Here is a 273,156-nt window from a genome sequence, read left to right as displayed (position 1 = left end):
GTATCTGAGGGAAAAAGTTGAAAGGGTAAGATTTTTAAAATTCTGGAAAATGCACAGCTACTGACTGTTCTCTTTAAGATGACTCTAGATCCACCTGTTGATACGAGGGTCGAAAGCGTCGGATTAGATGCTGCTGGCCTTGTCGCACTTGCCGATATTGGAACGGTACAAGAACGAACTGTCCTGACTGGAACCTCCTCGATATTAGATATTTTCGTTCTAGTTCCTGGGCTTCATTTACAGCAGAAGGCCCCTGGGTTAAATGCTGGGGAGCACCCAGCATGTGCCGCTCTTACTTCCGGTTATGTTTTCCGAGTTGAAAACCCGGCAACTGTTTTCTACCTACAACGAGTCGGGAGAACCGGCCAGCTGACACATGTTGAGGTTCGAAAGGTTGAAGAGCCAACCACGTGGTATCGCAGTCTATTCTTGGCATTATTACCGGGTCAAGAGATGACTTTTTTGCCCATAGCTGCCTACATTCTAGCTGTCTCGTGGGGACTAGGAGTTTTGATCCTTCTTACCCTTTCTAGGGACTGGTGGGGTCTTATTATGTGCGGATGCCTCATGATTTCTCGATTTATCAACTTTATCATAATTCAACTACGGGACCGCCCGGGTTGGACTGGTGCAGATGAGGAAGGGGAAAAGGGCGACTTACTTATTCTTCTAAGCGAAGATCGGTGGGTTAGAATGAAGGGTTATGTTAACGACCTCAAGGCAGTGACATCTGGGCAATGGCTGAGACGTGAACACCCTTTAGAAGGTTGGTTTACTGCGATCGCAACTGTGATTGTATATCTCGTTGCTGCTCTCGCCGGAAACGTGGAGCAATTTGGGAAGATCCTTTTGCTTTGTCTCTTTGTAGGCTCGGCCGGTCTCCTTGCGCTTGCGAATACCGCTACCAAGCAGCTTCACATGCACGGGCGCGTTCTCGAAGTGGTTGGGAAACGCATATCCTACAAGCGACGTAAAGACCTTACGGACGAACTGATCAAAGAGACCGGTAGGGATGATTGGGCCCTTGGGATGGGAATGAAACCAATGAGCCAAGATATTAAGGGCTTTAGAAGGGGTACTGCAGTCATAACCTAGCTCTTTTTTTTTATACACGTGGACGCGTGTCGAAAGAGATACTCAATCGCCGTTTATTGATCGATGGTGACTTTAACTCTCTCCATATTTACATATCACTTGTCTCAAATGTAACATGAATATTCCATCCCACTGTTAAAAATCTACCGAGCATAAACTTTTGCCCTTTCTTGACAGTAAATGCGCAAAAGAGTTGCCCTTTTTTGACAGTAAATGCGCAAAAGAGTTGCCCGACAATGATGTTCATCGATCATTGATCATCAGGGCTTGAATTTAACGCAGCCTTTCGCTCAGAGTGTTTCCACGTGGCTAGGGTTGGATAAATTCTGGACACAAACTTACAACTATGATAAAAGGGTAGCGATAAAAAGAAGGAGAGATTGGTATTCTCAAGATATATAGGGAGTCAATTTCCAAAGACAATCAGCGTCTATATCTTTGCGACTAAAAGGCCGCCTTGTGCCTAAGTCCTACAATAAGGCCGTATAGCCAGGCCTTTTATAAAATTACCATAACCTCATTAGTCATTTGCAAAGGACTATTATCGATCTATTTTATATTCCAAAGTCAACCTTTTACTATTACTTTGTAAGGAGATTTAACGGGTTCAACAGCTGGGTTTTATCTTGTCAACATGGTGACTAGAAGTCCTTCCTATAGAGACCGCCCACTCCGAACAGCTTACAGAGGACCATTCTCGCGGTCTACCGTCAAGGTACTGCCGCCAGATCATTTTATAAATGAAGCCATCAGTCGTCCTGTTCTAGAGACTTTAGTCCAGAAGATAGACGAGCTAGGTCTTAAAATTATTTCCGTCGACCCTGTCATTATGGATGATCTACCTACTTTACGAATCACATCCCGACAAACGAAACCCGAAGACTTCGACTCTAAAATCGCTTCAAATATCCGCTCGATACTCCAAACGAGAAAATTTTATTCTATCAAATTTTCCGAGGATGAAAGCAAGACACCACAGGTACATCCACTATCACCTAGAAATTATGGCTCCCTTCGGCTCCCTGGGCAAAGTGTCGGTATTGAGGGAGTACCCTGGGGAGGGGGTACAATCGGTGGGTATATTGCATTCGACGATCCAGCTATGGAGAATTACCGCTTCGGTATGTCTTGCCATCACGTTTTACAGCCGACAAGACGAGAATGCAATGGAGAAGGTCGTATGGAAAAGATTTCCCAACATCTCAACGAAATCGGAGTACTTCACGGCCCAGTATCGTGGGTCTTGAAGGGAGGAGACCGAGTTGTTACTCCAGCGCCGTCTGACCATATAGATCTAATTGAAGAAGCTATAGCAAAAATTGCTGCATTTCGTGCCGAGGGAACATCGACCAGAAGTAGCTCTGAAGATCTAAGTAGATCGCCCTCTGAGACACTTGCGGCGAAAAGTCGTGAACGAGAAACAGCGGAACACTTAAAGCTTTTACGGAAACATGATGGTACATTTGGGAAAGTGTCCGTAACATCTGGGTATCGAGTAGATCCTTTAACTGGGTTCTCAATTGATTGGGGCCTTGTTAGAATGCCAGCAGCGGCAGCAGCAGCAAATGTTGTACGTCGATAATCCCGCTTCTCCATTTTCATATTTAGCACTTTGGATTTCTAACGCATCTCGCTCGCAGTATATGTTTCCATTAGCTGGCTGGGAAGGTCAGACTCAAAAAGCCATCCTTAAAATAGGAGACCCAATTCCTGGTGAAGAAGTCTGTAAGCTTGGACGAAGTACGAATTTTACTTCGGGGATCGTTAGTCCAGCACTACATGCTATCGATTTGGGCCGTAATGGCGTAATCACAACAGAATGGGCGATCATTGGGGATAGAAATCTCCCATTTTCTGCGGACGGTGATTCTGGAAGCTGGGTCATAAATAAAGAATATGAAGTTGTGGGAATGATTGTTGGAAATAATGGTGTGGTCTCCTATATGACACCTATTAAGGTCGTTATCAAAGATATCGAGGCAGCTACTGGCAAAGCAGTGATATTACATGGAAATCAAGGGCAAACATGGAGCAAAGCTAAAGAATGGAAGCCAAGAAGGTTTTTCGGCTTGCTTAAAGGTAGCAGTCATTAAAATACTATACGAAATGACCGAATATAAATACACATCCATGTATGTACTGCTGTATAGGTAGGAGCTCCCGAGTATCTATTCTATATTTACACTACGAAGTTGGGTTTTATATCGATATACGGAAGATAATATCGATATAGGGCAGAACATTGCTTTATAGTTAAATGAGATCTGAAACAACAGGTGTTCCTTCCCCTCATTGGTATGATCAAATCTGTTGGTTTGAGTATGCGCGCCACCAACCGGGTCCACGGTTGGTGCGGGTTTGACCAAATATAAAATTTCAAGGTACGGAGAGCTAAACCGCATTTAATGCCACAGACACGTTATCAAATGCAATGGTAACCTAGTTATTCCCATGGTCGTTGCCGCATATCATGTGGCAGTCTAAATTTTTATAAGAGGCTGAGCATCCGGACCTCCATAGCCCACGTTGGTTTAGACGTGAGGGACTACGGTGAAAAATTTGTACAAAAAGCTTTTGGTTGGCCGGATTAGCTCAGATTAGCAAAATTATACAACGAGGCGATCAAAAACTGACATCATGATCGATACCAAGGCGAACACGTTTGAAGATACATTTGTTCCACATAGGCCCCATACTATACGATTTTGAGTTTACGGCACATGTAACTATGAGCTTGAAGTTGAAAGGATTCTAGGGCCATAGAGCTTGTATTCGGAGCCAACTAACCATAAATCGTGCATCACATGAGTGCATGCCCTGACTATCTGAAATAGCTTAGCACGTTGGATTAAATGTTTGTTTGGCCGCAGCGTTGCATTTTGGTTATCAAATTTGATTCCTTCCAGATCGGGGTACAATACAAACCGGACTTGTTAGATCGCGATGCCAGAAAGTCGCTGGCATGTATTTTATTTTGCCGCTGGGATGTTATAAATCTCTCGATAGGATGCCGCTTTAAATTAGAGGTATACATATCACAATGGTTTTCCATAAAACTAAATTCAATTCTTCCCTCTTTGCTAGATTAATTTCTCAACTAGAGCATATATATCTGTTCATTTTTCATATACTATCTTGAAGAGCAGAAATGCTGCCACTTGTTCTTTTTTTTTACTTCCTTCGCCTGACATTTTACTTTCCTCTGTCGGTATATGCAAATAATGGTGATGATAACGGCAGTGATGATGACGACGACGACGATGAAATCAATGAAGGCCTTATATATCCCGAATATAAACCAAGTACAAAGTTGGGAACTTGGGGGCTCCAATTCATGGCAATGATCTGCGTCGTGAAACCGGAATTTCGCCGCAGAAACGATGTATTTGAAAGATTAGACGAAGCCTTTATGACAGGAGACCTTGCCCGACTTATTTTACTACCGCCTCGAGAGAAGGCTATCTACAAAGTTCAAAGCGACAATTTGGGGGTTCTGCTATATACCGCCACTGTACCACTAAATTACGAATACTTTCATACCCTTCACTACCTCGATATCATCGACGAGACCGCGAAGATATTGGGCTTGAACGTTGTTAACAATCACGTTCTTGAAATTGTCAAGGAAATGAAAATGTTTTTTGAGGGGACTGATGACGTGTCTGATAAGTCTAAAAAGTATCCTGTAAGACATCTCTTTTAGACAAAAGTCGCATTCCTAGAATTTATTTCGCAGGAATGCGACTTAATATGGGTTCTAAAGGCTTACAACACTATATAATCTCGATATAACTTGCAAATTAAAATCAAGTCCTGATTACGGGTTTGTTAATTAAGTTAAAGGCTAACGCGTGATCTTATAGTTCAGCTTCTGCAGCGCGAGCGAGCCTGTATTTCCCAATGATATTGACGGAGAATCGCAAAAGTATTGGAGCCATCCCAGCTTACCAAAGAGAGATCTGAGTTTTTGGAAGATACCCGAAGAAGAAGAAATTCCAGAAACAGATATTGCAGTCACAAGAAATGCGATGGCAGAACTCCCTTATTTATCTTGGCCATTTTCTCGAGATATCCGAAGCAAATTGAGCCGGCAAATGAAGGAATCATATTATCATTACAAAGAACCAGGAAAAGGAGTAGTAGTCTACCTATTAGACACTGGAGTAGACCCAAGCCACCCTGTAAGCTTCCCACAGCCTTTAGGCTCGCATATTTCCCAAAATAAACTCTCTAATGTAGTAAACAGGATCTGCAAAGCGCAAAGTTCTCAGATTGGATTAGCTCCGGCCCGTTTCATATGGAACCTTGGACAGACAACGTAGATAATAATTTTTCTAATCAACCCCACGGCACCCTAATGGCGGGCAAGATAGTCGGAAAACTTGCAGGTGTTGCTCAATCCGCCGAGATTGTAGCCATATCCTGTTCACAAAGCTATGGACTTAATTCGGAAATATCAGGGTTTGATTGCCTTTTGAAAGCTTACGATCACATCAAACGATATAATAGCGGAAAACCCTGTATTATAAATTTCTCACGCGGCATATTGGACACAGACGTTCGTGGATCACACGAAAACCATCGTAACCAACGCGCCCTGGAGCTGGACCGAGTATTTGAATACATACAATATAAGTTCGAGAATCTGAAGAACGTTATTTTCGTTGCGGCTGCTGGGAATGAAGATCCAGTAAGTTTTTTTACCTAATTTCTTTTCTTTGCGGTGTGTATTGTCAGATCAGGAACTAGAGGCCAGAACTGCTTGAGCTTTATGCAAACACAACCTATTTGTCTATACGACCTGCAAGGTGTATACGGGCACAAATAGATTAACTTAGATCGGACCCAATAGGACGATGGCCCAATCTCAGATCCACCGGCCAGCTTAGGGAGTCGAGAAGACTTAAAGAGACTATTGGTAGTCGGAGGCTCAAACGCAGCGCTACACAATGTATACAGATTCAACAGCACCTACGTCAATATGGTCTGGGCACCAGCACAATGGATTCTCAGTCTCAAGTTTCTAGATCCGAGGGTGCCAGAAAATTTAATAGAAGAAAATATGTATTATGTAGTGGATGATGGTCAAACTTCAAGTGGTATGTCTCTCATATTCTTCTATGTAAATAAATATGAAATCCTGGCTAGTAGCTAGTGCCGACGATCAATTTAAGTTAACTGGGCCCCCAACTAACTACACCTCTTTCACCGCATCCAGCCACAGCAATAGTTTCAGGCCTCCTCGCCACATACATATCCCGAAACCGGAATTCAGAAACTAGAATGGACGACGCCATTGCCGAAATGAAAAGACTCGCACACGCAAGAATACCCGAAACCCGAGAAGGGCAACCTATAGACCCAAAAGTCGTCCCGGTCGTTTGGAACGGAGTACCAATAAGGCTATGGCCCAAAGATGATCAAGAAAAAATAAGGAAGTTAGTGCCAGGCGCACAAGATCTAGGGCTAGAAGTAAGACCATACATACATACCAAGAGTATACCGAGGGAGAGTCGGAAACCAGTACCCACCAGAACTTCCAACAATTTACCCGCTGACTGGACTTCAATCACCTCTTTGTACATACAAACCAAAAGTATACCGAGAAAGAGCCAGAAGCCTGAACCTCCTCCTACTTCAACTATGACAGATACACGCACCAGTGTTACATGGTCAAATCGTCTTCCGTTATTTAGAACTGCAACCGCGGAAATCAACCAAAAGGATGGACCGCTTTAAACCCGAGGCGATATCTACTCCCCCAGTTAATCGGTATATAATATTGATTTCATGAATAAATCTGACCGGTTCGTATGTATCTAGATGTTAGATAATTTTGTCCTTTTCATTTGGGAGGTTAAGGATAGACCAATCTTTACCCATTTATGGAGATATATCGATATTCTGCTTTTGTCGCTTTGCTATAGAATTCCACGTTCCTAAATTGCTTACTTTATTCACCATACATGCAGAATGGAGAGATGTTTGTTACATTGTATAGACTGTTGATTATTCAACTTGAATTTATTTAAGGGTTTTACCTTCCAGGTCTGGGAACGAGACAAGGGTTTTACTATTTTTAAATATTTTTTATCATGCATAATATCAGATGAAAATTAAGCCTGTGGCTTATTAAACCAACCTAAATCTTTTTTTATATATAATTCGGAGTAAACAAGTGTCCAATGCTTAACATGGAAACGAGAACATGTTCAGGACAAGAGACGACACTACCTACTAAAATATTAAAGTTCAATATACATGATTTCAATTACACCCCCCTTGCTACTGTCAAGGTTATAAGTATCACGAATTACATTTTCTGTTCCAGGCCCACTGCATAATCTAGTATATACACATCTATTAACAAGCTTCCTCGCGTATTGAATTGCCAGCCCAAATCCCCAGGCGATCACTATTGAAGGCGAAATGTTTATCTATACCGACCTAACCTCCACAAAACACCATAAGGGGTCCCCTTCCCTGGCTTCGATGTGTAAAAGAAACCTACCGCCTAAATCATAAACGGCGAAAACTCCGTCTCCCTAACATCTCTCAACGTCCCCACCGGACTAACAACCTTCGTAATCTCCCCTCCATCTCCTCCTTCAAGACCAATACCAACCCCTTCTACCTTCTTCCCTTTCCTCCTCTGGTTACCTTGTCCACCTTCACCATTATCATCAACAACCCTCAACCCTTCAATCCCTTCCAAAATATTATCATCATTATCATCTCTAACCCCAATACTACTACCACCCCCAATACTTCCCCCCTCCCCAGCTCTCTCAATCCTCTTCCACAATCTAGTCGCAGAATCATCCGGTCGTTGATGTTGCAGTTGTCGTCGCCGTTGATCAAATGACATAACAGTCATAGGACTGCTACCATCAACTTGACTATCCCCTTCAAACTTTCTTCCACTCATTTCTGTATCTTCATCGTCATACCCACTAACAGCATATCCAACTTTTTCAACCTCTCCTTCAACACTATTACTATCATTCGTTAATCCCGGTGTCGATGGTCTTTCTTCCTCTTGTTTTCCTTCCTCTTCCGCTAAAAAACTTTCCTCCGTCTTCCCTTCGAAACTAAACGGTCGGATCAACTTTTTTTCTTCTGCTTCAGCCATCTTCCCAGGGGCGGACGAAATCCTAAACCCCGTCATCCCCATCCCCTGAAATTCAACCTCGCTCCCACCTCCACCTCCAACTCCACTTCCAAACCCTAAAACCCGCCCTCTCCTTCTCCCATTCCAAATCCTAATCTGATACCTCAACTCCCTTACCACATTACAATAATCCAGGTCCTTCTCCTCCGTAGTCCTCGCAATATTCTCAATAGCAACCAACGCATCCTTCGGATTCTTATGCTCACTAACAACCTTCTGAATCAACGCCTTCCTCACAAAATTCTGTCGAGCAGTTGGCGAAACATTCCCTAGTAAATGCGGAGCTCGATATTTATGGCGACCAACTCCATCGGATTCATACACTGATGAAGTCCGAGAAGATCCAGAGTACATTAAATTCCACGGTGAATCCTTTGTAATAATTGTTGCCTCTGCTGTAGCTGTAGTGGTCAGAATTGTACCTGCTGGTAACAAACTATGTTTGTACCCAACATCCACCTGGAGTATCTTCATCTTTTCCATGCCCAATGTAGCATATAACCCTTCTTCGAGAGCTTCCAGCCCATCTTCGCTCATTGAATGGTGTCTTTGGTAGATGGAAGTGACCTCCATACGAACCATGATTGTAGCACGTTCGCCGGGTCGAAGGGTTTTAAGAGCCGTTTTTCCAATGATGGCTTTGATTGTTGTATTCTGGGCCGGTGTAAGCGTAACAGTAATATCCCGCATCATCCCAATGCTTTCGGCACTCCGTAAAGCTCGAACGAAACGACGGCTAACGGCCTGAAGTTTTGTGGAGTGGTCGTCTTCAAGCGTTGTTACATCCATCATCGAAGTTGGAAAACAAAACCCTCCACCGCCGTCTCTAGCATCTGCGTATATAACCTCACTAATGGGCCAATAGACACAACCAACGCCAATAACGTGAATTCTAACGTCTTCAAACCCGCCAACATCTGCCATACTACTTTGGTTTGCAGGAACTGCAGAACTTAGAATTATAAGGTTCTTGTTTTTCCCTTGGAAACCAGGCATGAACATCGAACAAGCAGCACGGACGACGTTAGAAATGGAATTTTCGAATATAAAGGGATCGGTAGTCGTATGTGCATTGTGGAGGAGAGAGAATGCGCGGTGTTTCGCTTGGTGGGTACAAGGCATCATAGGCATGAGAACTTCGCAAGCGGATGTGCTCGTGAACGCCGCCATACCGAAATTATCACAGCGAGTTCCCGAAATGTTCTCGAGGATGTAACCGACGGTCGATTTCATCGTCGTCATTGCCTGATCGGACATGTTTTGGCTAAGACAAGGATACTATGAATATCAGTCTGAAAGGCTGGTAGGATGCATCTGGGAGCTTACGAAAGATCAAGAAGAAACAAAATATCCAGGTTGTTAACCTCGGAGTGTGCGATATCTCGGTTGTTTGCAAGACTTCCATTTAGTTCAACGACAAGCCAAATTTCTCTTTCTTCTGCAACCTCAATAGTATCGATATCGGCCGTGACTTGAAGGTCCAGGTGAGTAAGAACAGGTTTTCGGTGGGAGGTAGTATATAATATAGATTTAGGTTCCGAAGTCGGAAAATCCATAGGCTTTCTCTTCATTGGAGTCGTATATGGGTCCAGGCCCTGAGCTTGGGCACTGAACTGTGAAAGATAAGACTCTGAGCTAGTTGAAATTCCCGCCTGCCATTGATTGGGGAGTTGAAGATAAGAAGCCCTCAGGTTAACCGGAAGCGGATTGCTAAATCCTCGAGTCGGCTGCCCTTGCACATACTCATTGGTTTCAGGTAGATAGGACATTCCACTATTCCTGTTAATCATCTGCATGACATTTGCACTATCTCTCTTTGGTGGCTTCGGGAACAGAGAAAGAACGTCTTGCACAGAGGCTCTATTGTCAGGCTGGATAGAAGAATAGACTGATGTAGATGAATGATGGGGTGGAGTTTTAGCTAAGCCATAGTCAGGGATGGTGCCAGACAGCCCAAGGAGGCTTCCTGTGAGTGTGTGACGTCGTTGAGGTATACGAGATCGTAATGTTTGTTCATCTGTATCTTTATTATTGTCGAAGCGGTAGTGGTTTGTTGGTGTATCATCATCCGAGAGCGCCCCGTCCTGCCCTTGAACAGTCATTGTCGAAGAAGCTCTAGAGCTCTGCCATTGGCGTTCACGTTCACGCTCCGCGGCATTGTTGGTATTGTATTTAGGACTGGAAAGACTAAGGCTGAGCTTGCTTCCAGCGAATCGTCCTCCGAAGAATCCAGAACTAATTTTGAGCCTAGCAGGCATCTGTTCGCTCTTAACTCTTCGTTTAAAAGGAATTGTGATTCCAAAGATCTTTTTCTTTGATTCCTTTCTGGAGACACCACTTGCAACGTCGGATGTAGAAGTTGACCAACGAGATTGCATCGTATCTCGGACTTGAAGATCAACACTATCTCTGTTGGTAGGTGGATCCATTGGAAGAGCTTTCGTAATGTTAAGAGGTCGAGGGGTGATATCTGGATCCCCAAACTTGGAGGAAGCACGCTTTGGAGTAACATCTTGACCACCGCTAGATGAAGAAGATGACAAAGTTAGACGGTCTGCTGACTTTTTGGCAGTATGCTTCTTCAATCTCTTTCTATCTCGGTTTTTTATTGGTTTTATCTCCTTTGTTGGAACTGGTGTTCGTGCTCGTGGAGTAGCAGGCATGGCTGGTAATGGTCGGGTAAACTGGGGTTTCTCGTGTCCGCTCATCGCTGGCTACACGAATCCCCGAAAATAGTAGAAGATCTGGCAGATACATGTCGGCGATTGGTTAGCAAGATCAATAGCAGGAGTGGCAGTGATGAGATCATCAAGCTCAACTAGAGCAGAGGAAATGCCCTCAACCTCGTGCTTGCCATGTGGAAGTGTCATTGGAGAGAACAACTCATGATAAAGGATGAATTATCAGGATAGAAGTGGTGTGGGCGTACTTATCTGAGGGTGTATATATACTATATAATAGCTAGTGCGGTAGTAGAGAGATGGAATGACGAAGGTGACTAGTAGATGAGGTTGATGGTAGGTGGTTAAGTGAACGTCAGAGCTGCTCTCCAACACTTCAGCTCTTCCCGTAGCCCCAGCCAACTAGGTACTTCCCCAAGTAGCTACCAGACGGCCTCTAACAACCACAATCATCACCAAGCTATATCCTCTCACGTAGCTATCTACGATCTATCAGTCCACATCACTACTACAGGCCCATGTAGCTATAGTCCACAGAATATTTACGCTATAGTCACCCTGCCGGTAATTTGTACTCCGTGTTCAACCCAGTATTGCTTAACTACTAGGACTATCAAAATGAAGCCACATATATTAGCATAAATGCATTCAAAATGCAGGTCAAATGGTATGATCATCTTCAAACTGTCACCGATTTTCCATATATACCTTATATACCAGTTATAATCATTCACAAATACAGAATTAATTACACAAATATTGACTGAACTGACCATTTAAGCGGGTTCCAAATTGATTTGCACATGAAACTCTCCTGAAAAGTAGTACGAGTGCCACTACACTTTTCTCGTGGCCAGACTCTTCAACTGTTCAATACGCCAGAGGATCTACTTCGAGGTGTTCCTAAAAAGACCAAAGCGTACAAAACTGTCAGTACAGCGTCTTAGGTGGAGTTATTGCTACTGGCGCTTTGGAATCCTGGAGGAAATGCTGGACCAGGATATTATTGCATGGCTCTTACTAAAAGGTCTGAATTTACACTGTATAGATATTCAACTGTCTTGAGTAAATGAAATCTAAGAAGCTAAAAGGCTTTGAAGCAGCCTCGAGGCAGACTTCTCAAATATGAAAGAACTTTCTGTCTACGATACTAATGCGTGTTAGGTGAAAGAATGACCAAACTGGCCAGGAAATAAATATGAGGTACAAGATATATAATAGTGAGCGAGAACTAGACCCCCTCCATCGTGTTAACATATAATATCCTAAGAAGCCTCAAAGACAAAATATTCTACATAACATCATGATACATCTAGATATCGATCCAAAAGTTCTTCTCCAAAAATGTCCCGATATCATACCTAAAGATCTCATGCTCAACCCCAGCATCTCCAACCCCCACCAATCCTGCGCTGGCACTCGCAGTACCCCTCATCAGCGCATCAGCATGAAGTCCCACGCACATATCCAATCCACTAGCTCCAGGACATTTATTCAGCCCATCCAACCTGGCTTCAATATTAACAGCTGGAAACTGCACTGTAACATCCGCGCTCCCACTCGCCAATCCATTCAATACATCCACATTCATTCCAACTCTTGGACCAACCCAAATCGTAGCTTTAGCATCCTGTACCCCCCAAGGACTAACCCCATTCACAAACCTTGGTTCCAAAAACGATATCTCGGGGACAACATCCCCAGTAAGAATCGGCAACTTGGTAAGTAAATTATACCCAACCGAGAACGTCTTCCACTTCCCGGAAAATCCAATATCCCGGATTTGGAAAGCAGATTTAATATCCAAATCCACCGCCGCAATAATCTTCGCCGCAGGCTCAATGGTCAAAATCTTCGGAATCTCAACCGCCCAAGGAACAACCGAGAACAAAGCCGTCTCTTGACTTCCCTGCCATTCGAAGCTCCATCCAACTCCCATATTCAAGTTAAAAGTAGGATCCACCAAATCGAATCCAACCACCAATCCAACCGTCTGCCAGTTCTTAATATCAGCAGAAACAGATCCGAACAGTTGAACTCCACCGGTAACACCACAATAGTTACAACTAATGGAAGCACCCCTTCCGTTCTCATTGATCTGGAAGAGATTGGACCCAATGAGATTGTAATTATATCGGGGAGTCGTAAACCTCTTCGTCGGCCGTCCAGCAGAATCAACGGCATCCTTGATATCATTGGCATATCCCTTAACAATATTAATCAGCCCATCAAACCCACGGGCCTTAAGCTTCCTCCTAAAAGTGCTATTTTCCTCATCAGTATCATTAATATCAAAAGTCCCAAACTCCGCATCGAGGGCTTCAATAGCATCCCTCAATTCAACCTTAGTCCCAACCATCAAAACTTCATAATCCCCAGATAGATCCAACCCCCCAATCTTCCAAAAGTTATGTTCCCCTTCAACACCACAATAATTCCCCCCAGCGGTGACAAGCGTAATCGTCTTCCCCATCCAAGTTTGAACCGCCAAATCCCTATACTCTTTCTTCACAAACTTAATCTTTATTCCCTCCTCTTCACAAACAGGAAATCCATCCAATCCATTCAACAAATCATCCAAATTAACAATCGGAGATCCATCAAGTGCCTTGTAAATCACCTGCGCCAAAAAAGCAGTAGAATTATCCTCTGCCAATCCACCAAAGAAAACATTCTTCGTGGGCACGGGGGGGATACTATCCTCCACAGCAGCAGTTTGTAAAGGAATAGGTCCACCGACAACGGTAGGCAAAGGATTCGCCCTAGCTGTTCTAATGTCCTCAGTGGACGTCGGTTGAGGTGGTATATAACTCCCAAAAGTGATAGACGGAGCGCTAGTGGTAGTCGCAGCAGCGGTATTGATACAACTACAAGCACTAGAAAGTCGAGATGTTAAAGTCGTGTATTCGGCATTCAACCAAGTCGGATACGCTTGGGAAGCAGTCGCCGGTGTGGCAGTATAGGTGCTACACCAAGACAAAGCAGAGGAAATCCTCTGAGGGGCGCGGAGGTGACGGAGGACGTTGTCTGCTGAGCAGCCGGCTGGGGCGGCGGAGGTGGAGAGGGCCCCTAACACCGCTGTTGCGGCGAGAGAGGTGGAAAGACGCATTATATTAATTATTAACGATGGTATATTTGAACGAGAGGATGAAAATATTAGAATAGGTTATTACTTTAGAGGGGGTGATGCATTCTTATCGAGGTGAATGATGATAGGAAAGAGGGATTAGAGTAGAGGATAGCTGGTGTATTTAACTTCCACTTTACTCTCACTGAAGAGTTAGAATTATAATGTTTTGAATCCAAAATCGACGGCATCACGCATATCGCCTATTCCACTTCCTTAGTATACTACCAGCTATAGTATCCACATCACCTAATTGCAACCAGCCACCCAGTAGTATTAACAGAACTTGCGTTGTTTTTGTGGTATCCACCCCACCCCTTTCACAGCCCTATAAGACTATACCCCATTAGGAAGCATTCTGCGACCTCATACACCAGCACACAAGCCCACTCAATGCTTGTGCTACGTCGGCGGCTTTTTTTCAGTTGTTTTTTTCGGAAACATCCATGCGAGAGGGCATGGTGTGATAAGTGTGTAGCTATATTTACCTATAAAATTCCGGGGTTTGAACTGGTGGATGCTACGTCGGTTAGAAGATTAGGCATCGAACAGTTCATTAACTCAGCTGGGTGATAATTGCAGGGTTAATGTTGATATTCAACCGCGCAGCGCTACTGGCTAATCAGAATACACGTTCGCTTTCGTTTAGACGAAGTTCCGAAGATCAAAGAGTTTTTAAGAACGTTAGAAGAAAAAAAGAATAATGTTACTAACCTCAAAGAGATTCGGTTCGGGTATCGATCAGTCCACCTCGAAGCCACGTCCATTTAACCTTAGATTTCTAGAATTCAATGAATCTAAAAAACTTTAAATGGCTGCCTAGGCTCCAGACGCGAATACTACGTTATAAAAACCAGTAATATAATTCCTCTATTATAGCGTTATTATTTACTCCGTATACGTGTACGGACAGGCCTTTTTTTCTAGTAGTAATCTATTGCAGTGCTCAAACTATCTACGGCAGATCAGCTCAGAGGGCCCTTTAAGCTGCAGTAGATGTGAAGAAGGTTACCCCATTTTTACATAGGTATATTGATTTCACTAGAATCCGCAGCTCGAGCGTAGTTCATTCGATAGCCCTTGATCCTGAATTTTAGCAACTGAGATATATAGTTTACTTACAGGCACAGATGTCAATTGAAAGACTTCGTTCTATCTTACTTACCTATATACCTTGGTCTCATCAATACCGTTATCCGCGGAGTACAATCGATGTGATTAACTCTTAATACGCTTCAGGAATGCGTAGATTTATATCAAGAGATTCATCGCGGCGATATTCTTTCAGTATAAGCCCGCGGGCCCTAACTCCTTTTAAGAGATCCTTTGAGGGTATCCTGACCAATTAATTGCCTGTCAACTGCCAATAATCAGACACCATGGGCCTACTTGGATATCTAGCAGCTAGCGTACATCGTATCTGATAAAACGACATCGTTAACGCGTTTAGATATTTACTTACTGATATAGTATACCAGGTAAGATATCTAACGACGTGGTGTCTAGGAACGGGACCAAATCGAACCAAAGATAACACACTCTGTATATATATAAGCCAATCCACCTCCGTCATGAATTCTCCTAAAATCTATAAAATTGATCAATTGAAACTCCAGGATATCAATAAGATCAGAAAAACGCCAATATCCCTCATGATCATTCAGTCATATATATATCCCGATCTCCTTCTTCGGGGTCATAAAGATAGTATCATAAATCTATCACCCCTCCACCCCTTCAAACCTCCTCCCTAGGTTCTCCTTAATAGTATCCAACGCTGCCCTCTCCAGGTCCAAAAATCGAATCTACAATATTAATACCCAATTAGCATCTCAACCATAAACTAAACGAACATAAAAGGAGAAGGAGGAAAAGGATACTAACCGGCACATCCCCTCCAGCCCCTACACTCCCCTCCCACTCCTGATAAACCCCTCCTTCCTCTAATCCAGTCCTCCTAACCTCATCCACCCGTCTCCTAAGTTCCTCCCTATCATTCTTCCACAAATTCCACGCCTCATCATCAACAATCACCGCCGCTTCGTTCCCCAGTCCACTTCCGCTACCACTACCAACAGGAGTCCTAACCTCCGGGCTAATCGGCGTATTCGGCACCCCCTTCTTCTCCTCCTCAAACCGTCTTTCCAAGCCCTCCAAATACTTATCCGTAAATATACTCCTAACCCAAAATATCACTTCAATCGGCGACGTGCCCTTCGGAAAATACACGCTCCTTCTTTCTTTCTCCCCATTCCCTGCACTCCCACTTCCCCCACCACCACTCCCACTTCCTCCTCCAAACGAAAAATTCGGAGAAATGGGGCTAGTAACAACAGTACTAACAAGCTTAACCCCACCTTTTCTCCCAATACTCCCAAACCCTTTCTTCCCACTAACTGTAACCGTCCCTCTAGGTTCAAACCACCCTCCAAAACAATCTCTCAAATTCACAGCCCCAGTATGGGCAGCCGCATACCCACCCACCCCCCCAAAGCCCCTGTTATTGATAATCCCCCCTCTGCTAACCAAGGGATGAATAACAACTCCTCCGTTACCATTCCAATTCCTGTCCAAATCATCACTACCGGATGATGTGGCGTGCAAGACGACGAATGGCGGGACTTCGGGGTACTTTGTGGGAAAAGTGATGGTGAATCGGATTGGGAGGTTGGAGTAGAGGTTTTTGGAGGAGTGTAGGAAGATTACGCCGTACCAGGTTGTGGGGGTGGTAGGGTGGGGGGTTAGGTAGACGCCTGGGATTGGAGCTGTACGGAGGGTGGCGCTGGAGAGGATGATACACGTTAGCTTTTGTACATAAGAATACGTTTTAGGTAGATTACTTAGAGTATGAGGGGAGGAGTACAATTCAGTGAGAAGCTGACGTTCTCGAAATGATTGCGAGGTTAGCATTGTGAATGATATTCGATACGAAGTAGTTGATGAAGGGAGGGAAGGAAGGAAGAGTAGATAGTGAGGCTCTGCGCGTGAGGTGGTGATTAAGGCTTAAGCTTGGCGTGATTCAGCCACCCATTGTCGGAAGCGGACAGATATCCGCATGGCGTACACACATCAACATGCATATCCAAAGGACGCGCGAGAAAAAGGAATATTTCATGGGCATCATGAATCAGATAAAATTATCGATATAAAGATATGGTCATTTGGAAATCACATTTAGTACTTTAATATACATGTTTTGAAAAAAACAAAAAAGAAAATTCATAACGTTCGCTGACTCTTCCCCGTCTTCCTCTTCTTCTTACGTACCCACAATATCTGCTGGCCGCCTTGAATAAAACAAGAGAAAAGGGATAATCGATACTACTAAAATTCTAAAGAAACAGAGACAAGGCTGGCGGTTCGCGTAAATACCCAAAACTAATATAATAATAGTACTAATAATAGTCGAGAGAATAGGATAGTAGCCAAAAAAAAGGAATAAACACCAAAAGATGCATCGCGTTCATCAAATCTTCCACCTCTACGCAGCAGGTTTATTACCCTTCTTCTCCCCGCCATTAGGATTAGGATTAACTGGTGCTGCTGGTTCTGGTTCGCCAAACAGCCTTTCCCTTCCGCATAAAGTCTCATAAGTAAACCATCCTAGTTTATTGGCTTCCTTGCCATTAGTCCATGCTCCGGCCCTCTGCGGCTCCTGCTTAATCTTCTCTGTCCACTTGGCCCCATCTTCATAATACCACATCCTAGGCCACCAGAGGTCGATGAAATTCTTGGGTCCATTGAAATGTAATAACGTCGGGATTCGGTTTGACACTTTATTCCATGCGAGATTCCTCCATTTCCAGGGACTCCTGTTCGGATTGGGCGATTTGCTGGAGAGACCTAAATCTTCTAGAGGGAGTTTTTCGGTCGAAATGGTTTTGGAGAATGTAGTCGACGTCCATTCTTCGGATGGGTTTCTAACGAAGGCGATATCGTTATGGGAGTATGTCATCGTCTGGAAAAGCGTGGAGTAAAAATCCACACTCATCGAGTTATCACCTTTCACCACCCTTTCGCCGTAAACCTCTGCCAAAATCATCTGGTCAGAATCTACTTCCTGTCCAGCCTGTTCTACTTTCTTCCACGCTTCATCATAGATCGATCTGACATGAGAAGCGTATCCGATGATAGTACCGGAGTTAACCCATCGAGGTCTAAAATTATCGTATTTCTCGCGACGAGAGCGAAGGATTGTCTGACGGTCTGTATCGTCTCCGAATACATCGCCTGGGAGAGGGGATTGCGGAATTGCAGTACACGCGACAGATTTAAAATCATTCGGCCAGCACTTCTTATCCGCTCCAAATACCACAGGAACACCCATTTTCAAAAACCTTGATAACAAAACTTGTAGAGGTAGCTGAAACCAAACATCGAATCCATCGATCATAATAATAATATCATCGTCGCGAGTACGGGTGTTTAAGTAGTCGTGGAACCCCTTGATCTTTTGAGCACGAGCGATGGCTTCCTGCCAGTAGGTTTGGTTGTAGTTTATAAGGAACGGAGGCGGGTATCCATTGACGACCGAGGAGAAAAATGTCTTGCAGAACTTAGCATTAGGAGACGTTACGGGGATTAGCAGGTGGATCCGACGGTCGTAGTCTTCTTGGTTGAAGAGAGTTAATTCGTGGGAGGAGACGGATGGGTGTAGCCATGGCCGTGCCAAGTCCTTTAAATATACGCTGCTCTACCAAATTATCACCACTGTAATTAGCTACCAATTGTATTTAAATAGATCAAAGCGAAAGGTATAGTGGGGGCGTACTGAAGAATGAGAGAAGAAGAAGATGGCAAGAAAGGAGAGGAGCACAGCTCCAAAGATGACCTTGCCTCTGCGGTGACCACACAAGGCCATGCAGAACCCCTGAGGGTTGGTCATGTCCCTGAGTTCTCGGGAGCTTTACTCCCTGGAATTACCAAAGAGGACGGGCGAGGTGGAGATGTATGGTAGGAGGAAGAGGGGACACCGGGGAGGTTTTGACGGTGGGTGATGGCGGCTGGAGATGGATGTTGGAAATGAAGAAAGGGAGAGTGAGCCAGCCAGGGCGGTGCGAATACTTGGAGCGACCACCAGACTGACTGCCACAGTAACTAGGGGCAACTTTTCGTCAGCTGAATTCGTGGTACCCCCGTTTTACAACACTAGCAACACAACACGTCTCGCTAGCCAAGACTACTCATAGGCTGGCCTTAAGCTAAGTAGTTAGGCCAATAAGTAACTCGGCTTGTCTCTGATAATCGATAAGTGCTTACCTAAGTACCTAACTAGGTAGCCAGGTTCAAAACAAGCTGAGAGGTAGGCTTACCCACCAGCTTAGCTAGATCTGTTCACGAATTCACCATATATATATATATATGTGCGCATAGCTACTAGCTTAGTCTCGAAGCCAGACGCCGGGTCAGCCACCAAAAAAAAGGTGCCACACGTTTGGCATCTGCTGGTTTTATTGCATTTTGGTTCGCAATACACCTTCGAAGATCGTCGCCAGCGCAGTATCAACGCTAGACGGGCAAAGGATCGTCAACAGACCGAGATACTCGGTCTCGTAACCAACTATGTGGTACAAAGACCTTCTCCAGTCTCGGCATTAAAGAACTTGTAACTTGTGTCCTATCTCTACTATCATTCGAATTCTCTAACTTTTATTGAGAATCATCGTGAACACGCTGTGCTGTGAAATTATTCATACGATTCTTATCTTTCCCGCCGATCTTATTCGGTCTATTCATTCGAATGCATTCTCTCCCTATATATATAGTCGACGTGAAACTGCATTGTATACGGTGCTCCGCCGGCCTAGTTGCGAAAATTACATGTTGTTTTAAAAACTATAAAATGTCTTTGCAACAAATATTTTTGACCTTTAATAAAGCCTTTCAATACTCGCTTTTTTATAGATTGGTTTTGGTAGGTGCGAGGGCGTCTGGTCCCAAGGCTCATAGACAAGCAGCTTCCCCAGACTATTCGATTCCCAATTCCCCAAAAACTGAACGAAGCTAGTCTAGCCGACTCAAGAAGACCAAACTAACCTGCATTATATCATCATTCAACCCAACAATATGGCCATAATTTGGACAGCTTTAATTAACCTGGTACTGCATTATAAATAGGACCCAACAACGTTGACAAGAGCTGGACGCAGTAATTAGCAATCAGTCCGGTTGTCGTCATGGCAGTAAGTATAAGAATTTAGATTACTTACCCATTGCTCCAGTCCGTTGTGGTTATCGTGCAACTCTTGGTATTTTGCATCTAATTGGTCTATAGACAACATAACCATTTCCTTAGCTTTGATACTGACGTGATCTTAACTTCTAGAGTAGCAATCCGTACCTGTAGTACAGTATAGTACGTCGTCCAATTCTCTATCAAGCCTAAGACTTTCTATAAATCGTGCCGCCTCTTCCTCTGCCCCAATTTGACTTATTTGGAACAAAACAGCTAGCAGAAACGTTAGAAAGAAGCTAGAAATCCTTAAATACAGATGGGGTATTACCAGTCGAGTCATAGCCATAATCCACAAGCCTCTTACCACACTCGAGGATAGCATTTTTAAACGTGTCGCGTTTTTCCCGGTTTTGTCGACCGTGGGGACCCTCAGGAAACCCGTCGGTAATAATAGTCACGAGCATCGGCCGCTTAAACTCTTGGGTGACAAGTGGTTTATAAACAAGCGGCATCAGAATTTTACCTTTGAGGCTTGTTCCAATTGGTGTCCACCCCCACATTCGCAATTCTGAAATGATTTTGTCAACCAATCCCAGGCTAGGTTTGCTATAGCTGTCGTTAGTAGGAGCGTTGATAAAGCGCAGCTCTATGCCTTCTCCGTCCGGAAGTAATTTAGTAGTTATGCTAGCTATTCGTTCAACTAGCTTTCTTAGGTCTTGAACGCGTGTACCCTTCTGCATTGAACCGCTGTCGTCTTTTTTTTTGAAATTAGCACATATATTGATATTCAAATAGGCATGAAAGAATAGTCTGTCACCTACCCAAGTATAAAACCGTCTTATAAAGAGTTAACTTTGTTAATTCCTTGACGTCGAGTACGTTCTGTGGATCTTTCTCAAGTTCAAGTGCCTTTCTTATAACGTCTTGTAAGAAAGGATCATCAGGTGGGAAAAATCTGTTTAGACCTGACTTTGTTATGTATTCGTTGACACCTTTCTTGAACTCCGCAACATTCTCTTTGAGCATTAATTCCTGATTAAACTTAGTTAGAATATGGTCTCCAATGCCGTACTGAAGGTGAATATACCCTGAGTTCCGGAGACATCTTTTCAATATCGCCGAAATCACCAGTTGTGCCGAATCGGTTGATGAGGGCCCCAGACACGGGGCTGTAAGTACCATCACCACCATCACTATCACCCTCGTCACCATCACCATCATCACTGCCACTGCCACCGTCATTATTGCTGTCATTATCGCCATCGTTATCGCCATCGTTATCGCCATCGTTATCGCCATCGTTATCGCCATCGTTATCTCCATCGTTGTCTCCATCATTATCTCCATCATTATCGTTACCGTCATCACCATTGCCATTATTATTGCCGTTGTCATTGTCGAGTTGGGCGGCATTATTGTTAGGAGGTTGGGTATCACTGATAGTGGTCCCGTCGGTAGCCTGGGTAGTTTGAGCTGCTTTAGGCTGGGCACCATTTGACTCCAGGGCAGACTCTGCGGTGTTTTCGGCGGCAACTCGGGTGGCATCATCAACTAAAGGGTTTGAACCCTCATCGACAGACTGGTTCGTATGATCAATAGAGGATTCAGTGGTTTCACCAGCTATAGTCTGGAGACCATTCTTTATGGCGGGCTCTGTAGTTTCTCCGGTAGCAGTTTTGGTGGTATCGTCGCTTGGAGTATTTGAACTACCATCGGCAGACTTATTCGGATCATCAATAGGGGAGTGGGTATTTTCATTAGGTATAGTCTGGACACCATTCTTTATGGCGGGCTCTGTAGTTTCTCCGGTAGCAGTTTTGGTAGTATCGTCGCTTGAAGTATTTGAACTACCATCGGCAGACTTATTCGGATCATCAATAGGGGAGTGGGTATTTTCAGTAGGTATAGTCTGGACACCATTCTCCACGGCGGGCTCCACGGTATCTTTAGCAGTAATTTGGGTAGTATCATTGATCGGAAGCTTTGAACTGCCATCGGCAGGCTCATTCGTATCATCAATAGAGGAGTGGTTATTTTCAGTAGGTATAGCCCGGGGGTCGTTCTTTATGGCAGATTCTGTGGTATTTGTGGCAGCAGCTTTGGTAGTATCATCGATTGGAGCTTTTAAACCATCAACGGCCGATCGGTTTGTATTATCAGCAGTGAGTTGGGTAGGATTATGAATGTCCGTTTGAATGGCATTTTCATGACTAGTACTAGGCCGATTGATGCCATTAGACTGTGCAGGTTTGTCTGTAGCAGTGGTACCGACTGGATGTTTTGAACTACCGTCGGCAGGCGAGTTCTTATTAATATCGATCGTGGGTTGAGTGGGGCTGGCAATCACAGCAGCTTCAGAAGTACTATCAGTATCAGACTGGGTGATAGCATTAGACTGTGCTGTACCCTTAGGATGTGCTGTATCCTTAGGATGTGCTGTACCATTAGGCTGCGCGATACCATCGGACTGTGCGGTACCATCAAACTGTGCGGTACCATTAGACTGTGCGGTACCATTAGACTGTGCGGGCTCCTTTATGATAGTAGGACTGGTCGGAGGCCTCAAACCACCGCTGGCAGGCAGATTTGTACCACTACCAGCAGAGTGAGCAGGACTACCAATTTCCGGTTCGGTGGCGTTTTCAATACCAGGCCGAGTAATACCATTAGGCTGGGCGTTGCCATTAGGCTGTACAGGTTCGTTTATGGCAGTGGCACTGACTGGAGGTTTTGAACTACCATCGGTAGACAGATTTTTCTTCTGAGCAGCGGATTTGGCGGGATTGCTAACGTTCGTTTTGCGGCTGGTACTGCCAATATCAGAATTTGCGGCACCATGAGGCTGTGCGGGCTTGGTTCTTGTAGTAGCATCATTTTGAGGTTTCGAACTACCACTGGCGGGCTTCTTTTTTTTATTAGCAGCCGATTTGGCAGGGTTACCGGTGTTCGCTTTGCGGTTGGTTTTGCCAGCAGTAGACTGGGTGGTAGGCTCAGCTGTACCCTGGCCACCAAAATTCATAGCTATAACACCACCCATAAGTAGGAGCGCGGCGCCTGCCTCGATCTTTCTACGTTGGGACGGTGTGGTGTTAGCCCACGCAACGACGAATGTTACAAGGCCGACGACCATCCCAGCAGCCTTGAGTCGTTCAGTATGCCATGAGTTAGGGGATAGGGCCGTTAGAATCTTATGACGTTTCTTTTTTGCTGCAAACTTCTCCGCTGACATTCCAGACTTATCCACTGCTGTTGGCGACGCTCCGTAGCTCATCAACATCATGATCAACTCGATGTTATTCTCTTTCACGGCATTTAATAACGGCGACGTGTTTTTATCATCCGAGGATGACAAATTTGGATCTGCCTCTGCTTCAAGAAGGATCTTGACGATTGGGCCGATGTTTTCCGGCTTTTTCATTTTTGAAACTGCGATCCAAAGGGGTGTTCGGGTTCCGGAAGGGGATCCAGAAGGCTTGTTGACATCTGCGCCATGCTTGAGCAGCAATCTGGTGGCGGAAATATCGCCATTTAATACAGCAGCACCAAGCGGTGTCAGTGAGCCTTCAGGGTCAACTTCGTTAATAGCTTTCAACCGGTCGCCCTCTAAAAGATCCTCCTCGGTGAGAGCTCCTCTCCCCACAAGATCATGGATGGTGCCTGTAGACATAGTATAGAAGTTCCTGCTACATCTATATCCACAAAATAGTATGCTATTCAGAGGCCAATACTAAGCTCGAATGTTGTTCGAATTGTTTTGAGGCTTAATTAGAGGAGCCTTCCTTTGCGTCGTCCGGGTCTGGGTCGGGGAACGAGACCAGAAGATGTGAATACCTGCTGCAGATCGATTAATGGTAGTTTTGAATGCAATGCAATGTGAACATCTGACGACAAAAAGATTGGAAGATAGAAATAAAATTCGGAACATAAAGTTAGGACTAAGCTGGCACATAATCTTACTCAATTCTATGATCTAATTACAATGTTAACCGAGGGGGGCCTGGAAGGAACTCGAAAAGAGGAGATGCATATGGTCGAAAATTGGAAGACAAAAAAACACACCCGAGTTTTGTTGTGGCAGCTTTGAGTTCTCTTCTTTCAGCCAATCGCAGAACGGAAAATTAATAGTGTGAAACGTTGTACCATACTACGTAAGCGTGCAGCAGCTACCCTGCACGCTATAGCTATGATATATATCCTGGAGAAGCTATCCTGGAGAAGATACCCTGAAGCAGTTCCCCCTACCCTGCATGTGTTTAAATTTTGCTGGTCTCGTAAGCTAACTGCAGCCTCCACGCGTGAAATGAGTATTTTCTAAGAGATTAACGTTCAGTACTGGGGCATGGGAATCAATTGGTGATAGGTCCACTATTTGCATATGTCCCTTCTGGACAGCTCACCTTGCATATTGACAATGCACCAATCTCAAGTACCCCCGCCTATGGAACCCAACCGAATTCCTGAAATCAAAAGTTTAAGAGTAGCTGAATCCCACCTGAGGGGTAGGCCGAGGCCAAATGCGTATATGCCTTCCCCCCTCGTTCCGAACCCGAACCCCACTTTCCTATCTTTTTTATATACTATCAAAACCTATCCCGCATATCAGCCCCGCATCCAAGCTAAGCAGAGTTTCTTTTATTTCAAATGTCAGCACTTGCGGGCTCCATTGGCTATATTAGACGTGACGAGCTCGCCGATTCTGCAGCCGATGCTGGAAATCCCGATGCAGCACAGGATTTATACGGGCTAGGGATTCGACTTGGACTGTACTTCCAAGTCCTAGGATGGATCTTCTACAGCTTAGGTGGCGGGAAAGGCTTGAAATTAGCATCAGTTAGCATCACCATACCAATACTGGTGACCTGGTTCCTTTTTGCGTCCAAGCAGCTTTTTAGTCCCTGCGAAGCGTTTATTGTCCTTGTCCTCCTATCCAGCCTAAACTTTCCAGCAAAAGCTACGCTATACAATGATTCCAAAGAGATGGTTAGAGAGACCACAGGAGTGGTAATGCTGCTGCTGGTGGAGCTCGGAATATGCGGTGCCCTGTTGTGGCTATTCGCTACGCTAGTTAAAAGTCTTCCGACCCTCCTAACGGAGAATGCCGCTTTTTTCTTCGCGAAAGTTCCTCTAAATGGATGGTTTCGATTCCTTGGTTTAGTATACTGTGCTTTTGACGCAGTGACATCGATAATTTCCTGTTCTAGGGTGTGCCGTGTATTCTATTATCGTTCCAAAGGGGATAAGAATATGGAAGAGATTCTGAAGAAAGTAGGATTTGAAGAGACTGATACTGTTAGTCATGTTCTTCATTGTGCTGTTTTGATAGTGGCTGTTCTGGCAGTTGAGCTCACTATCAAATGGAATCATCTTGCGCCCATAACGGACTTTCAATCGCCCGGGCAACTGATCCCGTTCACTACGGGTATCATTATCCTAGCCGATAGCATATTCGTTCTCAGCAATCAGATTATAGGCTGTCAAAAAATTATTTTAGGAATAGGGTCCTCTAAGGCGATCCAACCGTCGACTTCCTGCTAGTAGCAGGGCTCCATGGCGGCGGATTCGCAGAGAGTCAGGGGTTTAAAATCTTTAAAAGAGTTGCATGTTGGATGGTACACAGAATGGCTAGAGATATTAAGACACAACTTTATCATTCGGTCTTAAAATTTTATTTTTATATGTTTCAAATTTATATAGATTATCCTAACTAAAATCAAGAGAAAAGAAAGGAGACTTCTATATTCGTTATATTTATCCCTTAGATCCCTACAACCTAAAATAGCGAATATGGTGACTATCCAAACTATATGATAAAATATATTATATTTCGATTCGTTAGTGCCGAACCAAGTTATTCTCCGGTCCCGTACTGCGGGTATTATCTAAGTTCGACTTTTATCCAGCATCCCACGCCGATGCGTGTGCCAACGGCGAATCCTTATTCAAATTGGAAGTAGTTGAACTACATATCTGTCAATAGGCCTACAGTTTCAACGTTCTAGTACCATAATCATTGCTTACCTTAAAAACCTTGTTTTCGAAATGCCTGTCAAACGAAATTTCCGATGATTCCCGAACACCGAGTTTGATATCTCCTGGAGTAATTTCGGTCACCTGCATCCTTAGTTCAACAAGGTCATCTCCTTTGATAGGCAGAACGACCCCGAATGGAGCATTTTCTCCTTTGTCTTTTCCTTTCTCTAACTTTACAAAGCAGAATTCCTGCAAGTGTTCAGTCAGAGTGACCGTATCGTCGCTGGCATCCCAGAGCACCCATTTCTCCTCATTCCTTCTTTCCGGCCAACCCGGAGGGTGTATAAAACGAAACACATAGAGAGGTTCCTCCGGTCCCCCCGATACCGGCGAGTAACCGGGGAAGATATCGAATGCGGTATCTAGTCCCTCCTTACCTAGACGCACCTTACCAAAATCGCTATGACCCGGGAGCCGGAGATATATCCCCATGTCGTTCGCTTGTTTATGAGCTACCTTGAGAGACTTTCCTTTGTAGCCTACTTTTGCAAAGCGAAATATATCGCAAAGAACTTTTTCGTTAAGACGGGTCCCAGTAGGTCTCTTTTTCTGGCCGTGGCTGTTTACGGTTGTCAGAGGATTGCGCATAATACGGGACTAGTAGTGGTAGTGGCACTCACTGGATGGCAATCACGGCTTCGTGTCCCCTGCAAGGTAGATACACAGGAGATCCGCTCAATCCCTGTTCAGTCTTTATTTCATACTCTACTAGATCTGACCAGGAACGGGCGCAAAGCCCCGAACTCATCTTCGGTTGCCCAGCTTCCGAATCAGCTTGATATCCGCTGACCTCTAACACCCGGCCGATCAAGTCTTCATGGCGAAACATAAGAGAGAACCCAAAACCTTTGTTTTTGCTGATGTCTTCGTCTCTCTTCGTAAGAATCGCTCCGTAGTCGTTCTCTGCATTCCTAGCAGTCGGATTTCTCTCGTAGCTCTTAGAGATAAACACGTCGCTTGCCTTGACCTCGATAGATTTCCCATCCGGCTTCAGGATCTCGATATTTTGCGATAAATCCTTATTCTCGTTAATTAAGTTATGGCCAGCAGTGACAATAACGTGAGATTTCGTATCGGGGACGTTTAGATAAAACCCTGTTCCAGTGGAGGGCTTGCCCGCTGTAAGCCCGTCAGTATGTTTTAGAGCTTAGCATATATATGATATATGCAAGAAAGGATTGGGCGAGCTGTTAAAACCTTGTGTAAATTTTAACTTGACTATCCATTCGTTCCTCCGATCGATTTGAATGAGCTCCAGGCCTCCGGTAGGCCCAGGCTCCGGCTGCCTGTTCCAATCAGGGTCATAGAATAGTGGGCTTAGGGTTTCAACCATAGTTGCGGAAAAATGTAGGTAAGTGACAGAACTAATCACTATAATAGAGAATACGCATGCATTTAAATATATAGATTCTTTGAAAACTATCGTCGAACAGGTCCCAAGTTTAGCCAATTTATTTGAAATTGATACCGACCCTATATAGACAGAGGACTTTAGAAGCTGGCGCTACAGCCTAACTCACACCTAAATGTGAGTACATATCAAACGCTGTAGGTACGTGTGTCCATATTTCGCTATCTGTACAGCTGTTCTCCGAAGCTAGTGGCGAGTATACGTACCAGTAGGAGTGGGATGGGGCGGGGGCGGGACGGGCAGCACTTGTCATCCCGTTCTCCTTCTCTTTAGATCCATCCAATGTGCTGACCGTCGATCACGCTAACCTCGAATCCATGACCATGTGTACGTGCAGTGTATTTACCCAGATATGCATATGCATATGCACTCATGATCAGTAGCCTCGAATCGAGGCTCCATGATCAGACGCATTGTACGCAGATTGGTAGATGCAACATGCAACGTATGAACAACACAGCTGCACAGGTGTAGCACATTGCCCAATTAAAGTCCAAACATTATGCTATTGCTAGGATCAAACTAGCAAACTGAATATACTAGTAGATGAAAGTATTTTGGTGCTTTCACTCGATCGTATAGCAAGGTCTTAATAACGCTGTTCAGAGAAGTAAATAAAATTCATTTCATACGGATCTCAATAATTAAGGCATTTCCTTAGTCCTATATATATATTATCTTAAGATCTTGGATATTGACACCACACCCGCTCCAATATACTAATAATTCGATCAAAATCAAAACCTAAAGCTCTTATCGGCATTTTCACAGAAACATGGACTTCACGTGGCAAGATCTCGTTGATTACCTCCAAGCGCTGTCAGGCGCGATACCAGAAGAAAGCCCCAGTATACACTTACTCTATGAAGAAGACAATCTCCTGATCGAGAAACTTTGGTTCCGATCCAAACTTTTAAAACAATTCTTGATTACCCCGGACGTAAGGACGGACACTCCAGCTTTATATCTTCTGAACGATGAAACGGTTAGTAACATGTCAACAAACGCTCTATGCTCGAGCGCTCTACTAACGGGCCATAACTTTTATTACCCGAACTCCAGCGTCTCGTTTTCTTCGTCGATACAGAAGATGTTCTAAGGGGCGGTAGATATGACCCAGATGAACAAGACTGGGTGCTTGAGCTTGATGGAGAAGGAGACATTACGATACCCCAAAATAGCAAACTTAGCGGCTGTTTCACCCCTGAAGGGCAAATCGTGTTCTTTCAAAATGAATCTGGACTACTCCAGGGAATCGAGATCCAAGACTCAACGTGGGAACTATTACATCCTACTCCTGCGAAACCGGTGGAGGGGACCCGGCACTTAGTTATCCGCACCGCCAACGAAAACCTATACCTTTTTTACATCGGTCGGGATAAATATATACACTATCTGGTCAAGGTTCCTGAAACTGGGGAATGGCAAGGTAATAGTTAATGTTTCGCTTTGACGAAACAATATATAGATAGACGATAGCTAATTTCGAGCCGCAGACAATGTTCTAAACTCCCCGATACTCGAAAAAACTATCGTAAACTTCATGGTTATTCCGGACGAAGATATGAAGTTTGAAACGCAAATTTTGACGACAGACAGCTTGATCGGGATTGATAAAGTGGGAGTATTGACGGAGTTCGGAAAAGTTGCAGAGGGCAAGTTTACTCCGATTTCAGGTAAAGAATGTGTTATTGAGACTATTCGTCTTGTAAAAAAAGGTGTGAAAGCTATTGCGGGCAAGGCGGTGAAGGATAAAAAGACATGAATCGGCTAGCAAGATTAAGGGTACAAATAATACAAACCATGGCAGCAAAACCAGCCACCTAAGTGATAGTATTCCAGATCGATAGAGTAAATAGAGGGCACTACGGTAACACCAATAGCTTTTACCATGAGGCATACCTCTAAAAAATGCATCCATACTACTATTATGTCTGTTATTATTACAATAATATTGTTTAATCTTTGGGTTTACTGCCTTCGCTTTCTTAGTTTACGAGACAATAATGAAATCTAGTTTACGAGATAAGTTGTAATAACTAGGTAGTAATAACAGTAATGGGCAACAAAGAAATCTAGGCACCATTCCATGTAATTGAAGAGTTTTCCGGTGGGCTTACGCCGTCGGAGGTGGTTGCTCTGTTGGGGATTGTTTCCCCGCTCGGGAGAGTTCAGGTGGTAGCTCTGGAGCGGGGTTCCCCTCCGCATAGGCCTTTTTAAGGTTAGCAATAGCATCTTTCCACTTATCGCTCTTGCCCGTAGATGTGGTCTATATAGGATGGTAAATCTTGGTTAGTCGCCCTTTCTTCGCTAGAATCGCCATGACATCTCTTAGACTGGGATTGACATACCTTCAATGCGGTATATTTAGTTCTCATTCCCTTGATGATTATATGGGCCTGTTCCAAATCAACGTAAAGTTTTGCCATGTTTTCAGTTGTAACTTTGGTAGTATCGGAATTGAGTTCCTTCGTCACATCGTGTAGTCTCTTCTCCAAGTCGTAGTTTTCACCATAGAGTCGCTCATTATCTTCCTGAAGCTCTATAATCCAAGCCATTTCAGACGCTAGACCCTTGGTATCCTCTAGCAGATTGAGTCCCTGGATTTTCGAAACAGATTCTAAAGAATAATTAGTTTCAAAGCTTATTAACCATCGTGGTATTAAACAGAGTTCATACCCGATATAAGTGGGCTATCATTGGACCCAGCTGAAAAGATGAAGAGTTAGTCAAATCAGAAGTTATCCCCGATATTGTCATCGAGGAAGGCTTATACCCTGCAAACCCCCATAATCTAAAAAGAATTTAATTTAACCGAATTCTTTATCATATTTATTCTCATTGAGCAAAGTCCGTACCTGCGCCTGACGGCCCCGGCGTTGGCCCCCCATTACCCTCATTCTGGCCTGACATCTTAGACGTTGAAAATACAAAGGATTTCCCTCGAGCTCGTTAGAGGCTAGCCAACAGCTGACAATTCAGCAGGCTAGAGTTGGAGATAGAGTATGCGTACGAGATCTTTTTCTCGTTGAAAAAATAGGAGCCTGGTTGGTAAGGGGATATCTTGACCTGCGCAGTATTGTCGGCTACAGTAGGTTATATTTTTGAACGAAAAAACGTGCGGAGCGTGAGGTTTATATGTATGTCGAAAGAAATCGATTGCTTTCCATCTAACCCTCCGGATCCCAGAGCTATCGAGGTTTCCCTTTTGCTTTTTTGTTTTCTTTTACTAATTTTTACTATTACCCTTATTGCTTTTCTCTAGATTGAGTTAAAATAGATTGTTGTTCACTCTGACTGCACCATGCATACAGTCTAGTATATCCCCTCCAGTATATGCACATACAGAAGCGGGGAATCACATAGTTATATGCACAGGTGGGAGAAAGCCAAAGAACCATATTGTTTTTTTCACCGAAACATAAGCTTCGTCCAATGTTGCCCCGCACCTCAAATGCTTTAACTAGCAGCCCAAAACTTGTAATTCTTTGCCGTTGTGAGCTAGATTGATCAATTGAGCCACCACGTATGGCCAACACAAAATTGCTTGTTCGCCTCTCCGCTTTGTAAGAACTGCTACTCCGCTCAGTCTCGTAACCGTCCGACCAAATGAGCTAAGCTAACAGATGAATGCGCAAATTAAAAATCTATAACAGAAACCTAGACAGTCCAATGTTATCCCATAAACCAGAATTAATTGCTGCTGCGAGCAAATTCAGACATAAACGTGGAGCCATCCATAATTCGTCCGCGGATATAGAATCCAACAAGTGCAATTTCCAGAAATGACGCAGTTTCGGGCGGCCACACAGTCGGGAAGACATTGCGCCAGCTTTGCTACCTACAGCTAGCATCTTGTGTCCCATCTATGAGGTTTTCGATCCAAGTGCACATGGGGGACAAATAATCCTGAGCTAGGTCAGTCAGTGGGGGGATACTAGCTAGCCAATGGAGTAACTAGTCCCCTGCATGTTTGTTTCATTTTTTTTTTTCCAGCACCTAAAGGGTCGTCTTCAGCTACTATTTTGGCGAATTACATGCAAGAAACTAATCGGAGTATCCTGACAAGTTCAAAGGAGAGTTCCAGCTCATTCAGGGTTCCAATATCACCCTAAATCTTTTAGTCTCAAGCTGGTTAGGCCGAAAAAAACCCCGAAGCTGATATATGTAATCCAAAATCTAAGAATTTTTGGCTGCACTTAGTATTTCTGGAGCGCTACATACCTGGCTCTCTTAAGCTCTTCTCCTCCAACCCCTGATACACTTTTATAACAAGAGAAAGCACAAAAAGTGTCTAAATGCTTTGTTTTCCAACGCTGCTCAGCTATATCAGCTCTTTTATCTGAACCGGATCATACAAAAATCCGGTAACTACCCCCGAACTTCTAAAACTGTTTGCGGCGCAATCAAAGAGTCAGCATGGGCACTCATTCGCCAGGTAAAGCTTTACTTGATAGGAGCAGATATTAATTAGTGGTATCTTCTATGCTGACCACTCCCTCAGATAGTACGGATCTTCTGTACTTTGTGAAGCTAGATTTTCTGGGCGGCTGCAAGGAACTCGAGAAGGCGGTATCCAAACACGTCCAGAGGCTCGAAGCCGAAATTAGCGACCTGGTGGGGGAAAGAGATAGCTTGAAACGACAATTGAATGATTTGGAAATGAAAGGGGATAGTATGGTAGCAGATATGATCAAACTGATGAGGGAGAAGGATGATTTAAAAAGCGAAAGGGACACATTAACTGTGGAAAAGAATGATTTAAAGGTTGAAAGGGATATATTGACAGTCGAAAAGAACGATTTAAAGGTGGAAAGGGATACTCTAATAACAGAAACGAATGATTTAAAAACAGAAACGAATGATTTGAAGATAGAAAAGAACGAATTGATAGCAGAGGGAGACAACTTAAAAACGGAGGTCAAAAATCTGATAACACAGACGACGGTTTTGGTAACAGAGAAGAACGATTTAGAAACAGAGGTCAAAAATCTTTTGACGGAGACAACAGTTTTGGTAACAGAAAAAAACGATTTAAAAACAGAAGTCGAAAATCTGACAACGGAGAAAACGGGTTTGGTAACAGAAAAAGATGATTTAAAAACGGAAGTCACAAATCTGAAAACAGAGACAATAGTTTTGGTAACTGAAAGGGACGATTTGATAACTGAAAAGAACACTGTGGTAACAGAAAGAAACGATTTGAAAACAGCGGTGGAAGACCTAACAAAAGAAAAGGACGAATTTGCTACACAACAGGTGCATTTGAAAACAGCGGTGGAACATCTAATAACAGAGAAAGTGAAATTTATAAGACAAAGAGACAACTTGAAAGAAGCAGTGGTTATTCTGGTAGAGGAAACGAAACATTTGACAATCAAAAACAACAATTTGGAAACAGAGAAAAACAATTTGAAAACAGAAACGAACAATTTAAAAACAGAAGCGAACAACTTGAAGATAGAAGCGAACAACTTGAAAATAGAAGCAAACAATTTGCACATACAAAAGAACTACTGGAGGGCAGAGAAGACCAATCTGATAACAGAAAGGGATAATTGGGAACTAGAGAGGGCCAATCTAATAAAAGAAACGGACTTTCTTAAGGCTGAAAAGGCTAGACTGGAAGCAGAGAAGAAAGAACTGTCAAAATTAGGTAACTCACACCTTAAAGAATTGCGAGGAATTAATGAAGAGTTGCAACAGGCCAAAATTTTTTATCAAGACCATAGTATCAAACCAAGTACAAGCTCTAAGATATGCGTGCTTCAGGTTAAGATATGTGTGCTGATACCAGAGAGGAGCCAGTGACTAATCAAAGATTTTCACCCCATATAGGTTTCTGGCACCACCAAAAGAAATCCTTCCTGAGCTTGACCCCAGAGGCGCGAAAACTAAAGAAGGAGCAGGAGGAGGAGCAAAGATTGCAGGAGCTCAGGGATAAGGGTCAGACAAGCAGTCAAAAAGGAAAAACCCCGCTCCGATAGCCCTATTGAAGAACCTTAGTACATTCTATACGATGCTACTTAGTGATCTGGAGGCAAGACGGGTACGAGTTCAGCTGTTAGCATAAATGCATCTTTATGGTACACCTATCGCACTAGAATATTTTCGCCGATATGTCGGTTGATACAGCCAATGTTCCTCCAGGGTGATTTGAAGAGGTGGAAAGATGTTGGGCACCTATTACCAGAGTTACTATTCATACCCTTTTTTAGGGAAATACTTTCGACGGCCCCTTCTTGTAGCATCGACCCTCTGTTTCCTCCTTGGCATTTTTTTAATAAGAGCTTATTAATGAATACATCCTTTTGTTAAAATTACAATCTGGATGTCGATCTTGATTGCAATTTGAATTTTCTTATTCATTTTTGTTTTACCGAGAGTTTAGTTTATGGTGTTGATATCGTTGTACTTTTTAAACTAGATTAGTCTTGTCAGTCTAGTCGGATTTAAGTGATCTCGTTAGACTTAAGTGCGACCGCAGAACTGAAGTGTGTTGACGGATGCGTTGTGTGTATGAGACACGCAACACGTTTTTACGCAGCCCTGACACACCCCGACACACCCCGACGGCCGACTACTCGTACCACTGCTAATACTACCAATAATACTAATAGCTGGTAGACAAGTGCAAGTATGGTAACTACTTAAGTACGTAGGTAAGTACTTACCTAAGTAGATAAGTAAGTAAGCAGGTATACGACGAGCCCAAAATCTATGAAGGGACAAGTATGTCTACAAAAGACGACATCAGTATTGTACAATTCGGCCCAGTTGCCGGATATTAATATTCCTTGGTTCACGGCATATCCTTACCGGTTAGTTCCCTCCCCTGCATCCAATTATATTACATTGGCATGGCGGCCCCTCCGCAAAGTGGTCTCCACAGTACTTCTCCGCGCATACTCGATCGGTGTACAGATAGGAGGGGGTTTTATGTAAAGAAATATCAGTTGTCCGACGGAATAAAGGGAATACCTGTAGCACTAATAATTAGCATCGTCGTAATGTGGAGTTTATACGAGTCTAGACATGTGTATGCTTTATATTCACGGCATCTTCCACGATGCATCTTCGTGGCTTGGCCAGCCCTACAGCTTCCGCTCTGCGACAACTTCCCCATCGAACGATACTTCCACGTATGTATGTACATACGAGATCTCGAGACACTCACCCAGTGAATATACTAACTGGCAAAGAGAATTTCGGCGATACTTCCCCTACAAGCATGTAGCTCGCTTGTAATCTAATATAACGTTTCAAGCTAGGTTGGGTCAACGTTGCACCGTAAGGGTGTACCGACAAGGTTGTTCTCTCTTTTTCAGGCAGTCACCGGTTCAGCCTTACTTCTAGCTTGTGGTGTCGAGATTGTAAGTAGCTGACGAATATCTGACTGGAACCCTGTCACCTTCATTTTCATGCCGATTCAAACGTGATTTGAGACTAACATTGCCCTCCTTTAGTGGCACCTGCTCTCGCTCAAAACCCACGGCATATCGGTCGGCCCATGTTCAGCGTAACTAGTGCCGGGAACCGGGAACTGAAGCTGGACACGGGGAAGATGTCACAAACAAACACTCCAAAAACTCCAACGGCCAACGCAAATTAAGCTTCACACTGCACTGAATTAAGACCGGCCTCGAGACTAATTAAGACTCTTCTACAATAATGGACTATTGATTTAAAACCATAAAGTCCGAATTCTACACTTTATGCTCGAAAGACACCTTGAAACTTATTACGTTACCATCAATGATATCGATATCAATAACTTGAGGCTAGTATGAATTTTTCTAAGACCTAGTCTAGTTTTCGGACCGACTAAGTCCTTATATTATATGAATCAACATTTGAATATCAGTGCCGGATCGATTCCACCAACTTATATACATCCCATAGTATGCGATATAATGCAACTTTCGATTCCCTTTGTGGAACTTATATTACCTCCTCATATAGGCCCACCGATAGCCTGTTTAGCCAAAAATTCAGCGGCAAAAGAAGTGTGTTCCGTATTAGACGAACTTGAATCCCAATATTGCAATAGTTTCTTTCAGTATGCCAAAAATTAGTACGATTGAATCAGCAGTTTAGACTAGCCAATAGAGACGGACGTACCTTGAGTCTTATAGGAAACCCACTTATTGTGGTCTTGTACGGCTTCCCGAAGTCCACATCAATACGAATTAAGTCAGTGGGCGACTGGTGGCTGAACTCGACTGGTAGGCTCATTGGTGGTGACCCCGGTTCACAAAGGATTTTTTCGATGCTAACGGGCCTCTCCTTGACCCTGAATTCTGAAGTTTGTGCCAAGAGTTCTGTAAACCCTTTCTCACCAGGATCAATCCGACAGCATATATAACCCTTGATAAAATATGTCTCTTCACGCCGATAGATAGATTTTACCTGTAGGTAAAACAAACTTGCTCTAAGCCTATCAGCTAGTTGCTCGAGCAGGCTAGCTTCTAGTGTGAGCCCAGAGAAGGGTGGGAATACTAATTCCCTGTCTGGAATTAAGCTATGAAATTCATCGTATTCCCTGGCTCTGGATTCCATCGCGTCAATCTCGTTGACGGCATCCAATGCTGGCTCTTGCCTGTTCTTTGGAAGTCGGATATTCAAGCGACATGATCGCTGTCGAATACGCGCAGGAATATATTTGTTATATTGGAGCCACGCATCTTCCCCGTTCATAGTGCTCATCATTGTTGAAAAAAAGCCAGAGAGCCACCCTGGGACAATGAACCTTGATTCTGGCTCGTCTTGAGGAGCGTCCGCCTGCCCGGAGCCAAGGAGAGGACTAAATCATGACGAGCCTTCTCGCCCCAAAGCCCCTTAGACTCGGTGACTGCCATCTGAAGGGGGTTGTTTTGTTTGAGGCCTCCGTCTCGACATTCGGACCCCTGGTGCACCATCGGTGCCCACTGTGGTTGTAACCGCGACTCGGCAGGGATCCTTCATCCCAAAGACTTGCGTAGCTGGTGGGTCAGAGAAAGCTTCCTGTAATGCCTTTTCTAAGGCTTCCTCCACGTAAATCGAATCTCTACACCACCGTGCAACCCATCCTACAACCCATGTTTTAGTTAGGAACTTATGATCGAACCCGTCGCGGCAAATAGACCGAAACTTAGATGTACACTCTTTGGCAGTAAGTTTCTGAATGCCAATTCCCATTGCAACGAGACCTCCTAAACCTGTCATTTTAGTCACCTTTCCCCCTGGCTAACTATTCTTTACTTTGAAAAGGGCTTACCCGTGCTGGTCCCAATAATAAGGTCGAAGAAGGTCCCGATAGGTAGGCCAAGTCCAATAAGATCTTCTAGTCTTTCCAATATTACTAGTTCGACAATTCCTCGAACCCCGCCTCCATCCAGCGATAAAACTCTAATTCCTGACAATTCCGGGCGAATTTGAACACTGAATGGCCATTCTGGATGCCCAGACTCACCACATACGATGCAGTCGTTGTGCACATATGTTCCTTTACCGATTCCCGGGGCTGTCGGGTCATTGTCTCTCAAACAATTTTCGCAAATAACATGTTGACAAGGCAAACGGTACTCTGGCTTACCGACTAAGCAGCCGTAACATACGCTCGTAGAGGCAAATTTGTCATTTCTTTTCTTCGCCTGGTCATCTACACCCTGCTTGTTGTTTGGGCTTGGATAACCTCCCAATTTTCTGAGATTCTCGATATTAGCTCTGTGATGCTTTGCAACAAGAACTCGCCATTCTTGTCGGTTAGAATGAACTTTGGCCTTGATGGTTGTCATAATAGATACTACGGTGTCCTCCGCCTTCCCTAAATCGCCACTGACAAAGACGCCCTCTTTAAGGAAAGCACCGGAGCTTCGCTGGTGGCCTTTGATGTGCCCGGCCTTTGTGTTTACGCATCGGTCTCCGGTCACCGGGTCAACATAAGAGCATTGGACACCTTCGGATAGAAAGCGGTCAATAGCTATTTTACAGACACTTTGTATGTCTTTATCGAAGACACCAGTAGGTTGCAAGATTACATCTGCAGGAGGCGCTAAGTGTTAAATAGAGTATCTTGAAAATATTCATCTCACGGGAACAGCCTTATTACTCACTCTTTCCTTTTGCGAATATGGCGCTTTTTAGGATCGCTGACCCCAATACGGCTGCAACCGCATCAAACTTCTCCTCGGTCAACCCCTTAAGGCAAAGGCCCAAATATTCGGCAAAATAAAGCTCTACTGAGTCCGGAATAGCTGCCTTCTGGCGGCAGTAACCAAAATCGAACGGTTCATTGCTTCCCTGTCGAAGGTGGTCGAATGCGTAATCAATGATGAGGGGCATTTGATTCGTGTCGAAACGAGTCCACGATTCTGCGCGCTGTTTTTGAACTCGTGCCGTATCACTTTTAATTCGCTGTAAGAGACGCTCCGTCTAATTGTAGATTTCTGCGCTTGTGCCAAGTCGTCCCAATCCCATCAATGGAACATAATGTAAATAAACACTGGAGAAACTTCGAGCAAACAGATCACTCATCGTTTTGACGCCGTGCTGTGAGATTTTATAAATTGTTAGTAACTATTCTTTGGGAAATTTTGAACTTTTTCTTTTTTTGAGGCCAAATTGAACAGAAGAGATATTAAAGAATAATAACATACCTGGCGAGCAAGTTCGCGAAGCATATTGTTTTCCCTGATTTCTTCATCAACTGCTTGGAAGAAATCTGCTGTGGCGGCGTTGTAGTTACCGGAAATCCAGTTTTCATTCTCTATTTTTGGCGCATTAAGAATGATAATTAAGGCCGGAAGGGAACATTGGTTGATAGTATTTTGAGCACCAACTTTACTCCATTCCATCAACCTAACTGCCAGATCCGCCCAAGATTTGTGGTCACTGGTCACATAACATATAACGTCACTGAAAATGTAGAGAAGGCGAGGATACAGTGCCTTCACTGCATCTCGACGGTCCATAGTTATCCTAATCTCATATTTTCGTGTCCCTGCAGCTGTCACCCAGTCGTTCTGATGTTTTGCAGCAACCGGCTCCGTTCCCATAAGCCCTTCACAATCGGCAAAGAATATTGGCGTTTCCGTTCCAAATGAGGATGGTTCGGGATATAAGTTTACTTCTCCGGTTGTTGATATCATAGCTGAACTTCCGGAAGTTTGGCCAGGGATAGGAGCTTCGAAAAGATCGGACTCTTGGGGTTCTCGAGCGTGGTATAGAAGAGTCCTTACTATATCAACACTGTCAGTTCAGGCTTTTCATATTCTCGAGGAGTGCATGAAATGTGCGAACAACTTACTAAGTAAGGATTTCCCGGCCCCGGTGAGGCCTACAAACGAGGTAATGCTAGGGAATTGCGTCTTGGGGCTATTTTTATTGTGATGGAGCGAATAATCCATTAAATCTCTATATCTCGGAGTTTCGACAATAGTAGACACTCGATGGTTGCCCTGATCGAGTATACGAAGACCGAACCATTTTGCACGCTGATCTTCCCGAAACTCACTCGCTTGATACTCGATGTCGGCTATCCCCGTCTTCCCAGAAAACCTCCCCACGACTCTAGTCCAGAAATTCTCCGTCTTAGACGTACCGCCGCGGCGATGATCGGGCCTGCGTTTGAGGTGCTTTTGACTGAAGCATCCTTCGCAGAATTGCTCTTTACAAGAGCAATAAACAACGCCTGGTCTTTCTTCGCATAGAGCGCATTCTAACGAATCGTTCATGTTCATGGCTTAAGAAGCTCTGGAGGAAGCAGAAACGCTGGAGAAATCGCAGTTTGTATAGAAAGGACAAGGCAATATTAATAGAGCTGAAAGTAATTATGGTCGAGAAATTGAGGGCCGCTAATCTAATGAGGAAGAGTGATACTTGAAGGAAAGTGTTAAGAGGGTTAATTGTGCGAGAAGTTGAGAGTCTTAGATATAGAATCGAAATTTAAGACTCTACATGACCTTTTAAATATAGCTAGAAGGCACTTGTATCCAACTAGAATCTGGGAACGAGACTAGCTAGAAACCAGCTCTTCTGATGCTTCTTCAAGGAGGCTGGGGCATCAGCTCGAGAGTGGCGGGGTAGCTTAAGAGGTATCAAAGCTAGATCTGCATATGCATGCAGAAAGATCTGATGGCCTCCTCACCATCAGTCTTACAGACCAACCTTGTGAACCAACGGGTCCCGCTGCGGGGCCGGCGGCAAGCCCATCTCGAGGCTTAGTGGACCGAATATTGTATGGCAATGTTGAAATTGCATAAGCTACATATAAGATGCACGAGGCTACGCTCGTAACTTTTCAGATCTGCAGAGTGCGCTTCAGGCCGCATATTCGTTAATGGGAGTCTACGATTGGATAAAAAAGAGACAAGGACCAAAGCCAAATGCAATGCAACTAGAATAATATTTAGCAAACTAGCACCTAGTGGGATGTGAACTCCAAGTTGCCGAATATAACAGGCTTCCTCGCCAATGCAATCTCGAAATGGGGTTGATCAACAGTCTTGTGTAGCCTTGAATCCTGTGTTGTTGATATTGGCGTTGTTGGCATGTAGGAAAAGCTCTTGGACCATAAGAATCAAGAAGTAAGGTGCTAGCTCTGGGGAAATTTCTAGGCATAAACTATAGTAGATACAGTGTCTTGTGCCACGGATTTCCCCTCCTACACTTACTCGCGCTCTGTAGTATAGGATACATTACATCACACTACTCACACCATCTCGCAAGCTGCTTTAGCAGGAATGATACATGAGGATCTTAAAAGAGTAAGTTTGTTTGTGAAAGACAATACTTAAATAGGTAACAATAAAATTCCGAAAATGCCTATTTGGGAGACTTGGCCAAAAGTCCCTACTACACAGTAGGGCAGCAGTCAGCGGCCCAGCCAATCCACAGAAATCCCATCACAGAAACCCAGCCTTGGGCATCTACCTTGGGCATCTACATCTACATGCGTTCTCTCTCAGTCCCTTCTGCTAAAGCAGTCGGGCATTGTCTGCAAGCTCAGCTTCGATCGATATCAGTAGCTCGTGCTTCGAATCGATCCTACGAAAGAACAAATGATCGTGGTCATGATCATGGCCCTATACCATGACTAACTGGTTTTATATTAATTTATAAAACTTCAGGAAGAAGTCTTCGAGAAGAGTAATGTTTTCCGGTGCTACATTGATAGCTTGCTAGTGTGTCCTTGCAGGCCCTGCTCGACCTTTCGGACCTGCCTACTGACCGCCCTTGGCCATGGCCGGCCATGACCCCACCCTCGGGCTCGCCTAGCTGCTCCATCGGCTGTGATTGGTCCGAACTCGAGACTCTTCAATTTCTCACCGGACGAAGATCCGTGATACATGTACATGCATGCGAAATAATCTACGTCTACCTGGAACACTCATTGGTTCCACTGCATCGACGGTCGAAACAGGCCACTTAGGTACCAAATCCTCCTATTACACACGGTACATGTGAGGTTTATGGGATGTGGATATCAATGTGGGATATGAGTATGGGATATATTACGAGCATACGTCGTCAAAAGCTTCCTGCAGAACACTAGCGACATGTGCCCACAAGGCCCAGGTCTGGGCGCTAGCTTGTCCTAGACATGGCTCCGTCAGCCCTACCCAGGCTGATATTTCTCCCGCATATTATTCTGGTGAACTTCCCTTGCGTGTGTGAAGACAGACCATCTTTTTTTTTTTTTTTGATCCTCTCCTTTGCATCTGACGGCCCTCACATCCCCTCTCAAAGTTCTTTTCAAGTCCAAAACTCGTTTATAACATACTGGGGTCCTTTCTCCTTCCCATTTCGCCACTTGCAGTTCCGAGTCCACCAGCCGTTGAAAATTACTCTGCCGATTCAAGAAAAAAAAGCGGATATCGAAGACTTCGACACTTACTTACATATAGCGGTCTGAGGTAAATCTCCCCTCCCGGGAGCCAAAGACGAAGCCAAGGTCTTGATTGGACCGAATTGCTGCTGCTGCTTGCGACAACAGCAATCGAGACACTTACCTCTACAATACAGCTTACCCGCATTCCCCTGCAACTTTAATAAGACGGGCCTCAAACTCCACCCAAATTAACTCGAACGACACCCTTTTTCTCGAGAACAAAACGGAGGAACTAACTGCTTCACCCTTTTATACGATACAATCAAGTATTGGAATATTGAAAATATCGGCGGCCTCTTCGATTCCGACCGTTTTGTCATCTATTCTGCGGCTTCTCCAAATATTACACGCAACACGGCTGCGCCACCACCCTCGTCGTCCCGCCCTGACTCGGACCCAGATCAGCTATCATTGATGACAGCTTCGATTACAGCATCGCACCAGCTTTAATATTTTATAATATTACAAATGCCCTGAACGTATATTTTTCAGACAGCTTCCCCGAAAAGCTTCACACGACAAAGTCCAGCGCGGGTCTTCGTGCCCACTAGAAGCCAGGAATACCAGCCTTCCTGTGCATCGAAGGGCCTAAAATAAAATAAAAAAAACCACAAAATGGATACCACCAGCATAATCCTCATCTCCGTCTTCTCCACCCTCGTCTTCGTTCTTGCCCTCGTCGTCCTATACTTCGTCCTACACCGCAAGGTCACCATAATTCCCCAAACCTCACAATGGGGTTCCGCATATACAATCCGAGAACGTCGCCCCTTTATGGACCTTTTCCGTCGAAAGGACAAAAAGGGTCGGGCACCCATTCCCCGCCGCGGCTCGGACGCTTGGGATGCAAATATCTCCGAAGAAGAATTGGGAATCTTACGGCCAGCGCGTTCAAACCATTCTCGGGCGCCTTCAGACCCTTTCCAAGACCCTTACGATCCTCATATTCCCAGTAATATCCAAAACCGCAGTACATCCTACAGTTCCACTATTTCTCACGATCCTTCCCATCGACCAGCATTACCCCAAGACTTCTCAGACGACGAAGAATCAAGTCTACCACACTATTCCGCCCCACCCCCCACGCATGCCTACAGACCGGGAACTTCAACCCCTTCGACGTCAGTAGCGGATACCTCACAACCACGGTTCACACCAACCTCCTCACCGCCCCGGCATTCCCCGCCACCAAGTATAATCCACCACATCGACTCCTTCCGTCTCGAAACCCTCGAAACCACAATAACAGATATAAGGCTCACACTAGACTCAGCAAACACAATATTAACACAAGTTTCTGACTTATCATCATTACCAGAAGAAGACGATACACCACCTTTACTTACACCTGCCGATCTAGCAAAAATCAACGAATTAAGCTCATTAACCACCTTCCACACCGAATTATTACAACAACAACAGCAAACAGGTGGCAGGGGAATAGACGCCTATACAACCAAATTACCTAAATTCAAAACTTTGGTAGCACAGGGAATGTCGATCATTATGGCTGCCGAGGGCCGAAGAACAAAAGCATTGGGTCATTCGGGTCATACACTTACCAGTAATAGCGGCAATACATTCGCCAGCTTTTTTTCAAACGCTCCAAACCCCAGCAGTAGTTCAACCTCCGCTACTTCTGCACGTCCCCAGGAAGTCAAGAAAACACAACTCCTAAGCCGTTACGCCGACCTCAAGAAAACTGAGTCCTTTGCCAAAAACTCGTTAAGACAAATAATCGAACGTCGAGAAGCTCGCCGCGGGTCTCCCGGTAGTGAAAATCGAGAAATGGAGTTAGAGGTCAGAATGTTAGGACTGAGAGCATTCAGGGAAAGAGTCGTGGTGGGCAGAAAGTTGGGCGTGGAAGATGATGACGACGAAGGAGAAGAGATCTGGGGACTTGATGGTGTTGATGGAGAAGTTGGAGGCGAGAGGGTGGTTGTTAGTCCTATACCTCCTAGCGGGAGGACCGGGAGGACTCTCGTGAGGGAGGAGGATGAAGAGGAAGGAGAGGTGCCAGTGCCTCCGCCGCCGGCCTATGATGAACGGCTGGAGAGAGAGAGGGAGGCATTGTTGGACAGTAAGGAGTTAAATTAATATAATCCCTTCTGCTCGACAAACAGTATATGTAGGACTTTCCCCTGAAGTCTATGTATGAATATTTTCATTTGTCTGCTTTTCCCTTTGTCGTAATGTAATTAACGGCCGAAGTCATTTTGATAGCTCTGGGAGTTCTTGTTACGGGATTTCAACTTTGTGCATATTAATTACCTCTTTTTGTTTTATATAAGTCATTGCGAGCTGGTATCTTTTGTTTACTATATTTTTCTTTTGTTTAGGTTCTTTTCCTTTTGCTTTTGACCTTTAAAAATCAAGTGGAATTTGTTTCCTCTTTTATGATAGTCTAGTTCGGTGTATACTTAGCTATCTCATACCAAATGCCTCACTAGGTCAAATATCGACTGACTTGAATCTGTCTTCGTTCCCAGACACCAAATGCATAAATCATCCCATTAGAACTAATGATAGGTAGATGATTTTGCCGGGTCAATTTTTAAAGAACTTGGGTTCCTTCATAAATTTACCCTATCCCCTACCAGACTTTTTTCTAACTAGGGCGTACCGCTCGAATGAGCTAGATCGATACAAGTGCGTAGCCATCTAGCTTTGTCTTGTACCCAATTTGCCCTTGGACTCGAAGTTCAATGTTATATTGTGATTCTCGCAATCTTAACTAGTTCAAAATATTATACGTAGCTATCCAGGGGCCAATCTTAAACGCTAACCCTCCAAAGCCTACTGGTTGGCTATAGGAGGATTCTGAATTATATAAATATATCTGCCAAATTAAAGACATTTACAAGGAATTATATACAAGGAAAGCATCAAACCATTTTCATGCCCAATCATACATCTTTCATCATATCCAAAAGGACCATAAGCAAGAGGACCATAAGCAATCCGACCCATCACATGACCACAATCCTATCACTTATAGAGGAAATCAAAATATAAACCTCCTAAGCCTTCGGATCAAACTGTCCAACCTTCTCCACCTCCTCCGTACTAGGTGCCTGAGGAGGACTCTCATCTCCCTTTAGACCAGAATTTGTCCTTGAAGCAGCGGCAACAGCTCTATGGCCATCATCGACTCCAGCACCATACCTCAACGCCATTTCCTCGACTTCTTCGGTAGAAAGTAAGGGAAGTTCTTTGGCGGCTTTGACGTATGAAATATTCTCGCAGTAACCCTTTGCGAAGATAATATCTATTTCTTCGAGTGATCGCTTGCGAGTTTCTGGGTACCAGAAGTAGCTATTCGAGAGAAAAAAATGTTAGTAAATCACAACACAGGGTTATCCAAAATCCAACATCCACCGGTGCTCCTCAAAGAATCAAGGAAGAGGAGGAGAAGGAGAAGATATATAGATACTCACATAACCGGCAGGAAACAAGCATTAACACCCGCAAAGAAAGCATAAGCCCCCCATCCAATCCTATCAACCATAATCGGTGTCACCAGCACAATCAAAAAGTTAAAAGCCCAATTAGTACAAGTCGACACCGCATTCGCCTTCGCTCTTGTCCTCAGCGGGTTAATCTCCGCCGGATACAACCAAGGTAATGGTAACCAACTAGCTCCGAATGCAGCTATATAAACAAATAACCCTGCCGCAGCTCCCTTAGCCGCATATGGCGTACCGGGGATTAATCCTGCAAACGTAATTATCATACCAACCATCTGTCCAACTGTACCCCACAGGAACAATTTCCTACGACCGACACGTTCGATGATGAACCATGATGATGTAGCAAAGATGGAGTAAACGATCATATTTACACCACCCATCACCAACGAAGTGTGGCGAGATTGTCCAATTGAAGATTGAAACAAAATGGGGAAATAGTAGATTACGGCGTTACAACCGCCGACTTGTTGCATTAGTTGGGATGAAGCGCCGAGGATCATACGGCGGAAGTGTTGGGTTTTTCCGTTGGTGATTAGTTCGGAGAATGGGGTTACGTGGGATTTTCCGTCTTTTGAGGTGGTGGAGGAGGCGGCGATGGATTCGAGGATGATGCGCTTGTGGAGTTGGGTTTCGTGGGCGTCGATTGTGTGACCGTAAATTGCGGCGATTACGGCTGTGCCTTCTTCATCGCGGCCGCAGGATAGTAACCTGTTTTTGAAATCAATATCTATAAAATTCATCGGATTGTTTTGAAGGGAATAGACTTACCAACGAGGGGAATCGGGTAGTCCGGCCATTCCAAAGAAGATGATTAAACCAAATACGATTTGAAATGCAATTGGGAACCTCCAGCTAAAACTACTTTCGTATTGAGTTACACCGTAGTTTAGCCAGTAAGATAGCAAAGTACCGAACGCTATCGTTCCACCTTGGATACAAATTAATAGACCGCGGTTTTTCGTATTTGCGCACTCTATATTTCACAATCTCTATTAGTTGCTGTCCTACGCCGCTTTCATATTCAAATTTAGAGGGCAATATCTTACCGGCCTGATAAGTAGGAATACTACTAGTATTCATCCCATTCCCCACCCCCGTCACAATCCTCCCTAGCACAAACTGCACCAAACTCCCAAAACTAGTAACCTGGATCACAGTCCCCAAAATCATAATCAAAGCACCTCCCATAATCCCCTTCTTTCGGCCGATAATATCACCAAAGAATAATATAAATATAGCACCGATCAAACATCCGATTTCGTATAATGCTGTAACTAGGCCTTGCATTGTACTGTTATCACGGGTTGAGGGGAAGGTGGAGTTGAAATTTGGGTGTGTGATTAGACCCGACATTACGCCTTGGTCGTAGCCGAAGAGGAGGAAACCGATTGTGCATATTGTTGAGATGGTGAGGGAGAGGGGGCGGCCGTAGAGGCCGAGGTAGCGGCGTTCGCCAGCCATTTTTGAGGCTTATTTATGAAAACGTCTTTGTTAGTTTGGGAAACCAATTATTGAATCTTAAATTATCATTATATTGCAGATATTAGATATATTAGTATCGGGAACCAGTCGAGTCGATAATATTCTCGACAGATTTGAAGAAAAGAGAGAAAATAATGACAACTAGAGCCCGTTAAAGAAATGAATCGGGCGCAAGGGTTTAATATAAAAGCTTCACAAAACAACTCTTCCTAGCCGCCTGAAGCCTTACTACGGGTCCTTACCTTCCCTACCCTTGAAGAAAACCAAGAAGAAGGAAGTCATCGTTACACCGCTGATATCACATGTCTCAAAAGAGATTTTTCGATATTCATCCAACTTCCTCTACAATAGTTTCCCCAGAAAATCTCAAGAAAAATCCTGTATTAGTTTACCTAAAGTAAGACTAATTAGAAGCTGGGGAAGTTCTTAAGCTTCTTTTACATTCCTGCTGTTAACGGTATAGCTCCACCCTATACAAAAACCCGCAATTGCTTTTTTACCGAAAAGTAATATCAAATGTTTAACGATTCCCCTCGGTTCTTGCAAAAAACAACCGTAAGGCAGGAGATTATTCTTGTTTTTTTTCTCCGAGCCGCATGGGTCATAGGAGGAGGCATTACGGTCGCTAACTAACTAGGTTTTAGGTTGTCAACGAATCCTGGTTTTTTTTTCGTTAGGGAAGATCGTGGAAGATTGGGAATGTTGATACACCTTCCCAAAGGAATTGGAGATTTGCATGGGTGTGGTGTGGCATGTGTAAAGTACCTAGGTGGTGGAAACTTTCCGATGAGATGTTGAATTTTGAAGTTGAGAGTTGCGGATCAGGGCGTCATAGCGAAATTGCGGAATGTATTAGCTGAGCTTGAGTAATTGAGGAGGCGGATTATCTATGTGATGCATGAAGAAGATGACATCAAGGATGGGAGGTTTACGGTGTTTGTGCAACTCGAGGGAACAAGAAAATACAACTCGTCCAGAAAGGGAAATAATAGAAAAGGAAAAATACTGTATCAGGAAATGGCTAGAAATATCTAGACTTCCTATTTTGAAAGATTACCTCTTTTGGATAGTTGGACGTGTATTTTACAACGTTGAAAACACAGTATCTAAATCCGCGACCGATAAAAGTACAGCTCGTTAAGCAAAATCTGCAATGTAGGCATAATAGCTGTGGCATAACTCAGGGCATTGTGCGGACCGCGTCTGCAATACGAGACCAAACTCAGTACTAAAACCTAGATCTAAGTTGATTATTGAACAGACTGGTTGATTATATACTATATACCTATAAAAGGTGGTGTGTAATCAGGAACAGTTCAGGACCGCTAACAGTTATATCGACTATATCTAACCATCCAACTCAGCTTGCCGAAGAGTTTTAATATAAGACTACCTTCCAACATCAATATTTGTGTCGTACCCAGACCTGGAAGCATCAATATTGCTTTCACTGATTTCCAAGCCTCCACCGTCAGTTTACAGAACATTCTCCATGCATGTCACTTTCCATGTCACTTTTCGTGTCGCTATCCTCACTTTCTATGTCCAACTGCATCGCTGTTCGGAGCAGGTTGGCCGTTGACTTGTGCCTACGTTGTATAGCTTGTGACAGTGCTGTACTTTCATCCCTCGATTTAGCTTTGGGGTCCGCATTTCTATCTAGTAGTAGCCCAACAATGGAATCGAATCCTCTTGATCCCGCCAAAGCCAGTATTGTACTTCCATCACTTGAGACGGAATTTGGATTGGCGCCTCCGTCTAGCAAGAGCTTAACCACTGATTCAGCTCTAGTTGTTACCGCTAATTCGAGTGCTGTAGTTCCATCTCTTGATACAAAATTTGGGTCAGCACCTCTGTCTAACAACAGTTTAATCACCGGCTCGGCTACGTGTAAAATTGACACAGCCGATACTAGTGCTGTTCTCCCATCCTTCAAGACATAATCTGGGTCGGCGCCCCGGTCTAATAATAGCCTAACGAATGTCTCGGCGCCCTTTAACCTCGACACTGCCGACACTAGTGCCGTTTCTCCGCAATCACAGACATAATTTGGGTCGGCACCTCTGTCTAATAACAGATTGACCGTTGGCTCGGTTCCCTGCGACGCCGCTAACGCTAGTACTGTTCCGCTGCTGGAAACGGAATTTGGATCGGCGCTGCTGTCTAGCAGCAACTTAACTATATTGTGTTGATTCTCGAAATCCTGACCTGCGGCAATCGACAGTGCGGTAGCTTCGCGAGTAGATATGGTACTCCAGACCGATACGGCGCTATAGTCAGCGCCACTTCCTAGCAACATCTCAACTATCTTCTCGTGTCCGTTATGCGCAGCCCAAAATAACGCTGTCCATCCTTGAAATTTGCTCCTAGACTCCAGGTCGATTGTATCACTATCCAGCAGCATTTCGACGATCTTCGTATAGCCTTTCTCTGCAGCATACGATAGCGGAGTCCGTTTTTCAGGCCCGCTAACTTTGTTGCGGTTGACCCTACTATCCCCAAGAAGTAGTTGAACCATTTCGCCGTGCCCATTCTTTACGGCAGAAGCCAGCGGCGTTTTATCATCGAATTCCGGGTCACCAGAGTTTGGATCAAATCCTGTCTCCAGTAGAAGTTTCATGATAGCAACGTTTCCTTTTTTCGCGGCGTATGTTAAGGGCGTCCCGCTTTTTAGATCGTATGAATTACCAGAAGGTTTATGGATGTCGAGTAGGAGCCTCACAACTGCCTCGTAGCCTCCCTTAACAGCGTATGACAGTGGTGTCAACCCATAGTTATCTTCCAGGTTTGCTTCGGCTCCCGCCTTGAGCAGACGCCCTACGATATGTTCGTAACCTCTCTCAGCGGCATATGACAGGGATGTCCGCCAAATAGAGGATTTTGATTCTGAGAATAGGCCCGTATATGGCCAGCCTTGATCCGACCTTATTTCGAAATTTGTTCCAAGTCCAGCATTAAGGAGTTTTTCCACAATGCCCTCGTGCCCCCGCCGACAGGCACAGTAAAATAATACTTGCTTTATGCCGTCCCCTAAATTGGTATCGACCAACCTCTCAAGTATTTGTCTCACTTCTGGCCCCCCATAATCCAGGTCGAAAACCTTCAACTCACGGTCGAGTTTGACATACTGCTCAAGTATAAAGTATTCCTCATCTTCCCAAAAGTTTCCAGTCGTAGGACCCCCCTCATTATCAGAGAATTCTTTACTAACGATAGTTGTGGCCCTCTGCTCATCGACATAATACAGCGATCCCCGTCCACTACCTACCTCTAAACTGGTTTCTACCTTGTCCATTTCAAGCAACAACTTTAGGATGATTTTATTCTCACGAGTACTAGCGTAAGAGATCGGTGTCCGACCACCGTGAACCACCTCAGGATTCTGGCCTAGTATGTGTAGTATATGGGGCTTACTTCGTGAGTATGGGTCAGCATTTCTAGAGAGCAAACACTTTACTACGGCTTCATAGCCTTTCTCCGAAGCAAACGATAGTGGCGTCCTTCCTGCGAGGTGAGAATAAGTAGCTCTAGAGTCAGGGTTTACTCTCCCTGTCGCTAGCAGCAACTCTACCACGCGCTGATGTCCATTATTTGCGGCATATGACAGCGGAGTTTGACCAGTGCTGAAAGCCACGGAATCTGAATCTACTTCCTCTCTATCTAGCAGAAATTTGACAACGTCAATGTGCCCATTCTCTGCAGCATATGATAGTGGAGTTCGATCTGTGATAGAAGGAATTGGGCTATACAAGTCTTCCGAGCCATATGGCAATGGGGTTCGTACTCGACTTGCACCAGAAGCCATGTACATAGAATCCGGGTCCACTCTCCCTGTGTCTAGCAGCAACTGAACCACAGCTAAATGCCCACCCGCCGCCGCATAAGACAGTGGAGTTCGACCCGCGCGGGGGAGCACGGGGTCGGGTTCGACTCTTCCCGTTTCTAGCAGTAACTTCACCACATCTGCGTATCCACCCTCCGCAGCGTATGACAATGGGGTTCGACCTCTGTCGTCGCCTTCCCCGACCTCCCGAAGCGGAATTCTGAAAGGGCCCTGACGTCGACCCCCATTCCCTCTAACCACTACGTCAGGTTCAATGCCAGGCTGTGTAAGCAAAACCCTTACGATTTTGCAACAACCTCTTTTCGCTGCCCAACAGAGCGGTGTGAGCCCTTTGTTATCTTTTGACTCAGTGTTGCTGCCCATTTTAAGTAATAGTTCAACAATGACCTGACTTCCGACCTCGGCTGCTATAGATAGAGGTGACCGGCCGAACTTATCTTTGAAGTCTATTTTGGCCCACGTGCCCTTTGCCATCAGAATTCTGACGAGGGTTTCATCACCATTTACCACAGCTCGTCTGAGTAGGCACTCGACAGGACCACCATCTGGATCATAAATTTTAAGATCTAGAGGGCTAAAGTCATCGTATTCAGAACAGGGCATGTCGTAATAAAACAGCTTCTGACGTCGAGTTGTAGAATCAAATTCAGCTAAAAACATTTTAGCTATGGAGGGGCTCAAGGACTCCGGCTTTTGGCAAATGCCAGACCCACAAAACTTTTCCCCCAAACGTGCTAGAGCTCGCCGAGGTCCAAAGGGTATGTAAATGCAGTCCAAGTTAGTGCAAGTTTCAAGTAGAAGTCGAGCAGCTGCATTATTCTCATTACCTATCGCCCAAGCCAACGGTGTGCCACCACATATATCCCTCATATCACCATCCGCTCCGTTGTCTATCAGAAATGATATGGCTCTCAGGTAGCTTCTCCGGGCCGCGATATGGAGAGCCGTAACCCCAAATATATCCGTAGCATTAACATTAGCTCCGTTTCTAATCAGCAGCTCTATCGTCGACAAGTGCCCACCAGCAGCAGCCCAGAAAAGTGGTGTTCGACCATCGATATCCGGAAAATCAACCTCTGCGCCGCTTTTGACAAGCAGCTCCCCTGTCGCCGTTTGCCCGTTCCCTGCGGCCCATGACAATAGTGTTCGTTGAAGTCCGTCAGCCAAATTCAGGTTACGCGCTCTCAATATCATCTCACTTGTCACATTTTCTAGTCCAAAAAATACTGCTAAAAGTAGTCCTTTCAAGGCTTTAAGGGACGCCCCAGGTTCGTAGAATGCAGTGTACTCCATATGCCTAGCCCAATCCGTGGCTGCGGGCATCATTGCTGGAGCCGATAACTGGACTTTAGCTTCGTCCTCGAGAAATTCGATCACTCTTGAGTCCAATCCTGAAGACTTCTGCATATGATACCCCCAGTTTCGGGCGGTATAGTCGTAAAGAGGATTGCGCTTGCGAAGTGTACCTATTTCTCGACACCAGCCACCCCCAAATGATCTGTATGAGAGATAGTCAATGCAGATCCTCGCGATGTAGGTCTCCGCGTCCGGGAACCCGTGGCTTTTCGACTGCTTAAAGTACTCCTGAGTTGTGTAATGGACTAGCCTAACAATATCCCTCTCCTTGTCGACTACAACAAGCCCGGCGCAAACAGATACCACGTCTTCGATGTTGGGTATGTTTTCATAGTCCATCTCATCTTTACCAACTTCTATCCCTAATGCGTGCCGAAGCTCCAAAACTGTCAACGGCCTTCGAGAGTAGACGATCCACTGCAGCGCGTTTTTAGCAAGCCGGGAAAATTCAGTCTTTTTTTCAATTCTCTCCATCGTTTTGTCGTATGCTTCTTCGAGTAATTTAAGCTTGCCGGCCTTGGCAGATACTTGTTGGCGCTCTCGTATTTCTTCGAGAGCGATCCTGACATCTTTGATGGTCACCTTCCCCTCAAAGGTTCTAACATAGAGCTGCGCTAATAAGAACCTAGGCGAGTGTCAGTTATATGATCATGTCTTATCGATGCTAGAGCTAGAGTTCAAATATGTAGGTATTGAGCCACATACATGCCATCCGCAAAGTCAGTTATGACTCTCTTGATATCCTCTCTGAGGTTTTGATTACTCAGGATAACCGATGAGAACTCAAGCTCCATTTGTGAGCCATCGAAGCAGCCGCCGAGATAGTTCTCAATATCGTCATTGCTGGCTCGGATTTCTAGAGACGGGAAAGTTTCAAACTTTTTTATAATCTCAGGGATAAATCTTGATGTCATGACGAGGTTTGTACCATATTTGGTTTGGAGGCTAAACATCTCTTCTAATAGCCTCGCCCAGCTCATGCCTCCGCATTCATCAAGCGCATCAATGGCAATAAATACTCTCGCGTAAAGAGCCACCACCGATTGAAGGGTGTCGGATAGTTCTGCTAACGATGGTTCGCTCCTTTCCTTTTCATGAGTTTTGCGGAGCTTCTTTATAACTTCGGGTAAAGCTCCCCAGTTTTGTGAAAGTTGCTTTATGATACTTGATAGTAGCTGGTCAACCCTTTGCTCTTTTGTACCCGCCCGACTAAAGCTGCAATAGATATAAGCGATCCCTACATCAGATTTCTCGCGAAAGCGACTGTAAAGATCACCGATTATAGTTGAGGTTAAAACCGTCTTTCCCGCTCCAGGAATCCCCGGGCAGAATAATGTTTGCTTCTCAGTTGCCAGCCAGTATCGGTACTCGGCTGAACTCAGAAGCCATTGACCAGTTCCTGCTCGCTTATTTCGACAAATATCGTTTTGTTGAAGTGAATAATCATTGGGGGTTAGCCAATTGAGGATCTTCTGGTCCTCTTGACAGAGTTGAGCGGAACGAATGCCGTTGACACACTTTGAAATTTCTTCAAGTTGACGCCCAATTTCTATAACAGAGATTCAACATATTAACAAACAATGATTCAAATTATTTATAGAGGCGGGAACTCCCAATCACCTACTTCCGAGTGTGGGCATGGCTTCAACCTCCAACACCGGTACCACAGATAAAAGTTCTTTCGCAAATGCCGCGGCAACAGCAGCCGCATGCTCTTGCCAGACATCATTTTTCGAAGAGTCCGCATAGTCGCAGATACCCCGAATAACAAGGCATGGGAAATCATTCATCAATCCCGCAGCTTCCATCTCGACACACAATAGTTTACCGCCAAATTGCTCATTGAGCATGTCCCGGTGTTCTGCAGACTTGATAAGTGAGTTTCCGGATGCGATGAGGCCGTAATGGACGCGCATTTCCCGGACTTTCAATTGACTGTGGTCCCCGTGAACACCTTTCGCAGTTGCACCTTCCTCCAGAGCACCAACGACGCCCCGCCCCGATAGCCAATAGAACAAATTTACTACCACCTTGTGTAACAATAAGAATATAACAAGCCATATACTATTGCCGCTCGACTCGGGTTTCTTGTCATTGAGCGGTAGAAGCAATGGATCTACATGGGAATCAGACTTGATATATTTGGAAACCAGTCTCGGCCACTTTTGTGTCAAATCATACAAATATTCCGGAATTTTAGTTCCATTCATCTCATGAGAACTTTCTAGTTTTCCCAATGCTGCTCGTAGAGCAGAGGGGGGATTGTTTAGGGAACCAATTCTTTTGAAACCTCCACCTTCTTCCACCTTCCCAAAATCCCATTGAATCACTCCGGGATACTCGCCAGTCGGGGTGCTTACCACAACATCGCCGAGTCTAACGTCGTTAACTGGATTACCACCTCCAATGCCGACCATAAGGCCAAACTTGATGGATGGAAAAGTTCGAACCATTGCTGTAGCGACACGAGCAGCGGCATTGGTACCGTATGTTCCCTTCGGCAAACATGCTATAACAACTTTGTGTTTATTCACCACTCCTAGAGTGTATATATTGTCATCTTCTGGCGGCTTGGGTAGATCTGAATTTATTTCGTCCAACATGGCGGTAGCAGCGGTCTGCTCTTTTGGTAGTGCGCAAACCCATCCCACTGTGTAGTCGCTGTGTCTAAGCTCTACAAATTTTGATGGATTTTCCCCGGCTTTTCCTCCGGCAGTATCCCTTTTGTCATTTGTTTCTCCCTCCTTTTCTAACATCTCCCTAAATTAAGTGGGGGGGGGTTAAGGCTGGAAAGGCTGGAAAGATAAGGCTGATAACTTGATAGGTTTGTTTGGCGGGGTTGAGTATCGGGCTTCAGCTACCCTACCCAATAATATAGCGATAATATGAGATATTAAGCTTGTTAATTCTAAGAGAATAGATATAAGACAATTGGGTCCTCTGGAAAGGAATAGCGAAATTCGTAAGCCATGTAAAAGTGAGAAAAGAAAATACAAAAGAAGGAAGAGGGGTCGATGTACGAATAATGTTAACATGTTTATTTAGTCAACTAGGCAAGAAGGTTTCGACTATTCTTGCCTCAAGCATAGTACCGTCCCAAAATTGAAAAAAAAAAGATACCGATTGGTACCAAGACGCCAAGTTCTGCTTCTGAGATAAAGTGGATATCCTGCGCAGGATATAGTGAAAAAGCCTGCATAAGTTATGGTGAGATCCTGCATAATCCACACAGAATCCTGCATGACTGGTCTCATGTGATTGGCGAGACAAACGCTCCACACTATTGCAGCTGTTATAAATTTATACAGGTCAGATTTTACCAGATTTCGATTTCAAATGCTTCCCGGTCAATTTATCGATATATCGTATATTTGGTTAGATGCCTACGGGTTCGTAGTGCATATGCACCTGTGTACACATAGAAGCAACGACCCCTCATAAATTAATAAATACATTCGAAATTTAGAAAAGAAATCTCGCAACGCGCTTGGTAATCAAAATACCCTTCTGGGCCCCTCAAAAGTGATAACGTAAGCTCGCATATTTTATAGACAGTTTAACATGAGGGAAGGGTTACCTGGAATTTGCTACGCTGTTTAATTGCACAAAAATGTTACAGAACAAGTGAGTAATATTGTTGAAGCAAAGCTATCAGGATAATCAGCAAATATACAACATGTTCCTGCACATATGCGTGCCTTATTTGTATACATTTAACTTTTATCTTCTTAGACCGCCATCACGCTAGGATTCGAACGTATCTACGATAAATGATACATATCAATGATATATCATGAGGCTATTAATGCTTACAATTCTAAGGCCTATGTGTTGCAACGTTGTAGGTTTTCCCTCGCAAGAAAGCTAGCGCAGTTCAAATTAGAGCTCGAGGACCCAAAAGAAAGTGTGATTAAACACGCCCCCCTGCTCCAAAAAGTTAAAAGTACTCCGGTGGGGCCCGCTAGTGACAGTTCGGAAATAAACTGCAGTGAGTTCAGGGTTGTGGCACAGAATACAACACCAGGGGTTGACTTGGAGGGCCGGACCGTGTCCTCGGGTCTAATAACGGAACATATTACTGACTGGGTAATCTAGGCTCGGTGGGGCCGGTGTGACGGCCTATGATCTGGGCTGGCCTAGGCGCTGTGTATCTGGAGTGATCCCTATTCTAGAATTGTTGAAGTATCTGTGAAGCGTTGATCACAATGGTCTAGAATTCTATTGTATAATTTTTGAAGAATAATAGGTTTGAGTCAAGAAATTAAGGGCACTCTTGAGACCTCCGTAGTTTGAGCGATGACTGCGTACTCCAATTACAAGTATTGCATTAATACTATTATACTATCTAGTATGTTCTGAACTTTGATATGACCGAAGCGCCTTAAACTTGTGAGAATCTATCCTGGTTGATCGATCGTCGTCTGTGAACGTTATGTTGATTAAGCTAAGGAAGTAACTATCATAACATTATAATTATAAACATGCGTGTGATATGATTGCAAAGTATCTAATTAACTGTGTTTTGTGCGATTGAATTCAAATCAGCCGTTAGGTGTATTCCTCATATCTCATTGCCCTCTATATAAAAAGCTAGACTAAAGCGGGATGTAAAAGCTAGCTAGCTAGCGCTACCGGTGCACAACATCAAATGTTTAGGTGGCCTCGATGATGCAGAGTATGGTCGCAATTCCTGGGTCCGTGGCGCAAGAAAATAATACTCTGCATTTCGAATACGGTTTCGAGGCTACTATGCACGGAGAATATAACATCGCCAATGCCTCAGTGGACCGTTTAGAACAGCGACGCTCCTGTTACGGTGATCTTGGTATGAATGTCATCATTCATCTCGAGCTCCAGAATCCTCCTCGCATGCCTCCTACCCCACGCTTCTTGGAATCGGAGAGCTATGATATTATGGGCATCCTAACCGCATCCCCGATTCAATTCATTCGGGATTATTATTCATTACTTCGAGAGTTAAAGTTAGTTAAAAAGATATCGGCGCGGAGAAAGAATTATGAATACTAACAGTCTGCAATACTTAAATGCCTCCGCCTCCGCTGAACAGAATCCTCCGGGTCTGATGACCCAAATGAATCTTCTCCTGGCGCATCAGTTGATGGGCTATCCCCATCTACCGGCTCACCCTGGTCGCCCACCCGTTGCAGTTTCTTCTGTCTTAATTTTTGAAGTGCTTTTTGGCGTTCATTCATCGCCCAGAGCCATAGCCAACGTTTATCTCGCCGACTAGTGAGATTTAGCGTCGAATAAAGCATATCTGTGATTACAGAATAGAACTCGTCGCTCATGTCAACGCTTAAAGCGTCTAAACGTTGTAAAAATATTTCGTATGTGCGCTGTTGGAGAGGTTCCCCCTGGTCTGAGAACCGTTTGATGTATGGATCCATATCTGCCTCCACTTCCAAAAGCGCTGATTGTGAGCATTCCTAAATGCAATATGCATGGTTAGTTGTCTATCAAAACTTCTTCGCCTGTGGCGAGATCGCAATAGAGAGCTTTTTTCAAAATTTGTTCTACCTTGATAGTTCTCAAAATGGGCCCAATTTTAACGTTCAACCAGTTCCCCGTCTTTTCCAGATAGTATGGATGATTGAAAGCTGTATCCTCGAGCATTTGGTGCGTCACGGACTGGCCTTCTTTCAGCTTAGGCTTTGAGATGGCCGGTGGCCGCCGCGATGGATCATACGATGATTCAGACATCTTTTCGGCTCAGAAGATATGGGTATCTCTAGGCTATAGGCAGGAAACAATCCAAATCCTTTGAAAATGCGAAAACTATAAGTATTAGGAATACTGGAAATCTAGAATTCTGTGCTCACACTCCCGATGCCGTTTCGTTTCTTACATACCGGTTTTGCAGGCACTATTAGAAATTTGAACTAGGTACTAACTGACTCTACCGACATATGACAGACAAGACAAGACAGAAACAAACCATTATCATCCGCAACCCACCTCTGAATTGCGAGGCTGCTGCATTTTTCGCGCGTGCATCATGCATGGAACCTAGCTGGCTAGATCCTGTGCCACAATTCATTACTAGTATACATCGTCTGGCCGATGCTCATGTTCTCTTCTCAGTCCCCTTCGATCGTTCTGACTTTCGTAATCGTCTAATTTTTGTTTTTTGCCCTGCCCCCTTCTTGCGCCTGCTCGAACGAGCTCGAGTGCGTTTTAACCTGCTTGCTTTGTTTTCTCAAATGCATCAAACTTGCAAGTACTGCAAGTCTGCACGGCCTTGCAAGCCAAGCTACGGCGCCAGCTCACATCTCACCCACCGCGCAGCACACACACATCGCCCAAGCTTGGACCCGCTGTTTCAACTGCTTTTGGAAACGTTGGCCAGTACGTATGTTCCTTTAGACCAGGGCAGGGTTTAAACGTTTTGTTTTTTGAACCGGCCGAAAAAAAACAGTGGATCAAACTGCAACAACAATGCAATGCAGACCTGACCGGCATTACAAGCTGGTACAGCCTTGTCATGTGACCCGATTGCGAGCGTTTTTTCTTTTGAAAGGATCCACTTGCTCCCATTCTGGATATTCGGATCCTGACAGGGGTGGTTAGCTAAGAGCATATCGAACATGGTTGAGGAGTGGAGTTCGATGTAAGTACATGTAAGTAAGCTTCTGGATCCATGGAGGTTTGGAAGTAATTGGCGAATCTACCAATGGTTCGTTTGATTGCGGGGATTGAATGCTTATATCTTCCAGGATATGCTAGTACTTTTATCTGGCATATCTCATTCGCAGTAGGCAGTTCTCGTGGTTCCATTCTATATTAATATTGACAGATGATTCTTAAATTTATATCATATTCTCCGGCGATGTAACGTGTTCCCGGAAATAATATCCTGCCAATGTGAGAACATAGGACAATTGGCCATATTGGCGATGCCATGAATCATGCATGTCGTCAATTGCAGTTGCAGGGGTTCTTGGCTGGCTCGAGCTCGCTTCAAACGTTTGTACCGCATATTCTCACAATTCCAAACTAAGTGAGATATCCAAGACAATTAATAATGCACATGCTAAAACAAAAACCAGCCTTGCGCTATATACCCAATCGTTAATATCTGATACGCCGGATTCCGTCTAATCGAACAAAAGAACAATGATACCAAAACATCGATAACGGCATGTAATCCTTCGCCTAAACTAAAACCGGTCCCAGCCGAAACCCCAACTATTGGCGCTCATTTTGATCTCATCTTCTTGTGGTTGTTCTTGCTTCTTTCTCTCATCCTCTTTCTGACCATTGGTTTCATAATTAATTCCTTCACTACGATTTAAGTACTCTGCATCATCTACTCTCTGGACTCCTTGCATAGCCCTCGGGATCTCCGGCAGCTCTGCGATCATTGGGTTCATATCATAAGGCGACTGTGCTCCGCCAACTGGTGCAAAACCAGTGGACCCAGGCATTTCCATTATATGTGATGGAGGCTGGGATATATTTTGAAAGTTGTTATTGAAAGGCTGAGGTGCGACCGGTGGACGAGGGTAGTTATTAAAATCGCTGTTGTAGGCTAGTTGTGTGGGATTGGGATTTACTACAGCAGGGAAAGTGTTCGAATGCTGGAGGAGGGGTTGTTGGGGAGGTATTGGGTAGTTCTGTGGGTTACCATTCATATTCTGCTGGCGTTGCGGGCTCGGAAAGTTATGGAATTGCTTATGCGCTGTCGGAGTAGAAGTTTCATGGGAAAATCGAGGGGCATCGATAACAGTGTTTGCGTGGGTGCTGTGGTGGGCAGCTTGATTCATAGTGGTGCTGTGGTGGCCTGTTTGCTGGTTCTGGAACTGAGGGTGGGGGGCATATGTAGTCTCTTGATGCAATTGAGAGGGAAGAGATGCAGGAAGGGAGCCTTTGCGGACTGTAAGGCCTGGAATATCGACCCCTGGAGCAAAGTTTTCATAGTAACCTTTCGGGGTTTCTGCCTTGGGAGTTTCAACGAGCTCATGATGTTCAACTGAGGATTTGGGCGGTGAAGATTGAGCATTAAAGTTCTCAATTGCGCCCGTGGTTTGTTGCGACAGCTGTGTCGTTTCCGTAGGCCCTTGCGGCAAATACACCTGCTGGGTCGTTTCAGTAGTCCCAGATGGAATATGTGCCTGTTGAACATTTTCAGAAGGCAAAGATGGGGTATTTGCCGGCTGTACATTCTCATTCGACGCTTTTGTCTGAAGTGAGTTCCTGATAGGTAGGGATAGTGATGGTGCCTGCTGTGCATTCTCGATGGGATTAATTGGAGGTCGTGCCTGTTGTGCATTCTCACTGGGGAGAGTCGGTGGCGGCGGAACTTGGTCGAATGGCAGTGGAGGTGGAGGCGGGGGTATAAATGCCGAAGTCTCATGAGGAGTCGCGGTCCCCGCGGAAGTATTCTCAGACAACTTCCCGACTTGTGGCAGTGGATCTGGCTCTCCTGAGTTGAACTTTCGCCGTTGAACAACTTTAAGAGGCGGTGGCCTCCAGCCCTCTTCCTCTACCTCCTCCTTTTGTTGCTCCTTCTTTAGCTCCTTTGGAGCATTGTGAGGGTAGATTTGTGGGGTCGCCTGATTTTGTGCCTGTTGACGGTCACGATCATGTTCATGCGGATAGTGAAAACTTTGTTGATTCTTGCTAGGCTTCTGGTTGAACCCATTGTTCAACATATTTTGAGCATGAGACGGAGGGATCATCATTGAAACCGGACGCTGCTGCTGTTGGATTGGCTTCCTAGAAGGGAAGCGCTGTAACATCGATAGCGTTCTGTGAGGCCCCTGGCTAGTAGGTTGCTGCTGCTGCTGCTGCTGCTGCTGGTTAGGATTGTATTGGGTGTTCCCAAGCTCTACAGCACTCCATCTGTTCGAACCAGGTTGCTGGGCCTGGTTTTGGGGATTCCCAGAAGGGGTGTTGACGGGTGGGCTCTGGGGATACGAAACTGGCGCCGGTGAACTTAAGGGAGCGGTTGGCTGCACGTATTGACCTCCGTCCATCTCAAGAAGATTTCCAGGTACCGGTACATGAATTCGGACAGGAGCAGGAGCAGGAGGAGGAAAAGGCGCTTGCGGCCCGGGATTAGTATTTGGATAACTCACCGGCGCTGGAGTCTCGAGAGCTTGCGGCGCCAGTATAGAATTCGAGCGACCGATTCCATTTTGGCTGACATTTGGCGGCAATTCTTGCGGTGGGTTGATCAATTCCGGCTTTTTGGTATCCAAGAGAGTGGAAGCAGGCTTGACGCCTGGTGGCAAGTTGATTTGAACCTTTGGCTCGGCCTGCTCTTGAGAGGGGGTTTTCTCTCCGCCCTGTGCTGCCTCGAGCCTCTTGCGGTCTTCTTCCTCTTCTCTCCTTTTCGCCTCGATCCTGTCCTTCTCTCTTCGCTGGATCTGCTGAAGGGCTGCGAGTTTCCTTTTTGACATTTGGTCAAGCTGGGCAGGATTGGCCACTGGCTTCGGTGCAGGTGCAGGTGCAGGAACAGGCGCGGGCGCAGGTGCGGGGACGAAGGCGTTCGATACCGCTGGGGTATATGGCGGAGGGGCGCCCAATGTTTCTTGAAAACCATTTGCAACATAGCCTGTGCTTTGCGGTGTAATGATACCATTGAATCCTAGGACTTGCGGCTGACATGGCGGCTGGCCGAGGGCAGTCGGGAGAGCGCCTGGAGGACCACCGTATACATCCAGCTTTGTCGGACTGACGACCCCTCTACCTGCACCCGGATGGGCACCATGGGCGACTCCTCGAGCTCGTACTGCACCCCTACCTCGAGCTGCCACAGGGAATGAATTTTGATGGGCGAGTGGGGTACCTCTGCCTCTGCCCCTACCCCTACCCCGAGGTGCTCCTCCTCGACCTCGGAATCCTCCACCGTGCATCACACCCGCAGGGGCAGTCGCTGAATGCTGCAATGGCGGTCGAACTCCTCCTTGGCCGGAGAAGCTTTGAGGTCGCCCTCTTCCTCTGTGAGGAGGAGCAGCTCCTCCTCGAGCCCATGGAGGGCATCCAATGGTGGTAGCCCCTCGACCTCTTCCTGCAAGCGCGCCGCCTCTCCCCCTCCCTCGAGCCTTCCTAGCGGCCAATGCGACCCCTCCGAGCACAGCGGCACCCGCAACTGCGGCTCCACCAAGTGCTAGACCTGTTCCTAGCCCGCGATGTTTAGGATGATGATCATGGATATGGCTGTGTTCGTGTGCATGTTCCCCCTCTTGTTCCACATAAGTATAACCCTCCCCATAAGTCGCTGCTTCTCCAGACGGCGAGGTCGTCTGGTTGAATGCCCCTTCCTCAGTGGAATAATCATATCCACTGCCATCATCTATTAAATAACCGTTCTCGTCGTACGTGACCCCATACTCGTCTGTATAGGTTCCGTCATCGTTGTAACCTTCTTCGTATCCGGACTCATCGTAGGCGCCATAAGTAGAAGGTTCTTCTTCGTAGTACCCACCGTCAAGTGCGGTAGTATCCGTGGATTCGTCGTAGTATTCTTCGCCAGTGTATTCTTCGGTGTATTCTTCTCCTCCACCACCATCATCGTTTTCGAAGCCGCCTGTATCTTCCCCTCCTCCAAAATCTACGGAGTCCCCGCCAATATCATCGCCGCCATCTTCGTCAAAGGCGCCTGCGATGGCGCCGAGTGCTGCACCGGCCGCGCTGCCACCGCCTCCTCCAAAGGCTTTGATGGCCGAGATTCCCAGCTTTGTGCCGGCGGAGATGAGAAAGTCCTCCATGTGAACGTTATTGTGTTGGCGCGGTCTATCTCGACATTCCAACGTTCTGGGCGTGAATTAGACAGCAATTGATTGATACTTTGTTCGCGATCGAGTCAAGAATGGCAATATGACAAATATCGATAAAGAATAGAAGATACAAAAGGAGAGAAAGAAGGAGTAAGTATCTTAAGCTTCCCCAAGAACTTTACCGTACCTGATCTAGACTTTGTTAATTAAGACACCAAATACATGGACTTATTTAGCCCACTGGCTGGGTCCAACTAGATGGTCCACTCGAATTCCATTAGGTCAGCTAGACCCCACGAGGCTTCAAGATTTGGAAGCATAACCACCGTTTAAATGAGAACTATAGCACCAACATTTTGCCCCTCGCGCTGCCGCTGTTCATTACATGAATACTCAAGCTCTAGCCCGGCCGCCGTACTTTACAGGCCAATTGAGGGGGAATAAGATGCATGCGGCTTAAAAGAGTCCACCTCTTCATGAAATTGTTCAGCCCCGCCCAAGCGCTCGCTACAAGGCGGCCGGCTTTCAAGACAGCTGTTCGGAATTGATCACAAATTAAAGGCTGGCAGGCTCCGCTTGGGGGGAGGTTGCTTCGAGGTCATGCCACACCCTCCAAAATTGGATTCAAGGGATTTCGCGGGATTCTGTGTGCAACGTTTGGACTGAGCATTGGTCCAGAATCCAACTGGTCGGTTGGGTGGAGACCTTCAGCCGTTCGGCACCATTCCCGTTTTGAAAATTGGATGGCATCTTTCGATGGCAAACCGGATGTGGAGAATTTTATTAGTGTTCATGCGAGTTTCCGGAGATATATTTTTCTTTGGTTTCTTTTGCAGGAATGATCTGAGCAGAGTCCCATTTCAAACGAGGAAAGCCTGTATTGTGATGTTATCGAAACGGTAGACACGCCCTGTGCTTTCCGCCCTCCAACTTCGGGGCATTGTAAGGGCTTATCGGATCGATAGGATATTCGATACCAACTCGAAGCCAAAGTTTCATGAACCACAGGAGCGCCTTTAAGCAGGGCTCCATAATTTAGTTAATTCCCTATTTATTTTGCCAGCGCAGTTGTAGTGAATAGATACAGCCGGTCAGTTTTTCCAGCTCTAGACCACGCGTCCCCGACCAAGTTTTTTTTTCTTCTTTTCTTTCTTTTTACACTGAACTGAACTAACTACAGGTCAGTTTTCAGTCGTCTCAGATATCGCCTTCCAGGCAAGGGATACCTTTGCGCTTTTTGCGCTGCGCTATGCGGCTCCCAGGGCTGATACTGCCAGTTAAGATGCAGCCACCCCCCAGAAAGATCGAAGATTGAACATTCTCGCTTCTTTTCTGAGGAAACGTTTCAATCCGGCCCGTGTGACAGACAGACAGTCTAAAAAACCTCGAGGAATTTCGGTCGCATTTACAAATTCACCTTCTGGCTTAATTTAAGCTTTTAAAGACATAAGAATTCGAAAAGAGAGTCGAAAGAGTCCAGTCCAAGACCTCAACCGCAACCATGGCCCTCTGGCCTCGCCAAATCGAGACGATTTTAGACCCCAGACCCACAGAAGGAGCACAACCGCAGACTCCAACAGATCAACCCAACATCGTCACAGTCCCCAACTCTAATTCCGAAGCCTCACAACCTACAACATCCGTCGTCCCTCCGTATCAATACGCACAGGATAAATCCCTAACGGGGACATGTCGTCTGACAAATTCAACCAATGGCGACGCATCAGGACTCTTCAGTAATCCATTCAGATGCGAAAAACTTATTTCCGCAAGTTCGGTGAAGCAGAATACAGGAGCTATCGCTGCGGCAGTAGTGTTTGCGCTGTTGTTTGCGGCTACAGCAGGGTTGTTATTTTTGTTTTGGTGGAGGAGGAGGAAGATTAACGGGACTCGTGAGTTATATCCATAACTTCCAAATGTGGGGAGTATACGAGTATGATAGCTAACTGTCGTAAATTCCATAGCAATCCCACCGCTTGAGCTCAAAGATGCCTCCAACAATAACGAAGTTTCATCCCTAAGCCACCAGCTCGCCCTCGAACGTCGCCGCGTAACCGATCTACAAGCCGCACTACTTTCACAATCTTCCGGCCAACCAGGCGGATGGTCAACCTCCCACCCAAAGGACGACAGAACCGTCAAACGCTCTTTCTCAAGTATTTTCCAAGAAGTCAGAGACTTAGCAGGAAACTACTACGTCGGTGGTTCTACAGCACAAGTCAAAATCACGGCTGCAAGCGTAGCCGGTGAATTGAAAGAGGTTTTGGAAGAATGTATTAGTGGGTGGGAATCAATGTTGGAAACCCAAAAGGGGCGGGTAATGCTCGTTCGTATCATAGTCGGAGAGCTACTCCGAAGATCATGGGTCGATCACGAATTTCTAGGGAAAAAGACAGGCCATGCGGTTACAGTTCTGGAAAGAGAGGTGGTAAGAGGGACCAATCGGGAACATGCACATTTATGGCGCGTTCAGACCTTTTTAAGAGTTCTAGCTGGAATGGGTGAAGAAGCAAGGAATTCTGGGGTTCAAGCTGTGGCGGATAAGATATATGACGTGTTATCGCCTTTCAGGCCTCGCTCGGCCTCGGGGTCTAGTTCAGCAGGGAGGACGTTCTTGCATAATTTGGTCAAGCGGATGGCAGATTTATACTACGAAATGGCGACTCAGAATGCGTATTACGAATTGAGTCCTTACTTTAGCGTCATGAGGGAGCATGCTGGCGAAGATGAAGGCGCAGTGTTTGAGTATGCTAGTTGTGACGATGTGGAACAGAAATGGGAAGTTGGAACAGATGCGCATGGTAGGGAATGGTGTGCAGCTGAAGGGAGAGTAGTCAGGGGCTTTGTATTCCCCGGAGTAGTCAAGTATGGAGATGGACGAGGAGGGGGTTGGGAGGAAGGTAGAGTCGTGGTGTTCAAAGCGCAGGTTCTAGCGTAGATTGGTTTCGAAATAGTTACGATGTTATGACTTTACTAAAAACGGCGGGTAAGTTGACAGACGGTATGCTACGTTTGCAGCTCAGTTATTGGTGTAATTGACAGTTGTATCTAAATTTTACGTAATCGGAGATTAATTGAACCCATAACTACGATCTTACGGAGAAACGACAAAGACGCAAAAGAGCCCTGGAAGGCTGGGCCGGGTTCTCCTATTGGCTTAATTTGGAAGGATAAATATGTTTCCAGCTGCAGGGCCTAAATACCTCGCGAATGAGAACTACTCAGGAATATAGCATTTATTCATCAGTATCAGGCTCCCGAGTATACATGTGCATCATTCCAGAAATCTACTTGACCGGCTCGTCGGTTTCGAGATTGTGACATGTCGACATCCTGCGCTGCAGGCAGCATCAAATATATCCCGTGCATGTTCTAGAAGCACACGAAACTACGCCGAGTCCGCTAACTATTTATAGACTTACAAACGGCTTGACGCAAAATGACAGTGCATATCCGTCAGCCATATGCGCGGGCGTTCACAGCTAGAGCGCCGGGCACTGGATATCAAGCAACATCCAACGATCAAACATTTTCATAGCATAAATGTGTTGAAGATGTTGCATTCCCCAAAGTGACACAAGAATCGGATCACGGAACCATCAGCGTCAAAAACCAAATCAAACCTTCGAAAACGAGGGATCATTAAAATCCTTCAATTAATGGTTTATCTTTTTCTAACGGATGGCGTTTCGAAGCGCCTGTTGAAGTGCATGTAATTACGGATATATACCATCCCGATCGAAGGGCCCGAAACGCTCAATTAATTGCAATTGATCGATCAGTTATCATATTATAATTAACAGCTCAAGTCATGAATATTTACAGCCGCAGACATGGTATCGACAAAGCAGGAAAGTGCTCAAGAGCCTCATTCGTGCGCTTTGGACGACATATGCATATCTGATGCGAGGTTGGGTATAAGCACATGCTAAATTGTGCGATTGAACTTATGAACATCCCGTAAAAATGTTTTGGATCATTTCTCTTAGTTTTATGACATTATGACACTATCACGTTCGGGTATCTCGATCATAATGAATCTAATCTTGCCTAACTGCTTAGAAGAAATTAAAATGAGGGAAAGCTTATCTTTGTTTCCATGAAGGTTCGCGGTCCGTTTTCGGTCATTCCGATTAAATGTAAGTTTTTTTGACTTCTGACTTTTGAAACGCACTACAGATGCGGACAGGCAGATTGATTGATGGGGATAGCATCTGTCGGGTCTCGACGGAATGGATTTGATCCTTCAAAAAGAGGCGTTTGTGGGTGTGATTTCAAATTGTTGGTGGTAATGAAGGTGGATCCATGAAAGACTAGCTTTTCGCAACCAGCCAGCGAGCGAGCTATTGCAGTAGCCCGCGCACAGGGCAGCAAGGAGATAAGTTCTGGTTCCTGGAGCTCGTGGAGGCCATGGATCGAGATAATAAACTGCTATCAATATTTAATCCATGAAAATTGAGCGAGGGGTTCCGCAGCCAAAGAAGAAAAAGTTTTCCCTGCGCTGCCGTGCTACTCAAACTTACAAACAATCTCATGATCCTGATCCATACCAAGAAACTACCCAAGAGCTCCCCCCAAAAGCAAGTTTAAAAAATCTGCACCAAAAAAAGTGATTGCGGAGAAAAAGGCGAGCTGCAAGTGTGCGGAATAAGAGGCTGAAGCAAAGCAAGCAAGAACTGGCAAACCTGCAGCCGGTTGCCTTGGCCTTGCAGGGGGGCGAAAGTTCCGACCTTTTGCTGCCAAAAATGGATTTTTGTCGACGTTTCGAATGAAACCGGATTTCCTGGTCGCTCTTGAGCTCAAGGGAGTGTACTCCGTATAGACAGCAGCAAAAGATGGGCCCCAAGGCCCTGGGCAATGAAGTGGGAGAGGATGGAGGGGTAATACACAGAATGATAACGTTAGCCCTTAATTACGAAGAATGCGAATTAATATCGACATACGCAGGATCCAAGACGTCTGTCCTGCACGAGAATCCCGAAGAATTAGAAAAGAGGGTATTCGGCATCCGAAGCCCTCTCGGCCTACGAAACCCCCAGGCTTTGACCATACTATATTGTGATCGCCAGAAAAGTGATATGAATGCATTCGGTCACAAGGCTTTGCCTGGATCAGGATGTCCCATTATGACCCGTGAAGGGAGGAATTCGCATGTCTCCGGCCGGACTTCATATTCACGGTCAGAGTCCCCACGAAATAACTATCACAATTACTCAGCAAATTCCAGCTGGGAGAGGGGCCTTGACTACAGTTGACCATGGTGCCACGATAACTGAGCTGCTTCTTTTGTACCGCAGCTCGCTGGCCAGGTGCTGAATGTGTCACAATATGGTAACAGGCCATGACGAGGGCGACGGGGCTGGCGTTTTCTCCCCTGGCCATGGCCTGGTTTGCTGATAGTAGGTTTGCAATTGGCCCCACATGAAATAGCAATAGCGTTTATTCGTGACGAAAGCAAAAAGTAAAAAAACCCTGATTGGAGAGAAAGGCCATTCGCGGTGTCTCGTTTTTTTATTATTTTTTTGACTTTTGGTGGCTTTTGCATAGAGAAAAGGAATTAAAATGGGCGGCGTCATCGGTACTTCTCCGCTGGCTCTTGGAAGCAGTGGTATTTAAGGATTCCAGGCCTCGGCGCTTTTCCTTTGGACTCCTCTTTTCCCACTCAATAACTGTACTGTAACTAGACACTGTTCGCTTTTTGACGACAGCAGAGATATCGCCAGCATAAGTAAGTACTTTAATAGCTTCCACGAAATAATAATAATAGACCAAGAAACATTTGAATATGTACCTTTGTACGTATTGTATTTTATGGAGGCTAACAACCTGGTTTACCCGGCAGCAGCGAACAACCAACAAGCTTAGCGACCGACCTTAAAACGTTCCTGTCGCCAGTTAGCCCGCCGACAACCAAATCCAACATTAAAAACAACAAAGGCATTGTTGCCAACAACTAAAAAGATGGCTGGTAGCGTGTGGCCGTTCATCCCATTTATGGCCCTTCGTGGCGCTCAAGTTTTCTTTGCCATCATCGTGCTCGGTTTGAGCGGTTATGTTGGCGACCAGTTGGGAAGCTACTGGTAAGTACTCACTTACTTGACGCCGGTACCTCGTAAATGCCAGGGAAATCTATGGATCAAGGAACTAGCTTCGAATTCGCGACCTCGAGCTCGCGTGATAACAACACACAGCTTCAGAATGCGTGCATGAGAAATAGCCCTTGATCAGTAGATATCTGGAAGTAGAGCATAAGAGTACAGGTTACTAATTTTTATTTTGATGTTTTGTAGGTCTCCGTGGTTCTGTCTTGTGACTGCAATCTTCACACTCATTGGTTCTGGTGGCCTTATCGCTGCCTTCTTCCTTGCTCCTGCCTTCACTGCTCCATTGATCACCCTCGGAATCGATGCTTTCCTTTGGCTATTCTGGCTCATTTCCCTCGCCGGATTTGCAGACCAGGCTAGTCCAGTTCTCAATCTCGGCTCCTGTGATTACCTTATCAACTCCAACATCTGCGGTTCCATCAAGGGTAACATGGCCATGGTAGTTTTTGAATTGTATGTCTCATCATTCCTAAAATAACCCCCAAATCTTCCAATGAGAAGCAATTACTAACAATTTTACTACAGCCTTTTGTTCCTTGGAACTCTCGGTTACTCAGGCTGGTTGTTCTACCGCGAGCGTACCGGCAAGGGAGGTGCTGCAGGTGCGAACCCCGAAGGCGGTCACGCCTCCGCCGGCGCAATCGCTGGTGCTCCTCCTGTCGCAGCTACGCACGGTACTTACCCGATGCAACAGCAGCAGCCCCCCGTGTTTAATCAAGGACCTGTTGATAATGCACCTACACCTGTTCCTTTCCCACAGGAAGGACAATATCAGTATCCACCACAAAGTCCACCACCTCAAGGGTATACACAGAGCCCTCCACCTCAAGGGTATACACAGAGCCCGCCGCCTCAACAGTATCCGGAGATGCCTGTTCCAGCTGGGACACAGGGGTATCAGCAGCCGTATCAGCAGCAGCAGTAGATGAATTGTTTTATGGCGAAAAGAAGGGGTTGATAAGATTCTAAAGTCTGTCAATTTGTTTTCTTGATCATTCTTTGACTTTGCTTTCCTGCTAGCTTTTACTATTATTATTATTATTATTAGTTACGAACTTTGCATGTTAACTTGTGGATAGTCGGTTTATTCGCGAGTGGTCCTAGGCTGCTCCTTAGGAGCAGCCCGACATTCTTGTCCTCTCTTCCTCGTCACATACTTTGTATCATTTTTTTTTTAGGAAACTGAAGGAAGGAATGGAAAAGGGGTAGAAAAAGAGGTGGATCTTTATAGATGGAATGTCTATAGCTTTGTTGGTCACTTGACAGGGGCGGCGAACGGCTATTCGCGCTTTGTTAGCCTTCTTTTTATGACGTTCTTTTGTGATGATACCATGGAGGTCATTCATGTAAGAGATGGGATTGGGTAGATACACCGATTCTACGAATTATAATGATTTAATATCTACGTTTCTTCTTCCTAAAACTTCTTACACTTCATCTTGCTCGTGGGCGGGTGTTAAATCCGAGTAGTATTTGGATCCAACTCATATTTTCAACAATTTAAGGCTAGCTCTATTCCTAGTACTGCGAAAAAAATATCAATGACAACTTGATGTGATTATATACTTAAAAAGCTCATATACTCCGCCTATGGAACGGGAAGAATGCAAAGTGTAATATACTACAAAAGAAAGGCTGATAGTGTCCTCCAAAAAGGTTAATATATAACAAGAAAAAGTATGGAAATATATATCTAAACAATCATCCCTAAAACCACTGCTGCAACCCCACTAATGCCCCAAACCCCAATACTGATACTAACACCCCTCCCAGCATCTCCTCTAAACACCAACTCCGGTGGTCCATTCAAGTCCACCCCGCTAGTAATAGTGGGCATCGAAACACCACCGTCGAGTTGTACACGAGTACTCTGCGCTGCCGGGATATCAGATGGTTGTGGAAGTATGATACCGGTCAAGATGTAACCCGTCTTTGGAGGATCTATTGATGATTGAGAGGATGAGATGGATGAAGTTGAAACTGTGTGGAATGTGGTGGTTAATGATGGGGAGGGTTTATATGTGGCTATGGGGGGTGGGTTTTGAAGGGAAGAAGTTGTTTCGCTATCTAGTGATGGTTGGGGGGTTTCGATAGGGATAATGATGTTTGATGCCATCGACGTTGGTTCTTCAGGAGATAAAGCGGTGGTTGAGGACAACGTGGTTATGATTGAGGTAGATGTGAATGAAGGTATTGTCGTTAATTCAATGGATGTAGTAGATTCAGTTGAGGTAGACTCGGTTGAAGTCAACTCAGTTGAAGTAGTAGATACTGGCAATGCGGTAGCTGAAGAAATACTCGGCTCAATAGAAGTAGTAATTATCAAAACCTCGGAGGACGGTACTGGTTTTTTCTCAGGCTCATTCGTGGGTACCACTGCAACTGGCGGGGATGCAATCATCGTAATCGTCGGTCTATATAAGCTCGAAGAAGAGCTACTAGTAGTATACTCTGGTGTGCTAAAGACATAACCAGGTTCTGTTCCAATATCGGACACAACGGGACTACCGCTTTGTACGGTCGTCAGTGTCGATGTTGTTTCTGCCGGTAGCCCAGTACTAGTACTGATACTGCTACTACTGCCATCGATTACTCCATCGATAATGGTTCTAGTGACAACGTCGGTTTGGGTGGTGAAGGTGGTTTCGATTATCGTTTTGATATTTGTGATTATTGATATGCTTTCTGTCGACAAAGAAGTACTTTTAGTACACTCTACGGAGATATTTGTATCCCTTCGATCGTTATGTATATCTTGGAGTATTGGAGCTGCGGGAACAGTCCTGCTGTAAAAAGTGGAAATGAAAAAGATGTAGAAGAATATAGTGAAAGAACGTGGGTGCAGGAAACCCGTCCCGCTGGATCGAGACATTTTTTGAACGAGAGTATGTTATCAAAACGACAAGAAAGTTAAGCTAGTTTGATACCTAGCTCATGATGTCGGTCTAGAATCTATAGGACCCTGAAGAAGCTACAAACAGAAAAGATTAATATCCTTTCTTGCACTAGAGCCGTAGGTCAGATCGATATATCGGAAGACCGGCTCCAAGATACTTGGACGAAGAAAAAGGTTCATCAGAAGATATGTACTACGGGATACAAGCTATTCTATATACTCACTTCCATTCACTTACCATGTTTAACACCAATATGTACGATAGCGCTTACCGGTTCATTGTTAATTAATTATATTAAAGAACAAGAACAATACCGTTGTTCCATATATGCATACCCTAGTCTACTTCATTATCTACCAACACTTGCATATTGTAAAAGCAAAATATCTAAGCTTGATTCGGCCAAAGTTTGCATACATACAGCAGAAAATACTGGCCGTTTTTGTAGTTTTCTTGGTGTGAATTTCAGTAGATTTCTTCTAGCGCCCGGGAAGTCACAGATGTCTTGTCAAAGATGCATGTCTACCCATGTTATGCATGCAAGCTAAAATTGACCCTCCTTGTGAATTCAAAGCATAACTAAAAGAATTTAAAGAAAAACAGTTGTTAAGAACAGACCATTGCGAGTGAATGATCGTGTGGTGAATGCAACAGGTGTGATACAAATTGAACAAGGGTCGAGAACCAGTAACAGGACCGCGCGCTTAGAAACTCCCAGCTAGCTCTCGCATTCTTAATGCTTCTCAACTATTACATGATTTTTAGTGGGGAAATTTTGAAAAGGGTGGAATCTTGAGTAATGGGACAATAGAGGCTTCAGGTTTTGAAAAGTTGGAGGCGTGGTTGACGGTCATTTGGTGGAAGTGGCGCATGATGGGGAGTATTTAGTAACTATAGTGGTTATGATGCACGACACTTCAGTAACAGAAGCCGAGAATTCAGACCGGTGATAGGTTTGTACTTACAATACGAGACTAAGGTTTGTATACAATTAGTTGTATGTGAAAGTCACGAAAGAAAGATTATTCATAAGGTGGGCCGGCCGGCGCATGGTAAAACCCGGGCGGAATCGGTCCGATTTTGAATTTGATCGGGTTTATGACTTGGACTTGATCATTAAGCTAAGGATGTCAGGTCTATATTTGTCGGTAGTTATTGATATATCGATATTGTCTCGACATCTCCTACAAGAGTCTTGGCTAGAATCTTACGCATTATGAGGTCGACCTAGGCTTTAGACTTGCAATCTCGGTCGATGGTATACGTCATAGAAGCAACCTAAAATTATTTATTCAAAGGACAGTCAAGTTAACTTGAGTTGAAGAAATTTGGAAATTTTCAAGATAATAAATTGATTACTATCGAGGGTGCCTGTGAACATCTTGGTAAGATCTCGACGCCTGAAAGTTTAACAACACAAATCATGGCATCGGATGGTGAGAATCGTAGTCGAAGCCTGGGTTACGAGAACAGTTGAGGGAATTGGAATTCGGTTTAGAGTGAAAGGTGGCTCGTGGCCTGATCGCCTTTTGCGATGGGGGAAGTCTAAGATTTTATGAATTCGCCTTCCCCAGGATAACGACCAGAATGACGGCTGCCTGGTCCGCACTATCATTTCCCTAGCCTATACTAAACGGTTGTTTGAATCGACATCGATATAATTACATTCTCTATAGCTCTCATTCGTATTCTCAAATCGATATCTAAAATCTTCGAGACATTCGAGCTGATCAAGTAGACCCACATGTAACTTAGCTACCTACTTACCTTAGCTCACCACTAGGTTTTAGTATTATTTGTAATTATTTTCCCCAGCTGGCCGACAACTTGGCTGACATAACCCGGGTTATCGATTATCCTGTTTTTTTTGTTTTTTTTTCTTCCTTCTCCTTCACCTCCCTTCGCAAGGCCGTTGTCTCGTACCTAGACCTGGTTTGGCCGGCAGTTGCGTGTTTCAATCCCAACTCGCCCAATTCCCGTTCGTTGAAAGTGTCCGCTAGCTAGCTGGGCTGAATACGCAAGCTATCCCCTAGACTTTCGGAACGAGAAATTCGTCTATTAGCGAAATCCCACAAGAAAAGCTAGGATCGAAATGATGTTTTAGAAGGAAAAAGCGTTTCCTCAGTGTGTAGTATCTATTAATTGTTACAGGAAAGAAATACATCCTTGTGGTATGTGGGTCCAGAAACCTCGAAAAAATTATCCGGGGTACCCCCACCACTGTGGAGCTTCTAATAATAGTAGCGCATGGAGCTTTCGAAAACTTTTGGAAGTAAAGACAAATTCGGCGAGTTCTTCATAAAAATCTTGGAAGTGGGGCGCGTAAATATTATAATTGTTTTTAAAAAGGAATAGGTGCGGCTTATGTAACAGACTGTATTTGTGTAACCGTGGTCGTGGCGGTGATAATATATTATCTAAAAACTAAATATTGCAGTTGTATGAGGATGCTAATTGGGTGTCGTCAGCGTCGATACCATGGGGTCGATAATTAGGTAATTTATGGCCTCAGATAGGCCAGAAACCTTGGTTCGTACATTCGTATCATCGAAATAGGCATCCGTTGAATAGAGTCAAGTTTAAAGTTTCCCGTATCTTTAGCACTACTTATCGACGCGGCAAGTATTTCGCACGTAGAGATCGACGACAGCTATTCTTATCTATGCATATATACGAATTATATATGCTGGCCGATATAATAGCTAGCAGCCGTCCCGTCGGGATCGTGGCGAAGGCACGGCAGCAACCGAATCTGCATTCGATCAACGATGATATATACTTCAAGTTCTCTAGAGGGGGATAGTTTAAACGGCAACCTCGTATCAACATGCAGAAACTCGGGCCGGCATAAAAGCGTGACTTTGAAGAACATATAGATACTCACTAGTCAAGTGATATCAATAGGCTGCACCTCACCAGATATTAATATTCCTTGTATATCCCATTGCCACGGGTGAATGGTAATCCATGAGCCTGAACAACCATACAAACAGGGAAAGAAACCCCGTTCACTTACGTTCCGGGGCGGGGGTCGTAAATTCCGAATATAACCTGTGCGACCCCGCAACTATTATATGCCCCTGATGTGATATTGACATGCCTACCATGACTACGGCCTTGCTGTTTTCGAGGACATCACTCTACCCCACTCGTATTGCGGATTAAAGTACTACAAAACGTTAAAGTTAACCCGGTACGGGACTAACCCAGCCCACTCCAAAAATTGCTCCACGTCACCGGTACCAATATCCCACTACGATTCCTTTATTTCCCTTAGCCGCAGGAGCATTATGTCAAAATAGAAGTTTAGAGTCTATGTGTAACAGTTCTGCAATGCAACTGTCTGTAAGGATTGCAACTATAGCCCCAAAGTACCTGTTAGGACACCCTGTGATTAGTCGTACAAAGTTATAGAAGTTCAAGTCTAGCCTATCCTTCCCTATTCCGCTTATCGAAACTGGGCTGTTTAAACTTTTCCCTGAAGGATCTTTAGCATATTCACGAATTCCTTTCCCGATCTTGGGTGCCTGCATAATTCCCAGCCGTACGTTAATGGGATCCTGTGATACGATACACGGCTAAGCTAACATTCGAAGAAACTTGTAATAAAAAAGACATTTTTGAGCGATCTCCAGACTGAATAGGGTGGCTCGTTAGGCTAGTATAGCTATATCTGCAACGTTATAGCACTGCAATCGTCTGGAGCAACTGCAACCTTTGCTTGATATAGTGCCAATGCCGGTGGCAACCCGATCTGAGTCAAAAATCGAGGCTCTGCTCGGTCACTTGTCCTTAACGTAACGTTTTAGAATGTCGCATCTGCAGTTATTTTGGGGCGTTCCTGCGTCCGATAGTAAAAAAACGCCCGGACGCGTTGCGTAAGCCCATCAGTTATGTTAACATGTTGGAATGTCGGACATGCACTGCTTCGTCGGCCGATAGTTTGAGATTAATTTTATGGCTTGGAAGGAATAGCGGGCTGTTAGGTTTTAATACTATAGTGCTGCTACTAATTTATGGTGATCTCAATCCTGGGAAAACGAGACGGCTATGGTTTTATCCCATGTAATTCCTGTATTGTCGGATACCCCGACGTCATTGTTTATGGCCAGCCAATATTTACCCGTGCTCGTATTAGGGGATCGAGAAGTGCATGATCATGAGCGCGATCATTCAGGATGTCTAGCTATCGCTATAATTTATGAGATGGATGGGACGGCAGATGCGCATGAAACTTGAACCTGCAGCAACTAAAAATTAATTACTCGGCCGGTTGTCTCAAACCAGACTTCGCTCGGCCGGAAGAATATAGAAAATACGTCCCTTCGAATTACTACTCACCGAGCCTTGCGCAATTGCGTTTTCACACCGGAACCCGTGAGGAAACTACCTGTATTACTCTCCCCGTGGATGGCTGAAGGTACGATCGCCAGTAGTTTCGGGCAGGATGTCGTAGATCATATGCATTGTTCTGTCCTGCCATGCAAAGTCGAGCCTGCCGCGCCAGCATTTTCCCTCATCTCGTCTTATATAACGTGATATGTCGAAGAAATATGCACATATATTTAAACTCCCCCATTCTATGATATCGATGCTCGGGTGGCTTAGCCCCGCCGTAATAGTCCTCGCTTTGTGCCGACGCAAAGTACCCGACTGACCGGTTTTTCTTGGTTTCAAGGCCACGGCTTGGCTTGCAGGGGAATGGAAGCTTTTTCTGTGTCTATATTCAGCATACCAGCACATCCTGTGGAGTCAAGTTAATTCCGAACGTTTGAGCTAGTTATAAGGGCCATGAACAAGTTTAACAAGTTTTTTTACGCGTTATATATGTATGATTCCAAAGGCGAATGTTCGGGAAGGTGCATACAGTCGGCAATTGCGTATTTTGATATAACCCATGCTGATATAAATTTAATTGTGTATGAAGCTCAGGAATACCGTGGAAAAAACAACCGAGGCTAAAAGTTGACCTGGAAGTCTCCAGGCTGGGCGGTGTCGACTCGAAAATTAAAGACATTGAGGCGCGACATGGGATCTTCGGTTTAGAAGGCTTAAGCCTTTCTGGGAGACCCCTCTTCGAGGCATATATTCATTGACCTTCGTCTACGATTCCCTTAACGGATTGGGCTTTGATGTTCAGTGAACTGGCTGCAGACGGCTGTTCGCGGAGTGCGAGTGGATGGTGTGCGAGAGTGTCGGATCCAACGACATTCAACCCGCATACGTGTATACTCATATTATTGCACAATTGTTTGGAAACCAGGAATAACATTGTATACCCCAGGGTTTTATTTTATTGATGATGAACTCGCAGTCGAAGTTATCTCCGGCCACTTACAGCTGTACGAGTGCTGATGACGATTTTACACGCATCGCGGTTGCATGCAATCAATTGCATCGGCGAGATGAAGGAGTCACACACAGGAATTTCGTCTGTATTGCATTCAAACTACAAAGCCTTCTAGTTAATTAATTTCCAAAATAGACGGATTAGAATATATTTTCCATTTTCCGTTTCGACTAATTTGGCAAAAATTCAAGTAGGATATACTGAAATTTGGAGCTCGTATCAATATATTCCCTTGTGCCGATGCCTCCGTTTCAGCTTGCCCTTTTTTTTCTTCACCCATGTCGAGAGGTCCTCGTGTCCTGGATCTCTCTCGATCTCACCGACTTGGGTGCTTACTGTACATAACAGCCAAGCACAATCTTATTTCTCACCCTCTTTTCTCAATCCTGACGAGTAGTAGCGGATGTATGCTAAACAGAGTAAAAATTGCACCGCGGCGGTGAGCGGACCAGTAGCTAACTGTTGTTCATAGTTTTTCTGGTCTGGACCTGGACTTTTGACCGGGGTTCTACCACCTGTACAACTATCACCAAGCACCTGCAACTGTCAATCTGACCCCGTTTAGAGTAACCATTCTACACTGCCTTAAAAGGGAGCTTGGTTCTCTGGGCCTTCTTTTTCGCCCTTTTTTATTTTATTTTATTTTTATAGATCTTTTTTCGAAACAACATTTCTGGTTCCCTTGTGCTTGCGGCTCCGCCTCCCAGTAAATATAGTCGGTTCCCCCACAACCCTGCCCCCCGTTCAACATCTAACAGGGTGCCAAACTTGAAGATTTGGAAGAATACCAGGGCCTGGTCAATTGGGGTGTGTGAAATGATTGGTACTTTTTTTGTGCAGCAGAATTCTTAATACACGCTGTCATTGATACATCTGCCCGGTATATCACCCCAGCCTGATGATCTCGTTTCTTTTACGAATTGAATTTGGTTGTTCGTTTCTTCTTCCTGCGCCTGCATTCTTGTCTCGTTTTCTGAAATATAAACTCATATCCTGTCAGAAAAAAGTAGCAGCCTGGGGAGGAACATTACTACCCACGCTACCGGTGTTATTCCAGGGAGTAACCATATAATACCACAATGTCACAGGCTTGAAATCACGGTACGGTTATTAGCCTCTTTTCTTTCCTAACGAAAAAGGAAAACGCAATCGATCGCTGACCCACCGCCTGCCTGACGGATAGCTGCGTATCCCTAGTTGCTCAAAGCTGGAAGGCAGATATAACACAAACGGGAAGCCCGCACGGGTCTAACGTTACGTTAATTTTTTGTTTTATTTTTTCAAGCTACACTTCCCTGCCAACAATCATATCTACTATTCTTTATTTCTCCGACAAAAGGAAACTAAACGTTTCGATCGTTTATAGCATCTCCAAGCTCTAAGTTCTTGAAAGCCAGCCCAGCGGTCGAAATCTTCCCCTTTGCTTATGAATCGTTACCACGGATTTTATTTCGACTGAAGGAAGTCTTGACGGTCGGAGACTCTGTAGCGTCGATCTAATATCCTTTTTGGCGACACCAAAACACCAAAACACCAAAACAGACGACAAATCATCATACAGTTACGCCAATTTCTCAACTTAGTCTCAAATTCAATTGGTTCTGTTGTTGAATATGCTGCATGAAGAAGCGACAATGCCGTGTTCTCATACAGGTATCCGACAGCGGAGACGGATGGTGAAAGCTGCCCCGTCGACATGTTCCAAATCATTTACAAGGTATTGCGTAGCGCTACTAGGGTCGTTGACCGCTGTAAGCGTGGCTACTCCTGTGCTTGATACTTTCCCGACTGTACCGTCGAGAGACGGATATGTGCATGGCGGAATCAAGGTTTCGAGGAACCTATTATCACCAGTTGAAAATATTGGGTCTACTCAGCTCCCGAAAATAAACCTCCATCGTCTTTATACTCGGGCTTCGAACTCTATCAACAAAGCCGCAATAATTGTCGGCGTTTGTGGTGGATTAGCCCTTGTATTCGCAGTGGTTGGTGCGTACTTCTTCTGGCGTATCAGACAGAAACACCGCGACGGTACATGTGGCTGCGATGAAAAGGGTATTGCCTGTAAATATCGCCAGAGAGTTCCGTCTAGTGCTAGTTTCGGCGAAGAAGAAGAAGAAGAGGGTGGTGATGGTAGGAGACACAGCCGAGTGAAGAGCAGAGATATCTCACCACCAACTTCCCCACGGCAGAAACTGTTAAGCCCACCTCTTCACCACCAACCCGGCGACCGGAATCGATGGTCAACCTCTAGTTCTAGAAACAGCGGCCAGTTCTATGATGTCGAAGGTTTTGAGTACCCACAGAACTATAAACCACCACCATCATCCTTCCGCGCTCACTCCCCATCGGCGTCAATGGAATTCTTAGTTCCGGCAGCTATCGCCAACTTGATCAGTCCCATTACGCCTAGGGATCCCCTCCTTGCCCCACGCGGGATACCAAACAACGATGACGGCGTAACAATAACTCCGCCACGGACACCCTCGCCAGCCATCTTTGCAAAACGCTCCCAATCACCACATACTACACGAGCCTTGACCCCAGAGCCAGGGCCCAGTCAGCGTCAACTCCTCCACAACCGTGGCCGCAGCCTCTCATTCGTAGACCTTTCCCGCTCTGACGCAGAACTTCAAGAGGACCTTGACGCCATTGCCAGAGAACTCCAGCGCCGTCCCCGTTCAGGAAGTATTGACAGTCGTCTGATGCAAACGCGCTCAAATAGTCCTCAACCACCTACTGCCTCTCAGGATTTTATAATGGAACTTGAAGCAAGCCCGGGTATGTGGAATGAAGATATGCAGCGAAATCGAGGAGAACATGTAGTCCACGAAGCAGTTAGTCAGGAGTTCGCAGTGGAACTTGACTCGAGACCGTTGACGCTAGGTCTACCCAAGAGGACTCGAAGATTAACATCGCGGTTCCAGTGATTGATAGCTTTCGTCCTTTGAATTATGATACCACTGCTTTTGTTCTTTTTTTCGTCGGCGCGTTGTAATGATAATGATGATTGCTTTTGTACTGTATATACTTCGATGGGTTTGCAATCGGCTGGGAGATGTACGTCGATTCGAAGGTTGGACTCATGGAAGGGGTCCTTTGAGCTTCGGGACCCCTTTTCTTTTTGTGTTACCACAACGCAAATTCTGCAACAAATGCAAAGTTTTTGGTCGATGACATTCAGAGTCGCGAGTATGTCCTTTGGTAGCTAGCTACAGTAGTCTTTTCTAGTACGTAGAATGCAAATGAGGTTAAACATTTTCAATTCCCATGGTTGCTTGTCTTATAAATATTGAATTACATAAATTGAGGAAATTTAGTCTTGTCCTAGTTACATCTATCTACATATGCACCTCGCTTGAACCCGGGCCGACCGGCCATGCACATTGGCGATGATTTTGAACAACGTGTTTCCGATTACGGGACGTCTGGACTAGGTGAGTTTGCGATAGCCCAATGCGATGATATCGATTTTGAAGAGCTTCTTGGTCACTTTGTTCCCCCACCCTTGAATTTATCATATAACCTAAGAGCCGATTTGCAAACCGGCTACCATATCAATTCTGGGAAGTTTTCCGAGTTTGATCGAGGAAAAAGAGGTACAGAACGTGTTTACACATGCAAGAGACCGTGGATCGGTGACGAGGATCAAATTGATGAGGATGCACTATTCCCACTCAGGCCAGTCGTGCGATTTCATTACCTACAGGTATACTGTCAGGACTGACTCTTCTCTCTAAGCGCCCCACAATCTGTCCAATTCCGAGATAGTCTCATCGCCACCAAACCAACTCAGGCTTGACGTGGAAGTAACTCGCTGTCGGATACTGCCTGATGACTTGGTTAACTGCCCCAAGCTGCGGCCCTTCGTGTCCCCTCCACCAATGCGGGACGAAGTCTTTTTCATTGGGACATGTGAGTTGTCGCGCTGTCATTGGATCAAATGCAACGGCTTTCCCAACACATCTCTTGGTCCATATAATAGCCGGGACTTCCTGGCGGGATGATTCACTAGTAGGTCTTGTCAGGAACGAAGTATCCAGTGATATTAAAATTCTTAACTCCAGTATTTCAAGAAACGCCTTCTCTAGTTTCAAAAACCAGGTTTATAACTATACCATTATGATTCTTCAAAGTCGTGTTCCTTTCACCTCACTTCTTTACTACTCTCTCGTCTCTATTGTGGTTTTCTACTTTTTATTCGTCTCAGGATCATAGTTTTCCCCAATACCTTTGCAACTTTTCTCTTATTTTGTGGTTTCACCTGAATTAGAGAGATAGATAGCTATAGCTCTTTCACAAAACTCATCGGCATCTTGAAACAAATATTGAGCCCCGCGGCCGCCGTATCACAATGGGTCTCTTCCAACAACCCCTCCGGTCGACATTTCACGACCTTCCCACTCCACCGCCTTCTACACCTTTTTCACTTCCTCCACTGCAACCGCTGGCATCGACTGTGAATATTCACATCACGAATCACAATCATTATAGTGTTCAAACACCAGATTCAGCAAAATATAATTTTGGTCCTAAAGACAAACCCCATTGGAGTTCTTCGGGAAGGAAGGCCTGCATTACTCCCTCTCGAAAGAGTCAACACAAATCGCCACTCCTTAAGAGGCTTATTCAGGGACTGTCGCCAGTATATGGACTCCTAACGCCGGCTGCTACACCTCCACAACGTACTTCGAAAGTTACGTTAGTTGAGGAGCAAAGTCCCTTGGTCAAACAGAATTCGCAGGCGCAACAAAAGATCAATGACAAACGGCAGGTCGAGAATATCAATACAAGCTATCGACATTCTGAATCTGATATCTTACAGGATATGCCAAATCCCGCAGATATTAGGTTCTCTGCGAGCGCCGGTAATAGGGAATTTGCAGTGCGAAGTAGTCGGGTTGATATCCCATCATCGCCACCTACACTTCTGTCCTGTGATGATGTCTTAGTTTCAGACGATTCAGCCTTGGGTGAACTAGCGGTCGCTTTACGAACCTCCAAAAAGACTGGACTGAAGCGATCAGAACAAAAGAAGAGGACTCAAAAGCAAAAGCAAAAGAAGATCATCCCAGAATGTTACAATCACGACCTCCGGCTCCCAGGAGAAGAACCCGGGGTTGATGTAGTTCCTTGCGATTGGGTTCGACCCTATAATTCCAGTCGGTGGAACAACTATACAAATAAAAACGCTCAATGCAAGGTTCCGAAGTGCGATGTAAGTTTTCTCGAAATACAACCTTATTCTGGTAAATACTAATCGATCATTTGTAGGTTTGTATCTCCCACGAAACCTACGGTCCAAAATCCATTTGGGCGTTGTCAGCGCCCGCAGGATTCAGTGCAGAATCACATCGCCTTCGTTCACGTATCCGATACCTCTGCTCTGGTTGCCCACAACCTGCACCCCCGCCTCCTGGGGGGGTGGGACCGATCGAAATGTGTACCTGCGTTCTAAGAGATGGACAAGGACTTCCAACAGATATGTGGTTTCAATGCAAGGGCTGTGCGGAAACGGCGTGGTTTGAGAGTGATGCTAGATATGGAGGGCCCGATGGAGTATTGATAAAACGGAGGCCAAGGAGAAGAAAGAACAAATATGGAATCATAATCCGACCGAGAATTTCAAAGGATGCTCGACTAAAGGGTGGGTGCAGAATCAAGAGGTGTCTTTGTGGGAAGATTGTCCCGAAAGATGGTAGGTACGGTGCTTGGTGTACCTGGTGCCAGTGTCCAGTTGCAGGCCAGGATATGATGGAGTACGGCGGAGCCGCGACAAAAAGCGGGCGAGCCTTTTTACCCAAGAAGGAAAATGAGGACGAGGATTAGGATGAAGGGAATGAAGATGAATTAGTGGCAGGCCCCACTGAGCAGGAAGACGAAATAATGGATGATGCCAAAAAGGATCGAGGTGAAGACGAAGAAATGGCTGAGGACACTGACGACGATAGCGGAATTGATGTTTTTGAGTAATTTTTATGAAACCTGCATTTGGCGTTATTTTTTCATGGGATTGGGTGGAGTTTACATTGGGAAACGGAGCAATGGCTATTTATAAATTTAATTTGGCAAAGTTTTATCAACTGCTACAATTCGACATCACGACGACAGGAATATTGAGCACTAGATTACACACTTTATACGGCAAGCCTAAATTGGGGCGTTTTGTTTGATTTTCTGTATTATTTCAGCCTCTTCTTGTTACACCATTGTATGTAGAATACGACCTTACCTCTAACGACTTCATGAAGATACGATATCGATACATTATATACAAGTTTCGATATTCCTAAACTGCGTTGTCAACCAAAATAACACATAGGGATGTCTTACACCATACATCCGGTGTCCTAGCCTAGTAGCTAGAGGTAGTAAGTCTAGGGCCGTGGCTCAACCTCATTTTCATCTCGATCACTAAACCAGCCATTCAAGTCAGCTAAAGTGCATCAGATGGCAAAACCTTCCTAAGCCATGTCAACCCCCATCATCATCCTCGATGGTGCCCTAGGCACCCTCTTATGCGACACTACATCTCCAGAAGCCTCAGCCTCGCCGCTATGGTCATCAATCGACCTGCTGCATAATCCCAGTCGGTTGGCTGACGTCCATGCCCAATATATTAAAGCTGGTGCAGGATGCATCGAAACAGCAACCTACCAACTGTGCCGCGAGACGCTGCTTCGGAGCGGCGTTTCGGATGAAGATCAGATGAGAAAAATATGTCATGCTGCTATGCAGCTTGCAGTTGATGCAACCAAGGATTTAAAGCCCACGGGTAATAATAATAATAATGCATCGGTTGCATTGAGCTTGGGACCGTTTGGGATGTGTTTACACCCTAGCCAGGAATATTCCGGGGCCTATCCTCCGCCGTACAACACTGATTCGGCAGATGCGGTAGATGCATTAGAGAAATGGCATCGAGATCGGTTACAGGCATTTCAAAAGGCATCGAATGATGCTTTTGAAGAAATTGATATTTTGGCATTTGAAACCGTGCCGTATAAGCGAGTGGACGAAATTATAGCAATAAGAAGAGTTATCGATTCGGAAGAGTTTAGGGGAAGGAAAGCTTGGATAAGTATGGTATACACAGAAGTACCGAAGGAAGAAGTTATTGGTAGGATAACACGTAAAGTCTTCGAAGATATACCATTTGGGAGTACACAGCGAGGGATTGGAATTAATTGCACCAAACTTGAGAATGTAAGGGAAATCGTGAGGGTATATTCAAAAACGATCATAGATATAGGGATTCGGAAAGAGGATGTGTTTCTTGTGCTATATCCGGATGGCGGGCTAACTTATGACGTTAACACGAAGACATGGAGCGATGAAAATGGGATGGCTGAGGTTGAAAAGTGGTGCAGGCTCTTACAAAAGATCGTTGAAGAAGCAGTAAACGACGGATGTTGGGGAAGCATTATTATTGGAGGATGTTGTAAGACGACACCGGAACATATTTCCGAACTATCAAAGACATTTGCGGCGATTCAATAGTTATGGTTAACTTTACCGCGATACAAATGCATTATCATTCTGCTTTATCATGGTATAGCATGTGGTTTCGGCCGTGGGTTCGCTCCGATCTCATCCTTGTCCGTGCGACCCCAATGTATATACATATACATAGATAGAAGTCGGTCTCGAAATCTACTATAGTACTCCATCAGTCGAAACCAGCCTCTAGTGCTTTTTAAGCTATCTGATCCGAGGATCGAAAGGATGATAATAATACACTCTCGTCTTCTAAGATAATACACCCTCGTCTTCTAAGATAAATCTCACTTCTCTTATAGCTATAGTAAATCAAACAGATCAAAGAGTTAAAAAGGCATGTGAGTGCGGCACCCAAGATGCAATAAATACTATATATTAGGGAGCTGTGCACCTTAGAACGAGACAACTGTGCACCCTAATTTGTCCGTATATAACCCGTGAAGCAAAGGATATTGAAGTGTGTATTGCAGTTTCTGCAAGGTCAAATTTGAGGCAGCCATCTTTAATGGGGAACGTAAAATATATATTAGATTTGGCACATCGATCGTCAAAATTGCAAAAGGTAAGACTAAGATCCTGTTCGTACGGTCCTCATTACAAGAACCAATACTCCTCAACTTCACTTGTGAGTAAAATAAAATGAAAAAACCATTCCACCATCGCCAAGTGCCCTTTGATAGGAACACGCTCATTCACTCCATGCATATTCTTCTTGACCACTGGCATAGGAGCATAACGAAAGATATTTTTAGAAAGCTTTGTATACCAGAATGTGTCCGTGTTACCCATATTCAACCCCGCCGTCACAACAAGATTCTCTCCAAATACTGCACGAGTATTTCCCGCAACAAGCTTGAAAGCCGATGGGATATCTACTCTAGAACTTGTAAGCGGCGACGGTTCCCGTTGATTTTTGATCTCTATAGTAATAGAGGATTCTGGATAGTTTTTCTTTTGTTCTGGGTAGGCGATAAATTGTAATCCATGTTTCTTCGCAATTGACGACACAAGACCTGCGGTGGCATTTGTGACCTCTGATATGCTCGAGCCTCGGCGGATGCGATGATTCATCCCGAGGGTTACATACTCGGGTAAGGCGTTTATTTTGGTTCCGCCACAAATAGTAGTTACCGCAGTCGTAGATCGTAAGTCTGCATCGAAGCGAGGATTCAACTTAACTAGTGCGTCCGCTAGTGCTTGTTTTTCATCTTGGACGATATAGTCGTAGAGTTCTTTTGGAAAATCCTTAGCATGAGCTGCCGAACAGGCAAGAAAATCGAAGAGCGGGTTATCGTCTGAAAAGACTCTTTCAAATCGGTGAGATTCTAACGCCACAACAATTTCTGATATTATCCCAATACTCGAATGTGGTGGCGGGATCGAGGAATGCCCTCCACGCATTTTGATCGTGATCTCTTGATTCATAAATCCCTTTTCAGCGGTACTGATGACCATGATATCCGAACCAAACTCGCTTTGCATACTCGAGCCTTCATCTATAATTATAGAAAAGCCGTCCTCTCCATACGTATCTAGGAGATATTCTCCAATATAGTGCGCCCCCTGATCACCGCCGGTCTCTTCATCAAAGCCAAATGCTAAGACAATCGTTCGTGCAGGTTTAAACCCGCCTCGGATTAACAGATTTATGGTCTCCATAATCGCGACCAGCTGGTTTTTATCGTCCAAAGCCCCCCTACCCCAAACATCATTCCCATCAAAGTGTCCAGAGTACGGATGATGCTCCCATTGCTCCAGTGTCTCCTGATCTATCGGTACAACGTCCTGATGGGCTGCTAGCAGAATAGGTGGTAGATCCTCATCAGAGCCCCCCCATTCGTATACCAGACCGTATTCATTAACCGATTTAACAGTTAGGTGCCGAGAAACCGCGGGGAAAGCACTGTGAAGATAGTCATGAAACCGTCCCATTCTATCCCAACGGTCATCACGACCAACATCGCCGAAGTCGTCGTAAACCGCCGTTCGGACTTTGATCGCATCTCCGAGGGTTTTGGCGGACCGGAACAGGAAATCTGGAGACTGGAGAGAAGCAATGGCGCGGCTGAGACCCGGAGTATTGATTTCTGGATAGATCGGTTCGATGCGAGGGCACAGCTTTTCAATGTTTTGGCGACGAGGCTTATTTCGTGGACCATGAGTCCCGAGGGGTTTGCCCCTATATTCTAGTGCACCCATTTGGCATATCTTGAATGGCCCTGGGTCTAGACTTGATATGTAACCTCTATACAAAGTGACGCCTAACATTGAAACTGCGAGTAAACCCAAAAAGTTTAGGATGTATTTTCGATATCGGCCATCTTGGAAACAGCCGTGAGAGAAGGTCTTTTGCCCCGCAAGATCTTTGGAATCTTTGGGTAGTAAAACCTCAGGATTGCCCATGCTTTGGCTGTGAGAATCGCTTGATCAATCAAGAGTATTTGGTAATTAATTTGCGAATTCGTTTAGGAAATTTCGAAATAGAATGGCCCAAGAGTCTAGAAATCGGTTTAACAGCCAGTTGGGCTTCCGAATAAGACTAAATCAAATTTGAGTGTTAGTTAACATGCATGTTAAAAAGAACAATTAATCGACCAGCCATTCCATTTATAACACTGCACTGATGTCAACTCAATTGCATCCACGGCCCTCGACGTCACAAACGGATTATTATTGCACTGTATTCTGTCGTACATACCTCCTAACCCAATTCTATGTTCCGTGTGAAGCCTGAAAAAGAACAGGAACGAATCAAAGAAACAAATTCGATTCGGGGATGAATTTATGATAGTTCCGCTTCGCACAGTGGTGTAACATCGATATCTAGAACTAAGCTTGGTTCCACAGGGATGAACTTCGAACACATCAATACCCGAAAGCGAGGTGTGGTTACACGATTATGTCAGCGCCAACGCACAAAATACCACACCCGGTCCTCAGACGGGTTGACTAGTGTTAACAGTGAATGAATCGTTCGACCAAATATATAATAAATTTTTGTTTAGAAATATATTACATCAGAATCCATCCCAAAAGAACAAAAGGGGAAAACAAAAATTTCAGTCGCCAAAAAGGACTAGCTAACTATGTACAGCTCTAAGAAACCTCTTAAGAGCATCATACTGTGGGTTTTTATGTACGATCGGTCAAGACTATATACCTTTCCGTCCCCTTGATTTTTATAGACTATCTCTTAGTACTAGTAAGAGAAGTCAATAGCACCAACCATTTAAGAGTTGATACCGTCAACGAAACCCTGGTAGCAGGACTTCTTGTTGAAGTTGTTGTCCCAGATGAGAGCGTAGCCTTGACCGCTGAAGGTGCTTGGTACCCAGGAGTCCTTGTCGGAGACACCCCCTATAATAAATGTTAGAATCTCGCCTCAAGATTGATAAAATTATTTCAGGGAAACTTACAAACGGTGATACCGGAGCAGGCGGCGGTCTTCATGCAGGCAGAGACGACGGTCCTGTAGTCAGTAACCTGTTGGGAGATCTGGGAGCTGCTTGGGGAAGCGGTGGTACGGATATCGAGCTCAGTGATTTGAACCTCGGTATTGGTGCTGGCCAAGCTGTCAAGAGTACTCTTGTAAGATGGGATGGCACCGTTTCCGACAACCAAGTGGGATTGAGAGCCGACGCAGTCGACTGGGACACCACGGTTCTTGAGGGTCTTGACCAAAGCAACGAAGTTGGTGAGCTTAGCGCTGGAGTAGTCGAGATTGTAACTGTAATAATACCGTTAGTGGAGTGGAACTTTAACTGTTAAGAAATCAAGTAGAGTAACATACTCGTTCAAGCAGAGCTTGGCATTTGGATCAGCGGCGCGGGCAGCATTGAAAGCAACGTCAAGGAAGGTCCAGTCACCGAAGACTCGGGAGAAAACGGAGTCACGCATAGATCCGTTATCTTCGAAGACTTCGTTGGCAACATCCCAAGCATAGATCTTGCCCTTGTACCTGCCCATAACGGCGGCAATGTGTGTCTGGATGGCCGAGGTGAGGGTGGCCTTGTTGTTGATGTTCTTAAGCCTGTTGTTTCGTGTTCATGTTAGAATTCGTGAGTTATAAATTCCAGTATCGGAGTTTATATCATACCAGTTAGGAATCTGTTGATGCCAGACAAAGGTGTGTCCACGGAGCATCTTGCCGTTGTTCTCAGCGAAGGCAACGAGCTGATCGGCATTACCCCAGTTGTAAGAACCCTGGCTGTTGGGGGAGAGAGACTCCCACTTCATGGAGTTCTCACCAGTGAGCTGACCAGACTCGGTTCTGAGGATAGCAGCATTCTGAGAGTTGCTGAGAGTACCAGGGTCGGCGCAGAAACCGACGTACTTCTTGCCCTTGGCCTTGATCAAATTGTCAAGACCAGTGCCAACTGGGCCGGAAGAAGTGGTTGTGGTTGTGCGCATGGTGGTAGCCACAGTGGTGGTAGCTGGAGTAGTAGCTGGGGTGGTTTGGGCGGTTGTCGAGCGGGTAGTGCTAGCGGTAGTAGTTTGCTGTCCAACAGCAGACAAGCACTGAGCGTAGTACGGGTTAAGGGTCGAGCAAGCAGCCGGAGCAGCACAGTTGGTAGGACCTGTCCAGCCGATACCACCGCCTATCTAGGGTGTCAGTTGCATGTTCTACTAGAGTTCGCAATATCTATTAAAATTCAAAACTTACACTGTCCCCACATAGCCTGCTGGGCAGAAACCAAAGCTGGTGCCGCAAGGGCAAGAGCGACGTAAGTCTTCATCGTGAAAAGCTTCAAGTTCAGATTACCAGATCCAGAAAAAATAAGGGTCGTTTATATGAAACTTAAAATGTAGCAAGAATCTTGATAAAGGCTTCCAGATCACTGATCGGATGTTGTTGACTGACGCTCTTTTATAAGAACAATCGAGATGAATTTCAATCTGGAGAGAAACGGGTCTAGAGAAAGGGCCATGATCGAGTCTTTATATATATCTCATCTCATCTTCAAAATTAAGACAATCCCCCTCGCCCCCCTGGCATCTAGGCAAGATTAATCTGTGGATATCACAGCGGCAGTAACTGAAAAAGATCAAGGCCCCCAGGTGCCGTTTCCCCGACCCTCTTTTTTCGTCTTCCATCCGTTTATGATCTTAGTAGTGTTCCGGAGTATATTGAAAAGCTTCCCTGAAGAATTTCCTGAGGGTCTCATTTTCAGTTTGACGCACATACGCCCCACACTCAAAATAGAAGAATGGACTAGTAAAGTTCGGATGGATAGCCCGAATCTTTTTAGAACTTTCGCACGTTTCAAGGTACCTAGTAGGTATCTAAGGCATTATAGCCTATGTGGGCCTACCCAAGGTAACCACAACGGGTTTGCGCTTGGGGTTTATTGCGTGGCCGTGGATTTTAGCCGTGAGATTTAGCCGCCTCTTACCTTCATTACTATATTGGGCGGTAAGGCTCACTTTCTCTCTCTAAAGCATTTTGAGCAAAAACTCCGGGCAAAGAAAAAAATTTGGACTTCGGTTCAAAAAAAAGGCAAGAAGAAGAGTCAATTAGCTCGGGGCCCCATGTCGGCATTCAAACGCAGGGGTGGCACATCGGCCCGTCATCAGCGCAGATGCGCCCCGGCGTGGTCCCACATGACGTTTCAAATAGCTTCCAACAGTATCAACACTATTCTTTGTAAGGGCTGACGTCGAAAATTCAATGCGGGACATTCCGTGAGCTGTCTTATCGAACACTGCTTAGATCCCTTCGATATGAGACAATTGGCCGCAAGAGATAATATTATCTGAGTCCAAAAGAATTCTAGAACCGCGATAAAATGAAATGATTGATATCTTTACCTCCGAATAAAAACTTTAAAAATAACAATTAAAAATTAAATACTATAAATTCAGGCTACAATCATAGCGAAACCCGATCTACAAAACAGGTAAGTAACTCTCCTACTAGTGCGGTTTAAAATGATTTACCAATGACCCCACAAAGCTCCCGAAAACCCGTTCAAACCCTTCCCATCAACCATCATATCACATCATAAACACCCCTGACCCCTTCAACCTTCATGATCAACATGCAACTAGAACTTAGCTCGAGCTCGAATTCACAGCGCCCATGAAACTACTACAACGAAAAATACACGTACTAAGCCGTAGAATCCGGCAGAATAGACACGTTTTCCATCCCTTCCTTCTTCCAGACCCCCTGTATGCCTAGAATCTACCCATATTACTGACCAAAGGATGAGAGATATCTAGTTGCGGATCAGATGCCAATGATGCTTTAACCAGGCGAGCTAGGAATAATAATAATATAAAAAAAAGCCTGCAGGCTGTTCTTTCAGCCTGTAGAATAGCCTGTACATGTGGGAAAAGCTTGGGCATAAAGATCCGGATTCCTTCTTCTTCTCCATTAGTACTAGCCGTCTCACTTTTGTATATATACGCAGCATATCACTCGTTTGACGACTGGTCATGTGGTACTATAGCTATAATACAACAATTTACATGTAGCATCTGGATATTGAAGGATAGTACTGGTGACAATCCCCATAGCGAAACAAAATCAGAAAGCTGGGGTCGGAGAATTCATTATCCAGATAATAAACATCCTGACCCGGTGTTTGGCTAAATACACCTGAACTCCCGGAATCCTTCTTTGACAGCTTGACCTCGTATCTGACGCATGTGAACGGGCATATAAAACTGATTTGTTAAGCTAAGATTTCGATTCGAGTCTTGGTCACGGGGATCTTGTTCAAAACATTCCGTGATGTCGTCGCGATAAAGGAATATTCGATTCGTGGATCCGACGACACTCACTAGGATCAAGAATATGATCTCCTATCAAATCATACCCTTAGGTGTCTTCCTTACCAATCGATTTATAATTAATTAATATATGGGATTCCAAACAACCTATCGGCATAGCGCCGATAGTATTAATAAACCCTCAAAAATTGAGAGACATAGACACGACCCTAAAAGGAAAGCTAAGGAGTTATATCTGTCCGAGCTTTGGTAAACAACCAGCCCAAGTTAACCAAGCAACTAGGTAGTTGAACCAATCTATTGATCTTCGCCCACGACGATACCCTTACCAAAGGTTGACTTCAAACTCGACCCTGGTACCGAGGAAACGTTCAAAGTGCATGCACAGTAAATCAAGGGCCCAAGGACAATGCAGTGCAGTTTCAGTTGAATCCATGGATCCAAACCGTTCACCGCGAATGTCGCAATATATTGAGAAGTCCCATAAAGGCAACCATCCTAATTTCAATGATTTGTATTTTTTTTTCCATTTCAATCCAAATTAGAAGTTAAGTGAACCGCAACCATGAGAGAAAAGAAAAATGATGAAAGACGCTCTGTCTATGTACAAATGAGAATCCAAAAAGTCCTCAAGACGAAACTTAAACCTATATCTGTAATAACAAATTTCGATATAGATCGCAAACGTCAATAGATATCAAAATAAATGGAAAAAAGACGGGAAAAAGATGGAAAAAAAAGATATGCTTGAATCGTGTTGAACGTAGTTCCTGCCCCAACATCCCCACTACAGCATAACCGCCAATCTAGCCCATTACACCGTGACAAAATTGCTTGGAAAAGAAACACAGACGCAAGAGAAATATATCACAGGTTTATTATCGCCGCTGTTGAAAGAAACCGAAGTTTCGCCACTTTCAAATACCAACCCCAAATATCCCAGCTGCTCCTTCAGCACCCCCAACACCACCGATGTCACCATCATCACCAGGCAATGGTAAGAATTCAAACCCGTCAAGCACCCAGTTCAGATCGAAGGCGTCACCGCCGACACCACCCATCCCACCAGCCATTCCAGCGACTCCAAACATTTGGTTCATATCCACCACGCTGCCTGTGGTGTCTAATCCACCAGCAGAGACAACGGATGGAGTCTCGCTATTGCTTGCTGTCGTTGGAATTGGTAACATGGGATTTTGTAAACGTGTGGCAGATGTGCCGCCTGGTGTCGTTGGAGGTGCGGGTGTAGAGAGTGTAGCTAGGAGATCGTTTGGTATAAGTGGAGTAGATTGTCGCTGGAAGGCGTTAGAGAGAACTGGGAAAGTCTGTCGATGTTGTAATGGTGTAATCTGTTGTTGCTGTGCTGCTGGTGTTTGCGATTGCTGAGGTGTAATTGTAGACCCTGCTTGTTGTGAGGGTGTCGGGTTAAGTGTTAATTTATCTACTACTGATGCTGAAATATTATTAGCTCAATCGTCTAAAAGTTGGATATTTTCTCATAAACATACCAACGGCACCACCAACTTCTTCTCTCGCTTGTAATATCGCGTTTCGTTCCCTAAACTGCTCCCTCCATTTCCACAAGCTATCATATACAACGCTCTGGCTCATTCGGCTCCGAATCCGCAGGTCCCAGCCTGAATGAAGCGCTTCTCCCCCTTCTCCCCCCTCTTCCTTAGATACTGTGCTCATAGCGCCGCTAATAACACTACCATCTACACTTCCCCCAGTTGCCGATCCAGGTCCCAAACTTCCGCATTCCCAGAGTTGTGTGAGAACATCTGCCATACGTGCAGGAAGATCGTTATCGGCTATGGACATGTTCCTTAACAACCCCAATGCCGCATTAAACCCCTTGATACCACTTTCCACGTCAAGATACCTATTAAAGTAGCTGCTCCGCAATACCTTCAGCATCATAAAGGCTGCACAAGTAAACATTTGATAGACGTATACGGGGCAGTAATCGACCACGGCGTCTTCAACCTTGAGGATGTGGGTCACAAGCGATTCCGCAGCGCTGTAGAGGTTTATAACCCTATTCGTGCTCGCGGATGATGTTGTTGGGCTCTCGAAAAGGTAGAAGCTACGGAGGTGGAGGCGAGCGCAGAGGAGGTAGATGCGATGAAGAGGGGTGAGCGTGGCATTTATTTCACCCTCCAGTTCGTCCAGCCGGCGTTCGAGGAGTGTGATTACGGCGGGGCGGCTATCCCTCTCAAGCAGACCAATTGGGTCATTATTGTTCGAGTTAAGTGAACGTGTCGCCGTGTCAACAAAACGTTGAATGAGGACGAGGTTGCGAATATCCGTAGGAAGCGGGTATTTGGCGTTGTGGAGTACGGCATTTGAGATCGTCCAGTCGTATTGCGTGTCTGGCGGTAAACCAAGACCAGTGCTCACACTAGATTTGTCAATACAGGCTTTGAAAATGCCAGATTTATTTATTCTCACCTTTGCGAGCTTATATTGCAGCAAGCCCAAGTAGTAGTTCGATCACAGATCTCCATACTATCAGCTTTAGCTTTGTTGGCAAACTTGGTGTAGTCTTTGGTATAGGCGGGTCTGTGGAGACCCATTTGGATTGCCACTGACACAGCTAGACAGCTCAACATATATGTGGGGTCGTTCAGGGTGCTCGAGGTAGGGAATGGCCAGGTGGATATCAGGATAAGTGCCTTGACGACAAATTTGTTATGAGGAACTGTAGCTAACGTCGACCAGACCAACTTTGATACCGCCCGAGACAGCCGCATGAGAAGGTTCGGTTCGCCAGATGGGTAACGCCGCGAGCCAATTGAGATTATGACCCAGAAGAGCAGTTGGGATGATGAATAATACATCGATGGTGAAGTAGCGGGATCCAGCATGGGGAGGAAAGGGTGGTAGTGATCGAAATATCTATTGCAATTAGCATCTTCTGAGGGGAGGAGACTGTCTTGAATCACCTACACTTTGAATAGTTCATCAATTTGCCCCTTTGTAAGCATGACATCCTCCAGTGTCTGCGAATCCTTCGGTGGCGCGCTTTCTACTGTAAGCTTTGGCCGCCTGTCATTCTTCATATCAGCCAGTAGACTTGTGAGCTGCAAGTCCTGGTCATTATTATTTGCCTGCGAGCCAAATGCACCAAAACCATCAGGAATTGATTGCGAGGCCGCAAATGATGATATGGCAGAAGCTGACGCTTCCAGCAGTGGCTGTGAGATTTGACCACCAGGGGAAAACTGGATTGGCGGTTGAGCCACTACCGGACTCGAGGTGGTAGAAGTCATCCCCAGCATTGAGCGTAGATAGGCTACTTCCTTCTCCATCTCGGCGATTTTACTACAGATATCATCAGTAACGGACGTTCCGGATCAGTCGGATCGGTTGCTCTCTCACCTCCTCTTGACAGTCCGCTTGAAGTTACTGTCAATCCGGCATTCGAGCTTGAGCCGCTTGCACCGGGAACAGTCCGTATAGGGATTCTGAACGACATCACACCGTAGCTATAGCGAATACAACGTGCGTTAGCATGACCCGCACGCCGAACTGGCAAGCACCGACCCTACATCTATAGTTTTGCAAAAAACAACAACGCCTTGCTGTGTAGTGCTAAAAACAAGTTTGTTTGGTCTTCGGGAGTACCTTCTGCTGCCGACACTCATTACAAGCCCTCTTGGTTATCTGCTTCTCAGCACCAGAAATGTTGACTTTTGGGTTGGTCGTTGGACTAGTCAGAGTACTAGCCTCACCAGAGAAGTGAGCTCCGTCGATATCCATCTCCATGGCTGTTAGATCGCCGGCGGTGTAAGTAGCGGGGCTTCTAGCACCCTCGGTGCCATATGATTCGGTGGGGGAGTTCTGAAAGTTTGCATAACCATTCGCGATTGCAGAGTGGTCAAGAGAGGCACTGCGGAGGTGCTGCTGCCCCGCATTCTCAGGCGTAATGGTGGCATTGTTATCGGTCGGGGAAGGTAGGAGGTCATTGGGAACGGCGGCAGTATCAGAAAGGGTCTTTCGACGCTTAACTGGGCGATTTGAAGCAGTAGAGGAAGGAGGAGTGGTAGCAGCGGAGGGCGGCTTGGTCCTCATCTTATTCCTTCTAGCTCTGAATGATTTCTAAAGATCCGAGTCGGGGAGGTTGGAGCAGGCAAAAAATTGCGATGTCGGCGGTCGACAGGCACAAAAGTCGGCTGGCGCGAGGGGTACTGTCCGACAAGCCTAAAAAAAACTAAGCTCTTTCCTTTCCAACCTCAAAATTGCCGTTTTGTCGGGATCTTTTCGCACAGAAACGTCAGGAAGGGCAGGCAGCTTGTGCTTGTTTTTTTCGCTCGCATACGAACGGGTATGGTGTTAATCGATATGGGATAATGCAACTATGGCGACAATTGGTCAATGGCAATTGGCGCTGGGAAGGGTTGCTTTTCAGGCGGAAGGCCTCGTGCACGAGTCCGTGACTCATTTCCTAATCTAATCTGATTGAGGGCATCCTTCATGCTTCATTTTTGCAGAGACTGAATTTTGGCTATTCCTGTCGGTTGGCTGAAGAATTAGCTAATTGGCGCCAGTTTGGGGGTCGGCGATTAATGATGGGGGAGGGCTACCAGGCTTAGGGCTTTCCTCGTCTCGGAGACAGCCGTCGCAACGCAAATAGTACAACATGATGGAGTTTCAAGAGTTTCAAGAAGCCAAGATCGATATGATATCGACGGTGATGAAGGACGGAGAGTGTCGAGGAAAATAGGCGGGCGGTGAGTGTGAAATATTTGTGACTCAGATTCAAATCCCTTGGGCATCCGGCGATGTCGACCGACCGGCTTTTTTGAACCAGGAAGTTGTCCCGGTTGCCGGTTGGATGCATCTATGACACCACGCATCGTCGGCGGACCGCAGGATCTTTCTCCCAGGAACTCGGGTACGCGTAGTCTACATCGGATAAACCATACCTACGCATGCTCGGAAAGCGTAGTGCCCGACGTGACCCACAGGCGGGTGGAGACCGAGCAGGGAAGCTCCACATTCACTCAGGTACCTGTGGCTGGTGCAGGAACCCGTATAACCATATTCTAGACCAGACATCGAGTCCGTATCGATGATATTTGCTTTCAAGGAGGCCGAAAGAGCTCGTATGGGCGAGTAGGCACAACTGATTCAAGACTTACAGCAGCCATTGTCCATCGATGTCGACTCGCTAAAGTCCAACGGCGAAGTAATACCCTTTGTACCAGCAGTTATAAGTTAGTATAGTAAGTGCTCGATAAGAAATCCTTACTTGGCTTACAGAAGAAGAATATAGTAGTGCCCAGCGAAGTCATATGTAGTATTCCTAGCGAATATAGCTTGACGATGGCGTGTGACGATAGTGGTTGTATGTTACAGGGTGAGGTTGGGGGAGCTCGAGACTAAGTAAGTTGGAGGTAGTCTCGTGGGAAGAACCCCCACGAGATAATTCACCCCCCACTTGGAGCACATACGTTTACAGCCAAACGCCACGTACTTGCATCCCCCCATTTACTCATTCTTCGCTATTTAATTACTTAAGTGGTTTTAATAGCCTTCCTTAGCAAGGAAGGCAACCATCATTAGAATCATTGAAAACATCAAGACTACAGGTAACAACATACAAAATCATATGCATATATGGGTTAGGGCCTGGGTGCATCTACAACTGCAAGACCCCCCCATCTCTTTATATTGGTCATGGGCAATAGATGGTGATACATTTACACCCGATTGTCAAATATCATGTCCATACCGTAAGCTTCTATCTTTTCTTGACATCACCTCGTGCTCCGGCCCACTCCGTCGAAACACAAGCAATGCAATGAACATCAAGCATATTTTAGATACGCCCGAGAGATCGAATGAGGTGGGCTAAAGTCAATCAATGCAACCAGATACAGTATTATTTATTCCAATGTGGACCAGGTCAGCCGACATATATCAAACAGAAAACCGCGTGTGCAATACGAGACTATATATAGCTATATCAAACGGAGTCTTGCGATCACTACAAGCGACGATCTAACAAGCAGCGATTTAAAAATTGAAAATAAAATAAAAACTATAATAGCTGGGCAGTCACATTAACAGCCAAATCAATGGATGAGATTTGTAAGGACCAAACTAAGGACATGGCATGCTAGCAGACGGCCCCCGTCTATTCCTAAGTTTGGTGAATCGAATACATTTAGAGTCGGTCCAGATCTCAAATCGAACCGAAACCCAACATCGAAGCGACCTATAAGCTGAAATTTACAGGTGTACGCCACAGAAAATAACCTAGAAAGCAAGCTTTGGGAGCGTATTTGCCTAGGTCGCCAGCCATTTTCAACTTCATTCCCGTCGCGCCGCTCCAATCTCGAGAGTAAACTCGTAATGGCCTAGCCCACAATATACTAAATTTCTAGTGGAGACAGCTTATCAATACGATTATTCTTATGATAAATTGTATTTCGCACAGCTACATAGTCATGAAATAATTATAAAAATAAAATATACTTGCAGAGTAGACCCCGAACATGAACAACGACACGGACAACACACCTCCAACGTTGCATTTTCCACCCCTCCAAAACCCGTTCCCATCTTGGCAATCTTCAACCTCCTCCCAAGCTCAACCAGCCCACCATGTTTCTCCCCCGCACACCCCTCCGCCGCCTGCGCGCCATCTCGATATCTCCTCTAACAACTTCATTACGATCATACCATCCAACCCACTTATACCCTGGTCAAAAGCTTCACCCTAATCTAATTCCCCTCCTGAACACCATCTCCCCTTCAAGCACAACTACAGTCCGTTCCAATGACATCTGGAAAGTCCTCTTCACAAGCATCGGACCCAGAGATCCGGTTTGTACGCCTCTTATATCTTCTTGTCGCCCTTATAACTTCTAGAATAGCCACTAACAACTATACTACATAATATAGCTACAACAAACTTAAAATCCTTCTCAGAAGTACATACCGATCTCTTGGAGAGAGACACAGCTGTCCTGGTCATTGTTCCAGGGACAGATAAAGCCACCAAATCATGGTTGAAAGATATTGCAAAATCCACCGGCGGGTTCCAGGATAGACCAATAGATCTTGAAGGAGAGGTCAGCTCTAGAGTATTGGGGTTCCCTGTCATCGCAGATCCGAACTATACTTTATTAAAACGCCTGGGATTCCTTGAAGGGTATTTTAACATCTCCCTCAAATCATCATGTCTTCTTCTTCTTCTTTTTTTTTTTTTTGATATACTAATATGCGACAAAAATACAGAGAAAAACCTCACACATTACTACACATCATCGACCCAACCCACACAATCCGTCTAACACAACTCCTCCCTCCCTCTCTCGGAATAAACACCTTAGACATAGTCCGAACCCTCCACGCCCTTCAAACTTCCGACGACTATGACATCTTGATCCCCTCAGACTGGGTACCCGGTAAAGACGCTCTGATGCCCATCAATCGTCTTCGTAACCCTGCCGGCGTACAAGCATTAAAACGCGATATGGAAGCTACGAATTCGCAGGGATTAAGTAACCTAGACATAGATGATGGTTTACTAAGGGACCGGGACGATGAAGGCGAGCTTATCTATAGAAATGAATTGGAAGAGGAATATGAAAATAGAGTAGTGGATAATTCTATGCCGCCTGGAGAGGTATGGGAGGTTTTGCCATACCTCAGGTATGTGAGGATTGATGATTCTGTGGACAATTCAAATAGTATCATCGGGTACGAAAGGATGAAAGGCGATCTGATACGGAGTTTTGAGAAATTTAAATATGAGAAAGGGGAGAAACGGAGGGAGGAAGGGAAAAAGGAGGCGGAGAAGGCAAGGAGTCAAAGAGAGAGGACGGTGATGGAGTTACTTAGGGAGGCGGAGAGGGGAAGGCTGCCGCGGAAGAAATAGACCTGCCATCTTACTTATCAGCTATTTGGTGGACATGTATGAGTAGATTGTATTATATATACCCCCTCATTTCTATAAAATTAACCTAACAACCTCCCTCGCATCCTCAACTTTCCTCTCTTCCTCCTCAAACCATATATAAATCATCGTCATCCCCGATCCAGGATAAAACCGACAATCAAGCTTAACTCTTATCAGCTCATCCAGCTCCCGCCCTTCATCCTGTCTTTTGCTACTGAACACGGTACGATGAAAGTAAGCTATAGACCTGAATAACTTTCCAATACTCCTATAGCCATAAACCGGTACACCAATTTTACTTTCAAGCATTACTAAGAAGTTTGTAGAAAAGGACGGCTCCGGCGATGGTGCCGAGAACGGCCCTATTATACGCGTTTCTAAAGATGATTCGGAGTTCCCTGGCACAGCGGGGCGGACACACTGATCGTCTTCAAAAATACGCCAGTTGCTCGATGATATCTTCGGTTGGTACCCCAGCGTTTTCTCTTCTTCCTCGTAAAACTCTATATGGCATGGGTGGTATTCCCCCTTAGCCAACAGAAGATGTGTGAGATACAGTATCCCCAGGTGATACCCCGGAAGCGGCGGTAAAGTACCAGCGTCAACGGTACGTGGATGGACCGCATACCGCCGTGCCAGAAAGCGGTGGGAGTGTATGTGAGCATGAATGTAGCTTCGCCAGGCGGTACAGACTTGAATTAATGTGGGAATCTGTGTAAAGTCCACTGCTTCAAGAATCTGAAGCTGTAATTCCATAGGGAGACGCATGTCTAAGCATACATACATACATGCATGTAGTGGTAGCAAAGTGTGGACCGCGTCTGGAACACAAAACTATGGTGATAGTGACTTGTAAAGACTTTGGAATTTTGTAGAATCCATCCAGCTAGCGCTAGCGTTACGGCTAGCCTTCGAGACAGGAGGATGCATTTTATATCCATCCCCAACCCCGCCAAGACTTTGTCAATAACGCGTTAACGTTATACCATCAACCTAACAATCCGTTCAACTCTCCCCGGTTTGAATATCCTCCTCTCCTCAGGCATGGTAGCAAACCCCATTTCTAAATTTGCCGGAAATTCTATATCCGAATATTCATGTAACTCCGGTACAATCTTCACCACTGTTACCGCGTCCGATCCATTCAATGGCCTAGCAGCATACCTCATATTCGCCCTCTGAGTGAGAAGCTTGAGTGCTCCATGAATAGGGCCTCTTTGTTCCTCCCCTTCACTTTCCTCCCCTTCACTTTCCTCCCCTTCACTTTCCTCCCCCTCCTCATCCCCATCCTCGTCCTCATCCTCATCCTCATTCTCGTCGCCGTCGCCATCTTCTCCTTCTAGTGTATCCGCTAAACTCGTGGAGACAGCGGCGTCAGGATTGTCGAAGGGCATGAGATTCCAGAGAATGGACGGATGACCAATATCCAAATATAACAGCTCCGAAGGAACCTGTTCCTCGAGATGGGAAATAACTGCAGCTGGAGCTGAGGCAGCTGAAATAAATGAGACATCATTACCAAAAATCCCATATTCCAACCTGGTAACCGGCACATCTATCAACAGATCAGCCATGGTCATTTCAGTCCAATCCTCATTAACATCGATATAAATAACTCCCTCTTCTCCTTCTTCTTCCTTTATGTCATTAAACTCGACATGACAAGGATATAACTCCCCGCCATCTTCGAACCGTACGAAGTGGCTCAAATGATAGAGAAGTTTGTGGAAATAAACTGGTTTAGGAGTATCAGGATAGGGGTAGTAGGTGTATCGATTAGAAATGATAGCTGGAGATTGGAGTAGATAGTCACGCCAGGTGGTACAGACGCGAGAGAGGGTAGGGAGGTCGGTGAAGTCTGCTGCTTTGAGGATTTGAAACTGGAGCTCTAGAGGAAGACTTGTACTTGGCGCCATTGGCATCCTTGTAGTGTTGTAGTCTGTCTGACCTTTCTGATAGCTGATACCTTCCACGATGCGATGACAATGATACTTTGCTTTGGAGGTGAAGTGAAGTGAAGTGATTTGAGGCGAGGTGAGGTAAAAAGTTAGAAGTACATGTGGTTGACGTCGTCCAGGTTTTTATATTCATGACCTCGACTGTTGCATGTTGCAATTGGCATGCAGCATGTAGCTAAGTAAGCAGTTGGCCATTGCATTGCATTACACGGCGGACTGGAGCCGTATACGTGCCTGTACCACTCGACTCCCGCAGAAACCCAAACAGAAAATACCACATAAACAACTCATCCAGTTTTATAACTACAAGAACCTCACCCGAACAACCTCGCTCGCCCGATTCAAGTGTTCCCAGCTCACCAATTTCATCCTAAACGTAATCCCCATAGTCCCATTACCACACATTCTATACATCGCTTCTATTTCGACTAACCCTCTTCTCCTCCCAAGCCGATCCACTAGCGGCGGCCATCCGGCCGCCATGCCGACCTTTCTCAACAGTAGGAATGTTGCCAACCGCATCCCCGTAGACGGGCTTATCATAGGCGGAGGATAAAAAATCCGATTGAATTCGAGATTATACTCCTCTATCATACCGGGTCCGTCATAGAATGGTGTATAATATGGGAGTCGAGATGGAATACAAGACCTCAATGATCCGGGAGGGATTGGGGTTACAACCGGGCATGGAAGATTGTGGGGGATTATAACCGGATCGTCGGCGAATATTCGAACATCGAGGGTTCTCATTTGGGGTATAGCATTCGATTCATCGTTTTCCGGAGGCGTTAGCATACCACTGCGTCGCCAAAACGGGCCGACAGACCACCGTGGCGGCCCTGTCAATTGCTCGGGTCCTAGATGAGCGAAAATGAACTTTCCGTTGAGGAAGATGATATGGGTAACGTAAGTTAGAAGTTTATGGAAATGCCATTGTGGTGCATTTCGTGGACGAGCCCCGATGTTGAGGGGGAGGCGTTGGTATGTGTACCGGTCTGCAATGAAACGGGTTTTAACGTGTCGTAGGATGTAGGTACGCCATACATGACAGACGCACATGAGATTAGGGAGTTGGGTCCAATCCGCGTGATCAATTAAGAGCAGTTGGATATCGATTGGTAGATGAACCATAATTTCATTGGGATTTCTTTGCCGTCTGGCATTTCGGTCAGTGAAGGGTGATTGTGGAGACATTGAAGTTGAGATGGATTCCGAGTCGGAATTCCTGTTTACAGATGCGGCGATTTACTTATATCAAATACTTAAATACATATTGGTTATAATGAAAGATTATTAAGTCTGTCTATCTGATCATCACGTCAATTGATCTCCCATATACCTATCTAAACTCTAAATCCAGATCTATATAGAGTACCTCCTTGTCTCTCGCCCTTAGTAGACCCCAAAGACCCTACTTGAAGTAAACTCATATTCACCAGATGCTCAATTTTTAGTATATTCCAATATTCCGGTATTCTGCGATCAATCGCTAGGCCCTCACTGTCCAGTCTATGAGTCCACAGAACTACAGTAGCCCGTGACAAGGTGTGCACGTGTGAAGGGCCTCGGGTGGGAAAGGAAGATCTAATTGTTTTGTAAGATCTTATCATGGGTATATGATGAATTCTCCCATTCCCGCCATGTCTAAAACAGAGAATTCCACCCGGTGAAGATTTTGATAAGATGGATGGAGTCCCGAGAGCAGCCGGATTTGAGGCTAGGTTGGCCCCGGTGAAATAATAATTACTAGAACTTTATGTCAGAAATGATCAGGCAGATCTGAATAAAAGGCGAAGTTTTTACCTCTGTACTAATCACACCCCAATTACGCTATCTCAGGGCGCTATCCTACCCCCAGGAATATTAAATATAAATTAATATTAATACCACGACGAAGCAGCATTCACCCCATCAGCCCTCCAAAAGCTCTTAACCTCCTTCCCTTCATAATGCCCCTCTAGCCCCGGCGCTTCAAACTCCACCCTCCCATCCGGATCCTTCGGCTTTCTCTTCACCATGCCCTTCAATTTCCTTACAACCTCCCATTTCCTGATCAATCCTTTTGTTCTCCCCCGTCCTTCCTCCAAATCAAGCCTTTCTCGGGCAGTAGTACTATTCACATTTTCAGAACTTCGCGGCATAGGAGCCAACGCGAATTCGAGGAAACATACTCCAGATGAGTTTCGGGTATATTTCATGACGACTTTTAAGACATCGGCGTAGCTGTAGTTTGTGTAGTAGTCCGCTAACCCGTTATTTACGGCCTGGCCGTTCTTTTTCAGGAACTCCGCGATAGTAGGTGTAGTGGAGGCTTGTGTAGTAAATGGGTGTTTCCAGACCGATTGTTTCCAGGGTGTTACTCGTTCGTGGGCATATATATTATTGAAACTCAGTTGTAAATCATCATCCCTACTTTTCCCTTTCCCTTTCCCATCGGGTGAATGGTCGAGCGATAATAAATCTTTCCCAAATAAACCCGGATTTAAAATATACTTCACGGGTTCTCCGGTCCAGTTTAGATAACCCGGTGGTTTTAGATAGCAAGCGTGGTAAATTCCGTCGTCCATTCGGACGTAGTGAGTAAGGTAGGAAAGGATCCCATGGTATAGTGGTTCGTGGAATTTCGTGCGAGGGCCGTTTGCATGGCCCTCCGGAAGGGTGTAGGAGGTATACCGGTTTTGGAGGACTGATGGCGAAGTCAGGATGAAGGTGCGCCAGGTACGGCAAACCAGACTAAGAGTCTGGTGAGATTCGAACGGAGCGGCTTCGAGAATTAAGAGTTGGAGCTCGAGGGGGAGGTAAGGGTTTACTTTCTTATCGTCCATGGTTGAAAACACTCGATGCTCGATAGTGGAGTAGTTAAATGCAAATAGTCCTATGCATATGTAATGTATCGATAGCTATCAGTTATGCGACGAAGCCGAGCCGACCGTGAGGCCGTCGTTCGAACGACTTAAGTAGAAATAAAAGCTTTAGAAAGGCTAGTATTCAACCCCATATAAGAGTCATCGCCACCCACGCTAGTTTCAACGTTATTTTCAATCATGAAGTTAACGTTTGAGAGTATTGAATCAGCCGACAAAGGTGCCCACGATTGTGGTTGCGAATACAATGCAGGCAGCCTTGCGCATCTGGCTCAACCTTGGGCGCGCGGGTCCGGGGTTACGCCGCGGCCTTCTTCTGGTTAACGAAGCGAGGGCTGATGGTATAAGGTACCTATGATGAATATATCCAGTAGAATGCAATGGAATGACGAGAATTGGGTGAAATCCTACCCAGGCAGACTATGCAGATTTGTATGCTCCAGGATAAAAATATTTGGAATACAGATTTTGTAAAGTTATTGACTTGGGGATGAGCACGAATTGATGTCCTAAGCTATAGTCCGTGAACTACTTAAATTAAGATTAAACACTCACAAGCCACTTAGCTAGCACTCTCTCATTGATTAAATCGACGCCACCTTCACGAAATGAAAATACAACAGTACAACACCTCAGCTCGTGGAATCCCTTCCCCTACTTATCTAGACTCTCCCGCAGAATTACATTATATGGACTCTTAAGATCTTGTGGTTCAGATCTCAATCTTGTGTACGTATATTATCGCACGTGTGAGAATGTAATATTTACATTGTAATATTCATAACACCTTGTTAACAAATGAATGGCTTTGAAGTATTGTGCTCCTATAGCGCGATAGCCATGCACACGACACGTAGATCTAGTTATGACATTTTGACAGATATAAAATAAAATAAATAAGAAATAGATAAACAACAGATTTATACATCTTAGTCTTGTATTAGAACGCTTTGGCACGTTACTGACGTAGGGTGATGATACAGATACATTGCAAAGGTAGGTTGCCGCTAGGAACGAGACCAGGTCGCCGTAGACGTATACGCGTAGGCCCTGTGCCTACTTTGATTGCTCGATTCCCAAATGACCACCCATGGCCAGCCATCTAGGACCGCTTATACAATCGATACAATGGCAAGTTAACTCAACTCCAAGAAGCCCGAACATGTATACTAGCACTAGCACTAGCACTGCTCGCAGACATCGGCAGAACTGTGTAGCTATTAGACCCCCCCACTCCCGCCCTGATTCGAAGCTCCCCCCGCTCCAGCCTCGGATCTAGGCGCTTAGGGTTGAGCGCCGACCCCTGACTCTTCCGGCTTTGATGCAATTGCAGGTTCTTCAGGTGACCGTAGAATTGTCAAAGGCCGAATAATCATCGCCAACCCATATCCATCTTTATTATACAACGTCTCATCAAGACTAAAAAGCACTTGATAGAATATTGTCTCCTCATACCTTCCTTCCAACTCATCAACATCCAAGATAGAGTCCACGTGTATCTTAAAGCGTTCGAGAAAAGATCCAACAGTACCATCTCCAGGGTTCCAATTCGATTCGACCTTACTGTGGCCAGAGACATGTGTAAATGAAAAATCTGCGCCGCAGATAGGGGTAACGACTCGAGGATAGGCCCGGCAATCAGCAGGTTTTATCAATGGATCGTCAAAATATATAGAAATATTGATTTCGGGAAGCTTCTTGACTACCTTCCCATTCCCGTCCTCCTGGGTAGTGCAAGGCAGGAGTTTGTATGGGGCAGCCTTGGATTGAAACAAGCGCTTGCGGTAACTGAGAACATGGTGGAATTGGCGGACTTTGTATGGGTGATCTAAGCTTCCTAGCACGACTAAGGGCTCATACCTAGCAGCGAATGCAGCAGGAGAGTTATCTATGTAACTTCTCCATGTGGTACAAACGGCGCGGAGAGAAGGTTGTTCAAGCCAGTCGGTGAGGGCGGCGTCCAGGACCATGAGCTCGATTTCAGGGGGTAGAGTCGTCATTTTCTGTATATTCCGTATGCAAGAGAGCTGCTAAATTTCGTGGCAAGTGGCTCTTCTAGTATAATGCCGTAGTCTAAAATTGACACTTTAAATATAGTTGTATGTATAAAGTAAATTAAATGTGGATATCGATATCCGAGTAGACAAAAAAGGTATAAGTAAAACGGAATATATTCTTGATGCCAGCTTTGTTAAATATTAGTACCGGAGGTCTTGATTTTTTGGGATGGTTAAGCTGCAGGTTAATAGATCGGGAGAAGATTTAAATAACTGCCCCATTCGAAAGAGTCATTGAATCGCAATTATAACAGCTTAAAGAAAAACAAGAAAAATAAAAATTAATCTACAAAAGTATTAATTCGCGGCGATTAACCAACTACCACGTTGCATTCGCATAGCGTCTCCCAATTGTAACGCATACCCTAATGCATGGTCATTGCTAATTTTTGTATCGTAAATGCCAAATATAATACCCACGTGCGCATCGAATTGATTGATCTCCACGACGCTCGCTTCGAGGTTCGGGTCGCCCCGAACTGCAATTGCGTATGTATGTATGTATGTATGTATGTATGTATGTATGTATGTATGTATGTATGTATGTATGTATGTATGTATGTATGTATGTATGTATGTATGTATGTATGTATGAAATTATTCAAAGGCTAATAGTAAAGTTCCAAAACAGTTATACAGATCCTCCCCTTCCTTAGCTTATTGAAAAAATGCGAGTTATAGGCGTTTTTGAAAAACTAATCAATTGACTCCATTCATGAAGCAACGTGGAATTAACTGGCTAGGAAGCATGCCAAGCCTATGGTTTGACTGGTTAAAATACCACAATTTCAACACCATATCCATACCGTGTGCGTCTACTCACACCATGGCAGAATATTGAATACAAGACAATATCAATATCTCCATGTTTTATCCCACGGACCTACAGTCCCTTAGAATGAGGATGTAATTGGTATTTTTATCTTTCTAGTTAGAGTAATGCATCAAGTAGCTGAATAGGCTGGGGAGCGCTACCCAAATTCCAAATCACATGATGACCTACATCTCACGCTCTTCAAACCCAGCGGAAGTCTCTAGAGCTGGATATAAACGAGCATTCTTGAAAGACGCTCTGAACCATCTACGAGATGCATCTTCTGTCTATTTAAGTTCCTCCTTCTGGAGTGCCAGCTTTGAATCTCTCCCTCTTCACCAATACACCCACCATCCGACACGACACTTTCACCTCTCACTCCTTTTGATGTTTCTAAATCTCCATCTTGCGACATCTAGAAACGATTATTCCCTTTCTTCCCTACGTTATTCAAACTCTTTGTCGTTAGTAAAAAAAGGCTCGTAGTAAGTGGTTTCATGCTCTGCGTTTTCGAAAGGAAAGGGTTAGAAGGGCTGATAACGCGCCGCACATAAAGGGCCGAGTATTTAGTTGTCGCCCACCATGTCCAGCCTTCGCAACTTCGCCTTCCTCAGGAAGAAAACAGACACCAAAGACGCCCCAAAACCTCCCAGCCTCCGTCCATTCCTCCTCAGTCTTCCTCGAGAACAAGCAATGTCCATCATCAACTCCTCCCGCCCTCCCAAACCTGTCGAACCCAAGAATTCCGCTGATATGAGCGACCCTGTTCGTGACAGACCAGGCAGCCTTATTCGAGGTGCCAGAAGCGATATCTCCAACCAGCCAAGGATCTATGTACCATTTGCTCCCCAGCCAAGTGATCTGGCGAAGCTCATGTCCTCTCAAAAACCTGGCGTGAAATGTCAAAAATGCAACTCGAACATTGTACTCACCAAGGTCCTAAAGGACAATGGGAGCCGTAATGTTGAAAACTCACATCTTGGCGAGATCTTCAATTTTACGAAAGACCACGATGAAACTGGTACTCCCATTACAATCGAGCTTGTTTGGGCTTGTCGTATCAATCGACATGTCTTCCCTGCACCTGGAAACGAGATGCTAACAGCTCCGGTCATTCAAACCATCATCATCGACCCCGAAACTGGTGGTCCCAAACGTCTCACGTTCGCTGGTGCCCAACGATGGGTCAACCAAATGCGAGAGCTAATGCGCATGGGAGACGTCAGCCGCGCCAAAGAGTGTATGACCGAGATCGTTCAAATGAATGAAGGTATGAAGAAGGAAAGCTTCACCTGGCTGGAGAAGGAAAAGGCCAGTCGAATGTCCGCATCGCTCTCCCTGCCAAAGAAGATCGTCTTTCAACAAGACCAACAGCAGGAAGGGCAACCAAGGAAGCCAGAGGAACTTGAAGGACAGAAGTTACTTGAACAGTTTTTCGACGAGGAAGGTGATGTTCTCTATCAGATGATCACGAGCGACGATGATAATATCGAATACAGTGGTCTTGCCATTGACTCCAGCAGCGAGAGCAATCCATCAGACATGGCCGCTACCGCCAACGACAAGCAGCCAATGGAAGAGCCACCAACGGTTCCTGACGTCAAAGTTACTGTCACGGTCGTCACCAATCCTCAAAACGACAAAGGAAACGCCGAAGAAACCCCTTCTCTGGACGACAAATCCGTCAAGTCAACCAAAACCTCCATCTCCAACTCCACTATGTCCAATGCTTCCCTTCCTAAGGAAACAGAACACCCAACAACGATCGCCACGATGGAAGACAAGGTCGTCTCAAAGCGTCTATCTAAACGCTTCTCCCTCACAAATATGCTCACCGGCTTCAAGAAGGTTTCTCCTTCGATTAAACGCATCGAGGGGAAACATGACCTTGGCAAGTACGCTGAAGAACAAGCTGCTGCGGCCACAAACACCGTGGCCATGTTACCGGCCCAAGCAGAGTCTATGTCCCTCCATGAGATGCTTCAAGAGCCCTTCCATAGAATTGCTGAGGAGTCTTTGAAGGATCTTTCCGGGTATATGGCTGCTTCTTCCTCCAGCATCTCCAATACCACCATTGGCTCCACTAAGCCCGAGATGCCGGAGAATTCCCTTGCTAACATCTCTAGCGAGGGTATTCAGTCGGACACGCCGAGCTTTGTGACGGATAAGTCGGGGGCTGGAAATGATAGTACCCAAGACATTGAACACGGCCTCACGGTCGTTACTATCACCTCCGAGCCAGCTAGCAAGAACTTTGAGGACGAGTAAGAAGGTTGAGTATATAGGTTCTGAGTGAGATTTCTAATATCAACTATTATCGGTGTATGTTGGAAATCACATTATTACATATAATACTCGACCTCGACCTCGACCTCAACTCCTCTATCTTCTCTCTCGCTCCGGTTTTTGTTTTTGCAAAAGGATAGTAGGCCGGCGACGTCTACTATCTGTTTTTAATGTTACCCAAAATCCTTATGACGTTACGGCCATCACGAATTATGTAACGTAATGTTACATTAATTTTAAAATATCTTGATAGAACTCGATAGCTAGCTACTGAAGAACATGTTACTTAACGAAGCATGGTTTTTGTCGGATTAGCTGGCTGAAGTGAAATCAAATGTTTCTCCCCCCTTGCAAAAATCCTTTAGGTGTATTAGTTTACATCATGAACATGATAATATCTCTCATTGCCGTGGAGTAATCTTTCATCCACCCCGGTCGACTTGGGATCGAAAGGTAATTTCTACATAGGAAGGTAAAACATTTACGATCCGCTAGCCCTCGTGACGAGGCTAACATGCACAGTAACTAATCCACCCATACGGAATTCGCGACGTTCTCTTTCCGGTCCATGAATCCATAATATCGCGGGTACATTCCGTTGCAGGATCTAGAATGTATTACTCGTTGTCTATAGCCGCCTCGCCAACGCCGATCATTCTATGTAATATCAAATCGATTGGGTAGGCATATATCTACGGAACATCCCAGTATCCTATCAAGTAGAGGTTGACCGTACATATCTATTCATTGTGATTCTTAGCCTGGTAATGGGGCGACCGGATACATACGCTAGAGTGCCCTTCAAGAAAAAAAGGGAAGAAGAAGAAGAAGAGCGAGAACAAAAGCCTCCTTGCATGATCAGTGGTACAACAGCTCGCTTCGCATAAGCATATGCAACAACGGTGCCACCAATGCAACAAGCTCATGATATGATATCACTTTACTGATGTATCCAGGGCGTTTGAATCGTGGCAGGGTTACACGAAAGAGGCATGATCGCTGACCAGATGAGAGTCTGTCCCTTGCATTGTGCAGTCTCCGGAATGCGGCATTTGGCGAGAGGACTAATCATCTCTTTTGGAACATGAGCTACCCCGAATGGTATTTTGGTGATCAACAACGAGCGCGAGGGGATATTCCATTGAATATTTTTACGTCATGCACACAATAATCTCTTCTAACGATATGCGTCGATAGAAACAAAAAGCCCTTCCCGCTTTTTCTTCTATGGATTTGCTAGTTGAATCGAACCCCTTGCATAAAGATACATGCGCAGTTGCCTAAAGATCCTTTCATCACTTCTAACCTGCAGCTTGCAGCTTGCAGTTCAGCTAGCTAGACCGCGTTGTGTTGGATTAGATCAAATGATATCGGTTGGGTTGCACACGATAGCATCCTCGATAGGAAACATCTGTTGACGATCATCATTTCCTCCCAGGCCCTGGCTGGCGTGGGCGCTGAAGCGAAACACTTTTTTTCTTACTTGATCCATCCTCCCCGGGACCAATCCGATTACAACAATAAGGCACACGAGAATTAAGACAACTGAAACTTAGGGGGGAAGCGGGACACCCGCCCCTCGGCCAGCGGGATATCCAATATCCAAAGAACTGTTATTGCATTTGTCGGGAAAAAAGGCTTGAAGGTTGTCAGCCGAAAGGAATAGACTGCGATTCGCTAGGATTTAACGGAAAACTCTTCTCATTCTCCTTCTTCTTTTTTTTGTTATTATTTTCTTTTATGATAAAAGGAGGGCGGAGATGACCCAGTTAGAAATTCGAGAAGAATTTAGTGTCTTGATTCCCGCTCGGGTCGCCTTCGCCTTCTCTATAGAATTGGGTGGTGGGCATCCGATAGAAGTTCCGAATGTCTTGGAATTATTTGCAAAAGATGACAGGGAAAACGTAATGGAGTAACCACGGACAATGTACATACGAAGGAAGTATCTTCTTCGGAATATCTTGTAAGAGATCTCGAGAGCAGATATTTTGAGAATAACAGTATTTGTACCATTCTGATTCAGATCAGCGGGTAAAATGGACATCTGGGGGCGATTTCTCCCGTCCTGGTGGGCGAGAGCAATTCAAGATCAAAGTCTGAGTTGGGTCGCAGAAGCCCGCGTCCACATCTTGCGCCATCTGCTTTCCCTTCGCAAACAAAAGAAAACCTCGATTCGAGTGAATTCGTGAACTTAACTTTGGCAATACTGGATTGAACGATTTGCAAATCTTAAATTTTCGGATCGGGAGCTCCATCCAGTTCTCCAAGTGATTGATTACTATACATTTCCTATTGCCGAAGATTTAGTCCTGACGCAGCCGAAAGATTTTCGATCTAATATCTCCGAATAGTTGCTAGAAGAAAAGCGTTACAGATATTGAACAAAGTTGCGATTGTTGATACAAGTGATCGACATTCCTCCTACTCTATATACCCTAGCGAAGAGGCCTGAGCGATGTGATTAGGACGCTATCTATCCAATTCACCACCATTAGATATCGCTGGAAGGTTCGCGGGGTTCTAATAGTAGCAACAAAGCTAGTACATGCTCCATACTTCGAATCGAGATGAACATCAAAGCTCTGCATCGAAGCCCTGATCGAAAGTCATCAGGTCTAAGCGTTGTGTCCTCAGCGGAAACCTCAGAGGCGTTTCCGGAAGCCCCTTCCTAAGACCCTTAACTTCAAGATTTAGGATATGGCGGCGTTACTCTCGCTTGTTGAATCGGAAAGATGAGACGAGTCAGTGCATATTGTGCGTTAAAAGCTTCGAATTCTAATTATTATGCAAAGTTGTTGGTGGGGCTCAAAGCGCAGTACTGACCCTCATGAAATGAAGGGTCTGTGTGGCGGCATAGCTGGAACACTCGCTCACCAAGCAATTTTGCCGTGAACGTTGAAACTTTGCAATTGGACTGTTCGATTTGGTTAGAAGAAATTCAAAATCAAAACTCCGAGGCTCTCGGCTGAATTGCTAACCGCACGGTGGATCTTGTGCGTAACGATACGTATGCGCGTGACAAGCTTGATCATGGTCACAGCGAAAGAATGTTGAAACATAAAGAGTTGTCTTTCCTTTTCGTTCGTTTTTGTGTTTGGGGTGCATGTGTGGTCTTTGTTTTTTGTGCTGCTCCCAGCATTTTGGGTACGTTGACCACGGAGAATTCATGACAGCCTGGGACTGCAGATCAGGAACATTGAGGCCCTTCTAGCTTCGAAAAGGTCACGTTCGATCACGGAGACCACACACAAGCTTACCAATTGCTATGATGACCCTTGAAAAATTGGAACGCAAGGGATTTTTAATTTCCCTGTTATCAAAGTTGACGGCATATGGTAACATACATGCACCTTACAGATTGTGCAAGGCCTACCCATATCTCAGTAATATTGAAACTATTCATGCTATAACGATACATGCTAGGATGGACGATGTTAATCAGGTTGTTCTTGTTCGTGGGGTCCAAGAAATGTATAAAAGGGCTAGCACGAAAGAGGGTAAACCCCGAGCTACTCCTCGGCTGAGAAATAGACCATGCAGCGCGGAATCGGATTGCAGCATAAGCTTTAGGTGTTAGTGAGCTTGGAATTTTATCTTGGTAAAGTAGATACGAACTGGGCAAAGAAAACGAAAATAAAAGAGAAATTAGGCAAGTATTATATCTCATATGATAAGTTTCGAAATACGTAGTCTTTGCGACTTGCTACATAACTCAGTCTATTTGTGTTCTGGGTTAAGGATCCACTTTTTTGTGCGTCAGTACACCGATATTGCATGTGCATACCGATCTTAAGACAAAAGGCCTAGGGTCGGGTCTCCACGAGTACTCCATCGGTATCTTCCTTGAACCCGCCAAAAAACTGAAATGGCGTTCAGTGATGATACACAGGTTTGCATTCGCCCAGCGTTAAGCCTATCAGAAACGATCCGCTGTGTCGCGGATAAGGGAACAAAGGTCACCTGTGGCGTTTGGATCTGTTACTAAATTCGATTGATAGCACTAGCCACTATGGGCACTCTTGACATGCAATGTACCAGCTGTGCTGAACGAATACACGGACATATCGTTATTCAAGTAAGTACATACAGCTGTTGAAGAGGACCAAACGTTCTGCGCTGACGAACGGCGAGAACCCTGGGCTTCTGCCTGAGCGGAAATACGAACCCGGCAGTAGGACATGCTTGGCCCGTCAAAGCCGGGCGCGGCTCCCCCCTCAGCAATTTTTTTTTTAAGCTTTTAGACTTGTGTTGAACAGCGTCCATCCCGTGTCTTCGCCTCCTAGACCTTATTGAGCAGGTCACCGCCCATGGAAAATGTCTTCCTTTCGCCTAGAGACGAGAAGTTTAGTTAATTTGGTTAAGCTGCGAGGTTCATTTTTGCCCCTCAGAGGGCCTTGATCATCCTACCGCCAGGAGTGTGGACATGACTGAGATGTGCTAAGGTGCTGTGTCAATTGCAACGGGGCGGGGGTGGTTTTTTTGCATGGCGTGGGGGAGGGTACGGTCCTCGGTGCTATTGTAACCATGACCCCGGAACCCTTGAGCAATATAATCTAGACTGTTAAAGTTGCAATTATTACAAGGTGGTCATGCAAAGGTGAGCACACACGACGCAGCTTCTCAGGGGCAAATGAAAGAATATGATCTGTACAGGGTCGACTTCTAGAAAGCCTGAGGTGGGATGCTGGATGCTCATGGGGGGTCTTGAGCATCGAAGAAAATTGATCACAAGAATGCAGTGTTGTTTCAATATTTCACAATAATTATTGTAAATAAAGTAATCATACAAATAGTATATTGGGTATAATATAATGTTCATGTACACATAATAGTACAGCTGTGAAATGAACTTTCTTTGGAAAAGAAAAAGAAACCTAAGCAGGTCGTGTAAAGTCTCTATGTGCTGAAACCTTTCCTTTCGGATTTTGTGTCTTCCCCAGAAGTCGAATTAGAACAAGGAAAAAAAGACACCAATCCCAAACGAGTCCGCGGCCGCGCCGTTATATAGACAAAAATATAATAATCCTTCGAATAAAGAATAGAAATCGGTTCAATATATTATGAAGGAGTAAATCTTGAAAACCCGTCGAGAAACCCAAAAAATAACGAGCGCGTTGATAAAACTTTTAAGGAAAAACTCTCGCTGAGATTTAAAGCAAAGAAAATAAAACAGGATTGATTCGACGTAAAGGAATACCGACGGCACTGTACAAAAATATACCGCCGGGCTTTGCATATGGGTATAGACGTATTTAAGGATAATCCTTACGTTCGAACTGTAAAACACAAAAATAAATCGTGAATGATTAGAACCGATCCTTTAAAAGCACACACATATATTCGTAAGAAAATTTAAACGTTACTGGCATGATGCTTAAAAGTATCAGAGCTTCTTCGGGAGTGGGGACCAACAGTAGAGCCGGGAGGTGAGTTCTCGACATTAATCTTCACCTCGATCGTCTTGACGATGCGATCGCCTTCCTCGTCCACCCCTCTAACAATATTTTCTTCGGATTCGGTGGGTTGGCCGGTGGAGTAAACGTTGACGGTACCTCCTTGCTTGCCGTTGTAGCGGTCGCGGTTCATGGATTCGAGGACATATCCGCGGTCCTTTCCGAAGGCGGCAGAAGCACCGGTACGAGAGTTGTTTCCGTAGTATCCGTCCTGGTATCCGGCTTGTCCGCCAGAAGATCCAGCAAAGGTAGACTTGAAGAGAGGCTTAAGAGCTGGAATCGAGCAAGAAATCAAAGCGGCATTAATTTCGATTTGAGACCAGATGAGGATGTTGGCACCGTCGTATGGGATATCCTTCGAAGTGGACCAGACGTGGAGAGCGTAGATACGAGCGCAAGAGGCAATGACGGCAACGCTACCAACGGAGAAGATACCAATCAAAGCAACTGATATCAAAAATTAGTGGTTATTCTAACTGATAATAAATCGTACTGTGGAATCTTACTTCGCTTGTTTCGTCTCATTTGAAGTCTCAAGAGAACCGGGAGTGGGAGCAAAAGAATCCAAACGTCGGAGAAAATGTTGAAGGAAGCTTGGGCGAAGTAAATTGGCTTAAGATCTCTGCAAGATCCAGATCCTTGAAACAAGATCTCAGCGGACCAAGCATCGGGGACATGCGGACATTCAAAGGCATTGATGAAGATCATGATGATAGTGTAGATGGAAACGACAGCCATCGATGCATAGATGATAATTCGGTATGTCTTGGCGGCAGAGATTTGATGGTAAAAAGCCAAAATACTGAGCTTAATCAAGCCCAAGTCGAAGAGGTAGACTAACTGGTAGACATACCAGCTCTTCAATGTACCTTCTAGAGTGTACAATGGAGGCTTTGTCGGGTCCGGGGGAGGCTAAAGGTTTATTAGCACTGCTCTGTATTTTGCTGACTATAGAAATTGCATTTGATGCTCACCATATCTTTCATATGCACCCCCGTATTGAAAAACGCCTGCCAGTAGTTGATAGTTGCAATTCCCCATGTTATGATCTGTGGAACGTTGAAGCGTTAGCCGACGTGCTACGGTAGTTTTGCGTAAAAAAATCGCAGAGGTCTTTCAAGATCTCCACTACATGTAGGAAACAACGGAGCTTTATATATATAAAGCAGGACTTCTTACCAGTGCGAAAAGAATGAGCCAGTCATCGAGTCTGACACGACCTAACAGGAACTGACGACAATATAATCTGACGTTTGACAGTGGGCATTAGCTCTCTGGCGATCTTATAGGTGTAAGTGCATAGTAGTGTTGAGAGGTTTCACTAACCTCAGTCCAATAACGATAGTTGACAACGGAACCAACGAGAACGAGGTTCCCAAGATGTGGTTTGTAAGAGTTTCCGGCATCGTGAACGTCTCTCAGGACAAGTTCCGAGTAATGATCGCCAGTGAAATGTGAGAGCTAGAGGTTATAGGAAAGCTGTGATATAAATGATTGACACGGCTATGGTATGTTTTCGTCGTCCTCTGTGGAGAAAAGGGACTTCAAAAAAAGGTTTTCTGAATCCTCGGGACCACGATGGATATATATTCTTTTGAAGGAGGGACTAGGCAGGGTCTGGGAGGTTTTTCAATCTATGGATTTCTGGTAGCGGAAAGCCACCTTTGGTCCGTACTTTCCTCCTGGCTAGTTTCTGACGGGCGGGTGAGGTTAAACGGGATGGCTTTTTCCTATTGCCTGAAGGTCTGAACACCAGAAACAGTTCAGATAGATTGAAGCACATCCGGCTGGGTTCCAAGCCTGGGAAAATTGATCGCTTCTGCTCCTACTGCAGAATTTCCGCACCTTGGAATTGGGGCGTCGTCTGAACAGGGCATAGCTTATCTTCTGGGGTGACGATTAATTAAAAAGCAAGTTCGCCAGTTGTCCCAATATGGAGAAGCGGCCTGGGCACATTTTTCGAACTAGACAAGGAACAGCTAGCCGGTGGTCTGAGAATTTTTCAGGTTAGTCCTGCGGCGGACAGCCAGCACCCTCGTCTAATTTTCTTGCAAGAAAAGACCCGCTTGCATTTCGAGTGCCGTATTATTCTCCCCTTCGCGGGCAAGCCTTGGCTTCAGTTCCCCCCCTGATTTTGTGAATCGTTTCGGGTCCCAGGATCATGGTAAGAGGATGATGATGTGGGTAAATGCTGATGCCAGAAAAGACATGGATTTCTTGTTCTCGAAAAGAGAATTAACAAAATGGATATTTTGCCAGGCTACAAGATGTGTGGAAGTAATTGTACCGAGTCGTCCCCTTAACAGGTCTGAACATTGCATATTCTAATCAATTTGCGAATCGAATTAGCCAGGGCTCTCTAAATTGGAATTCGAGCTACGTATCCCCACTAACTTACAATCACTACGCTCGATGAAGTGTAACTACTAATAACCTAAATTCATAATATCGCAGTTTAACACACGGAACTCTGACCTGAGCCTCCTTAGTCCTGACAAAATGCAAATTTCGTTCATGTCTTTCCGACAACACGCCAAAATTCGGGCTATTTGGTGGCGTTTCTGAATCTAAAAGATCTTGTGGACCCTTCCCTGCTTCCCAAGGCATCCGGATCCCCTTTGACCTATCGGATGACACCAGAGAACCGAAGTGTACCAGATCCCCGGTCCATCCAGATTAGTGGTGGGGGGGTCTCAAAATCAGGACAGTTTAGTCTAAAAGAGTCTTAGATCGCCCCCCTCGACCAAGTCCCTGGAGCGAGGCGGGATTTTATGTGACACACCCCCGAAGGAAAACTCAGCGAACTGCTGTCTTGGCGGTGTGCGCTAAGCTGCATTTTTATGTAGTACTGGGCCGATGATATAATACTACTGTAATATAGAGCTGTCTGGTGGAGTCCTGACAAAAGTCTTGACTGCGGTCTCGCCTGCATGGAAGCTCCGCTTCAACTTTTCTGGTACTTCTTTCTGCTTAGGCTCGATGCCACACCAAGCGAAAGAAGGAAAAGACTTCAAATTAGCATTTCTTGTCGATAGCTGGGGTGTTTCAATCGTGATAAAAGGGTCGGCGGCGCGCAGTTAGCCTATCGAATTGCGCGAAGTTGGTCTCAAGCACTCAGTGTTTCGCCCGCTCTGAGAAGGACCCAAGAATTCTCCAAATGAACAAGAGTAAGATCTGTACAACCACTAATTTTGTTATTTTGTTATTCTACTGCTATGTATGCATCGTCGCCTGCATCCTATAACCTATAACTACAGACGATCAAAGGACGCGATCCAAGCAACAGGTGGAACAAGCGGCTCGTGCGGGAATACTCCAGCCTCCTATGTCGACTAAACTTATCGCGGGAGTAGAAGTGCTGATCTGACAGCCCAGACAGCCCAGAAGAATGCTTCGTACGGGAAATTGATTCCGCGGCCTCCTCGGTTGGGATTGGACAATTATTATTATGTTCTAACTTTGGAAATACGAAAAAATACAACAATATCGACGCTCAGACACCATTTCGGTATGCGCCGAGGCAAAATAAGTATCATGTTGATAAATTATAAAGTCACAACTATTGGTATATCACGCGGAGCATTTTTCCTAAGCAGTATTGAGTTATCCAAACAGGAAATCCAAATACCTTTCTATTATGGAAGATAAACCTCCTGGTAGATGTGGCGTCGAATTGCTGATATGGAAGTTTTAACGTTATATTGATTATTAACTCCTATCTGTATCAGTGGGGACTTTTGGTATGTATCAGGGGCAAATTTTTTATCAAATTTCCAACGGTTTTTTGACTTCAATTTGTCAAGGACTATCCTGTGGTGTCATCGGGGCGTACGTAAAGTCCGCCAGTTCGGTTGTGGCCCCTACAAGTTATCCTGACAGACTAGGCGGTTCCTGGCCCGGCGTCTTAGTCCCTGTCAGTGTCTTTCAGGAATCTTCCTTGTATTGTGCAGCATCCTCGAAATAAAGATATAATTCGAAACTTTGATAATGGGTATATGTTCCTGCCGAAATATGCAATGCGAAATGCAAGCTCAACTTCAGCTACAGTTTCCTCGACTAGGTAGGTTCGATAGTATGCTGCAGGAACCTGATTTCTGAGCTCCCCATCCATGCCAATCTGCGGGTCTTGTTGGTTGGAAAAAAAGAATGCATTGCATAAAAAACAACCTTGGCTTTTGCCGTCTAGAGTATCGTGAGACTTCAAACTCTCCCACTAAAACGTCCGGGGAAAGGGGAAGAGACAGCAAGAATGCTAACTTGCGCCAAGCGAACTTTGAGATCGAGATTTTTGAAGACACGGGAACATATCTACAATGCATTGTCCTATTCCGTAAACTTTCGCTTGTTTCGAAGAGCGAGCGAGATTGATGCATACGTATGTACCTTTATCACTTCGTGACGAGATTCCGAGATTATGGGATGGGAGAACTTGAAGCTTTATCCCGCGATGCTAATCTCGACCTCCTGCTTCTGGAAAGCTGAAGTATGATCCCCCACTCCAGTTCGCTGATACATGCCGCCGGCAGGCTCCAGGGGCCCTCATTGGCCATTTCCAACTTCGGAAAGCATCCGGCGTGATCAAGACTTGGAGTTCGCCTGGTCTTCATCCTGATACACCCGCTTGGATTAAGTCTGGTGACTTGGAAAATACAAACATCTACTCTGTAGATCAACCTGCAGCGCGCATCCCCAATGCATATCCGTCTTTAGGCTTTATTCTGTTTTCCCGTTCGTAACATTTTTATGTTCCGAGTGTGTTAAAAGCCTGAGGCCGTCGTTGGCGCCGAAGGAAGCGACCTATGGTACCATCCGGCTCGCTAGGGAAAAGATATATAGTTTCACTTGGAAGTTCTTGGAGCCACCAAGATTGTGATATCTAAACAACAAAGTCCCCTATTAGCTAAAGTTCTTTCATGATGAGATAGAAGGCGGGTCCCTCTTTTCTTGGGAACTTTTCGCACATACCTTTCATTTCAGCATCCGTCCTCTATCATAATTCATACCCATACAACCCTATTTTCTTCAGAGCAAGACATAGTCATGAGCTCCCCCATTTTTTGTTCCAAAACTCTTCGTGTATTCGCGCAATTGCAAAGACCTTCGTCCCGGGCCGCTCTTTGTCGTCCTCCTAATTTGCGTTTAGAATGTCGACATGTCAACGGCTGAAGGATGTTGATTATCACGCCACGGGTACCTTATCGGTAGTTCGTATCTACGGAATCACATCCAAGATCTGACCAAGAGTCAGTCAATGCCGCATTCTACCTTTACCCCGGATTTCCAGAGTTTGGACGAAACGATTTTTCTATCCACAATCCATATCACAACCAGGTTATTCCTTCCCTCCGAAGTTCCTTGTCGTTGGTTGCCTTGCTTTGCCACCCCGTAACGGCGAGATATCTCTGACAGGACAAGGCTCTATGTCGAACGCATACGAAACTTGAACTGGGGGCCTCCTGGTCGTAAATGTCATCTTGTGGGTGTGCATTGGCTAATGGAACCGTTAGCCCTGGCTCACGTTACAATACAACATTTTGTGACCGAAAAGTTCATTAGAATCGATAGAGTCAAGTCACATGCTAGCATTTTTTGGGAGACATAAAACCCTTTAATTTCTAGGTCTATGTTAGCTGAATTATTGTGGAATTTCGATATATATATCACTTGGGACTTAACTTTTACGACTAGTTGTGCGAGACAATTCTTAAGACGGAGGTATGGACGCCAATTCGGAAATGTGTCTAACTGAAACCGACGGAAATGGCGCTAGCCGTCGTCCGCCACATTGCGTCTGCAGCGACGTTTGCTAAACCTGTCGGCTAAATGTCAAGATGTTTGATCGGCGGCCAAAAGGATATTGGCACTAACGGTATCTTCCAGAAGCCCTTCAGTGACGCATATTTGTAGGTAAAGAATTTTTGAATGCAGACATCATGTTGGATTAGACTCGAAAAAGAATTGTATTTGGCTACCCGAAAAGAACTTCGCACAAAATCCACAAAAGCAGATGCAAAATGCGCCGGAGTCAGAACGAGGAGTTTATGTTTAATTACAAAAAAGGATTCATCGCTACCATAAAACAATCAAAAAATAAAAATATAAGATGTTGTACAGAAAATTGGTTCTAACTCCGAAATGTTCAACTCATGTTGACTTGCCTTGCCTTCTGTCTTCTGCAACTCCAACGAAAATCCTCCTTAGATATCTACAGTTTTTTGGAGTCTAGACCACTGTAACCATCCTGTCCCACATGCCCTCTAGTTGATAAAATGTAAAAGAAAATCTATTTGGATGACGACGTATCGTGGTATGTTTAGATCCACCGTCGGAGACACTGGTGGTATTGCGGAACAAAACGGGAAAGTCGGATTGCTATTTCTAGCTCTTGTCGCGATTTTGGTTTAGAGAGGATTGGGATAGTCGTTGCCGTTTATATCAAGGAGGAAGTCGTAGTCGTAGCACATTTCACGGATGTTCATGACATCCTTGACCTTAACACCAACGTTGGCCTTGATCATGTCGGCGTATCCCAAGTTGAGCGGCATGTCGGTAGTGGCATTGGCACACTTTTGAGTTTCGCCTGGCTTGTAATAGTCCATGAGACAAGATGGACCTCCGAAGTCTTGCATGTTAGCGGTCTTAAGCTTTTGCCAGGACCACCAGACGCGGTCGAGGTTGGAATGATGAATCCAGAAAGCCGGATCTATTTTTGATATATATTCTTAGCACTTCATCAAATAATTTATCACGAGCGGTATTGAAACTAACCTCCAGGGCTGACATAAAGATCACCCATTATTCCCAAAGTACCACCAATGCCGTAATGACCACCACCATGAATACCAGAAGCCTCGAAGGATGGACCACCTTCGACAATAACATCGAATTCATAGAAATTCTTGGCCGCAAGGGTAACCTTGGTTTGGTTCTTTGAGAGATAACGACCGGAGAAGTAAGGGCTCATATCACGAGACAAGCAGCGAGCGCCGTTACCACTGAAATCATTTCCGGGACCGAGATTGACAACCATGTTCTTGAAAGCACCAGTAGTAACGCAACCGCCGCCGGTACGTCCAGGAACTGCGAAAGCTGCCTGTGCGGCTGGGACTGGGAGATAGGCACCGTTTCCACCGAACCCGAGATTTGCGTCCCAGATAGGAGAGGAAAAGAACTTGGTGTTACCCTGTCCAACGTCTCTATGCCAGTCCCAGTACGGGAATGTACCTGTATAACCGGCTTCTTGACGGAGCATTTTCTCCATAGTCCAGGTGTAATAGCGGTGGAATGGCAAGAAGTGACCCTATACCCATTTGTTAGACCCTTTCTGTTGTAGTACAATATATATAGAAGTTGGACTGTTGTACATACGACATAGTGAACTTCGAAGGTTTGGTTGATATGGGTGGCGACTAAATCATCATATCTAGTTTTGGCACCAGCATAGATGCTTGCTGGAGTCCTTCCTGGCTTAGACAAGATACAGTTCATAGCATAAAGAAATTGGAACTTTTCAGTGTTCGACAAAGATCGCCTGCATATGTGTTAGCTGTACATATCTATACAGTTCCATTCCGTGGATATCAAGTACATACCATTCTTTTCTCTTTTGAATAGACTTGCAAGTACCAAATGGTTTGGTTGATGTGCTGCCACCCGAGCCACTAGGTGTCGGAACTGAGAACACACCGGTACTACATAGAACAAGAAGCAATGTTACTAAGTACATGATGCGCCGGCCGGCGACAGACATGACGGCCATCTTGAGGAAGTTGGAGGATGGTTGATGGAGAGGTCGATATCTGTAGGCAGAGATATTATTATCGAGCTGAGGGGTATTGGCAAAGAGGAAGTGATATGCTCGATGGTAAAACTGTGCCAGGTTGCCACGTTTTTTCCAACGGTGACGAGGGGGAGGACTAGATTTATACTTGAGCGAGGAGGCGACAAGATGGTCAGAAAAAGTAAAAAAAAAAGAAGGAATGAGCGACTATGGATAGTACTATCCAGGAAAAGTAAAAATTAAAAAAACGAAAGAAGAGACAAGGCTAAAAGTTTAGGGTTACTCGGAAAGGAGCGACTGTAGTTGGACTGGAAAGATGGCTGGCAATTGCAAATGCAAGATGCAAGAACGGATAGCACGGTTCCGTTCAGCTCGAAAACATTTACGAAACTAAAATGAGATTTTCTAAGAAAAAACGAGTGGATCAAGTGAAAGATTGAAAGAAAGATACAAAGGAGGAAAGAAATCCACAAAAAAGTACTCCGCAGTATAGTATATAACGGGTCCGGTACTTGTTAAGGTATAGAATGAGGTTCTGAACCTGCATAAAACGACAAGATTCGACCCACATGGGCCACCACGTTTTTCTACTAAGCTTCTTGGAATGTCTCTGGTGTGGATCCCAAACCTTCGACCTCGAGGCAGAAATCTACCAATTTTACCAATCATAGGGGAAGTATAAGCTGCTGGCTCTAAGATTGTCGAGTGGTTCCTTGGTCCATCCGTTTACCCAAAGTGGTTGGCACCACGGGCAGCTAAGTCCGTGCATAGCGTGTCAGCCCTTACCAAGCCCAGAAGATGCGACCGCAACCACTACAAACGACTCCAACAGATATACTTGGGAGGGACATGGTCCGGTCGCACAACGTATCCCCTTGTTCGTTTACCCCCATTTAATTCAATTGTTGGAAGAATAGTGCCAATTTGCATGAGGTTCTTGCCAGGCACTGGAAATTTAAATTAACATGCTACTTGACAGGTCAGATGATTCGTCGCAATCGACTGCGAAGACGCCGCCAACCGGCCGTTTGACGGCACAAAAATGGTCCCTTTCTCACCATGAGTGGGTGAGGCGTCAGTCTCAAAGTCTTGAGTCCTTTCACAAAACAACGGGCGTTTGGTCACCGCTTGTAGCTTTTTATGTCGCATGCATGCAAGCATGTAGCAGCGCAGCTCCGCTGTCGATGGAACCTAGCTGGCCGTATGCATTATGTCGCACCGGTGGCCATGTTAGTCTTCGGATTCAACAAACAGGCGCATGCCCACCCGGCTAAGTCGGATACCAAAAGCTGGAGTTTTATCCGCCTCTCGCTGCAATTAACGTATGATACACTCGCCATGTATGTATGGGCTGGAATATCGCGCATTGGCAAATCCAAAAAGTGACTGCATGCGCAAGCCAATATGCAAGTTCAATTTTCATTTACATACAATTATTGATAAGCTTGCCTGTGTTTCGGTAAATATTCCCAAGCCCCTAGCTCGAATGTCTCCATAATTGTGACTGCGGTAGCTTTCATGTCTCCTATCACAATTGCAGGTTTGACGGCAAAGCAGCTCGGCAAAAAGTGTAATATTTAGAAGGCCTGGATAATGTATGCCTAAAAGCGCCTGTATACGAACTACATTGTAATGCATTGTTTGAACGCCGCGCCAACGCTGCTGCATCACCAGCGAAAACCCTCCTCTTTAGCACGAGTACTTCCTTCGCTATCCGATTCCGAAGAGGTCCAGAGTTCCTTAGGACTCGGAAAATGGAACCCGCATGTTCCATAATACCCCTAAATCCATCTGCGAGAAAAGTCTAACCCCTGGCAATGAATAGACAGTATAACTTTTAGGGCTTAACATAGCTAATCTATAGCTAATTGAACTGTGCTTCGAGACGGATTAAGGTTAGAAGGCAAAATAATTAAATTTCTTGCTGGTCTTATGGTGTTCGTGACGACTGATTTAACTTCAAGCGCTAGGCGACATGCATTCTGTTTCTTTCGAGTTGGAACAACGAAATCGCTGGTGGCGTTGCTGGGCCTGTGGGGTCTTCCAACCCTGTCAACTTAACAAGGTCCCCACCCACCAGAAATTCAAATTTTATGGAGCTTACGATTTTGTACTTTGTAACCCTTGAGAGCTTCAGGCATCTCCTGCCACGCGAGTAAATATCTCTAATGATAAAACGCAATGGCGACAATTATTTTCTGATAATATTGAAGCAGATGAAAAACCTTGAAGGTTTGGTAGCGCTGACCTTGTTGCATCAAATTTCTGGCCGCGATATTATAGATAGTCAAATCTTAATGCAATTTCATAGGCTTCTATAAAAAGGGTTTTCAACTGCCATGAACCCTATCAGTTAGTTATTACCAAGAGAAACGTGTGTCAATGCAGCTCCAAGATAAGCCAGGCTGACCTAGTTTAGACACCAGTCTTTCATTTGAATATTTCTCCGCGCTAGTCCGAGCTTGAAAATGTCTTCGATCCAAAATGAAGGTTTCTGGGATATTGAAAGGGATAAACGACCAGATCTTGGTACTCCGGAATTAGGAACCCGTGGTAATCCTGAGCTTCCGTTGGAGCAGAGTCTCCTCGCTAGCTGCGCTGAAGCTGGGGAAACCTAGAAGCCATGTGCGAATAGCGCACAGACGAGTGATGTCACGAACCTTTGAGGCTTTTGGGTAGGACCGACAAATGTGATTAATCTTGCATCTTGAAGGGGATATCAAAAATGGGTTATACGAGTATCCGTAGCGTAATCGCTTCGGAAGCCAAGTAACGTCTATGGGGTAAACGACAAGTTAATGGAGGGAATTCGGACCGACGTCGAAAGTTACAAAAAGGTCGTTCGTCGGGTGTAAGAGCCGATTGACACATAGATACGAGCCCATGCTTTACAACATCAATACAATCAGCGAAACTATAACACAATGATTACGCCTTGTTGGTTGCTCCAAGGGTTCCACGTGTTTCTCGTCTACCACGTTTGTGACTGATGCACTCTCTATGCATCTATTAGCTACACTGCAGGCCATGCATGTTCAAAAAAAGTGCGGTTATGCCGAGTTATCCAGGTCATTGTAGGATGATCCACCGAATGGCAAAGGCAACGAGCTTGGTCTGGACTCTCAAATATAGCTTTACCTGATCCTGGGACAAGAGTTCTCCACTTAATTGCAATTAGGTGATATACCAAAGACACTTCGAATTATACGTGACGATCACTTCTGCTTCGGACTGTGATACGAGGAGACCAAACGTCAAAGCTCATCTCACATACTTCCAAAAGTAGCTGAGATATACGTATCCCAAAACGAATGTTCGAGACGAAAAATTAAAAACTCAATTGTTGATCAAGAGGCCCACGCCCACCACGTGGTTGACGCCTTGATAAAGCTCATCACTTTTGAGAGATCGTCGTTCGTAAAGGATTTCCAGTCAAGCAGCATTGGTGTTATCTGCCCGTTTTAAATCTTATGTTATGCGAGCCAGGATAGAGACTCGTCTCCGAGGTTCATCAATACTTATTACCATGTATTCTTCTGTGTGTATAAAACTGGGTCTTTCCCACCATCCAAGAGAAACTTGCGTTTAGAACTTCGCACTAATTCTGTGCGTCCGTGTTGCCCAAATATTTAGCTTGATTAACGATAGTGGGATTAAGCTTAACTGGCCTTTACGATAGGCAAAAAGCCTTTGGGTTTCTAAGAGGCGAAAGTCCAGCCTTCCGCCATTTTTGGCGGCCATAAGAAAAAAACCACACATACGGAGGTGCTTGGCCTTCGTTGGCGAAAGATTCCCAACCACATGCAAGCTTACAAGAAACTGGGCGGAAAACTCTACTGACGCGAACCAGACCTAACACAGGAGCCGAGCTGAGCTGAGCAGCTACCTACTATGTAGAGCTCGAAGATCTCGCTATCACCCGCCTATCGACGTAGTTAGGAAGTGGCGTCAAGCAAGGAGCTACACAAAAAGCCTAGCCATTACGCAAAACTGGTGCCAAAACTCTTTGAGCCTCGGGGAAACCTTTCCAGGTCCCTCAATTGATCAACACCCACTATTTTTTCAAGACATGCAGAAGGGCTTGAAGGCTTGAGAGAATCTGGTAGTCGTGAAGAAAAGAAACATGCCGTAACTCCTCCAGCGGAGTGACATTGCCTTTCCGCTGCAGCAACGAAAGAAAAAAAAGTCTTGGGAAAACTTTTTTATGTGTTGAAACTGGGGTTCACCATTTCCTTTCTCAGTGCGGGTGGGTCAGGCCAAGGCCGAATTTCACGTAAACCCCTTGCTCTCTGGTGGCGTTTTTCGTTTACGGCCTGCATAAGCCCCTATTCTGTCTTTTGAGCCCAGTATCCTGGCTATCGAAGGGTTCCAGTTCTCCCGGTGCCCCGGAAAAAGTTTTACCTTCCTCTTAAGCGGTTTGTGGGAAGGCGCGGTAATTTTGATTTGCTGGCCCACCGTCAGCTATTCGAATAACAGCAAGGGTCGGCTGTGGGACCCCTAGCGAAGCTCATCGAATGTTCAGTTTCAAATAGCGATTTTTGGGGGTTAAACTCTTCCCTCGCATCTCTGCCGTTATTTGAACGCTCTCCGACTTTGCGAAAGGAGGGAGGGTTGGGTTTTTGCACACCCAATAGCGCTCATTTTTGGGTGCTTCAATCAGCCGATTTTGATATATGATATAGGTAGACGGTTTGAACTTCGAATATGCTGCTTGCATACCGTCGAGCTGGTGAGAGCTGTAGCTATAGCTTGTAGCTGCTAGGTCTGGAAGGGGCAGCACTCGAGACTATAACTAAAGAGTACATGTCCCTGGTTACCAACAGTTTGGTTGACGGGAGGCGCATCCAACACGGAAGGAAGCAGGTTGTCTGCGAGTTCCCGAGGACACCCTCAAAACATCCCATCGCTACCACTCCACCAACATGCTCAACACATTTTCCGTTCCCTCAGACCTTTCCAGCCTTCTATCCAGTCTCGTACCTTCTATCATTCCCATCCAATAGCCTCTTCCCAAACATTTCACAAATATATCATATTGCCGGGACCTTCCCTAGTATTTCAGCGACTGGAGCATCATATGAGTTTCACGATACGATTTGCAGATGAAAGGGTATGTATTGAATTATATAAAACGGTTTAACTAAGGGGATATAGGTATAATGTATTTTGCACCTGCTTTGCATTGCATCTATAAGGCAATGCAACTTCCAAACAACTACTGAATCAAAAGCCCTCAAAGACATGCAACTAATAAGAAACAAAAGAAAGAAACATGGGGAGTATACTAATTGATATCAGATCATCTTTCGGGCTCTCATTCTATATTCTGTACGGATTCAGTCTTTCGTACGGTCTAGAATGAACCAGCCAACAGGTAAGAGAAGCAGCGATGTATATTGCTACCGACGTCGTCGAGGCTATCGTGCCTCTCAGTTCCGCTATATCCAACGATGTTTTTAACACCACGTATAGCTCTAACACCCGATCCAGTATCGAGTCCGAGTCTAGCGGTCTCAACACACTTCTTTACGGTTCCGGAGAGAAGACCGGCGGCAGCACACTCAGTGGCATACGCGGTAGCATCCTCAATGGCTTGTCGTTTGAGGAATTGCCGGCTACATGGTTTCTATTGGATTTCCCATATCAGCATTTGGTACATATCATCGGCTTAGGGTCGAATGTTAACTTACTCCTCCTTGAGATGCGACACATGCCTTGTATAGCAACTGGCTTCCACCGGACATGCCCATCTGAGCACATCTAATAATAGGGTCTTCTATAGTACCGCTCTTCTTAAGACATCGCTGAGCGAGAGTAAGAGAGTCCAGGTCCTTGTTGCACGAGAGAATACAATCGATATCAGCAATACCAGTATCAGTAATACAACCAATAAGGTTTGTTGGAATCTTTCCACCAGATCGTTTACATTCTTGGAGTGCTTTCGCTGTAGTGAGGGATTTGATTGCACATGGACCGAAGTCTCCGATGTCCATGTAAGTTCCTTCGGCGCTGAGCCCTTCAACGATTTCGTATAATTGGGGTGGCTCTTGGTTGTTACTGGGAAGCTCTGTGGCGGTTTCCGAGGGCTCGTAGATTGTTGGGGCAGCTGCTGATGGCACTGTTGAAGAAAACTGAGTAGTATATGTTTCCCAGGATTCTGGTTCAGTAGAGCATGTTTCTATGGAATCTGGTCCGATAGAGCAAGTCTCCGTGGGGTTTGGTCTACTAGAACATGTTTCTGTAGCATCTGGCCCAATAGAACAAGTTTCTGTAGAGTTTGGTTCAATAGAGCAGGTTTCTACAGAATCTGGCCCAATAACACATTTTTCTGTAGGATTCGGACCGGATGTTTGCGTAGAATCTGGTCGAGTAGAACATGTTTCTACAGCATCTGGCCCGACAGAACATGTTACCGTAAAATCTGGTCCGGCTGATGTCGGTCCACCTCCAATGCTGGTTCCACCCCTGCCGCTTGGCTCACCACTGGTGTTGGAGGCAGATGGTTCTGTGGAAGAAGGCCCTGTGGAGGCGTTTCCACCCACAGTGCTTGATGTTCCAGCGGATGTAGTTCCGGTAAAGGTAGGTTCAATGGATGCATTTCCACTCTTAGTGCTAGATGATCCTGTGGAAGAAGGTCCAGTGGAGGCATTTCCACCCCCAGAGCTAGATGTCGTTGTAGTTGACGATCCGCCTGAACCAGCGCCGACGACGCTACCATCTGGAATATCTTTCCCACCATGGCCGTAGTAACCTTTGTGACCCTTTCCTTTGCTATGGTTTCCCTTATACCCTCGGTCCTTGGAATAGTAGTCCTTGTTTCCAGAATGTTCCTTATAGGTATCGGGTTTGCCGTGATATTCGGGGCCGCCTCGAGAACTTTCATAGCCTTTGCCTCCATAATGTCCCATCTTGTGGCTACCATTCCCCCGATAATCGGACTTGTATTCTCCATGATATGCAGGTTTGCGTTCCCCGTGGTATTCAGGCTTGTATTCACCATGGTACACAGGCTTATTTTCACCGTGGTATCCGGGCTTGTGTTCACCATAGTAGGTTGGTTTGTTTCCTCCATGGTATCCGGGCTTGTACTGGCCTTGGTACCCATGTCGAGTCTCGCCGTGGTAACTGGGTTTATACTCTCCATGATAGCCAGAATTGTATTCGCTGTTGTGACCAGGTTTGTACTCGCCTTGATAGCCAGGTTTCTCGTTATGGTACGCGGGCTTGTCTTTGCCATGATATCCAGGCTTGTACTCGCCGTTATACATAGGCTTGTAGCTACCGTGATAACTAGGTTTGCTTTCACCATGATACTCGGGCTTTCCATTGCCCTTATACCCTAGCTTGTATTCCCCGTGGTTCTCGGACTTGCTATTGCTAGCAGGGTGCCCGGAAACATAACCGTGCTCAGTGTTATAAATACCATGATGACCATTCTTCTGAGGATGTTTGGAGCCATAGTAATGCGGACGATCATTGGTTTCGGGGTGCGAGTAACCGCCTTGGCCACTATTGTATTTGGGCCCTTGGTTTCCATATTGTTGCGGGGTATAGACAGGAGTATAGTCGGTCTTGCCACTGCTGAGATAAGGGCGGGGTCCTTGGGGACCTGGTTTTTGAGGAGAAGGCGCATAGCCATCATTTCCACCAAGTGTCTTCATACCGGAAAATTCAGGGCTGTACTCTCCATTATACCATTTGTAGTAGTCATTGTAGTTGCAGACTTTGTATTCCCAGCCGGTGTTAACATATGGAAATTGGGTTGGTTGGGCAACAACGGTAGAAGTAACGCCATAGTAACAGGTACCTGCTTTTTCACAGTAACAGGTCTCAGTCTTGTGGGTTGGGTATGCGGCAATAGTAACTGGTTGGTTCACTCGAGTGATCGTGACGACACCACTGTAGCATGGAACTTCAGTGGAAACCCAGCGGTAAGAGGAGGTCTTGTATATGGTCTCGCATTTCTCCTTGTTCTTGGAGCCGCAGACGACGTATTCCGGGGTACAAGAGTAAACTGGTTGGAATTGTTTGGTGACTGGAGTCGGGTTTGCACCCGGTTTTGGGGTGATGATAGTATAGGTAGTCGTCTCGCATTCCTCGCTATTTCTAGCGGGTGCAGCAGTGACATACCGTCTGTCGTTGAGGGGCTGGCGGGGAGCAGCAGATGCCGACCCGGAAATGAACAGCGCAGCTAGAGCTGCAAATTTTATGTTGCGCATCATGCAATAATATACTGGAGTCGCCTACTACCTCAACTTCCTGAAGAGGTTAGGCCCCAGTACTTAAATGTATATATATTCGACTGGATAACAAGGAGGAGCGCACGATAAAGATAATGCGCGAGTATGAATGAATGTGGGGTTATAGGGAAAAAAAAGAATGACAAGTTAAAAGAACTGTGAATAAACGAGTGAATAGAGTCAATATCGTATGTTGCTGGTGAGAAGGGAAGAAGCTCCCCTGGTGGTGAAGATCGTCGGGTCTCTTTATACCTGTCTTGAGACTTACTTCGTCGTCGAGCTTCATTCTTCTATAACCCCGTGCTAATATATATAAATACCTATGGCCCCACAGTAATCATTCGGAAGCATGATTACATGATGAATCTAGAACGTTAGCTGCCGTGCTAAACGATTGTTCAGCTGCCCTAGGTGAGAGGAATGAGAACTCTAATTTTCCTCACTGTGAATAACTGTTGGGTTTCAGCTAGATCAATTGGCGAGGAAGGGTTCCGTACTAGCGAGAAATGTGTAATTATGCAGGTTTAAGAATTAGGATCGAAACAGGGCATTCATTGGCTACGACAATATCTTCCCCTTTGCTCGAATGCCATTTTATCAATTCCTTTGCTGATATCTTCTGATATATACGGCCAAGACTTGTATATTCTGACTGTATACAGAAAATACGCCAAAATCTCACATCAATCTATTTATAAGTGTATTTAAAGAGGCCTTATTGTTGTAGGAGTACTTATATTATGCATATGTGCTAAGCACGACATGCTGAACGTCGAGATTAAAGCACTGGATTCGAAACACGTAAATACTGAGCTTTCAAAAACCATTAGCTAGCTTGATCTATTTTTCTAAAAACTTTACGCAATTAATTAAGATGTGGCAAAGACTATTACTGTAGGATCACGGGGCAGAACCCGTGAAAGAAATGGAACATGTCGCAAGGTATGTGCACTCTTACCATCTGAGCCAGCACACAGATGTTTAAAATTATGCATTCATTTTGTTGGGAGCCATGTGTCTACACATAAAAATTCTCGAATCATCATTCCCATCATTTATGATCGCACGATCAAGTCGGTCAGATCTCTCGATCTCGTACCGTTCGTTCGAGAGTCCACTAGATATGCTAAGTTTTTTGTACCAAACCACATAAAATTGGGCGGGTAACTCAATTCTTTTTGGAAACATCGTGCTCAGACTCTGCGCCGGATTGAATTATCCCCTCTACGGCTTGCAGTTCCGGGAATTGCATATGAGGGGTGTTCTCTATATATTGCGTGTTTTCGACCCCTTGCTTTGATCGGGCCTGTTCTGAGAATTCCAGAGCACCAATTGCCGTTCCACTAGGGACGAGTAAGTCTCAAAAAAGCTTATTTCTTCTGAATCCGGGACTTGAGCAACATGCCCGAATTCCTTTTCTATAAACCGGCCGTTTAAGCTATTGTGGGGTATCTATCGCCATGGTCGCGATCGGGCGCTTGAGCATCGCGCGGCCATGACTGGTCTAGCCCAGCTTGTCAGTTTGATTGTGTTGTCTATTGTTGTAGATCTTTTAGATACTAGTAAGATCAGATAGAGAGACCATTTTAGGCAATTTTGCCAAAATCAAACGGACTGAAAAGTCGAAACGTCAATCTCGATCTTTCCAGGTGCACAGCTGCGGATGCACAGTACAGGTTGAACACCAAACCCTGCTCACAAACCACTGACAATACCGACATCTACAACTATAAACTACTGCTTGCCTCATGGATATCTAGTGCTCGGTACCGGGTCCCACTATGATAATCGAAACGAGAAGGATTTTGGGGGCGCCGCAGAGTCTGTCCGTTTATTTGCGCTCCAATCGATATCATATCGATAGACTATAGAGCTAGACATCAGCGGTTCAAATCACATCGCGCCAGTATTACGACGAAGCATACATTACTTCTAGAAATGGTCCTATTACCGGGATACCGGGCCGCGAAAGCACAGCCTTTTCAACGTATACTGTTTTTTCTAGGCGCTAATGAGGTCGGAGGCCACGCTTATCTATATCGGATGCTGCAGAAGACCCAGCACCCGTTGTATATTATCTATGCAACTCGTCGCCCAACCGACGGTCAAGTTCCCTTCAATGTTTTGTTGAGAAGTGAAGAGTTTCAAAAGCGTCTTGCTGAAACCAAGTCCTCGATGTTGTTTTATCAATCACCATGGAAATATACAGACCTGGGTAGTGATGATGATTGGGTAACCAGGGCTAGAAAGCCGATTATACGGTGTTCATCGGCCCACGGCGAACGTCCTATCAGCTATATTTTCATCAACGGACATGAACACTACGGAATGCAACAAAACTCTGAAGAGAATAATATGGCCCGAATGCTCCGGCTCCAAAAGTACTGGGCTCCCTATCAAGGCGCTTTGACCACGATTGCGAGGCCCGACAAGAATAACATCTATGATCACCAAATCGCTTACGTCACCACAAAATTTTTTGTTACTCATATGAGCGCTACTATCAATGCCCTATTACCAATGGTGCGCGATGACGGCGAAGGGGTCGTAGTTTTGAAGACTCCCAGATCTGGCAAGCTTGAAATCGTAGGCTCGCGACAACTGCGAGCTGATTTTGTTAACCCAACACCCCGTTTCTATGAATCCGCAGTTCAAGAAGTCCGGAAAGTTTCTGATTCTTTAACGAAAACAAAACAATTACGTGAACCGCCATGGCCACATAAGCGTAATTGGCTGCGGTTAGGGGATATATTTGCAAAATCGCTTATTACCATGTATCAATCGTTCACACCATTCCAAAACATCACTTTCCGTCGGTGCGCCCATGACTACGACGACATTGATGGCCCCGCTTCGTTATTGATGGACCCGAATATTCGGATAGCAAATTCAGGATTTGACCAAGAAGACTTGGATTCACTTACTCTGGACTTCTTCGAAGACGTTGAAGCTGCGCCCCCGATAACAGGCGGCCTCATTCGCCGAACGGCGAGCCCTCTCGTCTTACCACACAACCGAGGTCGGGGTAATCGGAAGGACTGGATGACAAAAAAGCTTCTGGGAGGGCCTGGAGACCGGAAACCCCTCGTCAGATCCGTTATTCCAGCCTTGAGCATAGATGAAGGAGGTGGACCTAGCCGTTACAATCCCTTTGACCAGCGTTTTGAACCCTACCTCGCGCATCCGAAGGAGGGGAAGCCTCCCTTTGTGTCTAAGAAGAGGCCTCCATTTGCGCCCAAGTCTGATACTTAACGATAAAGGCAATGGCTCATGGGAATTTCCTGGGTGTACTAGGAGCCTATGAGCCTGTTTTTTTGTGTGAAATGAGACCTTTCGGCGCGCGCTGGCATGTGGTGTTGGCTGGGGATAGATATGGGCTTTTTGAACGGTCCTTCGATCTCCCATTTAAACATATAATCGAGGGCTCTCCGTTTTCCTCTCTCCTTTTGAAGGTTTGTAGACATCTTGGTTTTATACCATGTATATACACAGGTACATAGTTCCGGAGCTCACAGCACTGGGCTTTCCAGGTTACTTGCTAATGTCCTTCACCGATATACTACAAAAGCGCAACATCCAAGCTACATCATCTCTCAAGCACCACAACTCAATTACCATTAATTGTTTGCATTTTTTTGTTTGCTCTCGGTCTTGATTATGCACAAGCCCACTAGCTTCAGAACCATGACCGTCTACAAACCAATCAGGCACGCGAGATGACGTGGTAGGCTAGTCCCTCACCTTGGAATGCAAAGCAAGACATTCAACGCCACACACTAAGAAGATTTTTCTCAAAAAATCCGAAGAAACCCTCCTCGAAGTATTTAATACTAGTGCGGGGTCATGGCCATGGCGAATTGTCCATCGTGATCTTTCTCTGCTTCCCAATTCCAAATGCAAATGTCATGAATTCAGACTAGCAACACAAAAATTCCAACAATAGCCCATTCTCGAGGTTTATACTCCTCCAGCTCAAGTTCTTTCTTGGTCGGCTGAAGGGTACAATTACAAGTAATTGACCTTTTGGAAGAACTCTTACCTACATACCTATTAATCCTTTAAATTCTTTATCTCCAAGTTCGACTTCGAAATCTCGAGCAATAATGCTGTACGCATCCCCAACATTCTCCTCCAAAGTAGCGCCTCTTATGGCCCTAACCGGTCCTTATACAAACGGTGCCTGGACTTCCATACTATCCACCATCTTCCCGTTTCCATCTTACCTCGTCATACCCCGCTACCGCATCAAAGCTGGTGACTCCTCATCTAAAGCTGATCTAGTAGTTTGGGATGTCGAGAATAACGTCGCAAAGCTCGTCTACGAAGGAAAGAAAGTTGGGAAATCAACTTCGTCTATCGATGAAGCGGACGAACAGTTGATTGGGTATATTAAGACACTTGGAGTAGACTATGGAGTTGCTGCTGTAGGAAGAACGGTGGCTGTCGTAAAAAAAGTTAATGATCAGTTAGTGGAACTTCAGTGGGTTGATGGGAAGATGGTAGAGGACGCTGGTGAGCATCGGTATGATGTTGTTGAAGATGCAGATAAAATTGAGGCATTGTTGAAGGCTATTTAGCCTTGGGTACTACGCTTCCAGGGATTGGATGGGATACTGATTTTGATATTGAGCTCGGGGCGTCCGGGGGCTTATTGGGATTTCCGTTTTTTTGTTTTCATTCGATGCGGGGGGGTGTATTGACCACCTGTTTTTCGCTTTCTCACTTTTTTTCCCCGTCGACAATCAGGATGCGCTTTTGTACGGACGTGACGACATCTGAAGGATAAAGTTTCCTAGCCTCGTATACCAAGACCATAACGTTAATCTACTATTTTGAGCCGCATCGATTGCAACGCTACTGCCTGTTGAATTTTTAGGCGACGTAATACGGAATGAAGATGTGTTTAAGCTGCCTTGATTCAGCCCTCGAATCTTTTATAATCGTTTAGTAAAATATATATTGAACCGGATCTACAAATATCCGAATATCAAAAAGGAAAAGGAAAGCGTTATTATTATTAGAAGTTGTAGATATGCCAACTAAATCAGCAGCGCACGTGCTAGGGACGAACCTCGCGCGTGGCACCAGGTAGATTATCGCGGAGATTTCCCATTACGGTGATATCCTAGATATCGGGGTCAAAATTAATATATTTGATATGCATATATGCAGTTCTTGGAGCTCTTGTGCCCAGAATTCTCGTTTTCTGGGGGTTCATATGGGGTAATTCATTGAGGGGATTCTCGAGATGTGGCAATATATTAATATGATTTTAAGAATTCCAGAACTTCAATGGCACATTGCTGTCTTGTCTTCACCTCTCTCTTTATTCGTATAAATTGTAAATATATGGTTATATCGATCTGTAATATACCAAAATTGTTCATACTTTGCTGACTCGCATTGATTTAACGCCCAGGCCCTAGCCTTATGAATTCAATCTCGGGAATATATCATACATATTTTTGCAAGTAAACTCGAAGCACGTGCACGCCTTGAAGTAATCTTAAGAGGGAGTGTTACCTCCTCCATATATGTTGCCTACTTATACCAATGTTCTTTGTAGTAGAATAGACATACAAAATCCTTTGATCCTTTAGAGAATCTGGTGATCCCTTCGATAAAACCATGTTACACCGGATGATGCTTCCACAAGCCTATACTTGAGCACGATCTCAATGAAAGCTAAGAAAGGGGTGGGGTTAAGCAGCTCCCATCTGTTACAAGTAATCTTTACGTAGTCAAAACCTGAGTTCACGCCGAAGAGTGAGGTTTGTTTTTCAAACTCGACAACCTAGGGGGATATCATTTGTGTTAGTTGTACCATTTTATGTGTGTATTTTGAGGGGAGAAACGGAGCCTCGGGTTGGAATTATGGTGCGATCCCGCCAGCGCATAAGAGAAAAGTTCTATACTTACGTTGCCGTTGTAGTTTCTATCCTTCCTAGCCCATTTCTGGAAGTACTCGCAGAGCAAGGTAAGACTACCTTGGTGTGAGCCTTCGATGTGGAGCTCCTTGTCGCCGTATTTCCGGACGTAGATCAAGTAGGGGGTCGATGTTTCGAACAGGGCTTCTGGACGTCCTAAGGATTGGAGTGAGGGGAGCCTGTCTGGAGCAAAAGTAGGTTGCGATTGGGTCGCTGTCGTTGGGGGAGGGGCAGATATTGGAGCTGCAGCTAATGCGGTAGGCGGCACAACGGACCAGCCCTCGTCATCTCCTGGAGTACCAGTTGCCGCTGGCCCAGCTCCTCCTCCAATAGGCAGAGTTGAGACGCCAGTCTTTGCTGCTGGTGCAGCCTTCTCATTAAACAAGTGTTCGAAATCGCCGGAGAACCCTGCTTGTAGGACATTCTCATACACCTTTTCCCCTTTCTTTGGGAACAAGATCTTGAGCCGCTCCAAGCTGTCGTCCCAGAGTGTTTCCGGCCTGCCAGATCCGTATATATCATCGCTGACTCCAATTTCTAATTTTATACCGCTTCCACCAGCCGCCTTGACCTTCTCCAAGAGCTCGTCCGTCCAACTCTCAAGAGCATCGTTGTCAAGGCGTTCTTGAAGGCATGACGCCCAATGTTTCACCGCTTCCTCGAAGTACGGAACGAAGGTCCCTGGATCCGGATGTTGATGACTGAAGACGGTCCAAAGCATACCCCAATCAACGAGAATGTCGATCTGCTTGCCGATGTTGGCCGATATTGCGCTTATGGCCTGGTTCATTGGGCTGCTGGACGGTTCCCAGAGATCGCGTACGCCCATGCGAACTTTTACGGGGCTGGTCATCAGGACACATTGTTGTCAGCGTGATGTACATACGATATGCAATACCACGAGAAGACCAGATGGTTTGGCCTCATGATTGATTGCTCATGCTCGAATATGGCTATAGCGTTGCATAATATGACCGGTTGGTGTCTTTGCCAACGGGACAATTGATGCATGTATTTCCTTGGTTCGGCTTGATTTTGCGAACGGAATTCCGGCAGACTTACAGTTTTACTGCGGCCATTGTTTTTTTTTTCTGGAAGTATCTATATCCCAATGTTCTAGGTAGATGCGAGGTTTCGAGTGACTCCGAGATATGTATGTAACCCCTCGATAATCAATCTGAAGCTTTGAAAAAAAAGAAAGAGAGATCGATGAAGCCGGAGAGTTTAATCTTAGAAGTTCGTGCGGCTGAATATGGCCAATTGGTTTAACCAGGGGAAGGTTGTAAGTCTCCACCAAGGTTGATAGATGATTCAATGATGATGAGTGTTTGAATGTTGCAGACGAGGTTCTTGAAATAGAAGGGAGGAGTTAAAGGAGAAGTTCATTCATATCAAAACCCTCATGAAAGTAAGTTCGTCTATATGTCGGGTGCGGGGATCATTTCGAACCGCTGGAGAAAGTTGCTTGAGCGCGAGGGCACATGCATGCGCCCGAGGCCATAAAGGCAGTTTCGTATGCAGCCATGTGCATGCAGACGATCCGTGTGCCTAGGAGCCGCTACTTCGAAGTTCGTGATCGATCATGCATGAAGTTTAGTTTATGAGTCCAATCAAGAACAGGCTTTCCCAAGGCGTCTTTTCCTGAAGCTACCGAAGCGACCGTATGAATATCAATGTACCCTTCTAGCTTTCCGGTCCTTGTTCGTGGTATTCTTAGAAAGGGTTAGCGGCCTTTTTGGCTGGAGCTACCCTGGTCTAAGTTAAATTGGATTCAAAGGTTTCAAGGGTTTTCCAACTTTTGGCAGTTGGGAAAAACTCCTGTTGCTGTTAGCCGAGAACACCCGTGCTAGATCGAAGTTGACCGATTCGAATTAACCCCGCTATTATTATCAAAGTGGGTACGCCGCCGATGCCGCCTTGCTTCTGGGCGAGGAGTATTGATTGTCTATCGACATCAGGAACGGGTCCAAAAACTCCTGTGTATAAAACTTTCTGGCCACAAAAGGGTCGTCCACTCGAGCAAACTTTGAAAAACAAGATTTCAAAAGAAGGAATGTGCTGTATGGCGTTTTCCCGAGTATGGAAAGGGAACAGTCGCATATGTACGATACCAAAACCCCAAGCCAAAATGTTTGAGGTGGTCGCTGCAAATGGGATAGCAATCAACCTCAAGCGGGAAAATTCGAAAAATACCTGCTTCCAAAAATGCAACAGAAGAAACTGATCAAGTTTAGATCCCCATATCACGCCGCTGGTTCGGAACTTTGGAGAGAAATCGCTCCTATTGGCCCGATTTACCTAAACAGCCTCACTTGCAGGACATGGGCGTGCAGAGCTTAGCGACGCGGCGACCACAATCGAACAAAGTGGGTTTTGGGTATGCCTAGCTCCGTGTAAAAGAAGAAAAGAGAGGCCAAAATGGCACGGCAGGTGCTTGCATCACCACACTCCATTGACTCTGCAGGCGCATCAAGTTGCTACATGTGCGCACGTTCTTTCGTAACATGCAGGGCACTGATGAGTTACGTGTAAGCTTCTTGCTGTTTTGTTGAGCTTCGTCGACCGGAACTAGAATGACTCCGGCACGCTCGGATACCGACGCTGTTGAGACTTTTGAACCCTGAACGCGCGAGGGCTAATTGTGGAAGAAACCGTGATGTACATTTTCAGCTCCAGAAATAAACTAGAAGCTTTCGGATAGAAGAGGGGTAGAGGAATATCGTCGGGTAGACGAGGGATGAATATAAAAGCTTCGATCTCTCCCTCCTCAATTGAGTTATAGTTTCCAGTCCACATCCAGTCCCTCAAGTCAATCAGCTTTGATAGCTAAAAATCTTTCTTCTCCTGCCATATACCGTATCTTCCTCTAAGCCCAACCCCTTTTCTCATATATATACCATTCACAATGGCTGCCAAACTCCCACTCATTGCTCGCAAGAACATCCGCGACGAGTACGAAGCTAAGAAGGGTGGCCTTCTTGAGCGAATCAAGGAGTACACCGGCGAAGACTACGAGTTCATCGTCAACTTCCAGGAAAAGATCTACCCAAACATCGACACCGCCCAGAGCTACCAGGTCGAATCTCCTGGAAGCATTGCCTTCAGCGCCTATGAAGGATTGGCTGACAGACTTAAGACCGTAACCGACGAGGGCGAGGACCAACTCGTCAAGGACTTCTTCAATGAGGTCGTCTCATCCCGAAAGATCGATATCCTTATCGAGCCCATGGAATCCGGATATACTGCCTGCCGTGTCCGGGATGGTGTCCTGGAACTTGTCTTCAAGACTGATAACTACGGTACCAACAGCTGGTACCTTACCGAAAAGCTCATCAATAACCTCGACGAAGCCTATGCCGAAACAAACAAGGGTGAACTCCCACTCGAAGCTAGAAAGGGATGGCAGGATGACTTCGTAGCCAAGAAGGACAAACTCGAAGCTGATATTGCTGAAGAATTGCTTGGTAAGTACCTGAGTGTTTAGCTAGTGTTGCCTTTGCATGGGTACAGTTCAAGGTTTTGGTGTTTTGAGACTAACGCTGATGATCGTCGGTGTAGGCACCAAAGTTACCTTGGTCGCTGACCCAGTCGCCATTTGGAGAACCGCCGTTGAGGAGTTTGACAAGCTCAAGAAGAGGGTAAGTTGGTTCTGGTTCTGGTCCTGGTTCTGTGGTTATTCGAGAAGTGTTCGAACGCGTTGCTAACTTTTCCAACAGGACAAGGATCAAATCGATCTGGAATCCATCCGTCGTAACATGGGTTCTGCCGTTTTCTCCTACTTCGACGGTTTCCGATACCAGATCAACTACAAGTTCAAGCAGGATGACTTGATGGTCGAGACTTTCCTCGAGACCGCGCCAAGCAAGGAGGTTAGATTCGAACTCGTTCCAGAATTGAGCCCAGGAAACAGCTACCACGAGGCACTGTTCACCGACGACGCCTTTGTTATGCGAACGACTCCAAAGAACTGGTACACCAACAGCTCTTATGTTTGCGAGAAGATTGATACCTTGCTTTAAATCGGCTGTTTTGAGAGGGATTGGGGCTGGTTTGTGCTCTTGAGGAGCTTTGGGTATATATGGGCCATTGAGGGAAAACTTTTCTGAATTCGGTTCATCTTTGCCGTTAGATTACAATATTGTGATTTGCATGGTATTATCCTGTCACGAGCAACTTGTATCGTTATCTGATCACAATATATTTGATCTGCACTAGTTTAATCTGATTAACTGTGCATGTTAATACCTAACCGCTTTTATTGTACATGTACGAGCTCAAAGAAAGAAGGTCCGATGTCACTCTAGATCTGCTGCCAACCGACATACCCGCTAATTAACGAATGGCCCGACCGAGTAACCTTTTATTGACCTGGGGACGCGTGTATTATGCATAAAAATGTCGAAATAGAACTCGAAATGATGTTTCACCTCCGTTATCGAAAGGACTTGCCAACTCTGACAGCTCGGTGGGGTGGCCAGCCGGACAAATCTCTGCAGGGGTGTTTCCAACATTGTCGATATCTCGACGAAGGATTTTGTTGCAACGTTGGAAACGGATATTTTTCTAACCATAGACACATACCGCCGCCTTGCGCAACAATGAGATGTCATTCTCCCCTGTTCAGTGCATTTTTAGAAGTCAATATGAGCCTGAATTGCACATATTGCACATTTGTGACCTGTGGAAACTTTCGATGTTTGTCGAAAAAGACCCCAGGCCCAAGCCCACCAGTGTGCCTTTTTCGGTAAAACTAGCCGACGAAAAGGCAAACCTGCGAGATGCCTTGCTTGTACGACCTTCGAAATGCAGCCACGCTCCCAAGCGTAAATGATGCATATCGCGACGTTCTGATCGAGAGTAAATGCGGAGAAAATACATATATTTAGAAGGAAATCTTTCCGGTCCGGTCGCTTGTCCTTGGTAGTTACGACAATCGGCGTGAATCACGGTTTCGGATCGAAATTTGGTTGTATCTCCATGTGTAATGAAAGCGATCCCGTCGAATGGGGTTTGACAAAATCCTCCCGAAATCTACGGGATCACAGGATATTTAGGCCTGTTAGGCATCTTTCATGGGAGCCTGCAGACGGCGACAGACTCCGACACTCAACAATGCTCGAAGTAAAGCCAAAGTACTCTCCGACTTAGCCCCCAATTAAGAAGATATCCTGGAAACTGTCTAATTAATTCTTGACTCAAGAGTTCAAGAGTCCTTGATTTCTTTACCGTCTAGGGAAAATATCTATCGCTTATCAGACCACGCCTATAGGCCTACCTCGTGGGCCAACCCCAGAGTTCAGCCGCACGGTGCTGTTCCGATTGTAGCCCCTGGTTCTTTACCAAGAGTTATGGCGAGCCACTGCAAATTTCGAGCCATCTATTTGACTCTAGAGATTTTGTTTGCAGACAACGGACCCTCGGCACTGATTTGGAATGTCTTTTTGGATGGCTAGGTGGGGTCTAGAGCGTGCTAAAAAAACTCTTTGATTGGCCAAGGGAAATGGCTTTTTGCTGCGATCGAGGGTGGGCGGGGTTTTCTTCATTGGGCCTTTCGTTGTCGCTTTGTCAGATCCATGATCCATCATGGGTGTGCCGGCTACTGGAGAACCCAGCGTGCCGTTGTAAAGAAATTACCCTTTCCGGTAATAACGTCCAGTGGGACTCAATCGATACCAAGACCTCCACCGTGATTTCCAACCAACTCTGCAGAACCTCTAATCCCAATTCCGTAAAAGGCGCACTAACGTTACCCACCTGAATTGAAGGGGCGACAGGCCCTGAAAAGCCAAAAATGCAGCGTGCTCTTGGCGGTCCTTCTGGGGCGGCGCTAGTTGGGTGATTAGAAGTCGGATGGGCGAGATATCTCCAGTTTCCAGCGGATGAATAGTATATAAACACTAGGGGGCTGAACTCTCATTGCGACATTTCTGATATTTATCTTCATTCTCTTCCCCTTCATTTCTAGTGTCAGAATTCTTGCATTGTTCGATTTTGCAAATTCCTTTCCCTCCATAATTCTTTCAGCTTTGAGGCTTCCTTAATATATTTCGCCAAACATGCGTACCAGTCCTCTTATCGTCGCGAGCATCCTCGCCGTTGCAGTTTCTGCTCAGGCTCCTGAAGTTTGCATAGAGGTCGTCACACTATCCCAACAATGTATTCCTGATGATGCCTCTGTCGATGATCTCCAGACAAGCACCGCAATTGCTGCTTGTCTCTGCGATAACACCGGCTTCGATTCAAAAGTCGCCGAGTGTCTTGATGCAACAGGATCGGTCCTCCCCGAAGAGAGCCGTCAGTTCCTAGCAAGCTTCCAGGGTTATTGTAACCTCCTCGCTGGTGGCGGCGGCGGCGGCGGCGTCCAAACCAGTGCAACCGTGACTCGGCCTACTGAAACCAGTGCATCTATCACTCCCACTCCCACCCCGACTGGTAGTGGTGATGATGATAACGTCCCAGAAAACTGCCGCTACATTGCTTCAGGTCTCAGCTCCTGCTGGACCGATAACAGCCCACTCCCAACAGCCGCCCCGGTCGCCAGATGTCTCTGTGCTGGTACTAGCTTTGACGCCGCTATCGAGGGATGCTATAGCGATATTCTCGATACCGATCCCAAGGAAGCTGCTACTGTCTCCGCCTTTGCTGGATTCTGCTCCAGCTTCTCCGCTGGTGCCTTCGGCGGCTCTGGTCCTACCGGAAGCGACAATAACCAGCCAACCACTACTGGCGGAAGCAATTCGCCTAACCCAACTGACGACGAAGATGATGATGCTCCTTCTACCACTGGCCCTGCCCAGACCACCGGCAGCAACAGCAACAACGGAGGCAACGGTCCAAACAGCGCCGCTGGCTTCAAGGTCACCATTCTTGGAACTGCATTGGCTGCTATCCTTGCCGGTGCTGCCCTTGTTTTGTGATCGCCAAATGGTTTCCGCAATGAACAACCATCGACAACGGCGTTTCTGGGATTTTCGATTTTAATATTAATTACCTTTTACATGCTATAATTTCTATTAGCCAATCTTGTATACTTAGAGATTCGCTTACCATTATGTCCTTTTAGTCTATATGGCTTCTCATGAATGTAAATAATGGACGGGATACCTTGACACCTTTATGAACGCATATTCTTTTGCTATTCTCACATAAACCTACCTTTCTCTCTCCCGCCACCTGCGATTTCGGGATGTATTCCGTATGCGCGTGCGCTCTTAAAATTCGTTGCTAACAAAGCGCTGTGATCAAACCGATCTGACCTAATCCGGTCGGCTTATAATTATCCCTCGCCGCAATGTTGCCCCGAAGGATTGTCTGTATAGTAATTCGAAATTCTTGTTCGGCCGCAAATGCTCGTATCAAAATCCAAGGCCCGTCGCTAACGTTAACACGTTTGATTATGTTGGCAGCTGACTCCACTTACGACACCCCTTTGTATAACGTATAGTATGTTGTACGTGCTTATACCTGGTGATCTGGATTCGCACGCGGGCGACATTTACTTGCGTATTGCTGTGCGTATATATATATATATATACAGGTTTTGATAACTCTAGAGTAATCGAGCTCAAATGTATCATGAAGTATCGTTGAGACACCTTAGCTTACTTATGTAAGCTTACCTTAATTAATTACCTAGCTTTGAGCGTCAACATGAGAAATTGAAAAGAAAAAAAAGAGGGTTGGTTCGAAAGCGAGTGTTCAATTCAAACACCAACAGAACAAAAACTGCGAGCGGAGGGGTTTTCATACGACTCTAACGGGTCGTATCATTATCAAACCTCCGAATATTTCCAGCCTTAAAAAGCCATATGATGTTATCAGCCCTCAGTACGCCGTTGAAATAAGATTCGGCTTACGTAGACCTTTAGATGTTTCTTGTTTCGCGGTTCGTGTCCACCCCTGGCACCCCCAATCTGCATGCGAGCAAGCCAAACTCCAGGCGAGCAAATAAGGCCAGTCAAGCATTTCCATGGGCCGAAAATCTGATCGATTTCGCAGGAATAGCTGCATTTCCCACACGTATTTCTTTGTGTGACGTTCAAATCCTAAGGGTTTTTTTTGAGGCTTGTCAGCCCTGCCAACTGTGCCAGAAATTTAAGCACGCGCGTATCTGGTCGTATCGAAAACCCCCCTGACACATGGGCGGGATATTCCTAGAATCGGTTCCTTGTTCGAAGTGTTATTAGCTGCCATCTCAGGATGTTGTCAGCATTCCGCATCCACCACATCCACGTTAGATCAGCGGTTTGGAGGAGCTGTAATCGAATAACAAGTCGGTACAGTTTGCTGTACCCTGAGGCATCTGTCCCCGCATTCCGCAGGGGTACATATGAGGCTGGTATAAAGAGGATGCGGGAGCCCTCATGCGGAATTGGCGATATATCTCTTCGAAGGTCGTACATACTATTCATACTTCTTTCCTGCTGCCAATTACTTTTCAATTCGTGCTATTGTAGTATATTGATACATACACATCTACAAGCACTAGAGACATCTGACGGTTTTTGTTGTGTTTATACTAACACGGGTGGTTGTATCAGAGCACAGAATGGGCTCTTTAGGGACCGAAACCACAGTGAACGATGAGGTTTTTGACCTCATTATTGTAGGAGCAGGAATTAATGGACTTTATGCTGCGAGGTCATATCTTGCAATCCAACCATCTATAAATTTAATAGTAATAGATTCCGTAAGTGCAGGATATACTACCCGTTCGAAAAACTCATCTATCGGATATATTCTAACACGCTGTCTCGTGTATAGCTATCGACTGTCGGCGGTGTCTGGTCGAAGGAGCGTATATATCCGGGTTTACACGTCCAAACTGCCCCAGAATACTTCGAGCTCCCGGAATTGCAATACAAAGACCTCGATCCGCCCGTTGAATACAATGGCAAAGGTTTTATGACAGGTCCATCATGGTCTCGATATTTCCAAGCTTGGAGCGAGAAGGTTGGACTTACAAAGTACATAAGGCTCAATACTATGATCCGACAGATCACCCGGCATGAGGACGGTACTGGGAAAAAATGGTGGCGATGTCATATTGCTGATAGCCCTAAAGCTCTATCGGCTGAGAAATTGATTGTTGCGAATGGAATTACGAGTTTACCAAACTATCCTGACTTAGACTGGACAACTTTCACGAAACCCGTGATGCATCATCGGTATTTTGGGGAGAGGTCGAAGGAGTGGGATAATGAGGAAGTCAAAAATGTGACTATCTATGGTGCAGGCAAGGGGAGTATGGATAATATTGTACAGCTGGCGAAGGCTGGGAAGAAGATTAAGGTATGACCTACCGGCCGCCTCCCTTACAAGGCTTTGATAGATGCTGATTGAGAGCGTACGGTGCAGTGGGTGATTCGCAAAGAAGGCCGTGGACCTTGCTGGATTCTCGATGGCAATCTACCTGGTGGTAGACATGCCGAGTACCTGGGCTTCAGTCGAATCTTGGCTCTTTTGATGCCCTCGCTATACCAAGATAGCGGTTTCCCTGGCCTCCACTACTTTTTCAAACGTAACATCATCGGCAGGAATATCTCCAAGTTCATAATGAACTCATCTAAGAGAGTTGCTTTAATGCTGATGCAACCGATCACGCCTAACATTGAGAAGGCGATACCGGAATTACCTCCATTTTGGATGTATCATGTCATTGGAGTGGATAACTACGATGTGAAAATCTGGGATTATTTCAGAGATGGAACCGTCGAAGTTATTAGGGACAATATCGTATCACTTCAAGGGGACACTATCGGCCTCGCATCGGGTGATAGTTTCACAACAGACGCCGTTGTCTTCGCCACAGGCTGGAAAGCCGGTGTCTCTCTTTTTTCCGAGAATCAAACCTTGGAAATGCAACTCGGCCTGCCGTCAAAACAATATTCCGAAGAATACTCCTCGAAATGGAAAACCTTAGAAAATGAGGCAGACAAGCGTGTATACGCCGAAAACCCAATTCTCAAAGACGCCCCCACTGCCCCACGGGTACCACCACAGGAGTCAGGGCCGTTTAGGTTATACCACTATACCGTCCCAACAGAATTTGCAGACAGGAGTATTGCATTCCTGGGGGTTTCTCCAAGTCCTGGAACATCTCATTACGCCCTTATCATGGGATTGTGGACTGCGGCGTATATGAGTGGGAAACTGGAACTCCCAACCAAAGAAGAAATGGAGAAGGTTACAGCATTTGAATTGCGGTTCACACAGATTCGACATGTTGGGTTCTCGAATGAATTTCCGTTGATTTCGTTCGATTGGATGTCGGTAAGTAGTTTTCGCACTTGCATTCGGTTAATTATAGACATATTTGAAACCAGGCAGACGCTGACAGGATTATTATTATTTTCGATAGATTGCCGCAGTTATGTTACAAGAAGCAGGTATTAACCCGTACATGAAGAAGAATTGGATAAGTGAAATATTCACAGCGTACACATGGGAGGACTATACGACAATATATGACCAATGGATTGCGAAGTACGGATTGGTAGAGGGGAAGCCCCCAGCGTCTGAGTAAACAGACATCTATTTTCTTATCTATTTATTGGGCCGGGTTTTGCAGCTCATTTTCGAAAGGTTCAGTGCCCGGGGAAGATTTACCTAAGATTAGACTACTATAATTCAAATACAAGATTTTGATTTTCGAGTTAGTTGTCAAGTTTTATAGATTTCAACTAAACTGATACGAGCGACAGGTATCATCGATATATCGATATTGTCTCCGCTGCACATAGCTGTAAGCTTATGGTGTAAGTTAAGGTAACCTGACATAGTAGATGACAAGATCATGACTCAAAATCGTAAAACGATTACTATTTCCATGGATTTACCAGCCTTCATGATTTTACATTGAACTTTGAACATATATCGTACGCCTATGCACATGACTTCGTGAGACGGAGTGGATGAGGTGGTGGTGAAGTCAATTAAGTTGTAAAGTTGTGCACGGCTGCCAGCCGATTGAGTCACAAAGCACGCCGGATTTGCAGAATGACAGGGGTAAACCACGCCGCTCAGGGTTCCTGCCTGACTCCAACAGAACCTCAACAGGAGTCAAACCTGTCGGAAATCATATTCGGTTCCAGCCATTTCTTTATAGATTTAGACCGTATTTGAGCTCTTGGCTTTTGGCTTTCGAAATCTCGGCAGATTCGATTCATGGGAGCAACCATGTTAACCACTAGCTGCTGACGAGTCGGCCAATGTATAAAGCCCTCTGTATTTCAGCTTCGACAAAGCCAATTGCTTTCCTACAGCGGCGTCCATAGAGCAATCGGTTTCCCATGTTATTGTAACTCGCTGTTTTCAGTTTTTTCGTCTTCATTGCAACAATCGATTAAATCCGGCTTGGTCGAATCCGAAAGCTGTAGCCCTAAAAAGCTCCATACAAAATCACAACAAAAACAACACAAACCATGTCTATTTCTACCGCAATAGCAGGACTGGATCTTGCTTCACCTGCCCCAAAGAAGGAAACCTCAGACAAATCCGAAGATGAACTCCCTGAGGATGTCCTACCACTATTCCCACACCCACTCGACGATCACACCACAGAGGTCATAACCTGGCGTGAGCAGTATCTTCGCAATTTCTCCTGCGCGATCCGTAATAAACCAAATTGGACTGAAAAAATCCTCGACCGCGCTTTAGTCGTCAAATGGATTCGTGAGGCGCAAGACCAAACAAGAGTTTGGCAGTGGAAGAAGATCATGACGTGGAATCAGGAGGATATTGAGTTTGCGTACAAGGAATTAGTCGAAGGGTATAAACCGTTTGTGGATGAGGCGAAGAAGAAACCAGAGCTTTATGGCTTGGAGCCGGATATGGACTGTGTTTGGAGATCTGATTCTTTGGTGGACGAAGAGCTTAGAAAAGAGCTTATTGAAGGTGGGGCTCTCACAGCTATTCGTATTATCAAATAGGAGCTTTAAAACTGATTAACCCTAGCCGTTGCGACTTTGGAGAATGTTCCGGAGGACCAAAAGGACTGGCATCCTGGATCTAACAAACAAGTACTCGACCTTGTTCATCCGTCTTTATGGCCAGTAATCTATGGCCGCTCTATCAGCCTGATTGATGGGAAGCCGATAGAATCACCCGATGACGCCATCGACACCAGCTTTTCCGAAAAGTTCTGCTGGTTACCATCTGAATTCGAAGTTGGCGCTGACGGTAAAGTCAAAATCGCCAGTTACATTAATAACCTGGCAACTGGTGACCAGCGGAAGTTATTCTACCCAATTCTAGAACGCATATTCCAACGGTTTGTACCGTTATTTAACCATGTCCTCGGAGATCTAAAGCGTGGATTCCAGCATTGGAACAGGGCTTACAGTACTGGTTCCTATACCCACGACAGTGACGAAATCGAGTGGTTGTTTTTCCAAACCCATAAAGAAAAATTCAACGAGCTCTTAGGACAATTCGAGCGCGGCGAAGAACTGACAGTACAGTTGGAGGATTTTATCCATGTTTTCCCCGACACCCCAGAAGGAGATAAGCTAAGGGATAATCTTGGGGAAGACTACTGGGAAGAACCTGAAGATGATGAAAATATCTATGATGACGAAAAAAGACAGCAGCGGGATACTGCACCTTACCAAGTTCGGGATCTAGGGCGGCTAAACCAAAATCATACTTGGACGCCCCCCGAAATCACAGATAGCTTCAAGTTAGAAGGCAAGACTGCAAAAGTAATTGTTAAGCTTGCTAACATTATCTTAACACCGGAGCAACCGATATATGAAGGTGGTTCTTGGCATGTAGAGGCAATGATGGTAAGTATTTAATAATCTCAAATCTTCAACAAGAATGCGGGTAAGACTAACTAGTCATGTGGTAGAATGAACGAATCGTTTCAACTGGTATCTACTACTATGATCAAGAAAACATCACAGAATCTGAACTAGCATTCCGTCGTACCATCGAATCTATGGAAGATATGGGATGGCAGCTTCCTCAAGACTCTAATTGGACGACTATTCATAACATGGGTAGTTCCGGCACCACCGTTCAAGAAATCGGTGGTATCAAAACCCAAAACAACCGAGCAATCGCTTTCCCAAACATCTATCAACACCAAGTCCAGCCCTTCGAGTTGGTCGATAAGACTAAACCAGGGTACAGGAAAGTTTTGGTCTTCTTCCTCTGTGATCCTTCTAAGGAGAATAAGGTACCTACTAGTAAAATTGTGGCGCCTCAGCAGCCAGAAGCAAGAAAGGATTTAGTGGAAACATTGAGGCAAGGGCCGCTCGGCAACCTACCCGAGGAGGTGTTCCGCTTGATTGTAGAGGCGTTGCCTCCGGTGGTTACCAGGGAGGAAGCGGAGAAATATCGCGATGAGTTGATGTATGAAAGATCTTCGTTCATTAATGACAGCGAGGCTGTCCAGGGCGAGAGTTATAGCTTGTATGTCCTCCCCTTGCTTACTAAAATACAAAGGAGTTGTGCTAACTAACGGCTTATAGGTGTGAGCATTGATTTTGGATACGGGAAGGGTTTAATGAAATTATCTATTTGTATTTGTTCTTCAATCTATAAGCAAGGTTTCTTTTAGCTACAGGATAGTGGAATCAAGCAATAGTCAATAGCGGTCCAAGCGAATGTGGTAGCAACCATCATTCATTCATTGTTCACCAACTATGCATGTACCAATTACCTAAGTGAAAACAAAAATGGTAGTGAACAATTAAACCCGCATAAACGCCAGCGAAAAAGAGAGAAAAAAGACAAGACATGCAATGTGAAAAAAATATCGATCCGCGAGTTGGTATCTCAAGAGAAAGTAAGAAGGGAAAAAAGAGCATCAAAATTAAAGTTCTTTGTAGGCGAATTTGAAAAGGAAATGAAGGTCGGTGGAGGAATTATACATTATTGTATAGTGGAAACGATAGTATAATAGGGGGTGCGCTCATTTAGAGTAAAGAGCCGAAGATAGTCCCACCAACCATGATGGCACCACCAACCATGCCGGAAAAGAGTAGTACTGTCGACATAGTAGCAGGTCGCAAGTGAGAACCAGCGCTTCCTTCTCCATTGCCAGTACCTGTGGCGGTTCTAAAGCCTGTAGTACCAGTTGCCTCTTCGGTATCATCATCGGTAGCGGTAGAGATAGGAACGATAATCTCACCATCACTTCCTGTGGCTGCTTTGGTGGTGACCGCTCGGGTTGAAGCAGCATCGGTAGTAACAACAACAACTAGTGTACTGTCCATGCTAGTGCCTGTCGATCTAGCAGCTGTATTCATACCAGTGCCTGTTCCAGTAGCCATGGCTGTGCCAGAAGCGCCACTGGCATTTCCAGTTCCAGTTGTCGTTGGATACGCACCCTCGGTACCAGTTCCAGTTACAGAACCTCCGTTTCGAGCAGTCTCAGTACCAGTTGGTGAGCCGGAGTTGCTACCATTTCCAGCACCCCCAGTCCGAGAAGCTCCGTCAGGGCCAGTAGTTGCTGGAGCACCCGTGTTTCCACCATTTGCGGCACCAGTAGTTGTAGGAGAGCCGGCGTTACCGCCCGCCCCAGTACCAGTAGGAGAGCCTGCACCGCCAGTATTAGTGCCAGAGCCGCCGTTTCCACCAGCACTAGCTCCAGTGGGACTGGAACCGTTTCCGCTTTGGCCTGAACCGTTGCCGGAGCCAGTGTTGGTAGGAGAAGATCCATTGTCACCGGTCCTGCTTGGAGAACCGTTTCCTCCAGTAGCAGTAGCAGCACTGGTCTGCGCTGGTGGGGCTGGTGCTATAGCATTGCAATTGTCGCCATTGGGGCAGCAGCCATTCCTTCCATTGAAAGAGCCACAATAGAACCCATCAGGACCTAAATAAATACTAGTCAGAAACAGTCCAACACAATAAAATTGAAACCTAGTTTTATTCTACTTACAACATCCAGTAATGCCGGCGCACTGAAATTGGCCAGCTGGGCAAACCGAAGAACCAATATCAACGGCCTGTTTACGCTGAAGACGGTTAGAGCGAGGGATTAGGTTCCCAACTGGAATGGCATATTCAGCCATAACAGCTCCGGCAAGGACCGCTAAAACGAGCGTAGATTTGGCAAGCATTGTGTATGATCTCGATAAGAGTTCTATCGATATATATGGTTGTTTCGGTTATCGATCGGGGTAAGACTTAAAATGGTATGGTGAGACCAGTATATAGAAAGGGAAGCAAGTAGATGAAGGTTGGTGATAGAATGCAATAAGAATGCGCTGTGTTGAGGCTGTTGGAGAATGAAGTTCTTTTTCTGAGGGAGCGAGCAGGCTAACGGGTCGAATATAAAAGAACAACCTCCTCGATAGCTTCAACAGAACCAACAGTTAAAACACGACAAAACTATGCTAGATTTTTGAAGGGGGCTGGAATGATGTCTGGAGAACAAGCACGATGGAACTGAGAATGGAAGAACGGGAATTTCTGTTCTTTATAATTATGCAACATTCCAATCGGCTGGTTGAAAACAGCTAGTTGAAGTCAGGACATACAGTCCACGCCATCGCTGTACCACGAGCGCATCCAAAATGTCTAAAAATTGACAAGTTCTCTCAATGCACGTCTGAGCTGGGTTCAGTCGTTTCCCTTTCATAGGGCCCTGCATCGCGAGGACATAATTCCCAGAAGACATCGCTCCACCCGAGAGGACGAGTCGCGAATCCAAGTCAGAAAAGCTCCGCTAGTAATCGATGCCTGTTCACAGCTTATTTCTTGGGTTTTATCGGTCTTGGATTTTGCGACGAGCGCATTGGCACCGATTTATCGCTATCGTCATTTTATTTTATTTCTTTCTTGGGGGCCACCCCTGCCGATACCGAATCCAGTCGATTCTTTCGTTTAAAGACTGCAGCTTCCCCAGCTACTACGTAACTATCGCAGACCATTCCAGCAAGGGATCTATTACCTTTGATCTCTGGCATGCACATATGCAGGTGCGATATCTGCCGATCATTCGTTGGCTAACAAGCATTGATCGTGAAGCTTAATTGATCTCCTGGTAATTTTGATCTGTATCATATTTGCTAAGATTGCCGCGAATTCTATTAGATCGATACGAAGTTATGATCGATATAAATGCTACCATCAAAAAATTAAACACAGCCGAAATTCGACACAATAGGATTTTCGATTAGAACATGCTGGATTCGGGTGGGCTGAATGAGAAACCGCGTGGCTATCAGGTGGGAGGGGAGCTTGAGTTATATGTAAACTCCGTGTTCCGGCGGCACCTTGGGGTTTTTCCAATGGATCAAATTTGGTGATGCAGAACGGCCAGGTTACCATCAATTGAAGCTCTCCTAGTTGCATTGCATTAAGGATATTGTGATCGCGCAAGTTTTAACCACTTGCGAATCGCAAGCATGTAATGTCGGTCCTGCCTTCCAGTCGCCAGGATTGTGTCTGTTGCTATGAGGGGAAAAAAATGCAAGGGATACACTCATTCTTCGCGTCGGCGCACATGCTTCGCGCGAGCCCTAGGTTGCACAGCTGTGTCGCAATGCAGGTCGAGTTCTATTCTGAACGAGTTCGCACAGATGGAATGATGTGATTCCATTGGCTGGCGGAGTTAAAAATGGACCGGGGTCACAGTTTGCGCCTCGAGCGCCACAGTGAGGATGTGGCTGTTATCATGGGGAAAAGACAGGGTAAGAGCTCTGAAATTAAATGTCGTGGAATACATTAGGATTGTTGGTATGAAATATTGAGACATTTTAATCGATATCTACGTATCGCTGCAGGTTTTGAATCCGTAGCTTTGGATTTTGATACTCAGCCTTTACGCTATTAACGCCACAAGTACGTGTGCTTTGGGTACAAGCAAAAGAAATACCAGGTTACAAAATATTGCCTGGGGATATTCTAGAGTGGCTGATCGGAACGCTTTTAATTAAATTTAAAATTAAAAGATTTAAAAGTAAGACTTTACAAATGTTTTGCGAGGTAGTAATATGATATCGCTAGGGATGTAACGGTAAGCTATCGATATCGATTCGGTATATTCGAGATAAATCTCGGCGTGCAATGTTGATCTCGATCATAGCAGGAATATATCTCTGCCATGCCCTCACATCTGCGCCTGGTCTCGAGGCTAGAGATTTATAGCTGGTTCCATTAATTCTTCTTCAAAATTAAGAACGATTGATATGATGATAAGCTTAACTATGACAATGTAATATTTCTTACCATAGGCTCTGGGTTATGCACACGGAGGACGTCAGGGCCTCTATTCCACCCCTCAAAAGATCCATTACCCCATTTTTTCCTGTGAAGTCCCTGATGACGATATTCTCTATCAAGAGCTTGTTAACTCTCTAGAAACAAGTTTATAATAGCTTCCAGTCGAGATTGAGATTCTTGCGCCTGGTTAACATCGGAAATATCACTTGAAGAATCCGAATCGATATCCTCATGTACATGTCTAGATCGATCTTGCAATGTCGATCGCCAGATACTCCAAGTTGACTGTCATCATTGCCAAAAATTCCAAATCATCCTTAAGAAAATGACTTCGCAGGAATTCTACCCTTTTTAGCTTATGGCCTCTTTCTGCTACTATCGGGTGTGGTTTGGTAGACTGTAACTACAGTATATGGCGGGTTAATAGTCGTTTTGAACGAAAACATCTGTCTATTCGGACTGTTTCTATCTTCTCGGACATAAGAATATGATAATACGCAATATCTGCTGATTTGCTCTTGTTGGTGGTGGTAGATCTGAAATACTTGATGTTGCGAAAGCCGGGCAGTAGTAAGGTTCCCTCAGCTATGATATGGTGTAATCATAGGGTCTCTGTACTTGAACTTGCAGGCTCGGGAGGGATATGATTCTCGAGGCTGTAAATGTACGGGTTGTGGGTTTGACATTGTATTGATGTGTATGGTCCCGAGCTTGCGTTTAAAGCCAGTGCGGTACATATGAATATCCCTCTACATAGCTACATGTCTAGATATATCGATACTTAAGTCGGTATATACCGAACAAATGGCACTGGAGGCACTAAGGTAAATACACACGGCATGTATAGAGCTGTGCGCAATAGTTAGCTATAATTATATATAACTATTCCACTAAAGGTCAGACAAATGAAATGTATAAGTGAGAAGGAAGCAGTGGAGGAGCCCGTATAAATATTTAAGAACTACTGATCACTGGAAAGTACAAGTGTCGGTGGTATCAAAGGCGCAGATGGTGCACCCGGCATCGGGAGAAAAACCGCTAGCACACCTTCTCTCTTCCCCCAAAATGACCCCTCTCGTAATCCAACATCAAGTTCTTGCATCGTCTTTTGTAGAATATCATCTCGAAACTCAGGTCGCTTTTTGCACTTTCCAAGGACCTCCTGCCAGGTCTTCTCCAAGATCTGTGGGATGTCGTTAAAAGTACTCTTCCATGGACCGAGCGAGAATATGTATCCTGCTTCCAAAGAATCCTCAATACTTGTTTTGAGTCCTAGCATGTCATCGAAGACCTGGTCAGGTCTCGATAAATGTAGAACTAAAAGGTATGATGCCAGATCTATCTTGATTTCGACGGTTGCATTTTCGGTTAATTGCTGCCTGAGCCGCCATAGGAAAGGTAGTAAGAGCGTCTGTATCAACGGTGTATTTGAATCGTTATTTTCCCTTAGCGATCCTTGATTTATTTTGAACACTATATTTATTTTTCGGATCAGAGGACTGTAGATTGATGATGGATAGAGGAGTAAATTTGCATTATTTTGGAAGGTTTGGAGGTATTCAGGGGAGAGCCGTGTGTCTCCTCCGTCGTAAACCGAATTGTGGAGGGGTATAAACTGGCCCTTGCTGTTTATACATGCATACACATGCTGTTAGATTGTAGTTTACCAGATTTAATGGTTTCCTCCCTCAGGTCTACTCACGCCCAGGTGGCGCTTGTAGAGTAATTTAGGATTGGTTACTTGCTTACCTTGTACTCTCTTCGGGATCTACTACAAGTTGATACCCAAACCGCTCCCAAGGCGCCGTGTAACTCATATCATAAACACGTGGGTATGTGAGATGCATAGACCCAACAGGCCTCATACGCATTCTCACCGCAACCGAAACTTCAATCTTAAACACATTCCCACCATAAAACACTCTAGCAGCTTCATCGTGAATCTGTCTATTCACCCTCAAAAGCGCTAACTTTGTCTGTGGGATTCCCGATACATCCCCTACATAAATCATACACCGACTGAGGAGTTCGAATAATCGTGGATTAGTACTGTCTTCGTCGGTTCTGGGTCTATTTGCAAAGCTGGGGTTTAGTGATATCGGTCGTGGAGTATCTGCATCTTGCTCGGGGTATCGCCAGTGTTGCATACCTGGCCCACGAAATCGGTTTCCGCAGGATGGGATTGAGATGTTTGTGAGGACGTAGGCATATATTTCATTTCTGATCTCGGGTGGGAGGTCTAGGAACCTGAAGGAGCTCGGGATTTGGGAATTCGATGCTTCCATCGTGGGTCTCAAACTGAACTGATTTAGTTTCAAGCTACAAGTAATTAAGTGATTGACGAATAATGCGGTGAGTTCTAAGTATTTCTATGTGTACGCGATACTAGTACTAGTGTTGGTCTTCAAATTCGGATTGGATGTCTTTATTTAATTTATAAGTACGTGGAGCTGAAATAGCTTGGCAATAGTCTGCAGCATCTACGAGTCATCTTTTGAAGACTCAAGGATCCAGATATCTTAGGAGTTTACGAATTTATATTTATACTTTAGGTACGTTACACATTTTGATTCTATTAAATTCTTCGATACGCATGTACCCCTTTTTGGGGAAAAAAAAAAAAAAGGGAAGGGATTAAAGACCGAATCAGATCCTAATGTTGCCTCCTAAGGACTCAATGGACAAGTACAGTACGGATTTTGATGTCTCCGAACCCTCCCTTCAGTCTCATACACAGGAGAAACAAGAACCCCATTCTCCAACGTATACACCGGAGAACGCGGAGGCACGAAATTTGGATCAAAAAGTGTCAATTTCCCATATTTAAAACCCCACCACGAATCCTCGGGAACACCGACTTTCAACTCACGGATTGCTTCTTGTATCGTGGTTTCTTGATATTCTGGGTATCCTTCGCATTTCAAGAGCATCTCTTGTTCTAGTACGGGAAAGTCGCACCCGGGACTTGGCATTAGATTCATTGTATGCTTCCACGGACCACGGGTAAGCAAGTACGCCGTTTCAATCGTTCGCCTGTGAGATTCTATCCACGGTTCATCGTCGTCTTCCCACATATACTCCCAATATTTTCCATCCGTCATAAACACGCTTATATCCACAGTTGTATAATCATTCAATACCTGCCTCAATCGCCATAAGATGGGCAGTAATAACAAGCGAGAATCTACTGTTACGGATTCATTCAATTCCTTAAGATCTTTGTTTCTATAAGGACTGTTATTTTCACGACCTTCTTTGACTTCGATCTGTACCCGACGGATGAATTGTCGGTACTCCGGCTGTGGTGCGTATATCGCCCCGGGTTGTTGAAGTCCCAGGTATTCTTCTTTTGAGAAGATTCGCGATTTATGGGCATCTACGCCAAAAGGCCTCCGACCGACATAATATTTCTCCCTGTTGAAAGGTAGAATTAATTAGCTCTGGACGAAGACTATAGGCTGACGCATATACCTCGTATCTGCGGCCAAGTCAATTATGTGTTTGTATTCGAGACTCTCCCATGGCGATGAGTAGACCACCTCGAAAGACGCCTTCGTACCCTTGTTGGAGGTGGTGCCGTTAAGATCGATCGTGATTTTGATCGGGTGGCGCCTGTACAGGAACTCTTTTACTTCGGAGTGTATCTGTTTGTTTACGTAGAGAATAGAGAATGTCTGATCTTCTGGCGGGGGTTGGTTTTCAGGCATTTTTAGTTTCAACTTCCGCTTGAAAGAGGTGGGAGTAGATGGTGGTGCGCTGGTGCGCTGGGCGCTAGGGCTTCCGATCGGGGAATGAATTGGGGGAGTGCCCTCATCGTTAGGGGAGCTTAGATCAATGGGAGAGTATGCTGTCGGGTGGGATGTTGTATTTGAGTCATCAAGAGGTAGAGATACTGGAATTGAAGGAACATGTGTATCTACTATCGTAGCCGAGTTTGTCGGAGGCGCAGAAGAGGTTGAGGCCTCTGCAGAAAGGACTGGATTTTCATCTAGGCTGTCCGTGATGAGGGGCGCAGAAGGGGTAGTTGGAACGTAGTGCACGGAAGAAGGCCGAGGGGAAATTGGAGAAAACTGGGGAGAAGTTGGAGAATATCGAGGAGAAGTTGGAGAGAAACCAGGGTAAGGTGGAGAATAGGTCGGAGATTGCGGGGAGTAATTTGGAGACTCTGGCTCAGACTTGACGGGTAGGAGGTGACCGTATATCTCTGTTCGAACTTCGAGGGGTAGACCGAGGAAATGTGGGTGCGCCATTTGGATATTTGAGATTATGTAGTAGGATAGGTTGAGAACTCGGTTAATTGGCAATGGTCTGTCGCGAGCGCCTCATTTTATAAGCAGAATCGTGGAAGGATCCAGGTTTGGACTCCTGTCATCTTCAAGGGACGGATCTCCCGAGCGTCAGACAGGTGAGTCGATCTAGTCAGGATTCAAAATCTTCGATCCCATTGTGACCGTGTGGGCAGTTATACGATACTAGGTTCTTTGAGCATAGAATTCGTTGTATCGCGTATCACGGACCGAGGTTGGATCTTCGAATTGGCATAGAAGTAAGGTCCCATTCCGCGTTGCCCAAAATGTCAGGTCATTCTCCATCACGATATTGATCTTTTCAAGCACCTTTTGCGCTATAGCCACTTGAAAGGTTGCGTCGTGATCGCATTTCGTAAAAACTTCTTCCTTCAATCCTGGAAAGATTGAGTTTAAATATGGAGGAGGGCTAACATTCGAATTCCACGGTCCGCGTGTGAAAAGGTAGGCGGCCTCAAGACTTCTAACATAGCTAGAGTATCTCTCAAGGCCTTCTGTATCTGTTCGGTGACTGAGGGTTCCGCAAGTTCCTTTACTTCTGAACTCTTTCTCAAGCGCGATTTTTAACGGATCCCACCAGGGAATGAATGTGATGTCCACCGAGGCGGTGTTAGGCAGTACCTCCCGTAGGCGCCAGAGGAGTGGCGAAAGTAATGTTCGAATCTGGGTAGTCGCTTTTTCTCCGTAATGTTCGCGACTGAGATCCAAATCTCGATTGCAGTTTTCGGCAATCTCGATCTCTATGCGACGGAGGAAGGGACGATAGCGGGGGGAAGGGAAGAGAATCACTCCCGGTTGCTGAAGATGTACATATTGGCGAGCCGACATGAATTTTTTGTCACAGTCTTCTGTGCAGTCCCCATAAGCCTTTCGAATACTGTACCACACCCATTTGATAGGCTTCCCATCGTCTACAGTTGATTTATTGATAATCAACCCGTAGCTTAGGGTCTCCCAGGGGGATTGATAAACGACTTCATAAGCACTTTCATATTCAGGGTCGCCAACCCCCAATCCTCCATCTACCAGGATGTTAATGTCAAATATACTTCGAGAATAGAATAGCTGCGTGCTTTCATCGTGGATTTGACGGTTTACACGAAATATGGAGAGGGGATGGGCCCCTCGTTTGCAGTTGTAACCACGATAAATGGGGTCCGGGAGAACATAGGTGTAGATCTGGATTCTGATTTCCGGGGGAAGATTCAGGAATGATAATACTGCAGGCTTGGAGGCTTCTGTTGAAGGTGATTCCATTGGTGAGATATGTCCGGATGTCTGTGGTGTATTTGATAATTAAGCTCAAAGGGAGAACCAGGGTAGGCTCATAAATCGCGAATCTGTGGGTCTATTGAGAATTGGGTCCCGAATTCCTGTATGCGATCCGTTTGCAGACCGAAATATCAAGCACCAGCTAATTTCTCTTGGGCCAGTTAGCGGTTCCACATGCTTTCGTACAACATAAAGAAGTGAGCGTATGTCCCTATATCGGACGAGTTAGTCGTCAAATTAGCGCGTTTCCTGTCGATACGATGTTGGTAACGTCGACATATTGCCCTCACGCGTTCGAGGGGCACAGACAGAACTTGAAATTGCCAAAGCCCAATTGTGATTGGACCAAGATCGAGAAAGTCTGCCAAGTCAAAAGCCAGGATTTTAGGTGCCTCAAATCATGCGGCGGTCTCCATGTGGCTGTAATTTGATCCCGTAATGCTGGCCGGCACTCGCAGGCGAGACCCCCTTGCAAAAAGCTATTTCATCCAGAACCACGGAGGTGTCTTATAGAATTCCAGCAGCCAATTATCTTGGGAATGAATCCCTCCAAAACCCCGTTGAAATCGGAATGATATTCCTAAATATCTCACGATGGATACTTCGCATCCTGAAATAGAAAGAAATCCTGTGTGTTCTATGCATGACCATGAACCTGTGGCTAATGCTTAAGTGAGGTAAGGTTGGGTGACATAGGAGACTAACCTTGAAGTAGTATTAGCGGGATGATGGAAGGGGTAACTGGAAGATGCAACCTCGTTCAGCCTTGGCCTTCAGGCCCAAATCGCAACCGCCCTCTCCCATTGAACACGGCTTTTTTTCCTGTCCTCGAAGTAGCGTTCATTTGGGCTAGTTAGCTTTGTCAACATTAGTTCCTTACTTAGTTTCGTTGATTGTAATTATAACTGTTGAAGAAGTTGGTTGGTGAATTTGGATTGAGCTTGATGTTCCGGCCCTTTAAAGAAGTCACAGGCGACCTGCCCACCCGCGAACCACAACCAGCACTAAAACTATGTGCGACCTTCCCTCACACGCCACCGGGAATCTTGCCAGGGGTTATTAGAGAAAAGAAAGACGACGACCATTTTAAACACAAGAATACTCAACTTCCGACGTTTTTATGTATGAATCTTCGCCAAATATCCTTTCCTGTCGTTCCGTTCTTTTTTAGACGTCATCGTCGTGGTTTCTTCAGCCTCATGTTGTCCGCCAGAAACGTGTTGGTGGCCGTCACCCTGCTGGTGTTACTGGGCTTGATCACTCTCACGCCTAGTCAGCCCCTTACTCTCGTGAGTGTTTTCTACCCCCCGCGAACTATTCGTCTGCTATAACCTACTGCCCACTGGTCCTGTTGGCGATACTGGAGAAGGTGGGGAAGAGGTGATTCGGGAGTGGGTTGGGTTGGGTTGAGATGAGTGGATGGGTGGCTAACACGCAGCTGTGCAATACAGAAACAAGTCTACGATCCAGTCCCCGTACCTTCACGACAATTCAAAATCTCCTCAAAAGTCGCAGCGATAGCCGATACCTCCTTTACTCCTCAACATGTTCCTCTCGTCATGCATTTCTCCGGCGTGCTTGGTCCGGAATGGCCGATAGTCTACTATACCTCCCGAGAAACCTACGATGCCTACTTAAAACCCGGTGTAGCCAACGTCAGCAGGGTCTGGACCCGTGCTCTCGATGAAGGCCGAATACAAGTCCGTTTCTTACCCGACAAATTCGAAATGACGTCCAGAACAGGTGTAAACGGCTTCTTGGCCGATAAATGGATGTGGGAGGATCTTGCACCGGCCAAGCACGTCTTGATCTTCCAAGCCGATGCGATTATTTGTGGCAACGCACATAAAACCGTCGACGACTTTCTGGAATGGGACTTTATCGGAGCCACGTTGGCTCCCGAAGGGAGGATGTATAATGGTGGATTATCCTTACGGAATCGCGACACTGTACTGAAAATCTTAAACGAACATAATTACGAGGAGGATCTCAAGGCCAAATTGTTCAAATTTGAAGGAGAGGACGTTTGGTATTCTAAGCATATGGATCTGATGGGTGCCAAATTACCTAGCAATGAGGTGGCATTGGAGTTTGCCTGTGAATATCACTTTCATATCCAGGCGCAGAAACAGCCGATGGGGTATCATAAAGTCCACAAGGCCGCTCCCAGTAAGATCGGGGAGATCGCAGAGTGGTGTCCTGAGATCCATCTGGCAGCACCAGGGAAGCTAGGGAAAACATAGTTGAATTACTATAACATCTACTATGTTCTGTCCTTCGTTTTTGGATTGAGGAGGCATCTATATATTTCCGTCCCTCTTCTCTCCTGATTAATACTCACCCACCCCTTTCAGTATAAATACCTCGGTCGCCTTTCATTCGCCTCTTATCTCATAGTCATCATAAATCCTCAAAAGAATGTTGCACATATAACGTTATTGGCGCGGAGTTTGGACGGTACACATACCTTTTTTCCTTTCCTTTCCTTCTCGTGTACAGATACTTTTCTCTCTTACCTTCTTTTCTTCCACTCTAAATTGGCGGGGTTTCTAAGTAGTTTTTTTTTATTATTATTTAGACTTTTGTGTACTGCTGGGATCACTGGGATCGATTAATGGCGGAGCAATTTAATGATTTGATGATTCTGTCATATCACGACACCTTGCATCTTGGTATACGTATTAGGGATTTTTGAATGTTGAAGCTTGTATAGATCATAGCGAACCGAAGGATCCTAGGATGGTAATTCGAAAAACTGACGTCATTTCGATACACTACCTGACTTGACACGCGCTCGCGACTCTTTCGTGCTATGCTTGGTATCGTTAAACTCAGTGATATATAGAGTTGACGCGCGAAAGGTCTTAAGGTTTGGGTTCTGTGGAACGTTGACACGATTTGATATCTGGTGGAACCGCGAAACAGCATCCTTGGCTTCCCGTTCCGCTGGGTCTGTGATAGCTAGCTCTAGCTATGCAGCCGTATATCATGATATCAAACCTTGTATGTCCGTGTTCGATTTGAAGCGTTTTGACGAATTTGCCAAGTGATGCCGATCGATTATATATATATAGAGTAATTGAGTATTAAGTTAAGGATATATTCCAAAGCATGTCTAGACTGTTCTTAGATCCCTAAAGGAAATTGTATACGAGATTTCGATCGAACTGTGGGGTAATTGTTTCTGAGGACTGCAGTATATTGAAATAGTCGATTATATATCTGACTAAAGGCTAGATACCTTATATATGAGCTCAAGAGCTAACACTATCAAAAGCTTATAATTCAGTATTCTCCATAGCTAAATGAAGTCAATTCCGCTCCCGCAATCATGTCATGCTTATTATGGCATCGCGATATCGGCCTTATCATTTAATTTAAAACCCATATCAGTCTCTCAACGGTATGTTTCATACATACATGCTCCTGAAGAACCCGCGGTAGGAGCTCGACCTTGAGCTTCAAAACATAGCGTAAGCTTTTTCCAGGATTGATAGCATGGTACCCGCTGAGTCATATCGAAAAACGGTCGCAAAGTTCGCGGACCTCTTGAGAAGGTTAGTTTGCTTGGTAATCTAACGGACGGACTTGCCGTCAAGGACTAGCGTCTCTTTTCCCACACTGCATAATGTGAAGGATCTGGTGTTTTTGATTCTAGATCTAGCGCTATAGCGCGCGTCTGTGGCTTTTGTCCGAGGTGTGATAGTGTGTGATATGTAAATGAATTCGTGTTGGACCGTTGGATTTTTTGTCTTCAATCCTACTGCTTAATCCCATACGTACGGGGAGAAATGGAAAAAGGAAAAAAAAAAAAAAAAAAAAAAAAAAAAAAAAAAAAAAAAAAGATTTAGGCTTTGCCCGAAGAAACTTCTCTCGAAAATCCCCACAACGGCGCTCCGCGGCTCCGGACTTCTTCCAAACTCCCCTTCCTTCATTCCGTCCCTATTACCTACAAAATGAAAAAAAAGGTGGAACTTGGATAAAAATATACTGACAGGTGGACATTTGTCAGCAGATAAGAAAGTTCTAACGGAAGCGCTAAATAAGCACGCTGCATGGCAAAAAAATGCGAGCGGTGGATTTCCCCGTCGCAAAATGCCCGCCGTACGAGGTTAACAGCAGTTGAGCTCCCATAGCTTCCTACCGAGGCAGAAATATGCTGTGTTCACCGGCCCGTTTCCTATTGGAGTCATTCATTGGTGTATGGGATCGTTGGAAGTTGTTAGCTAAGATTTATTACATACATACGTACATACGTACATATGTACCTACTTCCTACAGAGGTATCTTGCGAACAAGGGCCAAGATTCTGAGTTAGGTCATCATGAATTGCGTGCGAAGTGGATATCTTGGTGATTTTTTGTGATTGGGAAGGGAAAGCCAGCTAAGGGATTTAAAACATTGCCGGGTTCCGGCCGGGTTTATTTTGGCTTTTCTTTCTCTCTCTTTTTTTGACTCTTTTCTTTTGGAACATGATATATTTTCTCGTTATATTATCCATTGGGGGTTATATTCTTCGTTTCGATCGATGATATCATATTTAAGCAAAAGAAGCCGTGCATAACTTTTGCTAAGGATCAGATCGTTTTTTTCGCGGCTTCATCTTTGGGATCTCGACCATGCCGACCGCTAGTGCTTCAACATCTCTTGGCGAAATCGACATCGATAAGGAACTACGCCTACCTCATGATGTAGCACCATCGACTACTGATACTGAGAATGTTAACCCTGGTTTATCCGATGATATGGATGCGCCTATACCGCCCGATGGTGGGTCGAAGGCTTGGACTCAAGTGTTTGGGTCCTTCTTTTTATTCTTTGCTAGTTGGGTGAGTGGTGTTTGGATGTGCATGTGCATTGGCGGGCTTGGTAGAAGCTTGTCTTCATAATTTTACTAGGTTTAATGCTGACGATTGTGATGATGATGTAGGGTTTTGTAAACTCCTTCGGTGTTTATCAGAATTACTATGCGACCGAACATCTCAAGGGTGTCCCTGCGTCGAATATTTCCTGGATAGGATCCATACAAGCTTTCCTACTCATGTTCGTCGGCGTACTTACCGGTCCCTTATACGATAAAGGGTACTTTCGATACCTCGCTTGCACCGGTTGCTTTCTGGTAGTCCTAGGAATAATGATGACCAGTATTTCCACTACATACTGGCAGGTCCTCCTCTCTCAAGGATTCTGCATCGGCCTCGGTACAGGATTTCTTTTCGTCCCCTCTGTCGCCGTAATATCCGGTTACTTCACCATGAAGCGAAGTTTCGCAGTAGGTCTCGGTTCCACTGGTGGCAGCGTAGGTGGAATCGTATACTCCGTCGCCTTCAGATCGATGGTCGACACCATCGGGTTCGGCTGGGCGACCAGAATACTAGGATTTATGACTATGGTATTACTAATCGGCTCGATCAGTATTATGAAACCATTACAATACCCCGCTGGACCCAGAAGTTTGTTTTTACCAAGTGCATTTAAACAGTTATCGTATACATTCACGGCGGTGGCGGTAATGGTTACTTTTATGGGACTTTATATTCCTTATTTTCACATCCAGGGTTATGCGGCCGAATATATTGGATTGAACAAGGGACTTTCGTATCAATTACTTACGATTATGAACATTGCTTCCATATTCGGCCGGACGATCCCGTCAATAGTAGCTGATAAACTCGGCCCGATAAATATTATGATCCCATCGGCGTTTGGAACCGCTGTGATGGGGTTTTCATGGATAGGAATGAAATCCGCTCCATCGACGATAGTATTTGCGATTTTATATGGGTTTTTGTCGGGTACTGTGGTTAGTTTACCGCCTACTACGATAGCTAGTATGGGTGGGAAACAAGGTGAAGTTGGAACGAGATTGGGAATGGCGTTTACGTTTGCGGCTACGGGATTGTTGACGGGGAATCCGGTGGCTGGAACGTTGATTGATATTCCTAATGGGAAGTTTAGAGGGGCACAGGTGCTTTGTGGGGTGTTAGTGACTGTGGGGATGGGACTTTTTGTGACGGCGAAGTTATTAATGGAGAAGAAGGTGGTTGAGGAAGGGAGGGTGGGGGGTGAGGATGTTGACGGAGCGGATGAGAGGCCTAAGGCGGAGGGGGAGAAGAAGGTATAGCGTATATTTACTAAGTAACTTGCATATTTTCAGCTTTTTTTCTCTCTCTCTTCTGGGTCGGTATATAATATAAGTAATTAGATTAGATTGAAATGTATATATATAGCGAGCAATCGCGGTAGATTAATAAATAAATGATCATGTTTAATGTATAATGAAACTAGCACGCACTCCTTTCTCGCAAAGTAAATTTAACCGCGGGGAGGACAATTGTATACAAGTGCGGGGCTAAATCCATAAAATCTCAAAATCGAGTGACTAAATTGAAAAAAACAGATCCTAATTCCAATATCTAGTATCATATAGTACAATATTACTAAGATCTATCAATTACATCACCGTACCGACATTATAGCACCCAAAAAGCAGCAATCCCTCGTCATCACGAGAATGCGCCCCATGGAAGGTTCCTTGACATTCTGTGTTGACCATGTTGCATTTCGACCCTCAGCTATCAAAATGAGGCTTGCCAGTTTATAGCTCTTCAAATTCAAATTCAATTCAACCCCTCCAAAGAAAAAGTCCTGGCTTAGCTCTCTTTTTTTCGATAAGATAGCTTTGCCCGTACAGATACAATTCTTACCCAGAACGTCATTTGCATTCTTTAACTTTCTTTCCTAACTCGAGTTATTTCTGATTTCGATCTTTTATTCTTTTTCGGCTTTTACGACTTTTTGCTCTTTCGATTGGGATTGATTTTTATTGCTTGGGGTTAAGATAAGATAAGAAATTATGACAAAATCGCCTAGAGTACCTAAACCTCCGAGGACATATATCTGCAGGTTCTGTCAGTCTGTGTTCAAACGATCTGAGCATCTGGCTAGACATGAGAGAAGTCGTGAGTTTAAATTTTTCCCTCCCTCGATGTCATTCCCTTTTTTTTCCCTTTTGAAGGGCGGGGAGTACTGGATCCTGGCTTTGTGTGTGTGTGTGTGTGTGTGTGCGGATTCCTGTTGAGGAAAAAAAACCCGCAACGTACGACCTTACTACGAGCGGGGGATAATGATAAGATTGCTGTGGACGAAGCAGAGAGGGGCAATGATGGAGATTTAATCGGGATTAGAAAGAAAGAAAGGAACGAAGAGAAATTATGAACGGAGGCTAATTAACTATGGGATGTTACTTTGGGGAAATGCAGATACGCAAGAGAAACCGTTTGGATGCTCCGTATGCTCGTGCATGTTTTCCAGAAAGTAAGTGACGTTCCGTTCCTTTGTGTCATTTTCGGTTGGATCCGATCGAGAACGGAGACAAAGGGCTTTCGATATTATTTGACATCCGGGAGAAGATGCTAATTGGCCTGGTTATTTTCAAAAATGGATTAGGGATCTCGTCGTGCGCCATGAACGAATGATACATTTTGAACGTAAACCTACGACGCGCATGACGTCTCGGAAAGCTCGGAAATATGAACCTCGTCGCGAATCTCAGTCTTCGGTATATACACCCGCCCCCTCTTTTTCTTCATAAATGTCCTTAGGGAAAGAAAAGAAAGGGTGGAATATATATACTAAACGACGGAATTGGGATATTCTCTCAGCAGGACGCTCAGGATTCCGCGACTATATCTTCAACTACCACCCCGGCTTCCGAGCGAAGACAATCACTCCCAAAAACTCTAACGATTGATCCCGCTGCCGCGAAGAAAACGGCTGCGGAAGCTTTATCTGCTGCCGTTCTTCAGGGGATACCGAATATCTTCGATGAGATTGCAAATACCGCCACCACCAATTCACTTTCTTCTCCCGTGACGCCAAAATCTGGAAAACGACGAGCTTGCTCAGATGATGATGATGATGATACTGATGACCTTGATTCTCGACCTACGAAATTGAGGGTACTCGATCAGACGCTTACTTCTCCGGCCAGCGTAGCTCCTGTAGCTCCAATGTTTGGAAGGGGAAGTTCAAATTCCAGTGGTGGCAGCAGTGCCGCCATTTCACCCACGAAATTAACAAACAACTCGCCATCTTCGTTATCCACTACCGCAACGACCCTTGCTGCAGCGGCAAACGCACTAACCAAACCGGCAATATCAGTCCCCACCTCCATTTTCCCGGGATTTGACATCGATCCTATCCTTAGAGATCCAGAGTTCGAAGCACAACTCGAGGATGATGATGAAACAGCTGAAGATACGCTTAGGATGTTTACGCATGCTGAGCAACAGTTGTTTTCACCGCCGTTGTCGGATGGTGATAGTGAGAAGGAGGAATCTGGGAGTAGGAATAATGAGGAGTTTTTGAGGGAGGCTGCGGCTGAGGCGTGGAAGTTACAGCTCGAGGAAGAGATTAAAGCTGCGGCTTGAAGTCTTTATTGGGAATACGGTTTATGGGGGAGTAAAGGTCGTGGATTGGGGGGTTTTATGAGTACGTCAGTCTGAATATTGGGTTTGTATGTGATATATATCTCTGATACTAACTGGACTCGAGTAGATGTGTGATTTCTTTGCATTACTGACTTGCGCTCTAACAGAAAACAAAAAACTTATATTCATCTAGTATGTATTGCATGGACAGACTACTACTACGACTAGTAGTCTAGGAACAACATTATCACGGCCGGGATTTGTCTTTTCGTCTATTATTCCTTCTACCGCCCCGTCCCTCTCTTCACCCCCCCTTCGGATTTTTATATCTCTTTCACTCTCTTTTATTCTAACTATTTTGGTTTTTATCATCATCAAAGCATTGGCAGAAAAAAAAAGCAATACCCCATGTATATCAGGAACTGGCGTTTTTATGGAAACAACGAAAGCACGAAACAAGAAATAAGGAACACGAATGGGAGAATACCTATATACTCGTTTATATATATACATACCAAAGCGCAGCGTGTATTTAGTGTTTGCGAGATATATTATATAAATAACCAGTATTCTTTCTTACCTATATTCTTATTCTCACCAAGTTGCAGGAGGATATATATATTAAGTATCAAGACCGGGGAGGGGTATATAGATGGAGACAGTATTACTCCGGATATACCATCTTCCTACTAACCCCTCCATCAACTACGATCTCCGTCCCAGTCACGAACTCTGAGTTTACCAAAAACTCCACCGCTTTAGCAATATCCTCCACCTTCCCCACCCTCCCAACAGAATGCCACCGATGATCTCCCTCCGTCAATCCATCCTCCCACTTCCTCCCTTCCTCGTCACCCTTCCCATTCTCATTTTCAACATGAATCCAACCGGGAGAAATAGCATTAACCCTAATCCCATACTTCTCACCTAAAGACACAGACATCGACTGAGTCAACCCTATCAACCCGGCTTTTATGGCGGAGTAAGCTTCATGGTTGACTTCGGACTGGTGAGCACGAGTAGATGAGATGTGGATTATACATCCCGGGGGCGAAGTTTTAGTAGAAGGAGGAGGAGAAGAGGAAGAAGTGGAAGAGGAAGTTAAAAGTGGAATACAAAGGCGACTAAGAAGAAACGGAGCCGTAAGTCCCACGGATAGTTTATGATCCCATTCACTCATTATATCCACATCCGTCGAATCCATCGATGCATTCCCAGACCATACATGAGGTGTAGCAAAAGCATTGTTGATTAAGACATCTACTTTGCCTTGGAAGTACTCCGTGGCATCTGTGATCGCGGTGGATATGGAGGAGCGGGAGGAGAGGTCCGTATGTGAGGTTTTGAAGTCTTGAGGGGTTGTGAAGCCGTGTGTGAGTAGGTGGGTTGTGGTTGTTGTTAGTTCCGGGAGGTTGGAGTCTAGGAGGAAGACGCGGTGGCCTTGGGAGAGGAGATGTCGGGTCAGACCTCGGCCGATACCGCGGGCGGCGCCGGTTATTAGGTAGTTTGGCATGGTGATGGTGGTGATGGTGATAGGGTGGAAGCTGGTGACGACATCGTTGGATGGTTGCTGGCCTAGATACCTATGCGTGGTAGCTACTTAGTGTTAGTCGGTCGGGTACCTTGAGACTAGCTCAGGTACTACAGATATAAGAAGTTAGATCGAGGATAGATAACTGCGACAAAGCTGTGCTGTTGGGAGTATAGTTATTTCTCTATGCATGCTCGATACTGAAGATATCTGTGAAGTGAGTGGGGGGTTATGCATGGTGGAGGGGATTCGAAGCCGTGGAGTGGATCCGAGACCTGTTCCACTGTCGCGAAATGGTGGCGGGCCGAAGCTTCGGAGAATCCCCTGTAGCTTTATAAGACAACGCATTTCTTCCAACATTTTCTATTCTCGAGATCTCTCTGTTGTACGTATACTGATTAAACTTTAACGAACGTTCTTTTATTGAAGGATACGATATTATTTTGGGAACCGCAAGTTGAGAAAGAGAAGAGAAGATTCGAAGTAATTCTTTAAAATATAGTCATGGCTTCGGAATTTAAAGTTGCTATTATTACTGGTGGTGCTTCTGGTGAGATATCTCCAAATTATACATCTATCTCTTCCCGAGTCGATGTTTTATAAAGAACACTTGTCTAACGTTATTGATAATTGATTGGTATACAAATAGGTATCGGCCTCGCCATAGCCACCGATCTCAAAAATAAAGGCTGGACCGTCGTAATCGCCGACATAAACCCCACGACAGGCACCAAAGCTGCCCAAAACATCGGGGCAATCTTCCACCAAACCGACGTTTCCTCCTGGTCTTCCCAATTGGACTTGTTCAAAACCACGTTCCAAAAACACGGTCGTCTAGATTTCTTCGCTGCTAATGCGGGGATAGATGACAAAAAGAGTATTTATGAAGAAACACCAGAAGAATTGCAGAATGATGAACCGGCTCAGCCATTTTTGAAAGTTATCGATGTGGACTTCGTGGCGGTTGTTTGGGGGGTAAAACTTGCTAGTTGGTATATGAGACGGAATGCGAAGAAAGGTGGCGTGGTGGTTTTGACGAGTAGTGCTGCGGGATTGTATCCTATGGTTACGAATCCGTTGTATGCGGGGTGCAAAGCCGCTGTAAGTTCTCCAACCAATGGTAGAATAAGATTTAGGATCTATGCTATGTGGAATAGTGCTAATATTATCTACGAATTTAGTTGATAAACTTTGCTCGCTCCGTTTCTTCAACTTATATTACCGACGGTATCAGAGTCAACGTGATCTGTCCAGCACTAGTCCCCACCGCCATCTTCCCGGGAAACCTACGAGACTTCTTCCCAGAAGAACATATTACACCGGTATCTACTATTGTTTCGGCATATAACAAATTCATTGACGACGAGACTTTAACAGGACAGGTGGTGGAATGTGCGCAGGATCAACATTATTTTAGAAAACAAGTAGAATACCCCAGTGAAAGTCAGAGGTGGATGAATGAGGATAGTGGAGAGTGTTGGGGGAAGGCTTATAAGGTTTATTTCGCGGCTCAACAGGGGAAGTAATTGTAACTCTCTTCTTTTGTAGAATACAGAAGTGAAAAGTTGGGATATTGCCAGTAACATTGGGGGATATGATTTTTAATGAATCCAGCTGCGAGATGATCCGTCACGATAGAGATGATAACTCTCGTCGTTCTGGGGCTTTCCACTGCTAATACCCCTAAACAATCTGAATGTACAATGTTCCTTATTATCGGAGGCGGATGTATGCCATGTCGCCATCAACCATAACTATGATCCGTCATAAGTTATAAATTATACATGTCATTATAGCATTGATAAGAGACCCGGGGGGTAATTTACCTCAGCATCATCATACCCAGGCTCACCACCATATGCCACACCGTTTAAGGCGGTTTGAAGCCTTGAAGCGGGACCTTTGAGAATTAATTCGAAGAGGTCGGGGACAATGGATGGGTCTTGAACGTCGCTTAGGATCCAGATGTGGAGGATTTGACCGGAGGCGTGTTTATGGCCTGGGTAGGGGTATCTGGAGACGGACATTGTTTTAAATAGGTATATATATAGTTGACGTATGGAGATTATTTGTAAGGATTGGGATGGAGTGATATTTGGAATATATTCGAGGATAATGAGGGAATGCGTGGGTTGATTTTGGAGAGTAGAGTGGGTTATATAGACAGTTAACCTTGGTATCGATTGTGAGTACTAATTGGAGGGAGACATATACTTGGAAGTATTGTGGGGGCTGGTGATATATCAAATTAAAATATCCGGATATCGATTCCGTAGAGCTCTATAGGCAGGCATATTGGGGCAAATCGGTGTTCGTGGGGGATTATAGGAATGGTGTTACTATAATACACGGACCGTCCCGCAGCAGACTGTTAGAGGGTACACGGGATGGTACAGGAGGCATATATGCATATGGGTGCTATGGATTGCGGAACGAGTCTCTGGAGCTTATGATTTTTTAGCTGAAGCTTATATATCGTTTATACCAGTGAATCGATCTTAAAAGTGGAGTGTTCAGCATGTCAAAGTTGGCAGGGCAAGGTGCACATCTTCACGGGTATTGCACACAATGTTTCACGGATTTCCGCACGACAATGCAAGATGCCGTTCCTCCCGGCCGCGAGCCGCAGGGGCGTGTTACACGCATATATCAATATTGGACCAATGCATGTGGTGTTGGTTCCCCCTCCGGTTCGGGAGGGTTCCCAAGAGGTTGGGGTTGCATGGATTAGCGGTGCATAGACGAATCATGTCGTTCTGGTTGTACTACGTAGGATTGCATGTGGCAATGGTGGGTAGATTGATTAATATATCTCATTGATGAATGGAGAGGGTATGCTATGGTACAAAGCTTTGTAGAGATGATATGATAATAAACGGACCATGGAACTACTGCTTCACGAGCTTGCCCTTCATGGGTTCGTAGAACAATGTCATTTTGCCGTTGACCTTTTTGAAAACGATGAGGTCCAGTCCCCAGCCGCTCTTCGTCGTAACACTATCAAATTATTAGCTACTTACGACTTAACTATCTCAACTATTTTGAAGGGGTGAGGGGGACTTACATATCAAATGCAGACCAGATACACGAGAACAACGCCGTAGCCCTAAATTTCCCTGCGAACCCCGTCCCGATTAATCCAGCACCATTCCCAAAGATACTAACCTGCCTTCCGCCCTGTCGCCATATTAGTTGGTCGGCTTTTAATAATACATCCACACCATCAATTTTCAATTCTTTGAGAGTTAAAAACCCATTCTCGAAGACAATGCGAGCAATGCCGTTGGGTGAGGTGTAAGTTCCAGCATAATCTGCTGTTACGATGGAATTATACGCCTTCCAAATCGCTGGAGCCAGTGTATTATGTACTTTCAAAGACAGGCCGAAAGGATCTGTTGTGGTAGCACCAGCGAATAATTCTGAGTCCGTGGATCCAACGCTGGTTAATACGGCAACACCATATCCGAATTCTGGGAATGCTGAGATTTGGGAGTATTGGCCTGGTAGACCGCCACCCTTGAAATAGATGTTATAAGCAGCGTAGTCAGGCATTATGGCCCGGTAAGATTCCCAGGGGACCCCGACGCTGGTGATTGCATCGGTGTTGTAATGGATCGAACGAAGCCAGTCTAGACGCTGGGAATTGCTGATTAGAAGGGGAGAACGGGAGAGGAGAACTTTGTGGATTAATTTGGCGAGGTCATTGGTAGTGGAAAAGATGCCACCCGCACTATAGGTGATACGTATGTTAGGTTTGCCTACCAGCTTTAGATTTGGGGGGGGGTGGACATACGGATCGTGAACAGCTGGAACAATTAGGTCTACCATGTTCCTGGAATTTGGCGTGACGATGTCCTTGCGTAGGCCTTTTGGGATTGGCCCTGCAAAAGTGTGGTCCATCTCTAAGGGGTCAAATATGTCTTCTTTGATAGAAGAGGCCCATGATTTATTTTGCTTTTTTAGTTTCTTGCGATAGTTCCCAGTGGCCAGGCCTAGGATTGAGAAGCCGGTGTTCGAGTCTGGGGAAGTTAGTTATGCATTCTCTTCGTCCGAATGAAGTGTAGACATATAGTTATACTTACAGCTGGGAGTCTGGCCAACTTGCCAGATCAAGTCATTCTTGGAGACGGTACAAAGGAGTTCCTGGGAAGAAGTGTTATGCTGATAATATCTTTCGAAAAAGGTATCCTGGCCCGGGACGGGAGGCCATAAGATATCACGAGGGCTGTTGAACACCAGTTCTCCCATATCTCTCCCAATTCCTGCCCTATGACTGCCTAACTGCCCAAGAGTAATATCTGCCGCCTCTTCCTTAAATTCTTGGGGAAGTTTGAACTCCGGAAGGACATCTTGAAGTCTTGATTCTAGTGTTATTTCAGGAACGAATTTCTCAAGCCGAGCTTGTCTGCTTAACATCAGTGTTTCAAGGACAGCAAAGACCTTCGAAATGGATGCAATTCTATGAATGGAATTCCCATTAACTTTTGCAGGAGATGCAGATGCAGATTCGTTAAGTCGCTTCCTTCCTTGATGGAATTCGTATATCTTTCCCTTTGCGGAATGAACGATACTGATTGAGATTGCCTCTTTGCTGGAGAATGTGTCTGCCTTTAAGGTTAGCTCCAGTTGAGCTAGTGCAAACTTTATGGCGGGATGCTGCATGACTCGAGGGTCTTCGAGTAGAAAAGCCGGTGGAGGAGGGACACAGCGCCATTGTGGAGAGGAAACGGAGAGGTCGTTGCCTGCGGCGAGAATAGTGTTTCCTGTGTATATATCTGAAGTTTGTCGCCTTTGAAGCGGTTGGGACGAAAGGTTTGGGACTTTAGATTCTCGATATTAGTGTCTTCCATATATTTTCTAATTATCATATCTAGTTTGTATCGAAGGAGGAGAGGGAGAAAGGGAGAGGGAGATGTATTTTGTATTTTATATTGGAGTAGCTAGTAGGAAGAGGGACTTACTGCCTTTGACCAGGTAAAGGGTAAGTAAAATGCCCGTAGAAAAGCTAATGGCCATCCAGCAAGTGTTCACCAACCACTTTCTTCTTTTCTTCACTTCAACTCCACCCTCGACTTCATCATCCTCTACCATCATCATCACTAACTTCTCGTCAAGCAAAGGCCGCGACTCCATCGTTTGATATCCTTTCTGAGTGTTACATTGATAAGACCGAAGCCTGGAATTCGCTTTTTCGTAGCAACCGTCCTTCTTTTTATTTGCACTCGGCATCTTGAGATTGCAGAAAATACCCAAGCTAGCTAACTAGTACTGGTAAGTGTTAGCTAATTGCACCTTCCTTCTGAATTCTGGATGTTTCATGATTGGGACGAGGCTTCAACTCAAAGTTCGTTGTATTCCTTGCTCTTACCTTAAACTATGGCTTGGTCCGTCTGCTAACGTAGTTGTAGCATTGACATCGACTTGGATGTAGATTTAGATAGAGCTACCTACCTATATATCTCAAGATATCAATCCGGAGCTCAGTGGGGAAGACATCGAGTGTACAGCATTCATCATCGTCTGACGTCTCACATCGTACATCTGGGGAATATTATCCGCCCGTTATTTAGCCCGGTTCAAGTGCCGGTTCAAGTCGCTAGCCTCCCGTGGTAGCGAACCGCGTGAGCCTCAGCCGTCCAGCGACGTAACAACCTGAACTGGAAGCCAGACAATTTGGAACAGGCCTGTCAGTTATAACGTTAGCTACTCCACTGAATTCGTCAACTTTGCGCTTTGGGCGCTGCGCCATTTCTAAGAACTTCGGCTTCTCTGTGGAATCGAGTCCAAACTTCGAGTTCATGCACACACACTCTCTTCTCCTTCTTGCTGGAACAATCAAACCCACTCTTTGGATTACCGAATACGTACCGATTTTGTAACTCTCCTACTGCTTTCGACGGCTCGCTGTCGCCATGGGTCTGTTCAGCAAGCTCAAGGGCGACAAGGACAAGAAGAATAACAGAAACTCTGTTCACGGCCACCACTTGCCGCCTCCCGGAAGCGCACCTGGTTCCAGCAATCCTTCAGCCGGCGGAAGTGGCGCTGGTCTGCACCCACCATCTCAGCCTGGGTCAGTTGCTCTCTTTCTATCATCATTGCCATAAAATTATTACACGTGGGGATCGACTGGTCGCTGACGTTCACGTTTTCCTTCGCAGACCCGACCATAGTTCTGTTTCTCTTGTCCCTCCTCCCCACCAAGAGCCACCTTCCTCCATCTCTCAGCAACAACAACAACCACTACCACAACAACAACCTCCGTGGGGCTACTCCCCTTCGCCAAATCCGAATCCGCAGGCTCAAGGCCAGCAGCAGTTCTGGCCACAGCAGGGGCAACAGTATGGAGGGTTTCCGCAGGCCCCGTATGGCCAGCCGATATACATACTTCAAAATGGACAGCTAGTACCCGTTTACACGGGACAGCAGATTGGTGTTCCTCCAAATGTCAACATGGCATCACCAACGGTCGTGTCGCCCATCACCAATGCAGATTATGGATTTCAAGGGAATCAATCGCCGGCTCCGGTACCGTTCAGTAGTTCGTCGTACCAGATTCCGCCCCTCCCGGTACCCCCTTCTGCGCCGCCTTCAGGTTTAACACCCAGCCTCTACACCACCCCGTCTACCATCCCCAGTGCGCCTCCTTCTTCTAGTCCGTACTCACATCCTGAAAACCAAGCAGTCTCCCCGGTGTCCCCTGTCAGCGACTTTTCCCATGGTACCGCTTTCTCACATCACCAACCACCTTCTTCTACCTTTACATCGGCCCCGGTGGACCCTTCTGCGACACCTCCCGTTGTTCCTAAGCCGATGGCGCGGAAACCTGTCCCTGGAGTTGGTTCATCGAGCACACCGATATCTTCCACCCCACCACAGCTACCGCTCCCCACGGCCTCAGTGGTGACTCAAGGCATTGGCTCGCTAAGCGTATCGGACCCCCCGGCGTCGTCACCCGAGCTTCCCAAGCAGAAGGTTCAACTCTCACCGCAAATGGAACAAAAAGTCGAATTCTTGAAGAATCAGGGAAACAGCATGGTTGAGGCTAAGGACTATGACCAGGCGATCATGTTTTACTCAATGGCTCTAGACTACAACCCGGAGAGCGCGGTCTGTTTATCAAACAGGTCGATGGTTTATACTCAATTGCACCCGCCGAAGATGAAGGAAGCAAAGGAGGATGCCGAAGCAGCAACGAAAGCCGATCCGTCGTACTGGAAAGGCTGGTCGAGATTAGGCGATGCGTTGTTGGGGATGGGGGAAGCTTCTAGGGCAGTGGATGCCTATAATAAGGCTGTTGAGGTTGGAGGGGCATCGGTTGGACAGAATACAAAGCATTCACTGGCGAATGCGAAGAAGGCGGCGGGCCATAATCAGTCGACTACGACATCTCCCACTACCCCTGTGGCAACCCAGGCATCACCAAGTGGGGCTAGGACATCTACTCAGAAAACACCGACGCAATCGAGCACACCGTCTCTCAATACATTATTTTCTACTACCTCTGATACTAGAGCTACCGGTGCAAATCAAGTACCAAGGCCGGCTCCGGCTTCGACCACAGCAACTACCTCTACTAGTGTTGCTTCGTCTTCTACGGCTACCCAACCTTCGAGGACACAACCACCACCTGTCAATACTCAAACTGCCCCTCCTTCACGTACGCCTGCAGCCGCCACGGCGACTACCGCCACGGCGACAACTACGGCATCTGGATCCTCAGCGACCCCAGCTTCGCCATCGGCAAGTGCACCGGCACGGACAACTCAGGCGGCTTCTGGTCTCCCTGCAGTTTTGGAGGAGGCTGTTGCAAACGTAGAGGAAATTGGCAATTCTGAAGCTCCACCAGCATATGCGCCAAATCCTAGTTCGACGGATCCAACGATTCGTCACATGTCGCAACAAGCAGTCTATTCCCAGGTTATTGAGCTACGGAACACCCTTCTTGTTAGGAATAAGGGAAGCTTTGTGATCAAGCCTTACACTGCTGTTGGCAACATCGATGCGGTGAGAATCGAGTTTGTGGGAATGACTACTCAAGAGTTGACTCCGCGCGAGCTTGGTGTTCATCCGGATCAACATCCCTCATTTTCTGGATACTTCGTTAATAGCGTGTTGTATCCTGGGTGTACCTTGATCGATCTGGACATGGAAGTGTCAAAAATTGGGGAAGGGAGGCTCCCAGGCACTTATAGTGTATCTGGGTACTCTGAAGTTTACAGATCACAGCAGCTAGAAACAGCACCCATACTCCCGATTACCTTATCATCTGTACACACACTGCCAGAGGTAACGGTGGATCAGATTGTATCGCGAATGACAGTACTAAAGTATAATCGGCTCCTACCGGAGACGAATATGCAAATGTACGAGAGCTTGAGAAAGTTCCTGGGTCCTGATCCTTACCCGAATCAGACGGACGCAGATAAAGCGAATTTGAGAAATCAGATCACTGATATCTGCTATGTGTTGAACAGGGTAGATGCGACAAAGTATGTGGACATGTCGAACTGTCGCCATTTGACTAATAATACACTTGGGACGGTGGCGCAGGGGATTGGGTTGAAGAACTTTTTATTCCAGATCCTTTTGGGCTGCGAGCTATTAGTTCGATTGCTAAAGGAGCCAGCAAATGCAACCTATACAGGGCTGATTTCTCATAATATTTCCGCAAATCTGGTTATTGCAGATCTATGGATGCAGAATATTGATACAAAACGAGAGACCACGCCTGCGGGGCTCCCACGGCACTTATTGATATCATTAGTGCATCAACGACAGTGTGAGGGTTTGATTAGATTTGCGGAGACGTTCAAGTGGCCGTATATGGACGAAGCGAGGAATTACATTGAAGGGGCCTACAATGATTTGATCACGGGCAAGGCGATCGGATTTGATATGTGTGATTGGTTGTTTGGGTTGGTGAGGCCTGGAAAGTTGTTCAGGCATCTGATTATGAATTGCTTGGTGTATTCGTCGCCTTCGATTCGGGATTTCCAAGGCGCGCCGACGTTTACATGCGGACTAGTGCTCCTTAATAGGAGTTACTGGCCTAGGAGGAGCGTGCTAGGCGGTGTTTTGGGTGGGTTGAGGAACTTGACTACGGTCTGTGGATGGGTTGGGCCGGCTCCCAAGGCGGAAGGGATTGCTCCGGGGTGGTGCCAGGTTGATGCGAGAAAAGTTACAATTCCGATTCCCTGCACTAAGAGCCAGAGAACGGCGGAGGAGCTAGAGGAGGCTAGGATTGGACCAGATGGAAGAGTTATGAATGCTGAAGAGCAGATCAGTGATCTTGCGGATATCAACCAATGGGCTGTTCCGTCGTTTCCTTCAAGATCAAACCCAAATGATTCAACAGTTACCTTGAAGGGTATTCGACTGCTTTTACAACAGGATCAAGCTGTTACATCTACCCTTACGCCGTTGAAGATTTATAGAGCAGCGGTGGATTTTGACATCTCAGGAACTGCAGTGTCTTACACGCTATACTCCAACCCGACATTTGTGACGGCACACCCTTGTGTTGGAAATCATTTGGCGCATAGAACAGAGACAAAAGCGATTCGAAAGACGATCATTCCAGCGGTGGATTTGAAGGAGACTTATCTGCAATATAATAGCTTACTAGTTATTGATGCAACGTTGAAGGGGGAAGAGGTCTTGGCTAGGGCATGGTGCTCGGAACGAGGTTGTAATGCGGTTGTTTGGAGAGGTGATGAAACGTGCTTTGCGTGTGCGGCACTTATGACTATGAGTACCAATGGGCTGGGATTTAATGTGCTTATTCGGAGTGTGTAACTCGGCATGCAGGGTGCAGGTAGGTATTGTGGTTTTGGGGACTTGAAGTGGGGTCCATGTGGGGCGGTGGGGGTTTAACGGTGGGTATTTTGCGTTAGCCTTTTATTATTATGCATATGATCTAGCGCTGCTGGTTTTTATAAATCTTACTTTTTCGTCGTGTGTTATCGATGTTTTCCTTAGTCTAGTGAATGGAATCCACTTTAGACGCTATTTTGGGATCAAACTAAAGATAAATTATATTACGTATTAGAGATAGTAGCCGCCGGATTGATAGATATCTTGTGAAGCTCGAGATTTCGTGGAAGAGAGGCTGTCTTATTGATAGCAGAAGACCGATATTGGTCGGCCAGCTCCGAATTGGGGAGGTACTTAAGGTTTTTAGTTTCCCCAGATCCGACAGTACTGGAACCTGCATCTTGATTTCATATGACGTTGGAGAATTAATCGTTTAAATTTAACAACTCTAAATTGACAACAATGACAGCGACGGATGCAGCGACTGTGGTCACTGGTGAGGTTCATAAGTTTGATCGATTCCGTTATGGATAGAATTTATTTAATTAACACTGTTGGTTTCGCACAGGTAATGGACCCCGCAAGATCCTCTCGAACTCGATAGATCTCAAACCCGGCGATTTCTCCTCCATCCCCGTCTTGGATCTCACATTAGCCTTCAGTCCCAACGTCGCAGACCGAAAAACCGTTGCATCATCGCTGTTCGACGCTTGTACCCGTGTAGGGTTCTTTTATGTCAAGAACCATGGAGTACCCTCCGAAATTATCTCCGAGTGCTTCCAGGCCGGAAGGGATTTCTTCGAGTTGAGTTTGGAAGAAAAAATGAAGATATATATCAAGGATTCTGAGAATTTCAAGGGGTATACACCATTGCTCGGGGAGAATACGGATCCAGCTGGTCGAGGGGATCTACACGAAGGGTTTGATATCGGATATGAATATTCCAAGGAAGGTGGGAAGATGGAAGGGGTTAATAGATGGCCCGAGACACTGCCGGGGATCAAAGCACCTGTTTCAACATATTTTTCCGAAATGGTAAAACTTGGAAAAAAGCTTTTCCAACTTTTTGCGTTATCACTGGACCTTGAAGAGAATTATTTTGATGATCTTGTTTCGGGGAAAGGTGGGATCATGAGGTTATTGCATTATCCACCCCAGACGAAGGAAGGATTGGACATGACACAGTTGGGGATTGGAGCTCATAGTGATTATGAGTGTTTTACGATATTGGCACAGCAGGGTGGGGTTGAGGCTTTGCAGGTGCTCAATAAGGGAGGGAAGTGGGTGGGGGCTACACCCATTGAGGGGACTTTTGTGGTTAATGTGGGAGATATGATGGCTAGGTGGACTAATGACCTGTATTTGAGTACTATTCGTAAGTTTTCTCTTCCTGTCTTTCTTTTTTCGTCATGAGGCTTTGCAAGGCGAACAAGAGAGACAATGATATTAACTTGGGTAATTTTTCTAGATCGAGCAATAAATAGGACCGGGGTAAGGAGGTACTCTGTTCCTTTCTTCTTCGGGGTGGATTATGAAAGTACGATCGAGGTACTTGAGAGCTGTGTTAGTGAAGGTCGGCCGAAGAAGTATGAGCCGATTAATGCGGGGGATTATATTAAGCAGAGGTTGAGCGAGACGTATTGAGAGTTGCAATTGGGCATATACTCGCGATATGCAATTTTATTCTGGTATAGGATATTCGAAAATATGGTAGTAAATAGAACTTGAATACATATTTATGCATCATCCGAAGGCGTCCAAATTATATCTGACTGTAAGATCTTGAAATTGTCGTCTTTTATGCGGGCTCCTTCAAGGCTCATTTTTGAGTAGAAGACGGCTTGGTTCTTCCGTCGAAACCTATATAGCATTATCTCAGGATTATTTAGGTTTGACCCAGCTAACAAGCAAAGCAACCTAGGATGGTCTTTAAATAATTTTATGGCGATCGGAATTGCTTTCTTCTGTTGAAATTCAATGAGATCTTCATCTAAAATAGTTAGTAGCCATAACAATTTCAGTTGGTCTTTTCCAGATCTGGGTACGAGGCGAAGTTGGTCTTCCTTCCTGCAAGTAACAAGCTAAAATCTCCCGCAAGATTTTATATTTGTCAATATAAAAAAAATAATCTTCAATGCGAATGGTATAGAAACTCTACTTACGAAGGAATCAGGGATGGCTAACTCGGTGAGGTGTTTGAACCCGGGGATCCAGGAAGGCTTTATGTTGGGCGCCAGGTCTACATCAGTACCGTCTGGATGAACTGGATGCCAGTAAAGGCGTTTTAGGGAGTCTCTATGGTGACTAATCGCCAGTGCCATACTATCGACATCCTCGCAGTCATCTTCAAGGATCAATTCCTCCAAGCCTTTGAAAGACTTTAGAATTTTCTTGATCTGCGCTTCATCTCCGGATTCAATGAGATGTAAGACCCTCAAACTGATGCGTTGATGTTTGAAACAGCGGCTCAGACTAGGTAGCCCGTAGGAACATCTTAATTTTAAAGTATCCAACTTTGTGCAATCGATGGCTCTTGTGAGCCAGGGGGATTTGGTGAAAAAACTTCCATCAAACTTTTGGAGTGAGAGATACCGTAATGATGGAAGTAGGTAGCCGCTATCCGAGGTCGGTTTCAATTCAGTTTGACTAAAACCCAAGCGAAGGTGTGCATGTATAAGAGCACCCCAGGTATCTTCGTCGTATTCCGGGAGGATTTCACTCCCCGAGACGGGTGGAAAACAATACCTCTCCAGTATGTAATATAGGCCTTGCGATGGCCCCAGAGAGTCGCTGCTGACATTTGGATCATTTGGAATATAAACTCAATCCACGGCATGCGGTTAACCTCGACCGTGTGTATGTGTTTAAGTTTCGCTCGCAATGGGATATCCTCAAGGTCTAATTGATACGCCCCAGTTGTGCCGCCGTCTTTGCTCGGACCCCAGAACCCTTCTAACATCTGCTGGTCTTTGAATAGTTGCTCTAGTATCAGAATTGACATCTTCAGGTTTGTAGACCAACTATATTAGTTGTATTAGAAGTATTCTCTGAATCACAAACTTGGTTTAGAAGATCGTACATAAACGAACGCAGCGTGTTTTTAGGGATACTGCGCAATATTGAGAGTATGATCTGATTTTGAAGTACTGGGACGGGTGCAGTAGTAATCTCTCCTTTTACCACGAAATGCTGAACGTATTTTAAGCCGGTATGGTTCTGGTGCTGAAGTGCCTGTGTCTGAATCGGGTCCAGCCCTAAATTACTACTCAGAAGGATACGAATTGTCCCATAAAGCAATGGCTGACAATATGAACGAAACTCTTGACTAGTTATACAGAGTCGGGATAAAGTTTGCGAGTCCTAACGCCGAATATTTAAGTGCCCTTCCTTGTAACAAGGTTTTAACTAGTTTTTAGAGATCAACTTACCATCTGTTTTAGTACTAATAGGAGGACCTCGGGGGGCAGACTTGACAGGCGGGAATTTGGATATCCCTGGTTGGAAGATGAATCGGCCATTTTGGTATGCGTGTATCGAAGATGATCATGAACGCGACGATAGTTGCACTAGCTTGAAATTCGCAACTGTTTTTGAACGATACAAGATGGGTGTATCTTTGGCTGATAGATACTTAGAATTTTTTAGTATGCATACGAATACGCGCGTATAGCTATAAAAGCGATTGATTGACATCAAAACTCAGGTTCAGCGCACGTCGTAACGATATCTAAAATTATAAAAGCGGGGTGTATTGCCTCCGAGTCTGCACCGATATAATAGGTAGGGGCTGCCACGTGAGAAGTTTTTGGTTTGCAGGCTGGAGTTATGTACGCTAAGAACAAACTCGCCTAAGCAGCCAACGGGACGGAATCTGATGCATATTTCGATAATGCAATGGACCGAGCCAGTCTACCACTTATGCGACCTGCCTTTTAGCTCTCGGTTTCTCTCTTATTTTCTTTTTTAATTTTTTTGCAGCTAGAGATTAAGGTGTTTTCCTGATTAAGATTTGTTTGAGGAAACTTTCCATTCATGTATTGATCATGATCCATTACGGATTCATCGTGAGAAATTTGTGTCTCATAACGAGTGACTAGTATACATCATTAAGCATTATCTGAGCGAGCATTAGACTATCCTATTATGAATAAGTTATTAGACATTATTTTTCATGTATCCAGTGGTGATTATTAGAAATTAAGCGTAAGGCTATATGTTCATAACAACCGCATTTTGTTTTGCGTAGGGTTGTTAGAGTGGTTGGTGTGTTGGTTGGGTTGAGGTTGAGCGCGGATGAAGCTGGGTAAGCGACTCAGGCAGTATCGAGCGCGATGTCTTTAGCATGGCTCTTCCTGTGAATGGCAATACAGCTGTAAACGAAAAATACGGCACAGCTATTGTGATGAAGATGTTAGCAATGCTACGAATTAAATGTGGATTATCATAGTAAACATAGGAACCTACTTCAATCCGAGAGTAATGATGAAGATTGCAGGGAGCCATGCAATATCATGCCATCTATATTCCTGGTTAGTTGTCAAGAACAAAGACCTTTTGAGATTTTGAATTGGCTTACTCGTAAAGCAAAGCCGTCACGATTCCTTCGGCGATTACACCAATGGCGAAGATGAGGTATGTTCCCAAGGCGAGAGCTGGTGAGAAGTAGGAATATTTGCAAACAAACATGAAGATGATGGACCATAGAAAGACTATAGCGGGTCCGGGAATCATGACTACCCATCCCGTCCTATGTTACGTTGATCTGTTAGCATTGGTTGACAATACTTTGGGGAGAAATGTGTTGTTTTGTTGTATTTTGGCAATGGTGACACAGGCGATGGATTGGGGATTCAGAGCTGGCTTACCCTTCGCCGTAATCATTTCCTGGCTCGTTTGCATCTGTGATGTTGATGATTATAGAGACGACGAGAGTGACGATGGAGTGCACAAAGGTTGAGAGTGTAAGTCCAAATGGTTTTCCGATACCAGCGCCGCTCCAGGCAGTTGCGGTCTTTGGGGAAGTGAATCTCGTAAATTCGAACATTGTGGTGGCGGTGAATTCGAAAGCTAGTTTGCTAAGACAAATTTAAGAAGATGAATTTTCTTGGGTGTTAAATGTCGGAAGTGGTTCAATGGACTAAGTTTAAAATAATCAGATGAACTATGATTAATTAATCAGGAACAAAGAGGGATTTATATGCGGCTCTCCATTGATTCAGAACAATGTTCCAGCATGTGTGCATTCAGGCGAATAAGCCTTAAGGTTGTCGCTTGTTCGGGACAACCACGTCTGCCACGGCGCCAAGTGTTGGTATGCTCGTACGGTTTGTACAGCCCACCTTCCAAGACTTTGATCTGTGACTATTCGTGTCTTGCAAACCTGTCGGTTTTCTTAGTCAACGAGGTTTTCACATAGCCTCGCTCGTTTGTTCGGTAGTTGGAGGGCTTAAAGTAGATCCACACATGATAGTTGTAGATTTTGAGTTTCCCAAATCGTTTGCTTCCAGGGTCTATCTTACGAGGCGTATACTTTGGGACTGGGTCTCTATGAAGGTATGTGAGTACGTAAGAACGGATACATTCTGTTCTGAAAAAGTGTATGCATATGATCTTCCGATGAATCAGAATGGGCGATTATATGAACTTTATTTATTTTTTTGGCCTTTGAGAATAGAGTAGTGGAAATTCATAGGGTCAAAGGAATGTGAAAATGATATCAGCCCAGAGTTGGACTTGTCGGCTTTGGGCGACGAAAACGACGGTCACACGAGTCTGATCCACGACGAAAGTGTTGCATGGAAAGTGGATCTTGTCTTCATCAAGACGCCAAGAGAGCCGGTCAGTTGTACCGAACTTTTTGGATCGGGGTTTTTGGGTCTTAATAGTGTTCGCTATAGGAATTTATTCCGAGAAGGGTCTTGTGTGGGGAATTGAGATCGTATTCTTGTTCCGAATAAGTCTTTTTGTGTATATACAGGGCTTTTATTTTATTTTATTTTATTTTATAGCGCATGGAAAAAGGATGGTGACTTTTCCTTCGAATCTGGGGGTATGAGTAAGGAATTACCTCAGCCCGTTGTTCAACATGTTTGGGGCATTGTTTGTTCCGCGGACGACACCACGGATTGCCTTTGATAAGATCAACTGCTTCATGCCTCTGGGGTTCAACTTGAGATTTGGGTTCTTGACAAGTTCCTCTGCAATCATGCCGGAAACCGCAGGGCATGCCATAGATGTGCCTTGCATGGAAGTAATGGATCTACAAATTATATTAATCGTTAGCACTATCCTGCCGCATTTTTTTTTTTTAAAAAAAGCATGCTGAGATCGGCAACGGTATGGACATACTGCGGACCACGGTTGTGGGAACTTATAATGGCAACACCTGGTGCATGGATATCGACACATCTACCAAAATTGGAGAAACGAGCGCGGTTGTCGTTGATGTCGGTAGCACCGACGGTGATAATTGGGATTTGGGCGGAAAATCCGGCTGGCCAGAAGTTACAGGCGTCGGCGTTGTCGTTACCTGCTGCGACGGAAAAGTGCATTCCTGCTTGGATACCCTTTTCCATAGCTCTGAGAGCGCCAGTGGCTCGACCGTTTCCGCCAAGAGACATGCTGACAACAGATCCTGTGATTAAATTAGTGATTGTTTCATTTTTTGAATAGGTAGGGGAGGAAATACCGACCTTTGAAGTTAGGATCCTTCATACGCTGGAGGTGGCGTCTGTACGCGAATTCAAGGCCACCAAGTATAGCGGCGAAGGTTCCAGGGCCTCGACCGGGTAGAACTTTGGCACCGATAAGGTTGACATTCTTGGAGACACCGAATCGTGTACCGCCGATAGTGCCGGAGCAATGGGTTCCATGACCACCATCGTCGTTGAAGTTATTACCGTAGCCAGTGAACCCCATTGATGCTCGACCCCCAAATTCCGTGTGTGCGGTGTTGATACCGGTATCAAGAACATAGACATCTACACCCGCGCCACCGCTCTGGTCGAAGCGATAATTGTAATTTAAATCAGTGGCGCGACGTCCCTGGGCGTTCACTCGATTGGCGCTCGAGACTCTTTGGAGGTTCCATGGGGCAGTGTTTTGTGTTCGGATACGTCCGTTCTGGCGTTTCTCGAAGATATGTTCTTCATCCCATGAGGTAAGATTGTATGCCGCTTCCACGGCAAGATCTTCCTCGTCCTGGGGCATAACACTGGCATATACCAACCCGTTCTTTTCCAAGGAACCAATATTCTCTGCATCCGCCATACCCTCTGCTTCGGACTCGCTCATCTTCATTGTAAACGCTCTAATACTCTTTCCGAAGGTATCAATGCGGATGCCCTCTTCGGTTTGAAACCTGATATAAGAGCTGTCACCGAGTTGTTCGTCAAATGCGAGAAATTTATGAACATCACGTGTCTCTTTGACTCTAGTAGCGTTATACCCCATCTCATCAAATATCACTGGCCATGGTCGTTTTTCATCTTCGGTCATGGCGACTAGGTATTCGGAGATTGGGTCGTCGTCTTTGGGGTCCTTGGCATGGGATTGAGGAGTGAGACATGGCTTTGTGGCTGGTGGGAGGGTTTTTATGTTATGTGCTATAGCAGCGATTTTATCACCAGAGCGGTACCAGCGTTTGGTTGGGGTTTCGGTGGGGAAAGTAGAAGCGGATTGAAGTGTGGCGAAAAAGAGGGTAGTGGAGAGAATGATTGACTTCATTTTAGGATACTGCGGTAAGTTGAAACAAAAAGAGAGTGGTGAAATGGTCGCACAGCGACGATTGTAAAAATATCAAAAAAAAAAAAAAGAAAATTGAATTGAAAAGAATGAAAGTCACGACTAGCGCGAGTGAGCAGAAGAGCGAACACTAAGAGAGAGGCGGTGAGTGATGCCGTTGATGGTAAGAGAATCGACCCTAGTGGGGACGGTGGCACAGACTTTATACCCCATGATACCCAGGGCCGTCTTCTCTTGATGTTCGCAAAAATTTTCAATTGTCTCTTGAGTTAATGCCCGTGTCGGGGAATTTTCGATGTTCCCATATCCCCAGGCCCCTCATACAGGTCAGCAAAGAAGCTTGGAATGCCTCAAATACGTACACTATCCAGTGCATTCGATGTCAGCCTGTACAACCCCTCGAAAAAGGCAGATACTTAAATTGGAAGTCGCGGAGTTTATTGATTAAGCGGTAACAGGTACCGTTGATTGAGGTGCAGGTACCCGCGGATGGCCTAGTCGGATAAGTAATTCAAATCGGGCCTCAGGAGAGCCTTAGTGACAATGCCGGCAGGTGGGGACATGTTCAAGCGCTCTTGGAGGAGCTTGGGAGGTTTGTTCCCCTCGTTTCACTTGCGAGAAATGTGTGGTTTTTGTGGCTTTATGATGCCAAGACTTCCCCCATTGACTGTCGAGTTCAACAATGCCCAGATCTAACTACAGTTCAATCCGACACTGTTACACCGGCAAGAGAGATTCACTGAGCTCCTTTGCAAGATACGATTGCATTGGCTGGAAGCAAATCTTTTGCGGATTCAGAGTGAGACGGGGTGAATGAGATCGATCGAGGTTCTGTTTGAAAACGCGTTTGAGCATCTTCCCACATGCCCTTCTGTTGTTCTTTCCTTTTTGGACTTTGAGGACAAACGAGGTTTCCACACTGATTATGGCCTACGCGGTGGCTAGTGGAAAACTGAGGGCATATTTGTGATGAAGTTGGATATCATTGTACCACGAGCCAGGGTTCTAGATGCCATAGTTTGGTAAAAGACGCAATGTAGCCTGCTCCTGGCTGCGGTGACAGCCAAAGTTAGTACCAAAAGCGCACGGCTTGCAGTCACTTGAGAATAATTATAAACCCTTACACTGGAGCAAAAGTGAAGGTGGAAGCTGCAATGAAGTTATTTTATCGAAGGTTGCCGAAGACCGATCCCACAAGAAGTTAGAACTCGATGGGATTTTCGAAATGGCCTCCGGTGTACGAGCCTTCCAAAAGGTTAAAACCTTCAAGCGTGGTAAGCTGCCCAATCGTGACGCGCTACACTACAACTCGTCCAACGAAACCTCAGGTACTTGGATCGTGATCGGAGCGCTCTTGCTAACAATCAAATTATGAAAGATCCCTCTAAGGCAACTGAAGAAAAAAAAATAAAAAATTGCCACTGACTCTACAAACGCTTCCATATGACATACTCATCCACATTTGCGGGTATCTTGCTCCAGAAGATGGACCATGGCCATGTCAAGATCCAACCTGCAACATTTGTTTCGGCCAACACAAGCTTTTAGTAGAGAGAAACAAATTGGCGAGGAAGTTTAAACGGAGACGACGGGACTTGCCGCTCAATATTAACTATTACGCTGCGATTTCACGGACGAGTAAACTCTTAAGAGAGATATCTATCCCTTTCTTATTTAGGGCGATGCGGATCGCTCCGCGTACTGGTGTCGCTTATGAGAGATTAGCCCGGGAGCTTCTGATGATGGAAGGGAAGGGGATATTCGAAAGTGTTAGGTAAGTATGTGCCTGGCCTTGAAGAGGATTTGATCGCATATTCATCAAGTTTTCATAGAAAACTGTCAATCATCTTCTCTCCTGATATCTACTTGGACGAGAATCTTTGTCAAAGGAATGAATTTCCAGTTTTCAAGCAGTCAAGCTTCCTCGTTGCATCAATAGAAATTATACTTCGTAACATCACAAGACTTGAGGTTCTACAGTGCAAGATTGACTTTGTTGAAGAAAATCTTAAGCTAAATTCTCTTCCTCTAGCTAAAGAAACAAAGATACCAGTGGAAACGCTGATGGTTTCATATGGATGTGGGTGGTTGCTTTCGCATCTTGGGCCGCAGAGGCTGCTTATCAAAGAGTCCAGTAATGTAGGTCTCTCTCTCTCCTTTTTTTCCGAAATAGATCAAATAAACTACATTAACGAGATGGAGAATTTGGCTGAATTTATTCACTCGAAGGCTATATGGTACCACATTGTGAGGGCCCAGATTGGAGTTACCTACAAGTCAACCGTCAATACACGAACTCATGCGCTGAGGATACGAGGGGCCGATCACCCAGAGGCAGACACCAAAGTTCCTCGCCTGTATAAAGATTTAACGACTTGTGGTAATTCCCTAACGGAACTTCGGATTTTCACTTTTATTATGGATAACACTGGGCTCAAGGGTATGCTATGGCAGCTCTGTGTCGAAGTGGGTTATCAGCGCTAATTTATGTCCGTTGATATCATACAGACTTAGTGCACTGTGTCCCTCGTTTGGAGCGGCTACACCTCGAAAATCACTGGCATTCTTGGTCACGACCAGACACATTAACATTATTTGTAAGGCTATATTACATAAATGAATTTAACATGCATCCTCCTTACTGATGTCATACTATCAGGATATGTCTGTGACTCTATCCTGCTTGCATAGCCTCGTCTATCTGTACATTTGGAACGATTCAGATTCCGCCCGGGAATACGACATTACAGATGAACATATCCATGCAAGCTTCGCCCAAAACTGCAGGTCCTTGCAACAGTTGGCGCTTGGGATTCATGAAAATACCGTTATATGCAACATCCTGAGAGATGAGTCTGGAAATCTGATACCCGAAAAAACACAGCTGAGAGCTAGAGACAAGCCTGAGAAAAGAGTATTACTCAGGTACTCTCCGCACCAAGGCCGCAATTTTGTCAGATCTTTTCTTGACGAATAAATCAAGATTTTAAGTTGCCAGCGGATTACATTTCGTTTCGACTGGGACTCTGCATACACAAGGCGGTAAAAAAATTAGGATCATACCAAAAAAATCCGCACTAGCTATCCTTGTTTTAGCAGCATGAATGCACATGCATTGTCGGCCTTGTGGGCTCCAATTCTGACATTCACCGACGTTGTTTCCGCCATTCCGACACCCGCATAGAAATGTAGTTGGAGCTTCTAGCATAGCTCCCAACGCATCAGCTTTCCCAATCGAGACTCGTCGGCTTGGACCTGCATATCTCGATAAGATAATCCCATTGGCTAAATAGCCAGCAGGTATTGCATAGAAATTCTATAACCCTCCGTGGGAAAACGGAAGATATGATATATTTAAAATCTGATCGCGCTTTCAGGAGTGTGTTTTCCTTCCCCTTTTTAAACTATCGTCGTTGTTGACATTTTCCGATAATATATATATCTTGAAGTGAGCACCAGAGCCTGCTATAAGTTCAAAGCGGAGCACCGACGTTCAAGATGTTTAAATCCGACTTCCAAATCACCACAATCCCAGAAATAGTGGCAGATGAACCCTCTCCGGGACTGCCTCCACAATGGGACGATTACGACATGGATCCTGGGGCAAAATCGGATCACAAACCCCCTATCCTAAATCTTTCAATTGATATCCTTGCTTTAGTTATCGAGTATCTTTCATTTCGCGATATAATTTCCCTTTCACTCACGACAAAGGGTTTCAGACATTTACGACCCGAGCCGGCCTCCAACCCGGGTTCTGCCCCACTTTCACCTCCTCTATCCCCCGGCAATGAAGCCCTGTGTTCTGCTAGAATCCATCAGAGATTCCTGGCTCATAAGTCATCTCGAACATCGACAGAAAAATGTCCTTACTGCGCACATGACCTCTGTCCGACAAGCTGCTCGTCAGCTATGTTCCTTGATACGCAAACAGGCATTTTCTTCCCCGCATCACTTTATAACAAGAATAAAGCCTTGTTTAAATACTCAGCAGAGTTTACAAAGCGGGAAACCGCACTTCTGACACCTAATAAACGCGAATCTCTCCATCTGGGGCACAACAAGCGCGAATCGTTCATGGGACACAGTAAACGCGAATCACTCCTCATCTCTCCAAAACGTCAATCAACAATGATGCATATGGCGATTAACACCCCAAAGCCCGTGGAATTCGTCTATTCAACAATTTGGTGCGAACATCACCGATGTCCTCGAGATCTTTTGGCGCAAAAGAATACCTTCAACAACGCAGGAGAGGATATCGCGAACGGAGCGGGGAAATTCCTTCTAGAATATAACAATGAATTAAGATGGGAGAGAGCACGACGTGACAGGGGTCCTAGGTATTCTCTCTGGACTAGGTGGTTGGTCGGCTATAAATCGGATACACAAGCCCAAATACAGCGTACAGCTTCCGTAGCGGGTAGTGCGCCTCGGAGAAAGAGTATTATACCTTGGCTGGACTCTCAACCCGTTCCTTCTGGTGGGAGTACCCGACGGAAGAGTCTGATCCCTTGGCTGGACCGTGATCGCGAACCTTCTCTTACGCCGCCCCCGCCACCGGGTGTGGGGAGTGGTGGGAGCGGTGGGAGGAGGAAAAGTTTGTTTTCTTGGTTGGATAAGTTTAAGGATCCTAGCGAGCTGGAAGGAGCGAAACAACCCGATCCCATCTATGAACGATCCTTTTACGAAACTTATTGCCTTCATTGTTTGCGTCCGTTGAGAATGCAGGGCGCTAGTAGGGGTCTACATAGCCATTGGCAGGGACTTAGCTGTGAATGTCGAACGGCTAGCCATGCTATTGGCGGTGGATGTCGTCGATGCGGAGTCGCTAGCGTTCGGTTTACACTTATCGAGACCTTTGACAAGATCTGGGAAAAGAAGATGGATAAGGCCGAAGGGGCTATAAAAAACCAAAGCTACTGGCTTTTCGTCGCCACGGAATGCGAGATTATCCGTGCGGCTGGTCCGGGAGCATTGGTAGAAACCAAGCGACTTCGACCTCGGAACCCCATTGCAGCTGCGAAGGCCTTAGATACCGTGAGAGGTTATGAAGTTGTTCCGCTTCCTAATTTTAGTCCCGTCGGGCTCCAGGATCTTCCGTATGAGGTTTTGAGGAGGATTGTGGATTATCTTCGGGATATGGAGACGTTTCAACGGGATCCGCATTTCTGGGCTATGCAGGCTACTTATTGCTTCCCGAAAGCGTGGCAGGGAAGTTTTGGAGACTTTAATGCTATGAATGTTCATGAGGATCCGTGTTTGTCGTAACTAAAGTGACTGGTTATGAAGTCTTGTGTGGTTCTCTTTGCTGGAACCCAAAAATGATTGTTTCAATTTGTTAAACTTTTTTTTTGTTTCGTTTCGTTTGGTTTCTTTTCGCTTGGCTTTCAATGGTTCTGGATCGCATGCGGGTTGGTTAATGGATAATGGTGCATGTAAGTATGTGTATATATTCTTTCAAGGTTCGATATCATATTTTATCAAAGCTGGAAAAATGGTTGTGAAATTTGGGTTTGCGACTTGATGGCGAAAAATGTTTTCCCTGTTGGAATTCTTGTACGTTTAATATTTTGGTTTTACTTAATTGATTCATTATGCTTTACCAGCAATTGGGGAAGTTGGCTTTGGGCAATTATCCGTAGACTAAAGATTTTGCGCCTGAGAAATTAAAGTGGCTAGACTAGGGAGCATAAATATGACTGTTGGAGGGTTAGATCCCTTTGAACAAATTCTGCGGTATACTAGCACGATCGTTTTACTTGATTTTCTTGCAGGTATTTTCTGATGTATTAAGTAGTCATTCCATTATATTATGTTATATCTCAAATTTGTACGTAGAAAGTTGCTATATTACAAGAGAATCTATCTTCGACGACGTTCGACACAAAGGCATCACAATTGAGGTAAAGATGAATACTTTAAAGTAGAATCGAAGTAGCAGCTATTAAACCAGCAACTAAACCAAGGCTAAACTGCATCTTTACACCACTATTGGGAGTCGAAGATCCCGATGGAGCAGAACTCGTTGTAGACGCAGACCTTCTAGAGCTTGTAGTCTCTGCCGCATCAGTTGTCTCTGGTGCTTCTGTAGTTTCAACCTCAGTAGTCGGAGCGGGTGTAGTAGATTCCTCAAAAGTGGTTGTGGATTCAGCTTCAAACTCCGAGGTAGATGTAAACTCGGGCTCGAATTCGGTGCTTGTTGATGGTGCGGTAAAGGATGGGGTTGTAAATGTTGGAGTATCGATATCTGTAGTTTGAGCGCCACCTAGGCCTGCGGAAATGGTGGCCCAATCTTCGAGGGAGCCGGAGCAGACAGGAATTAGGTCTGAAGCTGTGCAGATTGGAGCGTCGGTTGGGCTAAAAAGGGTGGACGTTAGAGTGAGGGTTAATGTGGCTATGGGGGGTATAGGATGGGGAATATACCAGACTTGAGTTTGTTCGGCGTCTCTGACTGGCGTGCCGGCGTCTATTTGAAGTGATAGTAAGTAAGAATTGGACATCGAAATGGTAGTTTCTGCAGATGAGGGTACTTACCGACACAGGGCTTGAAGCCGCTACAGATCTGACCGTCTTCGCAGCAGCCTCCTCCTGAGCAATAGAATCCTGTTTCGCAAGAGGTACCTATACAGTTACATTAGTATTACAAACAACAATGTCATTTTTGTGTATATGAGAGTATCGACATACAGGTTGTTGCGGACTGTTCGCAAATAACTGGACCGACGCAGACGGCTTGACGCTTTGCAATGGCCATGAAGCCTCTAAGGGGCTGGACCGCGACCGCGACTTCGACGGCGGCAAGCGCAATGAGGACAGTGGAGAATGTGGAGCGCATTTTGAACGAGTTATGTGAGAAAGTTTTTATATATAATATAGAAAAGTTTCAATTGAGGTTTATAATAAAATCAAGATTAGAAGATAGAAGGTTCTACGGCGAGGAAGAGGAGTGAATTTGTATAGAGATACTATCATAAGCCCTTTTTTCTCCTGAGGACAGGAGTTTAGTCTTTATATGTTCATTCACGTCCACTAAACAAAAACCCTCGAAGCGATCCCTAGTATAGTCTATTCTGTGTGCCACGAGAAGCCCCCTGACGCTAAATTTTGCTTAATTCCAACCGCAACTGAATATCCAGAAGTGCAAAAAGACTTGGCAATTGCATGCAAAATGAAGTCAGTCGATTTATTATCAGGCCAGCTGCAGGGCTGTATATTTGCCTTTTTGGAAGAGCTGAGTACTTCTGTATGCACGAAGTTTTGTTTTTCGAGTATGCAAGTGATTGAGTACTCATGATTTAAGGCTGCAGCTTGCTGCAGAATTTCACTATCTTTATTTTTTACTTTTCACTTTTGTTCCGACGAGCGGGCTGTTAATTGTCTTCATCTGTGCCTGTGCACTGTGTGTGTATGTGTGTGGTTGGTCGAAGGGAAATATTTTCTTCATTTGAAAGGGAGAGTGTGGCTGTGTTACACAAGTGGACCTCGCCAAGAGTTGCGCTTTGGCGGGGGAGAAAATTAGTAATACCGCGCCTTAAATTTCGAATTAATGTTCCCCACAAGGCGAGAATAAGAGTTGTCCTTTTGGGGGGGAATGAAAGCTTAATTCATTCTCGTGAGCTCATGGTTTTTTCTTTCCTTCAGTGTGTGTGCGGTGTTGATAATGTTGGTTGCATGTTAAATTTCGGGCCCAGGGGTTAGCAGAGGCCGTCGATAGCCTGGCATGAAACACAAACTCGGGTTCATATGACACCCTTAACTCTTAGTTTTGCTCTTGAAAGTGCGGACTAGTAGTTAGGCTGCTCTTGATTGGAATCTGAAAAAATCTTTGGGCATTTTGCTTTTAGATTATCCCTTTGAAGTTCTTAACGTTATAACTACGACAAATAAATGGAATTAACCTGACGATCAGTCAATTATAATATTAGCTCAGGGGCACTCAAGACAGCGGGGTCGATAACCTTAAAAAAAAGAGTAGAAAAGGAAGCTGGTGAATGATTTTGTGTCTCTGCGGCGGAGTCGGCACGGACTCATGTCTCTCGCTTTGCAGTTTTTGTGAGGCGAATATTGCGATATTGGCTTCTGGGCATCCTGGCTGGCGCTTACGGCCATCGAATCTATACTATTTTGGTTCTGACAAGGAGAAAGTTTGGATAAGTGTGGGACTAGATTTCGACTATCGAAAGTTGATAGATAGATGAAAAATGCCTATGGACAGTGATAGGTATTCTGCTATATATGCTACAGAAGAATTTTAAAAAGTTCATATATCCCGTTAGTCTCGAAGCCAGACGCCGGGTCAGCCACCAAAAAAAATATCCCGTGCGCGTTGTACAAATGAGCAGGTTTGTAGTGGGTAGAAGGGAAATAGTACATGTACACTCCTTAACCAGAATATATCTGGTCTCCTCTTCGATGTATACATAGAAAAGATATTAAGAATATAGAAGTGGGCGTATCGATATCTATTTACATTACCTAAGGAAAGGAATGGCGGTGTTAAATAGCAAGCCTCCAACCAGCAGAGAAAACTATACAGTACCTAAGTTAAGGTAAGAATAGCAACAGTCTTTACAGACATCCAAAGTATCCTCAAGCTCAAACGTCGATAGTAAGTACACACCTACATATGTACATAGTATGTATGAAAAGCTCGCAACCCGATAACTTCAGGCCAGAATATGCAAGTACGACTACAACCAATATCCGATTGTGCAAAGAACAATACCGACGGTACCCATACCGACCAGCAGAGCATTCGGCGGGCCCTGGCTCTCCTGTACCGACGACAAAATAAGTTCCGGTACGGCCATTCGCGAAGCACCAAGTGCCAAGATCGACCAGCCTAGTGCCGTCACCAGAAGAGCTTGCGGAGGATGCCATACGTTATGAGACTGAACGATCCCAACCCCGCAGGCGAAAAGAATGGTACCGTTCAGAAGTACCACCGCGGGCGAGCTTTTTGGGAAAACATCCCAGTTTCGATATTCTGAGGCTGAGAGGGCGAGGAGCGTTGGGCCCATGGTACGGGCGAGGAATCGAGTAGGCGCCATTAAACTTAATTTCTGGCCAACTCTAATTAACTAGTCAAGTTTTGGAGATGTTCAAAAAAAAAAAATTTTTTTATTTAAAAAAGGGCCGGAACTGTGCCTCTTAGTCCAAAAATTTTTGAGGGGTAGTTTGACAATTAATATTGCAATTGGTGGCGATATCGATGGGAGGATTCGATCGCTATCGATTGGTAGTTAGCGACTGCTTGACCTTTGGGATCCCGACTGACATGGGTACGAACCTTGGCGGGGTTATCGCTGAGAACTTGAACATTCCCGGTTGTGCAACCATCGGTTTGCTGCTAGTTTGGATAAAATCCCATAGCTTTAGCTTAGGCGATCCTGCGAACCCGTAGTCGGTGAGTAACATCATCCTCATCATGCTGAGGTCCTAAATGAGTCAGCTGTCTACGTCCGTCGAATTGAAGTTCCATATAGCTAACCTACCCCCATCGGCTCGAAGTTTCTCGGGATAATTCGTTTTCTTAGTTTCGATAATTTCAACTCGTTTCGTGGTATTTCTAGCAGAAACGGCTTCGCGAAGATGTCTTCAGAACTAGGCGGGACGGCGGCCTCAACCACCATGGATCCTCCGACGACGGAAAGACCACCGATTTTCTCCCTCTCACCGGATCTTATTGTTCAACTGTCCAAAGAACTCGACGAAGATGATTTACTTGCTCTTCGGATGACCTGCAAGGAATTAAATTTCAAAGTCAAAGAACTCCACCTCGATGCTCTATTCTCCACCCGTACCGTCTATTTTATCCCTGTCAGCCTTGAGAATCTGTTGAAAGTCGCCAAACACCCTTCGGGAATCAACAAGCGGGTACGGAATCTACGAATCTGCCCCACTTCACCATATATAAACCCAGAGAGGGAAGTTCGTAGGAAGCTCGAAGAACAATCTAAAAATGAGAAACCGGGGTTCTGTGGATCCATGCCGGCCAGCCTTGTGTTGAAGATGTACGAACAATCCAAAAGCGAATGGCCGGGGGTTCAGCACATGCACAAATGGGACTTGGTTCCTAATATGCTTACAATGGCGTTCATGAATTTTCCAAATATCCAAGCTATCGAGTTTGAGTGGCGAAGAAACCATCGCGTGACTCGTTCTGAGTTCTCATTGCTTTACCCCACGGTCGGGTTGGGCCCTGGGAAGCGTCTAATCCCGGATTTGGTCAACGCTATGACAGTTTATAGTATCCCGCTTGAGTATAAACACGTCGGGTACTGGAATTATACCATGAATGCGGCGGTTGTCGCTGGGATTTCGACCTTGGAAAAAATCAGTGATAGCGGTTTGTTCGGTGATGGGATACCTTTGACTTGGTTCACTACACCGCCTCTACAACTGACGCGGATGCAATCTACATTATCGAACTTACGGGTCTTACATATCAGTTACACTGAGACCGATCGAAGGACTAGGTCCCTCCCGCTACCCCCACCCGGTGCTCCTCCACCTCCTGCACCTACAGGGAGACGAAACTTCTGCAAATGGATTGAGTCAATGGCGGGTACTATTGAAAAACTCAGACTGGAAGATCTATCATCCTCAGCCAATAGATACGCCGACGGATGTCCCCTCCCATGTTTACCGAAGTTGAAAAACGTGGAACTCTCGGGGATGAGTCTAAAAGTCGAGGCCCTCAAGGCGTTTATCGAACCTTGCAAGGACAGACTTAGAGATATCTTCCTATCCCAATGTATGTTGGAAAACCCGAAGGAAGAATGGTTCGAGGTTTTGAAACTTATCAAGGAATGTAACGGTCTGTCGAAATTCCAAATCGTACAAAGAGGTCAATGGAGGAAACAGGAAAGGTTCCCGGATATTGAAGCTTATGGAGACTGGATGTCGGGGAAAGCTCAGTGCCAAGTTATTCCGTCGACTCAAGAGAGACATGGCGCATATACCTACACCGAAGCATCACATATACTAAACAAGAATTTGGCGAAAGAACTGGACACTCATCAGGAGGCCGACGACTTTTGGGATTCTATTACCAATAATAAGTGGAAACAGTGGCCGGAGTCGAATTCGAGACGGGTTCTTAGGATTAATAGAACATTCACTTTTGATGATGACGATGATAATCCTGCTGCTTCTCCGCCTCAGTCGCCTAGTTCGGAGGGTTCGTGGTAGTTGTCGGTTTAATTGGTCGGCGGGTTATGCACGTGTGGATCACACGGGGTGGGGGTATTTATGGAGCTGGGATAGTTATAATTTTGTGATAGTTTGAGATCGGGTGGCACGTGGCACGATCGATCGGTTGATATTTAGGCGCAAAGTTGACAGCGGTTTCGACGTAATCATACTTCGTGTATTTATTATAGTTTACACATAAGACAGGCTCTTTTTAATCCCATTGGAATTAAATCTACTCCATCAGTCTAAAGAAATATTTTAAAATAGACTTCCAGGAGCGGCTTAAAGTCGATTGCTGCGTGTGCGAGAATCTACCGTCATGTAGTTATATATATCTGCGAGCAAGTATTGCGGGATTAATCGTACGGGCTCAAGTGTCCAATTTAGGATCGACCCACAGTCCCCCCGTACTTTTAGTCTAGTAGTGAGTATTTAATCCCCATCTGCTGCTCTTCTTTGACATTTGACTAGTCATCTTCTACACAACTTAAACACCAAAGAATTTTGTAGTTGAAAATCCTGATCAATCATGGTAACGATTGAAGAATCCCTAGCGGTTTCGAAGGGCCTTTCGACAGAAAGTCAGATACCGGAAAGCCCTACATCGGCGGCACCCTCTGAAAAAGAACAAATCAATTATAAAGAAAGTCTTGAGAAAGAGACCCCTAAACAGTGCGGTTGCGGAAACAAAACGATTCGACGTGAATTAAGCGATATCGGTAAGTCTAGTACCCAATCATAGTTCACCCCCCCCCCATGGCCCATATAGGACCCTTGGAAAGTTCTAAAGTACTAACTGCTGAATTCTCGTTTTTCAGAAGTTATTGGGGCAGTGATTTTATTTATTCGGGTGCTTTTGTGGCAAAAAGCTTGGATTGATGGCACTCTGACTAATAATTTTGGGCCACATCTGTTCACGGCCAATGTGCATTGTGTCCTTGACATATTCGGGCTCTCGTCGCTATTTTGGAGTTTAGATATGAAAATTGCTGTCATCTGGGGTCGTATATATGCTCCATTATTTGTTTGTTGGTGGTTTTTCGTACATCTTCCGTTTATGATTCGTTCGACGGTAGTTCGTGATGTGGAATTTTTCAAGATCTTGGAGAGTCTGGGGCTAGCTCCTTTAAATTAAGAACCTACTCATTAAGGACCTAATACGCACCATGTATGCTATACTTTTATCTGCTGATACCTTTGTCTCGTACTGAGACCTTATCACATGAAATATTTTCCTAAGAATAAAAGTAAAGTTGATGGGGAATGTTATAAAGTGATCGATGCTGAGATAGTTGAACATCCAAGAATGCATGTACATACATGTACATCGATATATATCCAAAGAAGCTCGGCGCCGGCGTCACAGATCTGCAGCGACAGTGGAGTAGCAGAACATCCGCCTGCCAGTAACAGCACCAGAAATAAAAATCCGACCTAATTCACATCATCCCTCGTCATTATCCTTCTTCACCATCCCTCTTCACCATCCCTTGTCACCATCTCTCGCCATCATCCTTCATCATCCATCGAACACCAGCACACGATTGCTTATTCAATCTTCAAGTCAAAACCATCAAAACTACCACGATGAATCAAGATCAAAGATTCTCAAAGGGGGCCCGCAGGTTGCTCCTGTGGGTTTGGGGGGGCTTGAAGTTATGATTATCGATTCGCTGAATCGATTTTTACCATTCCCATTGGAGGGGTGGTGGCCACCTTGGGCGACATCTACGCCCAAGTGCCAACATATCAAAGGAAGGGTAAGATCACTTTAATGACAAGCTAATTTGACTTTGGAGGCTCTATGACTAAAATCAATTCTCGATTCCCATAGATATTCTTGGGTTCGTTTTTGCCGCGGCGGCGTTCCTCGCAGTCGTGGTGGGATTCTGGCCGTTGGTGCCTGAGAAGTGGCACCACCTTGGGTACCTCGCCATCTTCGCCACGGCCGGCTTCTCGCTGGCTGAAAATAAATACCCCGAGGTTCGTGGCCACACCAAAAAGGGGCTCTGGGCGGCGGCTTCTGTGGTCGCCATCTACATCTTCCTTTTGATGGGAGATGGGATGGGACCTAACGGGGCCATCAGATGGGCCGGGAAGGTGTTGATCCAGAAGGCGGGGCTGGAGGCACCTTCGGGGTTACTTGACTCCACCACCACTCTTCCCCCAACCATCACCATCATCATCACTACCACCACTACTACTCCAGTGCCGACGGTCGTGTATATCATGACTACGGCTTACCGCCCCTCTAGCGACTCCTCCTCCTCTTCTTCTTCTTCTCCTTCTCTACCCTATACGTCGTCAACCCTTTCTACGGCTACTCGGAAAGCGTCAAATAAGGGATGCGAATGCCCTGATAAGGGCAATTAATACTGCTACTACTACTACAACTACTACCACAACTACTACTTCTATTATTATTATTACTGCTGTTGGAAAGCTAGGATGTTGTTGTTTGTTGGATTGTGGAGTGCCGAGACTGGGATTGTGGAAGTCGCCAACACATTAACAATAACCAACACAATCTTTTTTAGTGTAACCATGTGGTATGTAGTTACTTCTCTCTATAAACTGTGGCCGAACTGCTTTCAAATCACGTGAATATCTGCTAAATAGGATGTTATAGTTAGAGGACCAGGGCAATTGCAAACGAGTAGCTCCGTAATGCATCAGCACTTAACTAAGAGGTATATACTACCTAAGTACTTATATATACTTACTTATGCATATACTACCTATATACTTGCTTATGCATATACGTAAGCCAACTATTAGTTAACGTTAAGTACTTAAGTGTGCCGAGGCGTTTTAATGTATACAAGACTAGTTAGTACCTAGGTATTTACTTAATTAAGTCCTTAAGTCAGTAAGTTTAGGTATTTTTATCTCTCGATCTAGATCTCGTGCACTTTGCGAGACTTCAAGTATTAATACGTATTGGCTGGCCCGTGTGGAGCTAGTGGGATTGCTTGAATATTAATACATTTATAATCTTTACTAGGAGGTAATAACTACTAGTTACTTAAGTATTTTATATACAATAGTTAGTACCCTCCTCCTATCCTTTCCATCAAGAACCCTTTGCACAGGATCACATCAACAATGATCTTAAATATCTCTGCAGCCCACGAAGCACTAATTTTAGCTAATCGAGGGTATCAACAGAGTCAAGGAGGGGTTCCCAGCACCGGTACCAACTCCGACTGGAGGATTTACTCGCGAGGTCCAGGACATAGTAATCGCAGCTTGGCCCCCCCTCCGCCTCCGAGCTGTGAGAGCATTGACTCGAGTGGTTGGGTTGCAGTTTGACCGCTGCACCCTGGGAACGAGATTAACGTGAAGCTTTTTTTGATACTCATAGAACCCTTTGTAATTGTTGAAGTGATTGGGGTACCTTTTTACGTGGCGATCGTCCTCATCGGTTACCCTTTCTCTTTTGAAATGGGAAAATACATAGACCCGAAATTCCGCCACCTCATCGACTTGTGGGGTTCTTAGGCTTACGCTTATTGCACGGTGGAATTGACCTGCAGTTTGACGAGGAAGTAAGTCTTAGCGTCATTCTCAAGTGAGTGGGCATTTTAGATATCGTTTTTGAGGGCAGTAGTAGTAGTCATTCCACTGCTCGAAGGTCTGGCTATAGCGCTAGTTCGCCGCTAATGCCGTTCGTCCCAGTGGATGGAGGACCCCTGCTCCTCATATTGATCACACTTTCTTTCATGCATTCCCATCAGATACAGGCTTGCTCGTACTCTAGCCACCATTTCCCGGGGGGTCCTGCCATGGCAAGCTTTTTATCTGTCCTCTGGTGGTCGGCTCTTCCGTTGCTGATTACATGTATACAAGTATCCTTATACGTGCAAAGGAAATTTTGGAATGCCTCCATTTGTGACATCTGAGAGCAAGAATATATTAGTCTTGTATTGCAGACGCCGTCTAATCGAGGATTATGGGTACTGGTCACAATAACAGCTGGATCTTGCTTGATAGATTGTTACCGCTGCTACTGATACTATTATCACTAATATTTTATTAGTGTCCATGCACATAGTGTCACTTAGTATAGAAATCTTTCTAAGAAATCTCTCCAAGTTTCTACATTCCCGGGCTTCGGATTACTACATGAATAAGCATAGTCTATCGCGGCCCCTAGGACCCGGGTCTTAAAGATGAAGGAGTATTCCTGGCCGTGCTTATAGCCCCAAAGCTATCTTTACTTATCCAATTACAAGAAGTGAAGGTGTGTTTTCGCTTCGCGACTCAAATACGGGGAAATCTCTCCGTACGGGACTCAAATGTATCTTGTGAGATGCCCTTTGTGACGTCCGAGAACGATACCAACTTGTGATGAAGATGTGAAGTTGAGCTTATATAGAGTGTATTAAGATACCTATATAGTTGGTGTTTGAAGGTTATGCCGGGTAGTTTTAAGACGTGCTGAGGACTACACTATGCTATCGAGATAGATGGAATTCGAATGTAACTTTAATATTTTTGGATCAACTAAATTTAAATCAATCTCATTCATCCCATTCCAACACCAACCAACAACCGTCGGCCCCATCCTATAGCTTCGACCTCCAAATCCAACTACCGATACATCACCAAAATGGAGCAAACATCGATTGACAATGGCTTTGGACGAGTGTCAATAATGGACTCCATATAGCCATGATCTTCCTGATGCTCGTAGCCTGCGGCTCCCTGGCCCGTCGCCTCCTTCCGCTAGCCATCCTGCTTGATGGACCAGCCCTTCAGTTAATCAGATCCTGTGCTCAAGCTATCCTTTACGTTACAGGTGAGATAGTGTCAACAATACTCCGATAAAGTTGTCATATGCATAGGGTACAGCTAAACAAAAATGGTATAATTGCCAATAGATATTGCACTATGTGCCATGGTTATGACCAACCGCAATCCCCACCTAATGGTTCCAGAAAAGTTTCGTCTCGTATACCTTGCCGTCATTTTCTTCGTCGCCTACGTCCGTATTAGATATGTTACGGGTCTAGATCTTCGTTCTGGGCTGATGTGGATAGTTTGGACAGTGGTTTGTTGCATGTCGCTTTAGCTTTTAAAATGATGGTAGATGATATTGGGACTATTGGAAGTCTGGACTGGTTGAAGTTTCCTACCGCGACTGCGGCTACGACTGCTACTGCGGTTGAGACTGTAAATGCGACTGCGACTTGTGTTAGCGCGTATACCGTTACCGAAATGACCATCGTTATCGCAACTACGCCTGGTGCGGCACCTATCGATTCCATGACTGAACACTTGACTCGCTTGGCAATTGTTTTCGGTACTCAAACTTTTAGTTATACCCTCGGTACCGTACCAACCTCCTTCATCGGCGCTATTTAGCATTTCTTTGAATGCGATATCTATTTTGTCTGCTGGAAGGCTTTCTGGGGTGAAAAAAAAGGGGAAATATTGGGGCTATCGCTACTACAGCCATTGTTACCAATGCTAGGACTGCTACTACCACTGCTATTACTGCTGCACTACCACTACAAATATTGTTCCCTCCTCATAATTATAATCTTGCTGCTGCTACTGGCTCTTACCTCTTTTATAACTACTCCTACTTTTACTACTCCTACTATACCTTCCGGTCCCGCTTCTTTTGCTGTTGGAAATACTATTCTTATCATTCTCAATATTAATATTACGTTACCATTATCCTCATTCACTGCCCGTCAAGTAACAATAAATTTCCTAGTCCATAAACTCACAATCAAATATCTGGCTTTAGGGTATCTAAACACAATAAAAACTGTAGTTTTTGCGTTTCACGGCTCCTTTGAGTGATGGGTAGATATCTAGATATACTTCTGAGTCTAGACCTGGGGATATGAGTTTCGTGATTCAAACGAGTTTGTTGGATTATGTTAGATTCCAATGCGTATCCTCGAAATGACAATGTCAGGGTAGTTGTGTTATGTAAAGTAGGCACGGAACAATGTCCTAGCTGCTTGAAATATGCAAAGGCTCGTGAATATGGCGGATCGCGGAATAAAGCTCGATGTAATATTATAATTTTGTCAGAAAACCTTTCAGCCGACTAGCTGTGGTGGAGTTGATTAGGAGTCTTTATGAACACAATTTCGATCCTGTTTGATGTCAACTTCCATGTTAACCCGCATTTAGTGTATAATGTTGGATGTTTTTAGTTCGCTTCCCAAAATACTCCCTCATCTTATTAGATCCTGTCAATCGCAAGTAATGTATTTTGTAGCTAAGTATTGATGACTTTATACATTTGCTTACGAAATAGGCACCTAGGTGTCTGGTGAGTGTAGACAGCCGCTGTTTAATTTTCCAACATTCACCGCCTTCCTTTGCTTCGCCATAACTTCCAACAGCGAGTTTACAACTATCTGGCTCGAACGAGAATTTAAGCTGACAGCGGGCTGCACGACACCTGCTCACTCTCGCGAAGACACTCCCGACACAACACATTTCCAAGATGGAAAATATCTCGCAGTCATCGATTCTTAACCTTCCGAATGAGATCCATATAGAGATCTTTAAAAGATGTACAAGTTTCAAGGACGCCGTGGTACTGGCGGTGACGTGCCAGCAGCTACATTGTATCTGGAAGAACCATCAGAAGGCTGTGATCTCCCACATCGGTGGTAGTTGTATTGTTGCGTTTGACGATGCACTTAGGGCGGTAAGAACCTCACCATGTCTGTCTTTCAGGATGTGAACGAGGGAATGCTAATTATGGAATAATAATAGGTTCGAGCGATTGATATGGCTGAAAGGCAGCATCAAGTGCTTGCTCTTCAAAGTAGTGGGGTCAGTGTGGCGGATGCTGAAAAGCCGCCTAAGAGGATCCCAATTCACCGTTTGGGATCGTCATCTAACCCGCCATCCCCGGATGAGATAACCCAAGTATTCGCCTTGAAATATTTCGTCGAAGTCGCGTTATTTCTCGGTCATCAAGAAAAAGGTGTTCATATATTCTGCCAGCAATCGAGTTCAAAACTCCGGCTTCCAGGGATATGCCCGCGTGGCGTTGATGCTTCACACACTGGAGTTTCAGCGAAGGAAGTTGATTTTAAGATTTATGCTAGCATGTATCGGTTCTTTTTGGTATCTGCGGTTCTATCAAGTGTTTATTTGGAGCCCTTCTTTACGGATCATCCAACAAGTACGACTTTAAGAACGGTCTTCTCAACTATTCCGGCCTACCCAAGGTTTGGCACGGAGGAAGTTTCGTATCTTCGTCAGTGGGCTTGCTATAACAAACAACACACCTCTCAAGCTCAACTCGATGGGATATTTGGCGAACTTGGAGACTACCTTATTGAAAGAGGTAGAAAGGATGCCGGGTGGAATGAGACTGTTATATCAGACGCTGGACAACCAAACAACGTCCGAGATACACAAACCGCAAATGCTGTCCAGACATTCATGATGATAATAGGCTGCCACGAACTTTTCTGGCGTGTCGCCCAACAAGAATTATATTCCGCAGGAAGAGCATTTGACCGAGAGCCCGTTTGGTTCGATGGTATAGAATACAGACATTGCCCCGTGACTTTCCTCGGAATACACGGTGCTTTAGACGCTTGGATTCCGAAGAATACAGCGGATATACCCCGTCATCCTTCCATACAGTTCGTTAGTAGACCGGTAGGGTCCGGAGCTAATGGAAACCCGTTGGGGCAGATCAGGTTGTTAAAATTGTTTCATTATTTTTCGTCGCTTGATGATATGCATGGGTCATCTGAGAGTGATTTGCCGTATGAGTTGGGGTTCTTCGAGTACGTGCTGAAAAGGAACTTTGGGTTGAAATTGCGGTTTAAATGGGGGTATGGTGAGACGGTTTATAATAGCTATTTGTTGCATGGGACGGCGTTTAGAGGGGCTGAGCAGTTTAGAAGGGATGTTCCTAAGATTTTGTTAAGCTGTGCTTTGTAACCGTCTTGTAATCATTTTGGGTTTATAAATTTAGTGAGAGTATTACTGATATACTTATATGAATTTACTTTTTATTTGAAGGTAGAATGTTGATTTAGTTCTGAGGGATCGATTCTCTATGCTTTTAATAAGAATTGAATAGAACCTGGACTTGTGGAACAGACCAATCAGGTCATTTCTCTAAAGTTGCCTGAACATGTTCGCGTATAGGTTGTGCCAAGCTTAAAGCTATCGCCCCGCGATCAGTTCATGTATACGGAATGTTTGATTTAACAATCGATCCGAAATAGCGTATCCTTCTACGGACCCTTCATATCAATTGATCAATACCGGTTACTGATAAAATTCATTTTACGGACATCAATTGCGATACGCTATTGTATACTGTGATGGTTACAAGGCGTGTAACATGCGCAACACCATCCACGCTCTCGAGCAGAAGCGCTTCCTCGGATGTAGCTTTAAGGACACCATCCACACTCTCGAGCAGAAGCCCTTCTTTGGATGCAGTGTTAAGGACACCATCTACGCTCTCGAGTAGAAGCCCTTCCTCGGATGTAGCGTTAAGAACACCATCCACGCTCTCGAGCAGAAGCTCTTCCTCGGATGTAGCATTAAGGACACCATCCACACTCTCGAGCAGAAGCCCTTCCTCGGATGGAGCGTTGGGGGCGCAGGTCAAGAAAAGGCTCAACCAGGAACGCGATGATGCTGTTGCGGCTCGAGAACAGAGTCGACCGGAGGGAAACCCCATTTCTGCAACAGGGAATTTATTACTTTTGACAGTGGTAGTCCCGACCTTGCGATATCGATTCCCTTGGATTCGTGCGGGCTTGGTTTCGCAGCCGGACCGTGCCTTTGGTGTTGAGCTGGAGCAATATAGCGTCACCAGAGCTTTACTTTTGGTATCTGAGTTTTGGTTAATCGTAGTATTATCGGCAATTCTTACGGGGGTCCTGGTACTTTTTGGAGGTTCGGAAGTTGAGGGGAAATCCCAATCATTTGGTGAGGAGGTTCTAATTTTTCTGGGTTTGGCGAAAAGGCCTATACATATAGAATACGTATGGGTAAGTATACAATGAACTCCTTCCGTAACATAGAGTCGAAAAACGAAATATTATAGTGGATTTTTTCAAGTGTGCTAAAACGGAATGAATAACTCGGAATAGGGTTTCACGAATCTCTGTATTCAACTTGGATTTGAAACACTGTACTATTATATTAGGATAGTGAGAGTTGTAGGGCGTAGGGATATTTCTCGAGGGCGCCATGACAAGGAGACCATGGATTTAGAGCAAGCTAAGCTAGGCGAAATTATCAATTTGGATACGGCTTGCCGCTTTGTTGCTCATGGATTAGTTGGATTCATCACTCTAGTACTAAATTCGGCCCTCGGTGCAATCTCGAGGGGCGTTGCGGTACTGTATTTAACCACCTTTCTGTTCATTTTAATGCTCCGGGTATCGAACTTGATTGTTGACGATATAATCACGCAAAAACACCGGGCGGGTGGATGGACAAACTGGTTCAGATCATTTATTATACCCAATCTACGGTATTATACTTGGACGAGGCTTGAAGGAAATGCCAACCGTACTCAACTCGATCCGACGTATCAGGAGCTCTAGCGTCCTCTCACGGAATCTTTGGTGTAAGAATCCCCTAGAGATGCATAACCTAAGGAAGAAAATTATCTTAGTGCTAACTAATGTTCTCCGATCCTTTTATTGTAGTGTTGATCCAGTCAGATCTACGTTATCGGGGCAGGTGTACGAGCGGCATGCAGTAATGCGGTGGGTTCGGGAGAATGGAACTGATCCTATCCTTCGAGGTGGACGGGTTACGGCTTTGGGTTATATACCGACTCTGGTGGCGAAAGAGTATGCACAATGCTTTGCGCAGTCGCTTGGGGCTAAGTTGGTATTTTCTGAACCTTCATCTGTAAATTTTGCGTCCGATAGAAGGTAGGATATGAAATAAATAGCCAGCATGTCTGGTAACTATGTTTCCTAAAGGTATTGTAGTGTAGTAAATCGAGATTTGGTCTCTGAATTTGAGATACCAGTGCTAGCTTTGATTTTTCAAAAATCTGTTTTATTTGTATAATGTATACTACAATATTCGCAAGTTGTGGCTACGTACTACCTTCTAAGATTTCTGATAATTATCTTTCCCTTCTAAAAGTCATTCTCTTTACCTTTTAACTAGTCAATTTCCGCAATGCTAACGTACTGCACTCAGCTCGGGTACTCTTGATGTCTGAAACCCATTCGAGCTCCTCGTCCCAGAAAATTGGTGGCTTCCATATGGCCATATATGGTGATATTTGAACAACCGGACCGTGCATAATGCACTGCGGTTGTACTGTAGCTCATATCAAAATATCCTTGTGCTGACTAGCTTCCCGCTTCCCGTTACAGTGTCATGCCTGTTGCAAAGGCTTGGCGAAGGCCCCACTTTGACTTAACGATAGATGATTTTAGCCAATCAGGGATTGGAAACTCTCCTGTATGGTGTCGTATCGGCGACATCTTGTCCCCGCGCGTAGCTTTAGGCGTGGTCTTTGTGTATATAAGAAATGGATGGTCGCCATTTTTGAGTTTAAGAAATCACTACTACACCATTATATTATCAAAGCATTCGGTTTCTTTGGTTCCCTGGTCAGTACAATACTGAAGTTACTTTCTTTTTCGGCGATAAACTGAAAACATAAATGAGGGTATTAAATTTAATTTCGAGAGCGGCCGAATACGATACTTATTGTGCAATACACATTCAGATACCATTCTAAGTTGTTCATTTGTGTCCTAGATCCAGATGGAACTATCTCTTCGGCAAACTAGGAAACGAGCACCACGGTGCGATAGGCTAGATGACCCTCAAATCCAAAGGGAAATCGAGATGCTTTATTCCGTGTTGCTTTGGAAAGTTAAAGATATTCAAGCGGAGGTTAACAAGAGGCATGGACTGAGCGCAACGTAACTATTAATACCCTGCATGGCTTTTTCTTTAGCACAGTTGCAAGTAAGCCTTAGTTTCAAGTAAAATCTGATCGTTTTCTAGGAGGTGTCAATATCGAGGCCGTCTTCACAAATGGCGCTGTAGACAACGATTAAACCACAAGGAGTACCACAGAATTTATCCACATCTCGTCGCTCGTGAAAGATCAGGCAAAGTCTCGGAAGTAAGCATAAACGGAGTAGTGAATATAGCAGATAGAAAGATCCAAAAATGGGTCTCTCGGAATATCACCTTTACCAAAAGATTGAATCCAAATGGTATTAAGACTCTAATATACTTCAGTTTTTTGAATATATGTACTCATCTAGTCTTCGGCATCAATCTAGTCCCAGATACACATTCCAAATTTTTGAATTGCGATTCGGGAGACTTGCACTCATTTGTAGTCGTCCGGACACCCCCCAGCCTCGATTTTTTTCCTTCAACGTCAGCTGAAAGGTATATACCGCTTTCGACGATATATAGTCTCCCAATATGGAAAGTTAGCCAATTCTTGGAGCACTTCACCAACCACGAGCTCATCAATATCCCGCAAGACAAGAATAAAACAGCAATTAGTGGTCCACCTCGGAGTTCACATTATCCCTTGTTAAGAGCTTTAGTATACCGGGTATCAAACGGTATCATTCTCCCGGACAGCGACGAGATCAACAATCTCCTAGAAAAAATAAACGAATTCGGTGCTCGTAATGCCCTCCAGAAATTGCTTGCCGAAGACTCTCCTTCGATAATGGCCGCATGTGAGTTTCTGGTCATGGAGTTTTATCGGCGAGCAGATTATGAAATGCTCAAATCGGTTAGAAAATCACATCCCGAAATCGAGTTGGACTTATACGACATGCTTACCTCTGCTTTCGTGTATTCTGATCTTGACTGCTTGAAGAATCAGGATTATATTATGCGAATTTTGCAAGATCTAAAAATAGACGGCTCTCCACCAAGTGATGCATCCGAGGCTCTTGTTTTGCTCTATATGTGTCGGAAGGTAATAAGTAGAGTAGATGTATTCCTAGATTTGTGGAATGCTGAAGATATATCTGCTCAGGAAATTGATCATGCAGGCGCTGAACTCGGCGCACTGGAATATATGCCTTTATGTACGGATTGTCCGGTCCAAATGAAGTTGTTGCTTGACTCTGGGTTTGCTGCTGGGCAGTCAATATTTCTCCTCCAGGCTATCATTCAAGCTAGACTCGAGGCGACCCTTATTCTATTTGACTATTTAGATCTAGAGGTAAATGTAGATCTGCCAATTTCGCAATCTGAGTGCTTGGCTTTTGGGAGTATTTGGGAAGCATTTGATGTATCAACATTTTATGGAATCATAGAAAAGGTCGTTTCGGAGGAGCGCTGGGAGGGTGTTCCCCCTATACCACGCATTTATCGAGAGGATTGGCTATTGGTCAGGTTGGCGTGCCTTCAGCCTGAGATGGAGGGCTATGTCATCCAAGTTCTGCAGCGAAAGTATCCAACGATGGGACCTAATTTATTCACATCCGCCATTGACCTAATATTCCTTACGCCTGATTTCTCGAATATATGGAATTTTCTCGCCAGATCCAATCCTAATGGGCATTCTTTTTGGAAACAAGCAGTATCAGCTTTGCAAACATTTCTGAAGGCTGCGACAGATATAAGTGCAACGAAATTATGGCAGAAAACGATCTGGGAAATTTTGGTCAGGAATACAGACGACATACCGGCAATAGAAATCCTCGAGACTTTGCTGAATGCTGGTGCTGATCCGCAGATTACCCTTGCGCCTAGCCTTGTCGATAATCTTAACAGTATACTAAACTCGCCACTTCTACAAACAGAATTAGGCGGTGGGCCATTGGAAGTCGTGAAGCCGATTGATATAGCATTCCTTCTGCAGGAACCTTCCGCCTTTTGTCTCCTGTTAAACGCGCTGACATCAAATGATATCGATCAATTTATCCAGAAGCTTACATCGCTTCCGGAACACGAGCTGCTTATCGCCGGGCCACAGTTTCTTGACGCCGCTCAAAATCGAAACTATAATCTAGTCGAAAGTTTGTGGAACAAGCGTTTCGAAACTATGGACCAAGCGTTCATCTCGGCATTCACCAAAGGCGAGATCGAGATCACCAAGGCTCTAGTAACACGATATACTGCTAGCTCCCGACACCTCCGCTTTGTTCTGGCTCTCATAAAAACAATTATTGGCCGGAAGAAGATTTCTAAAATATACGAGGAAGGTATAAGCCTGCTTAACTGGATGCTACAGGGAGGTACAAACTTCAACGCAATTTCTGAATTCCAGGAGGCGAGCACCCGCTATATCGAAGAGTACAATAGTCTGCTATTGGAAACCATGAGGCATGGAACAATTGAATTATTTAGGGTTCTGCTAGGATTTATATCAAGACAGGGGTCTCCCGGCTCGTTTCATTCTTTTCCTGAACTACAAAAACAAGGAATAAATCCTGTACCTCATGCGGCTAGATTGGAAAATCTCGATTTCTTGAAGTGTTTAATTGAACTCGGATTTGATATCAATCAAGGAGTTCAAAGAAAAAGCACCGTGGGTAGTATATCTCCGACAGAGACGGCCCTAGGCTCTGCCTTGATGAGAGGAGATCTCCGAGGCCTTACATATATCCTAAAACAGGGGGCCGATATTTATGCTCCTTGCGAGGGCTACGCTTCTGGGGTCGAAAACGCGGTGGCTTGGCGACGTATTGACGCTGTAGCTTTGATTTTAGCTACGGATCCGGACTGCTACGATTTAGCACTCGCAGCGTCTGTTTCTCTCGGGCACAATCTTATTGAGGACCACATCCGTGGAGAAAGGGTTGCGAACGGAAGCAGTGGATAGATCATACGGTGCCAACACTTAAGAAGTGGCTCCTTGGGAGCTCTGCGTTGGGTTTAAGGTCTGCTCTATCGAAATTCGATAAGTCGACCCAAACAGGGAGGTTTTGGGGTGACCCTCTTAGCGTAATATTCTATGGAGGGCCTAATTTCTGTAAGGAGTGCAATGTCGAGTATCGATATATTTGGAAGCGAGTTTTCAACGAGGCGGACCGAGCAAAATTATACTATGATCATATGAGCTTTGGATACACAAAAAGCTTCTATTTTATGGCCAGTTATTCATCAATTAAATTATTTAAATTCATGAATTCATCGGGGTAGCTTGTTGATTACGCAAACTTTGAACCTAATTAGTTTTATTACTTTCGGTGCGTGGATTCGTGCATGTCAAGCTCTTGCAGTTGCGATAATATATTTTATCAATCCTGGATCTCTTCCCTCTAATGGTATCAGTGTGACATGATGGTTGCCGCCCATAAAGGGATTTTAGGCCGCTCCTTGTACCCGTCTGTCCAAGTCTTTCTCCACCCATCGCTTCCTTCCTCGGCCGGGAGCGCGTATACCAAAGTGACATACCAAGCCTCCTTTTCGATTGACCCCAGTAATAAGGGGCAAACTGTTCGATTTAACAATAGGTTGCTGTTCGAATCCATGTTCATCGTCTCTCCAACCCTGTTAGTCGTCCCAGCATCCACAATGCCGACAGCACCGCTCCTAGAAACTGCGAATGCCTCGTTAACGGAGCCGAATCTTCCATCATTGCCCTCCGCGTAGATATCCAATTCTCTATTATCTCCACGTCGTTCGTTGCTAACCGTAAATGACCCCTCTGCTGTCTTTATTGGTCTTGCTGTTGTGATATGGTGGATCCTAATATGCCAGTTCGGTGTTTCTTCAGCAGGTGGTATTAACCATGTTTTGATACCGACGCCTTCTAATGGAGTCCAGGTCGATATTAAAACAGAGGTCCCTTCAATAACTTCTATACCATCAGTATCACACTTCTTCCGAGTTTTCCATTCGGCGTCGTCTCCATACGTGACGGAAAGCGTTGAATCTGGGGCAGAGCTCCAAAGAGAATAGGAACCTGTCGAGACTGAATATGCAAATGCGCTGCTATACGCGAATTTTCCATACTTTGCATCCGCCGCTCGTAGAGGGTAGTGGCATTGTTGTTTACTGGATAGAAGGAAGGTATGACCGCCAAGACGTGTTATTATATGACCCGGGTGCTTGAGAGCCACAGTTTGGGGAATCGAGGCTGAAGGAAATGGTTCTTCGGGACTGGTCCAGAAAGGATGGTCTGCCGGTACGGCTAAAGGTGCAAAGGAAAGCATTGCCCAGTATGGAGAACCTGGGGAATTGTAGTTGTCTGACATGAATTGGTTTGGGTAAGTGTATCCAATGGTTAGCGTGCCTGAAGGTGTGAATGCGCCAGGTTGCTTTGACCACCATCTTAGGTTGCGAAGGAGTAGGCCTTTGACGACGCCCCAAGTAAGTGGTGCGGGGAGCTCGACGTCCGCAAAGGCTACGGCGGCCCAGAAGCCAACCATGGCGAATTTGTAGGTAAGAGAGCGGCCGAACGCAATTGCACGTCCTATATAGACGGGTTAGAGGTGAAATTTGCCTATAAGCCTTTGAATTTTGTATGCGTGGAGCTTACCATCCTCATGAAAGTAGTACACAAAATTTAAGGCGTATAGCCTTGCCCTCTCCTTGAATTTTTCAGCGCGCACGGGATCCACGCCGCCCGCAATTTTTGCATAGAGAAGTTGAAGATACTGAATCGCGAAAGAACCGGAGTAGTAATCCATTTGAGTATAGTCTCTCGGACCGTCGTTTGACCATCCCTCTCCGCGATAGAATGTATCTAGATGATTCATGTCTTTCTCCATTCGATCATGGTCGTATGTATATCCATTCTTTGAAAGACCTAGATTGGCGAAGACTCGAAACCAGAGCCTTTATGTTGTGAGCATTCTTCCATGTGTTCTGCGTTCAACAAGGTCTTACCAATTGGTATTCGGCATCTAGAGCTGAGGTGTCAGAAAACCATGTAGGGGGGTGGAGTAATTCAATAAAACAAGACAGACCTCTTTTTCGGTAATATCAAAATATTTGGCTACGTTCGCCTTCTGCCTTTCATTCAACCCCTCCCAGAAGTGATCACCAGCCACCGCTAATGTGAACCCAATAGGGCACATTTCCACCATACGTTGGTCAGTGTCAAGCGCAGCGCCCCAATATTCTTCGTGCTCAGGGTCAGCCCCATTTCCTAACCCTTCGACAAACTTTTGTGCCCCTTCCCACTTATACCCCCCAGCTAGTAGCGCAGCGAGCGCCCATAGCGGTCTTGCGTATCCTTCGATTTGAGCAGCAGTTTCATCATACCGGGTTCCTGTTTCTCCAAGTTTCACGGCGCCGAAGCCTGGAGTCAGACTTGGTATTAAAGGGTCAAGAAGGGAAATACAGGCTTTTGCGAAGTCATCTCGTGTCGCTAATGGGTTTCCAGCAAGAGGGTTGAAGGGCTTCATTGCGAATTATGGGTTAAAAATACAACAAATTAATGTGTTGTCGGCACAAGTTTGAGTTTCGCACACTTACGTTGGCAATTGGCAATCGAGTCGATGCAACAACCACCGCTTATTTATTGCGATGCAATAATCATAAGATATATTGCGGAGAAATCTAGGACTCAATCAGTTCCGAGATATTAGCCTGTGGTAATAGCATCAACGTGGCTACCTTTGTCATACGATCCGGCTGCCTAATATAGCTAATAGTCTTTCCGAGCAAAAACCACGATACATATTCTACATTTTATACTGAACGAATGCACCTGATCCATGAGGTTGTCGACTTATAATTCCTAACTTTCGCTTCCCCGTCGATAAGCTTTTGGTGGGGCTCTTGGTCTGTGCTGGTTTTATTTTAGCCTATGCATTCCGGAATATATTATAAATTTAACCACTTTGCCATTTACCCCGGAATAGGAAAACAAGGTGATTTTGTACGACCATGCCATGACTTGGGGTGCGGGTACGGCTTGCCGATAATGAATTTCTCCACCAATCCGAAGCTTGCGATCATGGGTGTTGCTAGGATCAAGTATTTGCGAGTACAGGGGGAGGTGGTGTATCACTGTTGTAAATGCGCAGAAAGATTGATATCGGGCGAATGGGAAAAGCGGAAACAGAGGTATAGCATGTTTTGGCCATGGTTATGTAATAGTTTTGAAGTTGGATTTGCGATCGTCTAGCCGATTGAGTTTCGGTTGAATGTGGTGATATAGCTCTGAAGCAAGAGGGGACGGGAGATAAGGGACGGTAGTTAGTTCTCTGGGCTTAGAGCTGAATGGTAGAAGATATGTGATACTGTACAGTAAGTAAAAGATGAAGTAGTTGGGAACTGTAGTATGAACTTTATGGTAGCAGGTCTTAGCCCGAGCTTATTAAAAGACTAGAATCCCTCAGCTTCGGAGCTCCAGGTTTTTAAATTTCTCGCATCGGATCTCAAAATCAATCATAAATTTTCTGGGCCTTGTGTACGAACTAGGATCAAATCCCGAAAAGACGTCGACTGAAGCTCGCCGTCGGAGCTCTTAAGTTTATCGCAACTTCAATAATGGCGAAAGAACCTCGATCTGTCCGCTTTTTGCGGCGAATTGTCAAGAATGAAGCGATGACAACAGACCCAATTGAGATATACAACTGGAGGGTCTATCTTCTGGCTTGCGCATCTTGTTTTGGCGGTGGGTATACTCCTTAAACACGTTCTTTCGTTGGTTGCTAGCCTAATTGTATGACTTATTCTATCAAGGAATGCTTTTCGGTATGGATATCGGCATCATCGGCGGAGTGTTACAAATGGCTTCTTTCAAAAGGTATTCATCCTCCTGCAGTGCGCTCAGGTAGAGTGTGTATCATCGCACACTAATCATCAATAGCGCTTTCGGAACGGACAAACTCAACCCATCGGACTTAGCAAATACCAATGCGAATATTGTATCTTGTTTACAAGGAGGCTGCTTCTTTGGATCCTTGATTGCGCCATGGTTTGCAGATCGATTTGGAAGAAAGCCTGCGCTTCTCATCTTCAGCGCGGTTTGCACTGTGGGCGTTATCATTCAGACTGCTTCGTCGGGCCACATTGCCGCTATTGATGTTGGAAGGTATATATACCCCTGCAACCATCGATGCATCCGAGAGGTTTGAGAACATTATATTAAGCTAGACAATTTAGATTTGTCGCCGGGTTGGGGGTCGGGGCTGCAACAATGATTAATCCTCTCTACGTAAGTCGATCTTCGGAGGAAAATGAAAAACTTATAGCTAAGAGTGGAATTAGGTTTCGGAAAACGCACCCCGTGCTATTCGTGGGCTCTTAACTGGCTTGTATCAACTCTTCGAAACAGCAGGAATCATGTTGGCATTTTGGATTAACTATGGTTCCCTTCGTCACGTTGGAGGGCATGGGGCATGGCAAGTCTCGCTTTCAATGCAGTGCATGCCTGCTGTCTTATTGTTCTTCGGGATGTTACTCTGTGATGGTATGAAACGTATCAAATACTACTCCGAAAATGATTTCGCGCTGACCACCGTGTTAGAATCTCCTCGTTTTCTAGCAACTCAGGATCGATGGGAAGAAGCAACAGGTATCCTAACCAAAGTTCGTATGCTACCAGAGTCGGATTCATATATTCAGGCGGAGTTAGCGGAAATCCATGCGCAGCTCGATTTTGAAAGAGGGATTATTGCGGGGGCAAGCTATTGGGCAAGGGTGAAAGAGATGTTTTCGGAGACGAGTTAGTACTACTGAATAGTTATTACAATGAGGCGTTGCTAACGGAAGTACACAGGTAATAGAAGAAGAGCGCTGTTGAGTATCGCACTTATGGTTTGGCAGCAGCTTACAGGAACAAAGTAGGCATAACATAAAATATTGGGCTTATATTGAGGTTTGCTAGGCTAACTGATTGATAGTGCTATCAATTTCTATGCACCTCAGATTTTCAATAACCTCGGAATTACTGGTACACAGAATGGTGAGCCACGTCCTTGTCTATTTCGATACTACGATGTTCTATTCTAGCAATTAATACAATTCACAGGCCTTTTCGCAACTGGTATCTATGGTATCGTCAAAATGGTATCCTGCTTCTGCTTCCTACTAGTGGCAGTCGACTCCCTTGGAAGACGACGAAGTTTGATTTGGACATCTATTGGCATGGGTATTTGCATGTTTTATATTGGTGGATATGTGAGTATCAAAAATACTCTACACAAATGCATCTTTCAGAGTGAGACTAACAGTTCTGTTTAGATTCGCGCCGACCCACCCAAGCCCGGCCAAGCCGTTCCTCCCGCGGGATATGTTGCACTCGTCTGCATCTTTATATTCGCGGCTCTTTTTCAATTTGGCTGGGGGCCTGTTTGTTGGATTTATGTTTCCGAAATTCCTACGACTAGATTGCGAGGTATCAACGTATCTTTCGCTGCCGCCACTCAGTGGCTTTTCAACTTCGCAGTTTCACGAGCAACTCCTCCAATGGTGAGACTTTAATACTGTATTAAGTTTGGAGTTGATACTAACAATTTTCACTAGTTGGTTCATGTTGGACGATCCGGCTTCGGTACTTATTTCATATTCGGCTCATTCAACTTCGCGATGTGTGTCTTCGTCTGGTTCCTAGTTCCAGAGACGAAAGGAATTTCACTCGAAAGAATGGACGAACTCTTTGGAGCGGACAAACATGTTTCGGAAGGACTTGATCTTACGACTGCGGCTAGGGATCGTCAAGCTGTGTCGGAGAAGCAAGAATTGGCCGACATCGAACATATTGAAAACGTTTAAGACATCCTTTTATCACTTTAGATCCTTGATTCCGCACTGGCCCATGTATTTGTTTGGGGCCTGTAGGCACCCAAGTATGGATGTTGATGTGACTTCCTATTCTCGCATGTGTATATGAATAAATGAATTATTTTTACCTTTTCAGAACTTTGTGTACTGCCGTGCTGTAATATTGTAAGCGTGTGGTCTTGATCCAGGTGCTATTGGTTAAAAGGTACTTGGCCTAATAACACGGCAGCTGAATGAGGTCTAAGTTGAATGAGAAAGGAATTAAAGCCAAAAGAAACGCTGTTTCCTGATGGCTGTTGACCTGCATAGTGGTTTGTCTTCCTGAAACTGTGAGGCGAATTTGGATTATAAGTATGAGAAGAAGCTGTTTTGGTCTAGTGAATCCGCTTCTACAAGTCATAGGCATAAGCAGTATATTAGCCTATGAGGATATCGATATATTGATCCGGCATGGTCTCGCAAACCAGACAATTCGGCACGGCCGGACAGACCTGTTCTGTTCCGTGTTGGAATTTGCAAAAGTCTGCTACCTAATTGTGTTGCGGATGCAATAATCCGGACTTGGTTAGAAAGGAAACCCGTTTTATCTAGAGGATATCTGGGTGGTACACGTGGGAAACACTGGCCAAGTTTCAGAACGAGGGACGTAAAAAATGCTGCGTGACCTATCCTGGTTCTTAGGATCCGGTACCTGCTATTCGACATGTTTTATATTCTGCAGGACCCTAGTTGGCAGCCGTTGCAAATGATGTAATTGCGCACGCGACAGTCTTTTCACATCACATACAAACCCGAATCTTCAAAAGAAGAGCCTTTTCTCTGGGTATAGGTTTAACACGATATTTTCTATCGCTTCAGGGCTTTTTATTTGTTTATAGTGGCCGGTGCACTGGTTGAAGTCAGTATGTGGTCGATGGTACAGTATTACAAGCTTCGGAAGGTTATTGAGCAGGACCACGAGAAGCGCCAAGACCCTTCCGAACATCCTTCAGAGCTCCAGGTGGCCGACGACAGACCGGGGAGCAAAGATGCGAATGATGAGGATGGAAACAATGATGAATCGAACAAAGGGCTCAAGATAGAGGTAAACAGTCATGACGACCCCATTAACCCAAAGAACTGGCCGTTGCTCTCAAGGTCAAAAAACATAGCAATCCTTGCGCTCCTGATTGCTGTGCAAGCGTGGGCAGGCGCTGCTGAATCAATGGCCAACACGTCCGCCAGTCAAGAATTCGGCGTCAGTAAGGAAGCGGAAACTTTGTCAACAGCAATGTATCTTTTTGGCATTGGATCGGGTTGTCTATTTGTTGGACCATTGTCGGAAACCGTTGGAAGGAATCCTGTTTACCTTACATCGACTTTTTGTTTTCTATTCTTTGTCTTGGGGACGGCACTTACGAAATCATTCGGAGGGCAAATTGTGTGCCGGTACTTCGTCGGATTATTCTCCAGTGGAACGCTGGGTATTAATGGTGCTAGTGTGAGGGACCAGTTCCGCCCGGTGAAAAGGGCTTTTGTATTCCCGGTTATCGCGTGGGCAAATGTTGTTCGTAAGTTATATTTCGTTTCAAGAAGAATGGACTTCAGCTAATACCGCGTAGCGCCAACTCTCGCACCGATTGTAGGCGGCTGGATTTTACAGAATCCCAATCTTAGCTGGCGTTGGACAGAATGGATCACCCTCATCATCTCAGGTTTCGCATTCCTGGTTGCCCTTGCCTTTCTGCCGGAGACGTATCTGCCTATCATTCTGGACTGGAAAGCCAAAAACCTTCGACAGGTCACCGGGAAGCAATATTTTTCCGAGCACGGTGAAGAGAAAGGCTCATTCTGGAAGCGCCTAAAACATACCCTTCCGATGTCGCTGACCTTCTTCCTAAAGGAACCTGTTGTTACCGTCCTTGGAAGCTACCTTGTCCTGCTTTATATTTTGCTGTTTTCATTTCTATCTGGGTTTGAATATATCTTCAAGAAGACATATAATCTTTCCGACGGGATGACCGGATCTTGCTTCGGAGCGATAGCAGCAGGGGCTACCGCATTCACGCTTTGTGCACCTGGGTTATACTCATGGGCACGGCATCATACCGAATACGTTTCCGGCGCGCATATAAAGCCCGAGTTCCGTCTTTGGCCAGCAATATTCACAGCGCCACTACTCCCAATCTCCCTCTTTTGGCTTGGCTGGACGAACGTCCCTACAATATCGATTTGGTCAGGGCTCGGAGCATGCTTTTGCTTTGGAATCGTCCTGATAGCGATGTATGTCTCTAGCTATGAGTATATCATTGATAGCTATGGAGATCATGCGGCTATTGCGCTAGCGAGCATTACGATGGTGAGATATTTGATTGCGGGTGGGATGACGTTGGCGGCTAGACCAATGTACGAGGGGATTGGAGTCAAGTGGACGTTGTTTTTGCTTGGGTGTTTAGCAGTGGTGCTGACGCCTGGGCCGGTGTTGTTGTATATTTATGGGCATAGGATGAGGAAGAAGAGCAAGTGGGCGAGAAGTGAGGTGGGGGTTGTAAATGATTAAGTAGATTTATTTTATTTGTCAATTATCATGACATTTAAGCGTTTTTGTAAGTAAATCTTTGAATTGTGGGTAGAGAAGTTTATTACATTTAGTTAAACTCTGTGGGGTTGTATGGCGTTCCGAAATTGCAGCACAGGCGATCTAGTTCATACCGTTACGGAGATTTGGGAATCGGGAACCCTCGTAGCTTAACCAGTTGTCGCTGTTTGAAATTCCGCCCATGTGATCCTAGAGACTACATTAGATGTATCCGCAGCAGAAAAGTCATTGAATACTAACCTTTACGATTCTAACAAGACTGGTACCAGGCTGACCATCCTTTCCATGACCCTTCTCCATCTCCGGCCGGTCTGATCCCTTATCTCCGCTCAGTTCCCAGAACATACTGCCGCCCAGTCCCTCCTGATGAATCCAAGCTCCCTTCCATTTTGCAACTTCTTCGCTGTCAAAACTGATCATTTCCTTGGTATCAGGATTGTAACTCCAGCTTGCTAATAACTGTGAGTCGTGAGAAACATTTGAACCGGGAAGTGGCAGGGCACGGTAATCGTAGACTCCTTGCTCCCAACTTCCCTGGCCGACGCCACTAAACGCAGTACCGGGGCCTTGGGTATTCGTGAAAGATCGACCATAAAGTGGGATACCCAGGATGATCTTGTGTCTCGCAACACCTTGGTTGATATACCAATGGACGGCTTCAGCACCGCTAACTGGACCACCGTAAATGTTTGCTTGGTGGTTGGCCACGGGGTCCCAAGAACTAAATTCATAAAACTAGAGTGAGAATCACCGTATGAAAGATTGGGTGGATCATGGACTCAAATACCAACCCGCTGAAGTCATAAGCCATCAAGTTCCAGAAGTCGAGCTGCTCATCCATCGCCTTGACGTGCAACTTTTGGTAGTTCTGAGGTCCACATGGTGCAGCTATAGTCAGAAGGAAACGATAGTTCGCATGTTTCTTTGCCGCATGTGCGTCTAATGCCTGTCGCAGTTCTCTCAGGAGATCGACATATCCTCTCGCCTGAGCGTCATCAGAGGGATATTCGTAATCAACATCGAGACCATCTAGACCATAGTCTTCGAGAAGTTGCACCGACGATTCTACGAATTTTGCACGTTTAGCGGGGTCGATAACCACGGGGTGGAATTTCGGGGAGTATGTCCAGCCGCCAATCGAAATCTAAGTGATGACGTCAGTTAGCGAGTTTTCCCGGAAGATGCCGAGAAAGGTGTTGGGAGGTGTTGTATTTGAAGGTGCAATGTCGTACAAGAACTTTGAGATGGCGTTTCTGCTTCTTCAGGTTGTAGATAGCCTTGAAGTTGCCATAGAGATTGGATTGAGCCTCATTCCAGGAGTCACCTGTTTTAAGTCCCCGAGTTATTAACCTTATAGCCACGTTGGACGGTCGAACGCCGTCGTTGGGGGCACCATACCCGGGTAGTGGATATCCTTATCAGACCAGGCGTCGCTGAGCTTAACTTCTCCGGAATCAGGAGATAGATCGGCGAATGCGTATAAAATATGCGTCAGGTCATCTGCGGGGATGAGTGAAGGAGGGAATTTCCTTCCGTAGATACCCCAATTGACGAAGTAGCCGACTGAGAACTTGCCGCCTGACATGGTGAGAGTTTACGAAGTGAGGGGTTGCAATTGGTATGCGGGGTATGTGAAGTAAGCTGAGGGGCAACGCATTCTTAGGTTGTAGATTTCAACCATTGAAATATTTGTATTGCCCAGGTGCTGCCATGGCTGGGAGTCAATTGACTGGTTCGTTCTGTCATCCTATCAAAGAATTTTTTCTTCTATGGCGCGCTGGCCCTCAGCTCTACTCAGCTCCAGCACGGTGATTACGTATGTTCGCGCATCAGTCTCATCGGCCCTGGTTCAAAAGAAACATTCGGTCCCTCAATCGCACTATGTCTCCCCAAATCCAGTTAGCCTAGAATTGAACGTTCGCTCTCGCTAGCAAACGGTTAAGGCTTGGCATATCATGCCAGAACCGACGCAACCATTCTGATACTCATTGAGCCGTTTTCTCATGATAAAATATGTTTTTATGTGAAAATTCTGCAGTTTTATACGCCGTAGTTGCTTTTAGTAAATTGCGATAAGAGTGGAGCTAGCTCCAAACTAGTATACGTGCGGGGTGAATGTAGAACAAAGCTGATATAGATCACTCGATTCTAGCCAGCCCGAAAGTGTATAAAACGGCAGTCATGGCCCGTTACTTTTCCCGTCTTTCAATCCTGCACTTCGATATTGTCAGTAGAAAAACCTATTAATAGAACCAGTTTTGCAAGATTGCAATATTTTTTTCTCTACGAAGAAAAAAATTCTGCTATTATCTTTTCTAATCACGATGTCAACCTTTCCAATTACCGCTAGGGTTGAAAACAAGAACCTTGTTATCAGTTGGACAAACCAACCCAATGTCCGATATTTGGATATACAGCTACAGCGGACTATCAAAGACAATGCTAAACCCTATTATACGAAGCGTGTATCGTGTGATGTTGACGCGCTGGTATTGACGCCGGAAGATTATGCAGCTGGCCACACCGCCTATGCTCTTGTACCCAGATACGTTTTTGCATATCCGGTGCTCGCTCCGGCTTCTGTCGACGCTCACGTCGACTTCGAATCATAAAAAGCATGGACTGATGGCCCAATCAATGACTTCGGTGTCAAACTTGGTAAAAATACTTCTCTTGCTCGCTGGAGCAACACTTGGGGTTCAGTCGGATACTTTTTTAATGGCGTCGTTTGGACGGGCCCAAATGGGGCAATTGCTTCTACTGGAGATGGACGGCCTTGTAATCATGTCGTGCTGGATTTGGGCGATGCTAAAGTGGCTAGTGGGGGCAATGGGACCGCGATTACCTCTCCTTTTAACGGGATGGAGGACCCACAAAAATCTTTTTTTATCGGAGAAGATGGATCGGTCAACATTCTCAGAATACTACTACCAGAAGAAGATACCTATAATCCTGGAGAAACCACTACTGTTGCTCCCGCCAAATCCGCCATGACAATAGGCGGTGGCAGCGTTTGCGTTGTCTATCATTCTTTTGATTCTTTCAAAGGTAATTGTTGGGATGCATGGTGGGTATCACCGGATGGTCATCTCAGTCACGTTCAATGTCTCGGCGCGCCTCAGACTTCTCCAAAGACTTGGGGTCGAACAAAAGTTTGGCATGATGACGACAGTGTGTCTGCTTTGACGGTACAAAGTCTTAAGGTGTATGTATATGGAAGCGAACCTGAAGATAACAGCGACTTTATAATGTGGTTTGTTGCAAAGCATGGCACCGGCCAAAAGGGTACTTTATACCAGACTAGTAGGGTTGCCGGCGAGGTTTCGACGGCTGAAGTGCAACAAGACGACTCGGAATGCTTTGTTGCCCCTGGTTCGGGTATTTCATCTGAGAGGTCAGATAACGGACCTATAGTGGCTTGGATCACAGCCGATGGAGCGGTTATGACTCTTCTGCAAGATTTTAAAGTTGAGAATGATCCAGTCTTCAACCAAATTGCACCACCTGGAAGGTATGTTATTGCTTCGGTCTAGATCATGTCAGTATGGAACTCTAATATCTCTTTCTAGTGCTGCTTTGGAATCTACCGTTCGTCTCAATGGACCATACATATGGTGGTTTGGACCAAATTACGAGTTAATAGGGGCGTACAGCTCCAATCGCTTCCAGAAGGATGTCGAATGGAAAGATGTAACTTGGAGTACCTGGGAAGTTCTGCCTGCTGGAGTAGGAAGAAAAGGGAAAGATTCTATTGCTAGCAGTGAATATCCCGGAGCGGTTTGGTTCGCTGGCGCGGATGACCTCCCGCATAGTATTTTCTTGGACGATTCGAACCAGGATGACATGTGGGAGTAGTTGGTTTACTTGAAGTGACATGTTTTCATATTTGGGAAGGTTAAACTATAGAGTAATTGGAATTATTAGTTGTCATTATCTAAGTCCTGCACCTTAATATTCTTATTATATGGAGTAGAAGCGATGTTGGATTTTAAGGATCGTTTGTGTTGTCCCCGGATTGTTTCGTGATTTTACACAACCACCCGGCTGGCCTGGTCTCGCAAACGGCTGGCCTTAGTCTGTAACTCTGGTCTGTAGTCTGACTAAACCCTGAAACTCTAGTGACTTCAATGCAACTCCCTATGAGATCTAGAATCTTCCTTATGTCTTTGCACTATATTGTTTTATATCTTTTTAGTTCTCTGTTTTGGTTGACCTTTATCACGGTGGAATTTATAGGCCAATTGATTCGATCAGGATTCTAAGACGTTTGGGAGATCTCCTTGGTAGACTTGAACGATTGGGTTAGCGATTTCCCCCGATAACGTTTATGGTAGATAGCTCTACTTACAGACTTTGCAGTATTCCCCGGCTAATATTCTGACACCGTCCTGTCCGACACAGTCCTGTGTTAAAGTCCAAGTGCTATTCAAATCACGGCGAAGTCAATACCTCTGATCTCCTATTTTGTATCGCGAAAAGGGTAGCATATGGAGCAGACCCACATAAGGCAGTATGCATTCTCATCCCTCACAAATCGGGATGTTAACGTAGTAGAACTATTACAACTACGCCCTACAGTCCCCGGCGGAAACGAAAAAGTGTATACATAACTAGCGCCGCCGGATTCTTCGTCGAGAGAATAAATGAGTTCTGATGAGAGGAAACCTACGCCCCCAAATGTTGATTCTGCATAGTAAGTCGAGCCCTTCATTACGATATTGATATAATCTATCCTTTCTTGAGGTTCCTGGACCCAACCGGTTGGCGCGCAGTTGCCACCGTCGGTACTGACTTGGGTGTAATTAAATCCGACTACACCATTTGATATGACCCAAGGGGTGGTGGCTGTTGGTGGTGTGGTTGTGGTCCCGGTACCGGTTGCCGTTTCGGTCGTTTGGGTGGGCCTTGAGACTAGACGGATAGTTAGTACTGAGAGAAGCCCGATACGGACTTTGATAGTAAGCTTACTAGAAGTCATTATGCTACTCGTCGCAGCAGGCGACTGGGATGAATTCTTCCTTCCAAGCACAATGCCTAGGCCCGCTGCTAGAGCAATAACCACAACTACCAAGACGATAATCGGTAGTAGAAATAGAAAGGCGCGTTTCGATATTCCGCATATCTTGCTAGCGCTTAGCCGCCCGGGATCGTCTTCTATAGATTGACCCTGAAAGTGTTCTGGAACAGGTGGAGGTATTGGTGGGGCAGCTTTGTCTGATGATGCGAACCAGGTTGACCCGGCCATCTTGCGCTAGCCGACTGGGATCTAATTTCCTAGCTTTGTAGTTTCTTTGGGGTATTTGATATCAAAATTTGAGACTCGTACTCGGAGTTACTCATCGCGATACGGGTAGCGCCATGAGGGGAAGCGACAATCCTTCTGCCGATGGGTCAGGGACGCTTTTGTAGTTTTTCTAGTGCAGGAGCTGTAGCTGCGATTGCCGCGAACCTTCTTGGTGAAGCGGCTGAAATGCAGGAGCCTCGCACTTCAACTTGGCAATTTAAGCCCTATGGCAACCACGCTACTTCCAACGACGGTAAGTTCCAAGCAAATAACTTATCACAGGCAAGTCTAAGTGTGAAAGCTGTCGCAAAGTATCTCTTCGATATCACTAGGTTGAAGATTTTAGATGTTTTAGGATTAACTGCCGTTCGATTTCAAGCACAACCGAAAATCGTGACCGAAGCTCATAAAACACAACAAAGCGCCACTAAATAGAGTGAATAACCAAACACCTACGCCGATGGGTCTGGAAAAGCTCTTACGGCCCAAACTCGCCGAAATGCGAGCTACGTATCATAATCTCCAAGGGCAAAACGGGTTAACGTATACAGATATCTAGCCGTCATCTATGGCGCCATGGCCCGGAATATCCATTCGTAGAGAGGCACTATTGCTCCGACATTTGTGGCCTGTTGGAGTGCAAAGGGTAGAGTAGGCGAGATGCTATTACGAATATTGAGTAACCTCTAATCAATGAGCTAGAGGTCGAAACTTTCTATACCCGTGGTTCCAATTGGGGGACGGCGCTCTGGGACCGAGACCAATTATGGCAGACCCGAAAATATTCGAATTTGTGGAGGCAACACGCCAGATGCTAGAAACCCAACAGTATTCAAGAAAAGGCCCTTCACGGAAGAAGCGAAGGTGAAACAGCAGCGCTGGAATCCTGCAGCAATCTTCATGGTAATCTTAAAAATTATGAAGGGGTTTGGCAAGAAAAAAAAGAAAAGAAGAAAAAGAATTACCGTCGCCAAAGCATATTATGATCCGTTAGGTTTCACGCATTAATCTCGAGGTGGACGAGTCGAGTCTTAAGTGGAGGCCAGTCGGGCCCTCAACTACAGTACCATATACAGGTCATAAAGCTAGTGTACGCTGTTGATATTTGTTGGTCGAAAACAGAGGGATATAGATGGCTTTATACCTTTATCCTAGCTTCGATAGTGGTAACAAGAATGCCCAACTGTTGCAGGTTTAGTCACACTTGTATACTTTTGACATATCCTATTTACTAGCCCACCCTATTACTAGAATATGTGCAATCGAATGCCTACATTACGCCATTGGCCTACCGCTGCCAGGGCTAATTATATAAGTACCGCGAGGACGGGCTGACGCGTTTTCTTTAGGACATTGTATGTATGTACATAGATAGCCAATTAAAAACGAAACAACACATTTTCGATTTAAGGTGTTGAAAAAGGTTGGAACGCGCGGTTGGAAAAGTTCTATGAGATTCAAATAGCAAGTCAGCGAGATGTTTTGGGGGGTATATACAGGTATATCTATAGATAGAAATATGAGCTTGTGTTATACATATAGTTCATATCCCGAAAACTCAAATGTGCCCGCAAGCTAGGTGGCCAACGTATGTACTTACACGTGGATACATTTACATGCATATACATTTACTGGAAACGACACATGACCTGGATTTAGGTATGCCCAGAAGGCTGCTTAATTTGATCTCACGCGCTTGGCTTGGCCTGGTATGTAATGGTGAATGATCCTTCCCACTTCCTAACTAGAACCCGAACGCTACATCATGAATCAACCATCGTTTTTCATGACATCTGCCTTGCTTCTTATTCTTAACATCAACCGACCGAATTGAAAATAAGCCAGCTTTTCAGATAGCGTCGACTATCTCCACCGGTACAACCTAGAGCAGGAAGAAAGTTGATATACCTCTGGCTCCTACTCACCAGCTACTTAAGTAGCTAGTAGGTAGTTGTGTAGGCTACGCATATCATTCGGTTACTTTTGCTACCATAATGTCATCTCACAGTAAGCCCCTTTAAAGTTTGTCAAGAGCCCACAAGGCGCCCCGCCAACTAATTATTAATTGTAACACTGTTTCTCCTTAGCCTTTGAAGATGTCGCTGCCATAAAAGTGGAACCAGCTGATGACTTACACCCTGTACAACCAACCGTGCTTCGAAATATACACGACGAGCCTTCGGGTTATGCTCCGTCAAGTACTTCAGGATTCAAAGACTATCCTATATTCGACAACAGCTCTAGATTTACTGCGTGCACTAGCCCTGCCCCGACTGAGATCGCGGAGTACGCCACAACCGGCCAAAAATGCATTTTCCACTGGCTCCCCTGTTCATTTCAAGCCGATCACTTCGACGATTGGCTAGAACACACCGAAAGTCATATTATGCGCGCGGAATGGGGAAATCAGTCGAACTTGGTGCTAGCTGGCATGCCAAACTTATGGAACTGTGGCTTTGGTTGTGGTTTTCAAATTGAAGAAAACCACGACCCAAAATCAATTTGGGAGGATAAACTTCGCCACATATACCAACACCTACTAGACAAAAGGCCGGTAGAAGATTTAAAGGAGGATTCGGCCTGGATGGAGTACTATCACCCACATGTTGGCATACGGAAGCAAACCTCGCCTGTTAAAGACCGAGATGTCGAAAAGGAAACGACCCCGTTGATTTCGAACGAGCGCCTGATTCTCTCTAGAAGCATCGTGCGCGTGCGTAGGAGTCTCCCCTGCAGAGATTATTCTATGCTCGATTGCAACGATGTTTTCTTGAATCGAAGGATCCTTGATGATCACATGCTACATGTACACGGAATCAAAGCATATCGTTGTCTTAAACATGGCTGTTCTTATCAGACTGCAAGATACGATAACCTGCGTTCTCATGTGAAGTGGCGCCATGGGCCCGGGGTTGACACCACAACCAAACGTTCCGAAAGCGCGGAGCCAACTGAGTTAGCTGAACATAAACGACCACGTCACCATATCTATACGAAGCCTATACCAAGGTTCAGCGACACAGAAACCACTGAGAATCGCAAAGGGAAAGTTGACAATGAAAGGACACTTCTCCATCCACCGTCCAAGTTTAGAGGCCTCCTACCAGCGCTAGCGGATACATTATCTGCGCTACAAGTCGACGGATCTGCGAAAAAAGAAATACAATCACCTAGGGATGAATTTGAACTTACCGTTACTAACAATACAAGCTTCAGAGTCGATAATATTTTGGATGCAGCTGAGTCTGGAAGAGAAAATAAAGCTCAAAAGCATGTGGGGAGAAGTCCTCCACTGGAGATCCTAGGTCCGAGCCCGTTCAATACAAGCGAACCACCAGGAGAAGCAGGTGCGAACCAAAAAAGCTCTACAATAGTCCCAGATCACATAAGAGCCACTAGCCATAGGGCGGCTAAGGAAACGGCAATCGACACTCTTGGAAATCAGCTTCTCCGTGAGACTGCTGCTCGGGTGAGGGCGTACGCACTACAAACCGTAGCAGAGCTACTTCGGCAGCAGTTTGCGGAGTGCTCGCTGCGTTTTACGAACCCAAATGCCACTGCGGATACTGGAGAAAGCTCATCCAGTGGAGAGCTTGTGTCATCTACAGAGTCGGGCAGCCGAACATCCTTGCCAACAGCTGAGCTTAATCAGGGGCGATCAATTTGGAACAAAAGAAAAGCCCCGAGCCGGCAAGAGGGTGAAGGTGCAGACGATGACGATGAAGATGATGAGGACAACAGAAAGAAAAGGCCTCGTATGAGCAAATCCAGCTTATGCACCCCATGCGTTCGACGATACGCTTGCATATATTTTGCCAATGCCATGGATTCCAAGGATAGTCACTTCCTAAACGTTGACCTTACACGATGGCAAACAGAATGTTATCGGTCAGGCTTTGAGACCGTAGCGAGAGTTAAGTAGGATGCCTAGTCTTCTCTCTCGTCCCAAGCGAGCAATGACTCAAATGTTGTCTATATTTATAGGAGCCATCTCTACAGTCACCATCAATGGGGATGTAAAAAGTGCTATCGGAATTTTCCAACTGCCGAAGCACATTATGATCATAGTCACGGTGACTGCCAAGAATCAACAGAGACAGCACCAGTCTTTCTATCTCGTGAGCAAATCAGTCAGCTCAAATCCAAGAAGCCTGTTCCTGGAGTCAACACAGAAGAGAAAAAGTGGCGGTCCATTTTCAGACTTGTGTTCCCGGATCAGGAGAGTATTCCTTCGCCATGTAAGTCTACTAGAATTTTGTGACTGGCTGAATTTAGCTGTTCTATTGGTTGACCTTGAACTTCCCGCTATAGATTGGGAAGCAATATCTTTGAATTGCAAGAGACAACATATTGATCCTTCCCAGTTATTAAACCTTCTGAAGAAGCAATTCGAGACGGCGCTCCTGACAATCAGGAGCTACTCAAGCCTTTTGACCAAGCCCTTCTTGGGATTAAAATCGTTTGGGGCAATGTGGTGGACGCTATCATGGAGAATTATCCAATCTCTGAGAACCCGAACGATATGGATATGGCGTCCTGGAAGGCTGTCTTCGAGGACATTGTGGAGAATACCGCGCGAAGTAACACGCGGAACGACGAAAGTGATCCTACACCCTCTCTTGTCAACTCAACGAATACTGCGAGCGAAAGTATCAGTGAGGTAGCTTATGAATTTTTCCAAGGAACCGCCTCTCCGACTATTCTGGAGTCTACAATCCCAAACCCCTTGTCGGACCCCCTATTCGGACTTGATAAGGCGCAGTTCAATGAACTTCCAGCTTGGGCAGAACCGTGGAAATTTAACCCCTTTACAGGAGAGCCTTTGGGAGGCAATTCTGCGTACCTGGGTGAAACGCCCATTGAATGGTTAAGCCAGGAGCTTTCACAATTTACAAATAATGAAAATTCGGACAGAACGGAGGCGGAATAGCTATAATACTCTATTCAGAAACTCGATTTCGTAAAGGTTATGATTGGATTTAAGAAGTCAACAAAGGTCAAATCAGCCCTTTACATTGTTGTACCACTTGACTTTTGTCCGTGTTCCCCAAAAAAGCCTAAGGCACCAAACTTTAAGGCCAAACTAAGTACTCAGCTAGACGAAGGCGGGGACTGAAGTACGATAACCCAGATTAAAAATACAAAAATAGGTAGTCGACGGAAACAAACAATTCAAGGAGGGCTGCCCTCCAAATCGCGATCAATAGTTTCCAAAATTTTTGGGATACTTTCCCGATCTGGTGCTTGAGGGAATGTGAGCCGTTCCAAAACTGCGGGCTCGGAATGCAAGTAGGCCAATAGTTGTGAGTCGCGACCGAGAATTCGGTTCCGTTTATGATCCTCCCTAAAAGCGGATTAGACTTGAAAGTAACGTGATACTAAGTCGTGAAGCACTAGATATAGTATCTTACCTCGATTCATCATTCCCTTTCTGAAGAGTGTTACTCTGGGAGCTTGTGCTGGAGGGTTCTGCTTGTGTAGAAAAGTTTAGTTAGAAAATTTCATGAAGTCTATGCGACTAATACTCAACCATGTGGCCGCGTAGCCAGAGAATTGTCTATCAATCGTGTATAGGACGGGCGGGTTTTATAGTACCATTGGATTGCGCGTTTGTAGAAGCCACAGGAGCCATTCTGCCTGATTTCCTTCAATTTGAAAATAGGAGATACGTTGTATGGTAGTATTGATAGTGAAGTGAGGATAATAACTAAACGTGGAACTTAAAGCTGAAGAAATTTGTGAAAGTTTGGTGATAGCGGAGATATTCTGAAGGGCGGTAAGTGCGAATAGTTCAGAGGTTACGGTTCCGTTCGTAGATGAAATGATAGTCTCGGTCCCAGGGCACCGTTCAGGCCTCAAGTGTATGAAATGATATCTTGATGCAGGTAGTTAAGTTTTATTTCCATTTGGACATACATACATCCATATTTATACATTTTCAACATCGTTGATGATAACTGTATTAACTTATAGATATTGCTCCGACCACGTTGAGATTATAGATGGACAATTAGAGAAACACAGATGTTGAAAATGCACGTGTGCACGTGTGCCAAACATAACCTGCACAATTCAGATTCAATGAATCCCTAAAATTAAGAAACTCGATTTCGCGGATCGCGAAGATGTGCGAAAGTCCAAATCGGATTTATAATATTTATGCAAGGCGGGATATGAGCGAAGGGGATTGTGAACGAGAGTGGTCGCGTGTGTGCGAACACCTAACTACCAAGGCCAGAGCGAAGCACTGGTTTGGGATTTTAGAAATCGCAGACCTGTGCGATTCCCTACTTTGCAAAATGCCCGAATGAGCAAAGCTCATTGTGCATGGATGATGTGTTGCACAAATGTCTGGTACGATGTTGGCGCAACACACAAGCCTGGATCTTGTGTTGCATTTTGGTATTCCTGTTTTTGGGACAGTCTCGTCTGAGCTAAGCTGGTTTAGTGTCGAGACTGCAGTCTCGTTTGGTCTTGTTGGCTTCGTTTCGCTGCGAGACTGAGTTAAGGGACCCTGGTCCTCATGCCAAACTGATGCTGTATTTAGCCTTAACGGACTGTTTCTGCAATACTCCAGCTATAAATCAATAAAATCTCGCACCTCTACCTCTGAGCCCGATAGCCAGTGCTGAGAACATAAGTCAATCTCAGGATAAGCCAGTGTGCCGATTTCAAAAAAAATTTCGTTCTGTAGGTTTCGAGGATCAAAAACACGTTGACAACATATAACCAATATAGATATCTAATATTTTGATGCAATGCTTCGAGAGACTTCGCACCACCAGTGTTCCTCACCCATGTATATTCGATGAGTTGAATTGAATGCTCCTCAGGCTGATAAATAGTCGAGCGCTCTTTCCTGTCCCGGTAGGTTATCTGTCACACTTGTATGAGTTTAGGCTGGGTATTATAATTTAAGCGCACAAGGCTGGCTTGTACTGCTTCGCTTAGACCCAGAAATCGCAGATATCGGTATGTGTGGGGTTGCCTCGCCACTTTCTGGTATTGTCCGATGGGCTTAGGTCAATCAATCGGAGCCAATTCTGCATCTAGTTTCTCGCAATAGATATTCCTATTCTACTATAATTATTGGTCTGGCGATGTGACCTTCCAGCCTCAGGTTTGGTATATGTAGAACTTTCACATACATGCATTGTGGCGCAGTATATTCCCTCCTGACACTCTATTGATTGATCGGGAATAATGTAGGATCATCACCGTTTAAATCGATCGAGAGGCAAAAATAGGCTCGGCAGTGGTGCCTATATTTTGTTAATCTATCCGTACCCAATCTGGGCTACTTATGACTATTCAAAATATGTATATATCTTTGCCTGGTCAGAATTGGTTGATGGGCTCTAGTCTCGATGATAGCTGATATAATGAAGCTATAATGTTTAGCTTCTCTAGAATTCTATTCTTTTACTCTCATCCTAAGGACTTATTTCTAAATACACGCATCTTTAGCCCAAAACTAGGCTTTACTTGGTTCTCTCGTATTCTTCATTTACAAAGCAAATCTAAAGCATGTTCTGTCCAGTTCAATTTCGCCTAGGGTCAAAGTGATACCCATGCTATTTCTCTAGAACCACAGCACTGTCCTTATAAGTGTTCCGTTCTCCTACTGAAGTATAAAGCCCTACTATAACGTCTTGTACAAGCTTGTGAATGCGGCAACCCTCGACAAGTGGGCCTGATAGTTGTACTTCCATCCCATCTTTACTTTATATTCATGATTGGAAATACGTCTTGGAGTTAAGAAGGCGCTAACATTTTCCCCTTCGCCGTTGTCATTCAGGGTATGAGCGAGATTATTTTTGATGATTTCCACTTTCAACAAGCTATTGCCAGCCAATGAAACCGTAGCTTAACCAGAGTACTGTACAGCCATTTGAACTATGACGTCATGTTTAAACCTTGGTATCGTGGGCCCGCGGAGTACTACGAGATGCACCGCATCATTATTCAAACAGGTATATTAATCAAAGGTGGTCGTAGGCGCGCGCGCATGAGCCAAGTTATGGGAAGGGGTGGTGATCAGTTTGGCGATGGATTAGGAATCTGCAAACATTTGACCGATGCCTATTCTGTGATCAGTTGTGGGTCAACTGGATGCGCTAGCTTTCTGACTTTCCCGCAGGTTCGGAGGGTCCTTATCTGCCAACTCTAGTCGATGCTCCGTTGTTAACATGTTATAGTGTAAATCGTAATAGTGTATGTGGATCGCGACTAGTGTAGCCAGCCCGAGCCCAAAATTTTGAGCGGTTACTAGTCTTAAGGCTGGGATGTTTTGAGCTTGAACTAGACTACGGCTGTGCCATGATTTATCATAGCACCGTCAGGCCCGCGGGTCCGCTTTTGTTCTATTCTTCAGTAGTTGAATTCATGAAGTCAGCTCCTGAGATATTATGGTATCGTACACGACGTATAAGCTGGAAGATCTATCCCAACGAATGAAATGTATGTTGAACGCCTTACATGCTCCTGCAATAATATTTTCTTGTTTTAATTTTGCCCCGGGCCCATGTGTGTGTGCTGTCGCAAACAAGTGGCAAACCTGTGGTATCGCGAGGTATCGCCCTCGAAAGTTACCCGGAGAGATTCTAATCACTAGTCAATGCGAATGTAGAAACACGATGCGAGCCGTGGCTTAAATACCCAATCGACGTCTATAGATTGTTAATGCACTGCGCGATGTAGTGAGAGCTGAAACGGGAGATAGCCATATACAACGGTTACTTGCTGATCATACGAGATCCATTAAGAGATAGGGTAAAATTGCCAGTGATGCAGTTTAAGGTGGACCCACAGAGCGATATAAAATGCGCAGTGGCGCAAGCTAGATTGTCGATCTTGAGACGGCCTCATGACCGTATTCATATACTCTCCGTTTTCCTGTGAACTCTATTTTTCTCCTCGAGACGAAGGACTTTTAAAGATTCCACTGGTCCCGGGTTGGTTTAAGCTACGTTGAGCCAAGATTTAGCGAACCAGGCAATCCCAGCAAAAGCACAGACCGGAAATAGGAAGTCCGACCGAAATGGGGCTACTGTATCTGGTTAGATTGTGTCACAAAAGCAAAATTCAACACAATGAAGAGCTAGGAGTAACACATCCAGATAATCTGTCAATCAGTTGTTGCATGTTGTCGATGGATGTGATTATAAAAGCTACAACTTTAGGAGGTGAGCGTGGGGTAGAAGTTCGAAAATTATGATATCTTTTAAACAAATTACCAGAAAACCAGCTTACTTAGTTACTAGCACTATAACTCTTCTACAATATGCCTATGTAAGTTGCTAGACAATCCCTTGGGCTGGGGCGTATGGCAACGGGGCAACATTACCCTCGCTGTCTTTACTACATGAAATGTAATATCAAAAGTTGGTTATATTCTAATATCGATCTCTCTACCAGGTTAAACGATCCCTCACGAAAGTACAAACCTTTCAAGCCTCTACGTTTACCAGGACGCCAATGGCCTGATCAGACGATCACCAAAGCTCCTAGATGGCTAAATACGGATCTCAGGGATGGGAACCAGTCATTGGCTAACCCTCTGGTAAGATAGTTGTTCAACTTTATCAACTATGGCCTCTCTAGCTAAACCATAGAATAGGACGGAGAGCAGAAACTACGTTTCTTCAATTTGCTAGTCGAGATCGGATACAAGGAAATCGAGATCTCGTTTCCTGCCGCGTCACAGATCGATTTCGACTTCACACGACATCTAATTGAAACTCCGAACTTGGTTCCAGAAGACGTTGTCCTCCAAGTGATCTCACCATGCCGCAAGGATCTCATCAAGCGGACTGCCGAGGCCTTATATGGTGCGAAGAAAGTTATTTTCCATCTATACCTAGCAACTAGCGAATGCTTTCGGCGAATAGTTTTCAACAATATGACGGAGGACGAAACTCTGAACCTTGCGGTCGAGTGTACAAAGTTAGTCCGAAGTTTGACAAAGGATTCTCCAGATCCTGCCGTCAGAGCAACTGAATGGCAGTATCAATTCACCCCAGAGACTTTCTCTGATACTTCACTTGAGTACTCCATCAAGCTCTGTAATGCGGTTAGAGAAGCATGGGAGCCTACAACACACCCAATCATTTTTAATTTACCGGCGACTGTGGAACTCTCGACACCAAATGTCTATGCCGATCAGATTGAGTATTTTTGCAAAAACATTTCAGAAAGAGAGAAAGTCTGCGTTTCGCTTCATCCTCATAATGATCGTGGCTGCGCGGTAGCTGCATCAGAGTTAGCGCAAATGGCTGGAGCAGACCGTGTGGAAGGATGTTTATTTGGCAACGGGGAGCGAACTGGAAACGTCGACCTTGTTACTCTAGCTCTGAACCTTTACACCCAAGGTAAATCTCGGCCTCAGGTTTTGCAGTTAGTTATTATTAAGAGTATATCGAACGGCTGGCTAACATTCATCTCAATTAGGAATCTCTCCTGGTGTCGATTTTTCGGATATTAGCAAAGTCATCAGCACAGTAGAAGACCTAACCAAGATACCCGTTCATCCAAGGCAGCCGTATGGTGGCCAGTTCGCAGTCTGCGCCTTCTCTGGTAGCCACCAAGACGCTATTAAAAAGGGTTTCCAGTCTCGCAAGGACTTGACGGACGACGATCCCTGGGTGATGCCATATCTCCCTTTCGATTCCCAGGATATTGGCCGGAATTACGAGGCAGTAATCCGGGTCAATAGTCAAAGCGGTAAGGGAGGAGTAGCATGGATAATTCTCCAAAACCTTCACCTAGATATCCCAAAGCCACTGCAGCAAGCCTTCTCCAAAATTGTTCAAAAGCACACCGAGACGGTAAACCGAGAGCTCCAGCCGGCAGAGATCGTGAAGCTGTTTGAAGAGGCTTACCTTCCAAAGGCCAATTCTCCAATCAGATTAGTAGACTACTGTATCAGGACAGACAGAGCGACCTCCAATGATAATTTTCCTATAACAAACGAGGCTGCTGAGCAGCAGAGCGGCCTCCATTTTGAGGGAACTATTGCCCTGAACGGGGTGGAGAAACCTATCAAAGGAGAGGGGAACGGCACGATCTCAAGTCTAGTAAACTGCCTTAACGGGCTTGGGGTTGACCTTACCGTTAACTACTTTAAGGAGCAAGCTGTCGGCTCGGAGGGTGTCAACAATACGAAGGCTGCGGCGTACATCGAATGCTCACTTTCAGCCAAAAACGGTGGTAAACGGGAGCTAGTTTGGGGTGTGGGTCTTCACGAAGATATGGTGCAAGCTGGTCTGATGGCATTGCTTAGTGCTGCTAGCTCCGCCCATGAAAACCGGCTAGAAGATGCCACCCAACTAAAGTCGGCCACTCACCCACACCTAAAAACTTCGGCAATCAAAGTTCCAAGCACCATGGTCACAGTTACAGAGCTGTGTAGTGATGTAGACTAGTGAACATGGGCCTCCCAGGGACATGTAGGAACTATGCTATCTCATAGAGAGATTTATAGATATCAACTTGGGAGTCTGTCAAGTTTGTAGGATGTTGATGGGAGATCGATTATCGGGAATCTGGGTAAATGGGTTGGGTGGCCAATTTCTTTGTTTCATACGCTAGTTTAGTGAATACTTGTTACTCGAACGCATAGATTGGAACCCCATAGCATCAAGGCAGCCTTTTGACAAATTTTTACAAATCAACTCGTTCCTGTTCTACGATAAATTAAATCCTTAAATTGAATAATCCGAGGCTGTACGTAGCAATGTTCAGAGACCGTCCATATCGGGTTAGCCACTTTTAAGATCTTGCACTTATTCCCGACGCCACAGTCCGTCTAGTCGTTTCCCGGCGTTCGTACAGTCCATCCACTGGGACACTTGCGGTTCTGGAACACTCCTATATCATGCAGGAAGGTACATTAGGCATACTATATCCTTCGTATGCAGATCCGGATGGGTTCTCTTGCTTATACGACCCGGATGTTTTAACCCTATCAGATACTGGCTAAACCTTTCGCTGTCGTCGACAGTACCACATATGGTGATATTACTTTTTTAAAATGTTCGAACGTTAGGTGTTTCCATTTCCCTGTCACCGAGGCTACATACATATGCTACATGCACGTCTGCTCCGCTCATACTCTATGCATGCAAAAGATACCCGATACCAGGTACAATGATTCACTACGAATTTATCTTCTAATCTGATAAACACCGCTTGGGATAACGCAGCCTGAGACAAACACTTCTAAAAAATCACTATTAAGGCAGAATTACTCAATTTATGTTCTAGTTTTTGTAGAATACACGTGCCGCCAGAGCCTTCGCCTCGAAGATATTTACATAGTCGGTTAGTGTCCACGGTAAGATGCAAGGATGGTATCGTCCCAACTATATTACCGTATTAGTTGATGTTAATACTTTAAAATGAAAATGGTTCGATTTTAAGTAGAGAACTTACTTGAGATACTTTCCGCTGAGTGATTTTTCCATGTTGAGTGAAAGATTTCCGAGGACGGTTCCAACGTCACTCTGTAGTAAAGGCCAAAAAATCAGGAACCATTTCTCAAATTCAAGTTTTGCAAGACGTGGGAAGCCGCTCGGGTTCGCGAATGGGCAATCGAGAAACCACTTACCGGTTTTACTATTTGGCCACTTTCTTTCAGATTTATAAAAATGGACTGTTCTTGGTGTGGCATTACATCTCCGTGAACATCCCTCAACGCCTTTTGCATATCTGTATCCACGATTCCTGGTGCGATGGCGATGGATGATATTGCAGGTTCCTCATGAGCCAGTGTCATATTGAGATGGTTCAATGCGGCTTTACTTGAGCCATATGCCCCCCAACCCGTCTTCCCAAGAATTCAGACCATCAGTACTGGTCTTCTGGAAAGAAGATGACACAACACAAAGGCAACCTGTGCGTACTTAGGGTGAGGAGACTTACAAATGGCAATCCGACTGCTCCCGAGCTTACCATCACCACCCTCCCATTGGATTTTCGTAGCTCGGGAAGAGCATTCCTGATCAAGTCCACATTGGAAAAAAAATTTACCTGAAATGTGGTCGCCCAGCCTTCCAAATCCGCATCCTCGATTTTAGCGATGGGATCCAATGTCCCATGATTAAGTATTAGTGAATCTACTCGTCCCCACCGAGAAGTCGCACGGTCTATAATAGTCTCTCCAGCTTTGGGTTTCGCCCCCGAGGAAGGTGAGAAGTCCACAGAAACAGCTTCGAGGTTTTTATGAGATTTCGCCAGAGATTCAAGTGATTGAATATTGCGAGAGACAGCAAGAATGTTGGGGGGGTTTGGTAGTCCGAGAAGATGCACTAATATAGCGTGTCCAATGCCTTCAGTTTTCGACAATATGGATGCTAATATTAGTTTCATGTACTTGATAAAAAATGTTCTAGGTCTGCAGAAGAAGCAAGGGCCCGTGTATATCTACGATATATCCATACCTCGCCCTGCGCCAGTTAATATAACAGTGGGTACGTTAGTCATTTCAATATATCCTGAACCGGGGGTCACAGATAACATATATAAATTGTAGTACTCTGCGTTACCGAAAATGTTTCTCTGCATAAGCATGCTACGAGTGAGGTGCAGCTACAACCTGTTTTATATCTTCAGAAATGCGTTTTGCAAAAGCCCGATATCGCGATCGGTATATTCGATCGGATGTCAGAATAGAGTATTTCTACCCAGATAACCAGAGCGAATCCGGTATGAAGTTGCTGTGTTTTGTTGGCGCTGGTATCATGTTGATTTTCGGACTATTCAAAATAGCTCCGGCTGATTTCGTAAACCAGCCTCTTCGAAGTTCTAGCTAGTGCGTCTTATTTCGATCGGTTATAGTTACTTAAGTATGCTTTGATAAAAAACAAAAAACAAAGTTGCAGTGCAGTTAAAGCATAGGTGTGCATGCATACACATGCAGGACATATGCACAAAGTAACAAGTTTGTAGGTTTTCGAGGCATAATCCTTACCAGATTAAGGCTTGAATTGCCTTACCAAGGCAACCCCCAACTTCAGTCCCAATCTAGGATTTTACCGCAGTTCGCGTTTAATGAACATGGGCCTATCTTTCCCGTACATTGGAAGTTATTTGAAGACGGAGCGGGAGAGCTTGTCTCCACAATCCCCACAACACTAATATTGAGGATGTAGTAGCACAAATCTTATGAATGCAATGGAAACCATCGCTATCCTTCTTTTAGGAAGAACAGCCTTCAGAGCGAAGCTATACGTCATAGCTTGCGGGATTTATTGAATCGGTCTAACGTAGCTCATCGACCAGCTGGGACTCGCCAAAGAACTCGGCCGCCGCAATGACCCCCACCGGCTGTGAGAAGCTTCGGTTTTTCTCAGTCATCGGTTGCACTTACGACGGTAAACGGAGTTAGGGTGTTGGTACCTAAATAAGCTCCTTAAAACAAAGGTGTGGATCCGACGAATGGGACGAAACACTCCAATAAATACCGGAAGCTCACAATCAACAGCGTAGAACTTTAATTTAGTGGAAAACATCCACGTAGCTAGTATGTCTTCAAATCTAGATCGTCTAGATATAAAGCGATCGATTGTAATTGTGGAATAAATGATTGGCGCACCGGACTATCCTGTTGCCACAACTTCGACCGTCTAATTTTCCTTGAGCCTTTACATAATCTCAAGGATCTAAACTGCAACTCAAGGCTAATGATTCCTATTCCCATTATTTGCAACAAAAACTAGCTCAGGCCACTATTCCTGCTTGGAAGAATATTGAACGGTGGCGTTCATTTTTATTCGTGGTTCTATTCTACCATCATGTCACAAAAAGCCACGTCCGATTTAGTTATATATGCGAATGGCAGCGCTGTCGGTAAATGCAGCCAAGACATGATAGGCTCGAACAAGACTTTGGCAATCTCTATTATTCTTGGTGAAGCTAGCGGCCCTACATTCGGAGGTCGACTTATCAGCAAAACTGCGGGGTAATATTTTAGTCAAGCTTCTTTTGTGGCGCCATTTCTTGGAACGGCGCTAGCCTCTTCATATGCGTTCTTAAGAAATGAAACTCCGTTCTCGCTCCAATACCCATCTAGCGAGTCAATTTCAATCCCAAGGAAAACCCGACCTACTATATAGAGTAGCTTTCGTAAGATCACGCCCGATGCAAATGGCCGATTATCGCGGGGCGGCACTTTTAACTAGATGGAACCACTTTCCGCATTGCTTTGATCTTAGGCAAAGTAGATAAACCTACAAATAAATTCCCCTCAAGCTCAACGGCGTCGAACAGAAGGTTCTCTTGTCGATTGAAACAAACCGCCTTGAGCTAATTCAAAGTGAACTGTAAGATATCAGTTTTGAGGAACGCTGCCTAGTACTATGTCAGAATACCCTCGTGTTCAATCTTAGATTGCTTATATATCCGAGCCGCGTACTGCTGCTAGTCTCCCTATTGGTTTTATCAAAGAAGCTGGATATTGGATTTTTCTTTTGCCGCATCAGCATAACACCGGATTATCGATATCACTACTAAGTATTCATATCAAATTTGGAACTCCACTATACTCAATCGAATCAAAAATGAGTGCTATGGGGAGGTCCATACTTCGACGTCGAGAAATTCAGTGTGGCATAGGACGTCTCTGTGTTCTAAACTCAGTTGCTGCTCCGGTACCTCACAGGTCCCTGGGTAGCCCTGAGGCCCCGCGTTCAAGATATGGAAGCACGCTCGCACTCGCGGAATCTAACGAAATCCAATCATTGCAAGATTCTAATGATGTGTAAGGATCTGAGAGAACTCGAGCCCCACAAACTTTTTTGTTTGCCAGATATCATCGGTATTCAGTACTATCTATACGTTTAAACTTTTCTGACACTACGCATTAGCATAACCGGAACGATTGGGAACAAAACTCTCAAAGTAGCGAAGAGGAACCACCAAGAAAGCAGTAAGCAAGAATTTTAATACAATTTTGGCGTCTAGGTTTCTCGATATAACTGACGTGACTAAGATATAGCCACATGTACAAAAAAGGTCAGATCTGATCCCTAGAGAATCTTGCTCTATGGTACCATGGTCGGAATGCTCTGCATTAATACATCCCACGACTTATCGATTAACCTAGGTACCTAGGTATTGAGTTTCAGGGATGCTGACTTATTTAAATTCTAGGATGAGGTGGAGCATCCACCGGATCGCACTTTTGAAGAGATGGTGGTACTATTCCGTGAAATTGAAGCCTCTTTCCCAAAAAACCTCGGGGAGGATAGATGGTACCTTGTTCTTGTAAGCATCCCCACCCTATTTTCTGTTTGAACGCAGTGCGGTTAGACGACTGAAACTCGCTGGATTGCACTAAACGCGAAACTAACGCCCGCGTAAATTCAAGATAGCAACCCTAACATATGCGTCTGACCCTGCCCATGTTGCCGACCTTTATTCCTACTTAATATCTCAGCCTAAGTATTCAACGAGCGAATCAAGAAAAGCACTGATGAGACGAATCCGTGAAGCCCTAGTGAAGCTTGTCTGCCTTATTGGTGTATGTAAACCAATCACTGCTATATTTAGAATTGACGACGTTGAAAAGGATGAAGATCGAGATTATACCTTTAGCAGGGACGGATGGCAAGCGGATGAGAAAAATTTAGAGCGAGGAAAGGAGTTCTTGGGTAAAATCTATAGGCATAATATGCCACGAAACGATGAGAAATTTATCGCCCATAAAGATTTCGGTACGTATTGATCCACACAGGATGTTCGCCCGGTGAATTTGGTATCTAGAAGATATCCGATATATGATATACAGCAGAACTGACGGTACATATATTTCCATTCGGAACAGCCTGGATCACTTATAATATAACCTACGGTCTATACCTCTCTGATCACACTATATTAGACCCTTTTGATACAGAAGTGGTGGCGTTGTGTGGTATTTTGATACAAAATCTCGAGAGCGTGACTGCGTTCCATTTGAGAGGAGCGAGAAGACTTGGTATGACACCGGAAGATGTGGAAGGGCTACATGCATGCGTAAGTTATTTGTTAAACCCCCTTATAATAGTTTGATCAATCGACCTCAGGGTTTGGGTGTGAGCTGACACTGCCGTCGACTACCTTATAGTGCGAAAAGATCGCTAGATTTTGTCGTGTCCGAGTTGACAAAGTGCCTCGAGTCGCAGATATTGAACACGAAGTAGCATGGGAATAGGATGCTCAGAGTATGTCCAAGAATAAGGAAGAAACTCAGGTTATTGTACAGAGATTGCCGCACGAAGTACATTCCCTACTTGGGTCGTCTAAACTAGGTCCTGTTCAAGAGTTCCATGCATCGTTGGGTAATTGTGCTATCCAATTCTCTTAATTTTGTGTTGTAGGGAATCGGATTGATGCAGCTTAAACTTTCATCCACCATAACGAAGCCACACACTGTGTTTATGTAACTATTGCACTGTAATTAAAAATAATATTTGGGAGAATCAATTGAAGAATTTGAAGGGCCGAAATATCGAGTCTCGCAAGGCACAATGATACTTCAACGACCGGTTTACTCGTCGCGTCGTCCCAAGCCCGAGATCATTACAACCGACTTTCCGTTGGATCATAGCCGTTTACTTTGACAATCGTGACGGACACCGATAGGGCAGATTCTACGTATTAATCATATCGATAGAAAACGTATATTTAGATATTTTATTTACGTAACTAGACTTCAGCATCTTCGGATCCATGCACATGAGCTCATATGAGGTGCGGGTTTGGTTACACAGCCCATGCAACAAAGCTGTGCATTTGCAGACCAAAACGCAACACTGCCTCAAGAAATATATTCTCTTGGCGCTTTAAGGCTGAACAACGTGGTGTTCCCCTGATATCCTGGTATTATATAATGCCCCGGGCTCCAGCATCTTGAGTCGGGTCAGAAGCCAGAATATTTCACAGTACCTCGCACACCTATATCAACGGAAGAATAGATAAAAAAACTTTACAAAAGCAGCGCAAATTATACCAAAAAAACAACGAATGCAAAATAGTCATCCCCAAACACTTACTGTGTCGAATGGTCTGGATCCACTGCTTCAAGAAGGAAGGGGAGCTGGAGGCGGCGGCGGAGGTAGCGGTGCGGGAAGGGTTCGACATCGATCCCGAACTTGTGCATACATAACTGAAACCATAACCAATTGTATGACCTTATCCTAAGCGAACGAATTCCCAGTGTCCAAACCTAACTAACCGGTTACCAATTTTTAGCGGCAAATCCACTATACACTCAATCCTATGGTGTCAAATGCCCGCACAATGCGGCCTGCGCTTATTCTGCCTCCTATGTCGGATGCGTTGGTACATCAACATCGTCGGGGACCACCTCGGTGACGCCGACGACGAGACCGGTGCCTACAACTTGTATCGCTTTTGAGGATGTGGCAGCTTCCCTTTTAACCAGAACTGATATCTCACCTCAGACTCTTCTTTGGTAGGCTAGCTCCCTTCTAGAATTTTGATCGCGGATCTTGTTACGTACGTATGTAACTAATTGGATTTTAGCACGGGACCTTACGTGCTCTGTCAAACCTTTACCCTAGTGCAAAGTGAGAATACTTTTACTGGGTTTACCTGCCGTGCTTCCACAGTACCTAGTGCCACTGCTACCGGGGGTTCTTGGGGAACGTACCCCCCTACCAGTATTCCGACACCCATCGATCAGCTTTATCACATTGCCAAAGCTCCATATACCGAGACGGCAAGTTCGACCTCTACGGGGCCGGCAGTGACTTCTCCGTCCTCAGCATTTCAGGTCCACCCAGGAATGGACATATTATCTATTCCAGTCCTCTTGTTCTTCTTCCTCTTGTTCAAAGCCCTTTGAATGCATTTATAAAGCGGATTATAGACCTTACTTCCGCTACTGATTTTTATCAATCTACAACTCTGTCATCCTAGTGGAGTTATATAATAACTACTAAAGATATTTCTTTGTATATAGAAATGGATTGTAATAATTGGCAGATTTGGATCGTATCACGATATATGTTTCTGCGCATCTTAATGCACTTGTATGTACTGTTCCGAAATTCTAGAGAGCTAGGAGTCCCGAAAGAAAGTACATTTTCCACCACCCCGCTGGAACTACCCCCCCATGTTTTGGAGCATTGATCGTTACGGCACCTTACTCCTAGCTCATCTTCCGGTTCTTGTTTGATCGTAGATCTATAGACTTAGACGTATGCTCGTTTTCCTTATTGGCGTTGTACTATAGGCTATCCCGAAGACATCAACCAGGTTTGCGACAAGAGCATCAGGTGCGCCCACTTCATTTAGACTTGAAGGCTTCGCCTTCAACAAGTATGCTGGGGTTAACAAAGCATGCTCCACGGTGATATCTTCGAAACCACTCCGGAAAGTTTTAAATTCTTTGATATAGACAAAAATTGTATATTATTGACCCGGTCATGGAATTTGTATTGAGTATCGTCAACTTCTCGAAGATGACCATAAAAGGCTCGCACGGTGATCATAGCGCCAAACAACCTCTATCCCTTGTCTTAACCGGATGCCATAGATTCCGACATATGGATTCTTCCTTCGACCTAGACTCATCAGCTAAATCTCTATTCTTAAAAACTAAGTAGTACGACAGAAAGATGTGTCAATTGACTAGCCTTTTGATGGCGTTTCGGCGTCTGGCGATCGATGAGTTTTCCTATTTGAGCAGCCCTCATAGCATACATCTCATAGATCTAAATTCGAAATCGCGGATTGATTAAAACTGATAGACAATGTAAGAATAATAAAAGATGGTCATTAAAACTAAGTTGATAAATAAACAAGATTACAAGAAGCATCGCTTTCGATCTAAATAACATTTTTCGATACATGCATGTCCATAAATTCATATCAAGATCCCTCCAAAAGCTTAAATAGTAACTTCACTTCCATCAAACGCAAACATTTCTAAAGCCATACCCTTGATCAATATCATTCCTGACTCAATTTGCCCTGTGGGTGTTTGTTTAACAAAGTTGGGTCCAGCTTGCTTCTTGATGTCCTTGGCTGGCGCTTTTGTAGGTTGCAGTGTTGCCATTCTTTGCTCATTGGCAAGGTCAAGAATAGGAGCTGCAATACAAAATCCTGCTATTTCAGTGCCACCATCGACCATCTTGAAGCTGACCTTCGCTTCGCTCACCGAAAGCCCGGCAGCTACTGAGACTTCATAGAAAGTGCCGATAGATGCCTTAACACCAGCGGTCTTTCCTTCCGGCTTTTCCGTCTTGTCGATCCTGTCGCCTACCAGACCCGTTGCGGAAAGCCCAAATTTGGCCGGGCATTCACCGTTATCTAGGCTTCCAATTTTGAGGGTACCTTTGAACCCTCCCTTAAAATCCGCCCATGCCCCCAAAGTGGACCCTTTACCCCATGCTAAGCCAGCTCCGAGTCTTGCCATTCCGAAAACGCTCGCTTCGGCCTGCATGTTCAATTCGTCAAGGTCGAAAAAAGGCTTGAAGTTGGCGCCACCTTCAAATCCAGTCAATCGGCTTTCTGAAGGAGTTGTGGGACGCAATTCCATGGTTCCGTCGGGGATCGTGTAGTTTAATCCTGTAGTAAAGGCTCCAGCGACCTTGAGCTTACCTTCAAGGCCTCCGCCCACCATAACTACTGGTCCAACCGACACAGCTCCGATAGTAAAGGGTGTGATACCAGGGACGGGGAACAGGGCTACCATATCATCTTCCTCGGTCGCATCGAGGTCAACTGCAACCTTGTGTTTAATGGGAAGGCTACCAGTGACTCCTTTGGTTTCGACCCAGAATATGGGGTTGAGGAGCGAGCCACCGTTCATAAACCATTCAGCCCTGATGACCAATCTGCCTTTAGTCTGGCAGCCATTGCACTCGCTACTAAATTCCACAGGCCCGGTTGTAATGGGAGGATAGAGGGTTTTCTTTGCGTCTTCTTCTGTGGTTGCGAAGTCAAACGTCATAGGTTCACCCATGAGCAAGAGAATAATCGCTTCTTGGAAATTTACAACCTTTTCGACAATAGTAACGACAGCTTTGGCACCATTAGCAGCATCAGAAATATCCTTCATGATATCTTCAGCGACACCAACGATAACACCAGAAGCTAACTGAAAGTTATGAGCAAAGGCCTGTCCGACTTCCCCAGGGATCTTAGTGACGCCGTCAATGAAGGTATCTTCGGCGACAGCAAGTTCGGCAGGAATTTGTTTCATTCCATTCGTGAATGTCACTCCGGCATCGAAAAGTGCACCAGGAATTCTTTCCACGCCCTTGGCACCTTTGACAAGATCAGAAGGGAACTTTTCGAAGCTGTCAAGCGTATTGTCTTTGGCAGCACGAAGCGAGGATCCAAGACGTTCAAAAAAGCCGGGCCCGGGTTTTTGGACTCCACCACAGAAGACACCTAACATCTTCCATAAGTAGAAACAGTAGGCCTCCTCACGACGCATGATCCGTGCAGGAGAGGAAGTATCGGATGCTGAAGTTCGTCGAACATGTGGGCTAGTGCCGATTGACATCTTATGGTTCGGCGTGACCTCCTCCCAATCAACATTTTGGGTGGTGAAAGTCGTAGTCAAGTTTTTGGCATCGTTATCAACTTGAACGACTTTGTAGGGATGCCTCATGGCGTCGGGTCCACAACCGTCATGGTTCGCAATCAAGTAAAAGTAGTCGGTATCAGCGCCGTTGATCCAACCCCATTCCTTTTCCGCGCGGCCAATGGCTGCTTCGCTCCGGAATTTCAACGTTATAGTAGGTTCCTTACAGACGATGCTTTCGGTAAATGTGTCGAGTTCCTCGAGGGCAAGGAGGCGATGTTTCTGGTCCGGCTTTTGAATATCCATGTCAAAGACAACTTTACTATCCCCTACAGCCAAGACATTAGTTAGGTTTATTCTTCTTCGTCTTTGAGAAACAATTAATAGAAAAGAAACTTACGGTTATTGTGAGCCCAAAGGAGTTTCACCTCATCTTGAAGATTAAATCTGGACCAGTCTTCGTCCCTCTTTCGCAAGTGTGGATATAATTCCTCCGTGCGAATAGGTGGGACGTTGATAGGATCTTTTAGAGCATGTGAAGGGACTTCACCGAAAAATGCAAGCACTTGGGCACCACCCAGGCCTAAACACAATGCAACTGACGGAAAACTTGGTGGCCGCATGGCTTCTAAGTCTGTTGATTAATATTAGGGAAGTTATCACAATCAATGTGATATGAGAATAAGATAAACGGTATATAAGGAAATAAAGCAATAAGAAAAAGAATAAGAGAAGAGAAAATAGGAATTGCGATCAACGCGTCTCTGCCTGCAGAGTTGAGAATGTAAAGCTGGTTGATTGATAGTTTGTGACATTATTGAAGTACCGGCTACCCATTTATATATCAGGGCATCGATCGTATCTAGTACAAAGCTACAGGAACCACACTGTGAAGAAAATATCGTCAGCAAGCCTCTGAAAGAACGCTAGTATCCGCCACTGATGCAAGCATGGCTTGATGCGTTTCGAAACTCATGGTAAAGCTCTAATGCCAATCCCACCCCAAAGCCCAGAATTCAGTATGATTGAAAGACAACTCGAAACATGGGTCCAAATGTGGTAGTACATCATCCCAATAATGGTTTAGTACTTTTTCGCCGCCAATGTAGCACAGCCGAAGCTTAGCCATTCCACCCGTTTTGGCACGGGTTGGCCTGACTATCTGCATTGCTACACAATGTTGGCGGAGAGTTTTGTTTGATGTCGCCGAAAACAGGTTAAGTCGAAAATCTCAGTCTCCAGAATATTTTTTTCTTCGGTACGGAGTACGCTGACATCACAAAGACCCTGCCAAGAAAATAGGACGAGGCACCTTGATACGAAACAAGTTGTAACGTTCGCATGATATTTTGAGCTCAGGGGAAGACTCAATTATTGTTGTCTTAAAACCATCGAAGTCTTCATCACTTAGCTCGTCATACGCCTATATAAACATCAATACGGCCCCGCCTTCAGGCTTGACCAAAATCTTTACGATCCGTCCCAACCGACTCAGTTACACGTTGAAAAAACCATTCATTAATTAATATTAATTGCAACTCTTTTCTCCTCCACCGCATTCCTTCGTTCCCAAGGCTGGCCTTGTGATCTGAACTCGAAATCTTACTTAAAATAAAATCGCATTCAACCAATCTACCCTCAAAACATCACCATGAAGGCACAAACTTTCCTTGTCGCAACTCTTTTATTCTTCACAACCTCGTTGGCTGCCCCGCAATCTTACGCAGATTTAGCAGGGGGGCGCAGGGGGGCTCATCTTGTTCAAAGAGCTGAAGGCGATCTTCCACCAGGAGCTTTCAAAACAATCATGATCAAGCAGCTCACTGCTGCCATAAAGGATCCAAAAGTTCTTTCCACGTTAGAAGCAGTCCCAGCAGATGTTTTTGACAAATTGTATGGATTAGAGGGGACACAACTGGCTACGGCGGTAAAGTCCCTTCTTTCTGGGCAGACCCCACAAGGAATTTAGACTATCGCATCATGTTTGTGATAAAAAACATTTATTATTCGGTTGTTAAAGCCCAGTTTATTCATGTATAATCGCGATATTTGTCTTCTTTCAAATCTTATAACTATTTTGCACCGATAATAAACCGTCAATTTGGAGGTTGGATGCTAGTTTTGACTTTTGGGGAGCTTCGGGCGTCTGTAAGCAAAATTATGATATACACAATTTAAAACGCAATTGTTGATCGTGGAAACTATGGTCTGCTTCAATAAATATGTTTTCTAATTTCGTTCCTTACGCATTAATCATAAGCTTCCAATTTCTACAATTTATTCATTGTGGGTTCCTTAATATATTTGATCACGACCGGATGGCTACCTAAGCTGCCAACAATCAAAATTGGATCGCCTTTGTATTGGAGTCGAAAAGTAGATCCTCCATCCCGATTGCATCGTTGTCATCATATTTAGACAAATAATTACCCACATTTGCCAATTACCAGTTCAAAATATCCTAAATATTCAATATTTAATCAAAACCCTCTTTGGCTCTAGTTGTAGTCCATGAACTCAGCATCACCCCTGCACACGCAACACATCGAAGAGCTATCTTGGATTTGAGTTTGGGGCGAGAAAGATCTAATACCAGGAAGAAAATGAATGTTTTTGCATGATCCTGATATCGCTATTGTTGATCAAAGTTATGTCGATGCTAGATTTGCCTCATACTTCTATCTTCAATCCGAGCGAAGTGAGCAATATTTCAGCGTCTTGGTAGACGTCCAGATTTTGGAAAGGGAATCCCGGCAGAAGGATCCACTACCCATTCAAATACAGGACTTTGATCAATTGAACGAATATTTATCGGCTGGGCTGGTCTCGCTTGGTTGCCACGCAACAAATACAACACTTTAGTCCTTGCACAAAAGATCTCGATCTCAAATAGTCATATCCGAAATGTTATTTTAACATGTTTTGCATCGAAAATTGAGAATACAATTAATACAATTCAGCTAAACCGGAGTACCACGAGTGCACACAAGTATTCCTAGGTGGGGGTCATATACAATCGGCAAGTTCTAGGCTCGCGCGTAATCATAAAACATCCAATGGATGCCATCTAAGAAAAAAAACAATTTTTAACACGGTAGAACGGGTGCAACATGGTAAAAACCAACCATCAACATTGCAAAGACGCAAGATCGTGCAATATGGTTGGCAAGCAGTCGCCCGGCTTCATCGCCTCCAACGATGAAATAGACATTCGAACGTGTATGCATCCTCAAAATACTATTACGTAAGGACGTTCTATACTCCAAGCCGTCTGCTCCGCTTTGACAAATCCAGAACGCTTCTCAGAAAGGTCGATTGCTTCAGAGCAGGCCAGTTTTCATCCACAATGGCAAGCTCTGCGTGCTGCGACTCCCATAAAGCGAAACCACTTAATCGATGCTCACCGCCAGGCCGAAATATTGAGCCTATCCGCGGTAACCCTAGTTGCGCTGAGTAAATATTCTGAGACATATCTGCCTCAGTAATCGTCGCGATAGCCTCATTCGAAGAAAGACCTTGTTTTATCTTATTATCAAGAGCCATTTTAGTCGCTCTTAGAATTTCGGAACGCCCGCCGTAACCAAGCGCGAGCTGGAGGTTGAACTTGAAATTCGCTGTAGCGGCCTCAGCTTTCTCAATGGTCTCATTAAGTTGATCCGGGAGAATAGACCTGTCACCGATGACCCGAAACCGAACGTTCAAAAGGGCAAAAGGTACATCGCCCATCATCATCTCGTTAATATAATCCGTTATCATTACAAATAATGGATCTAATTCGTCACGGCCTCGCTTCAAATTATCATGTGACAGAGCCCATACGGTGAGGTTCTGAATGCCAACACTGAAGGCCCACGACATAACCTGAAGGAGTTTGAAGGCGCCAACTTTGTGGCCTTCGGTTACAGTGCTGAGCCCTCTGATCCTGCTATAACGACGGTTGCCATCCATAATAACTCCCAAATGTTGGATTGGAGGACCGTTTCTAGAATCCTCCAAGAGTCTTCCACGGTAGTAAGAGCATTTCACCAGTTCTATGACGTCCTCCCAAAGATCAGGGAATATAGGTATGGGCCGCTCATCAATTTCCATTCCTGAAATACGGGACCCAGATTCTGCGCCACCACGTTTACGAAGACCTTGGCCTGGTAAGTTTTTTGGGGTGGATTCGCCTTTGGTACCGAATATTTCCTGGTAGAGTCCAATGGGTACATCTTCCAAGTTTGGGTATCTAGTAATCAGGAGCTCTAGAGTACCATCAAATGTGAGCATTGATGGGCAGGCACTATAGTGAAATAGTGCTAGGAATCGATGAACCTTCCGGATACACCACCATGCAGTACCGCCCACAAAATCCCGCTTGTGGCGGGCTTGATCTTGTGTAAGCACTTTCCCCGATAAACTTATAGCAAACCGTATCAAAAAGGCGAATCGAATCGAGGTGAGGGGCTGCCTGAAGAAAAAGGGCAAACTGTTGCTTTGTGGATCGGTGCACACTTTCTGCAATTTAATGCTCTCCAGAAGTTTCTCCAGTGGTACATTGCTGTCGAGGGGGAGCCGGTTTCGCAGATAGTTCTGAATCTCCGCCATCGTATTCGGCACCCCTTTCCCATAATCTTTTGGATCTAGCTTGTTTGCCATGGCCATCACACCTTTGATGATTATCTCAACTTCATCTGGGGCCTGCCCAGAAATTCGTGCGACTTGGCCAACGCGTACGCAAAAGTAGCAAAGACAAAGACATTCGTCTCAAATTCAAAGAGTGGAATGTTGCGGTGTATGTTTTGCAGCCACCGGACAACTTGCTGCCGTTCAGCGCCCTTGTTGGAACGAACCATAATATATATAAAAGCCAACGTCCGAGTTAGGCGACGCCAGGGGTCTGACTTGTAGGTACTGTGGGCCTCAATCGCTTTCGACATGCCGTGGTGAGATAGTTGAAGGGACGAGGCGATGAGAACCGCAGAGAGCATAATGTCGCCGCGGTCGTATAGAGAATGTAACTCTTCGAATGAATGGTATTCGTTTTGCCATATAAACTGGGTGGTTCTAAATTCACGCCATAGATGGTAGAGCCTCCTTGCGCACCGAGAAACCGCGATCGCTGTGAAAGGGAGCAAGACGAGTAGACCACCCGCTAGCATAAGGATTACTGGGTCCATTTTTTTTCCAGTTGGAAGAAGACGCGATCTCCGTTAGGGTTTTGAGAAAGCTTTCCCCCCGGAATAATGCCGAAAACTGGAATGAAAGGTCCTCTAGATGGATAAGAATAAATGGTTATTGAAGTGAATATAAAGACTCAATCTGAAATGGGGAATGATGTTCTTATATAATTATACTTCATATAAATAAGGAAAAATCAAAGAATTTCTTCTAACTATATCGATAGCAAAATATTGAGTAGACGATAAAGGCCCTGGTGCATAAATTTCACGCTTCGTTTACACAAACAGCGTGTAGAACCTCTCCACCAACTGTAAAAAAGTAATCTTATAAGTTATCCCCAAGTAAGGGTCGGCACTCTTGCAGGTCACCGCACGCGCTTTTACAGGTCACTACAAGGCTACTCCGCTCTATAGCCTAGAAGCATGCAGGACAGTCCAGATCATCGACCGGGAGGAGAAAGCACTCATTCCACTGGCGAAGCTTTGAACCAATAGAATTAATATTTGCTATCACATTAGCAGGGACAGGCATATTCAGGCAAATTCCGGATCCCTCGTTTTCCATGGTCAGGCAGATGGTAATTAGGTAGAAAGGAAGGAAGTCTGGGGCCAGAAGAATCTCTCAATGCACGTAAGATAGAGATTAATTGGTGGTTTATAGTCTTATAAACTCCAAATTGAGCGCCGACCTAATGATTTGCGTTTTAGATCGCCGGATAGCTAATAGTATCGGCAGCCGCAGTTGCATCCCAATATGATTGGTACTATAGAGCTAAGAATCCTTTTGAGAAAATACTGAACAAGCTTTTTTGTGTATCAGTCGAGCAGTTTTCTAATCTGTATCCCGAGCGTAACGTCTTGTTGCGCACACAATGCTCAAGGTTCGGAACCTATATACCCGACTTGAAAGGACTATGGTCTTAGTCTTGGATGATCTGGCAATAAACTCGCCTGACTGCCGGGCGCGGAACCTCGCTTGATTTCTGGAGTGCATTAGTTTCATTTTTTTCTGTTGATGTAGGCGAGTAAACACATTGACACTACTCATACACGTCAGATGATTTGACTAAAATAGGGAAACCTCCTCCAGAATCCCTGCAGGGTAGCTCCCGGGTTCCGAGAATTTGAATGTTCATGCATGTACCATGGATGACCATGAAATTTTTTATTAAATAAACGTTTGGGTGATAGGGCCGCAGAGGTGGAAAGTGGGCTTGGGTGCTCGGGACTGTTGGATATATAACGGTCATTGGATCTGCGAGTAAACAACACGACTTTCGCACAAAAAACTTCATTCCACAAGAAAAGCGTTAAAAGATGATTACAGTCTCCCGCAGGGACCTGCGCAACCCGAATTTTTTAAAAGAAAACAAGAAAGCCTACTATGCTGAATTGAGACGGCCGCTAGTTGGCACCGAAGGTGTCGACCCAACAACCAACACATTGATGGGCGATCAGGCGAAAATGAGTCTGAATTCTGAAGTCCATTGACCAAGTACTTAAAGGTGCGATGCGCAGCGAATACGAGAAGACCACGGGCATCCAGCGACACCTATTCACTTTGTGCTTTGGTTATATTATTGGTGAGAAAATGGCAGACCCTCGTATACGTGCGCTTTTGGGTGCTGCGATACTGGAATATGTGTCAGATTGTTCAACGTTCGAGAGTGTGAGACAAGCCATTATAAATTTTGAAGAAGAGGCGGACAGCAAAAATGGTAGCGGATTGGAGGTTTCCAGAGCGGTTTCAAGACGGTCTACCCTCGAATTTGTAGACATACGATCGTTTAATCGGATAACAGGTCGCGGAACCAACCCTTCAATAATATACCCAAACGAAGCTTTGTCAACTATGACATTGGGGGCTGGATGGGCTGGTACGATATATGAGATCATAGCGCTAGGCTTTCCGGAGTGCATGCCCCCTTATGAGGCTTGTGTTCTCATGGAGCAAACAGCAGCCATGATGAATTTTATAGCATCACTCCCTCGCGACCAGCGGACAAACACTCAAAACGCCCTAATACCCGTTTGGTCCGAGCCGGGCACGGATTTGGCGGTGGATTTTAAGACGTTATCAGATTACAGCGATAATACTCGCGGACCAGAATTGTCAGCCATTGGGCAATATTCGGCATCCCACAACAACCACTCTCGATATATTATGCTCGCTGTGTTCCTCGCTGCGGCTAGACTAGGAAAAACTCCATTATCGGGTTTTCGGGATATTCACTTGGCGAAGGCGATCGAGCTAGCACCGAAAATCCAGGTCCCTACGAACCGCCTATGCACGCCACACGAAGACAGAATGCCGCGAATCACCAGCATCATTACCCATTTATGGGAGTACATTGAACGCAGTAATGACCAAAAAACAGATGACTGTATTGCGTCAGCACAGCGTGCATTGCATCGAGTCATAGATGAAGAAATTCAAGGTATCTGCTGGATGAGGAAGGATCCAGCAGTTTTATGGGCGGTGTGCGCAGCACTGTTTTGGACTATGTTGAACATTGACGGAATGGCTGCGTTTCTTCTTCAAGGAGACGCTTTCAAATTTCTTGAAGTGGAAAGTGATGGTTTCGAGGACTCTTGGTTAGATGAGATTTACGCCTCAAAGCCAGTGAAGCCTGAATTGTAGGCGAGACGCAAAATCCCAAATGGTCAATTACATAATGTTTCAAATTATATAGATGAGGAGATTATTATCACAGCTGCGCAGTAGTATCTTGCATCATTAGCTCCATATATATTATCAGAACTTTGATCAAAAACCATAAAAACTTTCAACAAATTTTGACGGGGTTTCCATCAAAAAGAAAATAAAAGTGAACAGGATTTGATGATCAATGTATTAGTTGAGAGTGGTATTGGTTGGCATGGAGAAAAATTAAATATAAAAAAAGGGTTTTAATAAAATATCAGTTTAATCGAAGTACATACATATAAATCATCATAAGAAATACTAGTCCCAAAAAAACCCAGATCGTACTAAGAATTTGGGTTTTAAGGAAATTGTGTAAGTGAGAATTAGGATCTTTATCTCAGCTCTGATATTGCGAATTATTCAACTGATATCCGGTGGTAGGTAGGTATACGTAGGTGATGAATATAGGTTAATATGTTGTTTAAATTAACTTATTTATGCACAATTAATATATAAAATGCATTTGGTACTTTTGGAAATTGTGTGTACTTCTGATACGTTTTGGCCATCATACGAAGGAAAAATAGGAGACATATGAGAACTTAAAAATGAAGTCAAACGACAAGGTTTCAACTAGCTGATGTTAAGATGGCTTAGCGCGATGTGCATTAGAGCATTGTCGTTGATTCGGATGAAATTATATGCACCATATTCCGAGAGCAAGCTTAGTCAGAGATGCCGCCACCAAGAATTGCAGGCCCGATGCATAGAAACCACACCAGCCGAAACTTTGATTCGACTGATTCGACTAGAATCTTAATGTAGCTATCTTATTCTTTGCGCTCTAGAGGAGTAACCAAATATGATCTAATATAAAAGTTCGGTCCCTCGAAGCTATTAAAATGATAGTATCGATACTGGAGTAGCAAGCGGCCACGGCAATAGCTACTCAACCAAAGTTTCAAACATTCGAAGGGCGTAAATTTTGGAGCAGAGAAAATCAAACTCCTGGACCGGGCGTGTTCGAGAAAGTCTGATATCCGATGGCTAGTATTGAATAAACCGTCAGCCAGTATCTAGATGCCCCAATAAAAGAAGTGAGAATAAACAACAAGGTCGCAGTCTTAAAAATGTCCAGATACTGCTGTATCATGATTTACTGCCACTAGCTTCCAACAATATATCATTTATATAAATTTAATATTTATAATAAAAATAATTTTGTGGGGTAAAAGGAAGCAGAAATAAAAAGCATGTAGGTTCTACAATCTAGAATTTTTGATATAGTTTTTGCTTATTTTGCTTGGTATTATATAAAAAAAAGGTATATCTTATTATGGCGTCGTAAATGTATGACGTTCCAAATGTGTCAGATGTTTTTTATGTATATGTTGAATGAAAATAAGGGCCCTTTAATTAATCATGTTTGAGAACTACTCTACCTACTTTCGGCCACATTAGGCGCCCACACGTCTTATTGTCTGGCCTATTGTCTGACCTATTGGCTGGTCTACTGGCTTGCCTACTGGTTGGCTTATTGGCTGGCCTATTGGCTGGATTATGGGCCGGTTTGTAGGCGGGTAGGCTGCCAACCAGCCTGTCTACCAACCCGCCTACTAGTTTAAAGACGTACAGGCTGGCCTGTGAACCAGCCTGTGAACCAGCCTGTGAACCAGCCTGTGAACCAGCCTGTGAACCAGCCTGTGAACCAGCCTGTGAACCAGCCTGTGAACTACCAGCCTATGAACCGCCAGCCTATGAGCCAGCTTATGAAACAGCCTGTGAATTAGTCTGTAAACTATTAGCCTGTCTATTGGCTTAAAAACTTACAGGTTGGTCTACTTCTCTTTGTGACGTCTGGGAACGAGACCAGGTTGGTCTAAAAATACCAGTATTAGTCTATGGGTCAGTCCTAAAATGGGTTGAGTGGTTATTAAATGTGATTAAGGAGCCCATTTTTTCTGCCTGATATACATAAAAACATTTGACACATTTGTATGGCGTCCTAAATGTGTCAGATTTTTTTAGGTATATATTGAATAAAAAAGTCGACCCCCTAGTCATATTTAGGAACTACGCTATCTACTTTCAGTTACACCAAACACCCACACATTTTACTATCTGGCCTATTGGCTGGCCTACTGGCTGAATTATGGGCCAATTCGCAGACAAGTAAGCTGTTTACCATATCTACCAGCCTATCTACCAGCCCACTTATTAGCTTATCTACCAGCTTAAAAACATACAAGCTAATATATAAACTAGCTTATACTAAACTATTAGTCTATAAACCACCAGCCTATAAACCAACCTATGAACCAGCCTGTGAACTGCCAACCTGTCGACAGCTGTCTACCAACTTGAAGACTTACATACTGACCTAGGAATACCAGTGCCAGTCTACAGGTTGGTCCGAAAATAAATTAAGTAATGACTAAATATAATTGAGGGGCCCACTTTTTCTGCCCGACATATACATAAAAATATTTGATATATTTGGGACGCCATACACGCAACAACGATCCGTAGCTTTGGTGCAAAACAAGGCTTCGCTTCCGGGTCGCTTAATGTTACACAGGAAATCTGCAGCACAGATCCCAAGCCTCAACTACACAGGGCAACCACAAAATCTTTGCCACGTCGTCAGTGGATTTTCTGCTAGCCTCCGATAGATACTCAAACTTGGAGCGTGCTATTCAACGACAAGAGAAAAAACAGCCAGTAAGATTCAATTTTAAAATGTGATCGCACTTCATTAGTAATACTCAATTTTGTGATTTGGCGCACGCGCTATCCGGAACTATGGAGGATTTATCGAATTATCCAGAAGGAAGCCCGAGTATGCAGGATGTAGGTTGGAAGGGGATGAATGGGTGTAGCGATGTATTACGATATTGGATAAACCGAAGGGAGCGGGGTTATGGAAAGGTTGCACAGTTGTCGGCATATGCATGCGATAATTGTTGGGGAAATGCGGTCAAGGTTACCCCTCGCGGGATAAGAAGTTAAGGGGGTAGTTTTGCCGAGCGGGTCGCAGGTCGCTTGGGAATCTAGGTTGAGTCCCAAGGCTGATCAATTTGTGAGCCGCATATGCATATGCGGTCGCCACGAATAAGAATTGGGACGAATACGTTTCTTGGATGAACTAAAATCGCCGAACAAGTATCCTAAGTATTTACTTAATTTTTCTGTCCACTCGAACATCAAAAACCTACCAGTTTGTACAGAGAACTTCCCGTAAAACTTCCAATATTACCATTCCTGGGTAAATATTGCGAAATCAGTAATTATAATTTTGTCGCTGTTCGGGAATATATGCTACTGGAGCACCCACGCGATAGAACTACGATCTAACATGCTTACAGTATGTTGAGATTTGCTTCAATTCTGTCGTAAATTAGACGTGTAAAAGATATTTTAAAATCCACGCAAGCGAGTCGTTTAATTTAAACTTTATTGTTTATTTGGACCCTACTTGTATAACTAGAACAACTACTTTGAAGTCCTGTACCGTAGATGCGTCGAGTCCTGCCCTCATGCCAGCAACAACCCTCCTGCTCAAGAACTCTCCGAGCTCTGTGATAACAAATCGCCTGCCCTATCATAATCATGATATGTTGAGAGGAACTTGCCGTATATTGCCAATTTTGTACATGTAAGTTGACGTGGCGAAAGAGCAGTATGTCCGCATTTACAACGTGCATTTGGCGTGCGTAGACAATCTAAGAGTATCTTCAGAGCTCTACTTCCCTACTTGCAGCATTTTATGATCAAGGCCAGCAATGTGGGACAGCTGACGTCACCTTCTTCTGGTTCAGCATGGATCCCATGTAAAGACTTTCGACGCCGGCAGTCTTAATGCATGAATCCACGAAGCCCTACCCCGCCTCGTTTCAATATACCCCCGCCCCACCAGCCGTACTCTAATATACCAGCCCCGAGCTCCAGAGCGAGTTAAAAGTTAACATTTAAGACCCATGAATTCCCAGTCGAAATACCTTTTACCGAATACTAGCAATCCAAGCAACCATCTTAATCGGACAACCAAGATATCAATTATCATCAGCCATGGACATGTAATATTCACTCAGCCACTTTGAGCAGAGATATTACCTTTTATCTAGGCTACCGAACTCTAATAAACATCGTAACTAAAACCGCAAGTATTACTGGCTCCAATATGTCTAAATACGATCAAAAATATCCTAGCCCCGAAGACTTCGAAGTCGCCATAATATGTGCACTACCACTAGAATACGACGCCATCTTCCTTTTATTTGATGAAGAGTATAACCAGAACGCATGCGATTCTGATTATAAGACAGGCCGCATTGGGAAGCACAAAGTAGTGCTAGCTTTGCTCCATAGGATGGGTAAAGCTAGCGCCGCGAGCAAGGCAGCTGCCATCAAAAAAGATTTTCCTGATATAGAATTGTCTTTCCTCGTCGGAATCTGCGGGGGTGTGCCTTACTACAAGCATAAAAATGACCAGGAGGAAATCCTACTGGGAGACGTAGCGATCGGCAATGCAATCCGCCAATACGACTTCGGGAAACAATACCCAGGCGGCTATTCCATCACAGGGAGCTTGAAGAGCCCTGAAACAAAAACTATTCTCACAATGTTGACCAAGCTGCGGACGGATAGCACCCTAAAACGCATCCAACAACTGGCAGAAAAGAATATCAAAACCCTTCAAATCAGTAACGACATATACAAATATCCAGGTGCCTCCGCGGACAAGCTATTCAAACCGGAATATCGCCACCAACACCGCGGATACCAGAACCCGAGCTGCGGTGCGTGTAGTAATGGGTCGGATTCAGGTTCGATATGCAACAACGCTGTGGACTCCTCGTGCGAAGATTTGGGATGCGAGCAGCAATATCTCGTACCGAGGAATAAACTCTTGAGGATGCCGAATGGGAGTATTCATCTGCCATCCATTCACATTGGGATCATCGGGTCAGGTGATACCGTTATAAAATGTGGAGAACACCGTGACAGGCTCGCGAAGTCGAATAACATTATCGCATTTGAGATGGAAGGTGCGGGTATTTCTGAGGACATACCGTGCATCGTTATCAAAGGTGTATGTGACTACGCGGACTCCCACAAGAACAAGAAATGGCAGGATTTCGCAGCAGGGACAGCATCTTCTGTGTTGAAAGCTATCCTGGAACATTTCGTCTTATTCAACCACAAAGGGGATAGAGTCCAGTCGCCTCCCCAGTCGCCGCCGCCGCCACCCTACTCACCCTTTGTACGAGCGATTGCGATTCCGGAACGAATCGAAGATCCAGAACGCATGAAAAGGGTGCGTGATATACGAAATAAGCTGCCGCACTTGGTCACCAGTATTTCCGATGATCTGGCAAATAGGTTGCGATGGACTCCATATCTAAGTGCGGCCCCATCCGCTATTTGCGTCATAGCGGCTTGCCTTGTTGCCGGAAATCAAAAAACAACTAGTATCATTAAAGTCGATATTCAATCAATCGAGATCGAAGGAATCAAAATCACGCCGTAAGTTTGTATATTCATCTATCGATCTAAGAAACTAGCATTACTGATTTCAATAGACGTAAATATCTTGGCGCAAACTTAGAATATTGCAGCCAACTTGGAAGGAAAGCATTTAATGATGCTGAGACGAGGATGGGTAGGCTTCGGAATCAAGCCAAACTCATGACAGGGATGACAGGGCCTGTATGCCGTAGTCCTATGCTAATAATTCATAACTTTGTGGATATTTACTAAATGTTGATTAAACAGCTATCACAAATCGTGCAGATACTCAATGACTCCAAGCCCGACTTTTCCAGTCTTGAGAAGTGGATGAATAATCTAGTCAATTCGGCGGCCACCTGCCAGAGCGAAGCAAAGATTATGAAATCTAACTTTGAAGCTCTCCTGGAATTCATAATGGAGCTCAAGACACAAGCGATAGATGCATGCTGTAAGTATTATATCTCTTATTGCATCAAATTTCCTACGGTAAGTGATGCTTATACATTATTCTGCAGGTGAAAATCAGAGTAAGTTGGAAGAGGAAGAAAAGGTTGTTAAGGCTACTAAGGATAAGTTGGAAAATGAAGAGAAGGCTGCTAAAACCGCATCCGCTGCTCAGCTTCAATTAGCTAAAGAGGAAAAAACTACAGTGGAGAAACAACTGGATGAGGCGAGAAACCAGCTCAGGGTTGCACAAGGCAAAATGGCCAAGATCCTGGAAGCGAACCCCAGCACGTGGGCAAGCACTCAATCTAGGATTGATGAAATCAATTCTGAGCTGAATGGAATTGACAAAGTACAATCAGGTATTTACACACAACTGCTTTCGATTGCCACGTTACAATTTGGTCTTGTTGGAAACAACACTGATTAAGCTACTTACAATGATGTATACCTACAACTAACTGGATTATTTAGCCGAAAAATCGGTGCTGGCTGTGTTTGGAGGACTTTTGGGGATTGGGAAGCGGGCTCGTAAAGAGCAGAATGAGCGCAAAAACAAGTTGCTAGGTGACCGCGAAAACCTTCGGGGCGAGCAAGAACAAGAGATGAAAAAAATGAATGAAGATCAACAAGACGCTATAAAAGTTGTCGAGATCTGGCAGGCGAAGGTTTTGGAGGCGGAACAAGAGCTAAATGAGTTTCAAAAGAATTATATCTCCCTTATTGAGGGGCAAAATCAACCAGCAGAGTCTCTTGGTATTGCATGCGAGGATCTTAAGGCATTATCTGATCAATCTCTCGACTTGGTGAGAAATAATTACACCTCCTGTTTTGAGGTTTGAACTTACAGAATGATGTAGGAAACTATTTCTGTGATTTTAAACCGCTCGATCGCTGCATTAAAGAAGTTAAACCAATACATTGAAAAAATGACTCGATTTTTCGTCGAAGTGTCATCATATGTCGACGATACTATGAGGGACCAGCTAGGCCATTTCAGGGAGCAGACGGGGGACGTTGAAAGGTTAACACAGTCGCGAACACTAGAGGAAAACGAAATTCATAAGACGGTGAGAGTACATTCTACCTTTCCTACTAATTGTTAATTAACATATTTATAGAACGCTATCGTGTCGGCATTGGATCTGCATGGTCGCTTTACTCTTATTAAGAATATTGCTAGCGTTTATATTGATGTGTCTGAAAAGTATATCACGCCGGGAGCTAACAAGATGGATGACCTTACATTTAACGATATGGACAATTATGAGGAGCAAGTGAACGAGTTTCAGAAATGGGGTGAAAAGGCGGTAACTGAAATTGAGGCATTAGCAAAAGAAGTATGTTTCATAACACCCCGGCTTTTGTTAATATTTGCAAGGACTAACTAGACTTACTTAATTAAAGACAAACAAGAAGATAGAGCAGGATGTCTATAAAAACATGGCATCGCTCGCCCGAAAGCAAATAGGATTCGAAGAATTGTTTAATAGTTACGAGACTGAGTAACGTCTAGATCGATAATTATCGATAATCTAGTTTGGGCTTGAGACATTGCATCGTTCGCAATCACGCCAGATGATAGAAACTGCTAGGTTTCTCTTCGTTTATGTTATATGATTTTTTTTTATCCTCTAACTATTATTTCCAACCCCGTTTACTGTCATATTAGGATTTTGTTTAATAAAAATATTAACGAATTTTATTAAGTTTACTATTATATTAGAATTTATTTTTTGTCAAAACGAAGTTTCTAATTAAATTAAATAAAATAAACCTCAACTAAAATTTCTAAATATAATATTTATTTTGATAAATTTAAATATTTGAAATTTATAATAATATTAAAAACCAAATCTTAATTTATTTATATTTATAAAAATTTAATAACCAATTTATTTATATTTTAATATTAATAAGTTATCACGACCCAGCCATATTGATTAACCCGATTAAGAAATATATTTTGGTACGATAAACATACTTCTTGTTTCTACCTTTCTTTATCCCACAAAATATTTTTAATTATAATTATTTAAATTCTTCAAATTAAGAGTTTATACATCTATTTTATACTTTATATACAAATATATTATAGAATAACATATTTTTTATTTAATTAATGTTACACCTATCCCAGGATTCCTTGGCAAGATTTTCTAAAACAGTTTAACATTCTGCTAATGTGAGGATGGAGCAGTTTGAAGCGGTTTAATAATTTTGTTAAACCACTCCGCATGAATTTATAGATTTGAAATTTCAAGTCCAAACCATTTTAATAAACTTAAAAATAATAACAAACTACTTTATGTAATTTTTTAAAAAATTTTAAATTTATTTAAAAATTGCTATAGAGTTTTATAGATTTACTAAAAATAGAAATATTTATATGGTAATTTAATATATTAATTTATTTTAAACTTTAAATATTATAAAATATATTAAATTAATATTTTAAACACAAAAACTAATTTTTTATTTTAAATCTTTTTTTTGCTACTATTTTTTATATAATTATAATAAAACATTTTTTTAATTTAAAAATATTTTCCTTTTTATTTTTATAAAAAATCTTATTATTTATTTTAATTGTTAAATTATAATTATTATTTTTATAATTATTTTCTTCTTTATTTTTAAATATTATAATTATATTATTTAATATTATTTTTATTATTAATACTTCTTTTTCTAAAAATCTTTTTTTTTTAGAAATAAAATTAAAAGTAAATTTCTTTTATTTTTACTATCATAATTAAGTAATTATAATTTAATATATAATTTCTAATTATAGTCAACTTCATCAATATATCATAATATCTTTAATCTTATTAAATACTTTTTCTAAATTTACTAATGCAATAAATATTGTTAAAATGTTTTTAATTATTATTACAAGAACTAAATATTTTTTTTTTAATAATTTTTAATTTTTTAACGAATTTTTAATATTAACAAATAATTCTTCTAAAAATCATTCTACTTTATTATATTTTAAATTTAAAAGAGTATTAAAAAAAGAATTAAAAAAATTAAAAAATAAACTAATTGTTACACCTGTCCCAGGATTCCTTAGCAAGATTTCCTAAAACAGCTTAGTACTCTGCTATATTTCTCAACTCTATATGTTCAGATCTCTCAGAGGATAATATAGTATTCGGGGTAAAGATATAAAATTATATAAATAGAAAGTGTAACACAATAATTAGCTATAAAACTAAATACTATTCAAATAGATTATAAACTAAATTAATAAATTAACCGATAAAGTCTAAAAGTAAACCCAAAAACTATCATCGTTTAAAAATCTATATATACATAAAGAAGTTCTCTATAAAACTTCAAGATACAACAAGCAATTAATCGTAAGTAATATCAAAATCGTAAATGTTCATAAGATCGTAAGCGCTTGCAACCATCCCAACCACTAATGTTTAAGTCTTGGCGTTAAACCATACATATATAACCAAATGGTCCAGTCGTTAATATTTCCGACTATTCCGAAAGAACAAACATGTGTTATTTCAAACAACACAAAATATATAAGTGCAGAATAAGAAGCATATTCTTTTAAATAGGAAGATTCGAGAAATTATACAAAGAATAATTCTATAAGTAAAACAAAAGCAAGAAACAAAAGCATATTTATTGCGCCAAGCCCTATTTTCTAATCCAGTTAGTTAATATAACTAGGTTGTAATACTATCTCCTTCTTACAAGAAATTTTGTTATTCGAAATTTTTGTGCGGGATTTTTTTATAAACAGTAAACATTCCAAAAGAGAAACATGGTATTACGAGGAAACTTCACACAAAAAAACATTATGTGTGGGAATTTATATTGAAAAACTTTCTTATACAAGGATTTCTTTCAGGAATATATTTCGTAAGGACTTTCAATTATAAGAGAAAAGTCATATGCAGTTATACAAAATTATATAAGTAGGTACATATATAAAAATAACAAATTCGTATTTAAAATTAAAATTAAAAATTTAAATTATTTCATATCCTTCGGTTGGTACGCATTTAATATATCTTATATTATAAATAGTAACAAGATTCAAAAACGTCAAAAAAAACAAAAACCAAGCAATACTTCAAAGTATCACAAAGAATTTTTCAAAGACTTTAATCAATTCGAAGTACAAGCAGAGGTTTCTTGTGATTACTGTATCAAAAAAGATTATCCTTACTTTGTTATAAAGGGTTCGGTAAAATGTTCGGTTTGTGCACATAAAAAAAAAAATAATTATAACGCAATACCATATAAATAAATTTTCTTTTTAGAATCATATTCTAATTCTAATTTATAATCTTTTCAATATCTCGTATCTCAGAAGCACGAAATTGCAAACATCAAAAACTTTAAAAAATAGCTACACGATTTAAAATTATTTAGAAAAATATTCTAGATTGATAGGATAAAATCAAAAAGGTTCAAGAAAGTCTATCAGATTTTTTAGATTTTTTTAAGAAAATTGTAGCGGAAATAAATCACTGCCAACAGAAATTATCCATCATTATTAATAAACATAAAGAGAGCTTAGTTTATACAAAAACAATTCTATTAAAAGAGAATACTCTTTGAAAAAAAATAAAGGAGATTGATTCAGGTATTCAAGAACAACTAAATCATTTAAGAGAAGATACTTAAAATCTCATGGATCCTTAAGTTAACGATAGGGAAGCTATTCTGAAAAAGGTGTTTGACAAAGATTTCATATTTGTGGAATATTTTTACATGCCACAGTAGAATCTTCCAGGGTCTTTAACTATTGCTGAGTTTTTCTAGAATCGGAAGGAGTTTTTTATGTCGGAGTTCTTAAAGGATATTTATGGAGATGTTCAAAACAATCTTGCTTAATTCTTTCTTGTATTTGTAACTCTTTTCAATTTTAAAATAAAATGTTTTGTTGAGAGTTTCTTTTTGTATTCACGAAGTTTTTGATTTTTAATATCGTTTCTTTGTCTAAAAGGATTTGTTCGTTACGTACCTTTCTATTGGCGTGGCTTGCTTAACGAGAAGTTCTAGATAAGCTTCTTCAACGCTAAGAGGTTAGGGAAGCTGATTTAGACTAATTGTACCAGTAATACATAAGGAGGTGTATTTGCAGTAAAGGGTGTTGTTAAGTATATGTAAGCCATAAATATTATTATAATTTTCACTTCTTACTAATTGGCATTCTTTCTAGGTTGTCCATGTCTTTTCTTTGGCGCTGCATTGCCCTGCTAAACGAACATCCCGAATTGCCTTAGATAGGACTAGATAAATTCTAAAAAGATATTTTCCTCTAGCTGTTAGAAGTCGTTTTTTGGGCCATAGAATAGAGACTATTGAATAAAATACTCATTATTCTTATTGGGTTTTTCGAAGATCTTTTTGATGTCGTATTCGGTGTAATCGTCGTATTCGATTTCCATATCTTTTAGGTTTTCCCGTAGTCCAAGTGGAGCAAATTCTAAGAGAGAAATATAAAATATGCGATGAATTTGTAAGAATCCAAATATGTCTAATTCGTATTGGTGTTTACTCAATTATCTTTTGATTGTGTAGGAACCGTATTTTTGAAAATCAAGTTTTTTAGAACGTTTGATTTTCAAATTTTGTGCAAGTAGATATGTTTTATTTTCTTTTTTTAATAAAGGAATTTTTAGATGCTTTTTATTATAGTAATGAATTATTTGTTCTTGAGAGAATTGAAAATCTTTCCTAAAGATATTATGAAAATTCTTTATTTTTTCTATATGTTCTTTAACATTAGGTACGACTTTTTTGGGTTGGAGGGGGGGTAAAAAGGCTTTTGGAGTCCATTTATGTAAGACTTCGTATAGCGATAGTTTTGTGGTTAAATGTTGCGAGGTATTATATGTAAATTCGGTAGAGGGGAGGAGAGATATCCAATTTATCTATGCATAATTTATAAAACATCGGAGATATATTTCGAGGGTCTGAATTAAACATTCTAAAGCATCATCCATCTAAAAATATGCTTTAAAAGCAATATTTAATTTAATACTAGTTTAATTCATAATTGATTACCAATATTTACTCTAAAAAAATTGATTTTGGTCGCAAATATGTTTATATTAGATTCCATACTTGGAAAAGACATATTAAAGATAGACATGTTGAAATTCGGTTATTCCGAACTTTTCATGCTATGGTATGAAAATAACAGTTTTCGAGAATTTGCAGGTGATAACTAGGATTTCGTTAAAAATGAAATTGGTAAGTAAGTCTCGTGAAAATTGTATTTCTTAAATAAAGTCATAAATAATAACTTCAAAAAATGCACAAAATATGTTGTGGGGTTAAAAAGTTCCGTAGGGCTTATGTCAATTGGGTTTATTTCGATAGTATATATCGTAAGTTTTGATGTATTTTTTGATATGTTTTTTTATGTTAAGCCAATAATACAATTTTGTTAGGAGTTTTTGAGTACGATTTATTTCTAAGTGGTTATGAGTGGGGAAGTTGTGATATTAAAAGATGATTTCTGTTTAAAGTTTCTTCGAGGGAATGTAGAAAGTGTTACAAAATAGAATGATTCTATTGTGAAGTTTAAAATATTGGGGGGGATTTTGAACTTGTTTTAGTACTCGTTGTGTAACAACGTCGTACTGATAATTTTACATAATTTTTCTTTTGAGCTTATCTTTTATAATATGTTTTGTGAGGTTAAAGGTTTTGTTGATGGTGATATTGTGTTTTTGTGGTTTAAGAATAGTATCTTTATCAAGTTTTATTTCTTTTATTAAATCCAATCGTCGATTAATGGTGTTGGCGAGTATGTTTTCTTTTTCTTTAAAATAAACGATTTTTATGTTGTATTTATATAGGAGTTCTTATTAGTAAACTTATCGTCTACTGAGTTCTTTTGTGGTGAGAAAATAAGTGAGATTCTTGTGGTTGGAGAGGATAGTAAAAGATTCTTTTGTTTAAAGGTAGACATGTTATTTTTGATAAGCTTTTACGATAGTTATGAGTTCTTTATTATATATAGCATATTGTAGCTGAGTAGTATCGAATTTATAAGAGATGTAGGCAACTGGGTGCTATTTTTTGTCTGGGTGTAACTGTAGTAAACAAGTTCTAAGAGCTGTTATAGAAATATCTATTTCAATTTTGATAGGTAATTTTGGGTCGTAAATTTTAAAAATTGGGGCGGATACAAAGGAATTTTTGAGGGTATCGAAAATGGCGATTCGTTCGGGCATCATTTCAAATTTAACTTATTTTTTCGTAAGTTCAGACAGCACTACTAACATGAAGCTATACTTTCGAATAAAATGTCAATAATAATTGCAAAATCCTAAAAATAACTATACTTCCTTGATTTTTTAAGAGATAAACTAATTTTGAATGGCTTAAACCTTCTTTAAGTCCATCTTAACATTATTAGAAGTAATTATAACTCCTAAGAATTTATATTCAATAATAGTAAATTCAGATTTTTCTCTTACACATCGTAAATTGTATTTTTGGAAAAAGGTGAGGATTAAGTTAACATGTTTCTTGTATTCTTTAAAATTTTTACTATAAATCAAAATGTCGTCTAAATAAACAATATAGATTACATCAATGTATTCTCGTAGAATATGATTCATGAAGGTTTGAAAAGATGTAGGCGCATTAATTAGTCCAAAAAGCATAACCATATATTCGAATAATTCATAATGGTATTTAAAAGCGGTTTTCTATTTTTTTCCAGGATTAATTCGGATATTATAGTAATTGTTAACAATATCAAATTTAGAGAATATTTAAACGTTTATAAGGCGATTAAAAGATTTGTTTATAAAAAGTAGAAGTCTTGTGTCTTTGATGATAATATCATTGAGATTTCAGTAGTCGATGCATATACGCAATTTTTTATTTTTTTTAAGAACGAAAAAGATAGGGTGTTTTACTAACAAATTCGAGGGGCGAATATACCCGTTTCTTAAATTTTCGTCGATATATTTTCTGAGAGTAGTAGTTTTTTTTTTGTACATGTATATATGGGTAGGGATTTTGGTTGCGTTTTTTCTTTGAGAAGTATATAATAAGTAAATTGATTGATTTTTGATAAGGGTTCGTTTTTTTTGGGTGGTTTGAAAACTAAGCGGTTGTTAGAAGTAACTTAAGTAGGGATATTAAAATTAATGGTTTGAATGAGTTCTTTGGTCTTTACTAAGAAGTATCGAATAAATTTTAGCTTATTCTTGATTTGATTTTTAACTTCTTTAAGTGATATATGTTAAATAAGGTTGAGATGAACTTCTTTGCCAAAAAGGGGATTTTTTGTACGAGTGGTACCATTATTGCTTTTGATTTGTCGATATAAACAATGAAAAAAATTGATGGTTCTTCATCGCTAGTCGATGTTTAAATTATATTTTTCGAATCATGGATACCCTAAAACTAAGTTATAAAAAGTATTTAAAATATTGATTAAAAAAATTTCGATATACCCATTAATTATAAATATGATTATAACTTGTTTAATAATAATTCCGAAAAATTTTCCTTTAAAGGTGGTAACAGAGATAGGGATTTCTATTGGTTTGGTTGGTAAATTAAGTTTTTGTATAATTTTCGAATTGATGAAAAAATTTTTAGCACCACTGTCGATTAGTGTGCTAATTAGTGTTCCATTGATGTAAGTAAAAAAAATAAGGTGTTTTTTAGTGAGATTAAATTTGAATATTCTTGATCCGGTTTTAATGATGCGTAAGTTGGATTTTTTAGGAGGCATTAATTCCTAAAGTACTTTTAGTTTAAATAATTTTCGAGGAATTCTTCTGGGACATCATTCTATTTGTCGAAATTTGGTTCCAAAGGGGAAAGTGATCCGTGTGGTGATTTATAATTGTGGAGGGAGTAGAATGGGTTATATAAGTCGGAGAAATAGATAGTGTGGTGATTGAGGAAATGTCTTTTGAATTGGTTCTATTGTCTAATTTTCTTGTTATTATAAAGGTAACATCGATATTCATAAGGTACTTTTTGTTTTGTTTCTGTAATTATTTTAAAGTAATGCGTATGACCGGTTTGTAGAGTTTATTTGTTGGCGTGTTTGTTACATAGAAGGAGTTCGTTGTAATAGAGTTTTTTAAAAATTTTCTTGTAAAATTCGTAAGATTTCTTACTGTTATAAAAATAATCTTTATGATAGGTTTGGTTGAGATTGTCTATGGGATAGGAGATTTTCTTTTCCTAATTTTCCAAGTAGGTTACGAGGTTGAGTTTATATTTTGTGTTAAAAATTTTGTTATTCTGTACTTTTCTTTCATTGATGAGTTTAAGGTTGCTTTGTTTGAAAGAATTTTTCGTGGTACGGATTTATAGGATGTGTTTTTTGAGATAATGATTGAGGAGGTTGTTTTAGCTTTTTTTCGTTTTGTAGTATAGATTATATTGGTATTTTGGTTGTTTTTGGTTTTCTTTTATGTTTGTAAAGTGTATGAATTTGGTTTGTTCTTTCTAAGTATGCTGGTGTTTACTGCAGAGATATAATTGTTTGTATAGGAGGGAGGTGGTAATTTTAGAATATATATGGTATGATTTTTCTTCGTCAGGGATACTTCTATGAATGAGAAGGTGTCTGTTGAATAAAAATTCAATATTTTGTTTGTAGGTGAGGAAGTCTTTGAAGAAACTAGGTCGTAATTTTTGAATATATTTGTTTATATGGATTAGGAGTTGGATGTAGGTTTGAAATTATGGTTTTTTTGGATAAGTAGAATAAGTGTGTTGTTTTAAATTGTTTTTGAAGATTATGTTGAGTGCGGTTGTGTGTCTTGTGTAGTAGTACTAGTTACTGTAGTATTTGGGGCAGAGATAAAAGGTGTTGTTGTATAGAGTATATTCGGTAATTTTTTTAATGTATAGGTGATATTCGACTTTTTTGTGGAGTTTGGATTCTCCTACTATTGGATAGTTAGGGAGTGGGTTATGGGTTTTAATTGAGTATTCGGCGTTGATTGCGAGGTGATATGTTTCGAAATAATTGGTATAGAGTTTTTTGAATAAATCAAGGTTTGTTTGATATAAGGCTTCTCTGAATTCTATTTTGTTTGTCTACTTATGTTTTTGTGCGTAGTTGTATCTACTATATTTTACGTAGCAATTAAGATATCTGATGTATTTTTGATTTCCTTTGGTCGTCCAATCTACCTAAGTGTGGGTTTTGTCGTTACAATTGGGGTTGTGGATGTTTTTGTTAACAAAAGGGCTTTCTTCGTTATTTGAGGTAGAGGAAAAAGAGTCTTTCGATGAAGGGGATGAGGGAAAATATGCGTCATTATTTTAGTTAGAGAGTAGAGGTGGTATGGGGTGTTGTTTATACGTTTTGGAGAGATTGATGGTTGACAAGAGTTGTTTGGTGAGAGGTTGTTGTTGCGTAGCTCTTAAGTGAACTATTGGGTTTTGAAGTTTAGGGTTGCTTTTAATGAGTCAATATTTGTGTTTTTTGTTCTGTAAGTAGTATTGATAGAGTTTTTTATTAAACTTTCGTTGGTACCAAAAGTACCTTCCTGGTGGAGGGTTTTGCCATAACCAATGATATTATTTTTTGGTAAGAAAATAGTTAATATCTGAGGATTAAATAACGATTTTTTCGTCATCATCATCCTGGGTCGTTGATTTAAAAGTATTTATTTGGGTATCAGAGGTAGAGGCTTGTGAGGAGTTTTCATAAACAGCTTCAAAGATTCGTTGTTGAATATCTTCAATAGAGTTTTTCTTTTGAAGTGTCATCTTAAATTCGACAAATTTCTTTTAATCCTTTATTAAAATCTTAGGATTTTAATTGGTGTTATAAAACTGTCTGTGTTGGTGTGTGATATTTCGTTAATTTTCCAGGTAATTATCCCTAAAATATCCAGTTTTATTACAATTCCAGCATAGCGGCGTGTTGGATTTTAGACCCTTTTTAAATTTATTGTACAGATACTATTATCGTGTGTTGTTGAGGTCCATGGGTGCAGGCCTAAAAGTCTGATTGGGGTGCATCCTTCCGTCCTTACCATGTTTCTATTGTTTATTATTATCCTTTTTATTTTTTTTGTTTCTAAAGTTGTTGGAGTTGTTATTGTTCTTCTTTTTATTGTTATAAAAAGATTAGTTAGTACAAGTTTTGAAATTGATATCGTTAATTTCGATAGCATGTTGTTACATTTCTATGCGAGTTATATCAGGGAGGTTTTTATCTTTTTGTTCTTTCTTCTAAATGTAAACATACTGTTAGAATTTAGTCTTAAATCCTTCTCTTACTCGATAGTAAAAATTACCGTTGTTTTATTCAATTAAAACTGCGAATTTATTAAATTCTTGAAAATAGTTTCGAGCGAAGTTAATTTACTTAAAAAAAATGATACTTCATCGTACATGAAAAACCTTATCGTCTTCTCCACACTACTATTTGAGGAATTTGGTAAAAGCATTGTAGTTAATTATAACTTTAACAACATGCTCTTCTTATTTTTTAATAGATTTAGAACAATATTATTAGTAAATAATGTAAGTTTATAGGATAGTACCTTCAAAGTACATTCCTACGAAAAAAATTTTAGTTTTATTATTAGGGAATCGTCCGGTTTGGAGTTGGAAATGGGTGTCAAGCTGCTGGAGAAAATGATTAAGTTTTTTAGGTGTTCCGTTAAACTTAGTTAAGTCGCCAATTTATGGTAGTTTTACGCTATTAAATCGTTTTTAAAGCTCATTACACTCTTTTTCTATCTTCGCTCCTTCCGAATCCATGATAAAAATTTTGGTAATAACTTCCTCGATATCTTAATTGTATTTCTTTTACAAGAATTCCAATTACATTTGCAATTCTTCGAAGGTTTTAGGAGAAAAAGAGTTTTCTAGTTAGAAATTAATAGAATTTCCTTCTCCACTGTTAATAGGATCGATGTTCATTTGTTCAATAAACATGTTTAATATTACTAGCAAGTTATCAATGTCTATACTGAGTTTTCTTATATGTCTATTGCGCGCATCTTCTTGTAGTCTTTCCACAAGTTATACTTGAATACCTAATTCAACTGTTGTAATTTCGTTTTGGGATCCTAGTAGTCTATAAACTCTAATAGACTCTTCGTCTTCTCTAATATCAGTTCTACTTTATAGTTCGAGACTAAGGCTTACCTGACTTGCTAATAGTTCGATTTGTGCTACAGCGTGTTTAACTACTCTTTGATTTGCAAGTTGTGCTAAAGTTTCAAGGGGATTATAAAAGTCTTCTTGACTTTCACTACTTGTGTCTATGTTTAATAGACTGTAACTTCCTAACATACACTACTTTTTTCTAAGAGTTAAATCGGTTAAAGTGTTACACCTGTCCTAAGATTTTTTGGTAAGGTTTTCTAAAATAGCTTAGCACTTTGCTGTATTTTTCAACTCTATATGTTCAGATCTTTTAAAGGGTAGTATAGTATTCGGGGTGAAGATATAAAGTTGTATGAATAGAAAGTGTAACACAGTAATTAGCTGTGAGATTAAATACTATTTAAGTAGGTTGTAGATTAAGTTGATAAGTTGACTGA

The 273,156-nt window shown here is 44.3% G+C and overlaps 92 protein-coding genes across 92 annotated transcripts; 45 read left to right on the top strand and 47 right to left on the bottom strand.

Moving 5' to 3' along the window:
• Positions 1–78: 78 nt before the first annotated feature.
• Positions 79–1,095, top strand: AOL_s00140g92 (uncharacterized protein; the record flags this gene model as incomplete). The annotated part of the gene is made up of 1 exon (XM_011127333.1): positions 79–1,095. One exon carries the CDS (start codon positions 79–81, stop codon positions 1,093–1,095), a length of 1,017 nt encoding a protein of 338 aa, XP_011125635.1.
• Positions 1,096–1,729: 634 nt separating this feature from the next.
• AOL_s00140g91 (uncharacterized protein) lies at positions 1,730–3,188 on the top strand (the record flags this gene model as incomplete). Its single annotated transcript, XM_011127332.1, has 2 exons — positions 1,730–2,665; positions 2,736–3,188. The coding sequence occupies 2 exons, from the start codon at positions 1,730–1,732 to the stop codon at positions 3,186–3,188; spliced, it is 1,389 nt and encodes a 462-aa protein (XP_011125634.1).
• A 1,055-nt stretch (positions 3,189–4,243) lies between these two features.
• Positions 4,244–5,803, top strand: AOL_s00140g90 (uncharacterized protein; the record flags this gene model as incomplete). The annotated part of the gene is made up of 3 exons (XM_011127331.1): positions 4,244–4,780; positions 4,959–5,276; positions 5,342–5,803. 3 exons carry the CDS (start codon positions 4,244–4,246, stop codon positions 5,801–5,803), a joined length of 1,317 nt encoding a protein of 438 aa, XP_011125633.1.
• A 575-nt stretch (positions 5,804–6,378) lies between these two features.
• Positions 6,379–6,834, top strand: AOL_s00140g89 (uncharacterized protein; the record flags this gene model as incomplete). The annotated part of the gene is made up of 1 exon (XM_011127330.1): positions 6,379–6,834. One exon carries the CDS (start codon positions 6,379–6,381, stop codon positions 6,832–6,834), a length of 456 nt encoding a protein of 151 aa, XP_011125632.1.
• Positions 6,835–7,609: 775 nt separating this feature from the next.
• On the bottom strand, positions 7,610–10,974 carry AOL_s00140g88 (uncharacterized protein; the record flags this gene model as incomplete). The annotated part of the gene is made up of 2 exons (XM_011127329.1): positions 7,610–9,530; positions 9,593–10,974. The coding sequence occupies 2 exons, from the start codon at positions 10,972–10,974 to the stop codon at positions 7,610–7,612; spliced, it is 3,303 nt and encodes a 1,100-aa protein (XP_011125631.1).
• A 1,285-nt stretch (positions 10,975–12,259) lies between these two features.
• Positions 12,260–14,056, bottom strand: AOL_s00140g87 (uncharacterized protein; the record flags this gene model as incomplete). Its single annotated transcript, XM_011127328.1, has 1 exon — positions 12,260–14,056. One exon carries the CDS (start codon positions 14,054–14,056, stop codon positions 12,260–12,262), a length of 1,797 nt encoding a protein of 598 aa, XP_011125630.1.
• Positions 14,057–15,795: 1,739 nt separating this feature from the next.
• Positions 15,796–16,984, bottom strand: AOL_s00140g86 (uncharacterized protein; the record flags this gene model as incomplete). The annotated part of the gene is made up of 3 exons (XM_011127327.1): positions 15,796–15,879; positions 15,959–16,856; positions 16,938–16,984. 3 exons carry the CDS (start codon positions 16,982–16,984, stop codon positions 15,796–15,798), a joined length of 1,029 nt encoding a protein of 342 aa, XP_011125629.1.
• A 571-nt stretch (positions 16,985–17,555) lies between these two features.
• AOL_s00140g85 (uncharacterized protein) lies at positions 17,556–18,959 on the bottom strand (the record flags this gene model as incomplete). The annotated part of the gene is made up of 2 exons (XM_011127326.1): positions 17,556–18,767; positions 18,846–18,959. The coding sequence occupies 2 exons, from the start codon at positions 18,957–18,959 to the stop codon at positions 17,556–17,558; spliced, it is 1,326 nt and encodes a 441-aa protein (XP_011125628.1).
• Positions 18,960–20,165: 1,206 nt separating this feature from the next.
• AOL_s00140g84 (uncharacterized protein) lies at positions 20,166–23,916 on the bottom strand (the record flags this gene model as incomplete). The annotated part of the gene is made up of 6 exons (XM_011127325.1): positions 20,166–20,213; positions 20,284–20,342; positions 20,415–20,522; positions 20,578–21,003; positions 21,071–21,281; positions 21,337–23,916. The coding sequence occupies 6 exons, from the start codon at positions 23,914–23,916 to the stop codon at positions 20,166–20,168; spliced, it is 3,432 nt and encodes a 1,143-aa protein (XP_011125627.1).
• A 974-nt stretch (positions 23,917–24,890) lies between these two features.
• AOL_s00140g83 (uncharacterized protein) lies at positions 24,891–25,784 on the top strand (the record flags this gene model as incomplete). The annotated part of the gene is made up of 1 exon (XM_011127324.1): positions 24,891–25,784. One exon carries the CDS (start codon positions 24,891–24,893, stop codon positions 25,782–25,784), a length of 894 nt encoding a protein of 297 aa, XP_011125626.1.
• Positions 25,785–26,184: 400 nt separating this feature from the next.
• On the bottom strand, positions 26,185–27,612 carry AOL_s00140g82 (uncharacterized protein; the record flags this gene model as incomplete). The annotated part of the gene is made up of 4 exons (XM_011127323.1): positions 26,185–26,208; positions 26,268–26,838; positions 26,900–27,398; positions 27,477–27,612. The coding sequence occupies 4 exons, from the start codon at positions 27,610–27,612 to the stop codon at positions 26,185–26,187; spliced, it is 1,230 nt and encodes a 409-aa protein (XP_011125625.1).
• An 853-nt stretch (positions 27,613–28,465) lies between these two features.
• On the top strand, positions 28,466–29,455 carry AOL_s00140g81 (uncharacterized protein; the record flags this gene model as incomplete). The annotated part of the gene is made up of 3 exons (XM_011127322.1): positions 28,466–28,675; positions 28,753–29,119; positions 29,187–29,455. The coding sequence occupies 3 exons, from the start codon at positions 28,466–28,468 to the stop codon at positions 29,453–29,455; spliced, it is 846 nt and encodes a 281-aa protein (XP_011125624.1).
• Positions 29,456–29,806: 351 nt separating this feature from the next.
• Positions 29,807–30,603, bottom strand: AOL_s00140g80 (uncharacterized protein; the record flags this gene model as incomplete). The annotated part of the gene is made up of 4 exons (XM_011127321.1): positions 29,807–29,959; positions 30,042–30,310; positions 30,370–30,399; positions 30,549–30,603. 4 exons carry the CDS (start codon positions 30,601–30,603, stop codon positions 29,807–29,809), a joined length of 507 nt encoding a protein of 168 aa, XP_011125623.1.
• Positions 30,604–32,109: 1,506 nt separating this feature from the next.
• AOL_s00140g79 (uncharacterized protein) lies at positions 32,110–33,501 on the top strand (the record flags this gene model as incomplete). Its single annotated transcript, XM_011127320.1, has 2 exons — positions 32,110–32,128; positions 32,195–33,501. 2 exons carry the CDS (start codon positions 32,110–32,112, stop codon positions 33,499–33,501), a joined length of 1,326 nt encoding a protein of 441 aa, XP_011125622.1.
• Positions 33,502–35,775: 2,274 nt separating this feature from the next.
• Positions 35,776–36,399, bottom strand: AOL_s00140g78 (uncharacterized protein; the record flags this gene model as incomplete). The annotated part of the gene is made up of 1 exon (XM_011127319.1): positions 35,776–36,399. The coding sequence occupies one exon, from the start codon at positions 36,397–36,399 to the stop codon at positions 35,776–35,778; it is 624 nt and encodes a 207-aa protein (XP_011125621.1).
• A 129-nt stretch (positions 36,400–36,528) lies between these two features.
• Positions 36,529–38,013, bottom strand: AOL_s00140g77 (uncharacterized protein; the record flags this gene model as incomplete). The annotated part of the gene is made up of 3 exons (XM_011127318.1): positions 36,529–36,881; positions 36,947–37,723; positions 37,785–38,013. 3 exons carry the CDS (start codon positions 38,011–38,013, stop codon positions 36,529–36,531), a joined length of 1,359 nt encoding a protein of 452 aa, XP_011125620.1.
• Positions 38,014–38,103: 90 nt separating this feature from the next.
• Positions 38,104–39,410, bottom strand: AOL_s00140g76 (uncharacterized protein; the record flags this gene model as incomplete). Its single annotated transcript, XM_011127317.1, has 3 exons — positions 38,104–38,220; positions 38,328–38,908; positions 38,978–39,410. 3 exons carry the CDS (start codon positions 39,408–39,410, stop codon positions 38,104–38,106), a joined length of 1,131 nt encoding a protein of 376 aa, XP_011125619.1.
• Positions 39,411–42,175: 2,765 nt separating this feature from the next.
• On the top strand, positions 42,176–43,657 carry AOL_s00140g75 (uncharacterized protein; the record flags this gene model as incomplete). The annotated part of the gene is made up of 1 exon (XM_011127316.1): positions 42,176–43,657. The coding sequence occupies one exon, from the start codon at positions 42,176–42,178 to the stop codon at positions 43,655–43,657; it is 1,482 nt and encodes a 493-aa protein (XP_011125618.1).
• A 923-nt stretch (positions 43,658–44,580) lies between these two features.
• AOL_s00140g74 (uncharacterized protein) lies at positions 44,581–46,491 on the bottom strand (the record flags this gene model as incomplete). The annotated part of the gene is made up of 4 exons (XM_011127315.1): positions 44,581–44,875; positions 44,998–45,738; positions 45,799–46,003; positions 46,077–46,491. The coding sequence occupies 4 exons, from the start codon at positions 46,489–46,491 to the stop codon at positions 44,581–44,583; spliced, it is 1,656 nt and encodes a 551-aa protein (XP_011125617.1).
• Positions 46,492–47,983: 1,492 nt separating this feature from the next.
• On the bottom strand, positions 47,984–54,468 carry AOL_s00140g73 (uncharacterized protein; the record flags this gene model as incomplete). Its single annotated transcript, XM_011127314.1, has 3 exons — positions 47,984–52,337; positions 52,418–53,261; positions 53,337–54,468. 3 exons carry the CDS (start codon positions 54,466–54,468, stop codon positions 47,984–47,986), a joined length of 6,330 nt encoding a protein of 2,109 aa, XP_011125616.1.
• A 2,268-nt stretch (positions 54,469–56,736) lies between these two features.
• AOL_s00140g72 (uncharacterized protein) lies at positions 56,737–57,433 on the bottom strand (the record flags this gene model as incomplete). The annotated part of the gene is made up of 2 exons (XM_011127313.1): positions 56,737–57,159; positions 57,251–57,433. The coding sequence occupies 2 exons, from the start codon at positions 57,431–57,433 to the stop codon at positions 56,737–56,739; spliced, it is 606 nt and encodes a 201-aa protein (XP_011125615.1).
• A 1,457-nt stretch (positions 57,434–58,890) lies between these two features.
• Positions 58,891–62,445, bottom strand: AOL_s00140g71 (uncharacterized protein; the record flags this gene model as incomplete). The annotated part of the gene is made up of 1 exon (XM_011127312.1): positions 58,891–62,445. One exon carries the CDS (start codon positions 62,443–62,445, stop codon positions 58,891–58,893), a length of 3,555 nt encoding a protein of 1,184 aa, XP_011125614.1.
• Positions 62,446–63,955: 1,510 nt separating this feature from the next.
• AOL_s00140g70 (uncharacterized protein) lies at positions 63,956–65,392 on the top strand (the record flags this gene model as incomplete). Its single annotated transcript, XM_011127311.1, has 2 exons — positions 63,956–64,346; positions 64,419–65,392. The coding sequence occupies 2 exons, from the start codon at positions 63,956–63,958 to the stop codon at positions 65,390–65,392; spliced, it is 1,365 nt and encodes a 454-aa protein (XP_011125613.1).
• Positions 65,393–68,415: 3,023 nt separating this feature from the next.
• Positions 68,416–69,483, top strand: AOL_s00140g69 (uncharacterized protein; the record flags this gene model as incomplete). Its single annotated transcript, XM_011127310.1, has 3 exons — positions 68,416–68,534; positions 68,745–69,011; positions 69,084–69,483. The coding sequence occupies 3 exons, from the start codon at positions 68,416–68,418 to the stop codon at positions 69,481–69,483; spliced, it is 786 nt and encodes a 261-aa protein (XP_011125612.1).
• A 768-nt stretch (positions 69,484–70,251) lies between these two features.
• Positions 70,252–71,430, bottom strand: AOL_s00140g68 (uncharacterized protein; the record flags this gene model as incomplete). Its single annotated transcript, XM_011127309.1, has 1 exon — positions 70,252–71,430. The coding sequence occupies one exon, from the start codon at positions 71,428–71,430 to the stop codon at positions 70,252–70,254; it is 1,179 nt and encodes a 392-aa protein (XP_011125611.1).
• A 7,009-nt stretch (positions 71,431–78,439) lies between these two features.
• On the top strand, positions 78,440–79,735 carry AOL_s00140g67 (uncharacterized protein; the record flags this gene model as incomplete). Its single annotated transcript, XM_011127308.1, has 1 exon — positions 78,440–79,735. One exon carries the CDS (start codon positions 78,440–78,442, stop codon positions 79,733–79,735), a length of 1,296 nt encoding a protein of 431 aa, XP_011125610.1.
• Positions 79,736–81,159: 1,424 nt separating this feature from the next.
• Positions 81,160–82,634, top strand: AOL_s00140g66 (uncharacterized protein; the record flags this gene model as incomplete). Its single annotated transcript, XM_011127307.1, has 2 exons — positions 81,160–82,023; positions 82,080–82,634. The coding sequence occupies 2 exons, from the start codon at positions 81,160–81,162 to the stop codon at positions 82,632–82,634; spliced, it is 1,419 nt and encodes a 472-aa protein (XP_011125609.1).
• Positions 82,635–83,276: 642 nt separating this feature from the next.
• On the top strand, positions 83,277–84,305 carry AOL_s00140g65 (uncharacterized protein; the record flags this gene model as incomplete). Its single annotated transcript, XM_011127306.1, has 1 exon — positions 83,277–84,305. One exon carries the CDS (start codon positions 83,277–83,279, stop codon positions 84,303–84,305), a length of 1,029 nt encoding a protein of 342 aa, XP_011125608.1.
• A 594-nt stretch (positions 84,306–84,899) lies between these two features.
• On the bottom strand, positions 84,900–86,708 carry AOL_s00140g64 (uncharacterized protein; the record flags this gene model as incomplete). The annotated part of the gene is made up of 1 exon (XM_011127305.1): positions 84,900–86,708. The coding sequence occupies one exon, from the start codon at positions 86,706–86,708 to the stop codon at positions 84,900–84,902; it is 1,809 nt and encodes a 602-aa protein (XP_011125607.1).
• An 826-nt stretch (positions 86,709–87,534) lies between these two features.
• AOL_s00140g63 (uncharacterized protein) lies at positions 87,535–89,041 on the bottom strand (the record flags this gene model as incomplete). The annotated part of the gene is made up of 5 exons (XM_011127304.1): positions 87,535–87,662; positions 87,722–88,032; positions 88,096–88,335; positions 88,402–88,903; positions 88,969–89,041. 5 exons carry the CDS (start codon positions 89,039–89,041, stop codon positions 87,535–87,537), a joined length of 1,254 nt encoding a protein of 417 aa, XP_011125606.1.
• A 2,916-nt stretch (positions 89,042–91,957) lies between these two features.
• Positions 91,958–95,114, bottom strand: AOL_s00140g62 (uncharacterized protein; the record flags this gene model as incomplete). Its single annotated transcript, XM_011127303.1, has 6 exons — positions 91,958–92,493; positions 92,549–93,441; positions 93,492–93,938; positions 93,990–94,364; positions 94,422–94,528; positions 94,668–95,114. The coding sequence occupies 6 exons, from the start codon at positions 95,112–95,114 to the stop codon at positions 91,958–91,960; spliced, it is 2,805 nt and encodes a 934-aa protein (XP_011125605.1).
• Positions 95,115–97,652: 2,538 nt separating this feature from the next.
• Positions 97,653–98,931, top strand: AOL_s00140g61 (uncharacterized protein; the record flags this gene model as incomplete). Its single annotated transcript, XM_011127302.1, has 3 exons — positions 97,653–97,878; positions 97,953–98,202; positions 98,289–98,931. The coding sequence occupies 3 exons, from the start codon at positions 97,653–97,655 to the stop codon at positions 98,929–98,931; spliced, it is 1,119 nt and encodes a 372-aa protein (XP_011125604.1).
• Positions 98,932–99,003: 72 nt separating this feature from the next.
• Positions 99,004–99,720, bottom strand: AOL_s00140g60 (uncharacterized protein; the record flags this gene model as incomplete). Its single annotated transcript, XM_011127301.1, has 1 exon — positions 99,004–99,720. The coding sequence occupies one exon, from the start codon at positions 99,718–99,720 to the stop codon at positions 99,004–99,006; it is 717 nt and encodes a 238-aa protein (XP_011125603.1).
• A 212-nt stretch (positions 99,721–99,932) lies between these two features.
• On the bottom strand, positions 99,933–100,874 carry AOL_s00140g59 (uncharacterized protein; the record flags this gene model as incomplete). The annotated part of the gene is made up of 1 exon (XM_011127300.1): positions 99,933–100,874. One exon carries the CDS (start codon positions 100,872–100,874, stop codon positions 99,933–99,935), a length of 942 nt encoding a protein of 313 aa, XP_011125602.1.
• Positions 100,875–101,213: 339 nt separating this feature from the next.
• Positions 101,214–102,104, bottom strand: AOL_s00140g58 (uncharacterized protein; the record flags this gene model as incomplete). The annotated part of the gene is made up of 1 exon (XM_011127299.1): positions 101,214–102,104. The coding sequence occupies one exon, from the start codon at positions 102,102–102,104 to the stop codon at positions 101,214–101,216; it is 891 nt and encodes a 296-aa protein (XP_011125601.1).
• Positions 102,105–102,790: 686 nt separating this feature from the next.
• AOL_s00140g57 (uncharacterized protein) lies at positions 102,791–103,735 on the bottom strand (the record flags this gene model as incomplete). Its single annotated transcript, XM_011127298.1, has 1 exon — positions 102,791–103,735. One exon carries the CDS (start codon positions 103,733–103,735, stop codon positions 102,791–102,793), a length of 945 nt encoding a protein of 314 aa, XP_011125600.1.
• Positions 103,736–105,057: 1,322 nt separating this feature from the next.
• AOL_s00140g56 (uncharacterized protein) lies at positions 105,058–105,774 on the bottom strand (the record flags this gene model as incomplete). The annotated part of the gene is made up of 1 exon (XM_011127297.1): positions 105,058–105,774. One exon carries the CDS (start codon positions 105,772–105,774, stop codon positions 105,058–105,060), a length of 717 nt encoding a protein of 238 aa, XP_011125599.1.
• Positions 105,775–107,227: 1,453 nt separating this feature from the next.
• Positions 107,228–108,913, top strand: AOL_s00140g55 (uncharacterized protein; the record flags this gene model as incomplete). Its single annotated transcript, XM_011127296.1, has 1 exon — positions 107,228–108,913. The coding sequence occupies one exon, from the start codon at positions 107,228–107,230 to the stop codon at positions 108,911–108,913; it is 1,686 nt and encodes a 561-aa protein (XP_011125598.1).
• Positions 108,914–114,283: 5,370 nt separating this feature from the next.
• Positions 114,284–115,790, bottom strand: AOL_s00140g54 (uncharacterized protein; the record flags this gene model as incomplete). Its single annotated transcript, XM_011127295.1, has 5 exons — positions 114,284–114,831; positions 114,891–115,296; positions 115,359–115,433; positions 115,564–115,630; positions 115,711–115,790. The coding sequence occupies 5 exons, from the start codon at positions 115,788–115,790 to the stop codon at positions 114,284–114,286; spliced, it is 1,176 nt and encodes a 391-aa protein (XP_011125597.1).
• A 4,995-nt stretch (positions 115,791–120,785) lies between these two features.
• Positions 120,786–122,143, bottom strand: AOL_s00140g53 (uncharacterized protein; the record flags this gene model as incomplete). The annotated part of the gene is made up of 4 exons (XM_011127294.1): positions 120,786–121,087; positions 121,153–121,684; positions 121,753–121,915; positions 121,977–122,143. 4 exons carry the CDS (start codon positions 122,141–122,143, stop codon positions 120,786–120,788), a joined length of 1,164 nt encoding a protein of 387 aa, XP_011125596.1.
• A 5,374-nt stretch (positions 122,144–127,517) lies between these two features.
• On the bottom strand, positions 127,518–130,383 carry AOL_s00140g52 (uncharacterized protein; the record flags this gene model as incomplete). Its single annotated transcript, XM_011127293.1, has 2 exons — positions 127,518–127,790; positions 127,855–130,383. 2 exons carry the CDS (start codon positions 130,381–130,383, stop codon positions 127,518–127,520), a joined length of 2,802 nt encoding a protein of 933 aa, XP_011125595.1.
• Positions 130,384–132,342: 1,959 nt separating this feature from the next.
• Positions 132,343–133,656, top strand: AOL_s00140g51 (uncharacterized protein; the record flags this gene model as incomplete). Its single annotated transcript, XM_011127292.1, has 1 exon — positions 132,343–133,656. The coding sequence occupies one exon, from the start codon at positions 132,343–132,345 to the stop codon at positions 133,654–133,656; it is 1,314 nt and encodes a 437-aa protein (XP_011125594.1).
• An 851-nt stretch (positions 133,657–134,507) lies between these two features.
• On the top strand, positions 134,508–134,981 carry AOL_s00140g50 (uncharacterized protein; the record flags this gene model as incomplete). Its single annotated transcript, XM_011127291.1, has 1 exon — positions 134,508–134,981. One exon carries the CDS (start codon positions 134,508–134,510, stop codon positions 134,979–134,981), a length of 474 nt encoding a protein of 157 aa, XP_011125593.1.
• Positions 134,982–136,000: 1,019 nt separating this feature from the next.
• Positions 136,001–137,410, bottom strand: AOL_s00140g49 (uncharacterized protein; the record flags this gene model as incomplete). Its single annotated transcript, XM_011127290.1, has 3 exons — positions 136,001–136,198; positions 136,324–137,176; positions 137,394–137,410. 3 exons carry the CDS (start codon positions 137,408–137,410, stop codon positions 136,001–136,003), a joined length of 1,068 nt encoding a protein of 355 aa, XP_011125592.1.
• Positions 137,411–139,236: 1,826 nt separating this feature from the next.
• Positions 139,237–140,350, top strand: AOL_s00140g48 (uncharacterized protein; the record flags this gene model as incomplete). The annotated part of the gene is made up of 3 exons (XM_011127289.1): positions 139,237–139,795; positions 139,890–139,969; positions 140,048–140,350. 3 exons carry the CDS (start codon positions 139,237–139,239, stop codon positions 140,348–140,350), a joined length of 942 nt encoding a protein of 313 aa, XP_011125591.1.
• Positions 140,351–142,387: 2,037 nt separating this feature from the next.
• On the top strand, positions 142,388–143,248 carry AOL_s00140g47 (uncharacterized protein; the record flags this gene model as incomplete). The annotated part of the gene is made up of 1 exon (XM_011127288.1): positions 142,388–143,248. One exon carries the CDS (start codon positions 142,388–142,390, stop codon positions 143,246–143,248), a length of 861 nt encoding a protein of 286 aa, XP_011125590.1.
• Positions 143,249–144,879: 1,631 nt separating this feature from the next.
• Positions 144,880–146,856, top strand: AOL_s00140g46 (uncharacterized protein; the record flags this gene model as incomplete). Its single annotated transcript, XM_011127287.1, has 4 exons — positions 144,880–145,020; positions 145,095–145,622; positions 145,689–146,603; positions 146,692–146,856. The coding sequence occupies 4 exons, from the start codon at positions 144,880–144,882 to the stop codon at positions 146,854–146,856; spliced, it is 1,749 nt and encodes a 582-aa protein (XP_011125589.1).
• Positions 146,857–147,754: 898 nt separating this feature from the next.
• Positions 147,755–149,819, top strand: AOL_s00140g45 (uncharacterized protein; the record flags this gene model as incomplete). The annotated part of the gene is made up of 4 exons (XM_011127286.1): positions 147,755–148,226; positions 148,287–149,116; positions 149,182–149,747; positions 149,807–149,819. 4 exons carry the CDS (start codon positions 147,755–147,757, stop codon positions 149,817–149,819), a joined length of 1,881 nt encoding a protein of 626 aa, XP_011125588.1.
• Positions 149,820–150,253: 434 nt separating this feature from the next.
• AOL_s00140g44 (uncharacterized protein) lies at positions 150,254–151,399 on the bottom strand (the record flags this gene model as incomplete). The annotated part of the gene is made up of 2 exons (XM_011127285.1): positions 150,254–151,152; positions 151,219–151,399. The coding sequence occupies 2 exons, from the start codon at positions 151,397–151,399 to the stop codon at positions 150,254–150,256; spliced, it is 1,080 nt and encodes a 359-aa protein (XP_011125587.1).
• A 3,068-nt stretch (positions 151,400–154,467) lies between these two features.
• Positions 154,468–155,791, bottom strand: AOL_s00140g43 (uncharacterized protein; the record flags this gene model as incomplete). The annotated part of the gene is made up of 2 exons (XM_011127284.1): positions 154,468–155,131; positions 155,256–155,791. The coding sequence occupies 2 exons, from the start codon at positions 155,789–155,791 to the stop codon at positions 154,468–154,470; spliced, it is 1,200 nt and encodes a 399-aa protein (XP_011125586.1).
• A 381-nt stretch (positions 155,792–156,172) lies between these two features.
• AOL_s00140g42 (uncharacterized protein) lies at positions 156,173–157,756 on the bottom strand (the record flags this gene model as incomplete). Its single annotated transcript, XM_011127283.1, has 2 exons — positions 156,173–156,920; positions 156,978–157,756. 2 exons carry the CDS (start codon positions 157,754–157,756, stop codon positions 156,173–156,175), a joined length of 1,527 nt encoding a protein of 508 aa, XP_011125585.1.
• Positions 157,757–157,978: 222 nt separating this feature from the next.
• Positions 157,979–159,070, bottom strand: AOL_s00140g41 (uncharacterized protein; the record flags this gene model as incomplete). The annotated part of the gene is made up of 1 exon (XM_011127282.1): positions 157,979–159,070. The coding sequence occupies one exon, from the start codon at positions 159,068–159,070 to the stop codon at positions 157,979–157,981; it is 1,092 nt and encodes a 363-aa protein (XP_011125584.1).
• Positions 159,071–160,284: 1,214 nt separating this feature from the next.
• AOL_s00140g40 (uncharacterized protein) lies at positions 160,285–161,328 on the top strand (the record flags this gene model as incomplete). Its single annotated transcript, XM_011127281.1, has 2 exons — positions 160,285–160,374; positions 160,537–161,328. 2 exons carry the CDS (start codon positions 160,285–160,287, stop codon positions 161,326–161,328), a joined length of 882 nt encoding a protein of 293 aa, XP_011125583.1.
• Positions 161,329–163,704: 2,376 nt separating this feature from the next.
• On the top strand, positions 163,705–167,517 carry AOL_s00140g39 (uncharacterized protein; the record flags this gene model as incomplete). The annotated part of the gene is made up of 3 exons (XM_011127280.1): positions 163,705–163,914; positions 164,016–165,203; positions 166,750–167,517. 3 exons carry the CDS (start codon positions 163,705–163,707, stop codon positions 167,515–167,517), a joined length of 2,166 nt encoding a protein of 721 aa, XP_011125582.1.
• A 664-nt stretch (positions 167,518–168,181) lies between these two features.
• On the bottom strand, positions 168,182–169,030 carry AOL_s00140g38 (uncharacterized protein; the record flags this gene model as incomplete). Its single annotated transcript, XM_011127279.1, has 1 exon — positions 168,182–169,030. One exon carries the CDS (start codon positions 169,028–169,030, stop codon positions 168,182–168,184), a length of 849 nt encoding a protein of 282 aa, XP_011125581.1.
• Positions 169,031–169,552: 522 nt separating this feature from the next.
• On the top strand, positions 169,553–170,574 carry AOL_s00140g37 (uncharacterized protein; the record flags this gene model as incomplete). Its single annotated transcript, XM_011127278.1, has 3 exons — positions 169,553–169,598; positions 169,698–170,149; positions 170,230–170,574. The coding sequence occupies 3 exons, from the start codon at positions 169,553–169,555 to the stop codon at positions 170,572–170,574; spliced, it is 843 nt and encodes a 280-aa protein (XP_011125580.1).
• Positions 170,575–170,649: 75 nt separating this feature from the next.
• AOL_s00140g36 (uncharacterized protein) lies at positions 170,650–171,075 on the bottom strand (the record flags this gene model as incomplete). Its single annotated transcript, XM_011127277.1, has 2 exons — positions 170,650–170,802; positions 170,875–171,075. The coding sequence occupies 2 exons, from the start codon at positions 171,073–171,075 to the stop codon at positions 170,650–170,652; spliced, it is 354 nt and encodes a 117-aa protein (XP_011125579.1).
• Positions 171,076–171,936: 861 nt separating this feature from the next.
• AOL_s00140g35 (uncharacterized protein) lies at positions 171,937–174,277 on the bottom strand (the record flags this gene model as incomplete). Its single annotated transcript, XM_011127276.1, has 5 exons — positions 171,937–172,045; positions 172,113–172,778; positions 172,842–173,067; positions 173,131–173,868; positions 174,010–174,277. 5 exons carry the CDS (start codon positions 174,275–174,277, stop codon positions 171,937–171,939), a joined length of 2,007 nt encoding a protein of 668 aa, XP_011125578.1.
• Positions 174,278–174,960: 683 nt separating this feature from the next.
• AOL_s00140g34 (uncharacterized protein) lies at positions 174,961–178,843 on the top strand (the record flags this gene model as incomplete). The annotated part of the gene is made up of 2 exons (XM_011127275.1): positions 174,961–175,118; positions 175,207–178,843. 2 exons carry the CDS (start codon positions 174,961–174,963, stop codon positions 178,841–178,843), a joined length of 3,795 nt encoding a protein of 1,264 aa, XP_011125577.1.
• A 480-nt stretch (positions 178,844–179,323) lies between these two features.
• On the top strand, positions 179,324–180,505 carry AOL_s00140g33 (uncharacterized protein; the record flags this gene model as incomplete). Its single annotated transcript, XM_011127274.1, has 3 exons — positions 179,324–179,357; positions 179,430–180,236; positions 180,330–180,505. The coding sequence occupies 3 exons, from the start codon at positions 179,324–179,326 to the stop codon at positions 180,503–180,505; spliced, it is 1,017 nt and encodes a 338-aa protein (XP_011125576.1).
• Positions 180,506–180,597: 92 nt separating this feature from the next.
• AOL_s00140g32 (uncharacterized protein) lies at positions 180,598–182,379 on the bottom strand (the record flags this gene model as incomplete). The annotated part of the gene is made up of 5 exons (XM_011127273.1): positions 180,598–180,942; positions 181,024–181,553; positions 181,607–181,881; positions 181,941–182,221; positions 182,290–182,379. 5 exons carry the CDS (start codon positions 182,377–182,379, stop codon positions 180,598–180,600), a joined length of 1,521 nt encoding a protein of 506 aa, XP_011125575.1.
• Positions 182,380–183,173: 794 nt separating this feature from the next.
• AOL_s00140g31 (uncharacterized protein) lies at positions 183,174–183,905 on the bottom strand (the record flags this gene model as incomplete). Its single annotated transcript, XM_011127272.1, has 4 exons — positions 183,174–183,255; positions 183,326–183,379; positions 183,438–183,608; positions 183,727–183,905. The coding sequence occupies 4 exons, from the start codon at positions 183,903–183,905 to the stop codon at positions 183,174–183,176; spliced, it is 486 nt and encodes a 161-aa protein (XP_011125574.1).
• A 1,019-nt stretch (positions 183,906–184,924) lies between these two features.
• On the bottom strand, positions 184,925–186,586 carry AOL_s00140g30 (uncharacterized protein; the record flags this gene model as incomplete). The annotated part of the gene is made up of 3 exons (XM_011127271.1): positions 184,925–185,120; positions 185,210–185,495; positions 185,554–186,586. The coding sequence occupies 3 exons, from the start codon at positions 186,584–186,586 to the stop codon at positions 184,925–184,927; spliced, it is 1,515 nt and encodes a 504-aa protein (XP_011125573.1).
• Positions 186,587–188,286: 1,700 nt separating this feature from the next.
• On the top strand, positions 188,287–188,786 carry AOL_s00140g29 (uncharacterized protein; the record flags this gene model as incomplete). The annotated part of the gene is made up of 3 exons (XM_011127270.1): positions 188,287–188,378; positions 188,437–188,743; positions 188,778–188,786. The coding sequence occupies 3 exons, from the start codon at positions 188,287–188,289 to the stop codon at positions 188,784–188,786; spliced, it is 408 nt and encodes a 135-aa protein (XP_011125572.1).
• A 14-nt stretch (positions 188,787–188,800) lies between these two features.
• AOL_s00140g28 (uncharacterized protein) lies at positions 188,801–189,193 on the top strand (the record flags this gene model as incomplete). The annotated part of the gene is made up of 2 exons (XM_011127269.1): positions 188,801–189,070; positions 189,119–189,193. The coding sequence occupies 2 exons, from the start codon at positions 188,801–188,803 to the stop codon at positions 189,191–189,193; spliced, it is 345 nt and encodes a 114-aa protein (XP_011125571.1).
• Positions 189,194–189,248: 55 nt separating this feature from the next.
• AOL_s00140g27 (uncharacterized protein) lies at positions 189,249–189,581 on the top strand (the record flags this gene model as incomplete). The annotated part of the gene is made up of 1 exon (XM_011127268.1): positions 189,249–189,581. The coding sequence occupies one exon, from the start codon at positions 189,249–189,251 to the stop codon at positions 189,579–189,581; it is 333 nt and encodes a 110-aa protein (XP_011125570.1).
• Positions 189,582–190,102: 521 nt separating this feature from the next.
• AOL_s00140g26 (uncharacterized protein) lies at positions 190,103–191,875 on the top strand (the record flags this gene model as incomplete). Its single annotated transcript, XM_011127267.1, has 1 exon — positions 190,103–191,875. The coding sequence occupies one exon, from the start codon at positions 190,103–190,105 to the stop codon at positions 191,873–191,875; it is 1,773 nt and encodes a 590-aa protein (XP_011125569.1).
• A 650-nt stretch (positions 191,876–192,525) lies between these two features.
• On the bottom strand, positions 192,526–193,442 carry AOL_s00140g25 (uncharacterized protein; the record flags this gene model as incomplete). The annotated part of the gene is made up of 4 exons (XM_011127266.1): positions 192,526–192,964; positions 193,031–193,073; positions 193,142–193,228; positions 193,295–193,442. The coding sequence occupies 4 exons, from the start codon at positions 193,440–193,442 to the stop codon at positions 192,526–192,528; spliced, it is 717 nt and encodes a 238-aa protein (XP_011125568.1).
• Positions 193,443–195,297: 1,855 nt separating this feature from the next.
• Positions 195,298–196,036, bottom strand: AOL_s00140g24 (uncharacterized protein; the record flags this gene model as incomplete). The annotated part of the gene is made up of 2 exons (XM_011127265.1): positions 195,298–195,679; positions 195,897–196,036. The coding sequence occupies 2 exons, from the start codon at positions 196,034–196,036 to the stop codon at positions 195,298–195,300; spliced, it is 522 nt and encodes a 173-aa protein (XP_011125567.1).
• Positions 196,037–196,198: 162 nt separating this feature from the next.
• On the top strand, positions 196,199–197,800 carry AOL_s00140g23 (uncharacterized protein; the record flags this gene model as incomplete). The annotated part of the gene is made up of 1 exon (XM_011127264.1): positions 196,199–197,800. The coding sequence occupies one exon, from the start codon at positions 196,199–196,201 to the stop codon at positions 197,798–197,800; it is 1,602 nt and encodes a 533-aa protein (XP_011125566.1).
• Positions 197,801–198,332: 532 nt separating this feature from the next.
• On the top strand, positions 198,333–200,176 carry AOL_s00140g22 (uncharacterized protein; the record flags this gene model as incomplete). The annotated part of the gene is made up of 2 exons (XM_011127263.1): positions 198,333–198,522; positions 199,638–200,176. 2 exons carry the CDS (start codon positions 198,333–198,335, stop codon positions 200,174–200,176), a joined length of 729 nt encoding a protein of 242 aa, XP_011125565.1.
• Positions 200,177–202,477: 2,301 nt separating this feature from the next.
• AOL_s00140g21 (uncharacterized protein) lies at positions 202,478–203,170 on the top strand (the record flags this gene model as incomplete). Its single annotated transcript, XM_011127262.1, has 3 exons — positions 202,478–202,604; positions 202,687–202,794; positions 202,896–203,170. 3 exons carry the CDS (start codon positions 202,478–202,480, stop codon positions 203,168–203,170), a joined length of 510 nt encoding a protein of 169 aa, XP_011125564.1.
• A 1,105-nt stretch (positions 203,171–204,275) lies between these two features.
• AOL_s00140g20 (uncharacterized protein) lies at positions 204,276–205,738 on the top strand (the record flags this gene model as incomplete). Its single annotated transcript, XM_011127261.1, has 2 exons — positions 204,276–204,482; positions 204,551–205,738. 2 exons carry the CDS (start codon positions 204,276–204,278, stop codon positions 205,736–205,738), a joined length of 1,395 nt encoding a protein of 464 aa, XP_011125563.1.
• Positions 205,739–206,084: 346 nt separating this feature from the next.
• Positions 206,085–206,492, bottom strand: AOL_s00140g19 (uncharacterized protein; the record flags this gene model as incomplete). The annotated part of the gene is made up of 1 exon (XM_011127260.1): positions 206,085–206,492. One exon carries the CDS (start codon positions 206,490–206,492, stop codon positions 206,085–206,087), a length of 408 nt encoding a protein of 135 aa, XP_011125562.1.
• A 2,477-nt stretch (positions 206,493–208,969) lies between these two features.
• AOL_s00140g18 (uncharacterized protein) lies at positions 208,970–211,598 on the top strand (the record flags this gene model as incomplete). Its single annotated transcript, XM_011127259.1, has 2 exons — positions 208,970–209,016; positions 209,225–211,598. 2 exons carry the CDS (start codon positions 208,970–208,972, stop codon positions 211,596–211,598), a joined length of 2,421 nt encoding a protein of 806 aa, XP_011125561.1.
• Positions 211,599–212,046: 448 nt separating this feature from the next.
• Positions 212,047–214,131, bottom strand: AOL_s00140g17 (uncharacterized protein; the record flags this gene model as incomplete). Its single annotated transcript, XM_011127258.1, has 4 exons — positions 212,047–213,194; positions 213,261–213,559; positions 213,611–213,627; positions 213,691–214,131. The coding sequence occupies 4 exons, from the start codon at positions 214,129–214,131 to the stop codon at positions 212,047–212,049; spliced, it is 1,905 nt and encodes a 634-aa protein (XP_011125560.1).
• Positions 214,132–215,418: 1,287 nt separating this feature from the next.
• Positions 215,419–217,450, top strand: AOL_s00140g16 (uncharacterized protein; the record flags this gene model as incomplete). Its single annotated transcript, XM_011127257.1, has 9 exons — positions 215,419–215,480; positions 215,544–215,768; positions 215,840–215,891; positions 215,945–216,401; positions 216,456–216,519; positions 216,580–216,641; positions 216,708–216,856; positions 216,920–217,147; positions 217,202–217,450. The coding sequence occupies 9 exons, from the start codon at positions 215,419–215,421 to the stop codon at positions 217,448–217,450; spliced, it is 1,548 nt and encodes a 515-aa protein (XP_011125559.1).
• Positions 217,451–218,363: 913 nt separating this feature from the next.
• AOL_s00140g15 (uncharacterized protein) lies at positions 218,364–219,998 on the top strand (the record flags this gene model as incomplete). The annotated part of the gene is made up of 2 exons (XM_011127256.1): positions 218,364–219,009; positions 219,061–219,998. The coding sequence occupies 2 exons, from the start codon at positions 218,364–218,366 to the stop codon at positions 219,996–219,998; spliced, it is 1,584 nt and encodes a 527-aa protein (XP_011125558.1).
• Positions 219,999–220,139: 141 nt separating this feature from the next.
• Positions 220,140–221,622, bottom strand: AOL_s00140g14 (uncharacterized protein; the record flags this gene model as incomplete). The annotated part of the gene is made up of 5 exons (XM_011127255.1): positions 220,140–220,226; positions 220,278–220,758; positions 220,829–221,181; positions 221,270–221,361; positions 221,436–221,622. 5 exons carry the CDS (start codon positions 221,620–221,622, stop codon positions 220,140–220,142), a joined length of 1,200 nt encoding a protein of 399 aa, XP_011125557.1.
• Positions 221,623–222,361: 739 nt separating this feature from the next.
• AOL_s00140g13 (uncharacterized protein) lies at positions 222,362–222,649 on the top strand (the record flags this gene model as incomplete). Its single annotated transcript, XM_011127254.1, has 1 exon — positions 222,362–222,649. One exon carries the CDS (start codon positions 222,362–222,364, stop codon positions 222,647–222,649), a length of 288 nt encoding a protein of 95 aa, XP_011125556.1.
• Positions 222,650–222,898: 249 nt separating this feature from the next.
• Positions 222,899–223,892, top strand: AOL_s00140g12 (uncharacterized protein; the record flags this gene model as incomplete). Its single annotated transcript, XM_011127253.1, has 2 exons — positions 222,899–223,548; positions 223,607–223,892. The coding sequence occupies 2 exons, from the start codon at positions 222,899–222,901 to the stop codon at positions 223,890–223,892; spliced, it is 936 nt and encodes a 311-aa protein (XP_011125555.1).
• A 395-nt stretch (positions 223,893–224,287) lies between these two features.
• Positions 224,288–225,282, bottom strand: AOL_s00140g11 (uncharacterized protein; the record flags this gene model as incomplete). Its single annotated transcript, XM_011127252.1, has 4 exons — positions 224,288–224,325; positions 224,386–224,459; positions 224,540–224,948; positions 225,006–225,282. 4 exons carry the CDS (start codon positions 225,280–225,282, stop codon positions 224,288–224,290), a joined length of 798 nt encoding a protein of 265 aa, XP_011125554.1.
• A 2,033-nt stretch (positions 225,283–227,315) lies between these two features.
• Positions 227,316–230,251, top strand: AOL_s00140g10 (uncharacterized protein; the record flags this gene model as incomplete). Its single annotated transcript, XM_011127251.1, has 4 exons — positions 227,316–227,328; positions 227,409–229,239; positions 229,306–229,559; positions 229,686–230,251. 4 exons carry the CDS (start codon positions 227,316–227,318, stop codon positions 230,249–230,251), a joined length of 2,664 nt encoding a protein of 887 aa, XP_011125553.1.
• Positions 230,252–234,604: 4,353 nt separating this feature from the next.
• AOL_s00140g9 (uncharacterized protein) lies at positions 234,605–236,744 on the top strand (the record flags this gene model as incomplete). The annotated part of the gene is made up of 4 exons (XM_011127250.1): positions 234,605–234,612; positions 234,739–234,883; positions 234,941–235,691; positions 235,771–236,744. The coding sequence occupies 4 exons, from the start codon at positions 234,605–234,607 to the stop codon at positions 236,742–236,744; spliced, it is 1,878 nt and encodes a 625-aa protein (XP_011125552.1).
• Positions 236,745–237,643: 899 nt separating this feature from the next.
• On the bottom strand, positions 237,644–238,096 carry AOL_s00140g8 (uncharacterized protein; the record flags this gene model as incomplete). The annotated part of the gene is made up of 3 exons (XM_011127249.1): positions 237,644–237,683; positions 237,754–237,824; positions 237,929–238,096. The coding sequence occupies 3 exons, from the start codon at positions 238,094–238,096 to the stop codon at positions 237,644–237,646; spliced, it is 279 nt and encodes a 92-aa protein (XP_011125551.1).
• Positions 238,097–240,878: 2,782 nt separating this feature from the next.
• On the top strand, positions 240,879–244,168 carry AOL_s00140g7 (uncharacterized protein; the record flags this gene model as incomplete). The annotated part of the gene is made up of 7 exons (XM_011127248.1): positions 240,879–241,078; positions 241,185–241,246; positions 241,316–241,332; positions 241,471–241,584; positions 241,688–242,033; positions 243,553–243,775; positions 243,847–244,168. 7 exons carry the CDS (start codon positions 240,879–240,881, stop codon positions 244,166–244,168), a joined length of 1,284 nt encoding a protein of 427 aa, XP_011125550.1.
• A 1,047-nt stretch (positions 244,169–245,215) lies between these two features.
• AOL_s00140g6 (uncharacterized protein) lies at positions 245,216–247,482 on the bottom strand (the record flags this gene model as incomplete). The annotated part of the gene is made up of 2 exons (XM_011127247.1): positions 245,216–247,188; positions 247,260–247,482. The coding sequence occupies 2 exons, from the start codon at positions 247,480–247,482 to the stop codon at positions 245,216–245,218; spliced, it is 2,196 nt and encodes a 731-aa protein (XP_011125549.1).
• Positions 247,483–248,510: 1,028 nt separating this feature from the next.
• Positions 248,511–248,828, top strand: AOL_s00140g5 (uncharacterized protein; the record flags this gene model as incomplete). Its single annotated transcript, XM_011127246.1, has 1 exon — positions 248,511–248,828. The coding sequence occupies one exon, from the start codon at positions 248,511–248,513 to the stop codon at positions 248,826–248,828; it is 318 nt and encodes a 105-aa protein (XP_011125548.1).
• Positions 248,829–250,114: 1,286 nt separating this feature from the next.
• Positions 250,115–251,128, bottom strand: AOL_s00140g4 (uncharacterized protein; the record flags this gene model as incomplete). Its single annotated transcript, XM_011127245.1, has 1 exon — positions 250,115–251,128. One exon carries the CDS (start codon positions 251,126–251,128, stop codon positions 250,115–250,117), a length of 1,014 nt encoding a protein of 337 aa, XP_011125547.1.
• A 235-nt stretch (positions 251,129–251,363) lies between these two features.
• AOL_s00140g3 (uncharacterized protein) lies at positions 251,364–252,018 on the bottom strand (the record flags this gene model as incomplete). The annotated part of the gene is made up of 2 exons (XM_011127244.1): positions 251,364–251,508; positions 251,576–252,018. 2 exons carry the CDS (start codon positions 252,016–252,018, stop codon positions 251,364–251,366), a joined length of 588 nt encoding a protein of 195 aa, XP_011125546.1.
• A 1,594-nt stretch (positions 252,019–253,612) lies between these two features.
• AOL_s00140g2 (uncharacterized protein) lies at positions 253,613–254,662 on the top strand (the record flags this gene model as incomplete). Its single annotated transcript, XM_011127243.1, has 1 exon — positions 253,613–254,662. One exon carries the CDS (start codon positions 253,613–253,615, stop codon positions 254,660–254,662), a length of 1,050 nt encoding a protein of 349 aa, XP_011125545.1.
• Positions 254,663–258,848: 4,186 nt separating this feature from the next.
• Positions 258,849–262,132, top strand: AOL_s00140g1 (uncharacterized protein; the record flags this gene model as incomplete). Its single annotated transcript, XM_011127242.1, has 8 exons — positions 258,849–260,194; positions 260,251–260,377; positions 260,444–260,627; positions 260,695–260,985; positions 261,098–261,429; positions 261,484–261,693; positions 261,745–261,963; positions 262,031–262,132. 8 exons carry the CDS (start codon positions 258,849–258,851, stop codon positions 262,130–262,132), a joined length of 2,811 nt encoding a protein of 936 aa, XP_011125544.1.
• Between the last annotated feature and the right edge of the window lie 11,024 nt (positions 262,133–273,156).

Source organism: Orbilia oligospora (assembly GCF_000225545.1).
Source record: "Orbilia oligospora ATCC 24927 unplaced genomic scaffold scaffold00140, whole genome shotgun sequence".
Classification (NCBI taxonomy): Eukaryota; Fungi; Ascomycota; class Orbiliomycetes; order Orbiliales; family Orbiliaceae; genus Orbilia; species Orbilia oligospora.
Note: the sequence above shows the minus strand (reverse complement) of the source record. Positions and strands in the feature narration are given on the sequence as shown.